This window comes from Eubalaena glacialis, chromosome 19 (genome assembly GCF_028564815.1).
Source record: "Eubalaena glacialis isolate mEubGla1 chromosome 19, mEubGla1.1.hap2.+ XY, whole genome shotgun sequence".
NCBI lineage: Eukaryota > Metazoa > Chordata > Mammalia > Artiodactyla > Balaenidae > Eubalaena > Eubalaena glacialis.
Window position 1 is genome coordinate 63,597,729 of NC_083734.1, and position 288,358 is coordinate 63,886,086.

A 288,358-nucleotide genomic window follows, 5' to 3' on the forward strand; every position below is an offset into this window, starting at 1 on the left:
TTTTCTTGTGACTATGTGGAGTAGAATCTGACATCACTGAACGTGGTGATCTGACATCGTACAGAGAAAACGAGGTGGTGTGACTTGCTGGCTCCGTTTTCCAACTGTGATTTATACTAACCATTAACACGTCTGCAGTCTACACGTCTACATCTGCCGCCTTACACAGAGACCTGCAGCCTGTAACGTGAAGCCACAGAGAAGTGAACTGCACTCTGGGCAGAAAGACAGAACTGAATAAAAAAGAGGTTCTCTTCATTTGTCCTGCAGCTTGACAGCCTTTAACTAAAGGCACTCTCTTCTCCCAAACTGTCTGAGGCTTACAGGGGACTATTGCTGGCCGACACCAACTAAACTCCCGTTGTAGACGCTTTTCTTTGCCCTCCACGTTTCAACTCTGCTTTAAAAATGGACCGCAAATAGAGGATGGCCTACTCAGAGGCAGTCTTCCGAAAAAACACTATTTCTGAACGGATCGTCAGGATCCATTCAGGATTTGCAATGTTTCCCAACCTTACCTTATTATTTTATTATTTTTTTAAAAAGGTTATATTGTAGTTTCAAGATATCTCTGAAGTATAAAAGTAGTACTACTAGATCAGGAAAACAATATGGACATGCATCGCTTCAAAAGTGTTACAAGACCACAAGTTTTAAGAGGGTAAACGTTTTTCTTTGGATTTTACCAAAGTTCATTCAAAACAATGTTTAGACTGTAGGATATTTAAGATAGCTGTTTAAATTTTATATTTTTGTACAAGTTCAGTGGGGTTCTTTTAGAAGAATCAAAAGACATGAAAACAAGGGTAGCTTCTTGCCCCAGATTTTGATGAATTTTGATACATCTTTGACAAACATTTCTTCTTTAATGATGTTCCTCAAACAAAACAGTTAGCAAAATATTTGAATTGCCATGTATAATGTCACATTTTAATGTAAACATCAAATAAAGGTACCAAAATTTTTACTGGAGGGAAAAAAAACCTTAAAGCGGCACAACTCTTTATACCACTGGAGAGGGGGGAAGCCAGATTACGAACATTTACACATGCATAGTGAGGAAAAGAAGATTTTACTAAATTCACGCATTTTTAAAATAGTTATCAAGTCTACTAAGCACCAACAATCCTAAAAATTTTTCAGCTTCATGATTTGTTTAAAAAAAAAACACACACTATCAAATTAACATTAAAAACAAGCTTAAAGTGTAGCTTGTCCAAAATATAATTAAGTATGCCACTGTTTTTTTCATGTTACAAAAAACAGTGGCATATGAAATACACCTGCAAAGAATGCCTTTAACTCTATCCTACGGTGGATGGAGATTACAACAGCACATCTACATAGTCTAAAACTAGAAAAGTTTTAGAATGCAGCATCTTGTCACCAAAAAAAGCTGATAAAACTTAAAGTATTTAGAAGATGCTGCCCCCTTTTTTTTAAAAAAATTTTCAATGAATTTAAGCAAAAATAACATACATTTTGTACATCAACTGGCCATTTCTGGTACAGAAACCCAGCGTATGGTAATATTACTGAATAAATGTAAATGCTACTTACAATTTTTTTTTCTTTTTAAATACATTTTAGACAAACTTTTTTTCTCCTTTTTTAATAGTTGCACAATTAACCTCTTAGCTGCTAGCTTGATGCAAACATATGTAACAATACACAAATTTAAAAATATTTTTTATTCCACATAAAAGCTGTCAAAATTCCGACTCATGTCAAAAATGCAAAATAATGGAATATACTGTAAAAAAAATTAGTTGCAAGTCTAGCAGCAAAGCAATTGAGAACATACTTAATATTAAAACAAAGGGAACTGTGCATCTATAGGTGAAGTCCAGCTATCTTAATTCTACTGATACAAACAGAAATGAAAACACTCTCCCTGGAGGAAAAAAAAGTGATTATTTAAAATAGGAGTAAAAGCCATTGCTGCCCGATGAGCTCCCCAGGCTGAGTTCCTGGAACAGAGACAGAGGGTCGCTGCTCTTCTTGGCCTGCTCCGGCGGGGGCCTGGGCTTGGGCGGGGCCCGCAGAGCGCTGGCGTACGACATGGCGGGCTTGCTGCCTCCACAGCTCTGCTGGCTGCTGCTGTTGGCCGACTCTGCGATCTGCTTGTTGGGCATGAGTGGGGGGAACTGGCCGAGATGCTGCAGGACACTGTAATTGAAGGAACTGGACCCCTCGAGGTTTTCAGGCTTCAGATGATCCTCCGGGGGTTTGACGGTCTTGGGCGGAGCTAGAAGCAGAGAAGAGTAGCACCGATTTAAGGGCAAGCCCAGCGACACTCAGGCATCTCACTAGCTCAGTGTGTCACAGCTGGTTCTCATCTCCAGGAACTCAGCGACAGGAGAGCCACAGGGACAGACAACTTCTGCCACAAAACTCTGCAATCACAACACATCTAACTGAACTTCTCCATCTCATAAACACTTGAGGAAGAATTAACTATGTGAACTGCGATAACTAAACATATAAAAACTAAAGGTCAAGTCCGAAGGTTTGCTTCAAAAAACTAACTTGTACAGTTGTACACTTCGGTATTTATTATATTAACTGCTCACAGTTTGAAAATGGGAACAAACAGGTTCTTTCTTAAATAAAAATGAGCTCTATATGCAGACTTATGGTTAAAACAGCTTCTATTATTAACCTAAGAAACAGTAGCACCTGGATTCTATTTCTTAAAAATACTACCTTTTCTTGTAATATGTAAGTAAACATGGAATAAGGCGGGGAAAACTGCTGTAGACTTTACTTCACATTTCCTATCATCTGCCGAATTCCAGGGTCCTTTAATATTCGACTCCACTCTTCCTAACTAATTTTATGGCCCCCTAAATCATAACTTGTTTTAAACATTGTTTTTGCTTTCAATCTTTTAAAAGTTTAACTAACATTAGATTGGATTAAAATCATAATACATATTCATTGAGGATAACATGGAAATTACACAAAGGCCAAAGAAGAAAATAAGTCATTCATATTTCCAAATACCAGAGCTAATAAGCCTTAACTTGCTGGTGCATTTTTCCCTAAGGATGTCATATAATGCAGATATTTCACAACTTTTTAAAGTAATCTCTCATTTTTAGAAATATGGATAATAGTCAATTTTTCACTTTTCTACACTGTGATAAATGTTATTATAGATAAATATTCCTAAATATTCACGACTGCTCCCTTAGGATAAATCCCTAGAGGTACAATGGCTGGGTCATATAGTACATACACAGTCAAAGTTTTTGATTAACTATGGCCAAGCTTCCCTGCAGGAGAATACTGCCCATTTATACTCAACCAACAACGCTTGCTCATTTCCCTACTACACCACAACACCAGTGTTACTATTTTTTTTAACTTTAGCTTATTTTATAAATAAATAATTATCTTGTAGTTCTACTTTGCATGTCTTTGATTACTGATATTTATGGACATTGTTCCTTGTGTTTATTACCTATTTGTGGACTGGAAAGTTAAGGAGAAAATATGTCATTTTTTTAGTTTTAGTGTCTCATTGATTCAATATGCTAATTTCACATTATTATTTTAAAACTTTAAAAATTCACAGAATTGTTCAAAATTATTGTAAGCCATTTAACAGCTTTCTGGAACGTTTACCACCTTTTCTGTCTAAATGTCACTGATTTTGTGAATGAAACAATTGTTTTTAAGAGCATTAGTTTAACAAACACTTCAATATAAAAGTGGCCTGTACTGCCTAATATAATATACAAAATAAACATTTTACTGGCTGTTCAAAAACTTACTATTTTTATTTACTAAGTCTTCTTATTTACCCATATTCTCATCTTCATGACAATATAATTAGAGTTTAGAATGTTTTCAAGTAAATAATAAATACTTACAAAATAATATTTTAGAGGCAGTTTAGCCTAATGCCTACACGCTTATCTAATCATGAATGTAAGATCTCTGTCAATTTGATTTACCATATATGCCCCAGGTAAGACAAACTATTCTTTAAAACTATGAATTTTACTAATCTGGCAACCAATGACTTTTTTCAAAATACATATCTCTACCTAATCTTTAATTTTCATCTGTGCATAAAAAGAAAATGTTTGATAAAGTATGCCTTGTCACCAAGAGAAGTGAATAGAACCCGAACACATATGTGTTGGAGAGACGAACCCCACCCTTGCTGTGGACACAGAGGTTCCGCAGTGAGGCTGGATCACCCCCTCGATCGCACAGGGTCTATTTTCATGATCTCCTTACTCAGCAGGCAGGCATTTACCAAGTGTGATCAGTACCAAAATGGGAAATCCAGAGTTCAAAAAGGTCAGAGACATGATCTTTGCTCTCAGGCTTGCAATTGTGGAGAAAATATGGCCATATCACGATCTCTTTCAAATTCCAAACCAATATAATATGAACAGTTTCCTTCAACTCAAGAAATAAGTCTGAAACTTCAGAAAGAAGTTTCCCAAGTGGTGATTATTTTCCTTCTGATTCACCACCGGCAATTGCTACATTCCTCTAAAAATGAAATGAAATGAAATGAAAATATAAAATAAAATAAGAAATACATCCATACATACATACTGTTAGACAAGAAGTTGTGCTTCAGGATATTAGTGATTTTGAATTAATTTTTAAATACTTAGCTAAGTGTTACTTTCAACTAAAGAATACTACTATTTGTCTCCTAGCAATGAAGAAAATAATAATTTTATATTTGTGGAGAAGACACCATAAATGACATGTGCTTTGGGCACTTGCTCAGGAAATTTCAACTTTATCAGATTTTTACTGATTTCGGCCAAAAGCTATCTTAAAATTTAGGCAGAAAAAAAAGGAGAAATGATGTTGTCTTTAAAATAAACTATAATACACAAAACAACTAAGAAGTAACAAATTTTCATCACTTATTTGTAATTTAGATGTTTCTCAGGAAATTCAAATATGATGAGTGCATTTCTGTTAGACCTTTAAAATGACAAAGCAATCCCAGGCAAAATACAACACTTTATCCACAGAAGGTACTAATGAATGTTTAAAGATTAAAATGACCATGTCTCTTGACAGGAAAGAAACCAACACCTTTCTAATGCTTTTTGACCTACCATGTCTATTGTTCTAAAAATATGCTTGTATGGCACATACTCCAAAATGGGTCAGTTACAGGCACAATGGATTCACATTCTAAAGATGAGCAAAATTAATTTAAAATACAAAGGTTGATGCTATCAAGGCAGAAATTCACCTACGATCACAGACTTGTTCACAAAGATCAACGACTACAGCCTACAGAGAGAAGGCTATATAGATCAGAGAACTCAAACAGTATCACTCTTTACATTCCACATAAAAAAAGAGGGAAACAAAGGAAGGATAAACGTGCACTCGCGTTCAAGGCTGAAGAAGAAGACTTCAGACTTCCCAGCACACAGGTTTACAGCCATATCCATTCCAAGGCCTTCCTATGCCTTCTTTTTTTTCTTCTTTGGACTTGGATTGATTTCTCAGTTCATTAGAATATAAGGAATAAACACCGGATTTCTAAATCTCAAAATGTCAGACTTTACTGGTTTCTCTTATGGCCAAACTCTATTGTGTAGCAAACTGTCAACAACTTTAATGACAATAAATCCTTGAAAACTGAAATTGACCTAACCAACTGCCACCCCCAACCCAGAAGAAAACACAAAAATCCAGAAAACAAGCTTTTCCCAAGCAAAGGTGATCTGATTTAGAAATACATTTTAGGTTCCCTTACTTCTTTCACGTGAGCATTCACAGGTTAAAATGATCAAAATGATCAGTTCCCAAATACGGGTAGGTCTACTTACCTTCCAGACCATAAATATGGAACCAATATAGTCCTAAATTAATATGTATCCTGAGGCACACCTGCGAGCTATGAGCATTAAATACTGTTCCAAGATAATAATGCGAATGGAAGGAATGGGAGAAGAAAAACTCCATAAATGCCCAGGAGCTGAGTAGTTAAAACTGCAGTTGTGGCAACCCCCAGCCCGGTCTTACCGATCAACTCTCTGGGCTGAGCTGCCCTGCTGGATCCATTGCATGGAATGTTCTGATAGGCGGTAGATGAGGTGGTGTTTACCCAGGACTCCGGGGGGGAAAAGTTGAAAGAAGATGGGTTACTATGGTCCTGAAGCTCTTTACACTGAGCAAGACTGTCTTGAGGAGTGCTTACTTCTTCAGAACAAGGCTGGACTGAGCTAGATGAGATTCTTCTTTGGTACAAGGGCCGACCAGGTCCTCTGGGTTCATACTACACAAAGAAAAAGGACAGTTCATAAATCAGTGAAAACTTACACCCCACTCTCTTATGCACACAGCAATCTCACTCTATTAAGTAGAAATTCTCAAAAACACTTTCTTCTGTGACTATCAAAACCCCCAAAAAGCAGCCTGAGCTGTGGACATGGTGTCAGGAGACTTGGGGTCAAAACTCAGTTCTGGCCCTTAGCAGGTATTCCTATGACAACACATGTCTAATTTCTGACTCTGTTTTCTTGTCTGTAAAATATGGGGCTGAACTACCTGTCTTCAGTTCTAAAGTTCTATCCACATTTTAGGTAACATGAGATTAAGAATAAGAATGAAGAAACATATCTGCTCAAAATTAAATGGGGAAATTACAGTCACAATCAACTGAATCACAACGTCTTGAACACATTCGTCTGTCCGAGACTCATCTCATGGGCCCTTCACAACCTCCCGGTTTGTCATTCCTTAGACCTGATGGTAAGACAGGGCTCCTCCCACCCAACAGAGGTACTCCCGATCGCCCTCTCTGCACGTCTTCCTTCGGAAGGTCTTTGACTGAAACGGAACATTCATTATTCTTCAACAAATCCTTCGTATGTTTGAAACGCAATTAACGTTTTTCTCCTCCCTACACTGGCACAACGAAAATTTCTTTAACCCTCCGACAGGATGTATTTGCCAGCATTTCATGATTTTTTACTGCTACTCCAAAGTAGCAGTAAAGTGCCCTCCAAATTCTCGGGCCCGATTGCTGTGGCCATGCTCAGGCTCAGTTCTAAGAGCAAGGCAGTACGGAGTAGCAGTCAGGTGTTCAGTTCTACCGGCAGCATCACCCGGGCAATTGACCTAGCCTCTTGGGAACTTCATCTGTAAATGTGGCTTCACTATCCACAGTGCCTGCCTCTTAGGGTTGCTGTGAGACCTGAGCAAGTTCAGCATGCATAGCATTTGCCGCATAGGAAGGTTTGTTGTTGAGGTAACATAAAGGATAAGCTTCCGTGTTAGAGCTTACATGACAGAATGGGATTGGCTTTTTACGGCCCCCTCTCCCTCCCCCGGAAGTAACAGATTTGCTATTCAGTTCATGGTCATTATGACTGGGAGGAAACTTTCTTTTACCACTGTTGTTACAAATAACTGGAAATCAGGAACTAGAGGTTAGATTACAAAGAAGAGAGAGAGAGAGATAGGCACAGAAATAGCAGGATTTGGGGGGAATGTAAGATAGCACAAGCAGATATTGTCAGGCCAATTAAATGGGGGAAGTTGTGGGCCTAAGTATGTGAGAGTAAAGTCATCACAGACGGAACCACAAGGGTACAAACTGGGCAAGGGAATGGGTCTGGACTGGCTGCCCTTGAGCAGAAAGGCAGGAAGGGGAGGGAGGAGAGACATTCTCCCACTGTTAAATGAGGATGTCCAGGTCATTTCTACATTTCCAGAGTTTTAGCTACTGGATGAGAAGGGCGAGAGCTAATACTTCCATCCCATTAATACCTTTTCTCATATGTTTTTATTGTTCTTCTGTCTTTATGTATAGTATCTAAATTCATCTTTAGTTTCACTCTGCTTTAAAGGTATTTTTTTCCAATGGTTAAGATCATTCCAAATTGGATTCCTATTTTCTAGAATAGTAACCATTCTAACTAGTGTCAACTGTGAGTTTAATCAGCACATTTGGAATTTCTTCATCAAGGTTATCAGCTTATGGTATTGAGTAGAATAACCAGCACTCCTAAACTGCGTCATGTTCTGTATGGCTAGGCAGTGAATGAATGACCGGTCACAGCAGCCTGTGCAGGGCGCCTGTTTTTATCAAGGTTTGTTATGAAGATGACTGGCTCTTAGACTCAAAGTGAAGTGCTTCTTTTTATTACCATGCTCTGCGTGTTCAGCCCAGGCAGAAAGTGCAGGGGAGCACATTCTAAAGGCTTTATGTGTGAATACTAAAGTACAAAACTAAAATCTGTTACGGCCTCAGAAAACGGGTTATAATAATCCAATTCCCTGGTGATACTCATATGAATTCCAGGCATTAACGTTATAAGCCCCTTTTTGCAATGAATAGATATGTGAACCACAATGCTTAAATGAGGAAAACTAAAAATCAGAAAGCAATGGAAAGCTGATATAAAAGGAGAAAATATTCAATTAAACTTAAAAAAAAATGTGTCTCATTTATATCTTCCAAACTGAAATACAAAAAGATCACACAGTTGACACGCACAGCACTTGTGGAAGTAATTGTGTAACGTGTTTATAACAGCTCCTAAGCAGCTGCTGACAAAAATGAATGTGTAGATAAGTATAAAATTCAACTTCAAATGACATTATGAATGTAACTGATCTTCTGTTAGAAAAAGAACCAAAACTTGGAATTGTTTGAATGTTCTTAAAATTAGATATGTTGAAGATTTTATATATTTATATATATATATTTATATATATATATATATGTATGTATACACACACACACACACACATAATATACATAGGTACATATATAAATATAAAATATAGATGGTCTCCTGGTATACCTATTTCATACAACACAGATGTAGGTAAATGCATGAAAATATGATTTGCTACTTTGGAATGTGTCCTCAAAGGTAATTTGAGGATAAGCAGAGAAATCTTGCTGACAACTGAATGAAATGGTTTATACACCAAATAAATTACCTTTTAGCAGTTTTGTAGTTTTCAGCATACAGACCCTGTACAGGTTTTGTTAATTTGCACCTAGCATTTAATTTTCCTCTGGGCTATTGTAATGGTATTTGCTCTTACATTTTGGTTTCCAATTGAATGTTGCTAATATATGGAAATGGGATTGACTTGTGTTGACCTTTTACCTCAAAACCTTGCTAAATTCACATTAGTCAAAATTAATTTTTGTTGGTTTGTTTTCTGGGTAGATTCCTTGGGTTTTTCTACATTGACAATCATGTCATCTGTGAATAGGGACAGTTTTACTTCTGCCTTTCCAAACTCCGTGTCTTTTCTTTTTATTGCTGTACTGCACTGGCTAAGACTTCCAGGATAACGTTGAACAGGAATGTTGAGAGTGGACATCTTAACTCATTCCTAATCTTAGAAGCGTTCAGCATTCAGTCTCTACCATTAATCGTGACGGTAGCTGTAGGATTTTTTTTTTTTTAAACATATTTGTGTGTTGGTGTTTATTTTTTTTATTTATTTTTTATTTTTTTTATTTTTGGCTGTGTTGGGTCTTCGTTTCTGTGCGAGGGCTTTCTCTAGTTGCGGCAAGTGGGGGCCACTCTTCATCGCGGTGCGCGGGCCTCTCACTATCGCGGCCTCTCTTGTTGCGGAGCACAGGCTCCAGACGCGCAGGCTCAGTAGTTGTGGCTCACGGGCCTAGTTGCTCCGTGGCATGTGGGATCCTCCCAGACCAGGGCTCGAACCCGTCTCTCCTGCATTAGCAGACAGATTCTCAACCACTGTGCCACCAGGGAAGCCCAGCTGTAGGATTTTTATAGGTGCCCTTTAACAGGTTGAGGAATATCCCTTCTACTTCTAGTTTGCCAAGAGTTTTTATGAGTGGATGTTCTGTTCTGTCAAATGTGTATAGGCTTTTCTTTGGGGGGGGGGGTGTCTATTGATATAATCACGTGATTTTTCTCTTTAGACTGTTAGTATGGTGGATTACATTGATTTATTTTCAAACACTGGACCAGCCTTGCATTCTGGAAATAAGCTCCGACATGATTATAGTGTATTATTCTTTTTTATATATTGCTGAATTCAATTTGTTAATGTTTTGTTGAGGATATTGCAATGATGTTCACAGATATGTCTGTAGTTTTCTCTTTCTTGTACTGTCTTTGTCTAGTTTTGGTATCAGAGTAATGCTAGCCATATACAGTAAGTTAAGAAGTGTGCCTTTCTCCTCCATTCTCTGGAGGAGATCGTGTAAATTGGTGGTATTTCTTTACATGTTTGGAGGAATTCAGCAGCGAACCATCTGGGCCTGCAGATTTCTTCTTTGGCAGGTTTTTAAACTACAAATTCAATTTTGTTAACAGTTATAAGACTATTCGTATGCTATCTATGTAATCTTCAGTGAGTTTTTGTAGTTCGTGGTATTCAGAGAAGTGATCCATTTTATCTAAGTTGCTGAATTTTATGCAAAGAGTTGTTTACAGTATTCCTTTATTATTATCCTTTTTAATGTCTACTGGATTCAGTGGTATCTCCTCTTTCGTGCCTGATATTGGTAGTCTGTGCTTCTCTCCTTTCCTCTGTCACTCTTGCTAAAGCTTTATCAGTTTTATTGATCTTTCCAAAGAACTGGCTTTGGGTTTCACTGATTTTTCTCTATTATTTTTGTTTTCATTTTTTATTGAATTCTGTTCTCATCTTTATTATGCATCTTTATTATTCCCTTCCCTCTGCTTGATTTTAATTTATTTTAGTCTTCCTTTTCTAATTTCTTGGGATAGAAGCTTAGATTATTGATCTGAGACATTTCTTCTTTTCTAAAATAAGCATTTAATGCTACAAAATTTCCTCTGGGACTACTTTAGCTGCATCACAACAAATGTGGACATGTTATATTTTCATTTTCATTCAGTTCAAAATATTTTCTAATTTCCCTTGAGACTTACTCTTTCACCCATGAATTATTTAGATATATGCAGTTCAATTTCCAAGTTTTGGAGATTTTCTGGTTATCCTTTGGTTACGCATTTCTAGTGTAATTCCATTATGGTCAGATAACATATTTTATTGGTGAATGTCACATCTGCACTTGGAAAGATCATACATTCCGCTATTGTTGGTTGGAGTGTTCTATAAATGTCAACTAAATTCAGTTGGTTAATGATGTTGCTCACTTTTTCTATATCCTGGCTGATTTCCTGTCTATTAGATCTATTAAATACTGAGATGGGAGAGTCAAAGTCTCAAACTATAATTGTGGATTTGTCTGTTACTCCTTTTAGATTTTGCTTCACGTATTTTGAAGTTCTGTTGTTAGATGCATACACACTTAAGACTGTTATTTCCTTTTAATGTACTGACCCTCTTATCAGTACTAATGTCCCTCTTGGATAACTTCCTATGCTCTGAAGTTTACTTTGTCTGACACTAATATAGCCACTCTAGCTTTCTTTTGATTAGTCTTTGCATGGTATGCCTTTCTCCATCCTTTGCTTTTAACTACCTATACTGTTATATTTTTAACGTTTCTTGTAGATAGCATATAATTAGAACTATTTGAAAAACCCATCCTCACAATCTCTGACTTTTAACTGGTATGTTTAGATCATGTATATGATGTAATTACTGATATGTTTAGATTTAAGTCAGTTGTCTTATGTCTTTTGTTTCCCGTTCATTTCCTGTTTTATGTTCCTTTTTCCTTTTCCTGCCTTCTTTCGGGCTATTTGAACATGTTTTTGTAATTTCATTTTAATTTTGTGATTCTATGTCTCCTTATATGATTTTTTAATAGGTGTTCTAGGGATAATGGAATACATACTTAACTTTTCATCATCTACTTAGAATCTATATTTTATCACTTCAGTTGAGATGTAGAAAACTTATTACCATATTAGGTTCTTTACTTTTCCTCTTTATGCTATAGTTATAGTTGTTTTATATATTACATCTATATATACTGAAAAACAATCAGACAATGTTATATATTTTGCTCTCAACTGGGAATTTTAATAGAACTCAAGGAGAACAGTTTATCATATTTATCCAGATATTTACTGTATCTGTTGCTCAACTTCCATTGCTGATGTGCCTAGTTTCCTTCTGGTATCATTTTCCCTCTGTCTGAAGAACTTCCTTTAACAATTCTTTTCGAGGAGGTCTGCTGGCTAAAAATTCTCTTAGTTTTCCTTTACCAGGAAACGTCTTTATTTTACCTTCATTCCTGAAGGACAGTCTTGTGGCATATACATTTCTGGGTTAAAAGTTCTTTTCTTTCAGCACTTTAAAAATGTTTGCCACTTCCTTCTGGCTTCCACGGTTTCTGATGAGAAATCATTAGTCATTTGAGTTACTGTTCTCTAATGAGATGTGTTTTCTCTGGCTTCTCTCAAGATTATTTTCTTTGTTTTTTGCTTTTAGCCATTTGATTACAATATGCCCAGGTGTAAATTTCTTTGGGTTTATCCTCTTTGGGATTCACTCTGCTCCTTAAATCTGTAGGCTTATGTCTTTCACCAAACTTGGGAAGTTTTCTGCTATTATTTTGTCAGATATTTTTCAGCATCACATTTTTTCTCCTCTCCTCCTTGGACTCTGATGAAATTCAAAAGATTGAATATTCAACCTCTGTTTTTGTCCCATAGGCCTCTGAGGCTCTGTGTTCCTCTCCACCCCCGCACCCCATCCAATCTTTGTTCTTTCTGTAGTCCAGATTAGGTAAATTCTATTGATCTTCAAGTTCACTGACGCTCTCCTCTGTCATTTCCATTCTGCTATTGAGACCATCAGGTGAGTTTTAAATTTTTGGTTATTGCATTTTTCAGTTTTAAAATGTCCACTTGGTTTTGTTTTGTTTTGTTTTTTTAAAATATCTTCTCTTTCTCTGCTAAGACTTTTTATTTTAACATTTGTTTCAAGAGGTCTGTGATTGTTCTTTGGAGCATTTTAATAATAAGATGCTTTAAAGTGTTTTTCAGATAATTCCAAAATCTGTATCATCTTACTGCTGGCACCCGTTGATGGGCTTTTCCTGTGTGAGCTGAGATTTCCATAATTTCTTATATACTGAGTAATCTTGGATTGTATTATGGACATTTTAAATATTAACTTATGAGACCCTGGGTTTGTTTAAATCCTACAGAGAATGTTGATACTGATATTTTTGTTTTAGCAGGCAACTGATCTGGTAAGGTTAAGTTCCAACCTGTCTTCTGTGGGCTATGGTTTCAAAGTCAGCTTAGTTTTCAAAGCCTTTGTGGTGCTATCTGGATCTGTACTGAGCGCCTGCCGCTCTGGATTCAGTCTGTGACCTGGGCAGAGGTCTATCCATCAGCTCAGTTCTCCATGTCTTTGGTATGCTAATTAGGATCTGATCCATGTATGTGTACGTCAGACCTGGGCCCACGAATTCATAAGCAATTCCACAGAGTCACTTTCTCAAGCTCCTCCTCTCCATGAGCTCCCTGGTGATTTCTAGGTCCTTGGGAGCCCCCTTGATAGTCCTCTGACCAGAAACCACCCACTCCCACAACCGTGCAGTGTCTAGGGCCAAGGGGCAGGAGGACAGACAGGAAAAGGCAACAAGGTCTGGCCCCACCCTCCTGGCACCACAGGCCCACCAAGCTGAGATGGCTCCCCTCCCTCAGAGTTCTGGCTCCTACAAGCTTTTGCTGTGATCAGGGCCATCACAGTGAAATTTTTGACTCCATAGTGCAACTAATCTTTAAGAAACTACTAACTGCCAAGTTTTGGTACAGTATCAAGGGAGAATATCTATAATTATCTGAAAAAGTCATTAAAATTTAAAATCCCTTTCCAGGTACATATCTGCGTGACAGAGTTTTCTTCATATACTTCAACCAAAATGACATATTGCAGAAGATCTGCAAAACTGAAAAAATGGCACTCTTTTTCACAAAACATTTTTGTTTTGGAAAATACAGTTATTTTTGTTAACAAGTAATGAGTTTACTATTATAATTTTTTAATGAATTGATATTTATTTTAAATTATTAGTTTTAAACACTGATAGCTTATATTAAAAAAACTGTTGATAGATATTTAAACATCACATAAATAAAAGTTTTTGAGATCCTTCTGACGTGTGCATAAGGCTATTCAATGAAGCACTATATTTTAATAGCAAAAGACTGGAAGCAATCCAACTGTCTGTCAATAGGAGACCAGTTCAATAAACCATGGTACAGCTATATAATGAAAGTACTATGCAGCTGTAAAAAGAATGAGGAAGACTTCTAAGTACTGCTATGGATGAGCTCTGATCTATCATGATACACAACAATATGTATAACATGCTACCTTTTATCTAAGAAAGGGAGGTACATGTACATATATAAGTATTTGCTTTTATTTTCAAAAAGAAATAATGAGAGGATTAATTTTAAAAAATAATAATTTTTTTCTATAGGGGGAAGGGATAAGGAAGGAGTAGAGACAGGAATGGAAGTTTAACCTGTGAATATCACTTGTTTTATAATTTGGACTTTGGGACCATGTACTGATAAGTGCTTCTTAAAATCAAAATTAGATTTGAAAACTAAAAACAAATAGAAATAAACTCAAATGTTTATCGAATGAGTGCTATAACCACACATATAAGAATTATTTCAGATACCTTTAAAATCCAGTATTTTAACTAAATATATCTATGGGATATAGCCTTCGCACAAAATGAACCACACAGATCTCTTCAACTGCATTTACTGCTAATTTAACACCAGTACTGTTATTATGAAACTATTATACACACACCCTTATCTATCTATATCTTACCTATGTGTATGTATATACATATAAAGCAAATAACTAGTTGTTAGTCATTTATTAGGAACAATGATCTTTTGTGTAAAGTGAAAAACACAAATATTAAAAACCTTATAATCCTTCATTGACTTGGAAATATCAATATGAACTCATGATTTATTTTTCTCTTTCAAAAAACAAAGTACTTCCTGGCTCTGCCCAGTGAAAAAGCAGGGACAAGCAGTACCAGAGAGCACCTTCAGTACCAGACTACAGTCTCCATCAGGGCTGCCCTGAGAAACACCTGATTCCTGGTCAGGGGCAGAACATGTACGAGATGAGCTAGAGGCATCTTGTCCTGCCTGAAAGCAAGGACGCTACCAAAGGTCACTGTCAATATGTCAAAGAACACAGCCACCAATATGAAGGGGCCTCCACTGGCCAGAGACATAACAGTGTGTCACACTGTAGAATGGCTACAATGAACTGAAAACTCAAATATATAATGATACCTGATTCATGATGATATTCCAAAGGAAAAAAAGGTGAGGGGAGCCTGAGTGGTCATCTCTGGGGCCTGCTAAGGCACCAATTCATTACTCTGAAAATTTAGGGCAAGAAAACAAAGGGCAAGAACTACTCATTTTTTCTATATAGACCAGATTTGAAGGAATGAAACATTTAGTGAGGAGAAGTTCTCTTTTATAGAAGAAAAATAGATACAAAAGAAATTAAAAGAATTTTAAAATCACCATTTTGCCATCTCTAATGAAACAGCAGTTCTAAACAATAGTCGTCAATAGCTGCTAAATCTGAAAGGTCGCTGGAAACGTTTAAAATTGGTGGATCAGACTGCTATCATCTGGTCACTGATATACGTTCATCAACTTAACATCACTAAAAGTAGAAAACCAGGTATCATGAGCATCTTCCCCTGTATGCATATAAACATACGCATTCATTTAAAATGATATATACAGCCTGGTAATTTCTCTCACTAAAATATCACAGATATCTTTTTATGTCATGAAAACTCATTTATTACATCATATTTAATAGCTGCACTTTATTTCTTCACTCATTTAAAGTTGGAAAATTCTAATGCCGTAGGACCAAGTCTATAACCTAAATGTGTAATGTAAATCAGACTAGGTGTTGAACAATATGGAGTTATGCTGTGATAAACTAAAGAATACATGCCTGGCACTCAAACTAGTCAAATTTAATTTTCTAAAAAACCACTGAACACGTTAAAAAAAAACAAATCTGGACTATCAGTCTGTACTCTCTGAGTTTTATCTCATTTCTAGGATATTTAATAATTTTTCACAACTTTACAAATCTACTGGTCTAAAATACCACTAAATTCCATCACTTTACATCTTGTTCAACTATAAATTTTCATACAATATGAAGGTTATTGGTTCACTAACAAAATTGATTCTTTGGAGATGCTCACGTTTTTCTTTTAATCTAAAAATATGTTTTTGGCCTGGATTTGTGTGATCCAAGAAGAGGCAATGTAACCTTGACCTAAATTAAAATGTCAAGGACACGCAAAGACTCTGGGGCAGAAATCAGACCTTACTCACTTGTGTATTCCCGGCACCTAAACACCATGCCTAGAACCTAAAAGTCCTCAATAAGCATTCGACAAAAGGATTTAAACGTTTAATGCTGAATACATACCATATTTTCTATTTAATTTCCCCAAGCTCTGAAGAAGAAATTCCTGACTATAGAACACTCTTGGGCTCTACTAACTTACTTCAATTTAGCTCCCAGTAGGGTTATCATCTTACGTCTAAAGCAATGTGCTATAGTTTTGTCGAGTTACCTGGGAAGAAAGAAACTAGGAGAGGAGTACCACTATAAGATTAAAAACAATCAATATTAGCAAGCCAGGCAATGTGTGTTGGATAAACTGTAGTTTGCAACAGTAATGTCTATGGGTTCACGTCATGTAATCTATTGAAAAGGACTTGATAACTTCTGAAACAGTTTTTTTTTTTTTAAAGGCATGATTCCCAGTTAATGGTGGAGACTGGCCCAAGACTCCACTAAAATAATAATAAATGAACATAAAGGATCTATAACAATCAAGACTGGATGACTGGCCATCAACATAGGTAGGACACATTTCTGGAACACATGGAAGACTGTGTCTGTGGAAGAAGGATGGAATTAGAGCTATCAGTTGAGAGGAGAATCAGTCCACTCTGCAGAATTCCACAGAGGCTCGGGCCTCAGAAACACAAGCTACAATGGAAAGTGAAGCCAGGACGAAGGGATAAAACTGGGGGGATTAACTGAAAGTCTGTACAGAGAACAAGTAGTCTCACTCTGCACTCCTAGAAGATTCAAGCACTAAAAAGTCCCCAGGGAAAAGCCTGCCAGGCAGTGAGTCATTAAGGGAACATAAAACTCCCAAACTGCTTTTCAGGGACACAGATAATCAAGGGTTACCGGACATTTAAAGGGAGTCTCCAGCGTAAAAGATGGTCACAGACAAACAGGAGAAAAGGAAGGCCCAGGAAAAAGAAGTAGCAATGATGTTTTAAAAATATTTTTTAAATGCTTTTTTAGTTCTTACTAAAAATCTAAGACAAAACAACAACAACAAACTCTCAATTGGTTTCCTCAGAAAAGGCACTGCATTTATAAAAACAAAAATAAGATGCTATGAAACAGGAAAAACCTGAGAAGGAAGAACTCTTGGAAATTAAAGAATTTGAGGGCTCAAATGTAAAGTGTGATAGAAGGGTCTGTAGGTAAGATGAAGGACATCTCAGACAGCAGGAAAAATATAAACATTAACATGTGAGAGAAAGAAAGAATCTGAAGAATCCAGGAAGTCTAACATCTTATCAACAGAAGCTTCAGGAAGTGAGAAACAGAGAAAACAAGGTGGTAGACAATTAGCACAGAAATAATACAAGACAGTTGCAAAGAGCTGAAGGCTGTGAGTCTTTCAGTCGAGGAATTCCGTCCAAAAGACCTTTCCGCGGCGCGGGAGGCGCTGGGGACCTGCACTGCTCGGTAGAACGGCGCTGAGCCACGCGTGGCTGTTGAGCAACTGAAATGTGGCAGAAACAAGAAAGAGGCGGTTCCATTTCACCGCCTTTCACATCCCATCGGATCCGTCAGGGACCCCTGTCGATCCTAGCTACAAACAGACCTTGAATTTACTTCTTGCCATTGCTACTGCTCCATCACAGTCCAAACCACCATCATCTCTCACCTAAATAATTATGCCACTCTCCACCATTTCTTTTATATTATTTTAAAATAATTATTTTTAAAATCAAATGCATTATCCTAACAGAAGTTTGAAAACGTCAATGTCACATTAGGTTCATAAGATTCAATCATAATAGAAGCAAAAATTTATCTTAATTTTCAAAACCACATTACATTTATCTCTGGGTTTTGTTATTGTTTTTCTTGAAAGAAAGGTATACTAAAATGAACGTGACTTTGTACCAAAGTGCATTAAAATCAGTTTAGGTCTAAATAAAGAAAAATACCATTTGAAAGCATTTCACAGGCAAGGGCACTTACACTCTGCAAATAGTATTTTCCCACCAAGCAATGTTCTTTTCCTACATCCAAACACAAGGTAATAGAGGAGATACTAGAAGGAATGCAATATTACATCTAAGAGAGAAATGTCAGGTTCACTGCTGTGACATTTTGAGCTACCCTGACTCATTCTGGCTCTTGTCAACTCTTCTTGAATGTGAAACAGTCAAGTTATCAATTATAGACCACAATCCCTCTTACAATGAAAATATGTCAGCTTGACATAAATAAAATAGTACACAGAAGTTTACCTTCAACTCATAGCTATGATAACTCTGAAGAATAATTATAACTATGAAGAATCACAATTATCATAATTAATTTCAAAAAAACAAGGTAATGCCAGAGAATTTTGTTTAATTTTTAAAGAACATTGAGAAATAAATTCCTTATAGTTAATCTTCTGATATTTGAGATCTCCAAATTAATTATCTGAGCTGTCAAACATTTAGTAGGTAGAACTGGATAGCTCTAAGAATACGGAATTCTAAAATGAACCATCTCCTTCTCTCTCCACCACCATCCCTCCCCTTCTCCGAAAAGGAGAACTTCATATAATTGAAGATTTAATTATTTGGTCCCAAGAACATGATTTGTCTCACCCCGGGCCTCACCCACCCACCTGCCACGTCTACTTCACGTAACTGCAATCACTTCCTGCTTTCTCGGAGTAAACCTTATTTGTGGCATAAGGATCTGAACAACAGTGTGATGCTCCAGAAACAACGCGAGACCGGAGGTCAGGAGTCTCAGCTCTGCTGTGATTAGTAACTGCTTAAGCTCTAAGTCCTTCAACATCTCACTGCCTCAGTTTCTTTTTAAAAGGAGGAGTTAGAATAAATGATCTTCAAGGACTTGACTAATCCCAAAGTTCTAAGTTTTACTTTAAAGCCTTCAATAAATCAAAGTCTTTGTCAATGAGAATATATTTTAACTTTTTATTATTAAAAAGTCCAAACATAATCCATCACCGACCTTAACAGTCACCAACAATTTGATGTATTTGCTAAAATAATGAAAGTGTTATGACATATACAAGCCTATTTAAGTTATTTAAATTCAAAAAACTATAGAGAGCATGCTAACTGATTACAATAAAATGCATTATGGGCAATGAGTTTAAAATTTCAGATTTTCTCCCCACAGAGGGAAATTCCTGTGAAGTACACTGAAAGAGAAGGGCCCGCAAACAAAAATTTGAGAAAAAGATCCTTTGCCTATAAAAAATATATATATTTCTGACAGAGAACACCCTTTTATTTCCACCTACACTTCAGTCCTGTGGGCCCTTAGGCTGTTCAAATATATAAACTATACTTTTCACCTTTTATTTTCTTTCTTCTTTTCTTATTTCCTGACCACTTTTTGTTTCCTGTTGCTTTTGCCCAGTTCTCAGTTTTTTTTCCTGAAGAGTAAGACTACTCTTTCTACACACATCTCCTGCCGATCAGATTGTTCCTTTACTTTTAGATGGCAACCCTATCAATGACTGGCATGCAGAATTTAATTTTAGAGTCCTCAGGTCTTAAATAATTTCATTATTTATTCCTTAAAGGCTTATTCTCCTCTGTCGGAGATCCTTAGTCCTGGGTTCAGTATGGACTCCATATATGTTTGTGTGTTTATAAACATTCTTCATGCTTAAACTGTGAATTTGTTATGTTGCTAAACATATGATCATTATTTTCTAAGTCCACTGCTAATATCTCCTTCTAAAAATCATAGTGTAATGCTAAAGTTTCAAAAGCCATTTAAGAAGAAAAAGCTAAATGACTAAACTCATGTATGAATTTCTATTTTTAGAGATTGTTGTCAGTTTAAGTAAAAATTCATAATCTGCTTACCACTGTCTTATAAGGTACACCTCTAATGTATAAGGTTAGCTAGCCATTCACGTGTATATGTATAAATAAATAACTGGGGGAAAGGTTAGCAACTTAATGAATTAGGGCTCTATTTATAATTATACTATCAAAGCTAATCACTAAGGAAGAGCTAAATGCTCTGGTGGAAATTCCAAGTCTCATTAACTATGGTGCCAGAAACTTTAATTAAAATAGAGCATCTCATTTAAATGATTAGCTTTGATAATTTAAGCATATTCATGCTTAAATTACAGGTCTAATTTATTAATTTGTTGATCACTGTCTCTGTTATACGCATTAGATGGTTTATTAGACACCACACAGTGACGATCTGAGAAGACACTTCTGAGAAGACAGCAATACTACCTGGTTACGCAACATAAATCATGACCTATCATCATCCATCCACCTTTAAAGTCAGAACAGGCAGACTACGTTGATCAGCCAAGAATATAATCTTCAAGCTACATCTGTACAATAATACCTTGCTCCATAGAAGGAGACTTGGCGGGGGAGGGGGAGGACGATTAGACAACAGTATTGAAATCATTGAGTACTGAAGGACAAGCACTTCCTGAAAATAGTTTTGAAAACTAACCTCAAAACTAGCTGTTTGAAAGAAAACATGAAAATAGACAGATGGGTTAAAAAGTGTCTTTGTTCAAAAGCCAACACATAAGACAGAACTATTTCAAAGCAGACACCTCACAGAGGCTTACTCGTCATCTCTAAGATGGCATAAGTAAATGCTGATTTATAGGAAGCTGACCAGAATAAGTGACTTACGAGAATTCCGTTTTTGTTAGAAGGCCATTACAACAATGCCACCACTGCAGCACAAAAATGTGCAGCTTCATAAACATTTGGAGACTTTTATAATGACACTTTTAAAAGGAATTTTCCATTTATTACTAGTGAGGACTTTTAATCAAACTATTTCATGGCAAAGTACCTCTTAAATGGCGAAAGCTTTGTTCTGCACCAGCGTTCTGCACTGCTGGCTCTATGTTAAACAAAAGGTTTTTAACGTGATACAACTATCTCCACTTAAGAAGCATGAGGATTTCTCTCTCGAGATAAAATAACTGGAAAGTAAAATGGGGGGGGGGGAAAAAAGGTCCTGTTCATAAACACAAAGCAAGGAAAAATCAACCTAAGAATAAACTTAACGAGAAATGAAAACACTACAGAATTTTACAGAGGAACACTCAGAAAACAAAGAAAAAAGGAAGAGAAGGAGGGAAGAAGGAAAAAAAAAATATTGAAGACTGTACAGTTCCTAAATGAGAGGTTTAAAATATGTGTAAAGACAAAATTTCCCCCAATTTAAGCTATCCATTTGATGGAACTGAAATAAAAACCTAAGAAAGGATTTTGTTTCTGTTTCGGGGGGAGGAGTTCACATAGGTATTCTAAACTTCTAGTAGAAAAACCAGAGAATAACCTCTTCTCCCCGGCACTCCCCAAACCGAAACTGGAAGAAAAAAACAAGGTAATAAGGGAGACGTCACACTATCAAATTAGAATACCAGAAAGCCTCAAAAATTAAAACAGTGTAATTCTGGTACAGAAACATATAGACAGATGAGGAGAAAAATAGAAAGTCCAGAAACAGATTGCAGCATATACTGAAGAACTGCATCTTACTCAGAGATTAGATTCTAAAGTTATCATGCAAAATGAAAAACCTCATTCAGATCAAAATTACCCTTGAAAAAATCCCAAATCATGCCAAAATTACTAGAAACTGAATCCTTGGAAGCTCAGAAGCCGAGAGTTAACTTCATTCGCTGCTCCTTGCATTTCATTTCCCCCTCCCCTAACAGCAGTGAGTTGAAACACAAACGTGATACAGTGGTATTATAAAGAATTTAGTATTTGAAAAGAAAGCTTCTATTCTATTGAGTGAATATGCAATCATTTAATAAAGAGTATGAAAACAACTGGCTAAATATTTGGAGAAACTTAAATCATAACCTCAAGCTTACACTGAAATGTGAAATCCAATTGGAGCAATTTCTCAATCTCTTTCCAATCAGGGATGGTCTGTAACCTGGTCCAGGTAAGGAGGCCCCTCTGCCCTTTGTTCTCCTTATCTCCTCACATCAGTGAAGAACTAGAAGTGGGAGAGGCTGCAGGCACTAGGACCAAACCACAGAGCCCTAGCTTCATCCAAGCAGCTGAGGGCCAGGGCTTTTGCTGCATTTGAGGTAGGTAAGGAAAATCCTTAAGGATTGACGCCTTAAGCATCTAAATGAGAAGACTCTAAAAATTTTAAGTAGCAAAAAGTGTCACAGAATAGGATCAAGATCACGTTTAGGGATCTTGACCTGGTAGAAAGAAAGGTCTGATGGGGTGATATAACTGAGCACAGCAATTAGGGAAAAAAAACTGTTTCACGTCTCCAAAAAGTAATCCCCCCTCCATGACAGTTACATGTTCTCACCTGTGAATGCTATGAAAAGCTATCTGTTACTGTAGGTGAACAAAATTGGCTACCCCAAAATGTCTCTCTGGCTTGAGGATTAATTTAGGCTGATTGTTTTTAATAAAGCCCCAAAAGACTCAGGAAGAACCTCTGACCTTCCCGCTAACTGCCCTAAAAGAATGCAGATAGAGGACCTGTTCCAGGAAGGGAGCTGTCACCAGAGATCACTATAGTGCGAACTAAGTGTCTAGACAGGGAGGAACCCAGCAAAGCCTGTTTGTTAAAATTCCTCTCTGGGTCCCACTGGCTGCACCGCCGGCAAACCACACACTTGATTTTCCATCTCCAAGCCAACTGCCTTCCTGCGCTCTGAACTCCAACCACCACCCCACATCCTTTTGTCTTCTTAGCTGAAGATGGTATTTAAGGCGAGGGCTTTGACCATGTTGGTGAGTTACTCAGTTTTCCTGGGTCTCTCCCATGTACAGATGATTTTAAACTTTGTTTGATTTTCTCCTATTAAGCTGTCTCATGTCAATTTAATTCTCAGACCAGCCAGAAGAACCTAGAAGGGTAGAGGAAATTTCTTCCTCCCTGACATTACAGTAGCTATCTTGGTATAGTGAAATGAGGAATAATTTCTCTAACTTCCACATTTTCCATGCTGACCAGGTATATCATTTGTCAAAAGAAAATCAAAATTATTATAAAAAAAGAGAAAACTAATGAAACACAATATGAAAAACCATCTGTTCAAGTTAATTGTTAAGCTAACATCTAGATGTTTTCATCCAACATAAGCTTCATCTACCAAGGTTTCTAGCAATGAAAGAACTCACAGTAGGTAGGGAAATAACACATTTTTCTGTATTGTTAATGTTAAGGAAATTATTTTAAAAGGTTGGAAATAAACAGCAAGCATATAAACCATTCATTCTGTGAGATGATTCATGCAAAATCGTTTTGTACAACATAACAGACAGAAGTTATCCTAATGTACTGAAAACGTCAAATCCTGCAAATGTGGTAAAAATATTTTCCTTGTCAAGGTATCTTCTTCAGTGTTGCAAGTCAGTCATCATTTGTGAATCTCATGCAACAAAATAAAGGTGACCAAATGTTTTTGCAAAAGTAATTGCACTCTAAGAACCCACTGACAATTGAAGGTACTTATTCATACACTCACAGCTAAACAGTAATAACAAATGTTAAGAGCTCGAAGGTACAGAGAACTTAAATTCCAAAACTAAGAAACATTTAAATAGATCAATGATTAAAAGTACACTATTCAGTATCCAGCATTATTTAGCAAAGTACAAAACTTTATAAAACCTTATAAAAACTGTGGCATGTTATTTCCCCCAAACATTATGAACTCATTCTACTGGTTAGATCAAAATATCACAAGGGTCATCAGTAAAAATGGTGGAACAAGGAACTCCATAAAAGCAATGAAAAAACTGACAAAGGGCTTCCCTGGTGGCGCAGTGGTTGAGAATCTGCCTGCCAATGCAGGGGACACGGGTTCGAGCCCTGGTCTGGGAAGATCCCACATGCCGCGGAGCAACTAGGCCCGTGAGCCACAACTACTGAGCCTGCGTGTCTGGAGCCTGTGCTCCGTAACAAAAGAGGCCACGATAGTGAGGGGTCCGCGCACCGCGATGAAGAGTGGCCCCCGCTTGCCGCAACTGGAGAAAGCCCTCGCACAGAAACGAAGACCCAACACAGCCAAAAATAAAATAAAATAAATTAATTTAAAAAAACCAAAACAAACAAACAAAAAAAACTGACAAAAACCGTCACAATCAACTTTCTTGGATTTTAGGAAACTAAAGCTTGCAGCAACCAGGGGAGCACTTAATCAAGAGAAACCAGAAAATTTCAGTAAGAAGAGCAAGATATGCGGTATTTTCATTTACCGTAGTCCCATGCCCCTGCCTCTCCAGCTGAGTGGTAGCCTTGAAAATAAGACCCTGCGTTTCCAGCACTACTATATCAGAGCAGAAGGGGCCTCACTGTCAAAGAGCTGTAATTATTTGTTTTGACCTGTCTGGTACAAAACAACACTTGACTTATCTAACTCAGAACTCAACCAGTGCTGAAGGGGCCATACTGAAAATATTTACAAGGCCGATGTTTTAGTCGTTGCTGCCTGAAGCAATGGATAGCAGTTGGACCAAACAACAGACTAACAAAAAGCTTTGGAGGAAAGCCTGGGTTATAAGATACTTCAGGGAATAAAGACTTTGAATAGCTCCGACCTGTTCCTCCCTGGGAATCCAGAAGACCACACACACGCTGTGCACGTGCTCAGGAAAGGCCTGAAAAGTTCTCACCTCTGGCTGATCTGGAGGCTGGAGAAGCAGGAAGTTAAAGCTAAAGCAGAGGCGTAAACCGCCTGGCTGAGTATGGAAGGTGTGCGCAAACACACATACACACAGATGCCTCTGCAAAAACTGGGCAATGTTTTTGGAATGGGGTGTTTAAGGAAATCTCCGGGCAATGACTAGTTGATCTTTAAGCCCATGGAAGAAAAATTTCAGAGGCCACACACAACAAATACTGACTTTAAAAAATTAGTTCAAAATTTAAAAATTAACTTAAAATTAAATTTAAAAAATTAGTTCAGAAAAATCACTAAACAAACAAATGACAACAAAATCAAAAGGCAAAAGGATGAGAAAAGACATTCCATGCAAACGGTAACCAAAAGAGAGCTGGGGTGGCTATACAAATATCAGAAAAAAACATACTTGAAGACAAAAATTGTTATGAGAGAGAAAGGATACCATATAATGATAAAAGGTAGACAAGGAGACGTAACAATTATAAACATATGTAAACCTAAGGACAGAAGCCCAAAATACATGAAGCATAAACTGACAGAATTAAAAGGAGAACTACACAATTCAACAATAATATTTGGAGACTTCAACATCCTACTTTCGATAATGGATATAAAACCTAGACAGCAGACCCAAAGGAAAGAGAAAATTTGAACAATATAAACCAAATAGACCTAACATATCTATAGAACACGCCACCCAACGAGAGCAAGATATACATTCTTCCCCAGTGTACCTGAAACATTCTCCAGGATAGGCCATACAACAAGTCTCAATAAATTTTAAAAGATTAGAATTATACAAAGTAAGTTCTCCAACCACATGGAGTGAAATTAGAAATCAATAACAGAAGGAAATTTGGAAAACTCACGCCGGAAATGCTCGTCTTCCTCTAATTTTGCCAAAAATGTACCCTAAACATTATACTAGAAGTTCTGGCCAGGCAATTAGGCAAGAAAAAGAAATAAAAGACATCTAGATTGGAAGGAAAGAACAAAACTATATTTGCAGATGACATTATCTTCTATATAAAAAATCCTAAGGTATCCACAAAAAAAAAAATCTATTAGAGCTAATAAAGAGCTCTGCAAGCTTGCAGATATACAATCAGTTGCACTTCTAAACACTAGCAGTGAACAATCCAAAAAATGAAATTAAGAAAACAATTCCATGTACAATAGCACAAAAAATAATATGATACTTTGGAATAAATTTAACAAAAGGAGTGTGAGACTTATAATTGGAAAACTACAAAATACTGTTGAAAGAAATAAGACCTAAATAAATGGAAAGGTACCATGTTCAGGTACTAGAAGACTTTATATTGTTAAGATGGCAATACTTCCCAAGTTAATCTACAAATTTAATGCAATCCCTTTTAAAATCCCAGCTGGCTTTTTTTTGCAGAAACTGACAAACTAACCCTAAATTCCATATGGTAATTCAAGGGACCCAGAATAGCCAAAACAATCTTGAAACAGAAGAACAAAGTACCAAAGACTCATAGTTCCAAATACAAAACTCACTACAAAGCTACAGTATACAAGCCAGCGTGGTATGGCATAAGGACATATATAGATCAATGAAGAGAATTTAGAGTCCAGAAATAAACCCATAGGTCTGCAGTCAATTGATTTTTGGCAAGGTTGCCAAGACCATAAAATGGAGAAAGAACAGTCTTTTCAATAAATGGTGCAAAGAAAACTGAACAACCACATGCAAAATAGTGAATTAGACACGTACCTCATAAAATGTACAAAAATTAACTCAAAATGGATCAAAGAATTAAATGTAAGAACTAAAACTATAAAACTAGGAAAGGTAGATGTAAATCTTTGTGATCTTGGATTAGACAACAGTTTCTTAGACATGACACCAGAAGCAGAACGACCAAAGAGAAAACAGATAAATTGGACCTTATCTAAATTAAAAACTTTTGTGCATCAAAGGATACTCTCAAGAGGGGGAAAAGACAGTCCACAAAATGAGAGAAAATATTGCAAATTATATGTGATAAGAACGTAGTATTCAGGATATACATAAAAACCCTTATGGCTCCACAACAAAAAGACAATTGTTTTTCAAAGCAGTCAAAGTATCTGAATAGACATTTCTCCAAAGAAGATATACAAAAGGCCAATAAGCATATTAAAAGATGCTCAGCATCATTAGTCATTAGGGAAACACAAATCAAAACGAGATACTACTTCACACCCACTAGGATGCCTATAATTAAAAAATGGACAAATTGGAATCTTTATACATTGCCGGTGAGAATATAAAATGGCGCAAGACATTGTGGAAAACAGTTTGGCAGCCCCTCAAAAACAGAGTTACCATTTGACCCAAGAACTTCAGGTACAAGAAAACTGAAAATATACTTTCACACAAAACTTGTTCATGAATGTACACAGCAGTATTATTCATAATAGCGAAAAAATGGAAACAACCCAAATGTCCATCAATTGATGAACAGATAAACAACCTGTAGTATATCCACACAACGGAATATCATTCAGCCATAAACAATAATGAAGTACTGATAACATGCCACAAAGTGGATGAGCTTCAAAAGCATTATGCTAAATGAAAGGAGCAAGACACTAAAGATCACATATTGTATGATTCCATTTGTATCAAAAGTCTCTACAGGGACAGAAAATAGATTATGAGCTGCTAGGGACTGCAAGTAGGAGGGTCAGGGAGTAACTGCTCATTGGTTGCGGCATCTCTCTTAGGGCGACAAACATGTTCTGGAATTAGCGGTGGTTGCCGCACAATATTGTGCATACACTAAAATCCATTAAATTTTACTTTAAAATGGATAAAATGGTGAATTTTTTTGTTATATGAATTTTATCATAAATAAACAAATACACAGGTAGCCACATACATAAAACACTGCTTAACTGAAAATTACTACTATTCAGTTGTGAAGCCATTTCCATTATAATTTCAAATAGTGTCATGTATGTGTTGTCCAGTCTTTAAAAGTATGGTTCCAAATTTTAGATCCTCACAATACATATATACAGATACCAATTCATCTTATGCTTACAATTTACATTAGGAGGCTAAGACAGCAATTAAGTTGTTTTAATGACAGTTATTACACAGGATGAGCCAATCAATGAATACTGGAACAATTTGAACAAATTACCTCCAAAACCCTACAAATAAGATATAGAAGCTTCCCTATGAAACTTGACTTTTTAATCAGCATCTGTAGCAGAAAATTTGCAAAACATGAATAAATTATTTCTAAAGCCTTTAGAAATCATTAAGGAACCGCCAAAATGAAGCTAATGTCAAAAAAATATTTTTCATATCTCAAAATTCAAAATGTTTACCCTGCTTTAAGAAGACATCTGTGATTGATAATGACCACACGAGCTTTACACATTCTTACCTTTAATCACTGTAAGCTTAACAGGAACAGCTAGACAACATTTTTATAGTCCACACCGAATGGTACCATTTTTGAAATTATATAACCTAGAATTACTAAGATTTTTATATCAGTGAAGGTCCATAAAGATGCTCTTTGGCAACACCAAAGTATAATTCAGTTTACCCTAAATTGCTTAGTTTAGCAGAGTCAATTCTACGTTAAAGACTGCAAATTCTGATATTTGGGAATCAGTGTCATTGTGTATTAACTGCCCCAGTCTAAGAAAGCACCAGGATGAATGACAGGAGAAAGAGCACAGCCCTTGCAACTGACCACTGGCTGAGAAAGCCAACATCTATGGAAAACCTTAATGAACAAATTTGTAATTAACAAATGTAATGTAAGTAAAAAGATGAGCCACTAAAAACCATTTCCTCAGATCAGACAGGACGAAGCTTCTTGAATGAATAGCCTCCTCAAGTCAGTCAGATGTTAAATGTTCTAAAACAGCAATAAAAGGCTTCATGTTGTAACAATGACCATTCTACAAAGCCTGAAATAGCACAATAAAAAGAGGAAAATTAAAATAAGTTCCAAGAACAGCCTCAGGTAAATCAATGAAATTAGAACACTCCCTCATCACATCATATACAAAAATATACTCAAAATGGTTTAAAGACCTAAATATAAGACATGGCACCAAACAACTCCTAGAAGAGAACACAGCCAAACATTTTTGGATATAAACCATAGCAGTATTTTCTCAGACCAATCTCTCAAGGCAAAAGAAAAAAAAGCAAAAATAAACAAGTGGGACCTAATCAAACTTAAAAGCTTTTGCACAGCAAAGGAAACCATCAACAAAACGAAAAGACAACCTAAGGAATGGAAAAAAAATATTTGCAAACGACCTGACCAACAAGGGGTTAATTTCCAAAATACACAAATGGCTCATACAACTCAGTATCAAGAAAACAAACAACCCAATCAAAAAATGGGCAGAAGACCTAAATAGACACTTCTCTGAAGAAGATATACAGATGGCCAAAAAGCACATGAAGAGATGCTCAACATCGCTAATTATTAGAGAAATGCAAATCAAACCCACAGTGAGGTATCACCTCACACTGGTCAAATTGGCCATCATCAAAAAGTCTACAAAAAAAAAAAAAAAATGTCTACAAATAATAAATATGCTGGAGAGGGTGTGGAGATACGGTTACCCTCCCACACTGTTTGTGGGAATGTAAGTTGGTACAGCCACTGTGGAAAACAGTATGGAGGTTCTTTAAGAAACTAAAAATAGAGCTACCATATGACTTAGCAATTTCACTCCTGGGCATATATCCAGAAAAGACGGAATACTCTAATTTGAAAAGATACATGCACCCCCAGTGTTCATAGCAGCACTGTTTACAATAGCCAAGACACGGAAACAACCTAAGTGTCCATCAACAGATGAATGGATAAAGAAGATGGGGTATATATATACATACACACACACACACACACACACACACACACACACAATCTATACACACACCTACATACACACAATGAAATATTTCTCAGACATAAAAAAGAATGAAATATCGCCATTTGTAGCAACATGGATGGACCTAGAGAATATCATACTAGGTGAAGTATGTCAGACAGAGAAAGACAAATATCCCATGGTACCACTTATATGTGGAATCTACAGAATAATACAGATGAATCTATACACAAAACAGAAAGAGACACATAGACATAGAAAATAAACTTACGGTTTACCGAAAGGGAAAGGGAGAGGGGGAAGGGATAAATTGGGAGTATGGGATTAACCGATACAGACTGCTATAAATAAAACAGAAAAGCAACAAGGATTTGCTGTATAACACAGGGAATAGTATTCAATATCTCATAATAACCTACAATGAAAAATAACCTGAAAAAAAAAATATATGTAACTGAATCACTTTGCTGTACACCTGAAACTAACACAATACTGTAAACCAACTAGACTTCAATAAAAAAATAAACAACTCTTTAAAATGAAGCTGAAAAATAAATAACTAGGTTGCAAGAAAATATTATCTTTACAAGACTATTAAATATAGTTAAGATCTGTCCACCGTCATTATCAAACCAACAAACATTGGTATTTTTCACCATCAACTAATCCTGAAAGGAGGAGCGCAGAAGAAAGGCATTTACCTCTTCTAAGCTGGGGAGCGAAGAGGACGACACGGTGCGAGCCGACAGCGGGTGGAAGGGCTCTTGGCTGACAGCAGGCTGATGGCTCTGCATGTGCACAAAAGGGGTCTGCGGTGGCCTGGGCGGCAGTGGAGGTAGGCCATAGGGAACACCCGGCCCCATCAGGCGATTCTGCTGTAAGCTGGCAAAAGCCCAGGCTCCGTCAGGTGCCAGGCATTTCAAGGGAGGAGGGGCGAGGTGTTCAGCCGGTAACGAGAAAGGCGAGCTGAACAGCTGCGGCGGCAGGCGCTGTGGAAAGGCTGGGCTGCTGGCTACTTCGAGGTCTCTGCTGCTGTCACTGAAGTTGGAGAAGTGGGAACTGTGGTCTGCACTGGACGGGGGCGAGGGGACTGCTGGTGGGCTCCTGGTCTGAATTTGTCTATACTGCAAAAGTCTTGATTGAGGTGGCGGCATCTCAGCTAGTTCCCGTGTTTCACTTTGATCACGATTAGACAGTTCTCTGATTAAGTCTTGAAACCTACATAAGGATGATGAAATAGGAAGAGGAGAAAACAAAAGAAAAGCTTCATCACATTAAGGAGAGCTTAATCAACTACATGTGTAATTTTTACAAACAGTAGCATACTACTTAATCAGAACGAATGTTAATTCATCTCAAGAGTAGGAAGCATTAACACTCATAGGTGTTGAACTGAAGACACTAAATATGCCCAAGTATCTGATTTCTTCCTTTTCCCTTGGTGTTAAAAACAACTGTCCTGGTCTTTACATGCCTTTGGTAACTGACGGCTATAAAAGGTCACCATAATGGTGGATCTTATTCAGAAGGGATTAGGAAACACTTCAATGCATTCACATGACACCATAAACACAAGTTTAGAATGAGGACTGAACACTCAAACATCTATACTTAAAAGACGGTAGAATTTTGTGCTACTAGAAAAAAAGATATTGATGATAAATTTATAATTTTTAACTTTTAACCTCTAATTTAATTCTGTCCTCTTTGCGTTCTTTGCATTATGACTGAGTATGAAAAAACCACGCACAGTGATGGTACGTTTCTTTCAGAAGGACTGCAAAGCAAGGGGCCACATTAACTTACGAGCCACAGCGGGTCGTCCATGCCTAGATTTTCAGAAGAGTTACTTCTCAAAAGATGCTCTCTATTTTAGAGTCAATCGACAGAACTGTGTAGCAATGTACCTAGAAGGCTGGCATCCAATTTCTTTGGGACAATATTCCAATCTGAGGCTAAAAGGACACCATTCAAGAAAGGTAACGGTAAGGAGCTCGTGTCCGTCTGCTGAAATACCTTGAGTCAGTTGTTTCTGCTTCATCTTCGGCACTGCTGGGGAGCTTCCAGTCGGCTCTCACTGGTGGCTGATGTAATCCAATGGGCGGCTGGGGAAGATGCTGGAGGTGAGGGTGAGGGTGAGGGTGAGGGTGAGGGTGAGGATGGTGATGGTGTGGGTAAGGAACACTGCCCTGGCTGAGATAGGCGTGATGCTCACTCCACTGCTGTAACCGCACCTGCTGCTGCCGTAGTGCTTCCAGAGCCACACTCCCATGCACACGATCTGTAGAAACATTGGTGCCAAGTTTATGTTTTCAGCATTTAGGGTTTCAAGTTAATTCTTTCAAGAGTTTTTACAACCAGATATTCTCCACAAAGAAATGGCTACAATTTGAGTTTTGGAGAAAGCATATGTTTTCTAAACTTGCCAGTAACTAAAGTTATGGTGATGATGATGATTCTTTCTTACCTACATTATGACGTAACCTGACATCAACTGGATGCTTAGTATTACATAGCATTTGGAACTAGATTCTGATTACTACACTAACTGATTGATTCTTTTGCTGGCGTTATTTGAAGAAATGAATCAATCCTGACTCAAAAAATACTGTATAGCACACGTCATTTAAGTAAATCATCTCTGAATTTGTCACATCCAGCAGCGATCAGAGAACTTACCTAAAGCCTCTCCTACAGGCAATCCCGGCGGGTTCTCATCAGGGAAGTTATTCAGATGTGAAGGAAGAACGGGGCCGGGCTGCGCAATGGCTCGCAGAGGACTGTGGCCCCCCTGCAGCATGGGAGGGGGCTGCTGCTCAGGAACTGCAGCCTCTGCAGGAGGGGACTGCGGTCGGTGAGAAACCGCATTATTAAAAAAAGCACTGCTGGGGCCTGCCTGGCAGGCAGCAGAAAGCTGACCCAGCGGATTCGGCGGCGGGACCGCCTGATTCGGCGGCGGCGGCATCGGGTTTGGTTGTTCAGGCAAATTATTCTGCTGCTGACTTAACAAGGCGTGCTGCTGTGGAACTGGAAATGGTGGTCTCGGCAGCTGCGGAAGTGGATGAAAATGACGGCCGGGGATTGCATACTGTGCATGGGGAGCAGGAAGGGGAAGGTTTATGTGTCTTGGGTTGAGATTATCTTTGCGATGAAATTTGGGATAAACAACACCAGGACGTGATTCAGGACTTCTGTTCTGTGGATTTGATTCCAAATCCATCTAAAAAAAAGAAGAAGTATTCTTTAGCTGCAGAAGATCTGTGGTTCACCACCTTTTCCCACCCCTAGCACACCTAAAAGATATGATCCATTCTTATCCATAATAGCAGGAGCGCTGGGGGCCCAATAAATCACTTTCTGACAATCAAATGAGGGAATATTCTTTAAATTAGGAAAGATGAAACAGAAAAAAACCCGCATATTAAACGTGAGTCACAAGGAAAGATACTACTATTTTATTAGCATATCCACTTTAATTCCTTTAAAAACATTATTTTTATTTTCACACTTTCTTCCTTGGAAAGATAACCATTTACTTCCTTCTGATATAAATCATTAAAATGTGTTCTTTCCTTCTGATTTTATTGTTTTTATACATCTCTTCCTCAAACATATCTATATTAATATAAAAAAAGTCTCAGTCTAAATAACTTGGAAGTGAACCAAAAAAAAAGTACTATATCACCTTTGCATTAAAAGCTTGGCTGTCCATGTTTGCCATTATTCCTCAACAAACACTTACTGAGGGCCTACCAAGGACACTGTGCCTGGGGCTGGAGATAAAGCAGCAGTCAGACTGGGTCTGTACCCCAGGGGCGCAGAGCGTGGGCGGCAAACGACGGCCCCCAGGCCACCTCCAGTCCGCCAGATCTCTGTGCATAAAGCGTTACTGGAACACAGCCACAGTTGTGCAAGTTGACACACGGTCTACGGCTGCTTCCTCACCTACAACGGCAGAGGTGAGCCGCTGCATCAGAAACCACACGGCCCACAAAGCCTGAAAATTTAGGATCTGGCCCTTCACAGAACAAGCCTGCTAAGCTCTCAGCTCTGGCTTAGAGTCCAGCAGAGGATACCAACGCGTAAACATAAAATTAGAGGTGTTGTAAGAGGACGTGAGGTGACATCCTGGAGCCTGAGAAAATTAAAGGTGACTTCATAGAGATAATGATAATCTTGCATAAAAAGCTGGAGTTTTTTATCTCGTATGAGGGAAGTACATACTAGATAAAGGTAACAGCTTATACGCTGAAGCAGATTTGAGACGAGAAGTTCCGTGCACATAGAGCTACAACTGGACCTACATGCTAATCTTCCCCTTGAAATCAGATGAAACTGCAGAAGCCCAATTACACAAGACCCTGAATGAGTCAATACTGAGAATAAACATTTTTTTAATCCTGTAAACTGTGGCAAGCTACCAAAGGTTTTTAAGCTAGGGAGTGCTGTCATCCTTCTGAAACGCAAGTCTGATCTTAAGAGACATGAAACTGACCACTCTCAAGAAGACAGAACAAGCGGTTTGTTCCCGAATTGAAGCTGGGGTAACCTGGCAACCAAGCTGTCGCCACAAATGGCTGCGACGTGCCAGTCATGCCCCAAGAGCATTCTCATGTCGAGCTCAAATGGACCAACGTTAAATTTGGCCAATAAGATCCTGAAGACTACTGGGTATATGTAAATTATCCAGAAAATGAAATGAGAAGGATAACTCTGTCCCAGTCTTCCCAAGCAGCTGCCATGCCTGCTCTTCAACTGTCTCAGATCCTGATTAAGGCTCTTTATAAACAAACATTTTCCCCTATAAATCTTCATCTTTTTAATGACTGAAGCAACATTTCAGCTGAGATACACCTTTCTCCAACAGATACTGTTGATAGGCATACTCTGATCGTATGAGGGAGACCATGATTAGATGTCAAGGTTGTCTGTGGATAAACTGATGTTTCAATTGCCTTCTTCACTTCTGACTTTGACATGGACAAGACGCTGGGCCAGTGTCGTAGAAGTTTAGATCAAGACTGTGCTCCTCTATGATCCTACAATGGGCTGAGCAGGGGAGACGACTGTACAGTCTGAAGGAGTCTGACTCTAATATTATCAGAATCAGATTCTCCTCTATGGCTTTCCTCTTAATCCTGAGTCAAGGAGAGCTAGGACATTTTCCCCCTAGGCCCCAGGACGAAGCATCAGGGTGGAAAAGAAAATGAAACATGTCTATCAGGTTGCCTAGTCCCCTAACAGGGAAAGACCACAACAGAAAATTTTTAAAAAGGACGTGAGAGACGTTTGGCCATCTTGGCTTCAGCTGCTCTGACAGCACCTACGACTCTCCTGGTTGGGTCTGTCCTAACCCTAACCCTGGCCCTCTGACTACACGTGCTGCTGCTGTACCGCCCCACACGCCATCTGCTTTCTCTCTGCACCCTTTCCCAAACACACAGGATGCCTACTTTCACTGCTGCTTCCCTCTTACTCTATCAGCAAGCTCCCCTGGCCGCCTAATTGGCACTGCAGCTCCTCCAGTGGGTACTGAGCCCTTCCAGTTGTATAAACTGTGAGTCAGAGCTGCTTATGAGGCATAAGTAACTGAATACAGAGAACAGTTGCTTAAAGCCAGCCTGAGGTTGCAGATACAGATTTGGAAGTCACTATCAGGGAGCAAGTAATGGAAACTGCGGAATTGGACTAGTTTATGGTAAGAAAGCACAGAATGCAAAGAAAGGTATGGGACCACGACAGAAGCCTGGGAAACCCCAACTTAAGGACTAGGGACAGATGGGAAGGGGTGGGCAGGACCTTATAAAAGAGACAGAAGGTCATGTTGGAAAGAGTTGTGATAAGTAGAAATGTGTGTCAAAGAAACCAAACGAAACAAGATGGTCAAGAAGAAAGAGGTAGAAAATAGTGCCAAATACCAAAGAAAAGTCAAGTAAGGCTACAACTGAAGCATGTTCATAAGATTTGGTCACTTTGAGTTTTTTTTTTTTTTTTTGGCTGCGCCACTTGCAGGATCTTAGTTCCCTAACCAGGGACTGAACCCGGGCCCACGGCAGGGAAAGTGCGGAGTCCTAACCACTGGACTGCCGGGGAAGTCCCTGGTCACTTTGAGCTCAACAGTTTTAGTGAAATGTTAAGGCCTAATACTAGTCTGTGTTGGTTAAGGGACAAATAAGAGATGAGGGGAAAAAGGAGAAATTAGGCAGTAGCTATATAAAGGAAATAAAGGCCAAATAAAGTGTCTTTTAAACAAACAGTCTATCAATCAATTTACTTACAGGCTGAGGAGGAAGAACCAGTAGCTGGAAAGAATCTGAAGATAAATGAAGAGAAGGGACAAGGTCTGTGAGGTGACCGGAAGAGGAGAGATAAGTCTTAATGGAAACTCCTCCTCTGAGATCGGTGATATAGAAGGATGTTCAAGGACCCAGGAAAAGTGTGAGGACTAAAGTTCTGAGTTAACAGCGTGAAATCCTGATGAATTTCACTCTAAGGCAAGGTCATCTCCTGATCGTAAGAATAACAGGTAGAAGGTAAGCAGGCATCAGAAGAGCTGCTGAGAAAACTGGGCAAAGGGAGCCAGGCACCTACAAACGAAATGGGGAGGCACCCCACGGGTTCCCTGAGATTAGAAAGCATGCATTTCCAGTGGCACTAATTCAACCAATGATTTGATTTTCCCTAACTGGTTCACGAGCACAGAAGCAGAAAAAGCAGATGAACAAACAGGTTAAGAGCTAAGGATGCAGCACACAGCAGGTGTGATAAGAGAACAAGGTGAGGGATTGAGGAAGTTAAGTCTCCCTTCCGCACCACAACAGCTCTTCCCCATCTGAGATAATTTCTAATAACACATCTATAGCAGTGTCTTCATTTATTACTTTACCATTGGAAGTCTCTGATTTCAAGTCTATTGCTAAATAACACAATTTGAGAGAAGTATTCTGATAAATAAAATAGTGTAGCCAAAGAAAAGGTGGAGGGAGAGAGTGCAACATGACCCACCAGATCCTCATGAAACAACAAACGTAAAAGATATACATAAAAAGGTAGATAATTTTCTTTAAAACACCAGGATTCCAAGACGATCAATCAAACTAACTCCATTAGAACAATGCATTCACTAAAGGTAAACCACATACCTGTTTTGATTCTGTAGGCTTTTTCTCTGGTGTCCGAATCTTATTAATTTCAGGTCCAGGATTATTTGTATCACTTTTACCTAAGAAAATATTTCAAAATTCTTATAAATTGTCTCCAGTAGATGTTACAAAATTCCAATGACTATCCAATATTAGACAAAGAAGTAGAATATTTTAAACATTTTTCAACAATTATTAATTGATTATTACTGCTTGGGTTTTGTTCTTAAATTTTCAGAGTTGCAATTTCGCTGCAAGAAAGAAAATTTATAAATGAAGCAAATCTCTCTGACAAGGCAAAAACTTAATAAGGGAATAACCTTAAAATATCAAATAACTCCAAAGATAACTGCCCATTCTCCAGGAATTTACAGCCTCATTTTCTTAAACTAGACATAGAAAAGGCCTATTTATAAAGGCTTACTACTTTGGCCATTTACAAATGCAATTAAGCAGAAATCCAAATAATGCGTCAATGTAATTTAGTAAAGGAATCTAAACTAAATAAAGATATTTGAAAAGAATGCAGTTATACTTTTAAAAGTAATACATATCAAACTAAATATAAGTGGATGACAAACATTAAAGGAAGCAATATTAAGGTTAAAAAAAAAATCACAATTATAATAGACAAATAATGCTAGTTCACGCATGTGAAAGGCTTTTAATCTATAAGAACTAACTACTGGATATTTTAAATCCCTTGAAACAATCCTTAATTTGGGTTCTTCCTTGAAAACATTCTTTTAAGAATGCCACTGGAACTTTGTGCCAGAATAGCCTTACTACTAAACTTTAAGAAATGAAAACTACAATGTCTGAGATGAAAAATACACTGGATGGAATTAGCAGATGTTCAGACACTGCAGAAGAAAAACTTAGTGAACTTGAAGGCATAGCAATAGAAACAATGCAAGGTGAAACACAAAAAGAAAAAAGAATTTTTTAAAAGATGAAAAGAGCATCCGTGAACTGTGGGGTAACTTTAAGAAGCATAATAAATGGGTAGTTGGAATTCCTGGAGAGAAAAAGAGGTGAGACAGAAACAATTTCTGAATAAAGGTCAAAAATTACCAAATTGATGAAAACTGTAAACCCACAGATACAAGAAGCTCAACAAACCACAAACACAAGCAGCATGAAGAAAACTACACCAAGGAATATCATTTTATCATAAACAAATTACTAAAACCAGTATAAAAATAAGTTCTTAAAAGCAGTCAGAGAAAAAAAAAGACATGTTATATGCAGAAAAGCAAAGATAAGGATGACATCAGATTTCTCACTAAAAATAATGTAAGCAAGAAAACAGTAGAGTAACATCATTAAAATACTGAAAGATAAAAACTATCAACCAAGACTCTATGCCCTGTAAATAAAAACATTTTCAGACATACAAATGCTGAAAGAATTCATCGCCAGCAGACCTGAACTACAAGGAATGTTAAAAGAAGTCCTTCAGGCAGAAGAAAAATTACTGAAATAGAAACATGAATATACAGAAAGAAATCAAGATTACCAGAAGTACTAACCACATGGATAGATATAAAAGATTATTTTTCTTATGATTTAAAACTCTTTAAAAAGATACTTGGCTCTTTAAATGAAAATAATAACAATGTTTGAGGCTTATAACATAGGTAAAAGTAAAATAAATGCATGATAACAACAGATAAAAGACCAGAAGAGGAAAACCTGAAATACTGTGAGGTTCCTTTTCTGTACCTGAGTGGTAAAACATAAATTGGAAAGTAAACTGTGTCAAGTTAAAGAACTCTCAGAATGGGAGAAAATATTTGCAAAGGAAGCAACCGACAAAGGATTAATCTCCAAAATATACAAGCAGCTCATGCAGCTCAATATCAAAAAAACAGACAACCCAATCCAAAAACGGGCAGAAGACCTAAATAGACATTTCTCCAAAAAAGATATACAGATTGCTAACAAACACATGAAAGGATGCTCAACATCACTAATCATTACAGAAATGCAAATCAAAACTACAATGAGGTATCACCTCACACTGGTCAGAATGGCCATCAACAAAAAATCTACAAACAATAAATGCTGGAGAGGGTGTGGAGAAACAGGAACCCTCATACACTGTTGGTGGGAATGTAAATTGATACAGCCACTAGGAAGAACAGTATGGAGGCTCCTTACAAAATTAAAAATAGAACTACCATACGACCCAGCAATCCCACTACTGGGCACGTACCCTGAGAAAACCGTAATTCAAAAAGAGTCATGTACCACAATGTTCATTGCAGCACTAATTACAATAGCCAGGACATGGAAGCAACCTAAGTGTCCATCGACAGATGAATGGATAAAGAAGATGTGGCATATATATACAATGGAATGTTACTCAGCCATAGAAGGAAACGAAACTGAGTTATTTGTACTGAGGTGGATGGACCTAGAGTGTGTCATACACAGTGAAGTCAGTCAGAAAGAGAAAAACAAATACCGTATGCTAACACATATATACGGAATCTAAAAAGGAAAGAAAGAAAGAAAAAAGGTTCTGATGAACCTAGGGGCAGGACAGGAATAAAGACGCAGGCATAGAGAATGGACTTGAGGACACGGGGAGGGGGAAGGGTAAGCTGGGACAAAGTGAGAGAGTGGCATGGACATATATACACTACCAAATGTAAAACAGGTAGCTACTGGGAAGCAGCCACATAGCACAGGGAGATCAGCTTGGTGCTTTGTGACCACCTAGAGGGGTGGGATAGGGAGGGTGGGAGGGAGATGCAAGAGGGAGGGGATACGGGGATATATGTACATGTATAGCTGATTCACTTTGTCATACAGCAGAAACTAACACACCACTGTAAAGCAATTATACTCCAATAAAGATGTTTAAAAAAAAAAAAGATACCCCACATCCAAAGACAAAGGAGAAGCCGCAATGAGACAGTTGGAGGGGCGCAATCACAATAAAATCAAATCCCATGACCACTGGGTGGGTGACTCACAAACTGGAGAACATTTACACCACAGAAGTCCACCCACTGGAGTGAAGGTTCTGAGCCCCACGTCAGGCTTCCCAAACTGGGGGTCCGGCAACGGGAGGAGGAATTCCTAGAGAATCAGGCTTTGAAGCCTAGTGGGATTTGATTGCAGGACTTTGACAGGACTAGGGGAAACACAGACTCCACTCTTGGAGGGCACACACAAAGCAGTGTGTGCATCGGGACCCAGGGGAAGGAGCAGTGACCCCATAGGGACACGGGGAGGGGGAAGGGTAAGCTTCCTACCTGGGTAGGAAGGGTAACCTGGGAAGGGTAACCAGACCTACCTGCTAGTGTTGGAGGGTCTCCTGCAGAGGCAGGGGGTTGGCTGTGGCTCACCGTGGGGACAAGGACACTGGCAGCAGAAGTTCTGGGAAGTACTCCTTGGCATGAGCCCTCCCAGAGTCCGCCATTAGCCCCACCAAAGAGCGGGGTAGGCTGCAGTGCTGGGTCACCTCAGGCTAAACAACCAACAGGGAGGGAACCCAACCCCACCCATCAGCAGACAAGTGGATTAAGGTTTTACTGAGCTCTGCCCACCAGAGCAACACCCAGCTCTACCCACCACCAGTCCCTCCCATCAGGAAGCTTGCACAAGCCTCTTAGATAACCTCATCCACCAGAGGGCAGACAGCAGAAGCAAGAAGAACTCCAATCCTGCAGCCTGTGGAACGAAAACCACATTCACAGAAAGACAGACAAAATGAAAAGGCAGAGGACTATGTACCAGATGAAGGAACAAGATAAAACCCCAGAAAAACAACTAAATGAAGTGGAGATAGGCAACCTTCCAGAAAAAGAATTCAGAATAATGATAGTGAAGATGATCCAGGACCTCGGAAAAAGAATGGAGGCAAAGATCAAGAAGATGCAAGAAATGTTTAACAAAGACCTAGAAGAATTAAAGAACACCTAGAAGAATTAAAGAACAAAGAAGCAGAGATGAACAATACAATAACTGAAATGAAAAATACACTAGAAGGAATCAATAGCAGAATAACTGAGGCAGAAGAACGGATAAGTGACCTGGAAGACAGAATGGTGGAATTCACTGCCATGCAAGAGAATAAAGAAAAAAAGAATGAAAAGAAATGAAGACAGCCAAAGAGACCTCTGGGACAACATTAAACACAACAACATTCGCATTATAGGGGTCCCAGGAGGAGAAGAGAGAGAGAAAGGACCCGAAAAAATATCTGAAGAGATTATAGTCGAAAACTTCCCTAACATGGGAAAGGAAATAGCCACCCAAGTCCAGGAAGCGCAGAGAGTCCCAGGCAGGATAAACCCAAGGAGAAACACAACGAGATACATAGTAATCAAACTGACAAAAATTAAAGACAAAGAAAAATTATTGAAAGCAGCAAGGGAAAAACGACAAATAACACACAAGGGAACTCCCATAAGGTTAACAGCTGATTTCTCAGCAGAAACTCTACAAGCCAGAAGGGAGTGGCACAATATATTTAAAGTGATGAAAGGGAAGAACCTACAACCAAGATTACTCTACCCGGCAAGGATCTCATTCAGATTTGATGGAGAAATCAAAAGCTTTATAGACAAGCAAAAGCTAAGAGAATTCAGCACCACCAAACCAGCTCTACAACAAATGCTAAAGGAACTTCTCTAAGTGGGAAACACAAGAGAAGAAAAGGACCTACAAAAACAAACCCATAACAACTAAGAAAATGGTAATAGGAACATATATACTGATAATTACCTTAAACGTGAATGGATTAAATGCTCCAACCAAAAGACACAGGCTCGCTGAATAGATACAGGAACAAGACCCATATATATGCTGTCTACAAGAGACCCACTTCAGACCTAGGGACACATACAGACTGAAAGGGAGGGGATGGAAAAGGATATTCCATGCAAATGGAAATCAAAAGAAAGCTGGAGTAGCAATATTCATACCAGATGAAATAGACTTTAAATAAAGAATGTTACAAGAGACAAGGAAGGACACTACATAATGATCAAGGGATCAATCCAAGAAGAAGATATAACAATTATAAATATATATGCACCCAACATGGGAGCACCTCAATACATAAGGCAACTGCTAACAGGTATAAAAGAGGAAATAGACAGTAAAACAGTAATAGTGAGGGACGTTAACACTTCACTTACACCAATGGACAGATCATCCAGACAGAAAATTAATAAGGAAACACAAGCTTTAAATGACACAATAGACCAGACAGATTTAATTGATACTTATAGGACATTCCATCCAAAAACAGCAGATTACACTTTCTTCTCACGTGCACACGGAACATTCTCCAGGACAGATCACATCTTGGGTCGCAAATCAAGCCTCGGTAAATTTAAGAAAATTGAAATCATATCAAGCATCTTTTCCGACCACAACGCCATGAGATTAGAAATCAATTACAGGGAAAAAAATGTAAAAAACACAAACACATGGAGGCTAAACAATATGTTACTAAATAACCAAGAGATCACTGAAGAAATCAAAGAGGAAATCAAAAAAATACCTAAAGACAAATGACAATGAAAACACAACGATCCAAAACCTATGGGATGCAGCAAAAGCAGTTCTAAGAGGGAAGTTTATAGCAATACAAGCCTACCTCAAGAAACAAGAAAAATCTCAAATAAACAATCTAACCTTACACCTAAAGGAACTAGAAAAAGAAGAACAAACAAAACCCAAAGTTAGTAGAAGGAAAGAAATCATAAAGATCAGAGCTGAAATAAGTGAAATAGAAACAAAGAAAACTATAGCACAGATCAATAAAACTAAAAAGCAGTTCTCTGAGAAGATAAACAAAACTGATAAACCTTTAGCCAGACTCAACAAGAAAACGAGGGAGAGGACACAAATCAGTAAAATTAGAAATGAAAAAGGAGAAGTTACAACGGACACCGGAGAAATATAAAGCATCATAAGAGACTACTACAAGCAACTCTATGCCAGAAGAAATGGACAAATTCTTAGCAAGGTATAACCTTCCAAGACTGAATCAGGAAGAAATGGAAAATATGAACAGACCAATCACAAGCAAGTAATGGAAAGAAATGGAAACTGTGATTAAAAATCTTCCAACAAACAAAAGTCCAGGACCAGATGGCTTCACAGGTGAATTCTATCAAACATTTAGAGAAGAGCTAACACCCATCCTTCTCAAGCTCTTCCAAAAAACTGCAGAGGAAGGAACACTCCCAAACTCATTCTATGAGGCCACCATCATCCTGATACCAAAACCAGACAGAGATACTACAAGAGAAGAAAATTACAGACTAATATCACTGATGAATACAGACGCAAAAATCCTCAACAAAATACTAGCAAACAGAATCCAACAACACATTAAAAGGATCATACACCATGATCAAGTGGGATTTATCCCAGGGTTGCAAGGATTCTTCAGTATACACAAATCAACCAATGTGATACACCATATTAACAAACTGAAGAATAAAAACCATATGATCATCTCAATAGATGCAGAAAAAGCTTTTGACAAAATTCAACACATATTTATGATAAAAACTCTCCAGAAAGTGGGCATAGAGGGAACCTACCTCAACATAATAAAGGCCACATACGACAAACCCACAGCAAACATCATTCTCAATGGTGAAAAACTGAAAGCATTTCCTCTAAGATCATGGACATGACAAGGATGTCCACCCTCGCCACTATTATTCAACATCGTTTTGGAAGTGCTAGCCACGGCAATCAGAGAAGAAAAAGAAATAAAAGGAATACAAATTGCAAAAGAAGAAGTAAAACTGTCACTGTTTGCAGATGACATGATACTATACATAGAGAATCCTAAACATGCCACCAGAAAACTACTAGAGCTAATCAATGAATGTGGTAAAGTTGCAGGATACAAAATTAATGCACAGAAATCTCTTGCATTCCTATACACTAACAACAAAAGATCAGAAAGAGAAATTAAGGGAACAATCCCATTCACCACTGCAACAAAAAGAACAAAATACCTAGGAATAAACCTACCTAAGGAGGTAAAAGACCTGTACTCAGAAAACTGTAAGACACTGATGAAAGAAATCAAAGATGACACAAACAGATGGAGAGATATACCATGTTCTTGGGTTGGAAGAATCGATATTGTAAAAATGACTATACTACCCAAAGCAATCTACAGATTCAATGCAATCCCTATCAAATTACCAGTGGCATTTTTTACAGAACTAGAACAAAAAGTCTTAAGATTTGTAGGGAGACACAAAAGACCCTGAATAGCCAAAGCAGTCTTGAGGTAAAAAAACAGAGCTGGAGGAATCAGACTCCCTGACTTCGGACTATACTACAAAGCTACAGTAATCAAGACAGTATGGTACTGGCACAAAACCAGAAATATAGATCAATGGAACAGGATAGAAAGCCCAGAGATAAACCCACACACCTATGGTCAACTAATCTATGACAAAGGAGGCAAGGATATACAATGGAGGAGAGACAGTCTCTTCAATAAGTGGTGCTGGGAAAACTGGGCAGCTACATGTAAAAGAATGAAATTAGAACACTCCCTGACACCATACACAAAAATTAACTCAAAATGGATTAGAGACCTAAATGTAAGACCAGACACTATAAAACTCTTAGAGGAAAACATAGGCAGAACACTCTTTGACATAAATCACAGCAAGATCTTTTTTGATCTACCTCCTAGAGTAATGGAAATAAAAACAAAAATTAAAAAATGGGACCTAATGAAACTTAAAAGCTTTTGAACAGCAAAGGAAACTACAAACAAGACGAAAAGACAACCCTCAGAATGGGAGAAAATACTTGCAAACGAATCAACAGACAAAGGATTAATCTCCAAAATATATAAACAGCTCATGCAGCTCAATATTAAAAAAACAAACAACCCGATCGAGAAACGGGCAGAAGACCTAAATAGACATTTCTCCAAAGAAGACACACAGATGGCCAAGAAGCACATGAAAAGCTGCTCAACATCACTAATTATTAGAGAAATGCAAATCAAAACTACAGTGAGGTATCACCTCACACCGGTTAGAATGGGCCTCATCAGAAAATCTACAAACCACAAATGCTGGAGAGGGTGTGGAGAAAAGGGAACCCTCTCGCACTGTTGGTGGGAATGCAAATTGATACAGCCACTATGGAGAACAGTATAGAGGTTCCTTAAAAAACTAAAAATAGAATTACCATATGACCCAGCAATCCCACTACTGGGCACATACCCAGAGGAGACCATCATTCAAAAAGACACATGCACCCCAATGTTCACTGCAGCACTATTAACAATAGCCAGGTCATGGAAGCAACCTAAATGCCCATTGACAGACGAATGGATGAAGAAGATGTAGTACATGTATGCAATGGAATGTTACTCAGCCATAAAAAGGAATGAAATTGGGTCATTGATAGAGACGTGGATGGATCTAGAGACTGTCATAAAGAGTGAAATAAGTCAGAAAGAGAAAAACAAATATCGTATATTAACACATATATGTGGAATGTAGAAAAATGGTACCGATGAACCGGTTTGCAGGGCAGAAATAGAGACACAGATGTAGAGAACAAACGTATGGACACCAAAGGGGGAAAGTGGCGGTGGGGGATGATGGTGTGATGAATTGGGCGACTGGGATTGACATGTATACACTGATGTGTATAAAATTGATGACTAATAAGAACCTGCTGTATAAAAAATAAATTAATTAAATTAAATTTTAAAACTTAAAGGAAAAATAGATAAATACCAATTATATTTGGAGAATTCAATATTCCTCTCTCAATATTCTTTTTTTTTCAATGGAGACAGAAAATCAGCAAAGATAAAGTAGACTTGAACAATCGTATCAACCAACTTGACCTACAGCACTAGAGCACTCCATTCTTCCCAAATGTACATGGAACGTTTATAAAGACAGACCGTATCCTGAGCCATAAAACAAATCTCAATAAATTCAAAAGGATTCAAGTCATGCAAAATATGTTCCCTTACCACAATGGAATTAAAACTAGGAATCAGTTAACAGAAAAATTCTTAGAAAATCCCCAATAACTCACCCAAACTCACCTTTCTAAATAATCCATGGATCTAAATTTAAGAGAAACTAGAAAGTGTACTGAACTGAATGAAATAAAAATAGAATACTGGAATTTTGTGGGATGCACTACTGAGGAGGAAAATTCTAACACTAAGATACCTCTATTAATCTAAGCTTTCGCCTTAACAAAATAAGTGCAAGAGTTGTATTCTGAAAACTTTTTTTTTTTAAAGGCTGAAAGTAAAGACCTTAAAGAAGAGAGAGACACCGCGTTCATGTAACAGAAGACTAAATATTAAGTTGTCAGCTCTCCCCCAAATTGACCTACAGATTCCACACAATCCCAATCAAAATCCCAGCAGGCTTTTTTTGGTAGAAACTCACAAGCTGATTCTAAAATGTATGTGGAAATGCAAAGGACCTGGAATACACAATTTTGAAAAAGAAGAACAAAGTTGGAGGACTCATACTACCTGATTTGAAGACTTTTATGAAGCTACAGTAATCAAGACAGTATATGTGGCATGAACAAACATATGCATCAATAGAAGACGATAGAGACTTCACATAGGCAGTAAACTGATTTTCAACAAAGGCACCAACTCATCTTAATGGAGGAAGGAGAGTATTTTCAACAAACGGTGTTAGAACAACTGAACATACATATATGCAAAAACAAAACAAAATGAGAAAAAAAACCCCTTCAATTCTTACCTCACACCACATATAAAAATTAACTCAAAGGAGACCTAATATAAGAGCTAAAACTATGAAACGTCTAGAAAAAAACACAGAAGATCTTTGTGATCTTGGATTAGGCAAAAAAACCTTGACGTAACACCAAAAACATGACCCAAAGAAGAAAAAATTGGATAAACTGGACTTCATCAAAAATGGAAACTTTTATTCTTTGAAAGATACTGTTAAGAAAATCAAAAGGCAAGCCATATCCTGGGAGAAAATATTTTCAAAACATGTATCTAATTAAAGATTTGTATCCAGAATGTATAAAGAACTCTTATAACTTCGTAAGACAAACCAGTAAAAAAGTGGACAAAAGATACAAATAGACACTTCATCAAAGATATACATGTGGCAAATAAGCCCAATGAAAAGATACTCAACATCATTAGTCATTAGGAATATGCAAATTAATACAACAATCAGACACTATCAGATACCCATAAACAAGGGTAAAATTAAAAAGACTGACAATGACAATACCAAGCACTAACGAGAATGCGGAGCAACTGGAAACCTCACACATACTGGAAATGAAAAATGGTTCGGCCACTTCGGAAAACAGTACGGCAGTTTCTTATAAAGTTAACAAACGTGCTCAACAAGCTCAATCCTGGGTATTTACCCAAGAGAAATGAAAATATGTTCAATACATATGTTCACAGCAGCTTCACTCATAAGAGCCAAAAATTAGAAATAATTAAGGATAGATAAAAACAACTGATGGAGAGATAAAAAAAACACTGTGGTTCATCCATATAAGGGAATACTAATCAACAGCAAAAAGGAACAAACAACTGACACAGACAACACAAATAAATCTCAAAAGCATCAAGCTAAGTGAATGAAGCCAGACACTATGATTCCATTTATATGACAAACTAGAGAAAAGGCCAAAGTATAGGCACAAAAATCAGATCAGTGGTTGCCCAGGGCTGGGGCTGGAGGAGGAAAGTGACTGCAAAGGGACATGAGGGAGTTTTTTGAAATGTAAACACCCTGAATCTTGATACTGGTGGTGGTGAACAGCTCTGTATATTTGTCAAAACACAACAAACTACATTCTAAAAGGGTGAATTTTACTCTATATAAATTATACCTCAATAAACCTGACTTTAAAAATTACACAGGGTAAGTTTTCCTTATTTATAATTCTAGTAGACAAGAGACTACGATTTGCATAAGAATAAACTATTGTCACAGTAGCATTAATGTTTAGTATGCTACAAAAATATTTTGGGTCAACAAAAATGTTTCACAGGAGAGGGTTTTCTGTCTCAATTTTAAATGACTACCATTTAAAAAAAATCTAACTGTTAACATTTTTCCAGGAAATTGATACCATCAATCCTAAATGGTAGGTTACATGTAAATTTTGTGTCTGTGCACATATCGTATCTTCTGGAGAGAGGATCCATAGTTTTTACATCAGATCCCTCCTCCGAAAGGGTTATAACCTATGAACGAGTCGACAACCACACTGTTAAAGGAACCGCGTACGTTGACACAACTTGGCACACCATCAATTTAGGGACACGAGAACGGCAAAGCGACTCACCGTTTCGACTCTGCTCATGTTGGTCCTTCTCCTGATGCTGGTTTTGCGTCTGCCCTATGCTGACAGGTGGGTGATGCCCAAGGCCATAAGGTATAGGAGACCCCCGCCCGTGTGTCTGTAAGAGGTTCATATTGTAGGCCATTGCTGCCTGGTGTGTAATGATTCGAGGATCAACTGCAAACCTACCCTGGTATCCTGTCCATGGTACCTAGGTTATTATAAGAAATAGAATAATTGCTTTCAGTACATTTTGAAAGGCAAATTGCTATAGTGCTATTAATTAGGAAAGAGCAAACACACACAGAGATATTAATTTTATCAAAATGAATAACTACAAAATGAATGCTAATAGTAACAATGGGTAGAATGGCCAAAAAAAAAGCTCCTTGAATCTTTAGTATGTAAGGGAAAATTGACCATTTCCCTTACACACTAAGTTAGGAAGAAATCAAGGACTTAAAATTGGTAATTATTCCTTGAGGCATCAAATCATTTTATAGTCTTGAATCATTTTCCCTCAATATGAATGCATATATGTCACTGATTACCATGAAAACTGTCTTTTAAAGTCATAACTGCACAGATACATAGTTTAATAAACTTGAATAAGAGAACAGGGAAAAAATTTAAGAAAAAATTCAGTCTAAGGAGTCTCAACTCAAAAAATATGTATTACTATTTTATATGAATAACCAAATCATTTAATGTTCATTTACTGTAGGCAAAATTCCAACAGGTCATTAATTTAATTAATGCTTTTGATTAATTAAACCACAGAAACAGAAACTTTCTTTAGATGTGTCAAAATATATAATCTCTGCATATTAATATAAAAAGAATAAACACAATGACATCTGAGCTACCACCCCTATTATTTTATTATAATACAACTGTTAAGTTCAGACTCTTAGAAATCTTTAAAAGTCTCTTTGACCTAGTAAAATGAAATATAAATCCCAAGGGACTTACTATTTAAAGCAGATGATGTATAATGTTGCCAGGCTGTCTGGGAAGAAATAACTCAGCTAAAATGGAAAGTCTATGGGGAGTCGACATAAATGACATATTTCTTATTGACAGTTATTCTCATTGGCTGCCGGGATTGTGAACCATCATGACCAAGATGGCTGAAAATCGTTGGCAGCTAGGCGTTTTTGCATCTTGGGGGTGTAGGCAGGGGTGCCAAAGATCCTTGACAATGATCACCTCTACCTGAAACTGCAGTACTTATCTTAAATGAAAGAAATATTTTCTAGGCTAAAATTCCTGAATTTGGAAATATTAGTAAACAGCAAATTTTTTTAATTACCAAAATACTCAAAAATCTTAAAGAAAAGAAAAATGAGTTTTAACATAAGATGGAAGCCCTCTAAAAATCTATAGTCTTAGAAATGATTTAATAATGTTTTTAAGTGCCAGTAGGGTTTCATAAGGTGTGGAATTTCTCAGATAAATTTAGATCCAAGGGAGCTAGGCTAATCCAAACCTTTTTCCCTCCTCCAAAGAACTGTATTTCTTAGGGTTAGTGAATTATATAAGAATGAAAAAGCAAAAGATAAAATAAAACATCACTTTACAAAACAAGAGTCCAATTTACTAGCTCTGTTAACTTTTGTAAAAATATTTAAGACAATACAAAGGCTTCTCAATCAAAACACCCAATTTACAGATTTCTTCATAGCCACTGACAATATAGTAACAAATTTTAAGCAACAGTTCACATTTCTTTGGTCATAAGAGCTGCTTTGAAAGAAGCTTACAGACATTGAAAACCAAAAAAAAAAAAAAAAGAGAGAGAGAGATTAGTAGAACGCTATTTGAGATAGCCACTAATTTAGTGAAGCCTATTTTATCTTATTCAACAGAGAGTATCTTAAACATCTACTTACAGGTAAAGGCACGGACATAACTACATTCCCTCCATAGACAGCAGGTACATAAAGAATACTTGTCCCCGTGTGAGGATCTATTCTTTGAACAGGGCTTGGAGATTTCCCCAAATTTGGGTGAGGTCCAAGAGGAGGTGGAGGAGTATATGCTCTAATAGGATTGCCAATAAGTACAGAAGGATTGGGCTGAACTGAAAAACAAACAGAGAAAGGATGCACTCAGTAGCTGTACATATTCACGTAGACAAAAATAATTAAAATCATCCAACAGCAAAACACATTCCCCAGCTTTGCCATAAGGTATCTTATATTCAAAGAGTTATCAGCGTGAAAGAGTAGAGCATATTAAAAAAACAATCATTTTACCATATTCCCTAAAATTAGCTTGAGATATACAAAGTATTCCTTTTAAAAACTAGCATAATTTTAAATGTCTTGCAAGGAGCTGGAGATGTGTCCTTCAAGAGAGAAAACCATACAGTAAACATTCTTCTGACACTAGAAAACGTAAACAATTCTTCAGAATAAAGTTTTGAGTTGCAACTGTAACACAGCCACATACAAAACAGTTAAGCAATTATTGTTTTAAAAGCATAATTCTGCAACATTTTAAATCACATAAATAAACTTTATCTTGAAAATTTGTATAACCAACATTTGTAGGATATAAATATGTTCCAAAAACTTACGTTGCATAGGAGGCTTAAATGTTCATCCTCAAAACTTCTATATATGTACCTTGGTACCTACAAAATCACCCCTTTTCAGAAATGACATATCAAAGCATTCACAAGAACAGATGTGTTGAATAAAAGAGTTACATGAGCTCCAAAGTGTCAGAGTGTGTGTGTGTGTGTGTGTGTGTGTGTGTGTGTGTGTGTCCCTCTCCATCCTCCTCTTTCTAAATGATGAAATCTGGAATAAATGTCTTACATCATAATAGCAAGTTTTCATAGGGCTAATTTTTCCACTTACCAATTCCATCATTCTGGAAATGATCATTCTGGATATGATGGAGGCTTTTCCCCTTTACAGAAAAACACAAATGTATAATAATTTAAACACACCTAATATTAAAGAACAATAACCATTTTCCTCATCCCATGCAAAATAAATGTATATAGCAACAATTAAAATTTAAAGACTGTGAGTCTGTAATTAATAACCGTCAGATGCCTTTGAGCCAACCTTCTTTTTAAACATTAAGTCAGGGACTCCCCTGGTGGTGCAGTGGCTTAGAATCCGCCTGCCAATGCAGGGGACATGGGTTCGATCCCTGGTCTGGGAAGATCGCACATGCTGCAGAGCAACTAAGCCCATGCGCCACAAGTACTGAGCCCACGCACCGCAACTACTGAAGCCTGCGCGCCTAGAGCCTGTCCTCCGCAACAAGAGAAGCCACCGCAATGAGAAGCCCGCCCACCACAATGAAGAGTAGCCCCCGCTTGCCCCAACTAGAGAAAGCCTGTGCGCAGCAACGAAGACCCAACACAGCCAGAAATAAATAAAATAAAGTAAAATAAAATAAAATAAAATAAAAAAAAATAAAAAACATTACGTCATGGTGCTAGGCCTCAAGTTTCCTCAACTTCAAATTAAGGATATCTAAAATTCTTTTTTCTTTTTAAATTAATTTTTTTACAAAAAGAAATATGCATCAATATGACTGAAACCTAAATTCTATTCCTTTGCAGCTTCTCTATAAATTTTCTATGAATTAAATGATGAAGTGTAAAAGCCGTTTTCAAGGGAAAAATATCAATCTTCAACTCTTGAGGATGAGAACCTTTAAAATAATAACATGAATGTAAATATGCTTTGGGGTGTATGATATTTTGAGTATGATTCATGGCATCTTAAACTGTAAAATTTACTGAAGGAACAGGAAAATGCACAGTGTCATAGTCTGCTTAAGAGAATGTACAAATTTTCTAGAAAGCAATGTGGATGTCAAAAGCATCAGAAATGTACATATGCTTTAACCCAATAATTGCACTTCCAGGAACCTAAATGTCCATCAGTAGAAAATTTATTAAATAAGCAATGGCAGATTCATACAATGGCATGCTAGTCTACCATTAAAAATGATGACTTCGGGGCAGAAATACGTGAAGAAACATATGGTTCTGAGTTTCTAGACTTTAAAAATGTTTTTTCTCTTTTCATTGGTTAAATGTAACACACAAAGCCATTACACAACACAAGTAGCACATTATACAACTTACCCTTTGACCACATAAATTTTTTATTTGTACATTACATCTGAAAGCTTAAGTGAGGGGATAATGTCTATAGCAAGAAGAAGAACTTGTTCTTGACCAAAGCAAAGGTACAGTGATGCTTCACTTATCTCCCTATCCGTCAGCAACTTTAAATATTCAGGTTAGCACTAAACATCAAAGGCTTATGGTCAGCTGGTTAGCGATGGGGAGGCAACGGCAGCTAAGCTCTAACTCTTAAAAAGTCAGAAAAAAAATAGTCAAGAAAGAATCAGAGTTGGTCCATTAACCAGAAGAGAATGTTCACAGTGATTGTCGTTAGCTATTAAAAAAAACACAAAAAAACAAGCTTCTGAGGAATAGAGAAGTGAACAGAAAAGCAGGCAGAGGAAAGGAGAAAATGGCGGACAGCAGGGACGGCAGCAACAGGTGGAAGACGAGACGCGTAAGCAATGAGACGTGACCGCAAGAGCAGCCAGAGGCAGATGCGCCGACAGAAGAAAGGAGAGCAGTGGCACAGCGGAGATAAGACCGTGCCAAGAGGCTAACAAACCATTTAGATTTCTCAGCCTCTGTGGACTCGTCAACCAGGGGCGGCTGTGTATCAGGTGGAGAAAACGCTGTCACTGGGTCAGTGTGGAAGGCACAACAGCCCCCCAGAGACATACACACCCTACTCCCTGGAACCCATGAGTTGTCATGTCATGTGGCAAAAGGGGCTCTGCAGATATAACTAAAGACTTAAAATAGGAGGATTATCCTGGATTATCTGGGGCGATCCAATCTAATCACATGAGCCCTAAAAGCAGAGACACCTCTCCAGCTGAGTCAAAGAGATGCGGAAGAAAAGGAAGGAAGAGATACAAGTGGTAGAAGGGGAAGTCAGAGACGCCAAGAGAGAGACGGCTTCAATGCACCGTTGACAGCTCTGAGAGGTAGGGCCACATGCGAGAACTGGAAAGAAGCCTCCAGAAGCTAAGAATGGCTCCCAGCTGACAGCCAGCAAGGAAACAGGGACCTCAGTCCTTACAACCACAAGGACTGGATTCTGCCAACAACCTGCATGACCTTAGAAGCAGAGTCTTCCCAGAGCCTCCAGATAAGAGCCCATTCGACCAATACCTGGATCCTGGCCTTGTGAGACCTGGAGCCAAGAAACCAACAAAAACCTGGACATCTGACTCAAAGAAATGTGAGATAATAAATGGGTGTCGTTTCAAGTCACTAGGTTTGTGCTAATTTGTTACAACAGCAATAGGAAACCAATACAAAGAATAACCACAGCCTGGATTGATCCTGCACTGTAAAGCTGGAAGCATGCCAGACAATATACACCAGCACTCTGGGTGCTGTGTGATAAACTAAGTGAAAAAGAAACTTGGAAAGGGAACATCTGCATCACAGTGCTGTTATGATGACTCTGTTGACGGAGCTGTTGCATATAAAGTATAAAAGGCCCTAAACACCTAGGACTTCATCTGTTTAGGTCATTATTGATTCCCTGAGCTTAGAACATCGCCTGGCTCGATGAATACTGTTGAACGAATGGGGGAAAAAAAGCAACTTGGGGCCTCTCACAAAAAGACAGTGGCATATCTGCAAGCGTAATCCAGCACCCTGTACGGTTCACTATGGGAAAACTCCTCTAGCATATGTAGACTTCACATGCAACTGCAGAGCAGTAAGTGTGCTTGGTCTACACAAAACATACAGTGTTTGGTAGCATATAACAAAACAACAATGCAGCAGTAAGCTAGAGCTAACTATGTAGAAAAGTCATTCCATAACGATAATTCCAAACTTCTGCTAATAAATCTCAGAAAGTATGTATACCTTTGGTAGAAAGCTTATAAGCAAATGTAGTTCACATCATCTGTTTTTTGAGGACCATTTTTTTTACTCAACCGTTTATTCATTCAAGTATTTATTTTTTCATTCACTCATTCTTTCATCATTTTCCATTTATTCATTCAACAAATGTTTATGAGGGCCCACGATATGTCCACCCCTGGCTGGGCACTGAGGCTACTGAGCCACATAAGTCTGACACGTCTTCTGATGTCTGGACACTGAGACACAACATAAGCAGCTAGAGACAGACAGTGAAGAACAATTCACAAACTAAAATCTATAAAACAATGCTATGGTCTTCTCAGAGGACCCATTTCTGAATATCATCTATCCTCTGAATAGTTTCTACACTATGTACAAATGAATCTGTCCCATCTTCGCAAAGTTTCTGAACACTGTTCCCAGCACGTGCCCAGCAGTAAGCAGACTGAAGACAAGCAAATTGTTTCCCTACGTGCTGATTCTGTAGGCGCCCGTGAAACAGATGCTTTCCTACAAATAAATGATGCCTGGAGAGTGGGGCAATGAGGCTTAGCTAGGACCACCTGCTCCTGGATCCCCTAATATCTGTACCTTTACTAACCCTTACCAGAGAACCTACATCGTAGTGAGGAGAGTAAAGCCATTCGATTGGTAAAGAGCTAGGGGTAGGCTTTGCTGCCACAGTCCTGAGGGAGCAGGTCCTGGAGCATGTTTAACCATCATCCAGCCTTCTGATGAGTCTGTCTACATTAAATCTTACTGGGATTTTAAGTCTTAGGCTAACATTAACCTTACTAGTTTTTAATATTTCTTATGCACAGAATTGCATTAAAAGTTAAACATTAAGGAAACTTGGGGGGAAATTATATGGCTTAGTATCCCGTTTTCAGAAACAGCATGCTTTTCTTGCAATGAAGTAAATTCCCCTTCATCAAAAGACTCTAGCATATGAAATAAAACATCTGGAATTTGTTTCAAAATTCTCCAGTGCGTATATGTGGTGGTGGAGTGGTGGGCTGACAGCTGAAACAAGATCAAGGATAAATTGATAGTTCATGAAGCTGGATGATGGGGAATTCATTATACTCATCTATTTATGTATATATTTGAAATTTTCTACAATAGAAAGTTGGAAAAATAGAAAGAAAAGACTCCAGTACAAATTCAATCCTCAAAACAATTTAATAGAAGTAAAATACAGTACTGGGGCGTGAAGGGAGAGATGATGACAAAAGTAACCTTTGGCTCACTATAACTTAGTTACCTAAAATTATTATTATTATATATGATATAAAGAACTTTAAATAACCAGGTATATAAACAATTGAGTGAACCTCTGTGTTAGTGACAGTGAAATAACAGATGATAGCTACTGGATCAGTGAAGAAAATTTCCCAAAAAGTTAAAAAGAAAAAATTGGGGAGATGGCTGCTATGGTCTTTAATTACACAGCCTTCCTATTGAAAGAAGAAAGCCCCACTACACTCTCCTGGATGCATCATAACCATTATTCACTTGTCAGATACTTACTGAGCACCCACTATGTGCAGAGTGGGGCTAGGCACTAGGGGCCATAAGAAGTATACAGAATAGGATTTTTGTCTTCGGGGAGTTTATAGTGTTGGAAAAGCAAGTGGATTCAACATATATTTTCTTTACCTTTAAAATAAAAACAAAAAGCAAATCACAGGATCTTGCTTAGGGTCAGTACACATTTGATATGATGGCTTGAATCTAGCTGCATCTATGGTACATTAATTGATGCTAACATTGATCAATTAAGTAAAAAGTTTATTGTAGTCACGGTATTTAAGAATGTGCAAAAGGTATAATGTCTCTGAAACATTTAAATAAAAAACAATAAAATGTAAAAGTCTCTAACTGGGTTCCCACTCTTCACCTACTTTAAGCTACTTGCTGTTCCCTGGGGAGCCTGCTCTCTCACAACTCTTGCTTTTCGTATGAGCTCTTTGTTAAGCTTCATTCGTTAATCTTAAAAATACTTCTAAGCACCTGTGATAAGCCAGATGTTGTTCTAGGCACAGAGGCTAGAGCAGCAAATAATACAGGCAAAAATCTCTGCCCTAAGGGAGCTTCTGTTCTAGTTTCTGACAGTCTCCCCAGTCTCCCACTCACTCCATCCACTCGGTGAAATTACCCTGAATCTCCACTGTGGTGGAGTGGTACTTCCTCTGACCGTTACCCTCCAACATCTGCCACAAGAAGACTGGGGCTAATTTGCTTCTCTACTACCTACCATAACGGCTGTCACATAGAAGAAACTTAACTATTTGATAAATAAGTTGATTATTAATTTATCAACAGTTTAAACTTTAGAAATCTAGAGGATTCAGTTATGCAAAATGCTTAATCTGCTTAATTCCAAGTCACTAAAGCATTATTGTGTATCAGGTCCATTTTTCTTAAACTCAGACAACAGTACATTAAAACAGAAAGCAGTTCTCGTCTCAGTTTAATATTTACTCAGCTAAAAAAGATCTTCAAGATATTAAACCAATAATTATTTCTTACACATTAAGCTTTACATTTTTAAAATGAAGCCCCAAACTGGCATACTCTCTTAATTCATGTCAAAAAGTTTAATATCATGCTGATGACTATAAATAATACACCCACAAACCAGAACAAATACTAAACATGCCACTCTCATAACTTTCTTTTCTAGATGTTAAGTGCAAGCATTTTTTTTTTTCAGGCAATCTAGCAAATAAACCAGCTGTTTCTGCCCAAAATAACTATGGTTCAAAAGTAGACATGGGGGCCTTGATTTCCCCCCATCCCATCCCAACGACTGGACTACTTCTTATACAACAAACACTGGTCAAAGTCAATTAAAGTTACCTTCAAGCAGTCAGCCAAATTTTCTCACTGTGTCAAAAACCACTTGAATTGGTCATCAACAAGAGGTTAGAACTATTTTCTTTATACAAATATTGCTATTATTATATTATTCCTTGTAAAAAAATGTGCTATAACAGCATGCTATATAATAGTCTAAAGAGCATACTTTTAATATGTGTGGCCGTCTTTTAAACTGCTTTGTTTTATTCACATCTTGCTAAAATAAGTCTATCAGTAGAGAGGACCGGGAGGTTATATTATACCAAGGGCACCAGACCTAATCAGGTACCTGAAAACTTTTTTTTTTTTTTTAAGATTTTTTTGATGTGGACCATTTTTAAAGTCTTTATTGAATTTGTTACAATATTGCTTCTGCTTTTTTATGTTTTGGTTTTTTTGGCTGCGAGGCATGTGGGATCTTAGCTCCCTGACCAGGGATCAAACCTGCACCCCCTGCATTGGAAGGTGAAGTCTTACCCATGGACCGCAGGGAAGTCCCCTTGAAAACTTTTTGAGGATGATTATGCCATTAAGCAGCATGGCTAAACACCACACTGTATTTTCACTTAATGTCCACACTGGACGAGTTCCTTGCAGAAACTGCTTGCCGTCAAATGTAACCTTCAATTCCAACACGTAAAGTAACCTGCAGCCCAAGAAAGCTCTGACGTCTCTGCACTGTTCTCTCTCTTTAACCTCTTCAATTTCACTGACAGGCTTTACCTTGGGGGGTGATTGCTGCAATCTGTTGGTATTTCCCGTGTGCTGCACTCTTAGAGCCCGGGGGATAAATTCAGGTGCCAGTGGATTCAACACATATGTCTTCTTTAGTTCTAAAGCCTCTAGCTGAGCTTTGATCTGTTCAAAAGTGATTCCATGTAGGCTATTATTTTCATGACACAGGGCAATAAACCGCTCCCAAAATTTCCTACAGAAAAGATTTAGAAGATCAGTTTATAATTTCAGTGGACGAGATCACAGAAATGACTAAAAGCAACTAAAGATAATTTCGAATTCCCCCACCCCAACCCCAAATCCTTAGGCCCAGTATTCATCTATGATTCAGGTATAATCTTCCCACCAGATCACAAGACTTCAGAAGTTTGGTTCTGAAACTACAGTCATGTCTAGTAAATGTGGAACATACAAATTCTGCTCTCCATTAATTCTGGCTGATCAATGAAAGTAACATGGTCAGTGCTCGACTATGCACACTAATTTGGAATGACGGATTTTGTTATCCACACAGTAAGCAAGGATTTCAAAATTGATAACTCATTTTATCAAAGATTTGTACTTCTAGGCATACTCACCATATACACATTTGTATGTATACATATATATATATTATATACATACAGACATACACACACACACACACACACACACAAATTTGAATTATGGGGCCAAAGTAGCCTGGTGCTGGGTGACTAAGAAAAGCCAATCCAGACATAAATCTGAACCACAAAGTAAATAATTCTCATAAGGAACTTAAGAAATAACCAGTTATTCCTATATTTTTCTTTTAATTAACTGACGCTTGTCACAGCAAAGCTCATAACATTAATTGACTAAGTTAAAAGAATTAAATTATGAAAAACACAGGAAGTTGGAATGCTAATTTTTGTTTTTTTAAATAAATTTATTTATTTATTTATTTTTGGCTGCACGGGGTCTTTGTTGCTGCTGCACGTGGGCTTTCTCTAGTTGCGGCGAGCAGGGGCTACTCTTCGTTGCGGTGTGCGGGCTTCTCACTGCAGTGGCTTCTCTTGCTGTGGAGCACGGGCTCTAGGCGCGCAGGCTTCAGTAGTTGCGGCACGCGGGCTCAGTAGCTGTGGCTCGCGGGCTCTAGAGCGCAGGCTCAGCAGCTGTGGAGCACAGGCTTGAGTAGTTGTGGCATGCGGGCTCAGTAGTTGTGGCTCACGGGCTCTAGAGCGCAGGCTTCAGTAGTTGTGGCGCACGGGCTTAGTTGCTCCGTGGCATGTGGGATCTTCCTGGACCAGGGCTCGAACCCGTGTCCCCTGCATTGGCAGGCGGATTCTTAACCACTGTGCCACCAGGGAAGCCCTGGAATGCTAATTTTAATGATGATTATTTATCTCCTAATCAAATTAATAAATACTAAAGGAGAAAAATACATTCAAAATTAATCCAGTTGTACACTGTTGTTCCTAAAGTTTTGAAAATTGATCTCCAAATATTAAAAATATTATATATTACAAAAGATAACATATAAAAAGTTTTAGGATTTTAAATGACTATTATAAATATGCATACCTATCTTTAGTATGAGGTTCAAATAATGTTTTATTATGCTATAAAAGATATGTGATATGGTTTCTTCCCAAGTTGGTATCCTTGTGTCCAGGTGGACAGCAGGTAATCAAGATGGCTTCAAGAAGCATAAATAAAAAGGTTTATATTATAAAAGTTAGTATATGAATGGGAATGGAGTTATTAATATATTCATAAAACTTTGCAGATTTTCATTTCAAACTATGTTTCTCTTACATATGCTTTCTACCATCTTTTCTAATTTTTTAAAGATGGGTTTAAGAAATGGGTCCAGAAAAAATTTCAGGCCTCCATGTCAACAATAGGAAAGGTAAAAATGCTATAAAATATTAAATACGTATCTCCAACAATAAGACATAAAGGCTAACAAGATACTCATTCAGCTACAGGAAGTGTGTGTTGCTAAGAAAAATGCACACTGAAAGCTGCCCTTTATTTTTATTCTTAAGAACCTTCCATAGGAATCAAGTTTTTTTTTTTCTCATAGTCTGACAGCTAAGGAAAGACTATCTTCAACTTAGCACTCAGGATCTAAAATCCAAAAACTTCCCTACCCTTTTGATAAAGAACCCCAAAATATTCAACTGTATTTATATTATCAATACAATTCTACTACATCCTGTATTAAAAAGGAAGTTTTTTTGGTCTAGTTGATAAAGTAACAATTTCATAGAGTGGCATTTCATATTCGTGTGAACTTCAAGACACAGCAAAATGAGGAGAGAATGGATTGACTTTACTACAGCCCAGTTTTTAATTTTAATTTATTATAACATATTTTCATTTCCAGCTTACATAACCAAAATGCTAGAACTTGCTCTATCTCAAGCTCCTTTTTAAGCTCCACACCCTGTCCCTACATGGCTCTTACTGACCTCAACTGCGCCGAAGTAACATCGAGTTAAGCAGAACCTTTAAGCCACCTCACACGTCACAGGGAGCTGGTAGCTTGGTGACAGTTTTCATCTGCAAGATCCCAGGGATCTCAAGGAAACAGCCTTCGAGTTAAAGGAACCGTTTCAGAAGTAACACTAAACACTTGCTATAAGCTAATCAAGTTCAACTAATTCCAAAAGCAACCTGGAATTTCCATCTTAAACCTCACTTGTCTTTTGATAGCCCCAGGGAATAGCAAAATGGTCAAGCACATGGATTCTAGAACTAGGCTGCCTGGGCTTCAGTCATGGCTCTGTCATTCAGCAGCCCTGTAACGTTGGGCAAGTTATTTAACCTCTCTTCATACCTCAGTTTCCTCATGTGTAAAACACGGCACCAACAGTGTTATTATTATTATTATTATTATACTTTATCACTAAGACTTTTATTTCTCACTTTTAAACTTTCAGAGAAATGTATTCTTTCCTTCAAAAATTCTTAAAGCCAAAAATATTCCTTTTTTCTCTCTTTGTGAAGGCTCTTTCAAAGACCATTTCACACTGTCCTTGAACTCAATTCTTTAATGAAATACTACACATGGCATTATGAGGCATTTCAGAACACATAACTGGAAGATCACTTGAGAATTTCAACAACACTCAGACTGAAGAATTCACCACTATGATTATTTAAAGGCTTCACCAATTCTCAGCGCCTCCCTAAAATGTTAACATGTTAATATTTTTTTCTAGTAATGTTGGTTAGAAAACCCAAGTGTGTCTCTACGTTGTGATGTAAGTGTTACTTTCAGAAGACAAAACCTTACTTTCAATCACCGCATGAACCCAAAGTCTGCTTTCATTTTCATGCTAACCTTGCTTCTAGGATCGCTGATAAAACATTGAAAAATCACTTGGTGTCCTCAGGTCATAGAGAGAGAGGGTGTGTGTGCACATACACACACCTCTACACGTGTGAAATAGGTTTATATCTCACTGAGCAGGTGGAATTCGCTAATGAAGAAATTCAGTTCAAAGGGAGATCTCTTCCAAACTCTCTGGTTTGGAAAAACGCATGAACACGCCCCGCCTCCCCCCCCACCCCCCCCCCCCCCCGCCATCACCTCTCCTCACTCAGTGTAGATTTATCCACGCACATGCCTCGCTTCCTCAGAAAGGCAGGGTAACCCAGTGAGGTCAATCTGACATCTGTTTGAGTGAGACACTTAGTAGCTATGTGGTCCTGGGCAGTAATTTAAACTCTACATCAGGCTGCCAATTTAAAATGCAAATAAAATACCCACATTACCGGGTTATTAGGATGAATGAACGAGGCAAATTGTACAAAGCACTTGACCTAGCACCTGGCAAAGAGAAAGCTGTCAATAAACAGCAGCTACTACATTAATATTTGTTTGTTTGGCGAGTGGGAGAAGGGAAAGTTCCCTCCGTTCACTTAGGGTTAACAGGAAAATTCTGCTTAAAAATCCTTCACAACAAAAAAGATTCTATAACTGGTTGCCTTCTAAACTGGTATAGTATACACAGTAATTATTCCTTGAAAACTTGATCAATATTTGGAAATATCATATTAGTTTTTTATAAATATCAAATGAGCAAGGGAGGGAGACATCCTGATTAACTCAAACTATTGATACAAAGAATTCACGCCTTCATTAGTATAGTACCTAAGAATCACATTATGTCCTCCAGGTTTACTTGTATTATGAGATTAATTTAATTTCTAATGAAATTGGAAAGAGTATAGCATAAATACCCATAGCCTCAACTATCAGCTCCTGGGTTAGAGCTGATTAAATTGTCCAAATAACACAGATTATCAGCATTCCCATTCAGCTATGGGTCACATGATTTTCTCTCCCTACACAATGTATTGACCTCTCTGAAAATATTTTACTTAGCTTATAAATTAATTTGAGGTCCTTGACACACTCCAGCTGAGTAGTAAGAAATAAGCAACCAGTAGACCTGGCTTCAAGTTAAAAATTAGCCCTGGATCATTCTGATAGCATGGCCTCAGGAAGAATCATTCACCTATTTGCTCTGAGAAAATAACGACTTATGTCAGAGAAGGGGGTGAAAAATGTTGATCTCATGTAGTTCACAGTATAATATACCTCTATGGAAAGGGGTAATGGTTTTAAAAAATATGCATGTTGGTAAATGTTTGGGGTTATTTATAAAGAATGTCCAAAAGTAATGTCACTCAAGACTACTGTTACACCTATTTATTCCCACAACAGTTTCTAGTTGCTTTTAATACATGCCAGCCTATTTTACATGTTTTAATCTAATAAAATTCTAATCAAACTGTATGTGTTCTCACATTTATCAAATAATAAATATAAACAAAAATGGTAAACTACCACAGCAATATTCTAACCAAATATATTTGCAATGAATAGGAAAGTAACTAAAGTGAACTTCTCAGGAGGGAAGCCAAATTAATAGACTTAGTTTTATTCATTGGTATCTTGGAATTAATATAGTTCCTTCCCCAACTTTTTGTCATTAGTGGCTAAAAATTAATGGAAATCTGTTTTTTAAATAAGAAATTAAAGATATTTTACAATAGAATTGTTTAGCTATATATAAACAAATCATGGACCATTCAAGTTTTATTTCCTTAAAAATAAAAGGTTATTCTTCAGAATGTAACCATAAATTAAACTCTACGTGATTCATTTGTTAATGGCTTTCCCCTACAAAGTATGTTCACTTCTTTTGGAATCTTAAACTCTAATGTATGCAGCTTATTCTTAAAGGTCCCAAATTGTCTCCTTTGCCATAGAATACTTTTTTCCTGCTGAGACAGGAAAACAGATAATAAAATGCTGCTATATCTACATTGCAACAGAAAACTTGGTTTAAACAGGCCACTTCCTAACAATTTTGTCTACTTTAACATATCACGAAGAAATAACTACCCAAGGCGTATTTGAGACCATCGGCACCTCTTTCTGCTTTTCTGAACTCACTCTGACAGGTACTAGAATACTTAAAAAATTTTAAGTAATCCCTCGTGTATTTCTTTCTTTTTCATAAAGAATATTCTAAATTTCTGTTCAACTGTTTTTTTGTAACATAGTTTTTCAACACTGCATAGGCCAAGTCTTACTGGCTTCATACAATTAAAATTCCTATTAACTAGTATAAATCATAAGTGTACAAAGAGAAATTTTTTATTTATGTTGATATTTTAACACTCCTTATGACTACAATCTAAGGAATACTAACAGTTCTTTCCAAAGACAAATAACAACCCTTTTTAACCCCCTAATTTTAAGATCCTCTGGATTAACCAGACACAAAGATTTGCATTGAGAAGCCTTGAGAGAAAATGAGAAGGAAACTCATCAAAAACGAGCTAAAACAATAATGAAGGAAAAAAGAGGGGAGTATGGGTATGAAATTCAGTCTCCACCAAAGATAACGCACACACACAAAACCACCTTCAGGACCCTGGCACTGGTCAGTCCCTTGTCCCGGAGCACTCTTAGCCCAGGAGCCTGCGTAGCTCAAACCCTCAACTCCAGAGTCAGCTTCTCAGCGAGGCCTTCTCTGACCACACACACCATGTGAGACCACAAACCGCCCACCCTACCCCATCACTTCTAATGCCCCTTGATGTTCTATTTCTTTTCCATCGAACTTACCACATAAAATACTACAAAGTGTTTTTATTTTGCTTACTGTCGTCAGTCTTCCTCTCCTCCCCAATAAAATGTTAAGCCCCACAAAGGCAGAGATTTTTGTCTGTTTTGTTCACTGGTGTATCCTCAGTGGCTAGAAGAGTACTTAGAACACAGTAGGCACTCAGGAAACATCTTATGAATGATGACTGATTCAATGAACACACAATTTTATATACATAATGAATAGGCTCAAAGCAATATATTTTTGTGTTCCCACTGGGTATTAGTTAAGACTAAACTTGATTTTAATTAGCCAGGAGGTCATATAAATATGTGCATAGGGATGCAAATTACTCTACATTTCCCCCTTTAATGTCTCAAACCCTAACACGTAATTACCTGCATCTCCCAATAGAGCACAGAGCGACGGGATCGCCCACCACGGCAACCAGGGACTGTGCCCTCGTGATGGCAGTATTGAGAAGCTTATAGTTAGACAAAAAACCGTAATCTAGGTCCTCTGTGGAATCTTCCAGCAGTTGCTCTTTCTTTTTAATTGGTGTCTGTTTATGTTTACAAGTATGTCTTGTACGTACTGTGCTAAGAAACAAAACTCTGAATTGCTTTCCTGTAAAACAAAAGAAAATTAAAAATAAAAGAGGACTGTTATTCTGAACCACTGATATAACAAAAGCATTTCATTTTTTAAATGTTATTGCTAAATAAGAGGTGTTGATGAGAATGTGGAGACACTGGAACTCTTGTTCACTGTAGGTGGAAATATAAAATAGTATGTAAAACACTATAGAAAATAGCATGGCAGTTCTTCAAAAAATTAAACATAGAACTAACATATGATGCAGCAACTCTACTTCTGGAAATACACCCAAAAGAACTGATTCCATAAGGAAGCCTAGAGAGAGACTAGTTTGTACATGTTCTTTCTTACATCGACACATCTCTTCCCTCATTCTATGACAAGTCTCCACAGATGCGAATACAGTTCTAGCGTCAATTCTTAGTTCTCTCTTCTCCAGGCCAAACAATCCTAGTTCTTTCAACCATTTCTGACTCCACAGGGCAGTTTCTAGACCACTAACTATGCTGGGTCGTCTTTGGACGCTTCCTAGTTTATTAGTAATATTCTTTCTAAAATGCACACCCAAATTCTGCGTGATCTGAATGCATGGTATACTGGAGTTATTTTTTTCTCCCATGATCTAGAAACTGTATTACTCTCATCATTGTATATTGCCATGAAACCTCAGATTGTACTGGGCTTTTCTGGCACTCACATTATAGTGTTGCTTCACTGACTTAAATGCACAAATTTCATAGCAACTAATTACATGAAAATTTAAAAGAGTTGCTTTATTCACTTAGGAAAATCTAGATGAAGAACAAGCTATGCCTTTAAAAATTTGCTTGACAGGTACAAGTTTTTAAAAATCTTTATAAACAAATTCGTTCTCAGATACATTATAACAACAATAGGTGTTGTATGCTACTGCGATTGCAGCTATAGCATACAGACATTTGCAGTTACAGTCATGGAGGAAGTCCATTTGTTGATACTTCTTTTATTTGGATATAGAAATTTAACAAACATGTAAATGAGCTCGACCTTGAATTGCCAAATTTGGCATTAAAGAACTTGGTATGAAATGAATACATAATTGCTTGTCCAGAAAAGAGATCTTGAAAACTAAAAATCAAATGTGCACACACTTCAAGATCTAACCATTTGAATAACTTAATTCATTTCCATTAATAGTTACCTTGAACATTTAGCACCCTTTCGACGTTAACATCAGATAATCTCTTTTTTCGAAGTTCAGCGCGTATCCTGAACACCTGGTCGGCATACGGAGTCACCACACCAATACTGCCGTCATCTAACTTCCCCCACGCTACTGGCCACTTCCTTCTTAACTCTTCCACACGTTCCACCACTTCAAAGACCTTTAAACAAACGTACACGTATACATATTAAAGTTATACAAGTGCTTGGAGAAAAGAATATGGTAACTGAAATCGATGGGCAAAGGATTCCATTTTGGCAAATGTCGTTTTAAAACCACCTCGAACCAGGAATAACGCTTTGCTGGTGTGAACACATTTTTGTTTACATTTCAAGCAGTAAATCTCTACAACAGTGCACCCAGTGAAAACGTGAAAATCGGAGACGATGTAACTGGCCATTGGCCCCACCCCTCACCTGGCCCCCCTTCTCGAATGGGGACAGGTTCGGGTTCCTGTTTAGAGAGAGGCGTGTGGGACCGGCAACCCCACGTTCCCGGTATTTCTCAGTCCACTCTGTAGCTCAGGCCGATGAAACCCATTAGGAGAGCCCTAGAGTCAGCGCCGCCAACATCTCAGCAGTGCGAGGGCTACCCTTCCTCCTCTCCCCGTGGATATGAGTAAACAGAACAGCCAACAGCTGGCAGCAAACCGCAGCTGGGACTGGGGCAAATCTGGACCTCAGGGCAGACTTTCAGAGTTCACTGCCTTCTCATGGTACAACTCCGCCCAAGCCCTGTCATTACCCTTGCAATGAAGTAAGCCCATATTTTACCATCTGGATTTTCTGGACCCCACTTAGTGCATTAGAGTAGAACTTTTAGTGTAGTTTAATCTACTTTAATTCAATGAATTCATCAAACAAATAGTGTCGATGCTTGGCACAGTAGGGGACAAAATGATTACTAAAACACGCTCCTTGCCTGTGAAGAGATGACTGTATATTTAGAAAATAGATTCCTAATTTAAAATACGTATTATAAGGTAAGCTCAATAGAGGGTCAGGCAAGAGTCCAGGGGCAGAGAGAGGAAGGAGAAATTTTTTAATGTCTTTTAAATACATTATTTATTTACTATTCGTTAGTAATAGCTACTTAAATTTATAATAGTAAATATACAAAAATTTGATAGTTTTATTCCTTTTAAGAACTTGAGGATTAACGGCCAGGATGCAGTTCCCACTTCCACGTGTAAATTCAATGAATGACAGAGGAATAGACTCTAGTCATCCTGTTGTTATAATGAAATAACAGCAAGTGAAACAACTACCCGGACTGTCCAAGGATTCTGATGAACCAACTGGATTGAAAACACGGTGCTGTCGTCCATAAGGAACAAGCAACACGTAACCGTTCCTCCACTTCGTCCCTCTGTTACCCCTTATATCGCAGGCAACATAAAACCGTAGTCAAAATACACAGACTTGGAATGGTATGAGGAGCTTGGGGAAACCTCTCTCCCAGATAGACATCTATGAAGCTGGTCAAGACCAACAGATAATCATTCAAAGTCTCTGGAGATTGATCAAAGAGCTTCCAAGAAATTGAGAAGCATTGTTTCAACAAAATCTACAGAAAGTCGGTAAGAAGAGTGGAAGGCTGGGACTGCCCCCCTTCTCCCACGGCCCTGTCTTACAGGACTGTTTCAGCAGCCGAGGGGCAGTTCCCACCTGCTCCAGCTCCCTGGGGTGAAAGAGCTACTCCAGGCGGTTACAGCAGTGGATGAACATCAGATCTTGTTTTCCCCAGCAATGTGCGGCAGGAGGCCTACGAGCAGTTAGCAGCAATTGGGTGGTACCTATTCCCCTACCCCCATCTCCTGCTACATAGGGAGGATCTGAGTGGGATAGTGGGTGAAGCAAGCAGTCTCCTTTGCTCGTACAGGATGCATTACAGGAGAGCTGATCCAGCAGGCTTGGCAGCCAAGTGACAGTTGCCATCTCCCCCAGCTTCCGAGGACAGAAGACTCATTCTGTGGACTCATGCCGCCAATGAACACCAGCAGATCCCAACCTCCCAAGCTCTGGGCTGCAGAGGATCCACTCTCGGTGGTACAGCAGCTGGATGGTGGCCCCTGGATGGCAACACAGATTCTACACACATATACAAAACTCACAGAGCTCCTTCCACAGGGGTAAGAGACAGCCAGTGAAGAACACGTTCCACATCCCCCCATCCCAACTGCTCCGTAAGTCCTGCCTAGGAGAGGGTCCGAGTAAACTTCGCAAACGGCAACCTCTGTCCCTGCCAAGGGGCCCAACTTCAGTTGGATTACACTGTGGAATAATTTATGCCCCAGGGAGATGAAAAGTAAAATAACAGAAATGAAAAATTCACTAGAGGGCCTCAACAACAGACATGAGCTGGCAGAAAAACAAACTGGGAAACACAAAAATATTTAGAGATTACGCAACCTGAAGAACAGAGGGAAAATAAAAAGGACAAAGCCTCAGAGAAACACGGAGCACCATTGAGCTCAGCAACATACACACAACGGGAGAAGAAGAGACAGAAAGGAGCGGGAAATTCAAAGAAATAACGGCTAAAACTTTTCCAAATTTGATGAAAAACTTTAATCAACACTGAAGTTCATCAGTGAACTTCAAGCAAGGTAAATGCAAGGAGATGCACACCGGACACATCATAGTCAACATGGCAGAAGTCACAGCCAAAGACAAAATCTGGATTAACAGCAACACAAACACACAACCCATCACTTACAAAGAACGCCAGTAAGATTAACAGACGACTGCTCGCCAGAAACAATGAGGGCAATAAAGCAGCAGGAAAGCATATTTCAGTGTGCTGAAAGAAGTAACTCAAACAATAATCTAATATCCAGCAAAACTACTTTTTAAAAATGAAGGCAAAATAAAGACATTCCCAGAAAAAACAAAAACTGAAAGAATTCTTTACTAGCAGACCTGCCCTAAAAGAAACACTAAAAGAAATTCATCAGGCTGAAAGCAAGTGACACCAGACAGTAATTTGAATCCACACAAACAAAGCATACTACTAAAGGTAATTACATGGTTAATTATAAAAGACAGTATAATAGTATATTTATTCTCCTTTCTCTTCTTAACTGATTTTCCAGCCAGCAGTTTCCAACCTGAGTGCAAAAGTAATAAAGGAAACCCTAGAGTTATCTGTCAATATTTCAAACAGGTAAGAAAAGTTTACCTTTTCCTAAAATTAATTGGCACAGACTAATTAAAATGTCAAGTTTCTTTACTTTTGGCTAGGATTTTATCAAGTGGGTGCTGTCAATTTTCTTGTACTGACTTCTAACTACAGGCCTCTGACCAATTTTTTAATGGAAAGATGAATTACTATTACCTAATAAATGGCATTTTTTTTGGTAAATAAAATGAGTAAAGCACGGGACTCAAGGGAAGAAAGGGAGATGGAGATCAAAGATCAAGAATCATTCTTCTAATGACCAACTATGCACACATCCTCCCCTGGGTTTCCTGAAGTCCAGAACTCCACTCCCTTGTGACAGCCAGAACCAAACCTCAGGTTCTCTGGCCTGCTGGCCCCTAAAGACATCACAGGTTTTTGTCTGCTACCTGATCTGACCCCTCATACTTCCCACATTTTCTCTGAACTTAAAAAGTCAGAAACTGTAAGAGAACCACACAAGTTGCAGCACATAATGGGTTAGCTCCATCATCATCTGGGTCTGTGCGACCCCCTGGAGCACAGGATTCCACAATTCAAGTCTTCCTCACTGGAGTGTGCGCTATAAAATGTCACCACAGTCCATTTTAGACGGCTTCTTTTAAATGAAGTTCTGTATTTTGGCATAAGACAAAATGTAAATCAAAGTTTTTGTTTCCCATGGCAGAGTCATCTTAACAAATCAATGTTACACAAGAAAGAATAAACTTCCATACTATTTTCATGTAAATGAAAGTCTACACACAATAAAATATCAACCCAAAATTTTAAATAAACGCTTAATAAGACCAGACTATATATATGACTGCAAAAATGTCAACAATTTGCAAAAAGGACTAAGGTACCTCTGCATTATTATAAAAAGCTGTGCTATTTTTCTCTTGTACATCTTCCCCTCGTGCTGTAAAAAAGGTTAATGGGTAGAAATCCTTGTGTGCTGGCTGCTTTCCACTGGCCATCAGTTTGCCCTCATAGAAGAGCTCAGAGGTGTAACTGCAGAAAAAGACCGAAATAAATAAATAAATAAAAAGTAATCTATCATCAAAATTAATTTTACCCATAAGAAAAAATTACCAGTCAAATCTCACGTTGCTTTATGCCCATGATTAATTTTAATCCAAACATCTAATACCCATGATGCCAAGATTTTCACCAAAATTAGCCACAGCAATGAGAACACAGTGGGCTCCTGGTATACCACTGATAAAACGAATTGATCTGGGGAAGGCATGAAGCCAGAACATAGAAAGAAAAGGAAGAAATGACGACAGTTCAGTACTAGATGAAACTCTTGTTTCATGAGGAAATTTGCTAGCTGTTATGGTTTTCTATACTAAAAATTTTTAAATGTATATTTTTATTTACGTGGATCATATACTTATGCAATCACAAAGACCTATAGACACTGAAACAATACACACAATTGAAGGGTATTCCAGTCTTCAACTGTAAAATGAATACTCTTTACTAATGAAGATACTACGTAGTACTCGATTCATCACTGACTGCAGCAAATGACTGGCAACAATAAAAGAGGAATCACACTTCGAGATATTGATAAAAGCCATATTTAAATCTAAACTTTTTTATATCTCTCCTACTGCTTTCAGAGAAACCTAAAAATTATTTTCACATGACCGCCATAATCAATATTATTAAATTATACTAAACTTGAAAAAATCCTAAGTTTTTGGTGGTGACAGTGACAGGAACGCAGCACCAAGGGGCTTCCCAGGGTGCTGGGAACATTCTGTTTTTTGGTCTGGATGCCGGTTGAGGGGTACGTTTGGTTTGTGACTATTCACTGGGCTACCACTTATGATACTTGTATAGATGCATACTATATTTAATAGAGACCTTTTAAAACTTTATTACTAAGTTTCATGGTTTTCTTTCCTTCCTCCCTCCCATCCTTCCTTTCTTTTAAAAATAGACTCCTTGTATAACACAGCCAGACACACATACGCAAACCATTATGTGGCTTGTCAACATATTTGTTTATTACATCATGTAGTTTTACATATACATTATATATTTAGTCACAGAAAAATATGTTTATAGCTAGTAGAACCTAAAGTTTTTCTTTCCAGAACTGCCCTACTATAAAAAATTACAGCTGACTTTTGAAGTGTACTTTTACAGACATTAAATTAAACATAATTTGCAACACTAGGGACACCATGTAACTCCGCTGGGAATAATCTGTCCCTAGGAACAGTGCTGTTTTGAGTCCCCTTCCACCGGACCACACAAAGTGTGACAGAGGGGCAGTTCACACCTACTTGATGATAGCTTCGTGGGAGCGGTAGTTCTCACACAGGAGGATCCTGCAGGGAAACTCGGCAGGGTAATGCTCATAGAGCCGGTCAAGCAATGAAACGTGAAGGTTTCTCTCCCTGGCAAACTCACTGTAAACAAAAGGGCTGAGCTGTAACAGAGAGACACATGGAGAGAATTTAACTAAATATACAAGTAGTATTTTTTTTTTTTAACATACTTTAAAAAATATCCACCATGCTGAAACTTCTGATGTACTAAACCTCAACATGCTGAATGCTGGAATAAGCAAAGTCAAAAATATTTTCTAGGAACAATTTTACTACTATAAAGAATGAGGCTAAATCTTCTAACTTTTCGTTTCAGCATGCCAACACTAACCTAGAGTTTCTACACGTAGGTTAATAAAGGACTCTTCCAACTTAATAATAAATAGCTACTACCTTAGTAATTTTAGGGATGCAACCCACTGCATCACTGGGGGAATCAATCAACTGTCTCACTAAAATTAAGCAACTATTTTAAACAGTGAGCTAGCAGGATACACCGCCTATGACTAAAACACTTATTTTTAATAATTAGCAAAAAAGCCATCTTTATCTCGTAAAGTGTAAGGAGCCATCCTTGATTATAACTTTGACGCTAAGAACAAAATTAAACTTCTGGCAAAGAAACAAAAACAGAACTTGTCCCTCTACCTCCAACTCTTTCCTAAATGGACAGCTACAACACTGTGTAGGTTCAACCTCAACCAACTGTGACAAAAGAGAAAGAACCTCAGACTGAAACTTTGCAAAATTGACATTTTAATAGAAAAACTGTAATTTTCTTTCATACGTCGGTATTAAGATCAGACAAGTTCTTTGAGATTTTGGCTACTATTTTTAATTAAGCACTTTGTTTCCCATGATAATGAAAAATTAACCCTTCAGGAAAACAAATGTTGGGGACAGGAGCTGGGGAATCGTAAGAAGGATAATTGAAATTTATTTGATAAAGAAAAGTAAGAATCAAATATTCATACTACAGAGAACGGAACTTCAAATTAATAAACATGGCAATTAGGACACGGATAGACTCATTCATTCCACTCTCTACCCAAAGAAGGAAAACAAGTGGGGCGGGGGGGGTGGGTAGCAATTTTCCTTCAGAAACACCAACATCTTCTACTATTAGTACAGAAATATTTAAAGTACTTAGACTGACATGCATGGCACAATTTCATAGTCTGTTTTAGAAAACAAAATATTAAACATCAAAATATAACAGAAGTTTCTTTCAACATGGTGACTCAGAGGGCACTCACCTGCATGTGGTCACCAGCCAGGACAACCCGGGTGTCCTTAGTTGCTAATGCTAGGGGCATGATGGTTTCACACTCCATGGCCTGGGCAGCCTCATCTAATAGAACGTGCGTAAAAAACCCTGCGAAGTACAGTGTAAACACAGGACCGCATATTACAGCAGTGATAAAGGCAGGAGTGGTGTCTTTCTTTTCTGTTAAGGAAAGAGTTTAGTGTCCTGATTTAAGAGCTGTGAGTACTTTTAATGCCAGTCCTCAATTTAGAAGATCATATATTTAAATCATTATTTAAAAAACAGAAGTTGAAAGGAATAACTATTTTACTCAACAATAGATATGTAAATGGCATCTGGTACTAATGGCCCCAAGACTAACAGTTAAATCAGGACACATAAAAAAGACTTTAAAAGTACAAGATAGCAGCTTTTCACCACAAAGAAAAGCTGGCAACAAAACAGTGATAGGCCCAAAATCCTTTCACTATTTATTTGCTAAAACACCAAAAATAAAACAATGGTAGTTTATAAGTAACTTTAGCTTAAACACACACATTCGACATTAAAGTAAAGAAAATCATACCCAAAATCTAATATAAAGGAGAACGTGATAATCTAACTTTGACCAAAAACAAAGGTTATCTGTTAGCCAATTCACTATTTTGATTATTTACGTTTATTGTGTGTGTGTGTGTGTGTGTGTGCGCGTCTGCGTGTGCGTGTGTGCGTACAGATTATACACAATTTTTTAGCCTAAGACCCTATCCTGGCTGTAAAAATATCACCAGCCTGAAAAAGAAAAAAACAGAAGTGACACAACAAGTACCCCCCCAGATGCAAACAGCCACGTCTCGGTCACTGCTGCCACTCACACTGAGGCACAGGAACCTGGGTACAGAAAGGAGGAAAAGCCTCTTTGCCCCTAAAAGAGGAGACAGAAGAAAAATCTCCTTGTTGTCTCAATGTGTAGAAGTAAATGTTGCCCCCTATGGCTAGCTCACTGAGGTAGGGAGAGGGGGGCCCTGTTTTTACTAGCACAGCAAAGAACACAAAGTAGCTTCTCAACAGAATGACAAGTTGTAACTCTCTAGATTAATTAGCCTCCTGTGAGTTGGCCCAAGAACCTAACCTCTATTTCTATGAATAGCAACAAGTTCCAAACAACCTGTTTATACAACTTCCTAATGCCACTTGCTTCTAGGCTGGGAACTTTCTAAACCTTACTGACTGGCAGTAATAACCACCACCACCATCACCACCATCCTCACGGTCCATTCAAACAAATGGCTATGTTGACAGTACAAGTATCAATAACTGTTGTCTATTTAATGACAGTGGCCCAAGCATGATTTGGACACATGCATTTTTCTCCCTGTTGAGGAGAATTTGTGCTTTTTGTTCTACAACACTAATTAAGGAAGATGACTATACAATTATAGGATCAAATTGGAAAAAACTGAGACTAGTGAAAAAAATCTACTGTTTTCATTAGATAACATTTTAATTAAATAGATCTAGGCTTAAATCAGGAACTGAATAAATCATGAAATTGTTATACTGTTGCTTAAGCTAGTAAAAGAAACCTGAATTAGTCAAACTGATTTAGCCTGAGCCTTGGTTGTCTTAGCTGTAAAATAACCCTCCACAGAGTTGATATGAGAATTAAAGTATAAACAATGCCTAAAACAAAGCAGCTAGTTGACTTCCAATAAATGTTCTACACTCTTGCTCTTCGAAGCCATTCTTTACTCTTCCTCAAAACTATACTGTTTAAGAGGCTTGGGTATTTTAATTTACGTGGCAAATATGCAGAGTATAATCATGAAGTAATGAGACTGATTGTTAAATAAACATACCAAAATTTACATTGCAAATAAGTGTTGTTCCATCAAAGAAGTCAGTTGAGAGGAAATATAACTCATTCCAATGGATGCAGCCACTGTTCAAAACATTTTTGAAACTCTGCTTTTGTAACTGCCCTCACCAGCCAGCTATGAGCTGCGTGCACAAGAAAAATAAGTCTCATTACATGAGAGGCACGTCTCTCTCTCTTTTTTTTTTCAACCCCTAATGGTATTGCTCAGTTTGATAACCTACCGTATTTACCAGACATGTCTCAGAAAGATTTTGAAGCTTTTCTAAAATTAACTCTACCCTCAAAAAAGAAAGTTTGGCCACTGTTCATTCTTTAAGATAAACAGAGGTTTATCAAGGGCCTCCAGGTGTCTATACCCTGGGCCAAGGGCCAGGAATACAAGGTGAAGAGAACCATCTCTACCTTCCAGAGACTTAAAAGAATTTGTCACTGGCTCTGAAAGCAATTCCAAAAGGAGAGAGCAAAAAAGCGTTGACCAATGTCAACAATTATAATACAGCGGTAATAAATGAATATTCTTCCAAAGCAACTAACTTAAAGTGATACCACATTTTGATGGTTAAGTTCTGCCATATTTATCAGAACTTCTTGTCACCATCTGTCTGTACTTTGTATAATATTAGTTTGATTTTACATAGTTCCTGTACTTAAATAATCTTAATAGTATGTTATAAAAAAACCTATCATGATTGTTGTCTCTACACTGTATTAACGGAAAACTATTTTAAAATTAAAAACTTGAGAAAATTGTAAAAAAACCAACACTGTCCAAATTTGAATTTTTCACATGATCAATAATAGTAAGTAAATACCATCTGATCAATTAGAGAACAAATAGAGTAGCAGTCACTAAAATGTCTAAACTAGGGGTTGATAATTTTTGTGTGTGTGAAGGGCCAAACAGTACACATTTCAGGTTTTTCTGGCCATACAATCTCTGTTGCAACTACTCAACTCAGCTGCTGTAGCACAAAAGAATCCATAGAAAATATAGGTAAATAAATGGGCATGATTGTGTTCCATCCAACAAAACTTGATTTACCAAAAACAGACAGTAGGCCAGATACGGCCCACAGGCCAACCCCTGATCTAAACTGAATGCAGAGCCCTGTGCATTCAGACACCCTTTCTGTGTCTTGAGTCAGCATACCAGGTTCAAGGTCCAACTGACAGAGGTACTGGGAAGTATTCAACGTAACAACCACCACTCGGTGTTTAAGAATATCTTCTTTCTGTGGCATCTGAAAGGTGGAATGTGCGCTTGAGATCAAACAGTACTGATGCACAACTGGGTGGACAGTCTTCACCCAGCGATTTCTGAAATACACCCTATAAAAGAAGATAACATTTCCTATTTATACTTATTAACATCTTACCAGTATCTGATTATCAAATATTGACATTATGATGTTAAGACTACAATACCTGGAAATTAACAAATAAGTCTGGTAACTGTTAACACTCTGCTGGATTAGAATTTAACATACAACTGTAACTCCCCTCCACCAAAAAAATGAATCAAGCAGAAAGTATATACACTATGATAAGATAAATATCTAATTATTTTTAAGTGTTCAGAATAATCTTACAACAGAATGACACACAGAGTTTCATAAGCATTAGTTTTTTTACTTCAAAACATTCCCATTTGGGAATTACTTTTTTTTCGTAGAATATTCTTACAAAAATATACTTATATTTTAATTATCTATGCTAATAAAATACAGTGAATTGCATACTTACAAGAGAAATTTAAAAGTTACTTGCATTTCACTTTAGAATATATTCTTATACCTATATTTAAATAGACCTCTATCTAAAGTTCTGGAAATTTAAAAATAAATTTAAATTTTGGACCATCAGAAAATCTTAAGAAAGAGCATCTCTTCTATTAATTGCAAAAGAAAAACAGAAACGGGACTCATACAACAGATTACTAAGATGGTACAGAACCAACTCATCCGTCCGCCCACCCACCTCCCCCCATCCCTAACCCCCCCCCCCATCGCAAAGATCTGCTGGGAATCTACTATGGTCCAGAACAGAGGCAAGTCACACGGCTTGCAAACTTTCATAAAGACTTTGGATTTATTCTGATTTTAATGGAAAGCCATCAGAGAGTTGGAACAGGGCACATGTCATGAGACATGCCTTACGTTGTTAAAGGACCCCTCTGTTTCTTTGGACGGAATACACAGTTTTGGAGGCAGGAAGAGCGCTGGACAGTGGTGTGTGGTAAATGCTGAACAATCAGCCTTCGGGGGGGTGGGGAGGGGTGACCTGATCGGCAGTGTTTGCTGGTTTCTGGGGTATAAAACCTACTATCATGGCCAATTTCACATGAACTTGGGAAGACGTGCACATGATTGGCTCTCACAAACCAGTACCAGCTGCTCCAGCACACCAGGGACTGGCAGAGAGGCAGGGGGAGGGGGCAATAGCAAGGAGACCCATGAGGAGGCCGCTGTAAGGATCCGGACAAGAAAAGATGACAGCTTGAACCAGGGTGGTAACAGTAGAGATGTGAAAATGGTGACAGCTTGAACCAGGGTGGTAACAGTAGAGATGTGAAAGTGGTGACAGCTTGAACCAGGGTGGTAACAGTAGAGATGTGAAAGTGGTGACAGCTTGAACCAGGGTGGTAACAGTAGAGATGTGAAAATGGTGACAGCTTGAACCAGGGTGGTAACAGTAGAGATGTGAAAATGGTGACAGCTTGAACCAGGGTGGTAACAGTAGAGATGTGAAAGTGGTGACAGCTTGAACCAGGGTGGTAACAGTAGAGATGTGAAAGTTGGTGACAGCTTGAACCAGGGTGGTAACAGTAGAGATGTGAAAATGGTGACAGCTTGAACCAGGGTGGTAACAGTAGAGATGTGAAAATGGTGACAGCTTGAACCAGGGTGGTAACAGTAGAGATGTGAAAATGGTGACAGCTTGAACCAGGGTGGTAACAGTAGAGATGTGAAAATGGTGACAGCTTGAACCAGGGTGGTAACAGTAGAGATGTGAAAATGGTGACAGCTTGAACCAGGGTGGTAACAGTAGAGACGTGAAAGTGGTGACAGCTTGAACCAGGGTGGTAACAGTAGAGACGTGAAAATGGTGACAGCTTGAACCAGGGTGGTAACAGTAGAGACGTGAAAGTGGTGACAGCTTGAACCAGGGTGGTAACAGTAGAGACGTGAAAGTGGTGACAGCTTGAACCAGGGTGGTAACAGTAGAGACGTGAAAGTGGTGACAGCTTGAACCAGGGTGGTAACAGTAGAGACGTGAAAGTGGTGACAGCTTGAACCAGGGTGGTAACAGTAGAGACGTGAAAATGGTGACAGCTTGAACCAGGGTGGTAACAGTAGAGACGTGAAAATGGTGACAGCTTGAACCAGGGTGGTAACAGTAGAGACGTGAAAATGGTGACAGCTTGAACCAGGGTGGTAACAGTAGAGATGTGAAAGTGGTGACAGCTTGAACCAGGGTGGTAACAGTAGAGATGTGAAAGTGGTGACAGCTTGAACCAGGGTGGTAACAGTAGAGATGTGAAAATGGTGACAGCTTGAACCAGGGTGGTAACAGTAGAGATGTGAAAATGGTGACAGCTTGAACCAGGGTGGTAACAGTAGAGATGTGAAAGTGGTGACAGCTTGAACCAGGGTGGTAACAGTAGAGATGTGAAAATGGTGACAGCTTGAACCAGGGTGGTAACAGTAGAGACGTGAAAGTGGTGACAGCTTGAACCAGGGTGGTAACAGTAGAGACGTGAAAATGGTGACAGCTTGAACCAGGGTGGTAACAGTAGAGACGTGAAAGTGGTGACAGCTTGAACCAGGGTGGTAACAGTAGAGACGTGAAAGTGGTCAGATCACTGCACATTTTGAGGGTAATGCTGACAGGATTTACTGACATACCAGACGTGGAATTTAAGAGAAAGGATGTTCCATGGCTTTGAAACTGGATGAGTGGCAGTAGTGGTGATAGGGAGGAACAAATCTGGGGTGGGAATTGAGAATTCAGTTTTGGACATATTTAGTAGCAGACCTCCAAGTAGAGATATCCAGTAAGCAGAGGTATTTGTAAGTGTGGAGTTCAGAAGAATGCCTAAGACAAGAAATATACAATTGAGATCATACTTAAACCCTGAGACTAGAAGGGCTCACCTGGAGAGTAAGTGTAGATAAAAAGGAAACTAGCTGGAAGAATGGCTGATGGACCACTTCCACATGTACAGGCTGGGGAATGGAGGGACACAGGAAAGGAAACTGGGGAGCAGCAATCAGTGAAACAGCAAAGAACTTAGGAGATTGTCAGGGTCCAATCAAGGGACATAAACTTCCACGTCACTAAATCGTTTGGACATCTTCCAGGCCCATCAAGTTACTTATTAGCAGCATCCAGCTCTGTGGTTGCTCCCTCCTTGAAATATTCTCTCCCTCAGCTGCCATAACTCAACCGCTCCCTGCTTTCCTTCCACCTCTCTAAGCTGGTTCCTCAAGGCTTAGCCTTTAGTGCTCTCGTCAAGCTCTGTCCTCTCACCTGACAGTCTCATCCCAGGCCCATGGCTTCAATTACCACCAATACCCTGATGACTCTCACACATTCTTCTCTCTCCAGCCAAGACCTCACCTCTGAGCTCCAAGATGCATATCCAACTATTTATTTGACATCTGTCTCCTCTAGAATGTTTCAAAGGCAGCTCAAATGTCATATGCACAAATACTGACCTCATGATCTTCTACAATGTGTTCTAACCCTCCACGAAACAATTAAAACTGGTTGTCTTTTTTTAAGCAAAGCAAAAAAAAAAAGCACTAAATAAGTGTCCCTAATTTATAAATAAATTGTAATAGAGGAAAGTAATGTATTTTAAAAGCATTACTATGATAGGAAGGACTGTGAAAGTAACCAACACCACTCCTAAAAGAGGTAAAAATCTTACACATGCTTTAGGTTTTAATAAAAAATATTTAATCAGATCAGCAAAGCAGAATTTACTTTTAAATATATGAAAAATCTCATTTTACAAATTATCTGAAAAAGTATTTACAAATTATGATTCCATTAATATTAACTTACGTGTGTGTATTTAAGCATATAAATGACTAGAAATTAAACTGTAAAATGTTAGTAGTATTTATCTCTGGTAAGGTTATAGATAATTTTTATTCTTCATGCTTTCCTATATTTTCCGTATTTTCTTAAATGAACATTTCATTATAAAATTGAAAAATTCATTTTTCAAATTACTTATCAAATCTAACTCCAGGCACTGCTTCTTTCTCAAAGAAAAAATAGAAATTGAAGTTCTAAGCCTCATTACTGACTTTTTTGTAGTTACCTTGGAAAGCTAGCTCAAGATGAAGTTAGTAAGAATACAAAGTTTGATCATTAGGCCCATTTCCTTAAAAAATAATAGTCTAGTGCTGACTTAAAAAAAAGACTTAAATATTCTCTCAGTACCTTCATTTTGTGCAACATTTAAGGTAGACACTGTCTATAAGATTATTTAAAACACATACAACAACATTTTTCAAAATTGGAGAATTGACATTTTCAAGTCCATGGTATAAAAGGTGACACCAACTAAGTAATTTACATATTTCTAGAAATAAACTGTCCACATACCCCACATGAATTATAATGAAATTTAAAACAGAAGACTGTCTGGTAATATATCATTTTAATTCACTGAAATTGTATTCATGTATTGAATTCATATGCAATGAACACCCCCAAAATATTATTACGTAAGATACTACAGAATCAGAAAGACCTTATTTATTTATTTAAAGATCTTTATAAAATAACATATACCTTCTATTTGTCCAGAAAACACTAAGTGTACACTTTCTCCATAGATAGCCTTTATCTAATAAGTGATAACTGCCAGAATCAGCTACTGATTTTCAGAACCATACACAGAAACTATGTTTTCCTCTCTATTCCCTTTTAAAATCTTCTAATTCTAATAAAGTAAGAAGTAAAAACTGAAACTAAATGTAATTAAAATGGACTCTAAAACCTCCATCCCAAAATAATTTAAGCTCAACTCCTGGCAACTAATAGAATTTTATACATTTTAATCACAAGTGTGCATATTTAAACACATTTACTGTTTTAACTATTTAATGTTTATGACTATTTTCCTACTTTGTCACGTTTACTAGGGCCCACTCTAAGCTACAGTGTGAGAAGGTAAACTTGTCATCATCACTCTTATTCCACAGACAACAAATCTTCAAGGTCACATGCGGACACTTCGGGCCCTCTTGTGTTCTTTCCCCTGCATTCTGGGACAATTCACATAAAGCTGATCTCCCCAGCATGCTCAGCCATTCTAATTTTCTCTATTCCATCTCCCATACCACTCATATTTGTTGTCCATTAGGAAAATTATAAATTAATCTCAGTTAATATAATAATAGATGGTGCTAATAAATCCTAACATTTCAATGTATTAACGCTCCTAGGAAATACATTCACAAGTTAACATCTTTCCTGAACAAAAAAACTATGGTGAAAATACAGCGCCACATAAAGGCCAAGCCTTTTCTTATTTTATTCCACTTATTAAATGAAATAACGTGAAATTTGTATTTAAATAAATTTAAATATTTTCTACTAGAGGGCAAGTTTCTGTACTTGGGCCACTACAACTATACATAGACCCTACTGGAACGTAACTTCTTATCGTACATATTTAGATGCACTACATGTTGGATTGTAACGCCCAAAACACAATTTTACATGGGAAAAGCTAAACATAATGCTAGCCAAATAATGGATTTCAGTGTTTATCAACCACAGCTGTCCTGCCCCAAATGTCAAATGACCTATGCTAGGTCAACCAAGCTTTGAGGGGTCTTCACTCCACTGTTTCCAAGCCAAGTACAATGATAAATGAGATTGTCACAGTTCCTACATAACATACATACACAAACATAAGCACACACACAAGCTCTACCAACAATAAAACATCTTATCGACACTGAAGTAAGAACACTCATAGCAAAAATGCTACTAGCTAACAATTTCACTTATGAGCTAAAAAAGATTAGAATCTGAAGCAAACTAGTTATCGATGAATTTATCCATTGGTAAATATCACATTTTCATTTATAGTGACTGTATACATGTGATATTTTCTTATCAAATAAAACTGGGTTCTACTTAAAATACTTATTTCTTCTCTAATTTGTCTTCAGAGTAGAAACAGAGTGTGGCATAAAAACCTGTGCTAACAGGCCATGCCACTTTTTTCTCTTTTGTTCTTTTTTATGCAATTGCAAAATCATTCAAATGGCTTTGCTTATGGTTATTAAAGAATTAAATAGCGTAACCTCATTTTTCCATGCCTAGGCTCAGCTAGAAAGAAAAAGTTAGTGAATTATGATTCAAAAGTGTGGTTAGAAATTAATTTTTAAACAATAATTGTATTTGAACAACATAGGGCATGACACATTAGTTTGTAAAATGGCAAAACTAAACATTAATTCATATAACAATGAGAGCAAATGGTATAATAAATAACCATTTAATGGTTCTTTATTGTTTTCTGAAGAAAAGGATTTTATTCCCCCACAACCCTATATTTAAGAACATTTCATATCCATAGACACTTAGAAGACCTGTATTAACCTAGAATTTTCTTTATCTCTTAAATGATAGCAAAGAGCTGTAAGTACCAGTCGGTTACACCGTGCTGCAGAAATCACTTCAATTTCATGCTTCTCTAATGTGTAGCGTCTATGAAATTACCTGCATGATCACAGTCAAAATTTTATTTCCATAAACAACTATCACTGCATGACTACTCTGCCATGCAAAATATGCTAGAATTTTAATTAAAATTGATTTAATCATAAATTTATTAAATCATAAATTTATATATAGTAGCTTTTAGAGGAACACATCAAAATCGTCTCAGATTGTAACAACATTTTTTACATACAGAACTTAAAAAAGGATGTCTTTCTCTTTACTTAATGTTTAAGAAATGAATGGTCAAAGATTTTTAAATTTTTCCTTAATTTAAATGGTTTCTTCAAAAGGCATAACCTCCAAATGCCAATGCACAGTTAAAGATTTTGGTTTTCTCAAAGTTACTAAAATCTTTATAGACACCTTTTCTTAAGAATAATAAAGTATGATACAGAGACATAATAAGCCTTAAAAAAATACCTGAGAGGTCTTGCCTGGGGATTGCCTGCTTCTACATATGGATGTAAATAATCCTTTATGTAGAGGTCAGCAGCACTATTAGAATGGGTGCAAATGAGAATCCTGCTGAAATAAACGGTGCAAATAAAAAGAATGATAAAACACAAAACTATTCAAGCAGTATAATACCCAAAAAAAGCAGTGGCCATTTTAATATAATACATTTCCCTCAACCTACTCGGTAACCTCTAACATATTACTCAATTATGCTTTTAGGAAATTATTATTAAAGCTTAATTACTCTTTAAGCTATAAAGGAGATAAGTTCCCCCAAATTATTTTTAAATCTATCATATAAAATTATTTTTTAAAAACCCAACCCTTTTGGCACTAACATTTATCACAATCTCTTAGCAGACTTGGCGTTTTGAGGACTATTTAAAAGCTACCATTCTCTATGTTGCCAATTTTTAAAAACAGTACGTTTTCAGAGAATTCAAATTTTAGTGCTTTGGGGTCTGAGTGTGGCTCTTTTTCTTTATTTGTATTTTTTTAAAATTTTTACAAGCAAGATGAAAACTGTCTCGCTAGCCCTTGCTTTGTCTTCACAGCAAGCACAGAAACTGTGCCCTGCTGACGAGACCGGGGCACACACAACGCCGTCTCACCTGGTCTCCTGCTGCTGGAGAATGTGCTTGACGGCCTGAGCGAGGGTGAACGTTTTGCCGGTGCCATAGGGGCCGATGATGAGCACAGGAGGCAGCTGTATTGAAAGAGGGGTCGTAACGGCCAGAACAGCCTCTTTCTGTTTCGCGTTCAGCCGAGGGTCCAAGTGCTCGTCCCACTGTCTAAAGAAAATTAATATGTAAGTTATCTTAAACACATGCATCTCATTCACAAGCAGAACATGGCACACAAGGGTCTTGAATTTCACTGAACCATTAAAAATACTGAAATAACACGGCATCTACAAAAACAAATGCTTCTTCTAAAACTACCTTTTAAAAAATTCCCAACAAAGTCGGTGTAGGGTGTTTTACTACTCTGATCAAAATTCACTTTAGTTATCCTGTCCTTTCCAAGTGCAAAAAGATTCTGGTAACTAACCAAGAGACATCACAACACACTTCCAGTCTAGTTGCTATGTAGCAGCAGTTTCTTTGCATAGCAAATAAAATGGAAAAGGGAAACTAACTGATTTTCAAATTCTAATCCATTGAAAGATCTCTCAGTAAAATTTAAAACAAAAGAAAAAGAAAAAAACCTGTGTCACTGGTTAAGAGACATCAAACTTCTATACAGTTCTTAATTCAGAAAACAGCAGGGTTTTTTTTAAGGTCAAACAATATGAAATGTTTTCCGATTATTTTCACACACACAAATAACATACGTATGTCCTATTTTTCTGGGTAGAGAACACCTGTCATGGCAACACAAATGGCTGTTGTAATGAAATCTATCTTATTAGTGTCCCTTCTATGACTTGGCTAAGTTTTGAAGATTTAAATGGATGGCAGATGCTGAAAGGGATCAAACTAAGTGGAGAATCAACAGCATTCTTTCTCGTAACTACAATTATAATACTAAATATTGCAACAACTATGGTAAAAATGATAGAGATGTAAACCAAAACAGGAAGGGCGTGTAAATAGACTCTTAGAAAATTTGCAAAATGCCTAAATAGGAGGACACAGTTTAGACAGCAAAATGCCCACTCTGTGAAGCTACTCTCTAATTAAACACAAGCTAGTTATTTATGGAAAGTTTTCTTAACTCTTTCAGTTTTAAAAAATTATAACTAATGCTATATATTATGAGAGATAACTTCAAACAAACAAAATTCTCCTAATGTAAAACCTTAGAAAACAAATTTTAAAAACAAATTTTAAGCATATAAACATGTCATTATTTATTTTTCTGAAATTTAACATTTTTTAAGTAAAAAACAAAAGGACTCTGACCAGTGGCACTAGATTTCCTGGAAGCCACTCACTAGACCTCCAAGGAACCCTCAGCATCACCCGTTGCTTCACTCATAATTCTGCCACTACCTAGCAATGCTCCACCTCCTATAAACAAGGAAACTGCTTTAGGTAAGTGCGAAGTCCAGAGCTAATACACGTGGCAGACACTGTGGAATGGTTACCCCCAAACCACCCGCGGTGCCCATCTCTTCCTCCTTCTACTACTGAGCCCAGACAGCTATATACTCCCTTTCCAGCCTCTGTGGCTGGAGACCCAACTCTGGTCAACGAGACGTAAAAGTCCCTCAGAAGAGCTTCTATACCCAATAAGACAAAACAAAGCCTCTCTAGAAGAAAGCCTTCCTGCTCCTTTGCCTTTCTCCTTCACCTTGCTGGAAAAAGCTCACGATAAATAAAACCGCAGAAGCCATCTTATAATCATGAGGCAACAACAGGCATCACGAAGAAAACTAATATGCTCTCTAAGTAGAGAAAAGGGAGACTAGGTCTGCAAAGGTACTGCTGAGCCCCCGTACCAACCCTCGACCACCCAGCTCTGGGCCTCTACTTCTATTTGTTTAAGCCACAGTCAATCCAACGAACTCGCTTGCATCTATACCTGACCACTATGATTCTACGATACCTGACCCCAATGGTTCCTTTATCTGTACATGGAGATAATGATACTTGCATCAGATAGATATTTTAAAGGATCAAATAAGATAATGCACGTAAGCTGTTAAGAAAAATAACTGAGCAATAAGTGCGAAATTAATTTGACTTCTATTACTATAATATTTTCTGAGGATTTCAGAAAAATAAGATATTATTTGACCAGCACACACTTTTGAAAATCAAAAAATGTTTTTAGAATACCCCCTAATCTCTCAAATTTGGGGACTTTAATGAACTTATGAATGAGATCGATATTAGATTATATACATAAGTATAAATCTAAGAGATTAGTGACAGATTTACAGGTATAATTCTAAAATATGTCGATATCTCTTTATTTATATAGACCATTCTACTTGTCAATTGTTTCAGTGCAAATAAACGCTTCAGAGTAGATCAGAAACTTTACCAATGTGAGTCATCTCTATAGTTCCTGGTCATGAATGATGAACATTTATAGAAAGCCAATAAGTAAAACAAATTGTCTCTATTTATTATACTACCTGCTTAATAAAAGGAAGAAGATTTACAATAAACATGCTGGTAAAAGTCATCTCTGATTTTCACAATTAAAACAACAAAGTCTTTTCAAGTTTACTCTGAATAAAATGAGTTATTTTATTCCCTGAACCAAATTAATTCTAAGTTCTTTTTTTTTTCCTAGTCTGATACATTGTTGTAATTAATTTATAGACTACATGCTCAAGAATAATTTCTCAATTTCATTTATCTTTCTATATTCCACCTTATTCCAGAAAAGATTTTAAATGGCTAATAGCGTCTCAGCGTTCCTAGACCTAAATACATTTTAATTACTATTTAAATTATAGTGGTATGAAATCTCTTCCTGCTTGAAAGTTTTCTGCTACTTGACATTTTCTTACTTTTGCAGTTAACACTTGCAATCAGTGGTATTTGAATATACTGCTATACACAATATATTTTTCAGAAGTGAACATATCAAGTCAATGCCTATAAATTTACTGGTATGGCCTCACATTTGAAACCCTAATTTTCTTCTTTAAACATATTCTTATTAACTTAAATGTGTCATATATTAATAATGGGCAAGGTTGTGTTGGAGATTCAAAGACAAATAAGATGTGGTCTCTTCCAAAAAGCTCAGAGTCTAATGAGAACAGCAGAAATGTACACAACTGAGAAAAATTAATTTTAGAGAAATTATGCTTGAAAGTACAAAACTGACTGAACCTAGCACATACTAGGCATCAATAAATATTTGTTGAAATAATGAAATGGAAGAGCAGATTCATTTACTAGAAGGAGAGAGCCCTTGAGCGGGACTAAATTTTAAAGGACAGGTAGATCTTCCAATAGATCAATATTGGGTAAAGATTATTTCAGGGAGAAAAAAACCACAGATAGAACACAGGCCTGGGGGAGGGGGAAATGCAGCGTTTAATGAGTATAAAGTTTCAGTTTTGCAACATGAAAAGGTTCTGGAGATAAACTACACAACAATGTGAATACACTTAGCACACTTCAAGTGTGAATACGCTTGAACTGCACACTTAAAAATGGTTAAGATGGTAAATTTTACGTTATGTAAATTTTACCACAATTTTTTTTAATTTTAAAGAAATTTTAAAAAGATAAGGAGGCAAATAAGTTCAGGGCAAATTAAACAAACGTCAAGGTAATTCTATATGGCTAGAACATGAGGATTTAGAGGAAGAAAGGGAGAGTAAGAAGAAAAAAGTAAAAGAAATCTGAAAAGATACTGTTGAGAAGCATTGTCAATGAGACCACATAATATGAGTTTTGTATTAGGACGTTCAGACTTTATCTGCATATCAAGGAGAAGCCCTTCAGAGGTTTATAAGCAGTGAAATGAAATGATTATTTTAGCAAACTAACTCTGGAAGAAGGATGTGGGTTGGACCACAGAACAGAGACACAGGCAGCGGGACTGACGACCGACTAGAAGGCTACTGAAATAGTCCAGCTCTGAATTGCGCACCGGCGGTAGGGACGGAGAGAAGGGAAGGATGCAGGGAAGCTGAATCAAATAAGAGCCACAAATATGAGATGTCACTGGATTTTTACAATTGGTGGATCACTGATTACTTTCAGGAGAGTGAGGAAGTAGAAAACAGATTACAGGATGAGTAGATAAGAATACCACAATTAGGTTGACTATCCTTGCTCAAGAATTTTGGCAATAAAAAGAAGAATGAGGAAAGTGAAAACAAGGGAGAAATGATTTGGATTTTGTATTATAAGGCATATTTTGCTTTGTTCTGTTTTTAGGACCAGAAGAAATGAAGTGTGAGGGGAAATGATATATGAGTCACTTCTAGGCCTGGCCCATAAAAATTTCCCACATGGTCCTCTGTGCTCCTGCTTCCCCTGTCTGCAAGCTCATGTCAGCACCCAGGGTGACCTTGGAAACCACTCAGTAAAGATTCCAGAGCCACCATCAGAGATGGGGCAGGGCCACCCTACCATGACTAGATTGACACAAGTGATTAAAAAATAAACTATTTTGTGGAGCCACTGAGATTTTAAAAAAAAAAAAAAAGGTGGAGTGAGCTGGGCATGGGCAGGGGCCAAGAGGATAAAATCCAGTAAAAGAATAAAAAAAGATGCAGTCATAGAGCTGTCACTACAGTTAGTCTGGAAACAAAATAGAGGTATCATATTTAACCACATGTAAAGATGTGTAAAGAGAATTAAGCAGAAAAATATTTACATAACAATTAACTTTATAGCATCTTCCATGATACTTCCTCCATTTTCCTAAATTACAAAAATGTCTTCCCTATTCAAAAATTATTTTAAATTAACTATTTGAACCACTTTAGAAAGGCCCTAGTTTCCCTATTCAGCTTCTACTCAGGAATATTCCTAAATTGCTTGGCATTCTATCAAATTAAGGCTGTTGAGAAAAGCAATAGAACTCATTTAGACTCTGAGGAAAAGTGAAGAAAATCGATGATGAACTTCAAATGCTTCATTCTAAGGGTTCTTGTACTCTCTTTTCTCAACTAATAACGTGTCTCTTGAAGAATATATGGAAACTTTCTTATAAACATATTTGAGTTATTTGATACAGATATTAAATTTAAAATTTATATAACTTCTGGAATGAGATATCTCTTTTTTGTACCTGTTGGGACTCCAAGGTATGGTTGGAGTCATAGTGATGTCTGGAAACAAAACCCCATTGTCCTTGATCCTGTCTAGCGCATAATGCATTTCACAGAGGGGTAATCGATTTAACTGAAACTGAAGTTCAACCTGAAAGACAAAATAAAATAACTTTTTTTAAAAAGCATTAAAGCAAACATCAGCGCTTTTCAGCTTCCTAGAATGCTCTGTGGAGATACCCTTTTTCAGGGGCCAAGTTTAGAGATACCTTTAAAGTGTAATCATAGTGTAATAATAATTATTATGCCTAATATTTGCTTTGCTTATTCAGTGCCAGGCGCTGTAGTATGCACTTTACATAGATTATCCCATTTAATAGCACCAATGACGTGTATACTATTATTAACCTCATTTTTCATCTAAAGAAACTGAGGCACTTGTAAATTACTTAATCTCTAAATAAAGATTATCTGATTCCACCATTCCTATGAAGAATATATTTGATAAAATTAGTAGAACATCTGTGAAATATCATCTCTCAAGGGTTAAAACCAGGCCTATGACACTGTATTGATTCACTATGAATGGATAGTATTCACCAAATGCTATATTTAAAAAGAAAAAAAGAGTAGCTTTCCAGTTAAGTATGGCAGACTGAGCACAGTTCAGCTAAAAATCCATAAAGACAAAAAGAACAGCAGCAGATACAACTTCAGATAAGAACTGCCCCAGGATCTAGCTTAGTTTATTTTAATCTGTTCTCCCATTGCTGATTTAAAACAGAAATCAGAAAGCTTGACCTCGTATAAAACTGGAACATTTTAGATTTTACTTAAAGAGAATCGATTTTCTCGGAAAGTTATCAAAGGTCCAATTCTCCACCCACCAGAAGCAATACTTCAAAGTCAACTGCACTTCTAGTCGTGGCAGACGGAGGGAAACCAAACCAGAAGAAGAGGATCTGCTGACAGGGCAACTACAGACAACCACAGCGAAGCTGCCACACCTCAAAACATACCTGTGTGTCATAATCAGGCCGAAGATTAAGTTCTTCACAGCATTCCCTGGATATCCTTAAAAATATATATTCTTTTGTTTTTTCTTCAATAGTAGCTTCATAAACCTTCTCTTTGGTTCCCTGGGTCTGTACTAACTTCTCTTTAGGGACTGGTAATAAATAAACAGCATTGACTTTGGTCATCACCAGCCGTCCAGCCAAAGTATCTTCAGAAAGTGTTTCAGTAAGCTTAAAACGGCCAAAAAGTTGTCCATTCTGAGCATACTTTGCACCTCCAGAAACTCCAGTGAGCATGAAGCTTGCTAGAATCTGCAATTGCACTTTAAGGTTGAACCTAAGTCAGAGGTAGAAAATGAGTTTGAATATTTTACATCAAAAACATTAAAACTAAATAAGAGAGTAAAACAAAATAAATCAAATATAAACATAGAAAACATAGAAATATAAACATAGAAAAATTAAAGGTTCACTCCACTGAGCTACAAATGATATACTGTCTTTAATCCAAGCTGGAAACAACAAAACTTTAAGTGAATAAACTCTCCCAAGTTTATAAAAATGCATGCTTAGTTGTGTTGAAGAATACACATATTTTTAGGTTTGAACACTTAAAATGAAGCTAAGTATGATTTTTTAATAAAATGAAATATCAGGTATTAGTTAATATGAAAGTCTGTTTGAATATACCATTAGGACAATCAAGACTGTAAAATCACCTAAAGCCAGAAGGAAATGCACTGTATTGAAACTACAACAGACTTTTATTAAACTGCTGCTTTCCAAGTAGATCTTACCAAGATTCTAACCATAAAATTTCTCTTCCAATACCGTTGGCGAATAACATCCAGAATACATTTTTATTCATGGCTACATCAAGGCAGGTCTCATGCCCAACTTATGGAAAGAAAAGTTAAAGGCTATCTTATTAGACAATGGCTGGTGCACTCACTCCCACTTCCATGAGCACACGTGAGCATGAAAGAGAACATGTGTGTGCAAGAAGCACAGAGAATCAAGATTAATTCACACAGTCAAGAAAGATGAAGTGAAAGAAAGATTTAAATTAATTAATAGCTCTTCTCCTTTGCCATTCTGAAATGGTGCTGTGAGAGAGAAGACAAAGTGGTAACAATGGGAACACCCTCTCCTTTTTCTTAATAAGGTTTAAAAAATTTGAATGAAAAAATTTAATTGTTTTATAATCTATATACCCTTTTGTGGAAAAGGCTACTTTTTAATGGTACTACTGAATTTTCTTTTCAGATCTTCTTTTGGATACGTGATGTCAAGAATGTCTTATAAATTCTTAAAGAAAAAGAAAAAAAAACCCTTTTCTAAAACATTATACACTTCTGTAACACAAACATTTGTACTGCTTACAATATTAGGAAACCAATTCTAATTAAAACATTATATTAAAATTTTGAGTTTCCATTTATACACTTTAAAGTTAGAAAACTGTAAGACTAGAGAAATATTTTAACAGAAATAAGAAAACACTTAAGGAAAATAACACATCTGAACAGCTATTTATGCACGTAACAAGTCATAGCGTTTAGAAGCTCCATTAGTTATTTTAAAGTACACTTAAGGGCTTCCCTGGTGGCGCAGCGGTTAAGAATCCGCCTGCCAGTGCAGGGGACACGGGTTCCAGCCCTGGTCCGGGAAGATCCCACATGCCGCAGAGCAACTAAGCCCGTGCGCCACAACTACTGAGGCCCGTGCGCCTAGAGCCCGTGCTCCGCAACGTGAGAAGCCACCGCAGTGAGAAGCCCACACACTGCAACGAGGAGTGGCCCCTGCTCGCCGCAACTAGAGGAAGCCCGCGCACAGCAACGAAGACCCAACGCAGCCCAAAATAAATAAATTAAATAAATTTTAAAAAAACACTTAAAATAGAATACTTAAGGCTCCAAAAAGATATGTAAAAATATACTTTATTATAAATATAAATTTAGTATTTAATAACGTGGCTTTCTATGAGGATCAAATGAATTCTAGGAGTACTTGCTCTGTGTATCATTCATATATATATGTGGAATTTTTAAAAATCATGTTATATTTCTCTCATTCTCTATCCATATTTCACTAGATCCAAACTAGAAAAGTACAATATAATCTAAAGAAACACAGATTGTATGTTATCTAGTTATGTTTGATTCTTTCAAGACCGGAATGTGCACTAAGGATTCATATAAAAATAAGTCATAAAATGAAACAAAAGTATACTACCCTCCCCAGTTTACATATAATCTATGTTCACCTTCCTTTTTTAAAAAAAATAAAATATATGCTTTGCAGAAGAACAGGAATCCCTGGGTTCTTCATGTTTTTTTCAAATGCAGTTAAACTTCTACTTTGCTTTTACCATCCACGTAACTGAGATGTGTGGTCACTAAAAGCTTTCTCAGAGAAAAGGGATTCCTTACAGTCCATTCGCAATTCACAAATGGCCTCTTTGTTGCTAAAGTTGATGTCCAGCTTTCTGATCTTCTTTAAAATTATTATTACTTTGCAACCACTTTCCGTTTCCTTTAAACTCCCTCTTCCACTGGCTTCTGTACAGTCGTACTCTCCTAGTTCTCTTCCTACTTTTCTGGCTGTTCCTCCGTCTTCCATCCAAGCACCACCCACCTTCTAAGCATCCACCTGCCCTCTTCTTACCCTGTCGGCTCTCCCAAGACGAGGACGCCCTCTCCTAGATCTCTCGGCTCTGGGCTGTAAACCTAACTGCCAAATACGCACATTGGACTACATGCTCCGTAAACTCAGTAAAAGCAAAAGAGAATCACCATCTGACTTCCCCACGTACTACCCCAAACCAATCCTCCCGTGTATTAGACAGCTTAGGTAATGGCACTATCCACCTAGTTGCCCCAGCCAGAAACCAAGTTATCCTTGACCTTGTCTCTCTCACCAACCTTCATTCCCCATCATACAACCACCAAGCCCTGTTAGTTCCTCTTCTTCCTAAATTATCTGCATCTCAACATTTCTAACTTGAATTACTATAACAAACTCCTGCCATGATGTCTTGCTTCAGATCTATTCTCCAAGCCACCACTAGAGGGTCTCTGTAAAATGCGAGTCTGATGATAGGCGGCTCCGAGGGTAAAGTGTAAACAGCTTTCTATCTCACCACCCCACCACACACGTCCCCCCTTCCATTAAAATTACGATGACCGACTTGCAGCTTCCCCCACAACTCTATGCTCTTATTCTCCTATCCTGTGTCTTCAAACTAAATACCTCTGTCCTATTTCTTCACCTGACAATTCTACCTGTTTTTCAAAATTAAGCTTAAATGCCACCTGGTCCAGAAAGCTGACTTTGATACATCATTCAAGCTCTGGGGAAATGAGGAAACGTAACTTGTTTACCTCAGAATCAGCAATGACCAGCCTAGAACCTAACACTTTGAATACTCAATAAATTCTGTTCATTGAATTAATTTTACATGTTTGTCATAATCTGATTTTTTTTCCAGGCACCATATTCCCATTTCAACTACTTCATATTATTCCCTAACAATTTCTTGTAATCCTATAATGTTTTCTCAACTAACTTGGGTAATATATTAAAGTTTTACTGTTACATCTATTTTAGAATCTACCATCCCAAAACACTTGATCACAATTTAGCAGGCATGAAAAATTAATCTCACAGTTTTAAAGCAATAAGAGAATTCTTTTATGACACTGAGTTGTGCCTTGCAACAAAACTCTTGAGGCAGAGACACCAGAACTAAGAAATACAGCTTTTCCCACAGAAGAGTCACCATATGTTCAAGATGTAGACATTAGAGACCTTCTCAAAGTTACAGCTACTAATATTTAATTTTTCTAAAAGATTAACAGGCTGAAACTAAAAAGACATTAGTAAGCTTTCTTAAGTATTAAAACAATATGCATTTTTGAGATTTAGTAACTCAGAAATACCTAAAATACAAAATATATCCTATAATTAACAAAGATATGTCTTAAAAAGAAGAAAAACCATCTTTCCATGGTTCCATGCCACATTTTAAAATCAACTTGAAAGCTTACAGGATTCCTAACATTTTTGGAAATGGCAGAATAGTAGCCCATGAAAGTTTTCAACCGATTTAAAACCATACTTCTAGCTAAAAGAAATATGGCTCCATCGATGTTAGAAATAGTTATACCTCTTGAGTGTAACTTTAAAAACACTTCAAAGCTATATATAGTGAGTTTCCCTTCATGCAATTTCTGACTAAATGAATGACAACAAAAGTCAACCAAGGTAATAAGCCAAAAAACAGCTGGGTCTACTGAGGCAGAGCCACAGAACCAAGGCTGAATCGACAGAGGCCTCAGCCACTGCAACGATGAAATGAGCATCTGCATATCGGGCTTGTCCTGCCAGCTTCACTGCTGGGCAGCCACAATGCCCCAGTCCTGCAGGCCACACGACACACTCTCATGCACATGCACATGACGGCTTCAGCCAGAGCCAATTTCTTTTGAAAATGTACATCTGAGAATGAAATCGATTTCACTTCAAGGTGGAATCATTATTGAATGCACAACGACATGTAGCTGAGGACAAGAGAAGTTGAAAAAAAATCTTGAAAGAACTCAGAAGCACATTCTAACACTTAAATGAAATGCAGTATTATTCTTACCATCTCCACACATCTCATACTAAACCTTAACATAAAAAGAACTCTTAATATCTGGACTGTTTTGAAAAAAAATCATCTTTCTTTAAAAAAATTTTAAAAAAGATAAACCTGATTATCAAATTCAGCCTCAAGCCAAAATACATTTTTTCTAATCTTGAGAGGTTTCATTCAATCCATTTTCAAAAAGAGAATTCTAAGGTGACCATGTAAAAGTACAGGTCCACCTTGTTTTATCGCACTTCACTGTCCTTTGCAGATACTGTGTTTTTTACGAATTGAAGGTTTATGGCAACCCTAAGTCAAGCAAGGCTATAGGTGCCATTTTTCCAACAACATTTGTTCACTTCATGTCTCTGTGTCACATTTCGGTAGTTCTCACAATATTTCAAACTTTTCCATTACTATTATATGTGTTATGGTGATCTTTTATGTTACTATTTTAACTGTTTTGCGATGCCACAAAACGCAACCGTGCAAGACAGCAAACAACTGTGTGTGTTCTGATTGCTCCACCAACTGGCTGTTCCCCCATCTCTCTCCCTCTCCTCAGGCCCCCTATTCCCTGAGACACAACAGTAATGAAATTAGGCCAATTAATAACCCTAGAACGACCTCTAAGTGTTCAAGTGAAGAAAGAGTCACATGTCTCTCACGTTAAATCAAAAGCCAGAAATGATCAAGCTTAGTGAGGAAGGCATGTCAAAAGCTGAGGCAGGCCAAAAGCTAGGCCTCTTGTACCAGTCAGCCAAGTTGTGAATGTGAAGGAAAAGTTCTTGAAGGAAATTAAAAGTTGTACTTCAATGAACACACAAATAGTAAGAAAGAAAAACAGCTTTATTGCTGATATGGAGAAAGTTTTAGTGGTTTGGAGAGATCAAACCAGCCACAACATTCCCTTAAACCAAAACCTAATCCAGAACAAGCCCCAACTCTCTTTAATTCTATGAAGGTTGAGAGAGGTGAAGAAGCTGCAGAAGAAAAGCTTGAAGCTAGCAGAGGTTGGTTCGCGAGGTTTAAAAAAGAAGCCATCCCCATAATGTAAGTAGAAGTGCAAGGTGAAGCAGCAAATGCTGATGCAAAAAGCTTTAACAAGTTATCCAGAAGGTCTAGCTAAGATACTTAATGAAGGTGGCTACACTAAACAGCAGATTCTCAGTGTAGATGAAACAGCCTTCTGTTGGAAGAAGACTCTACCTAGGACTTTAGAGAGGAGAAGTCAATGCCTGGCTTCAAAGCTTCAAAGGACAGGCTGACTCTCATTATGGGCTAATGCATCTGGTGACTTTAAGTTGAAGCCAATGTTCACTTACGATTCCAAAAATCCTAGGGCCCTTAAGAAATATGTTAAATCTACTCCGCCTGTGCCCTATAAATGGAACAACAAAGCCTGGATGACAGCACATCTGTTTACAACATGGTTAACTGAATATTTTAAGTCCCCTGTTGAGACCTACTGCTCAGAAAAAAGATTCCTTTCAAAATATTACTGCTCACTGACAATGCACCCAGTTACCCAAGAGCTCTGATGGAGAGGAACAACAAGATTAATGTTCTTTTCATGCCTGATAACACAACATCCATTCTAAAGCCCATGGATCAAGGAGTAATTTCGACTAACAAGTCTTATTATTTAAGAAATATATTTCATAAGGCTATGGCTGCTACAGACAGTGATTCCTCTGATGGATCTGGGCAAAGTCAATTGAACACCTTCTAGAAAGGATCTGCCATTCTAGACGCCATTAAAAACATTTGTAATTCATGGGAAGAGGTCAGAATATCAACATTAACCATAGTTTAAGAAAAGAAGCTGATTCCAACCCTCGTGGATGACTCTGAGGGGTTCAAGGCTTCAGTGGAGGAAGCAGCTGCAGATGTGGTGGAAACAGCAAGAGAACTAGAATTAGAAGTGGAGCCTGAAGATGGGACTGAAGTACTGCAATCTCGTGATAAAAAGTTAACAGATGAGGAGTTGCTTCTCACGGACGAGCAAAGAGAGTGGTTTCTTGAGGTGGAATCTACTCCTGGTGAAGAGGCTGTGAAGACTGTTGAAATGACAACAAAGGATTTAGAATATGACATACACTTAGCTGATAAAGCAGTGGCAGGGTCTGAGAGGACTGACTCCAATTTGGAAGAAGTTCTAACTGTGGATAAAATGCTATCAAACAGCGTTGCTGCTACAGAGAAACTGTTCATGAAGAGTCAATCGATGCAGCAATTTTAAGAAATTAAAATAAGACTGCCACCCCAACCTTCAGCAACCACGAACCACCCTCATCAGTCAGCAGCCAGCAACACTGAGGCAAGACCCTCCATCAGCAAAAAGATTATGACTTGCTGAAGGCCAGATGATGGTTGGCATGTTTTAGCAATAAAGTATTTTTTAATTAAGGTATGTACCTTTTTTTTTTAGACATCCTGCTATTTCACTTAATAGCCTACAGAATAGTGTAAACCTAACTCTTATATGTACTGGGAAATCAACAAATTCATGTGACTTGCTTTACTGCAATATTTGCTTCATTGTGGTGGTCTGGAACCGAACCCACACTATCTCTGAGGTGTTCCTGTATAGTCCGATCCTTATAATTAAAATGTAAGAAACCAGTATGAATTCCCTCAATACTACTTTCATGATTACTTTTCAAAATATGTGGCCTCCTTCAGTTTTTGTACATTTATTGGACAAATAATCATTGAGTGTTTGCTCTCCCACTGACAGAGACCTCCGGAAGAGCAGGGACCATGCGTTTATACTCCCAGCGCACGGCAGCAAGGCTTGTGGAGGTGAGCAAGGCACTATACACTAGGGATGCCAAGATGAGCACAGTTCTTCCCTTAAGCTCATATACCAATACTGGATGACAGCTACTGAATAACAACCATTTCACTACCGGGCTGCGCTTAGGCACCCCTCCGTATTTTAAACATGAAAAATACTATCCAAAGGGGAGATTTTAAAAAAGAAAGAAAGAAAAGAAAAGTGTTTCTAAAGTAACTTACTTGCTCACTTCCTTATACTGGGCTATCTCCTCAATATAAAGAAGGTCATGCAGCCGTGACTGATAGTTGGTCTTGGTCAATGATTTGTCTAAAACGGACTGGGTAAATAGCTGGTCAGCAGAGAGAGGAATTTGGTATCTGATAAGAAGGCTCTTCTCCAAATCAGTAGTTTCATTAGGTTCAAAATCTACAATAGTCTTAGAAGAAGAATCCCAACGCTTAGCCGTGGTTACTAGCTGTTGTTTTGCATGCATCAGGTACTCAAGATCTAAATGGAAACAAAAAACACATTTATAAAGGAACACAACATTAAAATTCTCAAATAATACACTGCGCATTTTGGTAAGAGATTTTTGTATGCTAAAGTTCTTAAAAATGAAACAATATAAAACCCCATCTGACAGAGTGTTTTCCCCATATCCGAAATATTTTTTTGTCTAGGTTAACAAAATAACTTAAATAGGAATTCATGTAAAAAATATTTTTTTGTACCTCAGGCTAGGACATACCAGAAATAGTTATTAACATTTTAAAAATACAGATTAACATTTAGAACTTAACTCTTTAGTCAAGAGAAATCTGATCTGCAGGAAGAAAGTACGGTAAATTTCTCATAAGACAAAATCTCATCAGGTGATAATCACTTTTCTCTTCCTATTAGAGAAACAAAAACCTTTCGTGTTTTTTTCCCACACTAAATTCCACATTAAAAGTGATAAAATGTACTATTCAAATGCCATTTCAGAAAAATCCAGTTTAGCCTCAGTTAAATTGCATGGTAAGTACGGCACAATGTCAAAATGAATGACTGATCAAGTTCTCACAGCTCTGGGAAAAAAATGCAGCAGAATACCAGCACCGGGTGAAATACATCGTAACAGAAATCCTGAGCACTGGGTAGCTTCACTCTATCCACGGTGCATTTTAGTTTTCTACTGGGTGGAGCACACATACACCTATAAATATGAAACTTGACCAAAAGGGGAAAAAAAAGTTGCTTAACTAACTCATTAGGCCAAGATCCAGTTTTAATATAACCTAATTGGGAAGATGGTTTTACAACTCAAGTTAAAATTTTAGGAAGAAATAATAAAAAGTTTAAACAGAGATCAGTCTCCAAGGTGCAAAGACAAGTTATCCTGTGCTATCTTTGAAATGAGAGCAGACTGTATAATTGTCTTGTCTTGCTTAGTGACAGATTTTGCTATATTTAACTGTTATATATAAATTATAAACATATAAGTATAGTCATCCACCAAGAGAAATTTCTCAATATTAGAAAATAGTTTATCCTAGTATCATAATAAAGATTAAAATGTAAAAGTCTTAATTTCTAATCTTTGTTCCTTGAAAAGGCATTTTTACATGCCAGTTTTATTATTCATCAAATGGCAATATAAACACAACTATAACCATCAATATATAAAGATGGTCTTCTTATTAAAATTTTGCATTTTTAAAATCCTCTGGATGAGATAATGATGGTCTGTTTTTGCAATAGCCTCACGAGAAGTTTCATAAACTAACCACATTTTCTTCCTAAATCACTCCAAAATTGGGCCCTTCCTATCCTTTCATTAGATCATAGCTATAAAAAATATTTAAATTATACAAACGCCAAAATTCCTAAAACAGATTATACCATCACTAAAGATCAGATACTATTAACAACAATAGCAAGGATGTACATAATTTTCTTCCCTTAATTCAAAAGTCAAAAGGAGAAACACTAATGGTACAGAAACCAAATAACCAGCTCTTTAAAAAACAAAACACTAAACTCTGTGCATTATTGAAGAATTTATTTAATATGTAATAAAAGGATGTCTATTCTTTGGGCATAGGGAAATTATATTTCATAATTTTATTTTAAATAAGAAACTGATTCAGACTATACCTACATCAATATTATATTCACATTCTTTAAAAAGTCACTAGCTATTCCTAACTGCCATTTAAGTAACTGGGATAATAACAAACTTAAAATGGTACAGCTTTCCTTTAAAAAAGCTTTTTGTTTCACCTATTTAATATACAAAGCAAATTTTACAGAAAATCATTCTACTCTGGGCTAAAAGTATTCAGGCTTTTTGGGAAAAGTGGCATGAGAAATAGTATTTGTTTTTCTCATTTTACCTATTTAGTACCATGATTCCCACCCCGATTTTATGAAATTCTTAACATGAATGTCTTTAGCAGGTAGCACAACAATTTCAAAACAATTCCGAAACAATGTTAAATTTTATTCCATCTTTTTAACTATAAATACAATACAGGAGAGGGGAGAGCTAGGGGAGCAGAGAGAAGAATCTTGGGAAAATCCATGTGTGCCGGCATCAAAAAGTCTACAACCCACTGACCTTGGCCATTCACTCAGGCGTCCAAGATGGACTGGGGCCAGTGACTCCTGAGGGTACCTTCTGCAAAAGCCACTTCTCTTTCCCTGCTCATGTTCAACTGGAGACAAACTTCTGCCTCCAATCCTCTCAGCTGTAAAAAGCTTCTCATTAAACCTGCTCAATTACCCACCTACTTAGAGTGCTTAAAGGTCATTAGGTCTCAAGAGCTCCTCTTTAAACAAAGGAGGAAGCTGAGGCTCCCCCGGGGGGACACTGGACACGCTAGTCCTGGGGCTCATCTCACCCCCCCACCCCCCCCACCCCCCCCCCCCGTGCAGCACATGCACCAGCTAACATGCAACCCAGACGTGAACACTGCTCAGGGCAGCCTGAGCCAGTCCATCCATGGTAAGAAAGCACTCTTCCTCAGTCTAAACTAGGCTAAAATAAAATTAAAAAAACATTCTGGGAAGATGAAAAGTGAACAGGTTAGAATCAATATGCATAAAATCACTTAGGGAAGAGTTTAACACTGACTTATTAACCAACTCCTGTAATAATAAATCTGAAACCCTGACAAATTATAAACCTACGGAATTTGTTACCCTGAGATATGATAGGCAGAAGCTACACATGTATTTTAAGAGAAATTCATAAGAAAAAGTTAAAGATAATTAGAACATACCTAATTTCCTGAAGATAACATATGGGAAGAACTGTTACTATCAAAAATAGAATTCAAGGTTGGAATAACTAGTCTGACACAAGATTCGCTTCCCAACTTCCCTCACCCTTCTGACTACTGTGAATAGCAAATGCTCTCATTTCAGCCGCATAGTTACTATTCTAATAAAGCATCCAAAGGGTTGGTTTGTTTTACCTTGAAGTATGTAGTACAGCAGACTTGAAAATTATCCTTAACAAACCCTGGACCGTGGATAAGAAGTTAGGAGAAAAACATGCAGTGTCCTACATACCCAGCACAAAGGCTGACGCACAAGAGGCATGCAGTAAATGCATGTCAAATGTGGGATTTATTAAAAACAGGTATATTTATCTAGGACTTAAAGAGAATGAGATGAAATGATTCCTAATTCCAAAACTGGATACAACACTCTTCCTTAGGAAACATTTTGGTCTGTGGCTTTACAAATCTTCACAGCCCAAATCAACAATAAAACAAAATCCCAAAGGAAACCCAAACTACGACTTCAGCTATCCATTTCAACATCGTTCCTTTCGCTAAAAGAGCTACTCAGACGTAAGATGAACATCTCTTAGCTTATCCATGTTGTCTGTTCTCTTAATGAGGCTAATAAAAAGTTAAAACAGCGCAGTAACAACATAGGAGTACCTCACACTTTTTACATGCTTCTACTCAGTTACATTATCTTCTATTGACAAATATACTATTTTTTGTTTGTTTGTTTGTTCTGTTTTTTTTCTTTTTGGCCACGCCACTCCGCATATGGGATCTTAGTTCCCCGACCAGGGATCGAGCCCGCGCCCCCTGCATTGGAAGCGTGGAGACTTAACCACTGGACTGCCCCGAGGGAAGCCCCGATTTTTTAAATCAATTTTTCTATTAATTTTCTGACCCCATAATAGTAAACATTATATATTTATATATATAAACATGTCCTTAATTTACCAACAACTTTGACAGCCAGAGATAATTTTTAAGACATACTAACTTTTAATGTTAATTTTAACATACATTGCTAGACTAAAAGTAATGTGTAATAAATATCGTTTTCAAATTTAAATATAAGAACTAATTTCCAACATGTAGCTTCCAGATATTCAAAGCAGAATTCCAAATCAGTTTTGTCAAGCAAAAATTTTCTATTACTCAAACTGAGGTATAAAGTGTATGATGCAGTTTGTGTTCTAAGCAAGGGGAAAACTCACTAACTTCCTTCTTTTGTAAATGTCCTTTGCCACAAATTTGTGAGAAGCACATCTTTAATCCAAAAAAATTTTTCTTTAGTTCATATAGTGCCTTTTTCTGTACCTGAACCTCACCAACAAGGAAAAAACAATGAAAAAAAAATGACATCAATTGTAAGAGTAGTAAAAATATCAAAGACAGAACTAAAAATGAGCACAACAGGTCAGCTAATTTAAGTAATGACAAAAAAAAGCCAATCAAATGTCATCTAGCTTGCCTAAACCTAGATTTAAGTTTTTCTCTTTATAATGTTCAAAATATCTTATCAGAAAATACATTTTGTAGATTTTATATTGTTCTCTTGTAATATTTGTTTTTCCTATGTCCTTGAAAAACGAATTTCACTATGTGAAATTGTTTTAATGTTTCCAAATTAGTTCAAGAAAATGCCTGATTTTATTCAATTATTTTCCATTAACATAACAACTTAGAAGTAAGACCTTGTTTAAAGGAAAATAGGCAAAGATATCAAACTGCAAAAAGGTCACTAAGAAAAAGGATATAGTATTATAGAAAGGGGGGAGGGTATATAGTATTGGTCCCAGATGGGAGAACGTCCCTGTCTGTATTAATTCCCGCTGCCATATCTGAATCAAATATAAATTTTACTATATTTTCAAACTGATATATCAGAAACATCAGAAATGAGACTCTTTATTTCTTCCAGTTACCAGTCTCAAAACATCATTCATCTTGGGACAACTTCTCTTGCCAAGATCTCTAAGTGCTGTGGCCTCAATAACTTAGGTCTTCATCTCTGCTTTTCAGTCCCTTGGCTGCACCCTAGTCTTGGTCCCCACTAAAAAAAACAAAAACACAAAAACAAAACCAAACAAAAAACCCTTCTCTCTTCCTTTTTTCTTTCTGTTTGCAAATCAGAAATTATCCTAATGACGGCTAATGATAACATCAGCAGCTACTACTAAATGCCTACTATGTGCCAGATACTGTGCAAGGTTTAGTTCTAGTTCTCACGATAATCCTCTATGACAGATATTACTAGCCCCATTTACCAGATGTTTCCACATGAAGCTCAGAGATGTTAAGTTCTCTGCCCAGGGTCATACAGGAATTAAGTAGAAAATCAGGATTTGAATCCAATTCTATTTAACTCTGAAGTCTGTCCACTGCTCTGTTTCTCCAACTAGAAAAGTAGCACATAGCTGGGGCAAAAGTAGCCAAAGTACCCTCAACCTCTCAAGCCCATGAGGGTGCCCTGAAATCCTCTTCATCACCACTTCCCTTATCATGTTTTAACAGTATCGTTTTCTCTTTTTATTGCAGATATTTAACATTTTACATTATTAATTAAATAGGCTTTTATTAACTAGTACAGATTTTTGACAACACTTACAAACTTATTTTTATGGGAAATGAGTCATGAGTTAAAAGCCACAATCTAAAAGCAAACTTTTAAAGTACAACCCACATGTAAGCCAAGAACATCCTTTTAGAATTATATTTGAGAGTAGGAGATGCATGTCAGTATCTCTATGATTTTAAATCTCCGTATGATTTACAAAGGGTGCAATCTAGTAGTTCTCAAGTTCTAGTCTCTAAAAGCAACGTAATGGCGTAAGAGTAAACAAACCACTGCATTCAAGAGAAATCCAGCCTGCGTTGTTTTTGAAAATAAAGTTTTATTGGAACACAGTCACACCCATCCATTTACATACTGTCTATGGCAGCTTTCTCACTATAATGCAGAGCTGAGTAATTGGAATAGACATCATCTGCCCTGTAACACCTAAAATATTTACTATCTGGCCCTTTACTGAAAAAATATGCCAACTAACTGCTTTATTAGTAAATATAAATCAAGTACTTTTATTTCATCAACTACTGTATCTGTTTGGCTAGGGGAATTAACATATTTTTATTCCAAAGAGTAGTAAAAAGATGACAAAAGCAGACACAACAGAATAAAAACAGGTAAAAGGGATCAAAGTAAATGAGAAGTATGGGTAAAATGAAGTATGGGTAATAATATTAGCACATGTACAAGAAGGTAACAACTACTTGTTCCATTTTGGCACGAATGTTGCTCTAACCCTCCTCACAGCTAACGGTAGAGGGGACAGAACCACTTCCACCTGCTCGTTATGCCCAAAAAATAAAGTCCTAGCATTTACTCATGAAAAAAACTTCTAGGTTCTCATAAATGGGACACTGTGGACATAATGAAAAGCATCCTCCACAATATGCTTAGTTATAGCCAATATAATAGCAAGTTTCATACAGCTCTGCTATATGAAGTGTTTGTTAAATAAATATTTAGTGCTCATGAAATAAAATAAAGCACCTATAAATCCAACCAAGAGCCAAAGAAATGTAGGCTAACATGCCCTTCCCTTATCCAGTTGGATCTTGGCATAAAATTTAGGTTTAGGCAGTAACATGACAATTTACAAAGTAATTCACCATCTTCTGCAGGTGCCTGCATGTTAAAACCAGGGACCTCTTCCCAAGAACATGAAGCAGATCCTATTAAAGGCACTTTGGTCTCCTTTATACTAGTAAAATCAAGTTATGAAAGCTTATTTTTAGGACTTTCCATTCAGAGATAATGTACTAATATCAGCAAAGTTAATTGGACCATCAGTTGAACATGGAAATAGACACTGTAGCTGTATTCACAATTACCACTGAAATGATATTCTACCCAAACTAATACTGAAAGGTTTTACTGTGCTAAAATCATCAAATGAAGTTGGTAGACCAAAAGAGACCTGATCATCTACTTATACAAGTCTGGGGAACCTCAAAGCAAGCTTTGCCTGATGACTGTATGAAGTGACCAGGGCATAATGCAAACCATTCGAATCCCATTACACAGTAAATGAGTCAATAAACTTGGGATCTTTTGCTTTACTATTTCCTCCCTGTCCATGGTATATTTAGGGGCCAATACATATCTTTTAATGTTGTTGTTATAGTGCCTTTTAATACATCGTTATCAGGGGAAAAAAGTCTAAATTTTACCTTCTGTAGAAGCTGCATCAATCATTACTCTTTGCATGAGTACTGGTTCCAATCCAAAGTCGAAAACTATGGTTTGGCGAAAAGTTCCAAATATTTCTGTGTTAAATGCTATCCCGACTTTATACACGTAATGATCTAATCCATTTTGGGCCATCTTTCCTCCTATCCATTCTTGACAGTTTTCTGGGACTTCTTGTGATACCTGGGTAGTACTATCTCCGGCAGATATTGCAATGATACTAAAATGAGGACGATGAGCGTCATAAAGCAATGCTACACGATACAGCATTCTTGCAGGCTACAAGGAAGTTAAAATAATTTGTTGAGTACAAGCGGGTGAAAAATCCAGTTGTAATTGGGCTCTTCAATGAAAATATTTCCGTAAGGGACTTTTACTTTCCCATGCTTCTAAGATACTATGTTAAAAATACAAGTTGTACTCGTAAGCCATTTAAGAAAAAAAAAAATCAGAATGGTTAAAAAAAATCAGTTGTTAAAATGATATATTTATGATGTCAATTATATCTCAATAAGGCTGACATTTTCAAAAATGATACATTTACGCTACATTACTAGCCTCCCTGCTCTTTCTGTGATACATTCATCTTTCACTGTGGCAAAAGCTTTCACCCTGTATCACCATCACCTCCAACTTTCCATACCCTTGGCCTAAAAAAGTTTTTATCTAGCCTCAAGGAGGAAGTCTTCATAGGAAAGCAGTGACCTCTGAAGACACTGGATTGGGTTCAAGGCCGAAGCTAAACGTTCCCAGATTTTTCATCCCAAGATGCAGATGGTACAGTGGAAGAAACATCACCAAAAAGTACACAAAACTTTTCCACTGCATAGATTCACAGAAATATTTTACTTTGCTTCATTCTTAAACTTTGAACATTATAATTCAGGCTGGGAAGCACTGCAGAAAATGTCTCATATTAAAAACCCGTTATTACAGAATTTGTGATTTCATTAAATCAAAATTAAAAACAAACTCATTGTTTGAATATCTTAGAACCACCAGATTAAACAATTCAATTTTTAAATAGTTAACTACAAGCCGTGAACCCCATCCTATGTTTTAAGTTTGGAAGACAACATGTCGAAGACCTCTTCACCAAATAAATAAATAAGCAAGTATCTAAACATCTACAAAGCTTTTATCTCAAAATCTAAGAAAAACCTGTACCCTTCATGATCAAAATACAGCAATATGCTTATCACAATATAGAACCTACATAAAAATGCACTTAGAATAAAACATTTTCAGTGCTCTTTCAACACACAGATTTAAAGGTCCAAAAAACCTTTACGAAAATTGAAAGACATATATATTCTTCAACTATCACAAAATTCATACCTTACAAGTGAGAGCAAAGGTCCATGTCTGGTGAGATTTTTTGGTGTTGACAGTAACGGACAGATCAGGGTTATGCTCTACCTTTACTCCTTCTATACATTCACTAAGCTGAAAACAGAGAGCAGTTAATGTTATGTTTTATTCCTAAAAACACAAACACACACTTTTGGCATGGTAAATAAATGTCAACGGTAAAGATGCTGATGGAACTGTTTACAAAGCAAGGTATTTCATACATTAATTTTCAGTTATTTTTATAAGCACAAAATATAATAAAGCTAAAATAAGAGACATAAGAAAACTAACAACAACAACAACAAAAAATGGCAATAAAAACTCCCTGAATGAAGACAAATTAATATAATACCTGCAAGTCTCCAAACAAATGGCTTAGTTCTGCTCTTTATTTTAGCAAATGGGTCTACTTTTGCTACTAAAAACACTTTATCAAGAATCAAGTGTTTCACATAGAGGATAGGGAAATAAACCAAGATACAGCACGAAATAAAGTCAAGACTCAAACAAGGGCACTGTTTAAAACAAACAAACAAAAAAATGCAGTTTATTTTCCTCACCACTTTCTCAGGAGATAATGAATTCATCCACTTTTCTATCAAGGTTTCCATGTAACTGCCTGAGAGCTGTTTATTCTCATTTTGCTGTTTCAATTTTATCAACCGTGAAGCATATCTTTTCTGCCATTCTGCTAGTTCTTCCTGGGAATGTGCTGAAGTACACTGGGCACCATACCTACAGATTCCTTGCTCTAAAAATCTAAGTAGAATAGGAAAGACTGTTTTATCATATACTTTGTTGGACCATTTAAAAGATAAACTTCCAGCATTTGCCCTCCGACTCTCCAATAACAAAAACAAAACTTCATCTCCTGAAAGGCCATATTTATCACATGTCTTGCACCGAAGAGGAAGAAGAGGTTTAGAAAACATTTGTAACAGTTAATCAAAACAGCAACCCCCACCATGTTCACTGACCTCTTTCTCTGGAGTAAGGGGATGACAAAGCAGAACATATTCATAACCGCCCCCCACCCACAAAAACTGGCATTGCAAAGGTAGCTTCCTTCATGGTATAACAACTCTGTTAGACAATTCCTCTTAGAGCAGAATTTTTCTAAAGCAACACTGACATCAAGTGGATTAGTTCGTCAAGCACAGGTATGCCCTACTTCCCAAAATGATACGACCTAAAGAAAATTTTCCACATACTAGAAATTTTGTTCTGGGGAAAAAAAAAAAAGTAATATGTCACTGAATTAACATTTCAAGGCTTCTACTTTTCACCTTCAAATGTAATGCTTTCTTCCCTACATTACTATTGCCTATATTTCATTGAGAATATTGGACTATATTAATTTGCTTGAAGTTTTAAATAAATTAAGAATAAAAGTTTTATGTAAGAATCACAATTAATTCAATAGTCAGGTTAAATTCTTCAATGGGTAAATTCATAAAATTCAACTGATAATTCAATGGTCAAAACAGATAAAAATGCAAGACTTTGATCAGTAACTTTTTTTTTAACTTTTAAATACTCTAGAAAATAATAGATCCAGCCAGTTTTTAAACATTCAAAAATTAATAAAAGATCTTCTGAGAGAAAAAATGAAAATCAAACTATAAATAGCAAATAGATAAAGCGATGTTATGTTATAGATAATTTTTCAACTGGAAAAATATGAATAATAAGAAATACAAAATGAACCACAGCACAGTGTAAATTATCAAGTGTTTCACCCTATTTGAAAAGACGAGTGTATTTAAAGCTTTTCTTGATGATACATAAAGTACTTGAACTTAAATTATGCTATTTATTAAGTTCTCTTATGCTTAAGACACATTTAAAATCATGCATTTGTTTCTCTTCAGTATGTCGTAATAAGCCAAATATTTCTTTGTCTTTCTATTGCTTTGCTTTAAATTATTTCCCTAAAAATTGAAGGTTTGATATTCTCATCTGGACTATAAATTTTCTCATACTTCCTTTGCACGGGATCGCGTTCTACCTCTCCTACAACATTGATGCCACCAGGATTTTAAAAATCTACTACCTAGTTTCTTTATTTCTACAATAAAATCAAACCTGACCTCTTGACTATTCAATCATCAAAGCTGCATATCAAGCTTCCTTCATTATCAAAAGCAACCTAGAGTAATTAGAACTTATATCTAAAAACCCAATAGTTTCTAGTTCTTATAAAAAGAACCTTTCTTGATGTAACTTTAATAATTCTTTCTACCTGAACATATAATTATTAAATTTTGAAAGGTTAGCCCTTCAAATATAAATTACTCATAAATTCTATATAAGATTATGTGATAATAGATTTTCTTTTTTTTAGAAAAGTTATTAAAATAATTTAAGATTTCTTTATCTATTTTATGCTCCATTTCAGTTTAAATAAGGTAACTTCAACTTCAATCACCATAGTTTAGGTAAATTTCACATAAACAAGAGACCAGCAATTAAATTGAGTCATATTAATCCAACTGGTATTACAGAAGTCTTAACAATCTCCATTTAGATCACTGTTGTTTATAATTAAAAGAAGGATCATCAATATGGTTTTGATTATTATTTAATGATAATGACCATTTTGGCTTCTGTTTCAAATTGAAAATAAACCATTTTACTCAATTGTTATGCTTCTTCCTTCACATATTCTTTAAATCTGAATTACTACTTTTCAAAAAGTGAAGGAAAATTAACTATCCTTTGAATAAAGACATGTCATTGGTTTAAAAAAAAAATTCACGTTACCTTTTACACAAAGTATATTCCTCGCTGCTTGTGATTCCCCTAGGTGGTGGGCGGAAATGCCAACCATTACAAGATCCTAGAGAGTAATCAGGATATAGTCTTATCATTTGAGGCTTGCTGATAATTCTGATATTTTAATGTGTAAGAAATACTATAAACCCTCCATACACATCATCTCAGATGATGTAAAAAGAACATGACATGCTTGCCTCTACCAAAAGAGTCAACTACCAGTCAAACGAATTATAAATCACTTAGCCATATGAAACTTAGAAATCACTGAAGAAGCAGTTACACGGCAGCTAAGACAAATCAATGACCCTTACTCTATCCCAGCGACTGGCGGACATACTTCCAAGTGCAGTCTCCTGCCTGGCATCTAAAGGGGAGATGTGTTGGCATGCTTGTCATTTCTTAAGTATGAGTCGTGTCTCTATTAGGAACTATTTCAGGAATGAGAAAATTATGGTATCCTGGAAGGAAATTTTGTAAAACAAATTCCAGTACTGCATATGGAGTGAGAAGAAGTTCCACTTTATCATCCATGTTCCTTAGGGTCTGTCTGACACATGGCATTGAATGAAGTAATCTTTTTTTAATAATTAAAATAAAGTTCAAAAAGGTGAATTCTGAGATAGGAGCTAAAAAATAACATTAGTTTCCTTCTGAATACAATGAGTTTTAATTAATGCACTTGGATAAACGGTTCCAAATAAGCCAAGGAAAATAAAGCGTCAGAGAGAAATGGCTGCGCTCCAGAGGCTGAGCAGCAGCAAGTTTCCCGGGACCTTGTAGCCATTTTCTACCCCCTCACCAGCCACTGCGCTCCGCCGCCCCCAAAGCACACTCCGCCCGGCTGAGCTCAAAGCTGCGTTTCACCCCTTCCTATCTGCGTGACTGGGAAAAGTACCGAACCTTAATGAACATCAGTTTCATCACCTATCAAAGAGATGAAGAAAGACTCTAAGAAGTCAGTACTCGTTTCTGTGAAAGCCACTACATGGTAGACATCATTCAGCAAACGCTCAATGAATGCCAGTCTCTCTTCACCTTCCTCTGGCAGGAGAAGAGGAGATCACAGACTTTCACTGTGACAGGAACAACGCAGCTTACAGGTCAGAACTTCCAAAAAGTAGTAACTCTACTAGCCTGTGACAGAGAGAAAGGAGAAAAGACCTCCCTCTGCAGATTGCTAAGAGCAAGGTTCAAGTTCAGAACTGTGCACATGGAGGAAAGAAGGCAAAACAGGTCACTTCCGGGGTCACCTCCCATCTCTGTACTCTATTACTCCATGACAGGGGCTAGTGAACAAACTGCTTCCATCCGCACTACTTCTTAAAATTAAATCTTTATATTCTCTCCTGTATCTCCACTAACATGTAATCTAACTCAGAAATTTCCTCCCAATAATCAATAAAGAAGCAATGCCCCAAATCACAGCTACCAGAAGTTATACAGTTTCGTACTTACCCTCTTCTAAGTCTTCCACATGATATCCAGAGAGGACGTTACCAGTTGCTGTCTGCAATTTTTCAAATGAAAGAAATTTTTATAATAAGAAATAACTAGTTGATGTTGAATTAAACTTGGACATTTTTAACATTTTTTTAAAAAGCTTGAGATTGAATATTTAGAAATTTTTAATAAACATTAATATGCAAACGGTATTTTTTGCTCTTTGCTCTAGTTTCCATACGTAAATATGGAAAAGAAGTACTTCTGTGGCCCTCATGAAGGAAACTGATAGAGATTCCTCCCCTACATAAAAATTACCTGGGAGCAAGAGAAGTCTCGGTCCCCAGTCCTGAACCCCGCGGAGTAGCACCTTCCATCCGTGTATGTATTGCACTCTCCTCTGCTAACCTCTACAGTATGACCAGCCGGCGAGGGGCCTTTTCTCCTGCATCAAGTGCAGCACCACCACCACTTGAGGACCTGGGAGCCTATCCTGGCCGAGTCCCCCTCGCTGCTCTAGGACGAGACCTTCTCCCACAGTGGAGCCCACGGCTGGGGACCCGCTCGCCCTGACTTCCCCTCTAATGCACGTAAGTCCTCCACGTGCCCCTTGGGCTATAACTATACTCTAAGCTCCACACCCCCAATTGCAACTGAGTGCCAGCTACAGAATAGTTAAGTGCCAGCTTAACTATTCTATAGCATTTTACATGCTGGGCCACTGTCAGCCATGCACAGATCCACTGTCAACAGCCTGCAACTGCCTTTCTGCATCCCTGCACCTCAGAGGATCCGGCACATAATGAATGCTCAGTAAATCCGGATGGACGGGTGGATGGGTGGATGGATGGATGACCACCCATGCACTTCAAACATAGTATGTGTAAATAAAATTCATCAACTTTAACCCCAAATCTCATCTTCCTTCAGCGCTCCTTATCTCAGGTTAATGGATTCATCCTCCCCCAAAAGAGCCAGGCTGAAACCCTGAAAGCCATCTCAGACTCTGTCCTGCGCCGAGTATTCTCCACATCTTTGCCCAACCAGGTCTAGAATGCCTCTCACGTCTGTCTCATACTCAACCCCCCCGTCACTATCCTAGGTAAGAGCATCATTACTACTTGTCTCATCTACCCCTGAACCAACTGACTGCCAACTTATTGTACCAAGTCACTCCTGGCTCTTTACTTAGCTGCCTCTATCCTTTAACTTCAGTTCTGACACTAGCCTCCCTGGTTTCCCTGCAGGGTGTTTATCTCTCCTTTCCCTGCTTGTACTTCCATTACAGAACCTACCGACCACAGGCTGCCCTGTGGGTACATTAGCTATGCACATCTTGGGCTGGCCCTTCAGATTGTTTTTCATGGATTTCTCAGCTTTCCAAAACCCAAAGAACCTTGAACAGCACCCGCACTCAGTAAATGTTGAACTGAATGAGAAGGAGGAAACGGTATCCCAAGATGAAATTTGGAATGTCTTGTACCATAGAAAGAATGGCATAAATGCTAATTGGGTATAACTGAAGCAATAATATCACCATAATTTACATGTCACTGATTAAACTGGACCCTTTTTAGGCTGGGCTGGAACTAAATCACTATAATACTGTTTCAACAGGAAAATGCCTTCTGATTCTCAAACTACTTACTAACAAGTTTTTAAAGACAACCCATTCTTTTTGTAAAATGAAGACTGAATGTAAGAATACGTAAGCTAACAAATAAATCAGGAGTAATTATTAACATTATAAGGACTCTATGCGCACCAAAAAGGTATATTAAAAGATCCTTTAAAATTCTAAAAGCAAGATCTAAGCAGCATAATCCCACACTAGCCCTTAAAATATGATTCTAACTACACAGAATTTATAAATATAAGAGCTAAAAATTCACTTCAAGTATGAATTGAAAGTATCTCCTCTAAAAGAATTTATCAAAATAAATTTACCAAATATGCGAGAAAAAATGGGAAGAAAATGTTTTGGTGATGAAATAAAGCTTAAAGCACGTATAACTGTCAGAAGGGCAACATGCGTGGCGCGTTTCGTGAGTCAGCGTCTACAACAATCTGCAAACGGGCAGAGCACGCCCGACAGTGCTGACACTGCAGCTCGCAGCCTGGTGGGGTCTGGGGAGCAGCACACCCACATCAGAAGAGCTGGTAAAAATGAGAAGCTCAAGCCTGGGCTGAATGTTTGGCCACTGTGGCTTTTAGTTTCCAGGTATTGTGTTTAGTTTTGTTTTTTTAACACCCTTTTTATATGCTCAGACCCTAAGACAGAAAGGCAACATCAATCAGTTTGTGATCTTCAGTCTCTACTGAGACCTTCAGGGAAGGCAGCCGAAGTTCACACTGCTAGAATTCCTGTAAAGTTACAATCAAATCTATTGATTGGATATTTGAAGTTTTCCTAAAGAATATGTGTTTTCTTTTCATTAGTCAGCCTTTAGTTCCATGTCTTTATTCTCCTCCACTAGCATTTACAGGTCAAACATCAGCTCAGCCCAATCTTTAAATAACACATTGTTGCTATTTTTAAATACGTCAGGTGCAATAATAAGTAAGGGTAGCATTGTTTGTTAGCTTTTTCTAGATGGATTTTTTAATAGTACCAGTTCACTAACCAAAAATACTACTACTCTGGTTACACAGAAAAGAAATTATAAACAAAATTTAAGTCACTTATTCCAAAAGTACAGTCACAAAATGAGAGTCAAGTGATATTTGTGACCTTATACATAACAGGATTATAAATATTAAAAATAAAATTTTATATATATTTGTGTATGATTATCAGATGTAAAGCTGCTAATTCAACTAAGGTAATAAAAGAGGAGAACAAGGCCAAAAATCATCTTATTTTATGTTCTCATTTTAAATGTCTAAAACACTTATAATTGTCATATTTTACTTCTTAGAAATTAAAAGACTACGTATATACCAGAAGGGAAATGGCTTCGAAGTTAATTAGAGCTTACTGATTCTCAGTTAATTCATAATAAGATAACATAAGACTAAGAAAATAACATTTTTTAAAAGGCTATTTAATTGTAGCAAAACAAACAGTATCTTTATGCAGCTTATATAATTCACCATGACTGTCTTCTTTGCTTACTTATTTGTTGGTATGAACTGCGATGTATGATTAGATTTGAAGTGGGAAAGTAATCTACAGGAGGTCAAGGTTGACACCTGGGGGCTCTTCTCATCCTCTTGGCCCGATGGAAGCACCCTTACCGCGCTCTCCACGAGACCAGCACCTTCTCAATGCTCAACTCAGCTTAAGTGTCTCGTCCCCGCACCACCATTCCAGTTATTTTTCCATCACAGAAAGCTTATTCTTTTCCCATCACAGAAAGCTTATTCTTTTCCCTCATACCACTTACCTCAATGTAAGTAAGAATTATACCTATACTTGTTTAATTGATTTATGTATTTATTGTCTATCTCCTCCCCAAGACTCTAACCTCCCAGACGACAAGGACCATGAGTGTCTTGTTCAGTGCTGTATCCTCAGCACCAAGCATAATACCTAGTACATAGTAGGTGCCATTTTTAAAATAAATAAGCCAATCGATCGATCACTTTACATGGGCTTCCATTTATGATAAAAACTGACAAAAATGGCTGTTTTTAAAATGAGACATCTAAATAAAAATACTTTTATATGCCTGTATGAGGAATAGAAATTTGAGACTTACAAAGCCACGGGCCTTTTACATGCCACTGCTGTCCCCGGCCTTCAACTGCTTCACCAGAGCACATTTTTGTTCACCATTTACCCTGATACACATTATTTCCATCAGTTAAACTCATTCCCTAAAAATACTCCTCAAATCACAGACTTCTATTAGTTACTTAAAAACACAGAAGGCTTGAGGAGTATCTCACCTTTAATAACAGAATTTTCTAATTGCCAGATGTAGTTAAAAACTAAAATTTCCCCATTATCTTTCCATTTATTGGCCAGAGACAGCTAACAAAAACTAGGGACAAAACAGAAGACCTGGGATGCAGAGGCACCTTGATAGGAAGCAAAGTTCCTAGGATGGGACCAAGCCCGGTTACAGAAAGTCTAAAGGTTGCACTACCCCATCTTTAAAGCCTTGCTGATGCCCAGTGATTTTCCAAATTTTAATAAAGAACACGTACTAGCCAGACTGAGTTAAACTCTTCCCAAAGAGATCCAGTGAAATAGTCTTACCTCCGTTTCTGTGAGAAGTATTTTCAGTCTTGTCAAATCTTTTGTTACCATCCCATTCTGAAAGGGCAAATGAAAAACGGAAAAACCAAGTAGTATATTAGTTCTTTACTATGGGGACTTAACTCTTCAGCTGTTTCTAAGGTTTACCTGTAAAAAGAAAACCGATGCTATGCTCATCTCCCATCCTCATTACCATTGGAGGTGGTGATAAAGCTAACCATCTATGCACAAAGTTAAAAAGATTAACAGGACAAAAGATACAGTGTGCCCTACAACACTGTGTTCACCTTGCCCAAGAATTTAAGATTAATTCAATAAAATATTCACAAAGGGTATCACTGAAGAGCAAGATAGAGTAAGTAAAGGAAAAAATAAACCTCAACCTTTTAAAACTCCTTTTTCCTAAAACTAATAGGCTATATTTACAAAATGGTGAACTCAGTTACTTATGACTCAGATTCACATACAATGATCACACTACTTAAAGATGGTTCATTAACAAAGCTGTTGAAGGAAAATACATAAAACATTCACTCTTCTGAAATTCAAATTTCACTTGAGATTTGAAAGCAAATTGCTTCTTCCTAATTTTAAATTTAAAAATCTACAAACAATAAATGCTGGAGAGGGTGTGGAGAAAAGGGAACCCTCCTACACTGTTGGTGGGAATGTAAGTTGATACAGCCACTATGGAGAACAGTATGGAGGTTCCTTAAAAAACTAAGAATAGAACTACCGTATGACCCACCAATCCCACTCCTGGGCATACACCCTGAGAAAACCATAATTCAAAAAGAGTCATGTAAAAAAATAAAAATAAAAAGAGTCATGTACCACAATGTTCATTGCAGCACTATTTACAATAGCCAGGTCATGGAAGCAACCTAAATGTCCATCAACAGATGAATGGATAAAGAAGATGTGGTACATATATACAACGGAATATTACTCAGACATTAAAAGGAATGAAACTGGGTCATTTGTAGAGATGTGGATGGACCTAGAGACCGTCATACAGAGTGAAGTAAGTCAGAAAGAGAGAAACAAATATCGTATATTAATGCATATATGTGGAATCGAGAAAAGTGGTACAGATGAACCTATCTGCAAAGCAGAAATAGAGACACAGACGTAGAGAACAAACGTATGGACACCAAGGGGGGAAAGGGGGGGTGGGATGAATTGGGAGATTAGGACCGACATGTATACACTGCTGTGTATGGAATAGATAACTAGTTGAGAGCCTGCTGTACAGCTCTGTGGTGACCTAGATGGGAGGGAAATCCAGAAGTTGGGGTTGGGGGGGGGAGTATGTGTATACATGTGGCTATTTCACTTTGCTGTGCAGCAGAAACTAGCACAACACTGTGAAGCAATTATACCCCAATAAATGAAAAAATAATAAAATAAAATAAGTAAAAATCCAACAGGTAAAACTGTGTAATATGCTTAACTTATATAGAAAAGTTCCTTAAGGATAGAATTATCTAAATAATAAAGAAGAGAACTATTCTTTATCATCTATTTAGAACTAAATACCCATACAATTTTGCTATATTAATAACACATCTTAGCTTTTACATTCATTTGTTAAAATGGTGACATCCAAAAATATTGTTAAACCAACTAAACAATTCACTGCAAAATAATTCCTTAGAAAATAACTAAATTACCCTCTGAGACGGGTCATTACATTGCACTCAACAATATACAAAGTACTTTCCTAATTTCCTTTTTTTTTTTTTTTTACCAAATATATATTTATTTGCAGTGAAAACACAACTTTGCTCCAGCTTTCCACAATTTATGTTAATTCAGAAGAAAAGTATAGAGAATTCATGCTGTATAACAAAGTATACATATATTTTCTTGCTTTCACTGTTTTTCATTATGATTCCTGAAAAATATCAGCAAATTCTGTAACAGTTACCAACTGGTAAAAAAAAGTTATATCTCTTTTCTTCCAATTTCTATAGATTGCCAACTCTAAAGTACAAAAAAAGTAGTCTTTCAATTATCCCATCCAAAAACAAACAAAAACTCCCAAAAATTAAACACTACATACATTTATCCCAAAGTCTGAAAAGAATTAGATAACTCCATCAGAGCAGTCATGAATATTAACTTACACATATGACATCTTCAGAAACAAAAGTAATTATTACTTAGTTTAGATAAATTTAAGCATTTTATAAATTGTTGAATTTAAGAATCCTATAAGATCATATGTCCACAGGAGCATTTTAAAACTCAAAAATATTTCCAGGTTCTGTTAAATTATACCTTTAAAGAAAATCATTTAGTTATTCTATACTTTCAAAGCTTAAAAAATATCTCCAATTCTTATATATATTATCACAAACTACAAGAACCCAATGATTAAACATCAGTTTGTTGAAGAGAAATAAGCATCTCAAGATACTTATAAACTTTGATTTCTGACAGAACCTAGAGGAACGTAGGTATACACCTAAGGAGTCAAATGGATGAATCCGCTTTCAGACAAATTTAGAACTCATCAACATACCAGGGACTCTCCTGTCAGTGACTTGGCAAGAATGCTGGATACAGGTTGGAGCTTTCCTTTAAGCTGCATGCAGCAAAGCACTGCTTGAAAGGTTCCATCTCCCTTGGCCAGTCCTTCTCCCAGCACTGTCATGAAAGAACAGCCATCATTAACCACGTAACATTCGATACACATTTTTCTCAATTTTATTATTAGCACACTATCCCAAGCATGACTTCTTTTATACTAAAAGAATAACTATAACTACTAGAGGAAGGCAGTGATGTTTCAGTTCTGTCCATGACATGCATAAAGCCAAGAAAAAACATGGGACAATCAACATACCTAACCTACTACAGCCTATAGTCAGGTAGGATCACCGCAAAATCATGAGGAGAATTAATCTTACAGCTCTCCAGTGAAAATACTGTTCACTCTATGATTTCTGGGTAAATGAGGGCTTTTAAACTGCAGGGATAGATATTCGCTGAACAAAGTTCTTGCATTTTTGACAAAGAGACCCAGTGCCATTAAAATGCATAAGAATAGAAACTGCAAACCTCAATATTTTGATATTCCTAAGCAATTAAGAATTAGCTTTTATCAAAACCAGCAAGATTAACTAAGAACCCAATTGTCAAATGGCCAGAGAAAATGCTACCAAATTTGTCTGCAAGGGTTTACTGACTTAATTTAATACAATCACAAGGAGAACATATTTCTAACAATACAGAATATACTCATTTTTATGCCATGTCATTTGAGATGATTTCCCACAACTGCTAATGGTTCAACCAGTAAAACAATCTGTACCCTTCTCTTTACTGCTAAGTCCAAGATTCTATTTTTGGTTTATACACGCTTCAGCTTCCTTTGCAAAAAGATAATTTGCTGAAAGAAAATATTTTGGAAATTGCATTTTTTCTAATTATTTTCAAGGAAATGTTTTGTTTAAGTATCAATATAGTATACTGCATTTAAAGTCCATTGGGTCCATCCTTAATATATATATATATATTTTTTAATAAATGTAATTATTTTATTTATTTGTTTTTGGCTGCATTGGGTCTTTGTCGCTGCCTGTGGGCTTTCTCTAGTTGCGGTGAGCAGGGGCTACTCTTCGTTGCGGTGCGCGGGCTTCTCGTTGCGGAGCATGGGCTCTAGGCGCATGGGCTTCAGTAGTTGTGGCACGCGGGCTCTAGAGCGCAGGCTCAGTAGTTGTGGCGCACAGGCTTAGCTGCTCTGAGGCATGTGGGATCTTCCCGTACCAGGGCTCGAACCCGTGTCTCCTGCATTGGCAGGCGGATTCTTAACCACTGCACCACCAGGGAAGCCCTGTTCTTAATATATTGATTTTGGTTGTATTGAATATATCCTTTTGTTATATGGTTCAATTTTTTTATTACCCAAATAACATAACAAAAGAACACTAATAAAATTCTACACAGAAGTTCACTATAAACTCACCACTCAAACAAAAAACTGTTTTCACTTATTCATGTTCTCTTCAAATTCTGATCAATATTTACATAATTTTTACATGACTGTAACTGATATAACAGTTTATATCCTACTTTACTTCCCCTTGCCACATTCAGTATTTTCCATATTACAGTGTTTATATTTACCATATTATTAGCTATATAATGTTCCATCAAGTAGATACATCAATTTACTTAACTATTCCCTTGATCCAGAACAGTTCCAATTTTTAACTATTAAAAAGAACACTGGGCTTCCCTGGTGGCACAGTGGTTGAGAATCTGCCTGCCAATGCAGGGGACACGGGTTCGAGCCCTGGTCTGGGAAGATCCCACATGCCGCGGAGCAACTAGGCCCGTGAGCCACAATTACTGAGCCTGCGCGTCTGGAGCCTGTGCTCCGCAACAAGAGAGGCCGCGATAGTGAGAGGCCCGCGCACCGCGATGAAGAGTGGCCCCCACTTGCCACAACTAGAGAAAGCCCTCGCACAGAAACGGAGACCCAACACAGCCATAAATAAATAAATAAATAAATAAAATAAACCCAAAGTTTAAAAAAAAGTAAGCTGAAATATTAAAAAAAAAAAAAGAACACTGTAATAAACATCTTTCTACATATATACTTTATTGAATCAGATTACTAAATTGAAAGTTGCAGTCTCTGTATTCAAGAAGGTTTTATTCAACTACTTTCAGTTTAGACCAACCTGCTGTCACACCATCCATGTTACAGATCACTTATCTCCTCAACTGACAATTCCAATACATGAATAACAACAACGGAGCATCCTTAAGAATGTCTTGAGCATCTCAGAAAATTCCACAGTAAGCCCACATCTCCCTCAGATCTTACTATTCCTGAAACTATTCAAATATGACTTTTGGCAAGTCATTTTATCTCTCTGGTCCTCAGTGTGGTCATCTGTAGAACTGCAAGATGAAAAAATGTGTTGCAAGGATCAAATAATATAATGCAAGCCTTAATAAAATGCTCTGAAGAAAAATGACAGTCCTACCAAGGTCTGGATCACTCACATTCGCTAAGCCTGTTTCCTCCCCCGTAAAATGGAGGTGACAGTAGCTACCTAGTAAGGTTGTGGTAAAGACTAACTGTGTTAATTATATGAAGTATCTAGCACAATCTCCTCAAGAGTTCCCTAGATGTTACGTTCCCCTCTAAAAATTATAAAATAGTATTAAGAACTGTTGAGGAACTATCCTAGTTCCTTTTCAGTAATTGGGATATTAAGAAACTAGTTGTCCAGAGCTGAAGAATGTTTCAGGGAAATGAAAAAAAAATGTAAGAATATTTCAGTCTCAGATGACTATGTCATGTTTAAAGAGTATTAAATGACATGATATTTCACAAGCACTTTTCAGAGATCTTTGGTTTTGTACAAGGTACATGCTGAATTTTATTTTGCAAAAGTTCTTCCATTACATTGATGTCTAAATGTCTCCAGATTTGTCAGAATTATGTTTCCCTTTCCTCTCTCTAAACATTTTAGACAAGAAACACTACTGATGTACTTTCTTCTAATGGCTGTCTTTAAATGCAATTCAGTTTACGTCTTGTAGGATCCCACATGAAGAACTAAGGCAAAGAAACAGTCAACTACTATAGATGAAAAGCTATCCTGCTATGGTGTCATACGATAAAATCAAATTGCAGTGCTGCCAATCTGGTCCTGTATTACCTTTAACATCTTGAAAAAGCTTGAAAGAAAACAAAGTATGGCCTAGTGTATTCTTAAACTTGCCTCAGCTATAATACTTGAACTTGCCAAAAGAGATGACATTAAAACATAACCTAATCTTGGGCAACTGTAAAGAAGTTATGATTCCTTACAAATAAATTCTCTTCCCCCAACTATCTGTGAAATTCTACTGTGAGCATATAACTCCTTCCTTCCCCTGGGAGTTACAAAGGAGAAATCTGAACACCTTAGCTGCGTTGCTAAATTCAAGTCTCTATCCTTCTCATTCTTAAGTTTTTGTAAGATTTTCTAACAGTTGAAATATGTCTTACTTGGAATGTTTTGGACCAGAATATGAGTAATCTTAAAGGAGTACTCATTCAACTGTTTCAACAAAAACAGCTTCTGTAAGTGCTTGACAGCCCCTGGCTACCAAAAGGAGAGGATCAACAATTAAAATGTAATTCCCCTTGCCTGTAAGGAATTACCTGCAATGAGAAAGATAATTTAAAACAAGCTTAAAGCTCAGTAAATGCTGAGTATTAGTCTGTATTTTTTCAGTAACATGACCATAAAAGGTTATTTCTCTTATCAAGTCCTTAGTTACTTCTAAAGCCTTTTATTGAAGAGCATAGCCTAATCAAGGTAGTATTTTTCCAAAATTTTTGAAAGAAATTTTAAAATTACCATTAAACTAAATCCTTGAGTCATTAATAAAGTGAAGTTATTTACCACTTGGATATAATCACATTCTCAGAACCAACACATCAGGAACTGAATCAAAATGAAAATAGATTCATTTAATAAATACATAAACCAAATTTATAATTTATAAATAAATTCCTTTCCTAAATATCAGCCATTTAATTTTGGGGCAATAAACTTACTGCCAAACATCTACTGGGGTGGGGTTAGGGGAGGAGTTTATAAACAGACTCCAAACAGCAGAAGGCCTAAATCAGGTTAAAATGTCCACTTGTAACAAGTAACAAAAAGTATCATGTAAACCAGAATAAGAACTCTGTGGCAAATCTCTCACCCGGGTCCATTTTTCCAAATAGTTTTTTTTTTTTTTTCCACCATCCTTCTCCTCTGTCTCAACCCGTTTTCCCCTTGCCCTCTCTTTACTTCCAGTTGTAATACATAATACTTTAAGACATGCGGACCGCAGCTTTTGTGGCATTTTATGTCCTTCCTACCAAGGTCTTTTGCAGATAAAATCTTTCCTTTATGAGACGCTTTTGGAAAATGAAAAGCCCTAACAGTATTCAATGTCAGGTATCACACAGACCTCTTCTGAATATTTCACCTCCAGATTTAAATACTATAATGTACTCTCTCTCTCATTCTCTCTTTCTCTTTTTTTTCCCCCCAAATCCCTGCTACCTTGCTCTTGTTCCTTCCAGTATTCGGTCCTTAACCTGGTCACAAAAATCTCTGTATCTCTTTTACAGCCCTCTTGTGTGTGCCATAAACTTTGAAGCTGAGACCTTACTGTATATTTTTGAAAGTACTCTTTCCTTCAACTGCAGCTCAGCATAAAGGCTCTTGGACTCCTGAGTAGCCTGCTGTACAGTGTGTGCATTAGAAAGAGAGAGAGAGAGAGCATGCTGCTTGCAGAGCCTTCAGCCTCCTCGTTATAAAGAACCCTAATTTCCAAGATGCATTTGCTATATCATTACAGGAAAGTTAATCTCTGTTAACTGTTCAAAAACTGGAAGAAGTTGTTTCTATTTAAAAAAAATCAATTTAACTGTATTTTTTATCTTAAAACTCTTTCACTGCCTTTATTTCAACGTCAGAAGTCAACACCTTGCTATGTCCGCTGTAAGCGCTCAGAGGAAATCCTGAGTGTGGAAAATCCTCTGCTGAGGCACTCCCTTAATTCATTGTTTCCATGGCTGATTTGCTTACTTTTTAAAAAAATAATTTGCTTACTGAGAAGAACTGACATTTTGCTCCTCTTCTGACTATTTTCTTTGCACTATGCGAGAGGGCTACGTTTTCAGGTGTTCACAGTAATCTTAATTTCAGTGTCGTCGTCCTGTCTGTCCGTCCCCCCCCACCCCGCCCTGCTTTGGTATGGTTTTCATTGAGATTTTACAAGGCAAGGTACCACTCATTTTAAATCTTCTCTTTTTATGGTATACATATAATTTGAGCTAATATAAAATTAATGCTAGTATTTATTCCATGAGTGAAAAACAACATGAAATACATTTATAATGTCACTCATGACTATAACTGACACCCTGCATAAATAAGAAAAGGTCTAGAACAGACAGCCATACAACCATGGTGAGGCTCTTGCAACTGAGTTCAAAGGACACAGTTCAAAGACTATTGCTTACTTAAATATCTATCTACTCATACAAAAGAGAGTCTGCATACTTAGAGGATGGTCTCCAACTTAACTTAAATATTTAAAAAACACTTTGCTGATTTATATTCTATCCCTATCAACTTACATATAAGAACTTTACTTAAAACAGTTAATAGGCATTATGGGGAAATGAAGAGTGGAAGTTAAGGTCCTATTCCAGAAAGCCTTAGGTTCCTGCTGAAGAACAAACTGTGGTACAGCCATGCTGTGGAATACTACTCAGCCATAAAAACGGATGAACTACTTATACACACAAAAACTTGGATGGGTCTCAAACACATGGTGAGAGAAAAAAAGTCATCCTTAAAAAGATCACGTACAATATGGTTCCATTATGTGGTATTTTCAAAATGACGAAATTATGGAGGTGGAGAACAGATTAGTGGTTGCCAGGGGTTACACAGGGAGGGAAGACAGTGAGTGTAACGACAAAGGGTAGCACAAGAGAGACTTTCACCGTGATGGAACACTTCTGTATCTTGACTGTGCTGGTGGTCACCTGAATCTACACATAATAAAATGAAATAGGATTAGACATATTCATTGAACCAGTGTCAACTTCCTGGTTTTGATATTGTACCACAGTTATGTAAAGATGTAACCAGTGGGGGGAAAGGTACATGGGATCACTCTGTACTATATTCGCAACTTCCTGTGAATCTATAATTATTTCAAAATAAAAAGTTTTTTTTAAAATTCCTGTTGGAGAAATAAAGCTTATATACATGAAATTTTTAAAATAGTTACCACAAACGGATCTAAAGAACAAGTAATTAAGGAATATTGTTGAACTGCACCCCTATTTAACATTCTGGTCGACAGGAAAAATTGGATGAACTAGAGGCTTGAAGATCCAAACTCTTGCCTCACTCCACTATCATCTACGTGATCCTGGGCCTCAGTCTTTTTCATTTCTAGAATATAAAATACCCATTTGCCTTTTTCCCCCCAGGTTTGTGACACTAAATAGAATAATGTCTGTAAAACCCTGAAGAATAAATAGGTTGCACCTTCGGATAAAGAGAAGGAGTATGGCCTTTCGGATCAGAAAGACCTCACTTCAAAACCACAGTTCCACTCTGGACTGTCTCTATGCTCTTAAGCAAGTTACTTAATCTCACAAAATCTGTTTCCTCACCCATAAAACTGGAATGATATTACAGTGTGATGAAACAAAATACTTCAGAGGGTCTTACCCAGAGATAATTCTGAATAAGTATTGTTACCCCTATTAACTATTTTTCCAAAACATTTTTAATTACCATAAAATATAAAATCTATTTAATCAAAACTCTTCAGAGAAGGAAAGTATAGAAGGTGCAATCAATCATGTATCAATTTGCCTTTTGTAATACAGTCAGCATCTATTTAACAGGGCTTTTTGGTTACTGAATCACTTACCTCACAGGGCAAGTATCAATATAATAAATATCAATTGATGGCCCAAACTCCTTTGTTTATATTAATTTCTTAAATTAATGACACTCTCACCTAGAGTTTAAAAATCTTGCAGCCTTATGAAAAATATTCATTGATGTTATAATGACTGAGTTTGATTTACACATTACATGTAGCACAAAACTCTTAGTTGATAAGACTATCTTTTGATTTCACTTTCTCCATTTACCTCATTCCCTTTTGTTAGTATAAAAAAAATGTGAGTTTCCTATATGATGAATATTTCAGAGGAAGAAAAAGAATCCTTATTTTATGAAAGTTTTCCTGTTATGCCAAATACAGCGTATGTTCAGATAATGAAAACAGACTTGACCACCTCACTTACTCAGTGGTCACTGGCTTGACAACCCTCACTATCCAGAACACAACACCAAACTCAGAACTAAACTCCATGAACTTAAAGTCTGTGTAGTTTATTTTCAGGATGCCCTTGAGTCCTCACTCAGAATCTATTTCTTATTTAAGTAGAATTCCAACTTATGACTTATGATTAGTTCTTATGACTCTGATTAGTTATGACTTATGACTCTGATTAGTTCCTGGCTTAAACAAATCAGCCTTAAAAAAAAACATTTTGGGAACAACCAGGTAAATCTGATTATGGACTGGTTTTTGATATTGGGGAATTATGGTCATTTTTATTAGGTTAATAATAATATTGTGGGTATACAGTTATGACCTTAGTTTTTAGAGATGCGTACTAAAGTATTTAGGAGTAAATATCATGATGTCTATAATTATTTTTAAATAGTTCAGAAAAAAATTAATGAAGTAAATATGGTAAAAGGTTACAACCTAAGTTTCGAGACTATGAATGCTTATTATACTCTTTCCCCTAGTTTCCTGTATGTTTTAAATTTTTCATAATAAAAAAATTTTTCAATGTTTTTTAACTCCATGACAAAGATTGCCTGTCTGGTTTCCTATCCCTGCCTAAGAAAGTGAAATCAGGGTCAGAAGCAGCAAGTGGAGAAGAGGGGGAGGGTAGTTGCAATGAGGCATGTTGAGAGTTGTAAGGAATGCAAACTGATAGCCTGACAGTGAGGGAACAGACACCAGGATGATACTCTAGTACATAAAATTCAAACAAAGCTCTGGGGCCATTAAGGCAGGAGCTATTCGGGCTATCTAGCGTTACAAACCAATATAATAATTAACAGAGATTGAGATTCTCGTGTTGCTTTTTATTACTAACTGACTGCTTAACTGTGGTATTTTACCTTATATAAAAATAAGCTTGCTGTACACTTGAAACTAATACTGTAAATCAATGGTATTTCAACTAAAAAAAACACAAGTTACCAAAAGGTGAAAAGAAAAAAAATTACATGTACATAATATAAAAGCAGAACTCTACAATTAGCAATATACACATGTAAACTTTGCCCATATTCCCAAATGTCTATTTCAAACGACAACGTTTATATACGTTAAATAAGCACTTCCATGTTCTTACTTATCACATAAATGGTAACAAGGAATGCACAGAGTGTAATCAATGAACCCTTATTGCACGCTAACCGATTTTCCTCTTTTCCACACAGTATTGCAATGAAAACCATTCCACGTACAATTTCTTCCTTCTTTTGGAATATTTACTTGGGACAGTATCCCAGAACTAAGATTAGTGGCTCAAAGGAACGAACATGTTACCAAGCTGTATTCCGCTTCATACTCTACCACCACCACAAGTATACACTCATTTCACTGCAACCTTATCTTAGACATTGGTTAAACTTTTCTCCCCACGTTACTGAGACATAATCAGTATCCAAAACCTGCACGCAGTTAATGCATACAGTCTGGTGAGTGTGGACATACGTATACATTCATGTTACGATGATCACAATCCAGGTGACAGACTTATCCTTCATCTCCAAGGTTTCCTGGTTAAGCTTTTATTTTGGTAATTCAGCAGCTGTAAAATAGTATCTCACTTGAAAACGCTAAGTAAAACAATTAACAAAAAATGCAGCGTTCTTCCTTATGTTCCTTCACCCACAGCGTTTACCCTTCCACAACTCTTCACAAGTCAGTTACTCTTCTGGGACTTTGTGTGTCTCCAAATGAAAAGCATCAACCTCACTAGTACTCAAGGAAGGGAACATTAAAGAAAGAGGGGCCATTTCTCACACACAAGATTGTCACAATGTCAAGACTGAGAGGTTCCAGTTAGTGAGATCACAGGAAACAGACATTCAAGTATATTTTAACCCAGACATCCAACTTTTAAAACTCCTTAACCCAGATATCTAACTTTTAAGACTACCATAAAGAAACAAAGGTAACAGTAAGAAAGAATATATGTTTATTACAGGATGAACTATTACAAACTAGAAAACTAGAACCACCTGAATGCCCATCAATATGGGAATAGCTGAATAAATTACGGCACATCTATGCCATGGAATATTCAGCAGGAATTGGAGCTGATGTATTATTAACTTAGTAAGATGTCCATGATCTATTGTTACAGAAGAAAGCAAGAAACTCTGTGACGATCACATAATTCTTTTTTAATTTTTAAAGGAAGATCCTACCTATGTATTATAAGCATTTGTGCTTATCACTACAGAGAAAGGTGAAGAAGATGCAGCAAACTAATAACATGGTTCCTTCAGATGGGGGGAGAACGGGAAGTGGGTCCCTCCTTCATATTCCTCTATATTATCTGACTTATCATCTGGCTGTTGGTAACTTTTAAATGTCCACAGATAGTAAAGATTTTTTTAACGGAAGACTGTACTAGATATCTCTCAGGCCAATTAACTCCCAAAGTATACAATTCGATGAAGCAAGGTTTACGAAGAGGTCACTGAATCTTTAATGAATGGTTAAATTATGTCCAATATGCCCCAGGAGTAGATAAGATGGTTTTGTAAGGTTAACAACAAAAAGAGAGCTAATACTTTTAAAAGTTTTGACACAAAGGAGCAAATAGGAAAAAAACTTTAACTTATGTTAGACACCTCAGCCCCCCAACCCCAATTTGGATAACTGAAACATTATATTATCCAAATCACTGACCTGTGCAAAACTCCCACCAAGAGTGTGTGAGAATGTACACTGAACCCTCCTCCCACTCACTTCTAGATTCATTCTAGTGAATTGGCAGCAATCTCCAAGAAAAGGATTCCTATTCTATGAGTACCCAAAGAGCACGAATCTCATTAATCAATTTCCTGCCCAAAAGAAAACAGGAAAAAGCACTAAAGAGCATTCGATCAGTCTCTGCTCTCTAAGGGAAATCTTCTAATGAAGGGGAAAAGAACATTTTAGGAGGCAGAGGCCCAGCTTTTCAATTTATCCAAGCTTAACGTTTTAATCAATGTGTGTTATGTGCTACAGTTCTTAAAAGATGGCTCTTTATTGACTGAAAATACTCACACAAACTTTAAAAGGGCATTATCAATGTTCCCAAGGGAGTGACAGCAACGCCAACACTTGTGATTAGGAACAATGTTCACGTGCGCACCCATCATAGCAGGAAAGTCGCCATCCAAATTAGTCACTAGGCACCACCGTGAGGTGGGCTTTTTAAATATTATAATCACTTTTGAAATTAGCATATGAAAAAAACAAATCTTAAACACTGCTCAATTAAATAATTCAAAATCTTCACAGCAGAAAAGAATCCTGCTTTTAAACATACCATGCCTACAATCTTCATCAGCTTGCCCATAGTTTTTCTGCAAAATAAAAGATACAAGATAAAGTTAAGTAGTTCAAGGGCTGCTTAAAACAGATTTTATCAAAAAGCTCAGCTTTGTTTCAAAGTTTAATCATTAATGTTGCAAATTTAATAGTCACAGAGCAAAGCTAACTCATGTGCTGAGGATTACACAATATTCTACAAACAAACATTACAGTATACTTCCCTAGGCCATTTACTCACTCTCCTCCCTCTCGCCCTCTCTAACCTCGAGTCACCAGAAATCTCTTCCGCATCCTCGCTCTCAGCTAATTACTTTACTGAGGAAACTGCAGCCCTGAGAAGAGACTTTCCACAGATGGCCACTACCATGGCTGCCCACTTCCCGGCACACCGTGCCTTCCACCTGGTACCAGGTGAGCCAGCCCTGTTCCTTCCTAAAGCCCATCCTACCACCTGTGCAGATCTGCTCCAGGGCCTACTCAAGAACAGCACTCCAGCAAGCTTCTTCTGTTTCTCCTACGTCATTAATTTTCTGTTTCCTAATGGTTCAGTCCTATAAACAAACATGCTCTTATTTCTCTCATCTGAAAGGATCCTTCTCTTGACTTCACTTCTCCCACCAGCTACCATTCCATTTTTTTGTGCTTCAATGGGGCAAACTCCTCAAGAAGTGTCTATATCATGTATTTCAATTCCCTTCCCTCTGACTTTCTCTTAAACTCTCTTTTATCAGGCTTTCACCCACCACTCCATGGAAGCTGCTCTCAAGGAGGTCACCAGTGACTGCCAGTGAATCCAGTTAGATACACTTACATGTACCCATTTAGACACACTGTCATTTCTCAGTCAATTCTCAGTTCTCACGACTCTATTCACAGCAATGGACACTGAACATTCCCTCATTTGGACAGGCTTTCTTTGACTGGTTCCTAGGATAGCTTACTCTCTTAGTTTTCCTTAACCTCACGGGTTGCTTTTCAGGATGCTTTGCTTCTCCTCCCAACCTCTTAAACTAGTGCCACAAGACTGTCCTCAGCCCTCCCCTTCTCTCTACCTATACTCATTCCCCTGCTGATCTGACCCAGGTGTAAGACTTTATATATCATCTACAGGCCACAGACTCTCAAATTAACATCTTTAGCCCAGACCTCTCTCCCAAACTCCAGACCTGCATATCCAACTGCTTATTCAACATCTCCAGCTGGATATCTAAACGCCATCTCAAATCAGTATGTCCAAAATGAACTCTTTCCCATCTCCCCACCTACAGCCCTCTCATCTCAGTGTACGCAAACTCCACGCTGCCAATTGCTCAGACAGAAAAAGGGCGAAGTAAGTAAACTATGACTGCTCTATACCTCTCACGCCCTGCCTTCAGTACATCAGGACATCTGCTTCGTTCTATCTTCAGATTGTAACCAGAACAAACCACTTCTCACCATCTCCACTGCTAGCGTTTTGATCTGAGCCACTTCACCGCTGGCCTAGATTATTCTAATAGCTTCCAAACGAGTCTCCCTGCATCTGCTCTTACTCTTTTACAGTCTATTCTCAACACAAAGGCCAAATCACTCCTATTAAAGCAGATCATGCCACTCCTCTGCTCAAAATCCCACAACAGCGTCCCATCTCAAGTAGAGCAGACACCAGCCCTTACAGTGGCCTGAAGGGTCCCACAGGATCTAGCCCTGTTGCACTCTCCCCCTTGGGCACTTAACTCCAGCACAAGGGCCTCCCAACTGTTCCTCAGACGTGGCAGGCATGCTTCCGCCTCAGGAATTCCGCACTGACTGTTCCCTCTGCCTGTAATGATCTTCTTCCAGATTTCAACATGGCTCACTTCCTTACCTCCTTCGTATCACCTTATCATGAGGCCTATCTTAACCCAATTTAAAATTGCAACCCTATCCCTAACCCTAGTAACCCTCTATTCTACTTTTTTTCCATGCAGACTGTTACCTTCTAACAATCTAAAGTGTTTACTTATTTATAATGCCTATGGTTTATTGTCTGCCCCCCCTACTAGAAAAATTACTATGAAGGAGGGATCTTTCTCTTTCTTTTTCACCAACGTATAGCAAATACCTAGAACAGCGTAAACATTTGTTGAATTGAGTGAATAATATTTGTTGAAATATTTGTTGAATGGAGTGAATAATCCAAAATGCTATACAATAGTAATACTTTCAAGGCTGAAAAACACAGTTACTTGCCATCAAAGATATTCAGCAATCACTAGCCACTTCACTCATGTCCTCAGCCCAGAATGTGGTGATTTGTAGAAGCAGTGATCAGCAATAGTCCCCACTCACAGAAAACAGCCATTTTACATGGTTCAGCACTGGCTCATTGACAGTGTTTACTCACCAGCTGCAAAAAGGAGGCAATTCTGTAAAGAAGACTCTCGATTTTGATGCTTTCTATCTCCAGTGGACACGGCCCTGTGAAGTCAGCCATGGAGTACTGGCCAAGAGAAAGGAGGGCCTCTGTGCAGTGCTTGAGGGTCATTTCATAGTCCTGTCTCTTAAGTGATTCACACGCTTGTTCACATGACTTCTCAGCTCTTCTGTCTTCCATGACTCAGGGACAAAAATCCTAAAGACAGGGAGAAAGAACAAGTAAGAAAAGGTTTTAAAAACTTATTGTCAATTCTAGCCCCATTCCTAACTCAACTGGGTCAACTATCTATCTAAATAGTTAGTCTCAACCAGCCTTTTGATCAAGGTCAGAGCTGAGCAGCAACTATTGATGTTACAAATTGTATACTTCTCTTTCATATTTTATGAAGTCTTTACTAAAATCCAAGCAAAATATCAACCGTAAGTCAGGATCATGCCAACAATACGTCAAATTTATAAATGAAACATGATGCTGAATATTACAAAGTGTAATAAGCCATGAAGGCGTCTCTTTTTTTTTTTTTAAACCAGAAGGTGCAAAAATGTTTCCTATCCCAGCCTCCTATTTTCGGTCTTACAATTCTGTAACTAAGACTGCAGAGAATCAAAGTCCATACCGTGTAGGATTTTTCCCACCAGTACAAAAAACTGGCTCAAGGGCAAGTTCGAACTGGCTATTAATTCAGTTCAGCAAACACTTCCTGAGGCCAGGCCCTGTGTTAGCAGCACTAAACTCAAAGAGGAAGCATGTCATCACTGCTTTCAAGAAACTCAGATTCTAGCAAGACAGGCAAAGCACAAGTGAAAAATAACAAGAAATACCTTCCATCTGCCGAAAGGCATGAGCTGGCCTCAAAAGAAGAACACAAGTTCACTGTGCAGAGATGATAGGGAGAGCATAGGGGAGTTCTTCAGAGAGAATGCACAAGAAATCACCAAGACAAGAGAAAGCACATGATAAACTCCAGGTGTGTCAGAGAAGGAGGGAAAGGAGCTAAGAATGCCCTCCAATGCCACAAGAAGTGAGGGCTTTATTCCATAGCAATGGAGCATGATGGGAGGTGTTTAAATAAAGAAGGAACCTATCGGGCAGTCCAGTGGTTGGGACTCCACGCTTCCACGGCGGAAAGGGGCGGGGGGAGGGTTTGATCCCTGGTCGGGGAACTAAGATCCCGCAGGCGGCATGGTGCGGTCAAAAAAAAAAAAAAAGAAGGAACCTATCATGTAGAAGTCCTGTGAACAACTGGTGAGAAGCAGGCATTGCCATTAATAACAGACCACTAAGCAGTCCAAGTAAAAGAGATTGAGAATTCAAGCGCAGCCTCTCCTGAGCTATATCACTCATAATGCAGGGAGCAGAAAACCTGGGCAAAGAAGACCTAAACTCCTTTGACCTGACAGTCACAACACTGCTTCGGAGGATCACTCTTGCTGACCTCTTATCACCATCTCTGTCGGTACGGAGACTGCTCTTCTTGCCTGTTCCCACCCTCACTCACTCTCCCCACTTTCTACCTTACCAAATGGCCCCAAGGCACAGGTCTCCTCCATCTTTCCAAAGCTCGATTTATGCCACTTTGCTTTTAAAAAGGACCCACGTTAGTGCCTGTTTTCCTAACCAAAAGAAATCCAAAGAGGATATCTGCTTTTACAAAAAAGGGGGGAACGTGACAACAGCGTTCGGCATGTGTTTTGCAGCAGCCCTTACGGAGGCAATTCGCACTGTGAGCTGCAAAAGCGGGTGAAAGGGGCACCGCCCAGCTCCCTCCCGGGAACCACACTGAGCACCTCAGCATCAAACCGCCATAGCTTCGAACTGTCGCTGAGCTTCTGTGCTGTAGCTCAGTTTATTTTGTGCATCCGTTAGCAAGATGTGTCCTATGGTCATCGCTTCCTCGCTTTACGCCATTTCGGCTTATGAAAGGTTTCATGGGAACGCGCTACTTTCAGACATTGGGGGAAACCCATACTTATCGTCCTCCCGCCTCTCTCCAGCCTACACATCCACTCTCGGCCTGGCCTTTCCAGCTTTGAAAAGACAACCTGGCTCCGCCCTCTGCCGCCTATATACTGCAGTGAACGATGAGGGGAGAAGCTGACAGGCAGACAAAAGGCAGCAGCAGTGAGTGAGGCCTGATGACAGACATCGGAAGAGGTCCAGGCCCCTTCAACTTTTGAGATGTTTGGTATAACAAAAAATGTAGAAACACCTAAGGGATGGGATGAGAAAGAGCTCAAAATGGACTTCAGTATTTGTTAGTATTTGTTAAATATGGGTGGTACATACATGGGGTACAATGTAATATTCTCCACTTTTCTCAGTATGAAATTTTTAATTAAAAAAATACCAAAACACGGTTTTTAAAATTACAGGATATTTAAAATGTTTATACATTTGACAAGTTAACACAACACAAAAAATGAAATCTAATTGTGTTATTCACAAGGTAATCCAACAAATATTTAGAGTATTGTACCCTCAGGCATAACACGGCCTCCCTTTAAACTTCCTCAGCTCTCCCTCACTGGGCTATAATTCCCAGTTTACTTTAAGGGAACTTAAATGTTTAAGTTATAGTTGGTGTTTATGTCCCTTATACAAACATGCATTAATTTGGGGAAATCAATTATCAAACAAACAACAAAAGTAATCATTTCTACATTACTAACGTGACTTTGCCCATTAGAGATGAGAATGGCATTACAAGATCATCAGTAACTTATTCTATAGGCCAGAGCTGATGCTATTGACATTTTGGGCTGAACAATTCTTTGTTGCGGAAGGCTGTCCTGTGCTTCATAAGATGTTTCAGCAGCATCCCGGCCTCTGACCACTAGGTGCCAGGAGCACGTCTCCTGACTTACGACAACTAAAGATGTCTGTCTCCAGACATCAGCAAATGTCCCCTGGGGGGCAAAATCATTCCTGGTTGAGACCTACTGATATAAACAAGCATATAGTGTTTGCTTGCCAGATAACAGCAACAGAAGATGGATAAATCCATGGATTCCAAAGGTCCTAGAATTAGCAAATCTTCTCTATAAAACTCCTAGCCCACATCTAGAAAATATTACAAAAAGAAGTAAAATGAAAAGAAAAACTAACAACACAATAGCTAAAATCTTTACTAGGGAGAGAACACAGCACAGTGATCCAAAGCACAGACTTGGAGCCAGAGGACTTACATTCAGAACTCACCAGCTGTCACTCACCAACTGTGTCACTCACCAGCTGTGTGACCTGGAGCAAATGACTTAGCCTCAAGTATCTCAACTTGCTCACCTCTAAAATGGCAAGAAGACAACTAATACCTACCTCCTATGGTTATTTATTTTCACTTAAGAATTAAGTGAAATAATACGTGTAAAGTGCTTAAAAGAATGCCTGGCATACAGTGAGTGCTCAGTAAGTGTTAGCTATTGTTATTTCACTAAAATTCCGTATTTTCAATTTATATAAAGTGGAAATCACTTTACAGATTTCAACATACAACACTGTATTTATAGAAAATAAAACATCATGCTATGTAACTACTTTATCTACTTGACAGAGGAATTATTTTCACCCATTTTCTCCATCTCGATAAAATAATAATGGTTATGATTATGCGATCATAATAATGATTATGCTCTCCAATAGCCATTGGAGAAACAAGTGTACTTGTACGTCGCTGACAAAGACAAGCTAACCCCTAAAACTGGCTCTGAGGGGAGATCACAAAGACTACCATCAACATTAATCACCAAACATATTAGCCGGGGAAATCTCAATAAAAGTAACACAGAAGTAGAGATTAGGGACAGAATTACTAACTCCGGGAGCTATGGGGGGAAGTGACTTAATTTCAAGAGTTAATGTCTCTGATATGTAGGCTCAGGTGCCCACCTCAGCACTGGATATGAAGATGCCTACCACAATTACGTTTGTTAATTAATCAGGTCCCAACAGTTCATTTCTAACTGCGGTCTCCCTGAACCTCACTGCGGGTACTTCTGTAGTGTAGCTCTCCATACAAGGCAGGTCTCTGGTAACTGTCTTCCCTGGTTCTTCAGAAAACAGCATGACCTGGCTACACATACTCCTGAAGAAGTTCAAGCGCCTTCTTGAAAAACATAAAATAGAAACTGCCAGCCGAAGTCAAAGTGAGACAATGTCTCAAGCCACGCTAAAACGGACTACAAAAAACACAGAGATCTAGAAACTACCTCTACACGAGGCCAGCTCCCAGACACACCTCACCATGTAGCCGACACTCTTGGCCAGCATACACGGATACACCCGTGTCTACAGCACGCGACCCTGCCACGTGGCGGACAGACACTGACCAAGCTGGGTCTTGTACAGCCTCTGCCACGGGGACAGAAAGGCCCGGAGAAGGGCGCTGAGTCGCCTGAACCCACCACCGTGGGAAGAAGCACCACGTCCACGCATTGCGAGGGCCGCCCCTATTTGCCTCAACTCTTCCTCTTCCTGTTAAAAATTATCCAACTTTCACCAAAAGAATACACAACACTAACTTTCTGCAAACTCCTGCCCCTGTGGGGAACGCATTCCTGGAGGATGTAACTCCACAGACAAAAAAGCTGGAATCAGAAACCAAGATTCTAATTCAAATCCATTAACCCCTGTGATCTGTTGCCGATCTACAAAAAGAGCCTAATAGCACATCAGTCGTTTGACCAGCCAGCGTCCATCCCTTTTTCTGGTAATAAAAGCCCACAAATTCCCTCAGAGTAGGCACCTCTCCCGGACCCTCAGTCAGCGTGGCTCTGGCGGGGTCGACTCCGCCAAAGAGCCACGGGTGCCATGTGACCAGAACTGGTCAATCCCAGTCTCACAGCCTCAAACAGCGATCGGCTCCAGGTCAGACATGTGACCCCATAAGAGCCAATGAGACATCATGAGACTTTTGCTGAGGCTTCTCGGAAAGAGACAGGCGCTCTTTCCGGCTGAATCTAAACGCTAACAGGCTACAGGGGGTGAATATGCTACAGCCATTTTTCTAACATACAGTTCCTACAACTAAAGTCCATACAGGAAAAGGCAGAGTTGACTCGTGGGGAGAACCTGAGTCCTGATGACTTTACTTGAGCCCTGAATCCAGCTAGCTGTGCCTGACTTTGCAGTTAGGTGAGCCTAACTCAAATTTCTTTCCAGCTTAAGCCAATTTAGGTTGATATTTCAGGCAGCTGAAGCGAACTGATGTATATGTGTATATCTGATTAGTACCTCACAGGATGTGAAAAATGGAATGAACTGATAGTTGTCTTGTAAAACAGTGTATATACACATGATTACTAAAAACACTGGTCACAGGTATTGATTAATAATAACAAGTGTAAAGAGAAAAAAGTGGGCACGGGAGAGAAATGACTTAGTGTGATATGTGGTTATTCTGACTCTTGAAAATATTCCAAAACATTTGTTTAAACAATTTTATCATAAAGCTATTTCAGCAATAATAATAAAAATAATAACAAGAGCCATTTGCTGAATGCTTACTGTGGGCCAGATGCTGTTGAAATGACTATATTACGTAATCTACTTGATTCCTCATAATAACCTTACAAGGTGGATGTTATTATTATCATTCCCACTAACAGATAAGGAAACTGAAGCACAGAGAAGTTAAGTTACTCACCCACAGTTACACTGTAAATAAAAGGCAGGATTCAAATCCAGACATTCTGATGCAGCTCGTGCTTTTAGCCATGACACTGAATCTGAACCTACACTCAAAGTTCTAATGCTGTTCCAGTGAAGCAGAAACTCAAACTCAGGCACTCCCAAAAGCATCAAATGTCAATGAAATATACCACTATTTTAACCCTGGAAGAGTCTTAAGGACTAATTCCTACATAGTTCTGCATTATGAAAGTATACATATTTAACCACATTAGTGATTATCATTTTTTAAAAAAAAGTGTGGAAACCCTCACAAACCTAAACCAATTGCATCCTTTGGTTAAACAAAAGTCCTAGATGTTCCCAAGACTAAGGAGTATATTAATTAGCACTACCTTTCCAGAAAATAACATTTGCACCTTCCACAAAGTCAACTTTAGGAGAACATTCCCGTCACTAAGTTACTTTTCACCACTTTTATAGAACAGAAACTTATTTTAAAATCTACCCATCTTAGTATAATATAAAAAAGAAAAAAATTTATGAATTGGACTTTCTCAAAATTAAACCTTTTTGCTATTTGAAAGACATTATTATGTTAGAAGGATGGGAAGCCAAGCTAAAGACTGAGAGAAAACCAACTGCAAATCACATACCTGAAAAAGGATTTGTATCCAAATATATAAAGAATTCTCAAAACTCAACAGTAAGAAAACAACCCAATTAAAAGCTAGGCAAAAGATTTCAACGGGCACTCCACTAAGAGGATCTAATGATGGCAAATAAGCACATGAAAAGATGTCCAATGGCATTAGTCATCAGAGAAATGCAAATTAAAACCATGATAAGATATTACTATATACCTATTAGAATGGCTAAATTAAAATCACTGATAATATCAGTGATGTGGAATAGGTGGAACTCTCATACATTGCTAGTGGGAGAATATAAAATGGTACAGACACTCTGGAAAAAGGGTTGACAGTTTCTTATAAAGTTAAAAATATACTCACTATATCCCCCAGCAGATGATATAGTGAGTCCCTCTCCCCAGAGACAGCTACCCTAAAGATAAATGAAAACTATGTTTGCACAAAAGTCTGTACACAAATGTCTACAGCAGCTCTATTCGTAACTGTTAAAAACTGGAAACAACCCAAATGTCCTTTAATGAGTGACAATGGAAAACTACTCAGTAATAAAAAGGAATAAACTTTCAATACATGCAATAACTCAGATGAATCTCAAAGACAGAGTAAAAGAACCCAGTCTCAAAAGCTTACATGTATGATTCCATTTATATGACAGTCTCAAAACGACAAAACTATAGGGATGGAGAAAAGGTCAGTGGTTGCAGAGGTTATAGGATGGGGACAGTTAACTATAAAAGGATAGCATTAGGGAATTCTGGGGGGTGATAATATTATTCTGTATTCTGATTGTAGTGATGGCTGCGCAAACTACACGTGTTAAATTAACAGAATAAAAGAAAAAAGTTAGTTTTACTGCATGATAATTTTAAGAATAAAATTTTTAAATTATTTTTAAAATATGAATCTCAATGTCACAATGGACACGGTTTTTAAAAACTGGAAAGAAATAAAGAAGGATAAGTTTGTTAATAAAAGGAAAACCTATACATTTCCCTTTCTGCAAATGTAGGTTTTCGAGGCAAGAGCAGAGCCTCAGAAAGAATGTCTGCAAACAGAACAATCACTAGTTCACTAAGTACAAAATGTAGGATACTTTGAAGAATACTTTTGAAGAATCCCATCACAGCTAGATAATTGGTCCAGGACCAAAAGTAAATACTGGAAGAAGAATGAAATCAACAGTGTACCACAGAGGTGGCAGGCAGACTGGCCTGGGCTAAGACATGTTCAGTACTAGATAACAAGAAGGGTGGTGATTTGTAAGCATCATTCTCGTCCCACTGTGGACTTCCTTCTGCGACAGTATAAGGATAACCACCAGATCATCTTGAGATCAAGTCATGAAATGTACTTTTATATTTTTAAAGATCAATTATTGTCCTTAAATTAACTTTTCTTATTAATTTGGTCATGGTCCTCTTTTACTTCTAAAAAATTAAATCTTATTTGATTAGAGACAGACTTCAAAAAATAAAAATAAACTGTGATCAAACAGCAGGAACAAACAGTAGTAACTAAAATTTCTTCAATCTAAATTGAAGATGATTTCTGTATCTCTGTCTTTTACATTTGTCTCCATTAGGGGGAAAAAAATTATCCACCTCATAATTAACTTGGCCGGAACGGATGAGACCGCATTGGCAACGGTTTCAGAAGACCAATGAGCTGCGCTAAAACATCCCCACGCTCCCCACGCTCCCCACGCTCCCCACGCTCCCCACGCTCCTCCCCACGCTCCCCACGCTCCCCCTGAGCGGAAATGACCACACGTACGTTTCTTTACGTAACTAACAAAACAAAAACTTAAACAAAAGAAGAACTACTAGAAAAAAAATTAGAGATTCATTTTTTTAAGTCAGTAGTTTGCCTTTAGTCAGTAATTTGCCTCATACATTATTATTTTCCCCGTGGAAACCCAATTATTATCCTGAAAACAAGACCATTTTAGAAAGTAAATGCATTGTGACAAAAGAAAGAAAAGGCAGATTGATACATTATGAAAATAACTCACACGCCATACCCTGAGGAGTCAGGAAGCCATGGCCGAGCAGGCCCCCTTCTCCTCAACCGACAGCACAGCTGTGGGGAAGACACTGCAGCTAGAAGCGTGTCACACTTCCTCAGGGAGGAAGCAAGTTACAGACCACTCTAGAGACGGCACCCATAAACTGACGGCCACGCTCATTACCCAACGTCCAGGCCACCCACAGGCTGACTGCAACCCAACTTTCCCACCATTCCCACACAGGCCCCAGGGACCATCAGGCCTCTGAGGCTCTGCCAATGCCCTTCCCTCTACCCAAATATTCTTTCCCTCCTCTCTCCGGACCTGAATCCTGCCCAGCTCTAAATAACACTTCAAGGCCTATTTCCCTAAGAATGCCTCTCTCAAAACCAAAATTACTTCCTATAGAATGATCTGCCTCTTACTCATCCATTATCTTTGATTAAATACATCATGCAAGATGCCTTATCTGACCAACACAACTATTTTATAAATAGGAGTCATGTTTTATATCATCTATATCCCCACGACAACCATTCAGCTCACTAAAACCATTCAATAAATACTCTAATTGAATTTCCGAAAGAGTTGACCTAAAATAACCTAAATGCCAAGCATTCCAAGAACTGTCCTGAACCAAATTCACTTCTCATTCGAATGCCAATGTCATAGACAGGGATGTTGTATTGTCTTTAAATGTACTTGCCTTTATCCAAAACTAGAATCTGTGATGAATCTATGGGACATACATGTAAAATATTCTGCAAAGTAAAAAAGCTTTATTGTACTGTGCTTAATATTCAGCCAGACTTGCATTTTTCTCTAAAACTTATAAAATTACTGAGTATGCAGGAAGCATTAGAAGAGAGACTAAGTCTATTGAGAAGAAAACTGGAAGCGAAGGTCATCAATCATTTTCTACTTTGAATAATCTCTTTCATAAAGAGGTAAATTCTCCTAAATTCCAGAATGAATGGAATTCAATACAGCAAAGTAAAATGCTTTAAATACATAAAATAAATATCTTAATGGACCTTCCACCATCTGTTTTAGTAACTTAAATTATAAAAAGAAAAACCCTAAATTTAAGAAAAGTTATATCAAGAGCTAAAATTGAGATTTTTTTTTCCATCTATTACTTTGATTTTCCTGACCCATTTTTGCGAATTGTCAGCATTCTGGATCAATAATTCCAAATTATTTCTTGAAGAGAGTGAGATTCCTCCCAAGTCATTTAACATGCTTACTAATCAATAAAGATATGAAAAAACAAAAAACCCATATTTATGAAGCAAATCATATTAAAAGACTGACTTTGAGAAAAGGTTGCTGCTTGCCAAGAAAATTTGATTATTATAAAACATTTTCTGTCATTTGTATTTCTTCATTTTCCCTTCCAGATTATCTGTGTAGCCTTGTAAACACATCATAATCCAAAGCAGTTGAGCTTTATAAATAAAATGTAAATCAACACAAGAGAGCCAACTGCATAATTAAAACAAAAGCGTACCACCACCACGACCATCATCATCCCAAGCAGACTACAAAATAGCAAGCAGATTATAAAATAATAGTCTATAAGCCTGCTTTTGTAAATATATATCTATATGCATTGAATATCTTATATAAAAAGCCAAGAGATAGAGATGAAACAAAATATTAAAAGTAAATATCTCCTTCCCCAAAACCCTAACTCCATTCTAATCATGAGGAGATCATCACACAAACCCAAACTGAGGGACAGTCTATGAAATACCTGAACCAGGACTCTTCAAAATTGTCATTAAAAAAAGGAAAGTCTGGGACTTTCCTGGTGGTGCAGTGGTTAAGAATCCGCCTGCCAATGCAGGGGACACGGGTTCCAGCCCTGGTCCGGGAAGATCCCACATGCCGCAGAGCAACTAAGCCCGTACGCCACAACTACTGAGCCTGCGCTCTAGAGCCCGCAAGCCACAACTACTGAGGCCACACGCCACAACTACTGAAGCCCGCGCACTCAAGGGCCTGTGTGCCGCAACTACTGAGCCTGGGTGCTGCAATTACTGAAGCCCGCGCACCTAGAGCCCGTGCTCCGCAACAAGAGAAGCCACCACAATAAGAAGTCTGCGCACCACAACGAAGAGTAGCCCCCACTTGCCACAACTAGAGAAAGCCCGCGCGCAGCAACAAAGACCCAACACAGCCAAAAATAAACAATAATAAAAAATAAATAAATAAAGGCATCATCATATAAAAACAAATGAGGAAATAATTTTTTCAAAAAAGAATAACTGGTGGGGCAGTGGTTAAGAATCCGCCTGCCAGTGCAGGGGACACGGGTTCGAGCCCTGGTCCAGGATGATCCCACATGCTGCAGAGCAACGAAGCCCGTGTGCCACAACTACTGAGCCTGCGCTCTAGAGCCCGCGAGCCACAACTACTGAGCCCGCATGCCTAGAGCCCGTGCTCCGCAACAAGAGAAGCCACTGCAATGAGAAGCCCATGCACCGCAGCGAAGAGTAGCCCCCGCTCACCGCAACTAGAGAAAGCCCGTGTGCAGCAACAAAGACCCAACGCAGCCAAAACTAAATTAAACAAATAAATTTATTTTTTAAAAAATAATAAAATAAAAATTAAAAAAGAATAAAATGGAAACTAAAAAAAAAAAAAAAAAAAGGAAAGTCTGAAAAACTGTCAGAGCCCAGAGGACATGACAACCACATTCAACGTGGATCCTGGATAGATCCCTGAACAGAAAAAGAACTCTGTGGGAAAATGAGAAATCCAAATAAAATCTGGAAATTAGTTAATACTGATGTTCCAATGATGGTTTCTTAGATTTGACAAATGTACCTTAAAAATGTAAGATGTTAACAATGGTGGGTTAAGAGTATATGAGAACTCTGACCTACATTTACAACTTTCTGTAAGTCTAAAATTATTCCAAAAGTAAAAGTAGGTAGCTCTGAGTGGTGGATTACAATTTTTTTAAATTCATTTGCATTTTCTAATTTTTCAACAAGCAACATGCTTAATTATCATGAAAAACTAAAAGGGAAGGGATAACTATTCTAGATTAAAAGAAACTAAAGAGGGGCTTCCCTAGTGGCACAGTGGTTAAGAATCTGCCTGCCAATGCAGGGAACACGGGTTCGAGCCCTGGACCGGGAAGATCCCACATGCCGCAGAACAACTAAGCCCGTGCGCCACAACTGCTGAAGCCCGCACGCCTAGAGCCCGTGCTCCGCAACAAGAGAAGCCATCACAGTGAGAAGCGCGCGCACCGCAACGAAGAGTAGCCCCTGCTCACCGCAACTAGAGAAAGCCCGCACACAGCAACGAAGACCCAACGCAGCCAAAAATAAATAAATTAATTAAAAAAAAAAAAAGAAACTAAAGAGACAGAAACAAACAAAAGGGCTTCCCTGGTGGCGCAGTGGTTGAGAATCTGCCTGCTAATGCAGGGGACATGGGTTCGAGCCCTGGTCTGGGAAGATCCCACATGCCGTGAAGCAACTAGGCCCGTGAGCCACAACTACTGAGCCTGCGCATCTGGAGCCTGTGCTCCGCAACAAGAGAGGCCGCGATAGTGAGAGGCCCGCGCACCGCGATGAAGAGTGGCCCCCGCTTGCCACAACTAGAGAAAGCCCTCGCACAGAAACGAAGACCCAACACAGCCAAAAATAAATAAATAAAAAAAAACAAACTAAAGAAATAAAATACATGTCGGGGAGAAATAGGAAAAATTATACATGGACTTGATATCTGATAGTATAACTATTAGTGTTACTGAATTATCTTCTTAGGTGTGATAATGGTATTATGTTTATGAAGAAATATGTCCTCGTTCTTAGGAGACACACGATGAAGTATGAATGAAATGCCATCTAAGATGTCTGCCACTTACTTTCAGCTGGCTCAGGAAAAAAAAGAATTCTATTTATTTGACAGAGAAAGAGAGACAAGGCAAATTATGACATAACGCTAACAACTGCGTATTGATTATACTATTCTTACAACTTTGCTGTAGGCGTAAAGATTTTCATAATATAAATTAAACTAACAGTTTTCTTTAACTTAAAAAAGATTCAAAACCCAAACTAATCCAGAAGTTATAATCTTCTCGTAAATATAAAATATATTTTATTTTATGCTGCTTAATTCATCTCCTCCAAATTAAAAAAAAAAAGATTGAAAAGAGGTGACTTATTTTACATAGTAAGGAATTATAGCTAACATCCAGGAGTAATATTTAGGTTTCCTTCAAATTGATATTGAATACAGTCTTTTTAATCATCTGAGCAGTTTAAACTGATCTTGGGCTCATTAATTGCTAACTTACCTAGTTTTTTTAAATAAATATGTTTATTTGAATAGAATTACCTTATCCCTTAAAGAAGCCGGAAAGAAGATTAAATAACCCAGAAGACACTGTTGGAAACTGTAAAGAAGTATAAGAAATAGAGTCACTGGCAGAAGAGAAGAGCAGATCTCTTACAAAGCTGCATTCCATGTACCCTGCCTGGGTCAGACATAGTTCATCTTCAGCCGAAGATCCAGTATAGACCCATCTGCCCAAAATGCCTTTCTCCAACTGAGAAAGAAGTGAAAATGCTAAGACATACGAGAACATTCGTTGCTGTCTACAGCTAATTGAATTAGAAATCTTTAATACCATTTCTAGTCCTGAAATTCTATTATTCTACATAAAACACCTTTAAAAACAAGTATATATTATCATTTCACACCCATTAGGAGGGCTACTATCAAAAAAATAGAAAATAACTGTTGGCGAGGGTGTGGAGAAATTGGAACCCTTTTACATTTCTGGTGGACATAAAATGGTACCACTGCTATGGAATACAATATGGGGATTCCTCAAAAAATTAAGCACAGAATTACCATATGATCTAACAATTCCAATTCTGGGTATTTCCCGAAAGAACTGAAAGTAGGGACCTGAACAGATATGTATACACCCAAGTTCACAGCAACATTATTCACAACAGCCAAAAGGTGGAAGCAACCCGAGTATCTATCAAAAGATGGATGGATTAAAAAAAATGTGGTATTTACATACAATGGCATATTATTTAGCCTTAAAAAGGAAGAAAATGCTGCCACATGCTACAATATGGATGAACCTTGAAGACATGCTAAGTGAAATAAGCCAGTCACAAAAAGACAAATATTGTATCAGTGCACTTATATGAGGTACCTATGGTATGAATGGACCCTATTCAAATTCTTAGAAACAGAAAGTAGAATGATGTTTGCCAGGTGCTTGAGGGAGAGGGGAATGGAGGGTTAGTGTTTAATGAGTACAGAACTTCAATTTGGGAAGATGACAAAGTTCTGGAGATGGATGGTGGTGATGGTTGTGCAACAATGTGAATGCACTTAATGACACTGAATTATACGCTAAAATGATTAAAATGGTAAATTTTATGTTATGTATATTTTAACAATATTCAAAAAAACACCCCACAAGTATGCAAGCCATAATACCCTCCTAACCCTCCTTAAAAGGAGTGAGGCCCATGCCCTAACCCTGATGCAAACTTAAGGAACGCTCACTGCCCATGTCCCAATCTTCCCTGCCCATGAAGGAGAACCCAGAGCTGGCAGCGCAGAGCCAGAGCAGAGGCGGGAACTGGTCCTGATGTTACTCCCACTGAATCAACTCAGAAAAGCCAAAACAGAGGGTAAGGCCCAAGGTGACTGACAGAGGCAGGCTAGGGAAGAGAAGGCAAAGGCAGAAGGAAGGAAATCCTTGAGAACACGGGCAGCTGATGAGACTGGGAAGGGACACCACAGCTGTGAGGAAAAGGAGGCTCAGCGAACAGGGGAAATCAGAGAAGGGAAGTGCCCCAAGGTAAGGAAACAGAGCAGGAGGAGAAAAAAGAAGAACGGTAAACGAGAAGGGGATCCATCCAAGAAGAGATTCTTCCCAAGTACCAGCAGGAAAGTGACTTCCTTCCACGGAGGTGGCCATTTGTATCTAAAGAAACCAAGAAAGTTGGTGAAGCCTATAAAAAGTTAGGAAGAAAAATACTTTTCTATGTAAGAATATTAATATACCTCCCTCCACAGAGAATTATGTACTGCCATTTTTTTCATTTGTTTTTGTCTTTTTTTCTCCCACAAGAAGAGAACACTTACTTGTTTAGGAATAATTTCAGTCAGGGCCTACCTTTTTTATTTGTATCAAACACTAGTACGCCATGAACGAGCTAAAGCGTCCTAACGGCACAGGGGTAAGAGTATAGGCCTGAAGCCAGCTCTGCCTGAATCTGAATCCTGGCATGGTGACCTGAGGCAATCTGCTTAAAAATTTGCTTTGATTTCCAAATCTGCAAAATGGGAATAGTAACAGTGCTACACACTTCAAGGCATTGCTGCAAGAATTAAATAGGGTAAAATATGAAAGCACTTAGAACAGTGTCTGGCCCACACTAATCACTATTAAGGTATTAGCTTCCTATTATCCTCCAGACCTAGAACATGAGCTCCAGGAGAGCTGAGATTTTGTCTGTTTTGTTCCCTGTTGAAGCCTCAGGTACCTCACATAATTCTTTGTTGAATAATAAAAATGTATTGAATGCCAGCAACACAGAAGCCCAAAGGAATAGCACTACCTTTCTGTTATTACCAACAACTGAAATCTGCGTAACACTTGAGGCTCACACTTCACTGAGGGTTTTCTACACCTTATCTCAGGTGATTCTGTGACGCTGCCATTATTACCTCCGTCTCACAGACAAACGAAGGCTCAGAAGACGTAAGTGATTTGCCCAGGAATTCTGGCAATTAATACTACTTCTGTTCACTCTAGACCCCCACCCAGAAAGCTCAGAACATACCCTACTGAACTGTTCAATTCTCCTTAACTACAAATACCCAGAGTTCAAGTTCACCAAAACACTTTATCCAATTTGCTTCAATATAATTGATGGAGAGGGAGGAAACAGATGAAACAACATTAGTAACTATTAAAGTTGAACAACGGGTACAGTGGGATTGATTATACCCTTTCCACTTCTATACATCTGAAATTTACCATAATAAAAAAAATGTAATTAAAAAATAAACTCTTCGCTCCCAACATAAGCTCTGCCACTTCCAACTTCCTATTGAGCACACCTGGGTGCGAGGAAAACCGCACAGCAGAGAAGCTTCTCAGTCTGAGGCAGTGAAGAGAGCGCTGGAGTGGGAATCAGGAAGCTTCAGTCTTCGCTCTGCTCTGTCTAACTGTGAGACCTCACTGGCCCCTCCAGCTCCTCTGGGCCCTGAACTTCCTCTTCTGTTCCTTCCAGGGTTAAGATTCTGATTTCACCTTTCTAACTAGCTCCTTAAACTCAACACACAAAACCAAACTCGTCTTTTCTCTATGCTGAACCCCTAAGACCCGTTCTTCCTGCTGACTTCTGTATTCCTGCTGTCCCATTCTGCCGCCATCCAACCATGAAAACCTCAGCATCATCTCTGACTTGAGACACAGAACTGACTGTTCCCTTCCCCTCCTGCCTCATCAGTCACCACATCTCTGTTCAACCTCCGAAATCTCTCCTGACTCCACCACCTCCTTTCATTCCCAAGTACACCAACTCAGGCACTCATCATCCCTCACCCGGAGGAGAACCCTGAGCCCAGCTGAAAACCCTGTCTCTAGCTTCTCCTCACTGACGACCCATCGTATTCACCCTCCAAAACCCAGTCGTGACCTCGCAGCAGCCTCACTGCCCGCTATGTTCCTTCACGTAACCCAGGGTCCGGGTCACTTGGATACTCAGTTTCCGGACATCCGCCTCATTTCCAACACCGCCCCTCAGCCTTGGCTCAAGCTACCCTTCCCTCCAGAATGCCCTCTTCTTGCCACGGCGCCTCAATTTCACAGTGGTGCAATTTAAATGTCACCTCCTCAGTTGAAGTGTTCCCTTATATCCCCAAGGGGGCAGTATCGCTCCCTCCACTGAACCCCGAAGCACCTTGTCTGAACCCCTCTTACAGCACCCTTCAAATTCCTATTAGTCCTTTCTTTTTTTGGTGCCCCTACTATCTCCACTAGATGATTCGTTCCTTGTCAGAGGAAATGATGTTTTATTCATCTTTGTATCCTTCGGAACAGAGCTTCTCAAAGACTGTGCCATGGCACTGTGGTATGCCGCGAATGAGCTCAAGATGTCCTCGTCAGCGATCCCCTCAGCGCTCCCTCCACAAAGCGACTTCAGCAGCCAAAGCCCCAACGAGTCAGGCCTCAAGCGGCCTCAAGCAGCCTCAAGCAGCCCCCTCCTTCAACCACGTATGTGCTATGACGACCTGAGAGGCACTAAGAGGACGCGACGCGTGGCACGCAGCGGAAGCGCACTGCACATCTGCTGAGCTGGATCTCGGAATAACGCGCCTGTTCCCCTTCAACCACTATTCTCAAGAAAATTTACCATCTAGACTAGACTCCCTCTGAACATTCTCACCGAACACGTTCTGATCATCTTTTTAATAATCACCTGTTTATTAGCTGGTTATACTTGCCTTACCATCCAAAGCCCACGTCGATAGTTTACTGATTAAAATAGCAAAGGATATGAACAAACAATTCACCATGAAGAGACTCAAAGAGAAAAATTCAACATTATAGAACAAAAAAGTACAAATGCCACCTTACACTATTAAATAAGCAAAAACTTTTAAGGAATAAATGTATTTCTATCCAGCTATGGTGAAACAGGTACATCTGTATATCTGTTAGTAGTACAAACTGGGATAACATTCTTGAAAAACAGTATGGCGATATATATCAAAAGCCATAAAAACGTTCATACCATTTAACACAATAATGCATTCAAAAATTTATCCTAGAGATATAATTAGCCAGAAAAAAAATACAATAATATCTACAATAACGTAGATTAAAGTATTAACTGAAAACCAGCCAGCAACATAAATATCTAAAAAGATTTAAGTAAATTATTGACGGCATGACGATGAAATATTTTGCAGCCTCTCAAAGTGTAATCATGTCAATTAAAATTGTGACAACTATAACATGGAAATGTTTCATAATCTAATAAATAGGAAAAATTCAAATTATATGCATCATAATTAAAAATGAGTACAATAGGGCTTCCCTGGTGGCGCAGTGGTTGAGAATCTGCCTGTCAATGCAGAGGACACGGGTTCGAGCCCTGGTCTGGGAAGATCCCACATGCCGCGGAGCAACTAGGCCCGTGAGCCACAATTACTGAGCCTGCGCGTCTGGAGCCTGTGCTCCCCAACAAGAGAGGCCGCGACAGTGAAAGGCCCGCGCACCGCGATGAAGAGTGGTCCCCACTTGCCGTAACTAGAGAAAGCCCTCGCACAGAAACGAAGACCTAACACAGCCATAAATAAAATAAAATAAATAAATAATTTAAAAAAAAAAAATGAGTACAATAATATATATGTGTGTGTGTGTATATATATATAGATATATAGAGATATGTATCTATACATATTTTTTTTTTTTTAACAGAATGCCAAAAACAAAATCAACTGTTTTAGGGGTAGTAACCCAAATATTTAACAATTTACTTAATAACAATTCTTAAATTATTTTATAATTTGAGAGAAAGTTCTACCATACTGAGGAGAAACTAGGGGTCCCAGGATGTAAACTTGATACAGTCTCAGGAAGAGGGCCACACCTCGCTTGTACTGCTCACTTTGGCCTTAACTGAGAACTCTCATGCACTTCTTATCGCAATGACCTATGACAACCCAGACCCCAGCTTTCCAAGGACCAAGAAGCCAGCTCAACTAGTCTTCTGATCATCCCCATGAACCTGTGGGGGATGAATTGTGCAAAACTACCCTAACTCAAGAAACAAAGAACCCCTACAACAATGTTTTACTTTAGCAATCAATAAGTAGCCAAGCCTAAGTTTAATTATAAACCCTAAAAGTATATAGCATTGTCTCATTAAAGTCTCTGGGACTAGTATTAAAAATGTATCAAAAAATAATTTTAGCACTGATGCCCCACAAGGACAATATTAAAACAGTCTTCTAATTGTTTTTCTGTAGTATTACCATTTTCTTAGTTTAACACTGAATGGCCAAGATACTATAATGGACCAAGAAGATTAATTACTGTGAAATAATAAATACTCGAGACTAAAATGTCATTCTTAGGGCATTTCAGCAAAAAACAAATAATCTGAAGGACTAATACAACCATTAGGAAAAAAGTTTAACCTTTTGTTTCCATTGATATGTTCTTGGGATCTAGATCCTCAAAAGTGCAGATATATACAGTCATTCCTGACAATACACACATAGCAGATAACAGGAAAAACAAACAATTGAATACTTAACCCGTTCATCAGAGCACTGGGTGACCAACACTCAAGAATGTTGACACAAAAACTGAAGGACCTCTGAAGATCCAATCATATGCAGATAGGTTGAATCCCTGTGCAGTTACTCATTCAAAACAGAAGTGGAAGATTAACCTACCCTCACTTCTCTTCAAACAAACTGACAAAGCGTCGGGCAGTCTGTCTGGAGTATGTTCACCATCATCCAGTCTGCTCCAGAAGTCGCCAATTCAGCCAGGTCACCACTGCTGCACCAGTGCCCTACTTCCTCCACCTTGTCCCACCTCATCTTGCTGACCAGACACTCTCCTCTAGATTAAGTCTCTTTTGTCTTTTCCTCAGGCATTACCAAGTCCTCCCTTTGTAAATAAGGCTCTCCCAGACCTTACTCACCTGCAGTTCACTGCACTGGGTATCACCCAAATAGCCCATCAGAGCTCTTTATAATTTCTGAAAGAGAGAGAAGGAACCTTTTAATACATACTAGAAAACACGACTGCTGATGTATCAGTTCTGAAGCATTTGTATCCAGTGCTCACAGCATATGGTTGTTTGGTCCACAGTACTTCAATAAAATGTAGCATAACCAGCCAGGACCCAGAGTCCTGAGATAAGGGTCCAGAGATAAAAATTTGGTTTAATGTTGCTACTAATTAGCTGTGTGACCTTGGGCAAGTCACTTGACTTCTCCAGGCCTCAATTTCCTTATCTGGAAAATAAGACAGACTAGATAGAAGCAGCAGAGCAGACTGCAATGGAAAGAGAACGCCCTTTCCAAGGCACAACGCCAGCACCACTACTTACTAGTCTTGCGAGGTTAAGTTCGTTAATTCACATTTAACCTAAATTTCCTCTGCAAAGCAGAAATAACATCTATCTTGGAGTTGTTCTGAAAACTAAAGGAAAGATAATGAGTTATAAAAAGCCTATAGTAAGTATACTGTGCATCTCATCATAAAATTCCACAGATGATAATTACCAACATTACTCCCAGCCCTAAGGTTACGTGGATTCAATTTCCAAATATTTATTTCCTTACAAGATCAACAAATCAAAACTTTACCAACCTGACAATGCAATTAACTGTTTGAGTGTTTCACTAACAATTCAATTACAGTTATCTTAAACGAATGGAAGTTTCAGATTATCAATATTAATTAACATCACAGGAAATAAGGGCGGAATCGTCCCTGCCTAACATCTAAACGGGTTCAGTGGCCATGCCTTCCCTGACTTCTCCCTCTGCTTTCACTACTGCCCGCGTACCTAGGCAAGAGAGGTCTTCCAAACACCAAGTAACACCAACTGCTTTCTACGGTCAGATTAGGGGGACATGGCTAAAGATGGAGGAAGGAGAGCAGAGGCTTTTTATCTTTTTTCCTATATACACTTAGCACTGCTCGGATTTGTTTACCATAGCATGCATCAGTTTTACATAAAAATAAGTAATTTTTTTAACTATATTAGTTACACATATTGCCTACTGAAAGGAAGCTCGCCTCACAGGAATATTTTCACCACAAGGAGAATATCGACAGAAGAAAGCAAAAAGGCAAATTCAGATGTTCCGAGAACACCTAAAATATGGCACAGAAATAACAAAAATCACAAACATTCACATGTCACAATGGTTTACTCAAAAAAATTTGCCGTGCATTCTTTGAAGAACCTAATGATGAATCAGGGTTTTTAGGGGTCAAAACAAGTTGAACACACAAACTCTGGCTTTACCAGACAACTTCCTGCCCTTGGAGAAACTGACCCAGTACAATTTACACCAGTAAACAAGTTGGTATGACTCTTTAGCGCTGAAAAACTTTCAATTTGCTTTAGACAATTGGTAGCTTTTAAAATAAAGATATATACATATATAAATATATATGCACACATATATATAAATTAAAAATCTCCATGTTGTATCTACTATTTATTTTTGAAAGAGGAATATTAACTCTATTAAATTCAGGATAGCTCAAAAGTATTATCTCAGCCACCGGTGAAGTGACAGACCACTAAGTTTCGTGCTGCTCCTAGCCAGTGCTACAGAAGTCACCCTGACTACAGCCAGCAGTTTAAATGAACTACAAGCTGCTGTGGCCGCACTCTCCACACGTACCATACTTCTCTCCTAGAAAACAATTCGAACTATTACTTAGAAATCAAATTATATTTGCATGTACACTTATCTAAGCTTATGGAAATAAACAGCCATAACAATTTGTTTATAATTTTTTAAGTAGCTCCTCCCCATCTCTTGTTTATCGACAAGTTGATAAACTTGGCCCCAAATCTACTATGCATTTAAAACTGCTACGCATTTAAAACAACAGGCAAAGGACCTTACTTCTTGTGCTGGGCCTGTATTTAGAATCTTAAATATAGTCTGACAGATAATTATAGACTAATTTGCATTTAATATCAATACCATGCCTACTTCTTAAACAGAGAACAAAAATGCATCTGCAAGATCTGGTCTACTTATTTGTAGGTCCCTCTGCAATATTCTTAGCCTTTCATGAATATGCTCTATATTTTTAAACTACACAAGGCCCTTTGCAAGTAGGAATGATTTCCCCTGTTATTTTGGCATCACTCCCTTCTCCAGTAAAACACCGGACTGTCCATAAATGTATACATACTTTAAAACAATGTAGACTGAACATTTATGGTATTAGAAATAAAACTTCTTGCTAACAACTGCAAAAATCAAGCCCACCAGCTGATAGAGAGGCACTTACTGACTCCCCAAAACTCCCGCCTTACCTAAAAATAGTGTCCCAGCTTCCCAGCCAAAAGGACAGACTAAAAAAGCTATGTCTTCATTCAGCTCAAAGACACAGACCCCCGCTTCACCACAAACTTCAGTACTATGGCATTTCCCATTTTAGAAGGCTTCATGTGACAACCTGTTCGGTGGCCAACCACCAACTTCACTTTGAAGTGAATACTAACACTTCACATGGTCTACACGTGTGAAAATTGTGGAAAATGTCTTGACACAGCTCAGGCCAAACAACACCAGCCACACAAGATTACCTATTTCTAAATATTCCCTTTTGGATTATAAACAAACATCTCCATAGGCCCAAAAGTAGATCATTGGTTCTTTCCACAAAGTATTATGTATATTAAAAAAAAAAAAGATAAAAGGTACAGATTGGGAGGTCTAAGGCATGAATATGCCTCCATCTGTAAGCTGAAAATAAATAAATTTTAAAATCCATATCTGCTCTGCTAAGAATAAAAATAAAAATATATGTAATACACACAAGCACTTCCGAGTTTCAAACACAAGCAAATGTGGTGTGTGCACTTACAAAAAGATCTTGCTTTATGTCCACCTTCCTCTCCCAAGTTTTTTTTTAAGGCAAAAATGTCAATTGTATGCCTCAATCTGGAATAAAATAAAGCACAGCTTACTCTTCTTAAACAGATGTGTGATAGAGATGAAAACTTTGTGAGTGGATTTCAAAATACAAAGGCTACCCAGATGTGTTAAAGGAAAAAAAAACAAAACCCTGCAGTAACCAATCTACCATAACAACTTACATTTTCTCAATAAACCATAGTAAAATATTTTACAGACACACACACTCACACACACTGTAGTATAGTACATCTACAATGCCTAAAATAAAAAAGATATATTTTTAAAGTTGAGAAAATTGCTTGTGAAGAATGTAAAATTAGCAAACCACTCTCCTTCTCACCAGTACAGAATACTGACTGTTCATTGACACTATATTAATAATGTTCTATAAATCCAAAGCCTTATAAGTTAGATTAAATAGAGCAACACTCTGAATTCACACACTACATGTGACCAGAAGATAATAACAAGCCAGTCTTATCCCTAATAACCTAACCAAAATGCAACACTATCATTTTTATTTCCAAATAATTATGAGAGAGACAAGCACTGTTCCATTTTTCAGAAAATAAAAGCAGGATTTGCCTGAAATAATTCTTTCCAATGGAAAGGGTGTACTTTACACGAGTCCCACAAACTGCAGACACACAAAATCCACATACACAATCACTAACACTCAATGCAGACTAAGTGATGGACACCAAAGGACAGATAAAATTAAGACATTCAATTAAAGTTACACAAGGGAATTTAAATAGGCAAACTATAATTACCCGTGGTGAAGATACTAATCAAGGATGGCTGCAAATAACATTTGGCTCTGGATAAGCTCCAGTAGCTGAAAAGTTTGGTATACTTGACACAGTTGTCCTTTCCAAATCTAGCCCTGCCTCTACTCCCATTTGACTGAGTGAGTGATTTGGAAATAAAGATGGCCCCATCAAATTACTTAGTTTCAGTCTCACCCTCATGACTTGATTAAAATAAAGAAGGAAAAAAGGTAAATCATTTTTAACTGCAGTCTCACCTTACACATCTCACCAGCACTGTAGTTCTTTAGTGATCAATTACTTCATCCAATTCCTGAGATAAACAGAAAAGTAAAATGTGTCTATACAACACCAGTAAGAGACATGATCAGTAGCAAACATTCTATCAGCCTGAAGTGAAAGGGCATATAAATTTCAAATGGAAAAAGTTACCAAAATGGCACAGTATGCAAGCTTTGTAAATGAGTCTGTTTGCTTTACTTTAAAACAAAAACATTTCCTCTCTGTGTGATAAAAGAATAAAGTGCTCTTAAAATCCAAACATAAAAATGTCATATCTGACTGACCTTACTTTCAAAAAATGAAATGAAGAAGAAGGAGAAAAAAGAAAAGATGAAGGAGAAGAAATCCATTCATACGAGTTTAAGAGAGGGCAAAATTAAGAACAAACTAGCCAGGACGACGCCTTCCTCCCCCCTCCCCCCGCCCAACTCTAGGAATCCACTGTCTCTGGAGTTATACATCTATTAACGATTTGCCTGAAAAGTGTAAGTGGTGAGGGTGAAGGAACAACAGTTTTGAGTTTCAAACAAAACCTGAGGATCTCAATCCAAGAAGAATCCTAACACCCTGATTTCCAACCCTGGCTAGAGGATCCTCAGCAAAGGGGAGGGTGCAGAAGGCTCAAATAATTTGGGGGGAGAGCAATCAAAGTTCCTTAGATAAAACTGCGGTCCCTTAGCTCAAGAAAAGGGAAGTCTTGAAGGAATCTCCAGGAAAGGATCGTCTGTTTTTATTTTTGTTGATGTGCTTGTGGGCCAATGAGAATTTCCGAGGAGGGGGCGGAGAAAGGGGGTAAAGAAAGTGAAGCTCAGGCAACAGCCCTCGGCGGGGGAGGGAGGGGTGCACCCCTGACCCACTTTTCCCCGCGCCCACCCTCCGGCCCCCGCCCCACCCCGCGTGGAAGTCCGAGCCCAGAGGGGGCAATCGAGCGGGGCGTGGGAGGCCTGCACGCTCCCCACCCCCAGCCGCGACCCGGAGGAGGGGAGCGTGCAAGGCGGCTCGACTCCCCCTCCCGGAGTGCCGTGGGCTGGACAAACCTCCCGCAGGCTCGCGGCCGGGGTCTGCGAGGCCCCCTCCACGGCCTGGGCCGAGGGCTCCGCGGCCCCCAGCGGAGGGGAAGGGGGCCAGGGAGGGGAAGAAGCTGTAAACAGCCCCAGCGTCCGGGCCTCGCCTCGAAGAGCCCCGCTTCCCAGGCCCCGCCGCGGGCCGTCTGGGCCCCAGGCCCGCCCCGGGGCCGCCCCTCCCGGGACTCGGGGGACCGGAGGGGAGTCCGGTACCCTCTCCGGAGGGCTCCGGCAGCTCGCGGAGCGGTCCCAGCAGCAGAGAAGGGGGAAGTCAGGACTTACCTGTCATTACTTTCTACGCCATCTTGGATCCACTTGTCAACGTCCCCACAAAGCATTATGGGTAAGAAAGAGCCTTTAAAGTGACTCCCCCCGCCCCCCCCCCCCCGTCGGCCTCGGACTCCCGCCTCCCGCCGCCGGCGCCGCCCCTCGGGCCGCACCTCCCGCCCGGAAAGTTGCCCGGGGTGGCTGGGAGGCCCAGAGGCCCGCAGCCCGGCCCCCCTCCTCCCCCGTACTGTTTGCCTTTAAAATTCCCCCCCATGTTTAAAAACGTGGCTTTGGGTCTTACCCGTCGCTCCTGCCCCGGCCTCCCTTCCCCCCACCCTTCGCCTCCAGGCCGGTTCCCTGTACCCCGCCGCCCTCCTGTCCTGGCAGACACCCCACGTCTGCATTTAATCAGCCCGAGGTTTCCCTGCTGCTGGCAGCAAAGAGCTGCTCATTGATTTATTTATGCGTCTGTTATTGCTCTAGATCTTCGGTGCCCGGAGGCGGGCTTCTGCTTCCCGCCCCCGGGCAGCCGGGGGTCGCCCTCGGGGCCCCGGAGCCCGGCAGCCCTGCAGGCCAGCCGGCGCTCTGACTGCCGCATCCGCGGATGGAAAGATGCCTCTGTCCTGCCAAACCGTTCCGGGGCCGTCGGGCTCCGGAACCTGGGCGGACACTGTGTCCCCGAGCCTACCGGCATCGCAGCGCGTTAGGGAGGGGGAGGGGGAGTACTAAGCGAAAGGCAACTTTTACCCCTGTTGACTCTCCCTTCCGCTGTCTCCTCCCCTCGGCCGGTAATGCGATCCGCGACCCTCTAGATGGGGACCCCACCCCTCCCCTAGGAATGTGGTTTTGGGCTCTGCCGAATCCACCCTTTTACAGTCCGGGCTGCTTGCGAACTGGGACTTCCCGAGGCAGGTAACTCGGGGGCGCAGATTGCGAGCTCTGGCCGGGGAGCAGAGGCGCGCCAGGGCTCGAGGGAGGGTCCGGGAGAGGGGCCGGGGCCGGAAGGAGGGTGCGCCCGCCGCAGTCCACCTGCCGGGTCCCAGCCGGGCGGCGAGCGCTGGCGGCCGGGCGAGCGGAGGACTGCGGGCAGCACTCCGGCCCAAAGCTGGTTGGGGGACGCTCAGGTCGCCTGGCTGCGACGGGGCGCGCTGGAAGTAGGGGCGCCGAGACGCCAGCCGGGGAACCAGGCGAGCGACCCCGCAGCCCACGCCCGCCGCCTGGGCCTCTGCTCCTGCCCGAGGGCTCGCTGCAGGGGAGCTGAGCGCTCTCGCGATACTCGCCGCCTGCTTTCGGTTGCGCGAGCGAGCAGAGCATCCCCGCGCCCTCGCGCGGTGGTCCCCTTGCCCCGGGGCCCGTTGGTCAGTCCGCCGCACTCTCACCTCCCATTGCCACTGGTCTCTGCTTTGCAGACTTTGGGGGCCAACTCTGGTTGCTTTTTTGTTTCCCCCAAGCAAATTTTGACCAAGAGGTGTCCAAGGGAAAATTCCTCCAGGACACCAAGACTTGCGAAATTGTGTTTGGTATAAAATGCTGTTGAAAGGCTCTGAAATTAGAAGAATGCACAGGCATTAAAGCCCTCCTTCGGTGCACGGGGAGGGCCTGGGGCCTTCGGGTCCACCCAAGGGTTTTATGCTCCTCCAGACCCTAGGAGAAGCCTCTCTCGAGGAACCTGGATGGTTGCTGACAGAAGCCCTGCCCCCGGGGAGCTAAAAACTCCACCAGGCAATTGTCCCGGCCAAGTGAGAAGAGTGGGGTGTAGACTCATTAAGGGATTGGCCCGGGGTCAGCGGGGAGGGAGGGAGCGAGGTGGTGAGTCACTGCAGGCCGGCTGAGAACGCGACGTGCCGGGAGGGCCCTCGCCTGAGTCACCGCTTCTCTGAGTTCCGAGTGAGTTGGGAAACTGGAGCCCGGAGCCAAGTTCTTGGACAATCCAGGCCCCGCCGCCACGCGGGGCCGTGGGCTGGGGGCGGAGGGGGGGCAGCGCTGCTCGCGACCCTCTGCCGCTGCCCGCTGGAAGATGGGCCGCCCCGCCCGTCTGGAGAAGGCTCCGAAGTCTCCTCTTTACGCGGGAGCCAGTTACTGTTTCCCCCTTCTGCACCTAGTCAGCCACTCCTATGCACTGACTTACTGGTTGCTTTGGGTTTACCCGGCACCTTAATATGTGTGGTCTGAGTTTCCTGTAATTCAGCACTCAGTAAGCTGAGGGCAAGGACTGTACCTCGCCGACGTTTCTTTAGTAGGTGCTTTTCTTGGCCTTGCATAGGCCTGGACCCAGAGAAGAGCTTGATATATGTGACTGCCTGACCCACCCGTTCGTCCAATACAACGTGCATCCTGGCCCATCCTAGTGCAAGATGCCACCTGTGGCCTGAGCTAGAAAACCCTCCTAACTCCTTTCGCTGCCTCCGCTCTGCCCCCTACTGTCTGCTCTCCATCTGACCAACCCAGTGAGGTCTGTGAAATGTTGTCACGTGAGTCCTCTGCTTAAACCCACGGGAGGTGTCCTCGTCACACTTAGAATAAAACCAAATTCCTAACCATAGCCTGCAAGGTCCTGTGTGAGGTGGCTCCTCACCATGATCAGCACACTGGCCTTCAACATTCCCCTGCAGCACAGCAAGCCTCCCTCCAGCCAGATCCTTGACCCCCAGATCTGATGACCATCATCCTTGTAGCACTCAGGTCTCAGCTCAGGTGTCCCCTCCTGGAAGAGAATTTTCATGATCCCCTTAACCAAAGCAGGGCATTCTCTATTCTTTTACCCTGGATTAGGAATGTTCTTGTTTGTCTATTTGTTGATTGTTTGTTATCTGCCCCAGCCCCCTTGGAGTATAAGCTCCATAAGGGCACAGGCCTTGTCTAGCTTGTTCACTCAGGGCCTGGCACATATATAGGCATTCAGCAAAGAATTGTTGAATGAATGACCAAACCTTTATGAGAGCGAGGGGTGGTGGTGAAAGAGTGCAAAAGCATGGAATGAGCAGCTGAGGTCCCTGCCCATCATCAGACCACTGGGATTGTACACAGCTAGAGGCAGGCAGGTAGGAGCGGAGTTGGGGGGAAACAGACCCCTTGGTCACCATTAATGGTGCTCCATTCTGATTCTGATCTGATGAACCACAGCCCCAAATAATTCCCCACTCACGCCCGCTTCCTTCCCTCACTTTTTTTCTCCCCATCCCTAACAATGGCCACATCTTATTCTTTCCAGACCTAAGGTGCAGTCCTCGGGTCTCTCTTTTTCAACTACACTGCCTGCCCTTCTCTTTCGGTCTCAAGGCTTTGAATAGCGTCTTTACCCTGAGAAAGGACTCTAAACCTGTAGCTCAAGCCCAGGGCTTTCTCCTGAGCTTCAGACCCTAATCCAGCAGCTTCTTAGTGTCTCCACGTGAAACTTGCATGGACGTCGCAAGCTCAACATGTCCAGAGGTGAGTTCTTGACTTCCCCCCACAAACGTGCTCCACCACGGTCTTCCCTGGCTCCATCTCTTAATTGCTCAGGCCACAGTCACTCCTGTCTTTCGCTCAAACTCCATCTTCAATCCATCTACAAATCCCGCTTTGCCTTCAAAATGTATCTAGCAACCGACATCTCTCATCACCTCCATTGTTGCCACTCTGGTCCCATGCACTTTCATCTCCTTCCCTTTGCCCCCATTCAGTGTATTCCCAATGTAGCTACCACACTGGTCTCGATAAAGTGCAGATCGAATCCTAGCTCTCCTCTGCTCACACCCATCTGATTTCTTCTCATCTCATTCAGAGGATGAAACTAGAGTCCCACACAATATGCCTCTGATTTGTTAGACCTCATCTCCTACCTCTCTCCGCTGGCTCTGTTTCAGCCATAATGGGCTCCTTTTTGAGTGTTTCCTTTTTCAGTAACACCGTCTCCCCTATATTCACATGGCTCACTCCTCTGCTTCCTTCAAGCTTTGCTCAGCCCAGTGAGTCCGTCTCTCGCCAGTCTATTTAAAATTTCAGTACTCCCCCCCCCAGCCACTCTATTTCTTTCCTGCATTTTTCCCGTAGCATTTATCATCTCCTAAAGTAATAAATAATTTGTTATTCAGTTTCTTGTCTGTATCTTTCCATGTGAAGAATCAGTTTGCTGATCACCAAAGACTTGTGTTTGTTACTGGCAACTACATTTCCCAGCCATGCCCTTGCCTTTGGGGCCATGTGACTAGTTCTTGCCAATAGACGTGAAGCAGAAGTGTGACTCTGAATGAGCAGGGCAGATCTGCATGACCAAAAATACATGCAAGGACTCTCAGCTGAGCAGACAACAGACCTTTATTATGTTAACCTGCTGAGAAGTTGTGATCTGTTTGTTACAGCATTTAGCACCTCAGTCACTGTACCTTGGGTACAGTGGCCCACTAGAACGGAAGCTCAGCAAGGGCAAGGGCTTGTGTAGGTTTTGTTCATTTGTTTATCCTCAGTGCCCAGAACAGAGCTTGGCATATAGTGGGTACCTAATAAATATTTGTTGAGTGAATGAATTAATTTCCTTTTCCACGACCAATCATGAAAATAAGTGAATGGTTGTCAAGGAAAGGACAATGTGAAAGGAATTTTTTGTTTGTTTGCTTGTTAAACAAGTAGTAACTCTGGATTTCTAGAGGAGCACTGGCTACAGGTCTTGGTAAAGCTAAATGGAGCTTCCTTTAATTCTGTTCTCCCCGCTTCACCTTTCTCTTTTCCTCTTCCCACTTTTCTGCCTTCTCCATCTCTATCCCTCCAGGTCCTTCTTCTCTCTCCCCTTCTTCTTCCACTCCTTCTTCTTCCATGGATTTTCTTCTCTTTTTATTCCCACTTAATCTAAAAAAAAAAAAAATTCACTGCCTGTTAATTTGAGCTACTGCGAGTACTCAGCCAGGATATCTACTCCAGGTTACTTAAAATATAGATGTGGGAAATAACGTGGGTTAAAAAATAAAGAAATATTAAATCCGTGGACTCCTACTCTCCTTCTACCTTTAAGGCCCACTTCATTTCTTCTTGAAATACAGAAAAGAAGTGATGGTGGTCCAGATAATTCAGACTAACCCTCCCACTAAGGACTACTAAAACAAAATAGACAATGTATTCCTCAAAACATCTGCTTGGAAACATCTGGTAGGTTAACAAAAGTGAAAACTATCAGGGGTAGACAGAACAGGGAGGTGATTCTAAGATTTGGGGTCCTTGTGCCCTAAGGTCCTTTGCTTTTGACAGCAACTTAAGTCCAGAGTAAGTATCACCTCGCACACATTAAGACAACTGTTATCAAATCAAAAACAAAAAACAGAAAATAACAAGTGTTGGCAAAGATGTAGTGAAATTAAAATACTTGTGCATTGCTGGTAGGAATGTAAAATGGTGTGACCACTATGGAAAACATTATGGCAGTTTCTCAAAAAATTAAAACAGAATGACCATATGACCCAGCACTTCCACTTCTGGGTATATACCCAAAAGAATTGAAAGCAAGGACTCAAACAGATATTATACACTCATGTTCATAGCAGCATTATTCACAATCGCAAAAAAGGTGGGAGCAACCCAAGTGTCCATCAACAGATGAATAGATTTTTTTTAATGTGGTATATACACACAATGGAATATTACTCAGCCTTAAAAAGGGAGGAAATGCTACAACATGGATGAACCTTGACAACATTGTGCTATGTGAAATAAACCAGCAGCAAGAAACAAATTACTGTCTGATTGTATTTGTATGAAGGCATCTAGAGTAGACAAATTCTTAGAGAGTAGGAAGGGTGATTGCCAAGCAGGGGGTGGGGAGGAAGGATGGGGAATTGTTAACTGGATACATATATAGCATTTTCAGTGTGGTAAGATGAAAAGACTTCTGGAGGTTAATTGCAGAACAATGCAAATGTACTTTACTGTATGCTTTAAAATGACTAAAACGGTAAACTTCATGTTACAGAGTTTTTACCGCAATTTTTAAAAATTTTAATGGTTAAGACAGTAAATTGTATGTGCATTGTACCACAATTTTTGAAAGAAGGACAAAAATTTAAAAAGACAAACCATGCAAAAACTACCAAAAGAAAGTAGGCTTTATGGCAAAAAAGCATGACTGGAAGTAAAGAGAGGTGCTTCATAATGATGGTATGCTTCATTCACCAAGAGGACATAACAGTTCTGAATTTGTGTGTGCCTAATACGCATAGCATCAAAATATAGAAAGCAAAACCATGGACAGAATTGCAAGGAGGTAGAGACAAATCTACAAATATAGTGGAAGATGCATGTATCAGTAACTGTTAAAACGAGCAGATGGGGAGCTAGTAAGAAATAGATCTGAACAACTGGATGAGCAAACCTTACCTAATAGATACATAGAGACTACTACACCCACAACCGCAGATCACAAATTCTTCTCAAGTCTACATGGAATGCTTATGAAAATGCTGGGCCATATAGCAAGTCTCAACAAATTCAAATGCTCTAAATCATACAGAGTACATTCTCAGACAGTGATGCAATTAGGCTAGAAAACAAGAAAAAAAGTAAGAAAATACCTACATATTTGAAAATTCTATATACTCCTAAATAACTCGTGGATTTAGAAAATCACAGTGGGAACTAGAAAATATTTTACACTGGAAGTTTTTGGAAATATTACATCCAAAAATTAAGATGTAGCTAGAGCCATGCGAACATGGAAAGTTTTTAAAAGCATGTAATAAAAAATAAGCCTGAAATAAGAATAAGCAAAGTATTCTTCTGAGAGATTTCTTTAACCACAAAGAAAGTGCAAATAAATGGAAACAGTCAAAAGTTAATTCTTTGAAAAGACTAATAAAATTAATAAACTCCTCATGGGACTAATTAAAGCACAAATAATGCCAAAAAATGAAAAAGGGAACATTTCTACAGATTTTTCAATCATTAAAAAGACACTGAGATAACGTTATGAACAGCTGTATGCCAATAAGTCTGAAAATTTGATTGAAATAGACCAGTTCCTTGAAAATACAATTTTCCAAACTGGCACAATTAGAAATATATAACCGGACTAGTCCTATATCTACTATTTTAAATTAGGTCTATAATTTAAAATCTTCCTGCAAAGAAAACTCCAGGCCCAGACAGCTTCATCAGTGAGTTCACTGAGTTATATTTAAGGAAAAAAATAGCACCAATCTAATTTTCCTTCAAAGAATAGAAAAAGGAAATAATCCCTAACCATTCCATGAGGTCCGCACAACCTTGATACCAAAACCTAACAAAGACATTACCAAAAAGAAAAATAACAGGCTAATCTCACTCATAAACTTTAATGTAAAACTACACAAATGACCAGCAGAATGAATCCAGCAATATGTAAAGAAGTTAATATACATCACAACCAAGGTGGGCTTTTCTATGAATGTTAGTTTAGTTTAACATTCAAAAATCAGTCAGAAAAAAATGTTGAATAAAATTCAGCACTATTTATGATTTTTTTAAATGTATGTACTAGCAAAGTAGGAATAAAAAGGAATTTTCTGAGCTTGATAAAGTGTGTGCAAAATTTTCAACAAACACACCAAATAGTGTAGAAACCTACAAGCATCATACCAAGTAGTGAAATGTTGAAAGCTCTCCCTTTGAACTGGCAACAAGGATGCCTGCTCTGACCACTTCTATTTACCATGATAATGGAGGACCAAGCCAGTGCAGAAAGCAGTACAAGAAAAAAGTAAAAGGTATACGTTTGAAAAAGAAGAAACACTGTTTACAAGATGACCTGATACATATGTTTAAAAATCCACAAGTATACAATTAGAATTAACAAATGAGGTGAGTAAGGTTACTAATATCAATATTAAAATGTATTTCTACATACTAGTATATACTATATAAAACAATAATCAGGTAGAATATAAAAAGTTTAAAAATATATACATGCACACCAATGTTCATAGCAGCACTATTTACAATAGCCAAGGCATGGAAGCAACCTAAATGTCCATCGACAGATGAATGGAATATTACTCAGCCATTAAAGAATGAAATAATGCCGTTGCAGCAACGTGGATAGACCTAGAGATTATCATACTAAGTGAAGTAAGTCAGAGAAAGGTAAATATTATATGATATCACTTATATATGGAATCTTAAAAAAGCTGATACAAATGAACTTATTTACAAAACAGAAACAGACTCACGGACATAGAAAACAAACTTATGGTTACCAAAGGGGAAGGGGGCGAGGGATAAATTAGGGGTATGAGATTAACAGATACACACCACTATATGTAAAATAGATAAACAGCAAGGATTCACTAGAGCACAGGGAACTATATTCAATATCTTGTAATAACCTGTAATGGAAAAGAGTCTGAAAAAGAATATATATATATGTGTATATATATATATATATGTGGCTGAATCACTTTGCTGTACACTGAAAACTAACACAATATTGTAAATCAACTATCGTTTAGTTAAAATTTTTTTAAATAACAGGGAATCACCAAAAAAACAAAAATCTTTCAACAGTGGTAAAATAGTGAATACATAGGAAGGTATCTGTTGGAATGTGTACCAGAACTCTATGCGGAACTAACCATTGTGGAAATCGACATAAATGAGAAGCATCATGTGTGGCAGACATGGAGCTGTCATCTAGATGCCCTTCAAGAAAGAGCTTTCTGCTCAGCCATGCAGATGTGGCCTGCACGCAGCCTCCAGCTGCAGAGAGCTGCCTTGCCTGAGGTTACACGGGTCCCAGAGCAGCACACATCCAGTGACACACACGGGACAGGGACATACTTAGGGCCATTTTCAGCTAATGCACGATATTCCAAAGCTCTTGGCCACTCCCTGCTGCACTGACAGAGTGTCATGGGGCCAGCATTGCTGTTTGACCCTTTGCTGTGCCTGACCTTGCTGCCTCCCCTCCCTTCCCCAAGTGTCGAGCCCTCATAAGCATCTTGCACCTCAAAGTCGGTCTCTGCCTCTGCTTCTGAAGACTCTCACCCATGACGGCTGGCTCAGGAGAGGTCTGAGAAAGCAGGTGATAAGATGGGGTTCAGAGCCGGCCAGCGAGGAGGTCCCCCTTACTGATGGTAGGTGGGTGGGGCTCAGACAGCCCTTGGCACAAGGTGCTGGTTCTGTTGTTCACATCCTTCTGTTGGCACATGAGGAGGGTGTCCTGGTCGGAGTGAAAGCCCTGGCAGAGGTAGTGTATCAGGCACTCGAGACTTACGGAGGAAATCGTTGCTATAGAGATGATTGGTTTGGATGGCTATTGATATGCATCACTAATGTTCTACAGAAAGATGATAAAGAGTTGAAGGTAATGGGCAGTTGAAAGCCAGGTGTGAAAACCAGAGGCCTCCTTGGTTGCATAAAATGAAGCTCTCGTCTCCTACAGTGACAAGGCAGAGAAAGCTAAGGACCAAGACAATGAAGATTAAACACCCAGCAGAGGCCGGTCAGGCCCTGGATGGGATAGAGACATATGGACGATGACACTGAGGATTTCGGCGTCCTGGACTCCTGTGGACCTTCTGAGCCTGCAGAAGTGGCCCATCACCCCCGAATCCCCAGTAAGAGCTAGCACCCCCACTTGCTGGAACACCATGCAGAAGAGCCTAGATTCCTCGGAATTGCCCCTCCTTGGTCACTACGCCTATCACTAGCTTAAGTCACAGTCTGTGGCAGCTAGGGACATGCTGAGGGATTATATCCCACAAAAGTGCTGCAAGCCCTAGCCAGTATACCAGGGACTGGATTCTAAGGGTGCTTGATCCAGGGGGCCAGAATATAAATGTGGGTGCAGAGGAGTCTATTGACTTGGGAGTGCTCTCCTGGGATACAGGATTCAACATCCTGGTAAGGGTCTCGGGTGCAAACTCACTATTAGAAAAGTTGAAATCCCAGAATTGCCAGGAAAGAAGGTGGAGGAGAAAATTAAAAAGCTTAAGAATGAGCTGTGTAGACCTGGAAGTGCCAGACACACCCGGTCCTCCTTCAGGGAAGGACACTCTGCCCAGCTGTGGGGAATGCACAGCCTGGGGCCTGCCTCAGCTGCTGAGTGCTGCTTGGCCTGGGGTCACTCTCTTCCTGCCCTTCCCGGCAGCCTGGGCTTCATGACTCAGCATGGACATTTCAGCCCAACACCGGACACTCTCACAACAGTAAATGCTCCAAAACACACCAGGGTAGCCAAAGCTTTGTCAGCTCTGGACCTGATTTCTTCCTCTGCCCAATTTTACTGCTTTCCTTTTCCCTCATAAACTCTTGTGCTCCAAACTCCATTAAACATCTGTTTCTGGACACCCTGACCTGCATACCATACTCCTGGGTTTAAAGACTCAAAAAAGTTTCAAGAGGTCAGTTCACCCGCAAATGCTCTATAGATTATATACAACCATATCAAAATCTCCAAATATTGATCTTCTTGCAATATTTTTGCTCATATAACACATTTATTCCCAAAGAGTATTGCCCATAGTAAGTTTTTGAAAATAGGAAGTAAACAAATATTCTGTGGGACTATATTCAAGGATTGACAGATTTGGAGGAGAAACACTTTATATACTATACAATATATATATGGTCAGGACAAAAGCAAACATTATAAAAAGGTATAAAATAGACCAAAAGATACAAACACAATAGAATGATAAACCAATTCTGGAATTTATTAGGAGATGCAAAGGGCTAAGAATTATCAAGACACTCTTGAAGAAACAGGAAGTAGGTGGACTTGCTCTACCAGATATTAAAACTTACTGTAAAGCTACAGAAATGAAGACAATGTGGTTTGGGTACAAATACATAAAAAGAAGAGAGAACACAGAGACAAGCAGATCCTATTTGAATGCTTGATTTACATCAAAGGTGAAACTGCAGACCAGTGATGGAAGTCTTTGTCATTATGTGGTTCTAGGACAGTTGGATGCCCTTACAGAAAAAAATGAAGCCTTACCTCCACCCCACCCCATAAACAAAAAGTTAACTCCAGGTGGATTGTAGATCTAACTATGAAAGACAAGACAATAAAGCTTCTAGAACAGTACAGACCAAGAGAAAATGGAAATATTCTCTCATCTGTGCTGTTCAATACAGGCAACTGAAGGGCTGAATATTTTAAAATTTTATTTCATTTTAATTAACTTTCATTTAAATAGCCACAAGTGGCTGCCATATTGGATAGTTCAGAACTAGAAGGTAATATTGAAGACTATCTTCATGACCTGAGGATAGAAAAGACTTCTTCAACAGCATATAAAAACCACTAACCAAAAAGAAAATAAATAAACTTAACTGCATTAAAATTAAGAATTTCTGTGCATGTAAACATATCATGATATACTTTGATGAAAGAAAGAAAGACGTAAGAAAGAAAAGGAGCACAAAGGCAAGTCACAAGTAGGAAGAGATATTTGCAACACATAACAAAGGGCTCATACCCAGAATATATAAACAACTCCCACAGATAAAAAGGAAAAAACAAACAACTCCAAAGTAGGTAAAAGACTTCAACAGGCAATTCACCCCCAATAAAAAAAAAATCCAAATGAACAATTAACATGTTTAAAGTGTTCAACCTCAGCAATAATCAGGGATATACAAATTAAAATCATAATGAGATAGCATGACACACCAAGCAGAATGGCTAAAATCTAAAAGATTGACAAAGCAGACTGGTGGTAAGAATGTGGACCAAGGGAATCTCTCAAATAGAGTTGGGTGAAAGCTTAGATTGGTATAACCACTTTGAAAACTGTTTGGCAGCATCTGCTAAAATGAACCTATGCTATAACCCAGCAATCTCACTTTAGGAATATGCCCAACAGAAATATGTGAACTTGTACATCAAAAGACATGCACAAGAGTGCTCATAGCAGCATTATTTGTAATAGCCGGAAGTTGGGTAAAACCTGTTAGCCATAGCAGGAGAAGAAGTAAACAATCAAATCACCATGTTGTACAACTTAAATATATACAATTTTATCTGTCAATTATAACTCAGTAAAGCTGGTAAAAAGAAACTATATAAAAGTGTACCTATAAAAAAAGTAAGTAAACTGCTACAGCCATACAATGGCATACTACACAGCCATGAAAAGAATGAACAACTGTTACATTCAACAACATGAATGAATCTCACAAAGGATGCTGAGTCAAAAACACAAGTTACAAAAGAGTCCATACCCTGTGGTCCATTTATACAAAGTTCAAAATGCAAGCAAAATTCAGCTATAGTGTTGAAAGATACATGCTTAGCAAGGAGATGATTGCCATAAAATTCAGGCCTGAGGTCACCTCCAAAGGGAGGTTAGGGAGCATACATGAGCATTCTTTAGTTGCCTTACGTAATGTTTTGGAACGTGGATCTTTGCTTTGTGATAAAACAATGAGCTGTCCATCTCTGTTTCATATGTTTTTGTGTGTGTTCTATTTCACAATAAAAAAGGTCGAAAGAAAACAGAAAAGGTTACAAAATATTGGGCTGAATGTTTGCAAACCCTGTATGTTATATATTTGAGTTTTTGGCTTTTTTTTTTTTTTTTTATCATGTTATCTTATTTTTTTTAAGCCTCGATGCTCTGTGGAGGGTCCTAACATTTACCTACTGCTCCCTGGCCAGACTATTTGGTGTCGGGGGAAATAATCTGGGGTACAAGAAGTGCAGGTTGCAGCAAGAGACAGTATGGGTGGGCACATGGTACCAGTCTGCCCTGGAGAAGCAGCAGCATCTTTGCACCAAAACCACCACTGGATTTTTCCTTTCCAGCCCCAACGAAGGCAGAATGGAAGAAGCAGGCCCTTAGTCTAGTTTTACGGTCCTGTCATGCACTCTTCCCCGCCATCCATGAGGGATAAAGTCCCCAAACTCATTAAGCCGCTATGTAAAAGTTTCTGTTGTTGCCAGGGGTTGGGGGCAGGAAAGAAGAGGCAGCAATTGTTTGATGGGTATGGAGTTTTCTTTTGGAGTGATGAAAATGTTTGGAACTAGAGTTGGGGGTTGCACATCACGAATGTGTACTAAATGCCACTGAATTGTGCACTTTGGTTAATTTTATGTTATGTGAATTTCATCCCAATTTAAAAACAAATAAATAAAAATTTAAAACTCAGTGGATAGATTTAACAAACAAAAGACTATATTTTTCTCCTTCCTAATAAAGGCAGAAATATTTCTTTCTAAAAGGAAATAAATAGACTTTTAAAGAATTTCTGGCATCCCCAAACTTATCTAGTTGCTGTTTCTTGCTTTTTTCTTTTAGGTTGTACAAAGCGAGTTCCTTAAGGTGTACTACATGATAACTTAACATACATATACATTGTGAAATGATTTACCGCAATCAAGTTAATTAATACGTTCATCACTTTAACCTTTTTGGGGAGGGATGGGGAGTGAGAACAATTAAGATCTACTCTCTTAGCCAATTTCAAGTACATCGTACCATATTATTAACTATAGTCACCATGCCATACATTAGATGTTTAGAACTTAGTCATCTTATTACAAACTGAAAGTTTGTGCCCTTTGCCCAACACCTCCCCATTTTCCCCACTCCTTAGCCCCTGACAACCACCATTCTACTCTCTGGTTCTAAGAGTTTGACTTTTTTAGGTTCCATGTATAAGTGGGATCATGCAGTGTTTGTCAGTCTGTGTCTGGCTTACTTCTCTCGGCATAATCTCCCCCAGGTTCATCTGTGTTGTTTTGCTTTTCAGTTCTTGTACCCGCCCCCTTTCCCTGTGTCCCCTAGAAGGTTATTTTCAGCGCATGTTTGCGTGCACAGGCACTTCTGTGGGTCCGCCTTTGCCTCTGGTTCTCTGACCTTTTGCAGCCTCTCCCGTGGTGAGCACTGCTTTGCTGAGTCTGCATTTCTGCTGGCAGTCCTCAAAATGATCTTGACAGGAAGCCAGGCTTCCTGGGGTCCTGAATCAGCAGAGCAGGAAGGAAATAAAGGCCACAGAACTGGCGAAGAGGAAGCAGCCAACTTGAAGGCAGAACCCATACCTCTCAATAGGTCTGGAGAAGAGTCCCATCATCTGTGACTAGAAGCACAAATTCTGGAACAAGTCACCTGAAATGCTGTTTCCTGCCATCAGATGACCCTGGGCAAGTCCTCTGCCTCTCTCTGCTGTCATTTCCCCATACGTAAAATGGGAATGATTGCTTGAGGGTTACAGGCATCTCCAGCCATGGCTTGGTTAGAGAAAGTCTGCAGCAAGGCTAGCTCTTACTCCTTTCAAAGCTTTCAGTTTTCAAGTAGAGAGTTTAAAAAATACCCATTTCTTTTCTTCCTGCCTTTCACCTCCCATGTTGCAGTTAAGAACTGATATCACACAAGCAAACAAACAAAACAAACCAGAAACACCCTGGTAACCTATTTTTGGCATTCACAATTGAACCAAGACTTCTTCCACAGGAAAATGGCACTCAAATAGGATAATATGTTTGAGGACATTTTCTTCCTAGACCTGATTGTAACTGGCAATGGCATTTAGGGCCTACAAGTCTAACTCCCTTATTTCTAGTCGTTGAAGTTTCGGAGCAGAGCTTTTCATTCGCAGAGACAGCAAGAAGTACACAGTTCAGTGATGAATTCTCTTGTGGCGAGCCTACTCTTCAGAAGTGTTAGGATACTGGGAGATGCTGGGACTCGGAGATGGGGGACCCGGGCTTTGGTTGGCCAGGAGACCCTGGGCTAACTACTTCACTTCCCTACCCATCAAACTGGGGTGTTGGATTGAATGGTCTTTAAAGTTCCTTCAGTTTAATGATGAAGGATTCCGCTCTTCAATATCACCCCCAAAGATAAAAAGGAGTCATGAGGATTTGGGCTAAGAATAAGCTGGGGAAAAAAAGGCCTCTAAGGTCCTCCTTTAAAAGAAAAAAAAGGGCTTCCCTGGTGGCGCAGTGGTTGAGAATCTGCCTGCCAAGGCAGGGCACACGGGTTCGAGCCCTGGTCTGGGAAGATCGCACATGCCGCGGAGCAACTAGGCCCGTGAGCCACAACTACTGAGCCTGCGCGTCTGGAGCCTGTGCTCCGCAACAAGAGAGGCCGCGATAGTGAGAGGCCCGCGCACCGCGATGAAGAGTGGCCCCCGCTTGCCGCAACTGGAGAAAGCCCTCGCACAGAAACGAAGACCCAACACAGCCAAAAATAAAAATAAATAAATTAAAAAAAAAAAAAAGTGTGTTTTAATTATAAGTCAAATTTTACTTTCAGGAAAACAAACAACACTTAGGCATTTTTTGTTCTGTTTAGTTTAACTTTAATCTTTCTCCCCAGCAGATAACTCTTCAGTAGAAAAGTTTGGGGAAGGTTTCTTACACTTTCCACCTACAGGGCAGTGTACATACCTGAAAGGACTCCTTGGAAGCTGCTTTGCCAGTTTTGCAGAAAGTCACTGCCAAGAAAGAAAGCTGCACATTAGAATGACTTGAGCAAATCTCTGGTGTCACTTCTGACACTATAGGGTTAATCCAGTTTGAGGACAGTGACAAAGTGCAGGGATGTTTTTTTAATGGATTCCACGTTCATAACCAAGCGCTTGGCAACCTGCCCTCTCACATGTTACGAAACAAAAATGTGTTGCCTTCAGTGTGTTTTTATTAGGCCAAGCAGTTTGCAATGCTTGGGTCTAGACTGAGACGCCAGAACTTTCCCGCTGCTTTGTCACTGCTCTGATTAGTATCTTGGTGTCCCTCGTCCTTTTCAAGAACAGTTTGAGGCCTCAGGGAAGTGATGTCCTGGGAGCAGGCACAGGCCCTCCACCGAGGCCTAAGCTCTTCAAAGGGGTTCAAGTCCAGATTTGCATAACATTCCGCAAAACTTGCAAACATTCGCCAGTCTTCGACTCTGAAGTTATTGGCAAAGGGAAGGTCCACCGTTGTGAAATTCTCAGGAGCGAGGTGGAGCGGATTTCCATAAACAGAGCAAACTCCAGTCTCTGCAGCCTTCTGTAGAAATATTTATACCCAAAGAGAAGGGTCCCTTCCAGCTCTAGGATGCTATAATGTAACCATTTTGCTCTAAATGAAGTGCTTTATGAACAAGCTTGCCTATTCCCTAGGAAACTTCAAATGCATAATTTTACCTCAATACATCTTTTTGCCCCATAGGCTTGGCTGAAAGGTAAATATCCCTGATGATTCTCCTCACAGGGAAGTATTTATTGGATGAAAGGCAGTTTTTTTCAAGGGGACTAAAAAAAAAAATCTATTGACTCAGAAGCCTGTGAGCAGCTTTCCCAGTATTTAGCCACCACACTGAGCCCTCCAGCCACCCCCGCAATATCCCTGAAGGCGGCAGCAAAGCCATGGGTTGATCTATCAGGAGTCATTAAAACTCCTACTAGCACACAATTAGGATTTCTTCTCAGTGTAGCCTAACTTTTTTTTTTTTTTTTTTTAGAATGAATTTAAATGTATTTATTTACGGCTGTGTTGGGTCTTCGTTTCTGTGCGAGGGCTTTCTCCAGTTGCGGCGAGCGGGGACCGCTCTTCATCGCGGTGCGCGGGCCTCTCACTGTCGCGGCCTCTCTTGATGCGGAGCGCAAGCTCCAGACGCGCAGGCTCAGTAGTTGTGGCGCACGGGCTTAGTTGCTCCGCGGCATGTGGGATCTTCCCAGACCAGGGCTCGAACCCATGTCCCCTACATTGGCAGGCAGATTCTCAACCACTGCGCCACCAGGGAAGCCCTAGCCTAACTTTTTTTTCTGGCCCTGGTACTGTGTCTGCTCACCTAGCTTAGTTGTATAAAGGCTTTTCATGAAGTCAGGAGAGTCTCCAACACTACAAATGACTGATGGTTCCTTATACCAGACCAAGCTGTGCTTCCCAGGACTCTCCTTACAGGTGAGTAAGAGGCCACAGTCCCAGGGACCCCGGAGCCAGCCTCCAGCAGCTCGAACAGCTGGACTTTACCCCACTGTTACTCCTGATCTCTCCCTTGCTCAGGCCCTCCTGTCCTTTCTTCCCAGTCTCTTCCTTTTTCCTGTTTTCCTTATCTTCCCTTTCTCCCTATTCAGCTGGAGTCTTAGTCACTTAAGCAGAGGTCTTAGCTCTATTTCATCTCACTCCCCACAGCATCCATAGGGTTGTTTCCATTTTCTTCTCCTCTTTCCAAACAGCTCTTGTCTCCACTTACATGTCCTAGGCCACCCCCAAATCTACTATCCTTTATGCCACCAGGCAGGCCCAATACTGTCACTTGAGTCATAGTTGCAAGAGTTTCCTTATAGAGTACCTTTATCTCGCTTTGGAACATGGGCTTATTTCACATCCCAATAACCATTCTCTTCCTCCTTAATTTTTGGATGGAACGTGACTGCCCAGAATGCAATGCACAGCCTCTCTTGCAGCTTGAAGTTGCCTTGGAACAAAGAGATGTAACCAAAACTGTTGTGTGCAATGTCCAGAAAACGTCCTTAAATGGGGGCTGTGGGACACCCTTCTTTGTTCCTTCCCGTTTCCTACTGATTAGAATAGAGATGTGCTGTCTGGAGCCTGAGTCACCAACTTGGATCATGAGGCCACACGCCGAGCACATCAGAGCAGTAAGACTTGATCTCTATTGATAAAGGAGCCTCTCTCCAGACCAGCCCTGGGCTGACAGACTGCTGAGTTCTGTTCCTCGAGAGAGAAACTAAACTTCTATCCCATTTAAGCCACTGTTATTTTGGAAGATATGTATCCAAATGCACATTCTAACATATGGAATTTATAAATTCATATTGCACAGAAATCAAATTTATCTGGACCCACGCAAAAGGATGGGCCTTGCCAAGAGAGAAAATAGAAAGGTAAGAAATGCTAATGACTCCGAGTCCTTTTGACGAGTTTTCACATGTTTACCAGACTCCCTCAGTGCCACAAATGACATCCAACAATGGCTTTAATGACCAGAGACAAAAGATATTTTAACATTTCTCACCTTTTTTTTTTTTTTTTGGCATAATTGCCGACTTCCCAGCAAATTGCAAGAATAGTACATGGAGTTCCATACGACCTTTACCCACATTCCCCAAATGTTAACGTTTTACCACAATCACTTTATCATTCTTTGTATACCAAATTTTTTTCCTGAAACACTTGAGAGTAAGTTGCAGACACATTGCCCCTTTACCCGTAAACACTTTAAGTGGGTATTTCCTAAACAAGGGCTTATGTGCAACATAACCACAGGAAGATAATCAAAATCAGAAAATTAACCCTCATACGATACTATTAGCTAACCTATAGACTCTTTTCAGGTTTTGCCAATTGGCCCAATAATGTCCTTAATGCCCCAAAAGAAAGACAAGAGAAAACCCCAAATTATAGGCTGCATTCTGTTCTAGTGTCTTCCTAGTCCTCTTCACCCTGGAAAAATTTCTGTTTTGGCCTGATTTTCCTAGCCTTGACATTTCTGAGGAGTCAGTTATTTTGTAAAATGTCCCTCAGTTTGGATACATCTGATGCTTTTCTCATGATTAGAGTCAGTTTGTGTATTTTGCACCAGAATCCTCCAGAACTAATGCTGTCTTATTCTCAGTGCATCATTTCAAGAGGTGGCAATTTGTCCCATTACTGGTGACGTTAACTTTGGCTGTCAGTTGGGATGGTGTCTGCTCTGAAAAGTTATTATTTTCTCTTTGTAAAATTAATAAGTAACTTGAAAAAGGGTTCCCGGACCCAATTCCAATATGTGTGTGTGTGTGTGTGTGTGTGTGTGTGTGTGTGTGTGTGTGTGTGTAGGCTTCCCCATACCAATAAGCAATTCTCTGACACCAGTGGGGTGTCCAAGAGTTCAACTCATTTCTGACACTATCTACCTGGAGATAGAATCAGATTCCACAGGTAGGGGGCTCAGTCCCACAAGACCACCCTCCACTTCAGATGCCACTCACAAGCCCAGGTTATTATTACCTGTGCTTCTGACCGACTGACTGTAAATCAGAGATTCTCACAAACCCCTCCTCGGGTTTGATTAATTTTCTAGAATGGCTCACAGGACTCAGGAAAACCCGTTTACTCACCAGATGACTGATTTATCATAAAAGGATATGAATCAACGGCTAGATGAAGAGATACGTAGGGTGAGGTATGAGGAAAGGGTCTCCCCAAACACTCCGCTCTCACCAAATCTCCACGTGTTCACCAGCCCGGAAGCTCTCCAAACCCTCTCCTTTGGAGTTTTTATGGAGGCTTCATCACACAGGCGCAATTGATTAAATCATTGGCCATTGGCGATTCATTCAACCGCCAGCCCCTCTCCCCTCCACCGAGATGGAGGATGGTACCGAAAGTTCCAACCCTCTGATTTCATGGTTGGTTTTCCTGGCAACCAGCCCCCACTCTTGGGTGGGATCCAAAAGTCACCTTCCCCAAAGCATTTTCAGGAACTGAAGACAAGAGACCAAATAATCATCCCATTGCTCTTATAGCTCAGGAAATTCCAAAGGTTTGGGGAACTGTGAGCCAGGAACTGTAGGTGAAGACCGAATGTATGAGAAATATATATTTTGGTCATCTGAATGACCAAATACCTATTTCTTATAAACCATGATATCACCATCTTGTGGAAAGATACTTTGAGACTGTGTAAATATCCTGTGAATCCTTCAACTTTCACCCGCTAACTTTAGCATCCATTGATGATTCTTGCATGAATGAAATATTACTATAATGGTTGCCCAATAGTGATATGATAACACTTTTTCTCTTATAGTCTTTCCCAAAGAGGATTGGAATTTATTTACTTTTAAAGGTTTTAATTTATTTACTTTTTGAGCCACTTTATTGGTATGTGAGGGTAGCAGTTTAGAACGTGAAAGCAAGAACCCAGGCACGTGGTGATTGTCACCCTGAACACTATAAATAAAAATAACTCACCTAATAAGAAATTTCTTTTTGGGCCCAGAGCATGTGCCTGGCACTGCACTGGGCCCTGGGGTCCAGTAGTAAACGAGACACATCTAAATCCTCAGGGAGCACACTATTTTTAATGTGGAGGACACAAGCGTGGACATATATTTTCTGCAACACGGTAAGGGCCATTCCGGGGTGGTTTGGAACCAGGTGCCTTGCACAGCGGAGCTGGGTTCCTCTGCTGAGTGGAATGAGAACACTTGATTTGCTCTATTATAAAACTACTTTGCATCCACTGATGTTTATGTGGATAACAAACTTTCTGGAAGACAAAAACTTGAACCCTGTCTATCATTGTTATGTCTGAGGAACTTGGGAGCCCAGAAAGGGGCAAGCCTACAGGGGAGGACTACAGAAGCCTTAAGAAAGACCTCACTTTAAGGAAAGAAAAAATTGGCTACGTGAAGTAGCTTCCCTGTCCCAAGACTCTCATAGTCCCAGCACCCTGCCCCTGGGGTCTCATCCCTTCATGTCACATGGGAAATACACCCACATCCCCTATTACATCAATTTATGTGTATGCATATTAGTTTCATATGAGTTGGCTTTCACTGGTTCATTGACGTATTATTATATTTTGTCAGCTTTTGATTTATTTCAAATAAGTCTTTACAGTTTAAAGCCAATACAGTTTTTTTTAGGTCTCAAAAATCTTTTTGTAGATTCTCACAAAGGTCATAGGCCCCAGGAACTGCCCCTGAAGTAACTGATGTATTTTTTTAAGTTGCAAGAAGTTTTATCTGTCTCGGAGACAAATATCCCTGAATTAATCAAACTTCTTTTTAAAAAAAATTTATAGAGATATAATTTACATACCATAAAATTCACACATGTAAAGTATACAATTCAGCGGTCCTCAGTACCTTTACAGAGTTGCACAACCAACACCACTGTCTAATTTTAGAACGTTTCATCCCTGCAAAAAGAAACCACGTACCCACTTAAAGTCACTCCCCACCCTTCCCCTAATCTCTGGCAACCACTAAACTACTTTTTTTGTCTCTATAGATGTGCCTTTTATGGACATTTTCTGTAAATGGAGACATGTAATACGTTGTCTTTTATGACTGGATTCTTTCAACTCAGCCTAATGGTTTTGAGGTTCATGCATGTTGTAGCATGTATCAGTACTTCATTCCTTTTTATTATTATTCGTATTATACTGTGTGGATATAACACATTTTATTTATCCATTCACCTGTTGAGGGGCAAGGGGGTTGTTTCCACTTTTTGGCTACTGTGAGCAATGCTGCTATGAACATTTTGTGCAAGTCTTTGTGGGACATTTATTTTTGTTTCTCTAAGAGAATTGCTGGGTCATGGGGGAACGTTTTGAGAAGCTGCCAAACTCTTCCACAGCGACGGCACCATTTTACATTCCAGCAGCACTTTCTCTATATCCTCACCAACACTTGTTATTGGCTTTTCTATTCTGGCCATCCTAGCAAGTATAAAGTGGTATCTCATTTTGGTTTTAATTTGCATTTCCCTAATGACTAATGATGTCGAACATCTTTTCATGTACTTACTGGCCACGTGTATATCTTTTTTGAGAAATGTTTCTTCAAATCCTTTGCCCATTTAAAAAATGGAAGTATTTATTTTCTTCTTATTAAGTAAGAGTTCTTTCTTTATATATTCTGGATACAAGTCCCTTATCAGTTATATAATATGCTAGCTTTTCCAGTTCTGTGAGTTATCTTTTCACTTTCCTGATGATGTCATTTGAAGTGTAAAAGTTTTTAGTTTTGATAAAGTCCAATTTATGAATTCTTCCTTTCATTGTGCATTTAGTGTTATATCTAAGAAATCATTGCCTAACCCTAGATCATAAAGATTTATTCCTAGGTTTTCTTCTAAGCGTTTTATAATTTTATTTTTTTTAAGATTTATTTATCATTTTTTAATTTATTTTATTTATTTTTGGCTGCATTGGGTTGCGGCATGCGGGATCTCCATTGAGGCATGTGGGCTCTTTGTTGTGGTGCGCGGGCTTCTCTCTAGTTGTGGCGGCGGGTTTTCTCTTCTCTAGTTGTGGCATGCAGGCTTAGTTGCCCCGCGGCATACGTGATCTTAGTTCCCCAACCAGGGATCGAACCCACGTCCCCTGCATTGTAAGGCAGATTCTTTACCACTGGACCACCAGGGAAGTCCCTAAGAGTTTTATAGTTTTAGCTCTCACATTTATGTTTCTTTTCCATTTTGAGTTGATTTTTGTGTATGGTATATGATATGCATTCAACTGAATTCTTTTACATGTGGATATTCAGTTGGCCCAGCACCATTTGTGGAAAAGACTATTTTTCCCCCATTGACTTGTCTTGGCACCTGAATTTTACAATGGTTCTGAAAGCTAGATCCAGTGAAAGGCTCTGAGAAGTAGGGAAAAGCGGTTATTTCCAGGTATGGTGTAACTGCTCACACTCGGACCTCCCCGCAGACCGCTCGGACACTAAGCTTGCTTCTTGCAAGAAGAGCAGCAGCCTTCTGCTTCCCAAGGTAGCAAAAAGGACTTCTGGCTTTTTAGAGCACCAGGGATGTTCCAGTTTTATTGGCATTGTGCATGGTGGGTCTCCAGTTCCACCAGCATCTAGTGGAGGTCATAGCGGTGGAATCTAAGTATTGCCCATGCAGCAGCATGTGTACAACTGTAGGATCTGGATCACTAGGTCCAAGTTCAAGTAGCCAGAGTGGCAAGCAGTGACCAGCACTAGTTTGTGAATATGTCTAAGTACCTGGTATTTCCTAAGTGATTCTGTAAAAGTAGGAGAGGCTACTATAAAAGATTGAAAAGGTGAGACCTCAGAGCAACTAAGATTTGGGCATTCATTTAAATGAGGCTCTACCTGTACTCACAGACTGGTAAAGAGTGAGTCACCAATGTACATGTACAATGTACAATGGGGCCCAGTGCACTGTTCCTGATGATGCAGTTTTTCAGGATCCAGCAAGGGCCTAGGAATGGGGGGAAAGCAGCTGTGGACTCCAAGGCAGAATTTGGAGCTGGGACTTCAGGCCAAAGAGATAGGTGGGCCAAAGCCAAAACCAGGAGTGAAATGAGAGATATATCAGGAGCCAAAGGTCAGGATCTAGGAAGGCAGGATACAAGAGAGACATTAAAACCAGGAGGGAAACAAACATGAAAGAAACCAAGGATGACATTGTGAGTGGGAGCCTAGGTAAATTTGTAGTTGGATTTAGACACACATTGGGTGATTTTCCAGGCTTTTAGAAATTCCAGGCATTCTCCGTAAAGCACCATTTCTGTGTCTCAGAGGTGGGCTCATGGCACAGCTGGTCTCAAAGTTGGTGCTTATAACCTGTGCTCCTGACACAAGGCACACATATATTGAACACCTACTGTGTGCCTCATGCATACTTGGAGGTCGAGGCTACTGTCATAGCGTAAGACACACTCTGTTCTCAGGAAGCTGAGGAAACAGCTGGCTTAGAACATTTCCAGGGTTGACACAGGTCCTGGGGCAGTGAGGTTTCCACTCAGCTTAACTACAATGGCGATGACACATGTCCAGGTCAACACAGCTAATGAATGAAAGAGCCAGGATTAAGATGCAAGGGCCTTTACTCACATGTGGAGCTTTTTCTTCTACACTATGGAGGACTCAGAGGCACAGTTGAAAGGAAGAATAAAAAGGACTGAAACATGATTATTTCTGTCGGAAAGAATGATAGGGAAGAAGAAGGAGCAGGGGAGGGATGCTGGAGGGAAAAGGGGTCAAAGAGGATAAGCAGTGAGAATGAAGGGAGGAGTGAGAGAAGGTATTAGTCAGGGTTCTCCGGAGAAACAGAACCGGTGAGATACAGATATACAGAATATACAGATCTCCTGTTTCCTCTGTGTATGTGTGTGTGTGTGTGTGTGTGTGTGTGTGTGTACAAAGAGAGAGAGACAGACAGACAGGCAGACAGAGAGGTTTAGCATAGGGAACTGGCTCACACAATTATGGACGACGAGAAGCCTCAAGGTCTGCAGAGCAGGCAGAGAGCCCCTCCTTGTCCAGGACCCCCCGCAGGCATCAGCAGCCCCTCCTCATGGGTCGTCAGCACAAAGAACACCCACCCAAGAGTGAGCGCACACCAGGGAAACCTGTCCAGTTACGGGCTCCACAAAGACAACTAGAGACACTGTGAGGACTGAAAAGGCCAGGCGTGGTGGGGAGTGGAGGAGAGGAGGGCTCCCTGAATGCTACTAGACTTTGCTCTCCCCTCTCCCAGGGGAGGTATCCCAGAGGATTTGCCCTTTCTTTTTGGCAGCCATTCTGGTTTTCCACGGGCCGGAGCAGGTCCTAGCTTCCATAGCCCTTATGCTGGTTCTCAACAGTTCTATCCATTCCACTCCATAAATGTTCTTGCCTGTGTAGGTTTTCTTCTGGGATCTTTCTGAGCTCATCCTCCCAGCCTCATCTTCTTGCCAATTCAGGGCTGCCAACCTACCCCTTCAAATCCTGGCTTTAAACTTGATGTTTCAAGTCCAAACTTGTTTCCTTGTTTGCCCCTTCCCAAGACTCAACACCAGTTTCCACTTTACACTAGGACCCAGAACCCAGGTCTGACCCACCCTTGCTTGGGACCCAATTTCACTTTTGTTCCATTGTCTCATAACTGCTGACCAAGCACGCTCTCCCTCAAGCCCAGCCCTGACGGAGCTCCTGGCCTGGGCTGGGATCCAAGGCCAGATTTGCCAGGGAGAGAAGGTTGGACAGATTCTCCCACTCTGCCTGTGTAGAAACCAGAGCCAACTACCCTGACCTCATCTGTCTCAGAGTTGCCACCACTCTTCTCTCGGAGGTAAGGATGGGCTCTCTTACCACCAATGTTACATCTCTTTTTCACCTCTGAAAAAGAAATTAAGAGCAACCAGTGTCCAGCATCTACACCCAAGAGGAGCAGGCCTGTTGGAGAAGGCTAAATCATCCATGCAGGCAGGTTCAACTACTCATCCTGCAAAGTTCCCTTTGCCATTTCTCTTAGGGAACTTCTTGGATTTGTATTGAACCAACTATTTCTGGTACCTGCTGGAGAATGCATTACATCCAAGATACATTCAGGTCATCACTCCTTCCATACATCTGCAAACCTTAGCCACAGACACCTCGCCATTTGCTACATGTAAAGCACACTAAATCTATTAGAATCCTGAATATAGTTCAATCTTTTTTCTTTTGAATTTAGAAACATCTAGAATGTTCTGTGTTGTAGTAGAAAGAGATTTTTTTTTTTTTTTCAAATCTCTCCCTTCTCTCTCTTCAGGCAGCCCTTGCCCGTAAACCCCCTCCCCTTCCAAGACTCTTCCCCTACCCTCTCCCCCATCCATCACCCTTCTTTACAGAAAGGATCAAGCCTCAATTCCCCTCTTTCTCCTTCTCTGTGTCTTGCAAATTTCACAAGCCGCTGGTGTCAAAAGGATGTTGATGCCCTTTCATCTCTACCAGATTACTGACGCTTCTGCAGAGCAGCCAGTGGGCTGCAGGGAGATGGGAGGAGTGAGCTCTGATTTCAAAGGGGGGGGGGGATGTTCCATTTGGAGCTGCAGCTGGTTTCTCTTAGCGTATTTAAAATCAAACATCTCTTGCCTTGACCAGGATTAATTTTCATCCAAAACCCTCTCCTGTCTGGAATACATAGGAAATTTGCATTCCTTCTATTAGCACAGCTTTGACTGGTCCCATAAACTAATCCGTTAAGCCCTGTGCTTCGTGAACACGCACATTTTCCTTGCCCTCCGTTACATGACAAAGCACCCTACCTCAGATGACAGTGCTGGCAGGACCCAATTGCAAGCACATTGCTCCCTGCCCCCAGGCCTGGTGCCTTGGGGATGGGGGCAGGGTAAAAGTTCAGTGCTCCCAGCCTTATTATAACTACAATTATTATTCATGCCTCTGTGCCCTACACCCCCAGGCTGGGTGAGCCCGAGGAAGCAATGTTTGCAAATTCTTTAAAAACTGAATCAGCAAATGTCTGACCTAAATAGTAAATCTCTAATAAATAGAACTTCAATTACAAGACAACATCAGTAACAACAACAAATCTATATTTTTTTCAGCCTTGATTTTGTTATCTGCACTAGGCCAGATAACCAAATTTACCGGATGAACTTTACTGCGTTGCTTCTAGAACATACACCCACCATCATCACACTGACATTCCCATGTCCAGGTCATCATTTTCAAAATCAGAATTCCCATCATGAAAGCCCATGACTGCCCTTTTGAGGGCTTTTGTAAAATCAAGCAAAGTACATTCTAACAGAGATGTTGAGATACAGGGTCATTTTGACTAAAGGAAATCATGTGACACTATATCTAAAAACCAACTTCTTAAGGCCATGAAAATTTTCCACTTGGGGATTTCTTGAGCTTATGACACTTAAGTCTATTTTTGTGTCGAGGGTCAATTAACCAGTGTCCAGTATTTAGAAGAGTATCAATAAACATTTGATTGACTATTTGAAAAAAAAATCATTGATGGGAAATGATAATACAAAGGACAAGCAAAATTGTGATCCATCTGGTTTGGGTTTGTTTGGGCAGGTTTTGGAGTCCAGTCCCAATTAGCAAATCACAGCATAGTGATTTACAATTTTAAGTGTTATATTTCATTTATAGTTATTCTATAAAATATTGGGTATATTCCCTGTGCTGTACAATATATCCTTGTAGCTTATTTATTTTATATATAGACGTTTGTACCTCTTAATCCACTAGTCCTACCTTGCCTGCTCCCTGCTTCCTTCTCCCCACTGGTAACCACTAGTTTGTTCTCTATATCTGTGAGTCTGTTTCTTTTTTGTTATATTCAGTAGTTTGTTGTATGTTTTAGATTCCACATATAAGTGATATCATACAGTATATCATACAGAAATAAGTCTTTCTCTGACTTATTTCACTCAGCATAATGCCCTCCAAGTCCATCCATGCTGTTGCAAATGGCAAAATTTCATTCTTTTTTATGGCTGAGTAGTATTCCATAGTATATATGTGCCACGTCTTCTTCATCCATTCATCTGTTGATGGACACTTAGGTTGCTTCCATATCTCGGCTATTGTATATCAGATTACCTTTTAGTTAAAAGTCTGGTGAAGAAATTAAAATGTACCGCAAAAAGTCCAACCCTTAACTTGCTGAGTTTATGGCTTAAGTTTTAAGGAATTTAGGATAATGGATTCTAAATTCGTATCAAGTTTTCATCCAGCAAAACAGCTGGATCTCATTCTTGCTGTTGACTGAACCTTATCAAAAATTACCTAGGGCCCAGGTCAACCTCGGACCCAGCTATAATAACATTTTCTAAGCTAAAGTAGTAGATCCTAACCTTCTCCTCACTTTCTTCCACACGTGTCACCAACAGTGTTCCCATGCTCCCACTGTGGATGGCTTTTGGCTTCTCCAACAGACCAAGCCGTTCCCATGCCCCAGCCCCACAGTACCCTCCCCCCGCCCCCCCCCCCACCTTTCGTGCTGCAGAAACCCCTTCCATAGAAGCTGAAAATGCCAAGACTCGCCTCTAGGACTTAGGGCTGGAGTATGGGCATGTGGCCTGATCCTGGCCAACTGTTTCTGCAGGAAAGCTTTCAGGCCAAAATCTTCCCCTACTGTAGACTCACGGGAGGAGAGCCCTTCCTTGGCTAGACGTGTGCGTATCTGCAATGTCTGTGACTGCTCAAACGTGGGCCTCTTGACCGCGAAGAAGGGATGCTGCTGGCAAGCTGAGAGTAGCCAGATGGAAAGATGGAAAGGTGGAAAGGTGGAAAGCACCCTTGTTCTCAATGTCATGGTTGAACCGCTGCATCTACCCCAGGGGCCACCACTCTGCCTTTGAACCTCTGATCATGTGAGATAGCAAATATCCTTATTGGTTAAGCTAGTGGTTCTCAGACTTCTGGTTTCAGGGCCCCTTTCAGCTCTTAAAAATGATTGAGGCGGGACTTCCCTGGTGGTCCAGTGGTAAAGAATCCATCTTCCAGTGCAGGGGACGCAGGTTCGATCCCCGGTCAGGGAACTAAGATCCCACGTGCCGCAGGGCAACTAAGCCCATGTGCCACAACTACTGCGCTCTCGCGCCTCAACGGGAGAGCCTGCGTGCCACAAACTACAGAGCCCATGCACCCTGGAGCCTGCGCGCCACAACTAGAGAAGAGAAAACCTGCACGCCACAACTAGAGAGAAGCCCCCGCGCCACAATGAAAGATCCCGCGTGCCTCAACAAAGATCCCGTGTGCCTCAACGAAGATCCCGTGTGCCGCAACTAAAGTCCCAGCACAGCCAAAAATAAATAAATAAATAAATAAATAAATAGATCTTAAAAAAAAAAATTACTGAGAATCCCAAAGAGCTTCTGTCTATGTGTGCTATGGCTCAGTATTTACCATGCTAGAAACTGAGACAGGGAAAAAGTTTAAATATTTATAAATAAAGATAATAAACCCATTTGTTGTTCATATAAATAACATGGATTTATGAAAAAATAATTATATGTTCCAAAAGAAAAAATTAGTAAGAAGAGTGGTTGTTCTACATTTTTGCAAATCTCTTTAAGTCTGAGTTAACAGGAGATGGCTGGGCTCTAATAATAATTGCTTGTGCACTTCATCTCTGTGATATCACACATCATATAGCCGCTGGAATACCTCCACTTTACACTTGTGAAAGAATGAAGGTGGTCTTGGTCTTATTATGAAAATGTTTTAACCTCATGGATGCCTTAAAATGGTCTTGGGAATCCCCAGGGGATCCCCAGATCTCACTTTGAGAAAGGGTGGTCTAAGCCATTCTTTTTTTTTTTTTTTTGGCTACACCACGGGCTTGCAGGATCTTAGTTCCCCGACCAGGGATCAAAAACCAGGACCCTGGCAGTGGAAGCGCGGAGTCTTAACCACTGGACCACCAGGGAATTCCCATAAGCTATTCTTTTTTTTTTTTTTTTAAATTTTATTTATTTATTTTTGGCTGTGTTGGGTCTTCATTGCTGCACATGGGCTTTCTCTAGTTGCGGCGAGCAGGGGTTACTCTTCGTTGCAGTGCACAGGCTTATCGTGGTGGCTTCTCTTGTTGCGGAGCACAGACTCTAGGCACGCAGGCTCAGTAGTTGTGGCGCACGGGCTTCGTTGCTCCGCGGCATGTGGGATCTTCCTGGGCTAGGGCTGAAACCCGTGTCCCCTGCATTGGCGGTGGATTCTTATCCACTGGGCCACCAGGGAAACCCCCATAAGCCATTCTTGATTGGATAGTCTACTACCTGGAGCGAAAATCCTGTAATTGATACACCTCCTCAGCGTTGGTGCATCTGTTCCTTCCTGGCTTTCCCCCGTCCCGGGACCTTCCCCCCATTCTCCTCCCTTAGATTCTTGCATGACTCCCTCTCACTTCACTTAAGTCTCCATCAACAATTTCACATCCTGCAAGAAACCATCTTGGACCACCTGGTAACCATTTTCCTACACAGCATTTGTTACTACCCTACACTTATTTTACTTTTATCAGTTAATTGTTTAAGAACATAAGCTTCACATGGGCAGGTGTTTTGTTCTACTCACCAGTACGGGCCTTCAATAAATATTTGTAAAATGAATAAATGAGTGAATGAATGTGAGCAATGATATAAGCATAACCTAGAATACACTCTAATTGATGTGAAAAATGAGTTATTTTCCAGAAAGTAGAAGAATGGTTGCTAGAGGCTGAGGAAGGGATAACGGGGAGATATTATTTAATGGGTATAGAGTTTCAGTTGGGGAAAACGAAAAAGTTCTGGAGATGGACAGGTGGTGATGGTTGTACAGCAATGTGAACGTACTTCATGACACAGAACTGTACACTTTAAAATGGCTAAAATGGTAAATCTTTTATCACAATTTAAAAAATAAGTTATTTGCAAACATTGGTACCAGGGCTTCCCTGGTGGCGCAGTGGTTAAGAATCCACCTGCCAATGCAGGGGACACGGGTTCGAGCCCTGGTCTGGGAAGATCCCACATGCCGCGGAGCAACTAAGCCCATGCGCCACAACTACTGAGCCTGCACTCTAGAGTCCTCGAGCCACAACTACTGAGCCCACATGCCACAACTACTGAGCCCACGTGCCACAACTACTGAAGCCCACGTGCCTAGAGCCCGTGCTCCACAACAAGAGAAGCCCCGCAATGAGAAGCCCATGCACCGCAACAAAGAGTAGCTCCCGCTCGCCACAACTAGAGAAAGCCCGCGTGCAGCAACGAAGACCCAACACAGCCCAAAATAAACAGTAATAAACAAATAAAAATTTTTAAAAAAAGAAACAAGTTACCTACAATATATATAGCTCACACCTGAGGAAGCAGCTATACATCTACTAAAACGTTGATGATTTTCATCATCAGCAAAGCTCTGGTTCAGTTGTTGGTTGGATTCATTTGCAAAAATTTTCATTCACAGCCACTTATTCTTCACAACTGAGTCAGCTGGGGAAGGATAGATCATCTATTTGCATGAAAGCAGGGAGAAAACTGTGCACTAAGCTGTTTTATACTGTGACAGAAATAAAATCACAGGTTGGGACTATACACACACACACACACACACGCACGCACGGAGTATCAGGAAACAGCCTGTCCATCTGGGCTGCAGAGGCATGGATTTTGGTTTCCTTGGCTTCTGAGCTGTTCTTGGAACCGGGCCATCAAGGGAAACTGAGCAAGTACACGGGTCCATCGAACTTGGGCTGGATCCATCAAGGACGCAAAAGCGGACTATCCAGCCCTCTCCCCAAGGGGAGCAGACAAAGTATCGTTGATGCTGAAACTGTGGAAAGGTTGAGCAGCTCCCATGGAAGGGAACTTGGCATGAGCAGGCAAACAGCGCTGACTGACCTGGAAGGGAGCACCAAGCTGGGGTAAGATCCAGGCTTCGGCTCAGTCCCGACTGCTGACCCCTGTGCTTTCTCAGTGAGGGAAAGAGAGGTGGCCTGTCCCCGCAGGCTCTGCCTGGAACATTTCCCTGACGTCTGAGGAATTCTCTCAAGGGGGCACCACCCGTGGAAGAAATGCTCGTGATATAATGTTAAATGGAAAAGTGAAGATAAAAGGATTTTATATATATGTGTGTGTGTGTGTGTGTGTGTGTGTATACATCATGTATGTTTTAAAAGTTTTTTAAAGCATGCATTGAAAAGACCAGGAGGCAATACACTACAATAGTATCAGTGGTATTCTCTGGGTGGTCCGATAACAGGTAATTATTTATCTCACGTTGACACTTTTCTGTGGTTTTAAATCTTCCTACAGCTAGAAGGGTTATTCACTAGTCATAAACACGTTTTGAACTCCACCAGCGCAGAAGCCCCTCAGCATGGGGGAAGGTGCGGGCTGCGGAAGACAGGAGGGCTCTTGGAAATATTGGCAGTTGTAATGAGCTTGCTGCTGAGGGGGAGGGGGAAACGTCTGGGAGGCGAGAGGCAGAGTACACCCCTGGCTTTGTTGCCCCATAGCTTCTCTCAGAGTTACTCTGGTTTCCCTGATTGCAGGCCTACTTAGCAAGAAACACGGTTGCAGACTTTTTTCCCCAGAAAAATGTAGCCCAAACTCCCAGAGCAGAATTCATGCCTCGCCTGAGCCCCTGGCCCACAGCCGTCCCCTGGCATCCCAGGAAAACTTTCCACCACCTCCACCTTCTAACACTTCTGAGTGTGACCCCAGCGGGGGTGGCGGTGGGAGGGAAGTTGTTTTCTGCTCCCACTTAAACCACCTTGCTTGCCTTCTTAGCCATGTTGGGGCCGCGCTGCTCACACCAGCCACCACTGTGGAAAATGACATAGACAGTTTGTCCTTTGAAAACATTTGGCATGTTCCTTGGAAGGAAAAACTGAGCTCATCCCAAGAAACAGGAGAGAGTTGGGGATAGTACAGTCATCTCTGGATTCCACAGAAATCCATTTCTTGGCTTTTTTTTTTTCTTCTATCATTAGACATCTTTTTGTAGCCCCTAATTTCCCAAAGAATGAATTTTCTTCCCGTAAACACTATGGTGAAGCTATTTCACAGCCACTTCAGAATAGCAGAATCATGGCCTCTTCGTAACTTAGTTTCAAGTTGCTCCCTCAGAGCTCTCATCTTACAGCTGGGTGGGCTGGGGGAAGCCTTAGAATGTGGCCTTGAGACTGTTCCAGTTGCTTTGGAGGATGGTGAGATAGATAAGGCTACCGTGAGGAGATGCACGTAAGGCTGAAGCTGAGTGAGTGCTCGGAAGTGGCCCCGGTCTTGGAGGGGCGTGTGGTGGGGAGAGCTAGGACATCCCTGCACCGCCGCAGCCGCCCCGAACCTCCCCCAGCGGCAACTCACACACACTCCGCGCTGGGCTGCTCCCCACAGGCCTGCAAGCCCCGTACTTGCCCAGACGCAAGAAAGAGCCTGGAGTCGGCGGCAAAGACATCAGTGGTTTAGTGGATAAGGGATCGTACGCAAGGGCCCGGAGCAACACCCCACCGTGGGTGCAGACGGCACGCAGGACAGGGCAGCAGCCTTCGCTGCTGAGGGGCAGGGAGGTTACCAGTCAGAGAGGGAATTGATGTCAGGGGGGCTCAGCGGTCACCAGAGAGACCAGCAGCGGAGCCCGCCCCCCACTGCCCCCTTGATAAGCTATCATGGTGGGGATAGTTCTGATCTAAGGATTAGCACCATCACTAGCTGGGCCGGGGCAGGTACGTAGGCATTTACTGATCAGGCTCTACCATTAAGAGGGAAGGTCAGCCAAGTGAGTAGAGTGTAGGTGAGGCGGGGCTGGTCCAGCAGGGGATGTACAGAGAGCAAGAGCACAGCCGCCTTGGGTGGCCTGATTGTACACACACACACACACACACACACATACATACACACACATACACACACACACACACACATACACACATACATACATACACACACATACACACACACACACATACGCACACACACACATACACACACACATACACACACATACACACACATACACACACATACATACACACACATACACACATACATACACACATACACACACACACATACACACACATACACACATACATACACACACATACATACACACACACACATACACACACACACACACACACACATATCACAGCATCACAGCAGATGGGAAGAGGTGGCATCTTTAGACCATCATGCTGGAGGCTGTCTCTTGCTATGATCTCTTGAGGTGTAGCTCCAGAGATGGGAATGAAGGAAAGAGGACGAGAGGAGGGTTTAAATGTCAAGGAAGGTCCTGGTTTTCCCACCCTCCTATCAAGTTAGGACCCTTTAACAACCTTCCTGGATTTTCTAATGAGTCTTCTGGGCCTGAACTTGACCCCGAGTACGTTTCTCATTCTCCATCCTTCCCGTGACACACAAAGGGCTTCATCCTAGGAAGGTGAGACTAAGAAGAGCATTGGATTCCCCACTTGAGGGACCAGGTGGCCACAGCAGGCAGTGCCTTCTTGTGTCACGTCATGGGTTTCTGCAGGGCCTGCCTCGTGCCCCAGGGCAGGAGGACAGCCCCAGCTCTGCCCACCAACAACAGGGCACTGACCACACGAAGTGGGGCACAATTCACACCACCCCTCTGTCCACCACCAGCACCTTCACAATCCTCCCTGGCCTTCCCACTGGCCACCAGAAGGCGGTCACCCCTGTCCTCACTGGAGTTCCCCACCACCGCCTCCCCTCCTTGCCTCTGGCACCCCAGTTGGAGGATGTGAACGCTGGTGGACTTTTAAGCCATTCTTGACATTGAAGAGAACTGAGGCCCCTGAGTCACAGTCTACTATGGGCTGAATTGTGTCCCCCAAACTCATGTGATGGAGGCCTAACCTCCAGTACCTCAGAGCATAACTTATTTAGAGACAGGTCTTTAAAGGGGTGATTTGGTTAAAGTAAGGCCCTAGTCCAATATGCCTGGTGTCCATAAAAGAAGAGGAAGGGGCTCCTGGGGCAGAGGCATGACCACGTGAAGAGGTAGCAAGAAGCCTCAGGGGAAACCAGCCCTGCAGACACCTTGCTCTTGGACTTCCAGCCTCCAGATCTGTGAGAAAATTAATTTCTGTCGTTTAAGCCACCGGGTCTGGTATTTCGTTATTGCGCCCTGAGCGAACTAATACACAGTCCCACAGTCCTCACTAGGCCCGGGGGCCTCTGGACTTCATCTTGGAGCAAACCGCGCCCCCAACACACATACACACACACACGCAGGACAGCCCCTTCCCCGTAGTTGGCAGGCAAGAGGTTGTCTGCGGAGGTGGAGGGGCTGTTAAAAGGCCTGTGGAAGGAACACCCCTTCCTGTCCGTGAGAGGTCCACAGTGAGGGCCCTCTGATTCCCTACTCGAGATGGGGAGGGAGGGCGGCCACCTCAACCCTGGTCCTGGGTCTCGCCTTACAGCTGACCCCAACCTTGTGGGAAGGAGGGGGAGAAGACCACCCGTCTGTCTCCTTTCCTTCCTGGTCTCCGACGTGGTTCTTTCAGTCCTGCCCCTCCACGTGGCAAAGGGAAGGTCCCAAGGGCTCGGCCGCTGCCCATCCTGCAGCCCTGCTTCATGCGGGGGGGTTGGGGGGGTGGGTGAGCCGCAGCTCATGGAATGGGCACCAAGGCCCTGGGCGACTCGACCACTCAGCACCTGGGCCACTGGCCGCCGCGGAAAGGAGACACCAGCCGTTTCCTGCTGCTGTTTGAGAGAGTGGAGACCCTACCCAGCACATGCCAGCTTTTCCTTTGGAGAGCAGGAGCGGGAATGGAGGTGATTTCAGATCTTTCTTGCAGCAAAGGTGGTGGGAGAACTGGCTGGGACCAGTGAGCAGAACTGGCCCTCTAGTGGCTTCTAAGGGCCGGGCGGCTTTTCCAGGAAGTCACGTATTAAGAGTTCCTTAAAAAACAAATGAATAAAAGCTTAAAAAAAAAATATTGGAGGGAATACTTATTTCTCTCTTTTCTTCCTCTTTCCCCCTATACCTCTGAGGAATAGAAGAAGGAGACAGGAAAGGAGAGAAAGGAGCAAAATGGGAGGGGCGCAGGAGGGACCAAGGGGATTTTTAACCTGTTTAATAAATGTGAGGCAAAGTTAAATATTCCCCTAGGAGAACTATTAGGTTACTTGCTCTGTGACACTTCAAGTCTGGCCCCTTTTAGCAAACTAGCTAGAAATCCAGTTTGGTAACCGTCAAATATTTTACTGGGATAGATAATTTTATTTAATTCTTATACAAACCCTAGACAGAGGTATTTTATTTTTATCATCATCATCATCTCCATACAAATGGGAAAACTGGAGTACAGAGAAGAGAATTGACTTACTCAGGGGTACAGAGCTATTGAATAGGGAAGTCTGAAGTTGGGATCCGTGTCCAGGCTTCAGGGATAGGACCACATATTAACCCCTCTATTGAGCCAACCAGCACTGAGGCTAAAGTGTTCTCAGGACACTCCTGCCCACTGGGTTCACCGTACATTCCCTCCTTTTCGTCTCGGGTCCCTCCTCCAAGCTCCGACATTCTCCACACCCATCAGATACAGAGGGGAGGCACAGGATGATTTTTATTCCTCACAATCCAATAAGGTCTTTGTGACCCTAATTCTTTGGGCAAAAGCATAATAATTGTAAAAGTAATGAAAGGAAGGCCAGGGAAATTTTCCTCTTAATGGGCAGAAAAGACAGTTATTTCCAAAGACTGCAAACCACCCTCTGATCTCCTTTGTTTCAAGTCATTTAAAACAGCCTGCCACAGGGAAGTAGCCAACCCAGAATGCTACCACACATATTCATTAATTCCACAAATATGTATTTTGTAGCCAAAGAATAAGAGTTCCTATTGTATTCCAGACACTATTCTAATCTCCAGGGATATAGTAGGGAACAGGACAAAGGTCAAGTAGTCTAGGAGAGGGAGACAGTCAGTACTCAGACAAAGGAAGAAAGAAGGAGGAAACAAATAACGAGATAATTTCAGACAGTGATAAATGACGTGGCTGAAATAAAGCTGGGTAACGGGATAGGGAGGATCTCAGGACCAGGACCACCTTAACCAGAGAGGTCAGGGGAGTCCTCTTGGAGGAATGATATCTGAGCAGAGACCCAAGTGATAAGAAAGAGCCCAAGGAGAGCCAACCATGTCAAGATCTGGGGAAGAGTATTTCAGAAAAGAGAGATTAGCATGTGAAAGATGCTGACCCAAGAAAAGTCAACATGTTCGAGATATCCAAGGACAAATGAGTTGATAGATGGAAATATCCAAGTAGATATTCAAGTAGAAATGAGTTGATGATTGGAGTCTGAGGTTCAAGAGAGAAAGACAAAGTAGAAGACAGAGACTTGAAAGTCATCAGCCTAGAGATACATCTAAAACCATGGGATTGGATGAGAGTATCTGGGGAGAGAGCACAGATGGAGAAGTTGAAGACGGCTGCGGAGAGACCCTGGGCCCTCCATTAACAGCCAGTGGTCTGACAGTGCTGGTCCAGAAACAGTCCCTGAGGTAGGGTGTGATGGTGACTCTGGCATAGAAGCCTAGAGAAGCCTTCAATCAGGCAGCAGTTAACTGAGCCAAATGCTGCTGAGGGACCAACTAAGACAGCAACAGGACACCTGACCACTGGATGTGACATGATGGATGGTGTGGCTGTCCTCCAAAGGGCCTCTTCGGAAGAACGGTTGAGATGCAGGACAGATATCAGGGCACAGAGGAGAGAAGAGGAGGAGAAGGCAGACAGTGAACAAGGTTATAGGACACGTTTTTGTCAAAGTCTCTGCTACTTCCTGGACTCCTCATCCTCTTACACCTCTCTTATCCGGAAGAGTAGGGAGCAGGTCTGCATTTGCTGTATACCATCCTTTACAATCCCAAGAACTCAGTATTTAATGACAACGTTGATAACTAGGAGGATTTACAGATGGCTTAAAGTCAGTATAATCATGTGGAAAGTCCAATTGTCTTAGCCTGGATTCCCCAGAAAACACAGCTTGAGGCAAAAGCGTATGTGCTACTAATGTGTTAGGGAGTGCGATTTCAGGGAGCAGGAGTGAGGGGCCAGGGGAGGGAGGCCTGGAAGGAGGGAGAGGAGCTACCAGGAGGAAGACGCATCATTAAACCTGCTGCTCTTCAGTGTGCTTGGCTGCTCAGTCCTGGGGACCATCCTCCAAGCAGTCACGTAACTGGTATCTTAGGACAGTCTGCCCGGGGAAGGGGTGGGAGGAAGGAGAAGCAGCACCTGACTCCCTTCTCCAACTGGTCAAACATTCGCCTCATGGGATGTTGACCCCCCTCCCTTTCTGTAGCACAGACTCACGTGGGTGCCAAGCTGGGGTCCTGCTATGTCAACAGGGAAGCCCTAGAGCAGGAGGAGGGAAGCAGTGAAGCAGACCCAGGGCAGAACCTGGTGTGGCCATACCAGCTTGAAATCCGTCACATCTACACAGAAATGATCACTGCCTTGGTGACTGGAAAAGTGACAGGTGAGGCCGAGAAGTTTTCAAATGGTGAATGAGAGGTACCTGGTGGGTCATCTGAATAATAATTTGAACTGTGACTTTAAAGAACGTAAGAAGTGAAATGTCAGTGAGGCTTTATGTCTTTAAGAGAACAACCAAACCAAGATAGTTGTTCAAGGATGTTTACAAGAGCAGTGTCTGTAATAGGAAAAAAAAAATTAAAATTAAGAACAAAAACTAGGGAAAATCATCCCCCAAAAATGGGGAGTGGTTAATAAATGATGATATCTAATACAATGAAAGTCTATGGCTTCATTAAAAAGAAGGATGATTGGGGCTGGTGGGGGGAGACAGGAAGAAAGGGTTTCCTCAAAACCAGGAAAGTTTTGAGGGTGACAAATATGTTCACTATTTGCTGTTGGTGAGAGTTGCAGGGATGTATACAGATCTGAAAACGGATCAGCGTGTACACTTCAAATATGGGAAGTTTATTGTGTGTCAATAAAGCTGCAAAAATAATAAAAATTGAGGGTGCTGCGGAGGAAATACAGAGATGTTGGTCAAAGGGTACAAACTTTCAGTTACAAGAGGAATAAGTTCTGGAGCTCTAATGTACAGCATGGTAACTACAGTAATAAGACATAGTAATGTGTTATATAATTGAAATGTCCTGAGAGTAGATGATAAACGTTTTCACCACACACACACACACACACACACACACACACACACACATAAAAGGTAACTATATGAGGTGATGGATATGTTAATTAGCTCGATTGTGGTCATCATTTCACAATGTACACATACATCAAAACATGTTGTAGGCAGTTCACTGAACCTCACTGAGCCTTAGCTTTCTCATCTCTAAATTAGGGGCTAATAATCATTAAAAGTTCTACAAACAAATGCTGGAGAGAGTGTGGAAAAAAGGGAACCCTCTTAGATTGTTGGTGGGAATGTAAATTGGTGCAGCCACTACGGAGAACAGTATGGAGATTCCCTAAAAAACTAAAAATAGGGTTACTATATGATCCTGCAATCCCACTGCTGGGCATATATCTGGAGAAAACCATAATTCGAAAAGATACATGCATCCCTATGTTCATAGCAGCATTGTTCACAATAGCCAGGACATGGAAACAACCTAAATGTGCATTGACAGATGAATGGATAAAGAAGATGTGGTACATACATATATATAATGGAATACTACTCAGCCATTAAGAAGAATGAAATAATGCCATTTGCAGCAACATGGATGGGCCTAGAGATTATCATACTACGTGAACTAAGTCAGAGAAAGACAAATATCATATGATATCACTTATATGTGGAATATAAAATATGACACAACTGGACTTACCTATGAAATAGAAACAGACTCACAGACATAGAGAACAGACTTGTGGTTGCCAAGGGGGAGAGGGGTTGGGGAGGGATGGAGTGGGAGTTTGGGAGTAGCAGATGCAAACTATTATATATAGAATGGATAAACAACAAGGTCCTACTGCATAGCACAGGAAACTAATATCCTGTGATAAACCATAATGGAAAAGAATATGAAAAAGAATATATATGTAGAACTGAGTCACTTCATTATACAGCAGAAATTAACACAACATTATAAATCAACTTATACTTCAATAAAATTTTTTAAAAAATAGTAAGTGAACAAACAAAATAAAGACTAACACATAGATACAGAGAACAGGTTGATGGTTATCAGAGGGGAAAGGGGGTGGGGGAAGGGCAAAATGGGTAAAGGGAGTCAACTCTATGGTGAGATGGAGGGAGTCAACTCTATGGTGACAGATGGAAACTCTACTTTTGGTGGGGAGCACACTGTAGTGTATACAGAAGTCAAATTAGAATGCTGTACACATGAAACTTATATAATGTTATAAACCAATGTTACCTCAATTAAAAAATAAAAATAAAATTTTCTTCCTGACAAGCTTTTATCAATAGATCCCTCTACTCTTGCATTTCTGTGGAACAACATGTAACGCCAAGAATTAACTCCAAAAGCTTTGAAAATTTTTTTGGATTCCTCCTGCCACAAGAAGATTAGGCTCAACTAGGCACGGGTTAAGTTTCTGTTGAATCATTTGGCTTTTCCAATCCCAGTTCATGGCCCAGTTAGAACTGCTATTTACACAGTTATGTGATAATGTGGATTACAAAGGGAACAAAAGACATATACATTATTATTGCTCTGTATTAAATGTTTAGTGTGTATAAAATCATTAAAATTATATAACCATCAGAAATAATAAAATATTTTCAAAACTCTCAAAAAAAATCATGTTGTACACTTTAAATATATATAGTTTTATTTATTTATTTATTTGTTTTTTTATTTATTTTTGCTTACCTTGAGTCTTCGCTGCTGTGCCTGGGCTTTCTCTAGTTGCGGCGAGCGGGGGCTACTCTTCGTTGCGGTGCAGTGCGCGGGCTCTAGGCACGCGGGCTCAGTAGTTGTAACTTGCGGGCTCTAGAGCGCAGGCTCAGTAGTTGTGGCGCATGGGCTTAGTTGCTCCGCGGCATGTGGGATCTTCCAGCACCAGGGCTCGAACCCGCGTCCCCTGCATTGGCAGGCGGATTCTTAACCACTGCCGCGGAGCAACTAGGCCCGTGAGTCACAACTACTGAGCCTGCGCGTCTGGAGCCTGTGCTCCACAACAAGAGAGGCCGCGGTAGTGAGAGGCCCGCGCACCGCGATGAAGAGTGGTTCCCGCTTGCCACGACTAGAGAAAGCCCTCGCACAGAAACGAAGACCCAACACAGCCAAAAATAAATATAAATAAATAAATAAAATTAAAAAAAAAAATTATCTCCATATCGGTAACTGGCAGGGAGACTCCCAGAGTCCTGGCTCTCTGTACAGGTTCTCTCCTGGGTAGATCAATGCACCATCACCTCCTCTCAGTTCACTTAGCCCGTGTAGGACACCGAGAGTTTTCCTGCCCAAAGTGATGGGAAATACTATAGGACATAAACTTTGAAAACAACCCTGTGACTCAGTGCTTCCAGGTGCATCTGAAAGAAGGAAATGGAAACAGCTCTCAGCAGTTCTCCTAGTTTAATTCACTTTGAGTAGCAGAGCTGGATGGTTTTGATCCAAACCCCGGGATCCCAAGGAAACTGTTTTGACAGTCAGTTTGCCGTATATCAGAGAAGCAGGTAGTTCATAAACATACACGTCATGATGATACCATCTCAAAAGAAGTAGCATCTAATGCAACTCTACCAAGCTGTAGTGTAACTACTATAACCAATAAAGAGCTTGAAAACGCTTTTGACAGAAAGAGCACTTGAATGTAATATCGGCCAATGTTCTCCTCAACATAAAACCCTGCCGTAAACGTTCACAAAGAGCATGGGAATTGAAAAACCAGGAAGGGAATGAGTGATAGTTATCTCATGGGCAGGAACAGAACTTCCTTACAAAGGCACAAGTGTTCTATAGGCGCTTGTATCCCATCCAACTTTTACCTCACAATTGAGTACACTTCGAATGACTTCAAGTAGTGAGTAATTTGCCTGAATATCTCAGCAAACATTCCACAGTAAGTGGAGTTTAGTAAACTTATTTCAACCGTATGGTATATCTCGAAAGTCAGAGAAGTAGATAAATGGTTAAACATTTGATTTCAAGATCTGAAAAAAAAAAATGCTTCAGGGCCAACATGAAGTTGTTAAAGTTCAAAATAAGAAAAGGTCTCTCTTCTCTCTTTGACCAGGGAGCGTACAAAGAGCCGTCTATCAAGAAAGGCTGCACCAGTTCACATGTGTTACCTTCGTGAATTTTCTACCAAGTCTGACCTCTGGCCTTGTAGGCACGGAAACCCAGTGTTTCCAGCTCAAAGAGCAGATCCATCTTTCAGGGATGAATATGCACTATCTATCCATTGCAATGCTGGTGTGTAACACCAGAATGACCATTTGTTCATCACTAATGAGAATTTAACTGTCATCCACATGAGTAACCCTTCCTCTCCTGGGAGGCAGACATACACAATATCAGAAAAAACATGTATGTATGTATGTATGTATGTATATTTCTCGTTTGATTTCTTATTATAGTAAAATGTAATAATATAAAATGTACCATGTAAACCACTTTTTAAAAAAATTTTATTTATTTTTTTATACAGCAGGTCCTTATTAATCATCCATTTTACACACATCAGTGTATACATGTCAATCCCAATCGCCCAATTCATCACACCACCACCACCCCCCCCGCCACTTTCCCCCCTTGGTGTCCATACGTTTGTTCTCTACATCTGTGTCTCAATTTCTGCCCTGCAAACCGGTTCATCTGTACCATTTTTCTAGGTTCCACATACATGCGTTAATATACGATATTTGTTTTTCTCTTTCTGACTTACTTCACTCTGTATGACAGTCTCTAAACCAATTCTAAGTATAGAAAAAGTATTTAAAACTTGGAAATAGGTAAAAGAGATTGCTGGGTTTTCTTTCAGCGCAGTGCTGATCTTGACACTTTCTGGGCTATTTTAAAATTCTGGGGCTTCCCTGGTGGCGCAGTGGTTAAGAATCTGCCTGTCAATGCAGGGGACACAGGTTCGAGCCCTGGTCTGGGAAGATCCCACATGCCGCGGAGCAACTAAGCCCGTGTTCCACAACTACTGAGCCTGCGCCCTAGATCCCGCGAGCCACAACTACTGAGCCCACGTGCCACAACTACTGAAGCCCACGTGCCTAGAGCCTGTGCTCCGCAACAAGAGAGGCCACCGCAATGAGAAGCCCGCACACCACAACGAAGAGTAGCCCCTGCTCACCGCAACCAGAGAAAAGCCTGCACACAGCAACGAAGACCCAACGCAGGCAAAAATAAAATCGATAAAATAAATAAAATTTATAAAAAATAAAAAAATAAAATTCTGTAGGAGCAGAGATGAATACAGATTTCTGTCCACTAGTGATTCATATAATCCCCGTCTGGCAAAATAGATAACCTCAGGACGTTACAATGCATGGCCTTGTTGGACATTAACCAATTTTGTATCTAACTAGCAGTTGTTTGTTTTTTGTTTTTTGTTTTTTTATAAATTTATTTATTTATTTGTGGCTGTGTTGGGTCTTCGTTTCTGTGCGCAGGCTTTCTCTAGTTGCGGCGAGCGGTGGCTACCCTTCATCGCGGTGCGCGGGCTTCTCATTGTCGTGGCTTCTCTTTTTGTGGAGCACAGGCTCTACACGCACAGGCTCAGTAGTTGTGGCTCACGGGCTTAGTTGCTCCGTGGCATGTGGGATCTTCCCAGACCAGGGCTCGAACCCATGTCCTCTGCATTGGCAGGCAGCTTCTTAACCACTACGCCACCAGGGAAGCCCCTAACTAGCAGTTTTATTCTTATATAAAGATCCCTTTGAACATCTTTTAACATCTTACTGGTTCCCTTATTAATTGTAAGTTGAATAAAATTCTTGATATGTGTATTTTATATTTACATGAGTTGTGATCTTATCTTAAAAAAAACCTAAGGTGAAATTTCCATAACATAAAATTAAGCAAACTAGTTACAGATGTTGAGAATTTAGTGTTGGTGGTGTAGTGGTGAGCATAGCTGCCTTCCAGATGTTGAGAATTTAGTTGTCAACTTGTTGTGAAAAGTGGGCCTCTAGAAGCTTACCTTCTTATAGTCAGATTTTTGTCAGCCAGGGAGTCATTATGTATCTGCTTATCTGCTTTGGTCCAGAATATATTGCTACTGCAATCTAAATCTTAGAGGAAGAATTTATTTCCAAACTCTTACCATAATCCCTAAGTACTGACAGCAGAAGAAAATTACATTAGTCTTCTCTTTCAAGATTTGCATTCAAAAAGTGAAGGGGATGTGGTCTTATATAGCGTTTTCATTAAGTGGGAACACTTTGAATAAAATACCTGCCCTGCATTCTACGCACAATGGAAATCAGTGTGGACACACCAGGAAACCAGCTGTTTAGTATTCTGTAGTGAGGCGTTACACTGTGCATTCAGCAGTGGCAGACATGATATGCATTTTAAGAAACGTCTATTCTTTCCCAGCATTATCTTTGCTCTTTCTTGAAGATTAGTTAGCTCTTTTAAACTTACCTACTCCTTCAAATCCTCAAAAATTTTAAATGAATACAATACTAAAGTCTTGATCAAGTAAAATTAGTTTACATCATATTGCTTTAACCTTTTAACGTTTTGTACTTTCAAGTGACATTTAAGCATTTTTTTAAAAGGCAGTATGAAACCAGAAAGTTTTCTTTCACAGTTCAAGGAAAATGTCCAAAGTTCAAATTAAGATGTGAAATTAAACAGGGCACTAAATTCAGAAATATTAGACTTAAAGACAAAGAGGATTTTTACTGCAGGGTTGGTACTCGTCATGTATTAAATAACAAGGCTGTATGTATGGCAATACAGAAAAATTAAGAAAAGATGTCTCTGTGACACCTACTTTCTTCCTTGTAGATAAAGCTTCTCATGTTGAGAACGTTATTTCTACATCCTGAAGTTTCTGAAAAGTTGGCCCAGATTATTCTGTGTGTGTGATGTATAAATAATGTTTATTTAGCAACTTTTGTTATTCGTACAAAATAATGCTTTTAAATTTTTATTTATTTTTAATATTTATTTATTTATTTTTAATGCTCTTTTTTAAATTGAAGTATAGTTAATTTACAATGTGTTAGTTTCAAGTGTACAGCAAAGTCATTCATATATATATATATATATATATATACATATATGCTGTTTTTCAGATTCTTTTCCATTATAGGTTGTTACAAGATACTGAGTATAGTTCCGTGTGTTGGCTTATAATTTTTAAATATTAGACATATGGTCTATGGGTGTCCATCTGCACTCTTGCCCTGGGCCTGACTATGTCAGGGAGAAGCCTGGCTGAACGAACGGACAGCGACTTCCTGGGGCTGAGCTCTCCTTGCCACGGAAAGGAAATGAAAAATTGTCATTTCAAAGCTGACGTTAATCCATTTTCATTCCAGGGAAACCCTTAAGGGGACTTTTAGTTATGCAAATGCAGAGCAGAGCTACTCTTCTGAAATGGAGATGCCCGTGGCCCCGAGGCCCATTATTTTGGCCAAATAATGGCAGTAGCTTTTGTTGTAGGCAGAAAGGCATCTCTTCAGATTCTCCTGGTATTCATGGCCTTGGGTAGTCTCCACCCACATTCAGTAGAGCTGACCAAGATTTTTTTTTTGTCCAAGATTCACCTTATATGTAGCCTAACTTTCCTGCTGTCACTGTGCATTAAGATTCTCCCTCCACAGCCAATCCTGAGGGAGTCAACACTCAATCCTGAAAAAATACTTGTGAGAAAGGAGATAAGGAGGCACGGCACAACCTTTAAAAGAATGACATAGCCTTTGAGGATATGACATAAACTGGTTAGAACCAAGTAGGCCCAAGTTCTAAATAATACTCTTTTTATTTGTCCCAGTGATGTCAAACGTGCTTTAGATTTTTTAGGGTTCTAAAACCCTAAAACATCCTTAGTGGGTTTCAGATATAAGACCACCTATTCTGAAGATAGGAGTGCTTTACTTAATGCTGATTGCACTACTGGGACTTATGCACCTGATACACGTTCAACATGGTTGACATTTGATCTTATCACTCTGATCACAAGTGGTTCCTATTCCATTGACTCTGGACGCCCCCCCCCCCCCCACAGTAGGTCCAAGAGAACAGGAGTTCTTTTGGAATTTGTCTTTATGGTTAGTGAGATAAGATTTAAATAGTAACAGCTTTATCAGGAATTGATCTCTCTCTGGTCTACCACATTATTCCTTTGTGCCTAAACTTCCTTTCGGTTTTAAAAGCCAGTGTGCAAATTGAGTGAAGGGTACAAAGGGACCTCTCTGCACAATCTTTACAACTTCCTCTGAATCTTTTTGTTGTTGCTGTTTTTAAGCCAATATACCTAAAAGAACTGAAAACAGGACTTCAAACAGACAGTTGTACACCCGTGTTCACAGCAGCACTAATCACAATAGTCGAAAGGTAGGAATAATTCAAGTGACCAGCAACAGATGAATGAAGACACAAAATGTGGTATATCCATACAATGAAATGCTATTCAGCCATAAAAGGAATGACGTTCTGATGCATGCTACAACATGGATGAACCTTGAAAACATGCTAAGTGAAATAACCCAGTCACAAAATGGACAAATATTGTATGACTCCACTTATATGAAATATCTAGAGTGGGCAAATTCACAGAAACAGAAAGGAGATCAGAAGTTACCAGGGGCTGGGGAAGGAGGCGGGTGGGGAACTACTGCTTATCGTTACAGAGCCTCCGTTCGGGATGATGAAATTTTGGAAATAGTGGTGATGGTTGTACAATACTGTGCATATAACTAATACCACTGAACTGCATGCTTACAGGGTAATTAAAAGTTGGAAGTCGAGGATCAAAACAAAATTGCAGGGCTTCCCTGGTGGCGCAGTGGTTAAGAATCCGCCTGCCTATGCAGGGAACATGGGTTCGAGCCCTGGTCCGGGAAGATCCCACATGCCGCGGAGCAACTAAGCCCATGCGCCACAACTGCTGAGCCTGTGCTCTAGAGCCCGCGAGCCACAACTACTGAGCCACAACTTCAGTGCCACAACTACTGAAGCCCGCACACCTAGAGTCCGTGCTCCACAACAAGAGAAGCCACCGCAATGAGAAGCCCGCGCACCACAACAAAGAGCAGCCCCGCTCGCCACAACTAGAGAAAGCCTGCGTGCAGCAACAAAGACCCAAAGCAGCCAATAAATAAACAAACAAATAAATAAATAAATAAATTTATTTTAAAAAATTGCAGTAAGATATGCTAATGAAAGGTTAAAAAGATTAATTGGTTAAAGCAATTTAAGTCAACAATTATCTAGGTTTCTACTATGTAACAAAATGATGGATACAAAGATAAAAACATCATTCCCAATCTTATATAGAGGAAATAGCAAGATGATAAAGCTTTTGCAATCTTCAAAGAGATGTCATTCAATTCTTTCAACACAGGAAATGCTAAACTCCAAGTTAGGGACATTGTTTTATGTCCACTCAAAAAGTGACATTTCTCTGCATCTCAGGGGGCAGGATAAAACTAGATTCAACAACAATTGACACTGGATAAGCATCACCCTGCAGCACAGTCCTAACTTTACTGATGTCCACGTTCACTCATTATTTTTTTTCTCACAAAAATATCTTTAAAAAACTCAACATGGTTCTTTTCTAGCATTTACTGCAAGTATCATCAAGGAGTGGTTCTCAAAGTGTAGTGCATAGATCAGCAGCGTCTGCATCACCTGAGAGCTTGTTAGGAATTAAAATTCTTGGGCCTCACCTACTGGATCAGGAACTCTGGGGGTGGGTCCAGTAATCCGTGTTGGAACAAGCCCCACAGGTGATTCCCATGCGTGCTAAGTTAGAGAACCATTGGTCAAACACAACAAGGCACAGCCTTTCACCAACCCCGAATCAGAAAGAATCCAGGGGAACATGCCAACCGGTTGCAACGTACAAAATATTTTCCCACTGCTTAAAAACAGGTTTAGAGAGATAACATGATTTTGAAAGAAAAATGAAAATTATCTATGGCTTTTTGTTATAAACAGTAAAAGAATTGAAAAGAGACGTGATATTTTAAAGTATGAGTTTATTCTCCAGCTTTTCTTAAATACCCACAAATTAGTACTTTTCTTGCAGTTATATCCAGGAGCTGAAGATAATTTAAAATATGTACTTTTATCATACGTTTAACACTTATAAGAGATAGAATGGAATGATATGAATTTTAAAGACGAGTTTTTCAGTGATTCAATAATAAGCATATGGAAATTGAAGATAATTACAGAAATAACAATTGAACTCTAAAAACATAAATTATATAGAAATAAAGGGGTAAAAGGTGTTTCGTTAAAAAAGCAAAAACAAAAACAGTGGCCCATCACCTCTCCTGCTGGTTAGTAACCTAATGAAAACAATAAGTCAAGTATTCTCTTCTCCGTATTAAAACAAAGTGGTTCTATCCTTTTCATGCATGCCAGCTTTAGGTCTGAAATGGGAGCCAGGATTTTAGGTTCTGAACATATCATACATTTCACTGCCTTAGGATAATGGAGTCTTCTTTGTAACACTAAGAAATTGGTAATAAGTCTTAAGTTTGCTTGGACAGAAAAAACAAAAAAATGGATAAGCAGTTAATTAAGTCAAGTGGGATGTGGCCCCTGGGACACAGTTACAAATGGCACCAAATCAGAACACACAAAAAGCTTAGTTTGAGGGTGAGCATGTTAAATAAAAAACAAAGAAAAGGAGCATTTGAGATCTTTACAGTAACATATTTGGCCAAATAGTCTAGGTTTGGCAACTACAAGGTGAATGAGTCCCTAGAAAGATGAAGTTAAGGAGAAGCTAGATTCAAATTAATTCCAACTCAATTTACAAATTAACAATGCAAAGGATTTTATTTTCTATCCTTTTCGTTCAAAAGAAAATTAAAATCATATTCTCACTGCTAGTGTGAACTTCTGATGTTTCTGAACTTGCCATATTTTTGGTTAGTTTTTAAAGATAGTGATAGTAGATGTTGTTATTAATGTGACGAAGACATTACATTTCCAAAGAATAGAATTAGATCAGTACGATGTTATTATTCACAATGACTCAGAAAAAAAAAAAAAAAATAGAGGTTCCACAATTGTCTCCAGCCCCTGGGATCATGAAATATGGCAATTTAGTGACCATTAAATGGAAAATGAATTATGAGAACTGCTGTTTCCAGAATGCCTTCCCCGCCTCTCCTTATTTGTATTTTTTAAAAAGTAGACCTTATACTTTCTTTATTTAAACATATTTAAAATATCTTAACTTTGGTTTCTTTTCTATTTTCTTTGAAATCAAAATTTAAAATTTCTAAAATTTGCTCATAGTAAGTGATCTCAGATGTTTCTTTTGACAGAGAAACTACTTTTGTTTAATTCTGTTTGAAAAAAAATGTCAACACTATACCATTTACCAAGAGGGTGGCCTGAAGTCTCTTTTTTTGGTCATTTTTAATGCATCTTAGGTTGTTACCTAGCACACATTATAATGGAACTAAAGTTCCTATAGGGAGAAAATGAATTTGGAGCGTTAATGATGTAATTAGACGTGGAAGTTAAAGCCACAAAGGAGTCTTATCGAAATGACTTGGTGTATTAAACTGTGTCAACACAATGTCAGTTGATTTAGTTTAACGACTGGTCAAGTCAAGGAAAGGGGGTAAAAATAAGCTACTGTGATTGAAACTAGTTTGACTCAAAAAAAAAAAAGTCTATAGCCTACTTGATAGCTCTGTACACCATCTAGAGACTTTCTGACAAGATACTAAAATACAAATTCTTCACAAATCAAGCTTTATCCCAAATGTTCTTATAGATTCTACGTTGCTTTTTAAATTCTACTAAATAATCAATAGCTTTACAACAAAATTTATTTACTTAAAAAACACCTAAATCGCTATCCCACAAAATGTTTAGAAACACAGGTAACCATAGAAAGTAAACATGCATATACTGCTTTTTTTTTCTGTTAAGTAATTCAAACTTTAATGCAGAAAAAAATACATTACAGTCAAAATAAACCAATGAAAGTGTTACAAATCATCTCACACTCACTGAATAAGTAGACATCAGAAGGACCATGCCCCATAATATATTCCTGGCAAGAACAAGACGACTGCTCTGAAAGGAGAAATTTGTACAACTCACAACAAATAGAGAACTGCAAGGATGACAACGTGGTGACCCCTTCTCAAGGCACTCATGCTCACATACTGTTTTTATTATTATAATTTGGGTTGTTAGCTGAATGAAAACAAATAATAGGTAAAAAAAGGTTTCAAATGATAGAAAAACATATTTAGGTAAAGTTTGACAATTTTTTGAGTACTCAGACAATAGAAATGTATTATATATTTTTGCACCAACTGCAAATGCAAAGTTAACAATGAAATCAAGGAATAGAAAGATCGAAAGGGGTCTCAAATATATTGACTATCTTTTAAATTTTAGACAAAAGAGCTGAGAATAGAAAAAAAAACAACCCCAACATATACATCATAGAAGTCTTTTTTAAAATATGACTTCTGATTTTAAATCTTTTCTAAAAGCATTAAGGGCATGGAGACCCTTATTGTAGATTATGTATCATCTCCTCTTTGGCAATGAGGTGTGTAGTTTTGTTAACTAGAGACATCAGTGAGTTCAGTTTCTGAGACCATTCGTTTATTTTTATTTTTATTTATTTATTTATTTGATCATTTTATTTTATTTTTTTAAACTTTTAATTTTATATTGGAGTATAGCTGATTAACAATGTTGTGACAGTTTCAGGTGCACAGCAAAGCAATTCAGCCATACATATACATGTATCCATTCTCCCCCAGACTCCCCTCCCATCCCGGCTGCCACATAGCTTTGAGCAGGGTTCCCTGTGCTGTACAGTAGCTCCTTGTTGGTTATCCGTTTTGAATATAGCAGTGTGTACATGTCAATCCCAAACTCCCTAACTATCCCTTCCCTCCTCACTTCCCCCCTGGTAACCATAAGTTCGTTGAGACCAGTCATTTAAAAAATTATTTAAATCCTTGGGTCCTTGGAAATTGATGATTTCTGCTAACCTGTCTACTTTAGCAAAGATGGTCTTGCTAACTACTAGATTTGAGAGAAAAGCCTCTGAATCCTGCAAGAAAGACAAATTAAGACAAGATAATTTTAGACAATAAAATTTTAGAAAAGCATTTTCTAAACTGTTTATTCAAGAATACACAAGGCTAAAATTCATTATTAATAGTTAGAAAGGGCTGATTTCCTGCATTAATGTACTTATTTTATTGTGAGTCTAGGGAATGATTAAAATGAGTACACTCAGAGTCAAGGATCAGTTTGAACCTCCCCACAAACTTAATACTGTGGGTAAAGGACAAGAACCTGTTGCTAACAGCAACTTGGTCTGCCTTCTACAATGTTTCCCCTAAAAGGAAGAATTATACAGGTTAGGGTTAGGGTTAGGGCTAGGAGTTTTTTTGGAAGTTGAGTTGTGTGAGTTCTTGGTCTGTTTTTGATATGAACCCCTTATCAGATACACTATTTGCAAATATTTTTGCACATTCAGTATGCTTTCTTTTGGTTTTGTGCATGGTTGGCTTTGCTGTTGAAAACCTTTTTGGTTGGATGGAGTCCTTTTGGTTTAGTTTGCTTTTGTTTCCCTTGCTTGAGGAGACCAATCCAAAAAAATATTGCTAAGATTGATGTCAAAGAGTGTACTTCCTATGTTTTCTAATAGGAGTTTTATGGCTTCAGGATTGAAGTATTTGCAGTGTTGGATTTATTTTGAGGTTGTTTTTGTAGATGGCATGAGAAAGGAATCCAATGGTGATTCTTGTGTATGTAGCTGTCCAGTTTTCCCAACAGCATTTACTGAAGAGGCTGTCTTTTCCCCACTGTATATTCTCACCTCTTTTGTCATAGATGAATTGATCATATAAGCATGGGTTTATTTCTGTGTTTTCAGTTCTGTTCCTTGTATCTATGTTTATTTCTTTTGTGCCAATACCATGCTGTCTTGATGATTCTAGGTTTGCAGTATAGTTTGAAATCAGGCAGTATGATATGTCCAAATTTGTGCTTCTTCTTAAGATTTTATTGACTCTTTATGTTCTTTTGTGTTTCCATACACATTTTGGAATTTTTTGTTGTAGTTTTCTGAGAAAATCCACTGATATTTTGAGAGGAATGGCATCATATCTTTTGATTGCCTTGGTGGTGTGGAAGCATTTTAACAATACGAATTCTTTCGTTCCATGAGCACAGCATATCATTCCATTTGTTTGCGTCATCTTCATTTTCTTTCATCAATGTCTTTCAGTTTTCTGAGTAGAGGTCTTTTACCTCCTGGCTTACATGTACCCCCTAGGTATTTTATTTTTGTTAATGTCATTGTCCATGGGATTGTTTTCTTAATTTCTCATTCTGATAGTTCGTTGTGAGTGTATAGAAATGCAACCAATTTCTGTAGATTAATTTTGTATCCTGCAACTTAACTGTGTTTTCTGATGAGTTCTATTTGGTTTTGGGTGTTGCCTTCAGCATTTTCTACATAGAGTGTCATATCATCTACAAAGAGTGATGGTTCTACTTTTTCCTCTACCATGAGATTTCTCTTATTTCTTTTTATTTAATTATGTTGAATGAAAGTGGGGAGTGTGGTCAGGGTTAGAGTTATGTGTCAGCATATTGGCCCTCTTCCGCTTCCTCCCTCTCCATCTCTCTGACGCCTCCAGGAAGAACAGGACTAGTCCAGGGTCGCACATTATTCAGGGAGTTGAGCTGGACCATTGTTTTTCTGCCCCTCAGTCCTGCGCATAATTTTGCGTGCTATCTGGGTAACTTTGGCCAGGTGTCCCTTCAGATCTTTTCCTATTTTTAAAGAGATTGTTTTTGTTAGCGTTCTTTATCTATTTGGAGACAAATCCTTTATTACGTGTGTTTGCAAATATTTGTCTCCTAGTTCTTGACTTGTCTTTTGCTTTTCTGAATAAGGTCTTTCACAGAGTAGAAATCTTTAATTTTATCAAGTCCACAGTATTCCTTGTTTTTCTTTGTGGATTGCCTATTCGTATTGTTTGTTAAGACTCAAAGCTCATGTCAATTTTCTGCTATATTTTCTTCTATAATATTAAGAAGTTTGCATTTAAAATGTCTCTGAATAATTTTGAGTGATCTGGTGTAAGTTGCAAAGTTTGCATCTACATTCATTTCATCCCGTAGGGTTTCCAATTCATTGTTCCTTAACTGTTTTGGAGACCATATGGGATACTGGGTTCCATTTCAGATTGAATTTCCACAGTTTAATGGATTCAGCAGTTCTGCCAGCAGGGGGCGCTGTGTCCAGTGAACTGGAAATGAGGTGTGGCCTGCACTTCCCGCAGTGAACACAGGGGGCGCTGAGCCCACCTCTCTGACGCCCCGCACGTCCGCCATCCGTGGTGGACTTGGCCGTGTGCACACCTGAAAGGAGTTCTGTCTCCTCAGGTACCACCAGGGCTGCAGCTTTGGAACGCCGAGGGTTGGCGTCTAAGCTGACAGGAAAAATTGTGCAAGAATTGGAGTGGGATCCCCTCTAAGGATCCGCACTGCTAGTAAAGGGATGCACCTGTGGCACTGTGATGGGTCCTGCACACTGTTCCCCCAGGGAGGAGTGTCCGTTCACTCTTCCCTTTGGGGGATCTGCTGGGGCCTGTGGTCCCCAGGGCTGGTGGTCACCAGACCAAACACCTACCTCCGTGATGATGACCAATGCCGTGTCCCCAGTGTTTACATTTGCACGTGTCCTCATCTGAGAGGTCAAGCAGTCTCTAAGCTACACTGGCCATGTGCATAGCCTCTCATTGCAACTGCATGTGTTTTTCTGTTTCTTTTCAGAACATTTGATTTTCAAGAGGGTTTTGGGGCCACAGGGATGTTAGGTCTTTCTCTGGCTCTGGGTTACGAGGAACGCTTTTCCAGTTTGTGTTGGGGTTTGTCTTTCCAGCTGACTTTCTTGGTTTCGTTTTGTTAGTTATTTTTGGGCCACAGGAAGAGCTCAGCACTTCCTTTCTGTCTTCTGGCTGGGGTGTCACACTTAGAATAGCAGTGTGGACCCTGAGACTATGCACATATTTACTAAACGGGCTTCGTTTTGTACATGACATCTTTAATCCACCTGGATTTCCCTTTAAAATACCAAAATGCTATTTCAGATGAAAAAAAAAAAATACAAGAATTCACCAGTCCCCTCTTAAAATATGTGGGCAGAAACAAAAAGCCACCTTTTGTATGATTTCATTGATAGGAAACACCCAGAACAGGTAAAGAAACAGAGAAAGAAAGAGGATTAGGGGTTGTCAGGGGCTGAGGAAGAGAGGAACGGGGAGGGCATGATTTCAATACAGGGTTTTACTGGGGGGAGGGGAATGAAAGGGTCTGAAACTAGACAGTGGTGATGGCTGCACAGCATTGTGAATGTACTTAATGCTCCTGAATTACACAATTTAAAATGGAAAGAACATGTATTTTATTATTTTAAACTTAAAAAACGAAGTGCAGAATGCCATAAACCATGTGAAAGAAAACAACAAAACTACAAAAAATAAAAAATACAAATAACAACAGGGCAAGGGAAGTAAATTTCGGGTTGGGGAGCATATTGGTGGTGTACATCGGGAGCAGACCATCACCATCGGGTGATGGTGGCTGCAGAGCCGGCTCCGCCCCTGGGGGTGGTGTTTCCAGAAATGGCTCTGGGTCTCCTGCAGGCGCACGTGCCGGCTCTTCCTGCTGGGGTGGTAAATCCTCGCCTGGCGTGGGGTCTTTGGCAGGCTGTTCCTTAGGCTGGGATTTCACTTTCGTTGGTCCCTGGTCCTGCACCTGCGGCTAATGCCTCCAGATAGAAAGGTCTGGGAGTTGGAGCCAGGTTTAAGGTCCGGGGAAGTGCTGGAGCTGGGAGAGGAGAAAAGATGACCCACGCGCCTGCCTTTCCATGTGCCCTTCCGAGGACAGAACTCTTCCCAGAGCTTCCCAGAGAATTCCCAGTCCAGGAACTCACAGCAGGATGTCCTCTCTGACGGCAGTCCATGAGATGGGTGGCCTCAGGCCAGCCTTGGCTCCGGGCCCAACCCCAGCCTCTGGGGACTCCCCCCCCATGTGGCCCAGCACTCACCCCTCCCCACGCCCTCACATGCACCCACTCCAGGCCTTCTCACCCTTGTGCTCTGCCTGGGTGGGCTCCAGGTCCTGCAGCTGACTCGGGGGAAGGTGGACGTGGTGCTCCAGGTCAGAGCCGGGTGTGCTGAGCTCCGTGGAAGCCCGGGGCTGGAGCCTGGGGAGTGGCCTGGGTGGCGTCTGGGCAGGAGGCCTTCCCCGCTTACCTCTGGGCCCCGGTTCCGCAGAACCCTCCATGGCCACACTCACCCAGAGCCTGCGCCGGCCCTCGCGGGTAGTGTGGCGTCCCGGCCCCTCACTCGGGGAGATGGTGGGTCGGGTGTCCCCCTGGATGAGCTCGTCGCCGATCTCCAACGTGAGGCTCTGCCATGACAGGGACCAGCGGCCGGCCCAGCCCGGAGGTACCAGAGCCCTGCCCGGCCGTGATCGCCGCTGCCGCCGCCGCCCCCTTGACGTTCTGCTCCCGGATCAGGCACAGACCTGTGTCTGCTCTCCTCCTACCCGGGAGGAAAGAGATCCATCTAGAGGGCTTGGGGTAGACCTCGGGCAGAAGGGCGCTGCCCTGGCTTTCCACATCCCGCCCAGCCAGCTTTGACCAGAGGTGTGGACATGACCGGCGCCCCCGGCCTCTGACCCCTCATCAGCCTGCTCTAGCTGCAGGCAGACCCAGCCCACAGAAGCCCCGACCTCCACACGTCCAGGGAGGGGGACATAGGGCTACTTGGGTGAGATCAGAGCGGTGGCCTGGCCTGCGCTGGCCTGCCCTGGGCCTCCCAGTGTTACCTTTGGGTCCCTCTGGGCAGATGGCCAAAGGCATCTGGGGTGAGACTTGACCAAATGCCTGCAGCATCGGAAAATGCTCTTTCTGGGGCCGTTCCTGAGGCCACGGCCTCAGGATATCAGGACACAGCACAACATGTCCATTCGAGCATCTCCAACCAAGTGAGCTGGGTAGGGAGCTCCTCTAGAAGTGGGCACCTGGTCACCCAGGTTCCAATTCTGCTTGGCTCTATGGCCAGGGAAGTGAGGTCCCTTCCTGGGGTCCCCTTACCCGGGCTTCCTCCTTACACACAGCTCCCCAAGGGCACCTCTGGGCTGCTGACCGCTCACCCCCACCCCATGCCATGTCTATGCACTGTGACACCAACACAGCCCACTCCACAGCCTGGGGAGGCTTGGGTGCCACCAGGGCCCCAGCTCTGAGGACACAGCTGGTTTCAGACCTGGCTCCTCCTCCTCACCAGTGATGCGGCCCTGGACAAGCCATGTGCCTCTCAGGGTCTCCCCAGTCCCCCATCTGCACAGTGGGGGTCATTCTGGCATCTACTTCCCAGGGAGGCCATCAGGTGTACAGACCCAGAAACACCTACAGTGCCTGTAAAACCCGTGGGCTGGTATCACATGGAGCTCATGCACAGGCTTAGCAAAGGAAGGATTCCATGAAGGGCTGGCGTAGCACAGAACACAACTGACCAGGCCTGGCTCTGCTCCGGGATCTAGGGAGAGTCACTCCCCTTCCTGCCTGTTTCTCAGTCCCCCCAGTGGGAGGATTGAAAGTAAATAAAATTCAGACATCGCCCCCTCCGGCAACAACCTTCCAGGTCCTCCTGCTGCGTTTAGACTCGGGTCCCCGAGTCTCATCTTGGCCCTGGGGTGGGCCGACCCTACCATGGCTCCCGGCATTCATGCCTCCTGCTCACCCGTCCTTGTGCAATTCCCGCCCCTCCAGGGTGGGTGGACCTTGCGCCTGGGTTCTAACGTGCGGACTGATTGATGAAAATTGTGTGACTTCTACTCATTCCCTGTCTCCTGTGTTCATTGTCTCTCTGTCTATTTCTCTCTGCCTCTTTATGTTTCTGTCTGTCTCTATTTCTCTGTCCCTTCTCTCTGCCTCTTTATGTTTCTGTCTGTCTCTATTTCTCTGTCCCTTCTCTCTGCCTCTTTATGTTTCTGTCTGTCTCTATTTCTCTGTCCCTTCTCTCTCTGTCTCTTCTTTCTCTCTCTCTTTCTTGTATGTATGTATGTATATATTGTTAGGGTCCAGGGCAGGTCACTTCTAAATAGGCCTTAATGACATATTGATTATTTTGAATTAATGTTACTTAAGAAAAGACCCATGCAAAAGATCTCCTCTCTTTCTCCCTGCAAGTAGGAAATAAATCTCTCCTGTGAAAGGTACACCACCTGGGGGCTGAGGCCTGAGGTCTGAGCCAGAGAGGGCTGCAGGTGTGCTGGCCCCTTCAAATCAGTTCATTCTGGGAACCCTCTGTTGTGACTACTGAGGTGCCAGCTAGCTTTGCCATGACCAAAGCCAACTCCTGTCTCTGCCTGTTTACGAGAAAAGGCCTGAGTCTGAACCACTCTAGATTTTCTAGATTTCATGGCACGTGGACCCCCTCCCTCCCATCCTGCCAGACCCCTTGTACAAATGCCTTCACTTTAAGAGTTCTTTCACCTCGTCCAGAAAATAAACAACACCCCCCCGCCCCCCCCCCCCCATACCCAACAAACAAGCAGACAGATATCCGGCTGTTGTCCTTCTGCCTCAGCCACTTCAGAGAGTCACTCTCTTGGAAATACCTTAAGTTCAATGACATACCGCCGTCTCCCTTTCTCTGGCACCATGCCATCCCTGGGTGAGCCCCGTCTTATGTGGGCACGACGGCACCACTCAGGTGAGCCAGAGACAGTACCCCAAAGTGGCCTGATGGTACCAGCGTACATTGAAAATGACCTACACACCAAATCGGCCTTAAACATGGTGGTCCAGAGACCAGGGATGTGCATGCGCCTCTGATGAAATCGTTGCTCAGGAGACCCCAGCATCTATATTCCATCTTCTCTACATTCTTCTGACCTCTGCTCTTCCTCTTTTCAGCTGATATCTTGCTAGATCGTTCATGGAGAAATTAGATCCCACCTGGCAAGAGCAGAATCATCTTCCCAACACATGAGAAGAGAACAGGCACAGGCCCGCACCCATCTTATCCCTCCTTGCCTGCCCAGCCCGTCATGTCAGAAACATGTGTCCCTCCTCCTGTCAGAAGCCTAACCCCAGGTAAAGGACTTAGAGGTAAAGGAAACCAGAATATTGTCTTGAGCTACAGACACTTCAAAAAACAAAGCAAAACCAAAAAAAACAAATAAAAACCCCCCGCCCCCCAGTAAAGCAGGTCTAAGAAGGGCGTGCTGAGCCTTCCCCTTCTTCTTCCTGGAAGCAGCAGGTAACATGTCCCCCCCGCCACTGCCCCCCCCCCCAGGAAGACGTCCTCCCTCTGCTGGAAGGAGAGTGACATTGTGATCGTCAAGGGCAGAGAGTGGAGAATGAGAGAATTCTGTACAAACAGACCTTGTGCAGCAGAATTCTCATCCTCCTTAGCCTCCCCACATAGTGTGGTTCTTTTTCCACAATCGCCTCTCTGTTCAACCCAACAGAAAAGAATTTAGGTTTCGCCACTTCTCTGGGTCTTTCTTCATTTCCTTAGAGGGCACCCTGGGTCAGGTAAAACTTGTGGGAAATAAATGTATATGGTTCCCTCCTGTGAATCTGTCTCGTGTCCGTTTAATTCTCAGGACCAGCCTTCAGCTCGAAGAGGGTGGAGGTCAGTTTCTGTCTCGGCCACATCTTCCGTGCCGGCATCTTTGAATTCTACCTCCTTCGTTGGCTTGATTCCTCAGCATGCTGACATGCTCTCAGCGACCATCTTCAGAAACTCTGTGAACATGGGCTGTGTCTTTCAAAATGAAACACATTCTTACCATACGATCCAGTCCTCAAACTCCTTGGTATCAATGGACCCAAATGAGTCGAATGCTTACATCTACACAGAAACCTGCACCCGGACGTTTACGGCAGCTTTATTCATAACTGCCAGAACTTGGAAGCAACCAAGATGTCCTTCAAGAGGTGATTGGACACATAGACTGGGCTCCATCCATGCAACAGAATGTTCTTTGCACTGAAAAGAAATGAGAGCGAGAAAGAGCCATGGGAGACAGGAGGGGCACCTTAAGTGCATATCAGTCACTGAAAGAAGCCAGTCTGGAAAGGTGGCATAGCTTAGGGTACCAAATACATATGACATTTGGGAAAAGGCAAACCACGGAGAGGGTGGGTTGCTAGGGGTTTGTGGCGGGGTTAGGGGGTGGGGTATGATAAATAGGTCAAGCACAGAGGATTTTTAAGGCAGTGAAACTATTCAGTGTGATACATTCACGGCGAGATACATTTGTCAAAACCCATAGACTGTGCAACACCAGGAGTGAACCCTAGTGTAAACTATGGACTCTGGTGATCATGATGTGTCCATGTAGATTCATCGATAGTGACCAACACCCAGAATATTGATAGGATAGTTGGGGAGAGGGAAACTCTGAACACCTGTGTGGGTGGGAGGGAGGGGGTAGATGGGGAGAGAAGTAACAGCAGAGCAGGGGGCACGTGGCACCTCTCTGTACTCTGCCCAATTTTGCTGTGAACTCAAAACTTCTTTAAAAAAAAATAAACCCTATTTAAACAAAGAAACAAATGAACATTCCAGTAGCATCACATGGCTGCTTCTCTTCAAGTCCTGTTTGTCCGGGCCACTTGAGAGTCAAACTTCAGCAGACACTTTCACAGATGGCCTTTCAACCCGCATCCTTTCATAGTTTCATCTGACATCCCCTCTTTATCTCACTACACTCTTTTTTTTTTTTGGCCGAGCCGCACGGCTTGCGGGATCTTAGTTCCCTGACCAGGGATCGAATCTGCTCCCTTGGCAGTGAAAGCGCGGAGTCCTAACTACTGGACCACTAGGGAATTCCCCAATACTCTGTTTTTTTTTAAGATAGTACCTTTTCTTCTTTTTAAAAATTGATGTATACTTGATGGGCAATTATTATATATTAGTCTTCTGGTATACAACATAGTGACTTGATATTTTTACATACTACAAAATAATCACCAAGTCTAGCTACCGTTTGTCACCATACTGTGTTATTACAGTATTATGGACTCTATTCCCTATGCTGTACATTACACCCCATGACGTTTGTTTTATAACTGGAATTTGGAACCTTTCAATCTTTCTCACCTATTGCACTCATCCCTCCACCCACCTCCCATGTGGCAACCACCAGCATGTTCTTGGCATCTATGAGTCCATTTCTGTTTTGTTGTGTTTCTTCATTTGTTTTGTTTTATAAATTCTACATATAAGTGACATCATAAGGTAATTCTCTTTCTCTGTCTGCTATATCTCATTTAGCATAATGCCCTCTAGGTCCATTCATGTTCTTGCAAGATTTCATCTTTTTTTTTTTTTAATTTATTTGTTTTTATTTTTGGTTGTGTTGGGTCTTCGTTGCTGCGCGCAGGCTTTCTCTAGTTGTGGGGAGCAGGGGCTACTCTTCATTGAGGTGGGTGGGCTTCTCATTGTGGTGGCTTCTCCTGTTGTGGAGCACGGGCTCTAGGCACACGGGCTTCAGTAGTTGTGGCACGTGGGCTCAGTAGTTATGGCTCACGGGCTCTAGAGCGCAGGCTCAGTAGTTGTGGCACACGGGCTTAGTTGCTCCGTGGCATGTGGTATCTCCCCGTGCCAGGGATCGAACTGTGTCCCCTGCATTGGCAGGTGGATACTTAACCACTGCGCCACCAGAGAAGCCCAAGATTTCATTCTTTTTTTATGGCTGAGTCATATTCCAGTGTGTGTATGTGTGTGTGTCCAGTTTTCATATATCTATGTATATGTATGTATATATATATATATATACATACATATACATAGATATATGAAACCTTCTTTATCCATTTGCCTATTGATGGATAGTTTGGTGGCTTCCATAACTTGACTATTGTCAATAAAGGCTTCATGAACATAAGGGTACATGTATATTTTTGAAGTCATGTTTTTGTTTCCTTCAGAAAGATACCCCCAAGTATAATTCCTGCATCATATGGTAGTTCTATTTTTAATTTCTTGAGGAGCCTCCATACTGTTTTCCATAGTGGCTGTACCAATGAACATTCCCAACAAAAGTGAATGAGAGTTCCCTTTTCTCCACATCCTCGGCAATACTTGTTATGTGTTGTCTTTTGGATGATAGCCATTCTTTCAGGTGTGAGGTGATACTCTCATTGTGGTTTGAACGTGCATTTCCCTGATGATGAGTGATGTTGACCATCTTTTCATGTGTCTTCTGGCCATCTGTATATATTCTTTGGAAACATGTTCTGTCTTCTGCCAATTTTTTAATTGGGTTTTTGTTTTTTTGGAGGTTGACTTGTGTGAATGAGTTCTTCGTCTATTTTGTGTATGAACCACTTACCAGATATATTGTTTGCAAATATTTCTCACATTCAGTAGGCTGCCTTTTCTTTTGTGGATGGTTTCCTCTGCTGCTGGAAAGCCTTTCAGTTGGATGGAGTCCCATTGGTTTATTTTGCTTGAGGAGGCAGATCCAAAAAGTATTGCTAAGACTGATGTCAAAGAGTGTACTGCCTATGTTTTCTTCTAGGAGTTTTATGGCTTCAGGTCTTACACTGAAGTATTTGATTCATTTTGAGGTTATTTTGTAGACGGTATAAGAAAAGATTCCAGTTTGATTCTTGTGCATGTAGCTGTCCAGTTTTCTCAACACTATTTATCGAAGAGGCTATATTTTCCCCATTGTATATTCTCACCTCCTTTGTCATAGATAAATTGACTGTATAAGTGTGGGTTTATTTCTGGGCTCTCAATTCTGTTCCATGGCTCTATGCGTATTTCTTTTGTGCCAATACCATACTGTCTTAATGATTCTAGATGTGTAGTATAGTTTGAAATCAGGGAGCGTGATATGTCCAGGTTTGTGCTTCTTTCTTAAGATTGTATTGACTATTCAGGTTCTTTCGTGTTTCTATACACATTTTAGAATTCTTTGTTCTAGTTCTCCAAAAAAATTCCATTGCTATTTTAATAGAAATGGCATCCAATCTCTAGATTGCCTTGGGGTGTAGAATCATTTTAACAATAAGGATTCTTTTAATCCATGAGCACGGTATATATTTCCATTTGTTTGTGTCATCTTCATTTCTTTCATCAATGTCTTCCAGTTTTCTGAGTATAGGTCTTTTACCTCCTGGGTTAGGTGTATTCCTAGGTATTTTATCTTTGTTAATGTCATTGCCCATGGGGTTGTTTCCTTAATTTCTCATTCTGACAGTTTGTTGTGAGTGTATAGAAATGCAACCAATTTCTGTAGATTAATTTTGTATCCTGCAACTTAACTGAACTTTCTGATGAGTTCTATTTGGTTTCGGGTGTCATCTTCAAGATTTTCTGTATAGAGTATCATGTCATTTACAGTGACGGTTTTACTTTTTCCTCTGCCATGAGATTCCTTTTATTTCTTTTAAAAATCTAATTACTATGGCTAGGACTTCTTAGACCATGTCGAATGAAAGTGGTGAGAATGGGCAGGGTTAGAGTTAGGTTTAAGCATAACTGGCCCTCTTCCCCTTCCCCCTTCTCCATCCCTCTGAGGCCTCCAGGAAGGACAGGAGTAGTCCACCGTCACAAATGGCTCAGAAAGTTGAGCTGGACCATTGTTTTTCTGCCCCCTAGTCCTGGGCATAGTTTTGTGTACTGTGTATCTTCTTTGGCCAGGTGTCCAGTCAGATCTTTCCCTATTTTTCATGGGGTTGTTTGTGTTAGCGTTCTTTGTATGTTTTGAGACAAATCCTTCATTGGATGTGTGTTTGCAAATATTTTTCTCCCAGTTTGTGACTTGTCTTTTGATTTTCTGAATAAGGTCTTTCATGGAGTAGATATCTTTAATTTTATAAAGTCCAGAGTATTCCTTGTTTTTCTTTGTAGATTGCCTTTTTGTGTTGTGTGTTAAAACTCCAAAGCTAATGATCTACATGACCAAACTCAAGCTCATGTCAATTGTCTTCTACGTTTGCTTCCATAATTTTGAATAGTTTTGTATTTAAATTTTGTCTGTGAATAACTTTGAGTGAATTTGGTGTAAGTTGTAAAGTTTGCATCTATGTTCATTGCATTCCAAATGGTTTCCAACTTGTTGGAGTTATGGGGTGTCCAGTTTTCCCAGCACTGCTTACGGTGGGGACTGTCCTTCCCCTTGGTGTGTCCTTGGCCCCTTTGTCATAAATTAACTGACCCCATCCGTGCGTGTTGAATTCTGGGCTCTCTGTCCGGTTCCTCTGGTCCCTGCGCCTGTTTCTGTTCCAATTCCACACTGTTTCGGCGACTGTAGCTTTTCAACAGTGTGTGAAGTCAAGTAGGGAGATGCCTCCAGCCTCTCCTCCTTTCTCAGTTAATTGTTCCCTAACTGTTTTCCGAAAACTTTGGGTATATTTGTCTCCATTTCAGTTTGAATTTCCACGGTTTAACAGATTCAGCAGTTCCGCCAGCAGGGGGCGCTGTCTCCAGTGACCGACCACTTCCCGCACCGACCACAGGGTGGCGCTGAGCCCGCCTCTCTGACCCACAGCGCACGCGCGTTCCCCGCGGACTCGGCTCTGAGCGCAGCTGAGGGGAGTTGTGTCTCCTCAGGTACCGCCGGGGCTGCGGCTGGGACGCTGGGCTCAGCGTCTCTGCTGACAGGAGCTCGGTCTCCTCAGGACTCGCTGGGCTTTCGGCTTCAGGACAACGTGGGGCTGCGTCCACGCTGACGGGAGCTGGGCTTCCTGAGGACGCAGGCGACGCCGGCGGATAAGGTGAGGAAACAGTGAGGAAAAGTGGGGAGACGCTTCCTGGGGGCGACTGACGGCTGAGGGGGCCCGTCTTCGTGCGACCCGGAAGGGCTTGGTGTGCAAAGCTGGGTTTTCGGTCAGGCTGGTGCGCGGTGGAGCCGCGTGGGTTATGGGGTGTGCAGTCTTCCCAGCACCGTTTTCCGTGGGGCTGCCCTTCCGCTCGGTGTGTCCTTGGCCCCCTCGTCGTGAATTAACGCCCGCCCCCCCAACCCGTGCAGGGTGGGTTCTGGGCTCTCCGTCCCGTCCCTCTGGCCTGTGCGCCTGTTTTGAGCCAGTTCCGCACTGTTTCGGTGGCTGTAGCTTCGTGATGAAGTGCGAAGTCAGGGAGCGAGGTGCCTCCGGCCCGTTCTCCTTCCTCAGGGTCGCCTTGGCTCTTGGGGGTCCTTTGTGGCTCCACACGCGTCTTAGGAGGATTTGCTCTGATTCTGTGGAAAATACCGTGGCGTTTCGGGAGGGCCTGCGCTCACCGTGCGCACCGCTTTGGGTAGAAGGCATATTCTAGCAACGTTCATTCTTCCGTTCCCTGAGAACAGGATATCTTTCCATTTATTGGTGTGTCTTGTTCAGTGTCTGCATCAATGTCTTAAAGTTTTCAGTGTGCAGGTCTTTCACCTCCTTGGTTGACTTTATTCCCAGGTATTTTGTTCTTTTTGATGCATTTGTAAATAGGGTTGCTTTCTTTCTCTTTCTGATGGTTCATTATTAGTGTTTAGAAATGCAACTGATTTCTGTGTATTGATTTTGCAACTTTACTGAATTCATTTATTAGTTCTCATAGTTTTTTGGTGGAAGGAAGTGGAAAATTGGAATTCAAAAATCGCACTGTTTCTACCATATCCAGGTCGTCCACAACGCGGAGGACAGCGGCTCCTCATATAACCTTCCCACAGTGCCTCTAAGTGACATGTGGACTTCGGGTGAACTGGATCTGGGTAAGGCTTGGCTTCTACCTGGAAGTTTGATGTTTTCTCTGCTTTTCGGACATGCTATTGACATGGTGTTTTGAAAAGTAATTTACTTTCCAGTAATTTCAAACATACAAATTTATACACATAAAACAAGTCTTGTATCTTGACTAAATATATTCCTAAATATTGACGTTGACATTATTTACAGTGGAATTGTTACCATAAATGCTTTTTCAGGTTATTTATTGCTAGTGTATACATATAAGATAGATTTTTGTGAATTGATATTTTGTTCTATAACTTTGCTGCATTAGTTGACTAGCTCAAATAATTTCTTTGCTGATTATAGGTAGTTCTATATATAAGATGATGTGACCTATGTTCTGTGAAGAGACACAGTTTTAATTTTTCCGTTCACCCACGGATGTCTTTTATTTCTTTCCTCAAGATCCTGGGTAGGACTTCCGGCATCCTATTGAGTCACGGGGATGAAGACCAGCTTCCTGGCCTCGTTCCTGATTTCAGGAGTAAACCTTTCAGTCTTTAACCTTGAGCATGATGTCTGCTGTGGCTTTTTGTACTACTCTTTTCCATATTGAACAAATTTCCTTTTATTCCTGCTTTCTTGAGTGTTTGTATCATGAAATAACACTGGTTTTTTATTTTTCTAATTTTTAAAATTTATTTAGTTTTGGCTGTGTTGGGTCTTCGTTGCTAAGCACGGGCTTTGTCTAGTTGCGGCGAGCGGGGGGCCACTCTTCGTTGCGGTGCGCACGCTTCTCACTGTGGTGGCCTCTCTCGTCTTGGAGCACCGGCTCTAGAGCGCAGGCTCAGTAGTTGTGGCGCACGGGCTTAGTTGCTCCGCGGCATGTGGGATCTTCCCAGACCAGGGCTCGAACCCGTGTCCCCTGCATTGGCAGGCGGATTCTTAACCACTGTGCCACCAGGGAGGCCCCTAACACTGGTTTTTGATTGTAGCTTTTTCTGCATTAATTGATATGATCATGTGTTTTACTTCACACTTTTATTGTGGTTTATTACATTACTTAATTTTAATATGTTGAACAACCTGAAATTTCTGGTGTAGAGATACTTGCTTATGGCATTATCCATTTAATGTTCTTCTGGTTTCATGTTGCTATTATTTTGTGATAGATTTTTACATTCATCTTTATAAGGTATACTGGGGTAGTTTTCTTTTTTATGATGTATTTGTATAATCTGATTAGATTTGGCTTGGTGTAAGTGGTTTGGAGGGTTAGCATTAGGGCTGGGGCTGGTGTGAGGGTTGGGGCTGTGTATGGTTTATGGTTGCTGTTATGGTTTAAGTTTTATGGTTAATGAGTTATTTGTGGGTATGGTTAATGAATATATTTATGGTTTGGTTATGGTTATGGTTTCGCTCATTGGTTAAGGTTTATGGTTTTGGTCTCAGGGTGTTAGGGTTCTGTGTTAGAGTGGATGTTAGGGTATGGGTTAGAATTGGGGTACAGGTAGGATAAGGGTAGAGTGTGGGTTAGGGTAAGGTACAGGTTTAGGGTACGGGTTAGGCTAAGGTTAGGTCAGGGCTTAGGGTCAGGATCGGAGTTTAGGGTTAGGATTGATGTCAGGATTAGCGTCAAGGTTGAGCGAGGCCATTGTTTTCTGCTCCTCCAGTCCTGGATTCTGATTGATAGATGAATGAAGTGTCTGCTCTGGTCACCCACTGTTTCAAATTGAGCTCAGCCTTAGTCAAGGGTTCTTAGGGCCTCAGAGGTCATGCAGGGTTTCCCTCCACCCTCCCTCCTGGGAAGGGTGATGCAGAGCTCACGTGGGCAGGCCGCTCCCCGGGTATGGAGCTCACCTGGGCAGGCACCCAGCAGCCCACGGGGCTCTCGTGGTCAGGTCCTTCCCAGGATATGGAACTCACCTGAGCAGGTACCCAGCAGCCCATGGGGCTCTCGTGGTCAGGCCCCTCCCTGGATACGGAGCCCCCCTGGGCAGGCACCCGGCAGGGCTGGGCATACAGGAACCCTGCACGTAGCCCTCATTGCAGAGCACCCCCAGCCCACCTGTTGGTCAGAGCTGACCCTGAGCACCTCAGAGCAGGACCCGAACTAACAAATAGCAGCTCCGACAGGTCTGTGACCCTGGGCTTCACTCTGTGCGGCCTCCTTCCACTGGGTCTTCCAGAGGCTTCCACTGCAGCCGGGGCACCAGGCCTCTGTCTCCACCCAACACCCCTCCTCTCCCTGACTCCTGGGTTCCTCCTGTGAGGAGAGGGTCTTTTTGAAATTGTCTCCCACTCATGGGCCAGTTAAAATTATTAGAAAACAAGCCAGAGATGCAGCCCCGTGTCTATCCTGACCCTCAGGACCACACACCTGTTCCTTGGACCTGGCGGGTGCAGCAAGGCCCATGTTCTGCAACTCTGAGTCCCTGATGGGCAAGGATTGGCTGACCTGGGAAGCCTGACCCTGCCGGCCAGCCCTCCCCAGGTGTGCCTGGGTTGAGGTCAATATAAACACCCCCTCCAGGCAGCAAGAGCCCCTGCAGCTGTGCCTGATGCCATATGCTCTGCCCCGTCAGCAGAGCAGTCTCGGGGCTGGGCTGGTGGGAGGGAGTAGGGGCCACGGCTTTGTGGGTGGCCCGGTCTGAGTGGGGCTCTGCTGGACTTTCTGCAGGAGTTCTCAGGCTGCCACCTGCTAAAGAAGAGGATGTGTCACCAGTACGTGCCGTTGGAATTTCTCCCTGGTAGAGGTGAGGAAGGAAAAAAGCAGTGGGGGCCAGGACAGGAGGGGTAACTCAGGTAGGGAAATGGAAGGCTTCCAGAAGAGCGCCCGGGGCCAGGACCATCCTGCCTGGCCTGCAGGCACCAACTCGGCCTGCGTGCTGTTGCTGGTGACTCCAAGCCCCTTCCTCTAGGTTTTAAAGTCTGTGTACATATTCAGGTGTTTCACCTGGGAAGGGTGGGAAAAGTTCAGCAGCAGCTGGGCCTGGGGCTCAGCTCACTTTTACGCAGAGACGCCTGGGCACGGTCCCCCAGCCTTGCAATGAGGACGCTCCTGGTGTGGGGGCTGCTGGCTGCATGGGAGACGATTCCCCACCTCTGACCAACTTCAGAATTGTTTACCACTGGAGCAAGTGTCCTGATAGGGTTTTCATCTGTGTAACTAGTGGGTTCTTAATTAGCAATGTGAAGGGTGACATCAGAAGTCCTGAATCAGGATGGAAATACTTATCCCCAACAGGTACAGGCGTAAAAACCTGGGGAGGCTGTGTGCAGCTGGCACCCTTAGGGATGGGCTTCCGAATTGACCCCTCAACATTCTGGTGTCCAGCCACTGCTTTAGGATTTCTGGGGCCCAGTGCTGACTCTAAGGGCTCTGCAGTCCAGCCTCTATCTGCCTTTAGTGAGACCCGCACTTCCAGCATCCTACAGAGCAGGGTCTGTGTGACCGTTCTGTGGCTTCTGTAACAAATGACCACAAGGTGGGTGGTTTAAAACAACAGGAATTCATCCTCCCCCAGTCCTGGAGACCAGACATCTGAGATCAGGGTGTTGCAGGACGCAAGTCTCTCCAAAGGCTCCAGGATAGAGTTCTTCCTGCCTTTTCCAGCTTCTGGGGGCTCCAGGCGTCCCCAGGCTTGAGGCTGCATCCCTCCCACCTCTGCCTTCGTCGTCACATGGCTTCTCCTCTGTGTCTGAGTCTCCACTGTTTTGTCTCTCATAAGGACCCTCTCAATTTGATTGGGGGCCACCCTAACCCAAGATGACCTCACCTCGAGATCCTTGACTGTATATACGAAGACCCTTTTCCCGCACATGGTCCTGTTCACGTGTTCTGGGGGGAACACATCTTTTGGGGCCAGCGTTCAACCCATTATCTGTGTATAAAATAACCCTCATTTTAGGAGATTACCAAGGTCCCGTATAGACTGGCACAGACAGCAGCCATGTGGGTGAGGGTCTGGGGAGAATGAGGACCCTGGAATCACCTGGAAAGGATCAAGGCCTGGTATTATTAGGTGAGCTCTTCCACCACGGGGCCCGTGGAAACAGCCACTCCATTCTGTCCGTGGAAAGGGACCCAGTGCCGAGTCCAGAAATGGTTATATTGCAAAGCTGGCTCTTCTGGGATTTCATCATCAATAGCATCATGTAACCAATAACTACGGGCTTGGAGGAATTGCCTTCTGGCACATGATGACAGCACTGTCACTTTAGGCTCATCAAGCTTAGAATAGGAACGTTTGAAGGAGAAGAGTTTGGGAGATTGAAAAGCTTGGTTGTCAAGGAAACTGAGCAGGTTTGTCAAGGTTGTCAAGGCAACTTCCTCCTTAAACTGAAGGCAGGGCTGGGAGAGCTGAACTCCAGGGATCTTGTAAAGGGGCTGCTCTGAAGCACCATCACCTGAGAGGTGGTCTCACCGTGAGCTGGGGTTTGCGAAAAGTATGATGAGATTAAGCCTTTCTGTGACACCTGGGGAGGTGTTTATAAAGCACCTTGGCTTTTAAGGCAAATGTTTGTTGCTGGAACGAAGTGTCTCCCAAAAATGGGCTGAAACTCAAGATGTCTCTGTCTCCTTCTTGTGAGAGTCCAGGGCAGGTGAGTGTCAGGGCCCAGGCTCTGTCCCCCTTGTTTCTCCTCCCTGCTTCTAGGTGAGGGCTCCAACCAGCAGGGTGGGGTGACCAGGTGGGCATCATGCCCTGTGTCCTAGGATGCAGGCTGGTCAAGGCCCTCACCACCTCCACCATTTCCCCTTGGTATCATGAAACACTGGGTCCCAGCTGTAAAGGGTGGGAAGGCTGGGAGGGGCAGGGTAGCCGTGAACAGGAAAACGGGAAATGGGTTCTGATGGGCAGCTGCGCAGCCCTGCTGTGAGGGTCACCTGGATGGTAGCGCACAGACTCTGGGTCCTGTGAAGCTTCAATGCTTTGTGGTTCTGGAAATCCTGTAGGAGACGGTCCACAGCAGGTGAAGCTAATGCTCTCAGTGGAGGTGGTGAAGCCAAAGATCTGCAGTTCAGACTGAAGGTGCCGATGTGGGCGTACATACAGGACGAAATCATCTCGCGTGAATGGACTTCAGGCACGTTTAACATGAATGCAGTCATGTTAATGCCTAGCATCTTCTATCTTGTGCCTCTCCTCAGGGACCCCCTCCTCAGTTCCTGAGGATCCTGTAACTCACGTACAGGGGGATGGAGAGTGGGCTCTGTCCAGTCTGAGCCCTGAGTTACCCTGCGTGTGAGTCTGCTAAGGACCGCCGTAACAAATACCACAGACTGGGCAGCTTGAATAACAGACCTATCTCCCAGTCCTGGATGCTGTCTGAGATCAACGTGTGTGCAGGCTGGCTTCTCCTGAGGCCTCTCTCCTCGGTGCTTAGACAGCCATCTTCTCCCCAGGTCCTCACGTGGTCTCCCCCTGTGCCTATCTGTGTCCTAATCTCTTCTTGTAGGACCTCAGTCCTATTGGATTAGGATCCACCCTAGTGACCTCATTTTTACCTTGATCACCTCTTTAAAAATCCCATCTCCAAATACAGCCACATCCTGGGGTCCTGGGGGTTAGGGATTCAGCATGTGAATTTGGGGGGACATGGCTGAGCCTATCCCATCCTCCTTAGGAACCAAGTGTGCCTCGGTCCTTCCTTCCCTCAAGTCACACAAAGTGATGTAATGGCTCAGGGAGAGGCCACTCGTGCAGAGTCTGTGTCCCAGCTGGGGAGCCCTTCTCTGCTCTCTCTGATCAGGCAGTGGCCGTGCCAGTCCGCTCCTGAGGTGAGTGGTTCTGGGGTTTCCTGCCGTGTCGCCTGGCCTGCTGAGTTGCTCATTGTCAGGGAACTCAGGAGCCAGCAGCCTCGTGGGGATGCCGGGGACTCTCAGGGCCTTGGCAGATGTCTCTCCCAGCAGATACCCTAGCGAAAGTGGGGCAACATTTGGGGGATTACAGGTGGGAGAGAGTCACAGTCTCGTTTATGCTTCAGAAAGACCACGTTGGGGTGGGATGTGAGGTGCACCGTGCGGGCAGGGAGTTTTGTCAGGGCCTGATGGAGGAACCAGGCACAAGATCGGGCTTGGGCCAGGGCTGTGGGCGTAGAGGTGAATTAGTGTGGGAACTGACCACAGACTGTTGTCGAAATCTCGGCTTCCCTGTGCACCGAGGCCAAACAGAAATACGGAGACAGGGATTTTGGAGGAAGAGAGAGATGGCTTTATTCTTCTGCCAGGCAGAAGGGAAGACACAGCCGGCTAACGCCTCAAGAACTGGGCACCCCTCCTTGAGAATCAGGGAAGATTTTATACGTGGGGCTCTCGCAGTCCGGGGTATAGGATGAGGATCAAAATAGTGAAGGTCTTGCATTCCTCCTTTCCTTTGCATTATTTCAAAACAGTCATAGCGGGCATCAGGCCACCCGGTAATTGGGGTCCAGCAGTCTGGTAATTGCGTCCATTTGCCTCTGGTTTATCGGCCATTGACCTTGTTTCTGAAATGCAAAAACTATAGGGGGTGATTTGTTATGAGGGGCATATAGAATGTAAGTGCTGGACATAATAAGATTAGGGAGTGAGAGGCAGGGGATGTAACTCACACAGAGTTAGGGGTGATGGGTGCTGAATGTAAATTACATAGTGTCAGGGAGTGAGGTTAGCTTTGTAAAGTACAAATCTAGTTACTACAAATTAGTGACAAAGTAAAACAAAGAGTGATTAACTATTTCAGGCCAGGTTATGTTTCTTCTCTAGCCTGTTCGCTGTTCCCTTTGTTTTTCTTGTTCTCAGGGGAGGGAAAACTTCATTTCTATTTTTGCTGCAACAAGACTCTGGAGGAGCAGATGACAGTCAGTGGGGCACAAGGAGAGTGGGAGCCTGGGAGACCCCAGTGTTACAGAACAAAACTTGGGTCTGCTTGCCCGAGTGCAGTAAAGCCAATCTACTGACACTGGGTGTGGTGAAGGAAGGTGCAGTTTTAATTGTAAAAGTGCCAATACAAGGAGGCCAGGTGGCCTGTGCTCTAAAACCCCAAACTCCCTGAAGGATTTCAGCAAGGCAATTTTAAAGGCCAGTTGAAGGAGGGGGGTCGCAGGGTAAGTGACTAGCTGGTGCACAATTCTCTGGTTGAAGATGAGGTAACAGGCAGTTAACATTATAAATTCTTAGGCCCCAGAAGCTCCGGGGCTACCTGTTCATGATCATCAAGTAGTTAATTTCTTCCACTTGGTGGTGGAGGAAGCGTGCATCAGATACTGTTATCCAGGTACTTCAGAGAGGAGCTCCAGCAGAGGATGTCGGGGAGGGGTCTGTCCTGGGAAGGCCCCGTAGGGGCCTGCTCGGTTATACCCCGTGCCTGGGCTCAGCAACCTGGGAAGGTGGGGCTGCTCCTGGGTGTGGGGACCTGCAGGATCCCAGTCCTCTGAGAGGCTTCTTAGCCCCCAAGGTGAGATGGGGGTGCAGTGACTGGACAGAGGCGTCTGGCCTGGGAGAGGGGTCCAGGCTGGAAATGTCACTGGAATCATCGCAGGGAGGGAGAGGAAAGGCCAATGGGGGCAGGTAGGTCACAGCAGACTACGTGCAGGTGACTGCGCTCCTGTTGGAAGCAACTCAGAGCCAGAAAGGAGTGGCCGTCAGGGGCTGACCTTCATTCTCTTGTTCCTTTGTAAAACTGCTGTGTCAGAGTTTGAGACACTGCCAGGAGACGTCTGGGGCCAGTGCTGCCATGGCTTCATCAAAGGGGCCCAGGGGGAACACAGAACCACTGCAGGCCCCGCCCATGTCCGCACTGGGAATGAATCCCATCGGGGCTCCTGGGCTCACAGACTTGAGGGAACCTCTGTCCTCAGGACTGGTCTTCCTCCTTCCTCTCACCTGCTGGTCAGGAGCCCAGGAACCCCCATCCTGGCTCCACCCCCAGGGCCTGGAGTCTGGGACAGCTGAGAGGTAATGCAAGACCCTCACGCTCCTTTATCTGCCTGGGGGTGAGAACGTCTTAAACGCTGCAATTGACTGATGATGGAGGGCTGAGTGTTTCCAGCAGGTATGGGTGGAAAGATGGGGCGTGAAGTTCCTATGTCTGCAGGGTCTTCCCAGTGTGAAGATCTGTGTGTTTCCCCCGGCCAGTCAACATCCTCCCAGGAAGCCCAGATCCAGGATTACGAGGGCAGAGGCTCTCCCCTTGCTTATCTGTAACTTCCCACTCCCACAGCAAGGAGCCTGGCTCCCACCATCTGCCATTTATGTATGCATTGCTCCTTTCCAGGTTACATGTGCAGAGGTTTCAGAATTGTTAGCTACTACACCCTGGAAAGAACTTCATAAAATAAAGCCCACTGTTTATATACGGTCCAGTTTGCCTTTAGTCTACAGATTCCATTCATTTCCAAAGGTAACTTAGGTCAGCACCTTTTACCCCATCCCCTACAGTGAGTTGTTTCCACATATTTCTAATACATTTAGACTCTGTCACATTATGTATTCCATCCTGCAACATGCCTACATTCTAAATAACTAAATTTGAATAGATTATGATTGACCCCTTGGGCTACACACATCTATGGACTTAGACAAATGCATAGTGACAGGTATCCATCCTAGAGTGTCACATGGAATACTTCAAACCCCCTACCGCATGATCTGCTTATCATCTATGTAGCTTTGCCTTTCCCAGAATGTCATCAATGGGGTCATACTGTGTGCAGCCTCCTCAGCCTGGATGCTGTCACTTAGCAGTGTACACTGAGGATTTATCCATGTCCTTCCATAGGCTGATGCTGCATTCCCTTCTGCTGAGTAGCATTCCACTGCACGTGTATGGGCGGAAAAACAATTTTCCCTCTACTTTTCTAGGTTCTTGGTTGAGGCCCCCCCGCCCCTGTAATAAAAGACAGATTACCAGGAGAAAAGCAGAAGTTTAATTACATGTCTACCTTCTGAATACAGGGGGGATAGCAAGGAAAACTGAGTCACTCCCTGAAATGATCCCCTTAAATACTGTCTTCAGCTAAAAACAGAAGAAAGATGTTGGGGAAGGGGGGAAGGCCAGTTATGTCAGGTTATCGTGCAAAGCACAGTAAACAATGTGATTGTTTGCACATTTAAGTCAGGACATCTCCATTGATAAGTGTTACTTGAGATTTCATTATCCTTCTATTTCTGGTGCAAAGCGGGACATACCCTTATAAATGGAGATTTCTCTATTGTAAATGTCCTTCGCAAAAGGGCAATCTCTACTCAGTTTTCTGAGATTCCTTTTTTTTCTTTTTTTTAAAAATCAGACTGAAATAATCCTCATGCCAGAGAGAGAGATTTTGGGGTGGCATATTCTACTCGCCTTGACATGGATGCTTATGCATTCATCTTTTGAAGGATATCCTGATTTCTTCAAGTTTTTAGCCATTATGAATAGTGCTGCTGTGCATAATTGCATCCTTGTTTGCATTTGGACATAAATTTTCAAAGCAGTTGCCTAAATACCAGAAGCACAATTGTTGGATCCCAAGGTGAGACTTGTTTAGCTTTGGAAAAAACTGCCAAATTGTCTTACAAAGTGGCTGTACATGCATCCCACCGGCAATGAGGGAGAGTTCTGTTGTTCCTCACCTTCTAGCAATTGGTATTGTCATATTTTTGGAGTTTAGCAGTGCTAATAGGTGTGCTGTGATATCTCATGATTTTAATTTGTAATTCCCTAATGGTATATGATGTTGAGCTTGTTTTTGTATGATTTTTACTATCTGTATATCTTTTTTGGCTGGGTGTCTGTTCAGATCCTCACCCATTTTTTTTACGGGGTTGTTTTAGAGGTCTTTGTCTATTTTGAGTCCAGATCCTTTATCAGATACAAGTTTTGCAAATATTTTTCTCCCAGTTTGTGTCTTGTCTTTTGATTTTCTGAATAACGTCTTTGAGAGTAGAAATCTTTAATTTTATAAAGTCCATAATATTACTTTTTTCTTTTGTGGATTGGCTTTTTGCGTTGTGTGTTAAAACTCAAAGCTCGTGATCTAGAGACGAAACCCAAGGTCATGTATTTCTGTGTTTATCTCTGTAATTGTGATAGTTTCACATTTTAAATGTCTGTTAATAAATTTGAGTGAGTTTGGTGTAAGTTTTAAAGTTTGTGTCTAGTCATTTCATTTCATACAGTTTCAGGTTAATTGTTTCTTAACTATTTTGGAGAAGTCATGGGATACTTGACTGTATTTCAGTTTGAATTTCCACAGTTCAGTGGATGCAGCGGAAGTGCCCTCAGGGGGCGGGAGGTGAACTGGGAGGTGGCTTGGTCTGCACGTTCCCATTGGCTGGCAGGGAACGCGAGCCCGCCTCCCTGACCCTCCCCGGGAACGCCCATTCTGCCTGCGGACTTGGCGCCGCGCGCAGCTGACAGGAGCCCCGCCTCCTCAGGACCCGCTGGGGCTTCGGCTTTTGGGCGCCGGGCGGAGTCCATGCTGACGGCCGGGCTTCGGGACAACCCGGGGTCGAGTCCACACTAACGGAAGCCGGGTCTTCTCAGGACCTGCCAGGAGGTAACGCCGCTGAGGGAGAAGGTGAGGAAAAGTGGGCAGAAGGTTCCTGTGCGTGGCTGACTGCTGCGGGTGTCTGTCTTCAGAGGACCCAGGAGAGGAGGGGCTTGCTGTGGAAAACTGGGTTTTTGGCCGCTTTTGTGTGTGGTGTAGACAGAGTGCAGTGTTTTTCTTTGGCGTGTGGCATCTGGTTTTCCCAGCACCGTTTATTGAGGGGACTGTCCTTTCCCTGGTGTGTGTTCTTGGCTCCTTTCTTGTGAATTAACTGACCACACACCTGTAGGTTGATTCCTGGGCTCTCTGCTCTGTTCCTCTGGTCTGTGTGCGTGTTTTCGTGCCGATTCCACACTTTTTTGGGACTGTAGCTTCGCAATGAAGTGTGAAGTCAGGGAGCGAGATGCCTCCAGCCCGTTCTCCTTCCTCAGGGTCGCTTTGGCTCTTCTGGGTCCTTTGTGGCTCCACACACATCTTAAGATTGTTTGCTCTGTTTCTATGGAAAATGTCATTGCACTTTTGGTAGGGATTGCATTGAATGTGTACATTAATTTGGCTAGGATGCATATTTTTTTTAAATTAAAAAAATTTTGGGCCACACCATGTGGCATGCAGGATGCGGGATCTTAGTTCCCCAACCAGGGATCGAACCCGCGCCCCCTGCAGTGGGAGCGCAGACTCCCAACCCCTGGACGGCCAGGGAAGTCCCACCTTAGAATGCATATTTTCACAATATTCTTTTTACCCATGAGCACGGGGTATCTTTCCATTTATTTTTGTCTGTTCAGTTTCCTTTATCAGTGTCTTCCAGTTTTCAGTGTGCAGGTCCTTCACGTCCTTGGTTAAATTTACTCCTAGTTTTCTTTTTGGATGCAATTGTGAGATTTTTTTTTTTTTTAATTCTTTTTCTGATGGTTCATTATCAGTGTATAGAATCACAGATGATTTTTGTGCATTGATTTTTCTTTTTTTGTGTGTCCTGCAGCTTTACTGAATTCATTTTTTAGTTTTAACAGTTTTTTGGTGGTTGAATGTGGAAAACTAGAATTCAGAAATCCCACTGTTTCAGCTACATCCACGTCATCCACAGCACCCAAGACATAGTGGCTCCCAATATAATCTTCCCACGGTTCCTGTTGTAGTATGTGGACTCCTACAAGGGTGATTAGCATCCCCACTGCGGGTGAACTGTATCTGGGTAGGGCTTGGCCTCTATAACAGAGTTTGATGTCTGTATTTCTGGCGTGGTATGACATGGTTGTTTTGATGAGTACTTTATTTTCTAGTAAATTTCAACTGTATAAAAAACTTTAAATAGCAGTATCAAGTTTTCCACATTCACAAAATACTCCAGTTTGTTTTTACCCTGTGAGCGTGGGAGGGCCACTCTCCCAGGGAACCAGCACATAACCCCAAAATGAGGAATAATTATGGTTTCCACGTTATAATTCTATCCCCAGACCTGCTTCAACTTTCACCAGCTGCCCCAGCTTTGTGGAAATGTATTTTCCATTCGAATACAGTTTTCTTTTCCTGGAACCATCACTGGGGCTTTTCCTCACTTTAAAAACCTTGTTGGATTTAAAGTGTACAAGATGAGCATGATCTGGGTGGTTTTTCTGTACGGCTTCTTTCACTTAGGATGTTTTCAGTGTTTATCCACATTGTAACATTGATCATTATTTCATTCATTTTTTCCATTGTGATTAAAAACACATAACATTTACCATTTAAACCATTTTTTTAAAGCTTTTTTTTAATAAAATTTATTTTATTTTTAGTTTTTTGGCTGTGTTGGGTCTTCATTGCTGTGCACGGGCTTTCTCTACTTGCGGCGAGCAGGGGCTACTACTCTTCATTGTGGTGTGCAAGCTTCTCATTGCGGTGGCTTCTCTTGTTGCAGAGCAAGGGCTCTAGGCACGCTGGCTTCAGTACTTGTGGCGCACGGGCTTAGCTGCTCCACGGCATGTGGGATCTTCCAGGACCAGTGCTTGAACCCGTGTCCCCTGCATTGGCAGGCGGATTCTTAACCACTGCACCACCAGGGAAGCCCCATTTTTTTTTTTTAATTAATTTATTTATTTATGGCTGTGTTGGGTCTTCGTTTCTGTGCGAGGGCTTTCTCTAGTTGTGGCAAGCGGGGGCCACTCTTCATCGCGGTGCGCGGGCCTCTCACTATCGCAGCCTCTCTTGTTGCAGAGCACAGGCTCCAGACGCGCAGGCTCAGTAGTTGTGGCTCACGGGCCCAGTTGCTCCGCGGCATGTGGGATCTTCCCAGACCAGGGCTCGAACCCGTGTCCCCTGCATTGGCAGGCAGATTCTCAACCACTGTGCCACCAGGGAAGCCCAGGGAAGCCCCATTTGCAACAATTCACATTGTTGCAAAAATATCCTCACCATCCATCTCCAGAGCTTTTTTATTTTCCCCATGTGAAACCGTAGCCATTAAACACTAACTCACCTCAACCCCTGGCAACCTTATTCTACTTTGTCTTTGAATTTGACTTATCTGGATACCTCATACTAGTGGAATCATAGAACGTTTGTCCTTTTGTGTCTGGCTTGTTTCACTTAGCATAATGACTTCAAGGTTCATCCACATTGTAGCGTGTGTGAGAATTACCTTAGTTTTAAAGGTTGAATCATATTTCATTGCGTATATACTACACTGTCCTTATCCATTCATCTGTTGAAGGATGTGTTGTGTTACTTCCACCTTTTGGCTATTGTGAATAATATTGCTATGAATATGGGATACAAATGTCTGTTCCAGTCCTTGCTTTCTAATATTTTGGGTGTACACCCTGGAGTGGGATCAAGGGATCATACGTTAATTCCATGTTTACGTTTTTGGGGAGCTACCATACTGTTTTCCACAGCAGCTGTATAATTTTATTTTATTCCTTTATATGACAGAATAATGCAACTTATTGATATGTTCCTTATTTTGCTTATCCATTTACCTGCTGATGGACATTTAATCTTTTCTACCTTGGGCTATTGTGAATAGTGCTGCTATGAATAGTTGGTGTACAAGTTTTTGTTTGAACACCTGTTTTCCATTGTTTGGGTATATATGTAGGAGTAGAGTTGTTGAACCACATGGTAATTATATTTTATATTTTTGAATAAATGCTAAAGTTTTGTACACATAGACTGCACCATTGTACATCTCCACAAGTGACTTTTAAGGGTTCCATTTTCTCTACATTGTTGCCAACATTTGTTACTTTTATTTATTTTTAAACTTATTTTTAAAATTATTTTTATTGTTATTTTTATTTATTCTAGTGTGTGTGAAGGGGCATCACATTGTGGCTTTTGTTTGTATTTTCATCATGACTACTGATGTTTGACATCTTTTCATGTCCTTGTTGACCATTTGTATGTCTTGCCTGGAGAACAGTCCATGCAAGTCATTTGTCCATTTCAAAAATTGTATTGTTTGTCTTTTTGTTGATGAGTTGTAAAAGTCCTGGGTATATTCTAGATAAAGAGTCTTATGAGATATATAATGTGCCAATATTTTTTTCCATTCTGTGGGCTGTCTTTTTACTTTCTGGATAGCCTCTTTTGATGCACAAAGGTTTGTAATTTTGAGGAAATCCAATTTATCTATTTTTTTCTTTCATTTCTTATGCTTTACTGTCAAATCTAAGAAACCATTGCTAAATTCGTGGTCAGGAAGATTTAATTCCTTGGTTTATTTGAGAGTTCATAGAGTCCTTTCTCAGTACCCACTAGGCCAGGCTTCAGGCCTGGGGTTGAGTCAGTGTGAGGGTTCAGGGGTCACGGTTTAGGGTTATGGGTCATTGTTGGAGAGTCATGGTAGAGGGTTGTGGTTAAAGGTCATGGTCAAGGATTAGAGTTTGGGGGTCAGGGACGAGGGTCTAGGGGTCTGGGGTTAGGGTTGTTAGGGGGTTACAGTTAGAGGTTAGGGTTCTTAGGGTTAAGGTTAGAGTTAGGTTTAAGCACAATTGGCCCTCACTGCCCTCCCCTATTCTTCTCTCTTAAGCCTCCAGAATGGATAGGATTTGCCCAGGGTCAAACAGGAGTCAGGGAGCTGAGGTCAATAACTGTTTTTCTGGCCTCCCTTCCCCCAGTCCTGGGCTCTGAGAGAAGAATGAAATGTCTGTTCTTGTCTCGGACTGTTTCTTATCCACCTTAACCTCTGTCAAGGATTAGGGAGGGTGTCAGAAATCATGCATGGTTTCCTTCTGCCCTCCCACCTGGGAAGGGTGGTGCTGGCCCTAGTCTGCCTGGGCAGCCCCAGGTTCCAGCACAGCCCAGACAGGAGGGCACTCAGTGGACATGTGTGGATTTATACAGGACTGGGTGCAGTGACCTGCCAGCTCCCAGATGCTGCCTTCTTAAGGGCTGGTGGGGCCTTCCTGGAACTGGAGGCATCCTTTGTGCAATCTGAGTGGACGTGAATAGACGATCAAGTCTCAGGCAGGACAGCCCTTGACTTCTGACTAGCCAGGCAGGCATCTGTGGTCCTCTAGTTCAGTCCAGCCTGGGCATGAGGGCAGTCAGGCCCTCATGTATAGTTACTGAGCTGACCATGCTTCCGGGCAATTGAACAGCTACCTGGGCAGTGTAGACATTCCTTTGAGAAGTTTCAACTACCAACATCCATGTGGTTGAGAAAAAGGCCTCCTTCCCCCTCACAGCCTTGTAGCTTGCCAAGAGAGGTAATAATCCTCTAAACATTGGAGTGTGTCCCTGACACAACAACCACACAGGAGACCATGGCCCTGCAATCCTTTGTCCTTTCAGTCTTTAGAAGCTTTTGACATTCATATTCATTAAGAATCAAAGATATGGGGGCAACTGGACCTCCCAATGGGAGGTTCACACTGACACTGCATTGTCTTGGAGAGCCATATGCATCTATGTGGCCTCTGGAAAGCCTGCCAATTATGGGTTCCATGGCATGGAATAATTCTTGAGCCTCCCATTACTTCATTGCACCAGAGTTTCCTTACCACCCTAGCATTTGGTTTCTTCCCTTAGTAAAGGAGACAGAAGAAACTGGAAAAGGAGCAGTATTGTTTTTCAGGGATGGGTAATTAATATGGCTAGGGAGATGGCATAACTCAAGGGCTCCCACCTCTCAGGGGCAGGAATGAGGTCTGTGTGTCTTCTGAGGACACATGGGCTGTTCTGGGCCAGCCTCTGAGATGTGAGGACCTGATGCCAAAGGCAGGAGACTTGAGTTTACCATCAAGAATAATCCTACCTTTTCAGCAAGTGAAAGAACTTCTTGCAGTCTTGGGAGGACAGTAAAAGCACTGGATGAGTAGCTGCAGCCCCTGACCCTAAGTGAACCCCTTTCTTCCTTTTGTGTCAGATTCTATGCTGTACAGTGAGCTGTCATTGACATAGAATCTGTTGCTTTCTCCCAGCCAGCATCTGTTCTCAGGCCCAAGTGCCTCAGTTTTCCTTTGGGAATTACATCTCACCTGCTTCCAGTCCAAACAGTTCCAGAAGGATGAGCCCATGTTCCACCCAGCTCGAAGATGGGTTTACAACCCACATCTAGCCAGTTCCATTTTCCATCTTCTGGTGATGGGTGAAGTATGAGACTGTAACCCAAGCCAGACCAAAGGCATTTAAAACCATGACTTTCTTGGAATCCAGGAAAAGGAGAAACTCTTTCTCGGAAAATGGATGGTGAGTGGTTGTCAGCCTAGAATAGCTGTTGGCCCAAGGGCAGTGAGAGAGCCTGTGCCTGTGAATGGGGTCCCCCAAAGGCACTGAGCAGGACAAAGGTTTGGAGAGAAGCAAGGTCACACTGAGATAGTGTGAGCCACTGGACCTGCCAGGTCCAAACCCATTCTTCAACTTGCCACTTGCAAGTATTAATGTATTTCTACCCTTACAATAAATACTAATTTATTTTACTTCAGTAAGTGTGTCCAGTTGCTGGGAATTAAAAAAAGTCCTAGTTGACACATCGGAATCAATACTCCCTGATCCATCCTCAGGTGTCCTCACTGGGTACGCGTGGCTGGGGGAGATGAAGACACTGGGTGGGGTCAGATACTAGGGGAGCTGCCAAACAGCTCTGTCCCTGTTACTTCCCTGTCCTGGGAGAGGGAAACCCTGGAACAGTGATAGGATAACCAGTAGGGGAAGAGGTTCCTCAGTGATTAATTGGTCTTTTTGTGTTTTCCTTAATTTAGGGTTCATTTTTGTAATGTGTTTTTACAAAGAAATCACCCGTTTCCTCTAGATTTCCAGTTACAGTAGTTTTCTCTTATTTGACTTTTAATTTTTCCTGTCGAATTTTCTACAGAATCATCACAAATAATGAAGAAATATTGATACTTTATTATTAACTGAAGCCCCTATTCACGTTCCCTTTGTTATACCTTTCCTTGTTCCAGGATCTCAAAGGGCATGGGGTCATCATGTCTGTTTAGTCTCTTCTGGGCTTTGACAGTTGCTCAGACTCTCCTTGTTTCCATGACCTTGACAGTGTGGAGGAGGACTGGTCAGGTATTTTGTAGACTGCCGGGCACTGGGATTTGCTTGGTGGTTTTGTCGTGGTTAGACTTAGCTTTGAAAAAGCAGACCACAGAGGTGAAGTGCTTCCTCTTCACTATATATCAAGAGGACAGGCTCTTAAGGGAACTTCTCACTTATATTCTTAATTTTGGTCACCCAGCTGAGGTAATGTTTGTCAAGTTTTCCCACAGTGAGGTTAATTTTTTCCCATGTCCATCCTGTGTGTCTTATGTAGGAGGAAGTCATAATGCAGAACCCACACTTGAGGAGAGAGGGGTTAGCTTCACATCCTTGATGGACAGCTGAGTGTCTATATGAATTGTTCAGAAACTTTCTGCATAGGAGATTTCTATTTAACACCATTCATCAAAAACTATGTAATTTATTTTTACCAGTTTGGACACATGAAACTTTAACTTTTAACTTTTGGTTATAATCCAGCATTACATTATTAGACTGCTTAGTTCATTCTTGCTTTGGCGGTTGAGAGCTTTTTCCATTTGCTCCTGTTTTTATTTTACATAATTTTTCTTTTGTGGGTTTTTAAAATGTTTGGTACTTCTTTACGTTCTGATACTTTAAGATTATCCTGCTTCATATATTTACTGTCTCAGACCTAGCATCAGCCCTTTCTTCAAAGAGCCCTTGTTCCTTTTATTAGAGAATGGTATTAAAAACTTACATGTGGGAGCTAAATATGCTCAGCTGACAGTGCATGGAAATATATGCATATATCCCAGCCTATGCATATACACATAATTATAAAGATTTCCATGTGGAACTATGTGTATCTCTATTAGGCTAAAGATAGTTTATACTGATATCTCCAACCTGATCTGTTATGACATGGATATTGTAACCTTCTCTCTTTGTTTGTCTGTGACTTCCCACTCCAGTGGTCAGAAACCTGGCTTCCACCATTTGTCATTTATTAAATTCAGTGCTGGGTCCATTCGATTACTGATATAGTAGTTTCAGTACTGTTAAGCTACTACCCCTCATGGAAAGAACAGAGAGTCCACTGTGTATGTATGGCATATTTTGCCTTTGGCCTACAGAGTCTGCTCATTTCCAAAGTTAACTTAGGTCAGCCCATTTTGTCCAACCCCAACAGTGAGTTTTTTCATACATTTGTAAATCAGTTAGATTCTTTGTTACATTCTGTATGCCAGTCTTTGACAGTCCCATATCCTAAGTAGCTAAATTTGAATAGATTGTAATTTACTTGTTGGGTTGTAAAAATCTGTGGGTATAGACTAATACATAGTGACAGCTATTCACCACTAAAGTATTATATGGACTGTTTCAACCACATATTCCATAAACTGTTTACCATGTCAGTTTTGCCTTTTCTAGAATGTCATATAAATGAGGTCATACAGTGTGTAGCACTTCAGACTGGATTCTTTCACTTAGCAATGTAAGTGTTAGATGCATCTTTTTTTTTTTTTTTTTTTTTTGCCCGGGTTGATGGTCCATTCCTTTCTATCGCTGAATACTATTGCATTGCATGTATATGAGAGAAAAAATAATTTTCCCTCTACTCTTCTGTGTTCTTCATTGAGATCTCCCTTGTAATGAAAAGAAGATGAACTGGAGAAAACAATCAGAAGTTTAATATATACCATGCATACCTCCTGTATAGTTGAAAGATGCCCAGGAAAACTGAGTCACTCCCTGAAATGGCCCAAGCCATTACCTTAAATGCTATCTTCTGAGAACAAAAAAGGATGTTAGGGAATGGAGGAAGCCATTTAAGGGAGGTTATTAGGCAAAGCACAGTAAACAAGGGTATGGTTGTTACACAGATTTATATCCAGGCCTGTTTCATTGACAAGCTTTTTTTTTTTTTTTTTTAAACATTTATTTATTTAGCTGCGCTGGGTCTTAGTTGAGGCCTGTGGAATCTTTAGTTGCGGCATGCGGGCTCTTAGTTGCAGCATGCGGGATCTAGTTCCCTGACCGGAGATTGAACCCTGGTCCCCTGCATTGGGAGCATGGAGTCTTAACCACTGGACCAGCAGGGAAGTCCCAACAAGCTTTTCTTGATATTTAGTCATCATTCAATTCCTGGTCCAGAGAGGGACATACCCTTACAAATGGAGATACCCTTAATAATTGTAAATTTACCTCATAAAAGGGCATTTTCTACTTGGTTTTGAAAGATTCTCCTGGGTCTGCTGTTTCTTAAATTAATCAGTGCAAAATAATCCTTTTGTCAAATGGGCATATTTTGGGGTGGTGTATTCTGCTCCCCTTGACATGTATGTGCCCTAATTTGCTTATGAATTCATCTACAGAAGGACATCCTGATATCTTTAAGTTTTTAGCCATTATGAATAGAGCTGCTGTGCATTACTTGATGCTAGTTTTGGTTTGAACACAGTTTTTCAAAGCAGTTGTCTAAATACAGGAGGTACATTTCTTGGATCCTAAGGTGAGACTGTTTAGATTTGGAAAAAACTGCCAAACTGTCTTCCAAAGTTGGTTGTACATGCATTCCACCAGCATCTTGAGTATATTCTTGTATGCTTATTTACTGCCTGTTTATCTTCTTGGGCCAGGTGTGTGTTTCAATCTTTACCAAATTTTAATGGTGTTGTTGGCATAATTTGAGTACAGATCTTTTATTAGATACGTGTTTTGGAAATAGTTTCTTGCAGTTTGTGGTTTGTCTTTCGGTTTTCTGAATAAGGTCACCAGACACAAGGTCATGTAGATTTTCTTTTTTTTTTCTAGGATTTTTATAGTTTGGTAATTTAAATTTGTCTATGGGCAATTTTGAGTGAATTTTGGTTTAAGTTGTAAAGTTTGTGTCTACATTCATTTCATTACATATGGTTTCTGATTAATTGTTCCTTAACCATGTTTTGAGAAGATACAGTGAGATACTTGGCTCCATTTCAGTTTGGATTTCCAAACTTAGTATATACAGCAGAACTGCCTTCCGGATGAGGCCTCTGGGTTTGTGAGTGCGGCACTCCTGGCACTTCTCTGACGTCCCACAGGGGGCGCCAAACCCACCTGTCTGACCCTGGGGGCACAGGTGCACCCTGCCCACAGACTTTGCTCTGTGACAAGCAGACAGGAGCTTTGTCTCCTGTCAGGGCTTAGGCTTCTGGACCATGAGGCATTGTCCACACTGACAGGAGCTGGGTTTTCTCAGGAACCACTGGTGAGGAGACTCCACAAGAGGAAAAAACGAGCAAGTGTGGAGAATCTTCTTGTGCAGCTGACTGCTGGGTGGGTGGGGTGCATCTTCAGGGGACTCAGGAGAGAAAGGGTTTAATGTGGAATATTGTGCACTTTAGTTAGTTTATGTGCAGTTTAGATGGTGACCAGTGTCGTTCTTCGGAGTCTGGTGTCTAGTTTTCCTGGCACTGTTTGCTGATGGCTTTGGGTAGAATAAACATTTTAATAATAGTAATTTTTCTGATGCATGAGCATGGAATATTGTTTTCTATTGTGTCTTCAATTTCTTTATCAATGCTTTACAGTTTTCTGAGTATAGGTCTTTCATGTCTTTGGTTAAATTTATTCCTAAATAGTTTGTTCTTTTTGATGGAATTGTAAATGGGATTGTTTTCTTGATTTTTCTTGCTGGTGGTTCATTATTAGTGTGCAGAAATAAAACTGATTTGTGTATATTGATTCCATATTTTGCAACTTTACTGAATTTATTTTTTAACATATTTTTTGAAGTAATGTGAAAAATTGTAATACTAAAATCTCACAGTTTCTACTGCACCCCAGGTAATCCACAGGACCCACGACATGGTAGCTACTAATATACTCTTCCCACGGTGCCTCTTAATACCGTGTGGACTCCTACAAGGGAAATAAGTATCACAACTTTGGTTGAATTTGGTCTGGGTAAGTCTTGGCCTCTATAACTAAGTTTGATGGCTGTCTTATCTGATTTTCTGGCATGGTACTGACATGCTTGTTTAGAAAAGTAATTTACTTTCCAGTAACTTAAAATGTACAGAAAAGTTTCAATAATGGCCAAAAGTAGTCACATTTGCCACTTCACACAAAATGCTCAGTGTGTTTTACCCAAGGAACCAGCACATAATCCCTAAATGACGAAATCATGATGTCCACATTATAATTTAATACACAGGCCCACTTCAACTTTCATCTGCTCTCCCAACTGTATGAAAATGTCTTTTTCCATCCTTATCCAGTTTTCTTTTTCTGGAACCATTACTGAGTTTTCCCCTCATTTGGACAACCTTGATGGATTTAAAGTAGACAAGATGAGTATGGGATCTGGGTGGCCTTTTCTGTATGGCTTTTTTCACTAAGGATGTTTTTAATGTTCGTTTTTGTAACAAATATCAGCACTACACTTTTTTTTCCTTTGTCATTAAAAATACAAAACATGACTTTAGCATTTAATTCACTTTACATATACAGTTTTGTGGTATTAACTACCTTCATATAGTTGCACAAACAAGTTAACTAACACGTGTACATCCTGTGTGCATGGGAGATACCCAGGAAATTGAGTAACACCTTGGAATGGCCCAAGACATCACCTTAAATACCGTCTTCATCTAAAATGAAAAAAAAGGAAGGGTATAGTTGTTTCTGTCTACATTCATTTGATTGCATATGGTTTCCAATTGATTGTTGTATAACTAGTTGTGGAGAAGTCATGGGATAGGTGGCTTCATTTCAGTTTGAATTTCCAAATTTAGTGGATTCTGCAGGCTTGATACAAGGTTTACAAACTTCATATTGGATCAGGACATCCCATGGTGTAACTGGTATTCATGGTTTGTTCAACAATTAAGGTTCTGTGTGATATGAGTTCAGCCTGGAGTAATCCAGGTTAGTTTCTATCTGTTATACATTTGTCCCAGGATGAAAGGACAAGAGAGATAAGGCCTACTTTATAAAAGTACCTTTAAGTTAATTGATGGTATAATCTCAACCTTATTTTTAAAAAATTTATTTTATTGAAGTATAGTTGACCTACAAAGTTGTGTTAATTTCTGCTATACAACAAAGTGATTCAGATATATATACACACACACACACACACATACACACATACATATATACATACTGTTTTTCATATTCTTTTCCATTATGGTTTATTACAGGGTATTGAATATAGTTCGCTGTGCTGTACAGTAAGACCTTGTTGTTTATCCACCCTATATATAATAGTTTGCATCTACTAATCCCAAACTCCCAATCCATCCCTCCCCGCTGTCTTCCCCTTGGCAATCACAAGTCTGTTTTCTATATCTGTGAGTCTGTTTTTGTTTTGTATATAGGTTCATTTGGGTCTCATTTTAGATTCCACATATAAGTGATATCATATGGTATTTGTCGTTCTCTCTATGACTTACTTCACTTAGTGTGATAATCTCTAGGTCCATCCATGTAGCTGCAAATGGCATTATTTCATTCTGTTTTATGGCCGAGTAATATTCCATTGTATATATGTACCACATCTTCTATAGCCATTCATCTTTTGAGGGACATTCAGCTTGCTTCCATGTCTTGGCTATTGTGAATAGTGCTGCTGTGAACGCTAGGGTGCACATATCTTTTTGAATTATAGTTTTGTCTGGATATATGCCCAGGAGTGGGATTGCTGGTTCATATGGCAATTCTATTTTTAGTTTTTTGAGGAACCTCCATGCTGTTTTCCATAGTGGCTGCATCAATTTACATCCCCACCAACAGTGTAGGAGGGTTTCCTCTTCTCCACACCCCCTCCAGCATTTATTTATAGACATTTTAATGATCCATTCTGACCACTATGAGGTGATAACTCACTGTAGTTTTGATTTGCATTCTCTAATAATTAGTGATGTGGAGCATCTTTTCATGTGCCTATTGGCCATCTGTATGTCTTCTTTGGAGAAATGTCTATTTAGACCTTCTGCTTATTTTTTGATTTTTTTTCTTTTTTGAGTTGTATGAGCTGTTTGTATACTTTAGAAATTAGGCCCTTCTTGGTCACATCATTTGCAGGTATTTTCTCCCAAACAGTTAGCACAGGTGCTGGAACAACTGGATACCCACATGCAGAAGAATAAACTTGGACCCTTACCTCCCCTCACCCCGTATACAAAATCAACACAAAATGGACCAAAGGCCTAGATGTAAGAACCAAAATTATAAAACTCACAGAAGAAAACATGAGAGTAAATCTTCATGAGCTTCGATTTGGTCATGATTTCTTAGATTTGCTACCAAAAGCACAAGCAACAAAAGACAAAATAGATGAATTGGACTTCCTCAAAATGAAAAACAGTTGTGTATAAAAGGAGCAAGGAATAAGATAATCCACCATCTAAAATGGCACAAGATGTTTGCAAACCATGTATCTGATAAAGGACTGTAGCCCACCAGCCAAGCCCCCGGTGGTCCAGTGGGGTGTCTGTGCGGCCCCTCCCGTCCTAGGTGATAAGGGGATTTCAGGCCCCACAGCATCCAAGGGGTGGACACTGGTCATCGTCCGCACCCTCAAGGAGTGAGTGCTGGATAGTTTTGAGCCCACATTCCCTCCCATTAGTGCCCTCAAAGGCTGAAGGCTTCAGCATGCCTCCAGAAGCACACAGAGTATTTGCAAGTCTTTGAGAACCAAGAGAAGAGTCTTCACTTTTCTGAAAAGGGCATCTTATTATTTCACAGCATGACCATTTTCAATCTGGCTCCCAGGGGTGCCCTCCCACCTTCTTTATTTCTCTGAGAGTGGCCATGGTGGTTTGGCTGTCCCCAATCCCCACACCAGGTGACAAGGCCAGTGGGGCCAGCTCCTGGTGGTCCTTAGGTTCGTTGGAGATTAACCCAGACTCTCAGCCTGAGATTGAACGTGGATGCCCCTGCTTCTCCCCATCACCAGTTCTCATCTCCTCCTCTATCTCTTTTCCTTTTGCTTTTCAGTCTCAGATTTACCTGATGGTCACCACTCACAGTTACCGCAGAGCCCAGAGATTTCTCCTTGAAGGAAATGTTCTGGAAAATCAGAGGGATAAATAAAGAATGCAGCTGATTCCCGCCTTGTGCTGACGCCCAAGAGGATGAGGAGAGTGAGTGTTTTCTCATTAGAATGTTAAATCCTCCAAGTAATAGATCATGGTGGGGGGGGGGCGTCCGGTGTCTTCCTGCTCATTCTAACAATGTCATTCCTGAATTTTAATGTGGTAAATAATTTAAATCATAAATATGCTGAGGGGGAGATCCATTTAAAAAATGTTAGAGGTAACTGCAAGGGATTTACAACAAACAAGGACACAGAACCCTGTGTCCAGACACTGGCTGAGAGATTCCTACCCTGAGCTGCAGTCTCCTGCAGGGCGGAGTGGCCATGACTCTCCTCCCGCAGGTGAGCCTACACAGGCACATCCCACGTGGGACCACTGCATCGCAGGATCTTAGAGTGGCCAATGGCAGGCAGCCGGCTAGAGATGCGGACAAGAGAAGACTGCCCAGCAGCCTGGGACAACCCCGGGGTGAGGCCTTAGGAAGGGCCAGTGGTCAGAGCCTCAGAGATAAGTTGAAGAGACAGTTCAGGCTGTTAGGGACATCATCAGAGATGTACTTAGGGACATATTCAGGGCTTTAGTTGTGGATAGGATCAGGGCATTATTTAGTGACAGCTTAGACTATAAGGGACAGCGTCAGGGCCTAAGTTAGAGATAACGTGAGAGCCTTAGTTAGACAAAATTCAGGCTGTTACTTAGGGATATATTCAGGGCCTTAGAGCCAGCATCATGGTCATAATTAAAATCAGTGTCAGGGCGTTAGTTAGGGCCAAAACTAGGGTGTTAGTTAGGGAAGGAGTCAGGTCATTAGTTACAGATAGTGTCAGGGTTTTAGGTAGGGACAGCAGCAAGTCCTTAGTTAAGAAGAGTGTCAGGGCCTCACTTAGGGGCAGCATCAGGATGTTAGTTAGGGAGAGTCAGGACATTAGAATGTCAGATTCTGAGGTAGAGGCAGCATCAGGGCCTTAATTAGGGATAGCGTCAGAGACTTACCTAGGGACCTATTCAGGGCCTTAATTATGGACAGAATCAGGGTGATACTGAGGAACACCTAAGGGTATTAGGGACATCTTCAGGGCCTCAATTAGGGATAGCATCAGGGTGTTAGTTAGGGAAGGAGTCAGGCCATTATTATAGATAGTGTCAGTGCCTTAGGTAGAGAGAGCATCAGGGACTTAGTTAAGGACAGCGTCAGAGACTTAAGGACATATTCATGGCCTTAGTTATGGACAGGATTAGGGCATTATTGAGAGATACATGAGGCTATTAGGGACAGCATCGGGGTGTTGGGGAAAGAGTCGGCCATTATTATAGACAGTGTCAATGCCTCAGGTAGAGACATCATCACAGCCTTAGTTAGGAAGAGGGTCAGGGCCTTGGTTAGGGACAGGGTCAGGCCAACAGTGAGGGACATGTAAGGCTATTAGGGACATTGTCAAGACCTTAGATTGGGCCAGCATCGGGGCTGTAGTGTTGACCAGTGTCAGGGCATTAATGAGGGACAAAATTAGGGTGTTAGTTAGGGAAAGAGTCAGGTCATTAGTTACAGACAGTTTTAGGGCCTCAGGTAGAATCGGCATCAAGGCCTTAGTTAGGAAGAGCATCAGGGCCTCCTTAGGTTCAGCATCAGGACGTTAGTTAGGGCCAGCAACAGGGCCTTAGTTAGGGACAGTGTTGTCAGGACCTCAGAGATAACTTAGGGGCCTTAGTAAGAGACATTTCAGGCCGTTAGTTAGGAACACTTCAGAGACTTTCTTAGGGATATATTCAGGGCCTTAGTAATAGAATCAGGGTGTTATTTTGTGACCGCTTAGGTACTAAGGGACAGCATCAAAGTCTAAGTTAGGGAGGGTGTCAGGGTCTTGGGGATAGTGTTAGGGACTTTGTAAGTTATAGCTTAGGCCGTTAGCTAGGGACAGTGTCGTGGGCTTATTAAGGGCAGTGTCAGAGACTTAATGAGGGACATCTTCAGGGCCTTACAGGATCAGGTCCATACTTGGGACCAGTGTCAGGCCGTTATTTAGGGGCAGTGTCAGGGTCTTCTGTAGAGACAGCATCAAGGCCCTTAGTTAGGAAGAGCGTCAGGGCCTTAGGACAGGGTCAGAGACTTACTTAGGCACATATTCAGGGCCTTAGTATTGGACAGGATCAGGACCACAGTGAGGGACATCCAAGTCTATTAGGGACATTGTCAGAGCCTTAGATAGGGTCAGCATCAGGGCCGTAGTTAGGACCAGTGTCAAGGTGTTATTTAGGGACAAAATTAGGATGTTAGTTAAGGAAAGAGTCAGGAAGTTAGTTACAGACAGTGTCAGCTTCTCAGGTACAGACTTCAAGGCCTTAGTTAGTGAGAGCATCAGCATCTCAGGTAGGAACTGCATTAGGCCATTACTTAAAGACAGTGTCAAGGCCTTAATTAGGGAGAGTGTCAGGGCCTCAGAGAAAACTTGAGGACCTTAGTAAGAGACACTTCAGGCTGTTCGTTAGGGACATAATCAGGGCATTAGTTATGGACAGGGTCAGGGTATTAGTGAAAGACAGCTCAGGCAATTAGGCACACCATCAGGGCCTTGGTTAGGGGCAGCGTCAGGGCGTAGTTAGGGAAAGAGTGAGGCCATTAGGTAAAGACAGACTCAGGGCCTTAGAGACAGCATCAAGTCCTTTGTTAGGGACATTGTCATGGCTTCAGTTAAAGATAACTTGAGGGTCTTAGTTAGAGATAGTGTCAGGGACTTAGTTATGGACATCTTTAGGGCCTCAGTTAGAGGTCACTTGAGGGCCTTAGTAAGAGACATTTTGGGTCATTAGTGACATGGTCAGGACCTTAGTGCCATCTTCAGTACATCAGTTATGGGCCGCATCAGGGCATTAATGAGGGACAGCTCATGTTATTAGGGGCCTTAGTTAGGGACTGTGTCAGGGCCTTAGTTAGGGAAAGAGTGAGGCCATTAGTTAAAGACAGACTCAGGGCCTTAGTTAGAGACAGCCTCAGTCTTTAGTTAGGGAGAGCGTCAGGGCCTCAGTTAAAGATAAGTTGAGGGCCTTTGTTAAGGACAGCCTCAGGGCCTTAAAGGGATGTACGTAAGAGTATCTTTGGGTTCTTTACCAAACCAAAACCCCCACAAAATAGAAGATTTTAGCATTCTTCATTCCAGAGAAGCTCATCAAGAGACCATCTGAGGCCAGATTAAAGAGAGTTAAGGCCCTGTACACACACTAATCCTTAGGAGCAACTGTGTCCTTAAACCATTGCCGTAAAACTCCTCACCAGATCCTCCTGCATTGGGACACACAGTTTTTGAGGGCACAAGTTTTCTGTGTCCCCCTTTGGCTGTCAAAGCAGTAAAGCTATTCTTTTCTACTTCTTCCAAACCTCTGTCTCTGAGATTCGATTCGGCACTGGTGCACAGAGGTCGAGTTTTTGGCATCAAATTTAGTACCCAATATGGGGCTGACTTGGGGATGGCCCCTGTGGGTCCCCTGACTTGATTGGACACTCTATGATTTTCTCCATGCCAGCCTGTTTTGAGAGAGTGTAGGGTTGGAGAATTCCTTTAGAGGCCAGACTGCCTGGGACCCTTGCCTGGAAAGGCCAAGCCTCAGTCATACCCCATCTGCCATCCCAGCAGTTGGAACTCTGGGGCAGGAGTAGATGGCGGAAGAGGGACCACCCTAGCAACTGCCAAGGCCATCTTTGCCTTGAGGATGTTCCTCTCTTCCTCCTGTCTGGACTGCCCCAAATGTCCTACTCCAAGGGATTATTTTGGGGAAGCAGAAAAGTAGCATTTGGGGTGTTGCGATACCTCAGCCAGCATGTGGTAACTCCCCTGGCATGCACTGTGAGGTCCTTTTAGCCCTGTACATTTGGGGGAACCTTGGTTCCCATTTGGGTGACTTTTCATTCCAGGAAATCTCATTTGGAAGGTGCACCACTTGGACAGAGGTCACAGGCTAAGTTGAGACTTGGAAGCTGATTTGAGTCTTGTGCTGTTTGGTTTTTGGTTTCTGTTTGATTTTTGGTTCCTTTGGTTTGAGGCTTCCATTAGTGGTGAGGATTTTGTTTTGTTCTTAGTCCGTGTATGAGTGTTCTATGGTTCAAACATAGGAAGTGCTTCTTCTTCAGTTCCATCTGATAGCCAATGGGCAAAATCCTGGCAGACTGGTCAACCTGTAGTTGTAAACCTAAGACTAAGAAAAGAATGAAATTCTATTGTAATTTTGTCTGGCCAACGTATGGATACATTCTTGAAAATGAGGAAAGATGGTCTTTGAATGGTAGCCTAAATGACTATACTATCCTTCAGGTAGAGTTATTTTGTCACAGGAAGAGAAAGACAAAAGAAGTTCCATATGTTCAAGCATTTATGAAGCTACGTAATAAAGTGAGCAGCTAGGTAACAGGCTGATAGTACAAAGAGAAAAGAAAGTCACTTTGTACTAGAGCTGGTTGTTTCTGAATGTGGAAGAAAATAAGGGGCAAAATAAGATGGATACAGAAGGTGATGAAAATTTGTGAAAAGGGAACACTGAGGAAACAAGTTGTGCATGATCAGGATTTTCTAAGACTGGATTAAATTTAGTTGGGTAAATGGATTTTGTTGGAAGTGGGTTAGGGCAAGACTGGATTTGGTTTCTCCCTCCAAAGTTTCCTTGGAACGCTGCTTTTGATAACAGCTTGTGAGTTCCTTTGCCTGTGTCTGTGATCTGTATTTTTGTTTGAAATCTCCTTACTTTGGTTAAGTGAATAAGTGTTGTTTGGTCAATTCTAACAGTTCTTTTGATCTCCAGCTAACTTTGAGATGCTTTAGAAGGCCCCTGAGCCATCTCAGAGAGAAATGTTTGATTAGTATGTTAAATTACATGGAATTCCTAAAAATCTAGTATGTCCTGGTAAAATGTTATCAGTCATAATTCTAGTTATTTTTAAATGTTTCATGTAACAGCAATAATTGTTTCTTTTGTCATTTACATTGTGATCAAATGTTTAACAGTGACCTCTTAAGTCTTTATGTGATTTATAGATAGTTATTGTTGTGCTCTAACACTTTTGCAAAAGTGCTCCATCTTCAAGAAGATTTATGTGAAGGACCTTCTGGCAAACACAGGTCTCTGATAAATTTCGTATCATAATGCCAAACTGGGTAAGAAATGAAAAATCTTAATGGAGAATCTGATGGCTTCATAAAAAGTTAACAAAAGGATTGGTTACTGGGTGAACTGGTGAATATAGTTACAGTGTTTTTGTTTTTTTGTTACTGGCTTTGACCTGTTTTCCAGACACAGGGAAGTCCTTCCCCTCAAGCTACTTAGGACTTTGAGCAGTTGGGTAAATGACACCTCTGTATTGAAGTCTGTATTTATGAAAGTTACTGTGTTGGCTTCACTTTTGCCCTGATGTTTAGGAGAAAAGGAAAATTACCTAGTGAAGTTATCAGAATGTAATTCCTCATGATGTATCACTGTTTGCTTTAGGTCTACTGCTAAAAGCACATGTACAATGCTTGTGTGACAATTGGGTATGAATAATAAAATGTATGGCCTATATAAAGCATTTTCTCATTAACATACCTCTGAGCATGTTCATGATACCTGATCAGTATTCCCCCCATGTGGATTAACTAGGCAAATATAAAGGAGGCCTAGCACTGAAGGACATGATCTACACCTGTGCCAAACAGCTGAATCACTCTGGCATTGAGGGATTGATATTTTGATCATGAATGCTCTCTATTGAAAGACTTGTAATCAAAAGGGAAAAAAACTCTTCACGTATTGAGGTGTGAGGAAGTCACTCTGGCTTATACATGGTTTAACTTAAATTTTACTGACCAAAGTGGCCTGTTTTGTGGCCTTTCGGACATGCATTGTACATCTGCTTTGGCATCGAGGAGGGGAATGCATTTGACAGTCAAAAAGGAGTAACTATGCTTCAGACATCCAAGGTAAAGCTAAGTGACCATTGTAGATGTGATTTTAGATGCATTCCTGTACTGTTTTTTTGTTTTAAGATTTTTTTTTTTTGATGTGGACCATTTTTTAAGTCTTTATTGAATTTGTTACGATATTGTTTCTGTTTCATGTTTTGGTTTTTAGGCCACGAGGCATGTGGGATCTTAGCTCCCCGCCCAGGGATCAAACTGGCACCCTCTGCATTGGAAGATGAAGTCTTAACCACTGGACTGCCAGGGAAGTCCCCACATTCCTGTATTGCTGAACTTGAATTTCTGAGCTATGTCAGACTCGGGATGCCACTAGCCATTCTCAAAACAATGTCTGCTGGTAGCTGCAACTGTACATTTTCAAGGACTCCTCTCTTAACTATTAAATTTTAAACAATGATGTTAGATCAGATACTAATAGAAAGATGAGACATATGTGTAGTGGTCAATAGCTCCTGTTATGGATATGTTAATACTGCATCAGAAGTTAAAACCTATTTAGGTAAAATTAGACAACTGGCTACAAAGTCTCTCCGAAGTGCCAGTTCCAGACTGGGTTTCAGACTTATTCTCCTGAATTCCTAAGGAAATGAGATCTACTTTTACTATTAAAGTTTCAGTTGTTACCCCTCCTATTTTAACTGGGTTGGTTGCACCAAAATGGCAGACCAAGGGATTGAGATCTTAATCATACGAGTCTCAGATCCAGGACTTGGAACTCAAATATTTGTAATTTGATATCCATTCCCCCAGATTTAGGCAGGACGACCCCGCCCCCAATTTCAGCAGGAAGTAGCCAGAGCAGTCGTTGCCCCGTTGCCTGAAAGATAAAACTGAAGTGGGGATTAAAACTGAGTCCCCTTAAAACCGAGTTCCTCTGCCAAGTTTATGATTAATGTCTCAATCTGAAATGATTATTCCTTTTCTTGTCAAAAATCTGTTGTCCTAAAGATTGAGGAGTGTCTAGAAGAGGAGGAGTTAAACTGAGCGGGACCTTGTGGGTCTCCTGGGCACAGAAGCCTTTCTGCGTGCCTCCTAAGTTGTTTGTAGGGAATAGACTAGACACTCCAGGATCTTCCCTGAGTTCCAAAGGGCAGATTCGAACAGTTGCTAATCAGGGAAGGGAGGGGATGCAGAGACAGGGAGGAACAGTCAAGAAACAATAGTGCAGCCTTGAGGCAGGGTCCTGGTTCTGCCTCAAGGGATACACATAACAATATTTTTGAGCTCCTTAAGGAACTAAAACCCCCAACAAATGGAAGATGTTAGCATTCTTCATTCCAGAGAAGCTCATCAAGAGACTATCTGAGGCCAGATTAAAGGAGTGCAGGCCCTGTGTACACCCTGATCCTTATCAGCAACCACACCCTTGAACCATTGCTATAAGACACCTCACCAAATCCTCCCGCATTGGGACTCACAGTTGTTGAGGGCACAAGCCTGCTATGTCCTCCATTGGCTGGCAGAGTGATAAAACTAATCTTTTCTATTTCTTCCAAAACACTGTTCTTGAGATTCGATTCAAAACCGGTGCAGAGAGGCTGCTTATTCAGTATCAGTTAGGTACAGAGTCAGGCAGTTTGTTAGAAACAGTGTCAGGTCTTTAGTTATGGAAAGCCTCAGGGAATTAGGGAGGGACAGACCAAGATATTATGGACAGCGTCAGAGCCTTAGTTAGGGAGAGTGTCAGGGCATGACGTAGGACCAGCATCAGGACCGTAGTTAGGATCAGCATCAGGGTCTTAGTTAAAGACATTGCCAGGACCTGAGTTAGGCACAGCATCAGGGCCTCCATTAGGGACAGGGTCAGTGCTTGAGTTAGGGACAGCCTCAGGGCCTGAGTTAGCGATGGCCTCAGGGCTTACTTAGGGACAGTGTTCGGACTTTGGTGAGAGTTGCCTCACGACATTACCTAAGGGTAGTGTCAGGACTTTAGTTATTGACGGCATCAGGGCCTATGTTAGGGACAGCTTCAGGGCCTTAGTTAGGACCAGTGTCAGGGCTTGAGTTAGGGACAACATCAGGGCCTGAGTTAGGGACAGCATCATGGCCTGTGTTAGGGACAGCATCAGGGTCTTAGTTAAAGACATTGTCAGGTCCTGAGTTAGGCACAGTGTGAGGGTTTACTTAGGAACAGTGACAGGACCTTGGTAAGAGATGCGTCAGGGCATTAGCTAAGGATAGTGTCAGGACCTTAGTTACTGATGGTACCAGGGCCTATGTTAGAAACAGCTTCAGGGCCTTAGGACCAGTGTCAGGGTCTTAGTTAAAGACATTGTCAGGGCCTGAGTTAGGCACAGTGTGAGGGCTTACGTAGGGACATTGACAGGACATTGGTAAGAGATGTGTCAGGACATTAGCTAAGGATAGTGTCAGGACCTTAGTTATTGAAGGCACCAGGGCCTATGTTAGGACCAGCTTCAGGGCCTTAATTAGGGACAGCGTCAGGACCTTAGTTCAGAACATCAACAGGGCTTAAAGCACAGCGTTGGGGCCTTACTTAGGGACAATGTCAGGGCCTTAGTTAGGGACAGCAGCAGGGTCTTAATTAAAGACATTGTCAGGGCCTGAGTTAGGGACAGGGTCAGGGCCTGAATTAGGGACTGTCAGGGCCTGAGTCATGGACAGCTTCAAAGCCTCAGTTAGGGACAGCGTCAGGGCTTACATAGGGACAGTGTCAGGACCTTGGTAAGAGATGCGTCAGGATATACGCCCAGGATAGTGTCAGGACTTTAGTTATGATGGCAGCAGGTCTTTTGTTAGTGACAGCTTCAGGGCCTTAGTTAGGACCAGTATGAGAGCCTGAGTTAGGCCTAGCATCAGGGTTTGCGTTAGGACTAGCATTAAGGCCTTAGGTAGGGACAGTGGCAGGGCCTGAGTTAGGAGTAGCTTCAGGGCCTTTGTTAGGGAAAGCATCAGGGCTTTTGTTAGAATCAGAGTCATGACATTAGCTAGGGACAGAGTCTGGGAAAGAGCTAGGGATAGTGTCAGGAAGTGAGCTAGGGATAGTGTCAAGATGTTAGTTATTGAGAGCATCAGGGCCTGAGTTAGGACCAGCATCAGGGCTTGAGGTAGGGACAGAGTCAGAGCCTGAGTTAGGGACAGCTTCAGGGCCTTAGTTAGGGACAGAGTCAGGACCTGAGTTAGGGACAATGTCAGGGCCTCAGTGAGGCCTAGCGTCAGGGCCTTAGCTAGGATCAGCATCAGGGTCTTAGTTAAAGACATTATCAGGGCCTGAGTTAGGCAGAGCGTCAGGGCCTCAGTTAGGGACAGCTTCAGGGCCTGTGTTAGGTACAGCATCAGGGCCTCAAAGGGACAACCTCAGGGCCTCACTTTGGGACGGCATCAGGACTTTATTAGGGACAGTGTCAGGACCTTGGTAAACGATGCATCAGGACATAAGCTAACGATAGTGTCGGGACTTTGTGACAACAGCAGGGCCTATGTTAGGGACAGTCTCAGGACCTTATAGGGACAGCGTCAGGGCATGAGTTAGGACTAGTGTCAGGGCCTGAGTTAGGACTAGCATCAAGGCTTTAGTTACGGACAGTGTCAGGGCCTGAGTTAGGACTAGCATAAGGGCCATATTTAGGGACAGCATCAGGGCTTTAGTTAGGATAAGAAGCAGGACATTAGCTAGGGACAGCATCAGGGTAAGGGCTAGGGATAGTGTCAGGAAATGAGCTAGGGATAGTGTCAAGACCTTAGTTATTGAGAGCATCAGGGCCTTAATTAGGACCAGCGACAGGGCTGATGTAGGGACAGTGTCAGAGCCTGACTTAGGGAGAGCAACAGGGCCTGATTTAGGGACTTCGTCAGAGCCTGGGTTAGGGACCATGTCAGAACCTGAGTGAAGCCGAGTGTCAGGGCCTGAGTTAAAACTAGCATCAAGGCCTTCGTTAGGGACAGTGTCAGGGCATGTCATAGGAGCAGCATCAGGGCCTTTTTTAGGATCAGCATCAGGGTCTTAGTTAAAGACATTATCAGGGCCTCAGTTAGGGACAGCTTAAGGGCCTGTGTTAGGTACAGAGTCAAGACCTCTATTAGGAACCTCCTCAGGGCCGTACCTAGGGACAGCGTGAGGGCTTACTTAGGGACAGTGTCAGGACCTTGGTAAGAGATGGGTCAGGATATACGCCCAGGATAGTGTCAGGACTTTAGTTATGTTGGCAGCAGGTCTTTTGTTAGTGACAGCTTCAGGGCCTTAGTTAGGGACAGTGTCAGGGCCTGAGTTAGGAGTAGCATCAAGGCCTTAGTTAGGGACAGTATCAGGGCATGACTTAGGAGCAGCATCAGGGCTTTCATAGGATCAGCATTAGGGTCTTAGTTAAAGACATTATCAGGGCCTGAGTTAGACACAGCATCAGGGCGTCAATGGGGGATAGCTTCAGGGTCTGTTAGGGACAGCGTCAGGACTTACTTAGGGACAGTGTCAGCACCTTGTTTAGAGATGGGTCAGGATATTAGCTCAGGATAGTGTCAGGACTTTAGCTATTGCCAGCATCAGGGCCTATATTAGGGACAGCTTCCGGACCTTAGTTAGAGACAGTGTCAGGGCCTGAGTCAGGTCTAGTCAGTGTCTGAGTTCACCCCCACCCCACCCCATACACCAGAACACCTCCCCAAGCAAGGGCAACACTAGGCCTGAGATTTGCCCTGTGCCTTAAGGACTGTCTTCATCCCCTTAAAATAAAAATACCCTGGAGTGCAGCCAGCTGAATCGAAGCACAGCCTAAGTGAGAACCACCCCTCTCTGCTGTGCCTCAAGGGACCCAGGGAAAAAGGCAGATGCGAAGAACAGAAGTGTAGAAGGACTACTAGAATAGGAATAAAATAGGGATAATGAAGAAAGGAAAACAGACTAAAGGGCTGGAGGTCATTTATCATTTATAAAACCTTATACAAAGTATGAAAAATAGCCCAACAGGTTTCCTGCCTCTCCAGTCATGTCACTGCATCACGTAGTCATCACCCCCAAGATGGGCTTCCTGGGCTCTGCTCTGCGTCTGGGGTGGCAACAAAACAGGGTCTACAGTTTAAGCCCACTTTTAAAATACATGCATATACACATATACATATGTGTGTGTACATATACACATGTAAATATGGAACTGTGTGCAGCATTAAAGAGAACGAAGGTGGGTTTGTACACACCCTCACGGAAAGAAGTCTACATCATATTATGACCTGAGAAAGCCAAGCTGCAGAATAGTATGTATGGTATGGTCCTACTTCTGGGAGAAAAAAAGGAAAGACTGAGAGGGAGGGAGGGAGGGAGTGAGGGGAAGAGACAAATAGTCACAAGCCAGTTCACACCCTCACTTCACTCAAATTTCTGCACAAAGTGACAGCCTGCGAAAGCCCTTCCCTGATTACCCCCAGAGCTCTCTAACCCCTCATCCTGCTTCACTTTTCTTCCTAGCACTCATCACATTGTATATTTGTCTTCTTATTTATTGTCTGTCTGTGAGTACAAGGGTCTTAGACTGTTCTGTTCATCCCCGAGTCCCCAGCAACTAGAACAGAGTGCAGCACACAGTAGGCCCTCTGGAAGTATTTTTTGAATGAATGAATAGAAACTTCAAAGAAATAGCCTATAGGGAGTGGAATAAGTGGGGAAGTATAGAGGATATATATTTTATTTCTGGACTCCTGTAGTCTTCTGCTTTGTATTGCAATATTATTTTCCTATTAAAAAACTAAAAATCAACTGCAAATTGGGGAAGGAAGGTCTTCCTTTAGGCTGAGCTGGCATCTAACCCCCTGAAGCTCCCTAGTTCTAACCCAGAGCCAAGCAGAGCAAGGACCTCTCTTCCTTCCCTGTGACGGTCTTTCTTGCCTTCTCTTTCCTCCCTTCTCCAAGTTGAACTGCTCCCTATGTCCCTCTACTGAACTCAGAAGGACTGAGAAAGTTGGGTACCAACCACGACCATACACAAGGCAGGCATTAAGCAAGAAGGACAGAATGAAGGGAGAACAGATTCACTTGTGTTTAAGGCAGGAGAGGTCTCGGGCTGAAACAATACAGTACATGGAACAACAGACGCAAAAGCACTTCAAGGGAAAAGTTACCAGGTTAACAGAAGAAATCACAGTGCTAATTATGTCCTCATTACTGTGTGACTGATGGATCTTCATCCCTTCAAATGCTGTTCTTTAGACTCCTCCTGTGTTTGTCAGGTACTGCACCAGGCACAGACCTGGCATTTGCTCCCTAAAGCAGGAATCTGTCAGGGGGCTTGGAGTTTCCTCATTTGCTTTGTCACAGAGCAGGATTCCCACTACTTCACACCCCTTCTCAACCTGCAGCCCAAGTGGCAGGAGAGCAGTGTGGCCCATCGCAGGAGTGGGGACCCAGCACCTGGTGTCCTACATACACCGTGGACTCAAAACAGCAGCCCTTTCCCCGGCAAGACTGCATCCCTCGGACAAGCTAGTCCAGGGAAAACCAAGCTTGTGAGTTTCTTCCTTAGCAGCATGACACAGGTGGCGTATCTTTAGTGCACTGACACATGGCTTCATACATCAGGGCAATAAACATATACATGTTTCCTGGTCATGAGGCCTGCAGATCCTCATCTTAGGGACATGGAACTTCTTCCCATAAGTTGAGGCTCTCTCAAGTGGAGGAAAGCACCAGCTCCATGTCTAAGCTTTACAACAAAAAGCAAGATTATCTTACCCATTTAGCCAAAGTGGCTAGAGAATGAGATATGTGAGTTATCTGAATAGTCTGGTTAATAGTAATAAGTTCATTCTTTCCCTCAGTTAACCAACATAAGTTTTTCCATTCTTAAAAAAAAGAAAAGAAGACTTCGCTCCTTCTTTTCTCTTGAGTTGGTTTCTTCACTGTCCAGCTGTCCCCTTGCCAGGGCTGCCGTCACTCCTTGCCACCTGAACCCTATAAAAGCTGGCTTCTGGACCTCAGCGCCAACTTGAATGTCCTCTCTTGAAGTTCACCAGTGACTTTCTGGTGCTTTTCTCAGTCTTCAAGTTTATCTGGATCTCCCTACACTTATTACATGGATGGCTCCCTGCCTTTGAAACACCCTCCTTTTATTTCTATGCTCTGTATGCTCAAGGTTCTTTTTCCTAATTCTCGAACACACTAAATGAGATTGTTGCCCAAGAACGTATCCACGGCCTCTTCTCTTTCTATTCGCCCATCCTTGTCAATCCCATGTAAGCCCATAGCTTTACCTCGCACCTTTGAGAAAAGACCTCAGAAGTTGGTTATCCTTCGCCCTGACTCTCTGCCCAGCTCCAGGCCAAAGGCCCACCATCTGCAGACCTCTCCCCAGAGAAATCCTGCCTGGACTGCCAACAAATGGACCAAAACGCTCCTTCATGCACCCTCTAAAATCCGTGTCCTGTCTCACCTTCCTCCCAATCCCTGCAGCTAAAACCCACCTGCAAGTATGTCCTCCTTTCTCTAAGCAGCTGTGGTCCTTGGCCTCACCTCTTATCCCAGGCCACCCTTTCTACAGTGCTGTCTAGTTATCTGTTTTAAGGGTCTCATTCTCCCAGGCTAACCTGTCAGCTCTCCTACGTATGTGCTAAAAGAATGAATGAAAATATCCTTAACAGCACACCTAGAATGAACAAAGCATGTTAACATTTTAGTAGACACTTCCCTTCCTTTCATTATTCTCCTACCATCTTTCCCTTTGAGCAACTGCGTGCCAGGTACTTAACTAGACACTGCAGATGTCGCTACTACTGCTCCCACTACTTCCACTGCTTCTATTAACATCAATACTGATACTGCTGCTGCTGCTATTAATAATAACAATAGACATTCGGCACTTACTATGTGTCAGGTACCGCGATAAGCATTTATGGGGATTACAGCATTTAATCTTAACAGCCACCCTATGAGAGAAGCAATAGTTTCTCCCCATTTCACACATGGGCAACTAAAGCAGAGAGGAAAACTGGGTAACTTCTTTGTCTTCAAGGAGCTCTCAGTCCAGCAAAGAAAGACAGGCCTTGGACACACGATTACAGTGTGCTGCATGCTATGAAGGAAAAGCGCAGGATATCATAGGAGTGCATAATAAGGGGACCTCGCTCAGGCCAATGACCAGGGATGCTTAAGTGGGAATCTGAAGGGAAAAATGAGAATAAACCAGCCAAAGAGGAAGGAAGAACAAGCCATATGGAAGGACCAGGCTAGCCCTGGGAACTCATGGTCCACAAGATGTTAGGCACTGACAAAGGGAAAAAATGCCTTCCTAAATACAGCACCCATCCCCTGCAATTGTCCTGTTCACTGGAAAGGGAGAAAGTCTGCATCGCCCTGCCTGGGGGGCTGGGAACTGGACTCACCTACCAAGCAGAGTTCCTATTTTCCATTCACATTTTAAACACAGGATGTGGAGATGCATTTATAATCAAATGCTTTGTGGAATGAATCCTGCTTTTAAAAATCCTTCATGGGGCCATACTTTTTAAGAGTTTCATCACCAAGTGTTAGCAAAATGTAATAATGATGATTGGTATAATAGATTCCAGTTTACCAAAAATGCAGAACCTCTCCCAGAATTCCATGGAAAGAGTTCTGTGCCATCAAGTCAAAGGGGTTTTGTCTCAAAGAGAGACAATAATAACAATCCCATGGCAGTAAGCCCTTTAGACAGCTCATGCAATAGGGTTACCCAAAGTACTTTGGACCAATGAATTTTAAGAACAAGAAAAATATAAACTGCATTAATAGAGTGTAGGCTTGTGTGTGAAAGGCATAATACATCTTTAAGTATTTTAAGAATAATTTCTAGCATAGTCCAAACAAGTACAGATATGAGATGCAAATCTATGATTTATAGATATTAGTTGGCCTGTTGGTTGAGATCCATCTTCCTGTCTCCTGTTTGCTGGAATCACATGGAATAGAATACGGAAAATTCATTCTAACAACATGCTAATTGTGGGAAGATAAAATAGAGATATGGTTGGAAAAATAGTAATACGAAGGAGATCATTTTTTTAATGCTTTTCAAAATGATTTTACTCATTTTATTCTGAAGAGTGCAGCTCAGCTTTAGCTGTGCAATTGTTGTATACAGTATAACACTAATTTTGCCTAATGATATCTTCTAAGAAATCCATGACCGTATTTTTGGATTTTGTTGCTGCTTTAAAGTTAGAGAAAAGCAACCTGTTTTCGGAACAATTAACAAGTTTTACAAATCACTAAAGTGAAAACTTGCGAAACTCCTGTATATTTTAGAATAGTATATTAGCAGTATGTTTTTTAAAAAGGAGAAAAAAGAAATTTTGGCATACATACATATTATAGATACAGAAGAAGTTACTATTTGGGACTTCACTAAGGAAACACATTAATCTCTTTTCTATTTTATTTCCACCTGTAGAGTTTTCAGATTGCTTTCCCCACAGGTCCATGGGCAGCAAATAAACCCACCCATGCTGAAGCGGCAGCTGAAAGTCCTAAATGGTTTGGTCAGTAATAGTCAGGAGCCAAGAACGCTTTGTGCCAGGAGAGCCTGCGTGGCTAACAAAGCAATTAGTAACCCTTCCCTGATGCAGAGTGTCATCGTCATGCTTTATCCAATTACTCAGACTGTATCAGAAGCAAAGTGCCAGTGTTATTTTACGAAGAATTAGAATCCTAAACTACAAGTTAAAAGGCTGTTCTCTGGTTTACTCTCTCCCATGTGGAGGGTTGGCTGAGGCCATGGAAGTGAATGTGGTCTGCTTGCCTGGTTTCAAATGTAGCTTCAGACAAAAATAAAGATACTCATTTGTGGACAACATGAATGTTTATACCTTTCAGTGACTCATCTTTACCATCCTTCCAAAAGCTCGCTACATTTAAGAAATGTTAGCTACATTGTCATAGTTATGTAAAAGGTAACTAAGATTAAGAGATCAGATGCAGGGTTGGTGTGGGGAGGAATGATGCCTATGTACGGATGGTCACATTTTTAAGTGGAAGAATTAAAAAGGGGAACTATAACTTTCACGTCTTATCCAAACAGAGGTTTCTGCTGACATCAATAGAACTCTTATTTTACCAGCAATGCAGTTGAGCTCATATATTAACACTAAAAGGGTTATATTGTATCTTACTCAATTGAAAGGAAAAAGGGGACAGCACTGCTTTGCACCCATTAACAATGTGATATCAAAATGGAAACACGTCTTTTAGGGTGAAATCTAATAAATAATTGAGAACCACTGTGATGCCTGACACTTGACTACCAAATACTCACATCTAACAGTTTTTATATTGTCTAACAGAAGATAAACATATACCCAAAAATAGACCTGAATTCACCTAGATTTGAGATACAAATTCATCTTCTCTTTGCTAATTAAAGGGAAAGAACAAGGTATTTCTTACCTGCACATGATTTCGTGTGTGAGCAAGACTCGGCACATTTCTGGGTTCTTGTCTTGGCCTTCAGCATACTATGGCCTGTAAACAGAGGCACGATTTGAGCTAAGAATGGAACCAAGTAGCAGAGGACAAACTACCACAATTGAGTTCTTGACCATTCACCACTGCTGCAAGGCCAACTAGCTTTCAGAGCCAAAGGCCCCACTGGGCTGATTGTTTTAAGACACTTGTTAAGGATCAACCCAAATTGAGTGGAAGGGGTATGTTCCTCTTTGTCCCATCGACCACCTTATTATAACGCACATCTTTGGATCCTTGTATGAGATGGGCTTCTGTCGTCAAGACAACCACAATTCTCTCTTCAATTCAGAATAAAAATAAATCTAATCAATGGGGAAGGAAAAACCCAGAAGGCTTAGCAGACTGAGATACTAGTGATTTAAAATATAGAAAAGCACATGGATTTTATTTTTAAATGATTCGTATTTGTCGCCTCATTTTACTACTTCCAACTCCAACATGTAATATTCTAGAGGTAAGTAGTAGAAAACAAGTGAGGGTATGGTTAATGAGTCCACTCACTGTCTTGAGATGATTCACCAGTCGGGAAATCCTTCCTGCCTACAGGTTGAAAAGATGTGCTCTCTGGGGTGTATAACCACCCAAACAGTAATACTTGCCCGCATATGCTGGGGGGAGGGCAGGGTTGGGCAGGGAGTTAAGCCATAGTTATCTCCCTCAACTAAGAAGAATTATATCTGACTCTCAATATTTGGAGTCCCAAACCACCTCACCAGCCAAGATGTTTTTGTCTGTTTTTAGTAATATGTGTACAAACATGTTACTTAAGGTCACCAGGAAGTTTCCTTGAGACCTCTGCTTACTGGAAGATCTACATGTTAATACCTGGGCCAAAGAAAAGCTCACAGCAATGGGTAGAGCAGTGCTCTGCATGGGGATACATTTTAACTAACTTAACAATGTAGCACTGCGTAATACTAATATAACACAGCTTCAAATTGTTAATAAAATTACTTTCACACATTCAGATAACTTTCAATTTCTTGGTGACAAAACTACTTAAATTAACCAGAGACTATCCTTTTTTTAGGGCACACAAAAACTGCAGTAACTAACTTAGAGTTGTCCAGAATGGGCTTGCTTAGGAACCTGAGACTTTTAGAACTGTACATGATGGAGAACAGCTTATGACACTATGTGTGCAGACCCTCAGAGCAGGCTCTGGCTTTGTTACCTAACTCCATTACAAAACAAAAATTGCAACAAATTAAAAAATGACAAAAAGTACCTGCATAAGGAGAAAACATTTCTCTACCATTGGCCCATCAAAAGCATTTTTTATGGTTAGCCTGTTATAACCCTATATTTTTTAATGTTTTATTTTGCCATAATTTTAGATGTATAGAAAAGTTGTAAGGATATATAAAGAATTCCAAGATACTCTTTACCCAGATGCCTCAAGTGTTTACATTTTAGTAAATTTGCTTTATTCTTCTTTCTTTCTCTATTTTCTTTTCCTGAACCATTTATTAGTTAACTGCAGACATGCCCTAAATACTTCAGAATGTATTTCCTTAAAACAAGGAATTCTCTTACATAACCATAGCACAATTATCTGAATCAGAAAATTAACATTGATACAATACAATAATCAACACCTGAGATTCACCAAATACCCAATAATGTCCTTTATAACAAACAACAACAACAAAACCAATACCGATCACAGCATTCAGTTGTCATATCTCCTTAAAAAGGGAATATTCCTGAGTCTTTGTATTTCATGACATTGACATTTTTGAAGAATACAGGCCATTTTGTAGAACATCCTCAATTTGGGTTAGTCTAATGTTTCCTGAGGCTTAGACTAAAGTTAGGTAATTCAGGGCCGGAATACCACAGACATGCTGCTGAGTTCTTCTCCCTGTATCACATCACACTGCCAACTCGTTCCACTAATGCCAGTAAACTCTGACCATTTGGTTAAGGGGGTGCGTGCCACCCATCAGAGAGCACAGCCAGATTTGTGTACTGTAAAGTTACTACTTCACTTTAAGTAATTTATAACTATCTTCTGGGGAAATCATCTAGATTATGTTAACATCATATTATGACTTAAATTTTCACGCATTAGTTTTAGCATGCACTGATGATGCATTCCTGCAATCTTAAAAGACCTTTTGAATACCCAAGAAGTTGCTTTACTCAAGAAAATGCATTAAATAAACTGAAAATGTTTTAAAAACCAAAACTTACATCTGCCTGCTTTATTTACTGCAATCACTGCTTTAAAAAATCAAAGAAACACTGTAAATAACTGATTAGATCTCATACATTGTGCTAAAAAATTCTATCATGCATTTCTGCGAAATCCTATTATCACTGCATGTTTTGTATGTTCTCTTAATACCCCTGAAAACCTCTGGTTCAACTTTAGTTTTGTCATGCTAAACTAATACAAGTAACTTGGTAAATAAAATTCACAGGTATTAATGGGGTTTTCCTTCCTGTTTAAAAAAAAATTGGTTTTGGGAGGAGAAAGTATCAATTACATCAGACCTTCTCATTTTGAGTCTTTCTAGATAATACCAATATTATTTTTTACTGAGGCTGCTGGTTCCACTGAAATCAGTGGGCCTGTGATGATACTCAATTAAAGATATGCTGCAGTGAAAATATGTTGACGACCCCCCCCAAACAGTAGATGATCCATGGTCTCCCAGGTATTCCATGTTTTTGTCTTTGGTGACTGAACATCATTCGTTGAAGGCCCAGGGCCTCCGTAATACATCTCTACCAAATGTCAACCTGCCACTTCGCTTCTGGCAGCAGAGTCAAAATGGAGAATCTTTCTCTACATCAAGCATAGAAAAATGAAAGCATGAGTTTGGATTTGCTCAGAAATAGTTAAACTCTGGGGACGGAAGGAAGCATGAAGTTTCTTCTGTCCCTTTCCTTGGGGCCTCAGCAGAACAATATTTTTCAGCACATAAACACAGACAAAGAAGTGCTTGCTGCTTCTGTGACTTCTGAAATAAAAACAAGTGAAACAGAGAGTCTTTTCTCTCTCCTAAGGAGTAGAACTAAAATCCTGGAAATAGAGTAATAATCTAGAACCTCAGTGTAATAGAGTTAGCTATACAGTGAAACTCCGTCAAAGGCAGCTCCACCTCCAACCTCGCCTAAGGAGTTTTTGTTACTGAAAAAGCTTGTTAAAACACACACACGCACACACACACACACACCACACACACACATACCACACTATCATATAAAAGTATGGTCCAAGAAATTGACATTCTGATGAGATCCAACATAGGAAAACAGGATAAATCTATTTTGATGAATGTCTCCGACGTAGAGTGTCAACAATAAAACAGACTTTTAAAAAATGTCAACAAGGTCTCCCTCCAGCTTTCACACACATCAAATCTCTACCGTGTACATTTAGTATACACGTCAAGACTGGTTCACAGTTCAGCAAACGCAGACTTCGAGCCTAAAAGGAAAGGGGTCCTCTAACACCAGCTTAGGGAGAAGTTTCTGCTTGTTTTCCCAATTTAATATGTGCCTCTGTGGGGTGTGAGTGAAGCTCGTTGAGGCGGGATCAGTTGGGAGATCACAGAAGCATATAAACAGCATTGACTACTTTAAGTGAAACCATTTTAACAGACAGCTGGTTTAGGACCTAGACAATGGAACACCAAGAAGAAGGCTCATCTTCATCCTCACAGTAAGGCATGCGTCTGCTCACTGGGAGGAAGGTAGGTCTGCTGTGAGAGCGACAAAGACAGCAGGGGTTTGAAGAAATCAGTGTGTTCATCAGGAGTAAGGATGGGAGGCCTGTTACAGAGATGGGCAGGAGGGGGAGAGAAAGCATATCAAATATATTATTTAAATAAATGAATCGATGGTGAAGCAAGTTGAGGTTTTAACCTAAGAAACAACAACAACAACAACAACAACAAAATACAATATCAAATAGAAAACGATGTTTACATTAATCCTGCCAATGCAAATAAATCCCTTAAGGTGGCAGGAATGCTTGTACAGGAAAAAAAGTAAAAGAATAAACAGCACGAACTTCATGTCAACTTTAAAAACCTAGTGAAATTGATAAACAAGTTGTCAAAACTTGACATATTTGGAGCAGATTTATTCTTCTGATATACTAGCCTCCCTTAATGTTCTCCTCTAATGAGCATAATGAAAATATCACAATTATTTTTAATACTCTGTTGACTTTCTGATTGAGGGTTTTTTCAAGAATAATTTTTTATAATTAACAAAAATGAAGGAAAAAATAGGAATTGTTAAACTTTCACATTCTTACACAACAATAGTGTCAGAAGGTTTGCTGTGAGAGGATGAAATGCCATCAGTTTCAAATGCCCAATTACACATTAACCTATACCATCTTTGAAAAGAAATCAATCAAAAGAAAAAGTCTGCTTTCTTTCCGACGGTGACGACCTCCCCACGAGAACACGCCTCTCGCAAAGGATCTCCTTCATCCCTCTCCAGAAGAGGAGAAGAGGAAACACAAGAAGCGCCTGGTGCAGAGCCCCAGTTCCTATTTCATGGATGTGAAATGCCCAGGATGCTATAAAATCACCACCGTCTTTAGCCATGCACAAACAGTAGTTTTGTGTGTTGGCTGCTCTACCGTCCTCTGCCAGCCTACAGGAGGAAAAGAAGGGTGCTCCTTCAGACGGAAGCAGCACTAAAAGCCCCTGGAATCAAGATGAATGGGAAACCATCCCAATAAACACATTTTGGATAAAAAATAAATAAAAAAAAAAGAAGAAGTCTGCCTCTGTTGCCACTGTTTTAGAAGGCATCTTGTGAATTGTGGTTCATCTCCACCTTTCTAAAATATCACTGGGTCTTAAAAGTTAATTGAAACTTACTATGGATAAAGACCACCCAGTAAAACAAAAAATACAGGGTGAACTTACACAGGGATCACACTTCAATGGCATGCCAAAAGAAATACAGAGAATTGAGCACAGTTTTCTTTGTTTACTTTTCAAATAATTTTAACTCTTCGTGTTCCATGCAAAAATAAAGTGGGCAAAGAGAATACTTTTGACTTTGGTTCATTAAAATCTGAAAGGTTTTTAGGAACAAAATGTTTTCGTTAGGAGTCTTTCTTGGTTTACAAACCAACAATCGGAGACTTGTCCTCATTAATTTAGAAAGACAGAAAGAGAGAATGAAAGGAAAGAAAGGAAGGAAGGAAGGAAGAAAGGGAGGGAGGGAAGAAGGAAGGAAGGAAGGAAGGGAGGAAGGAACAGGTAGATAGGTTACCTATAACTAACAAAAACTCCTAATTTTCCATTTAAATCAAAACAGTAACCTTGAAAATACATCACTCTTTTTTCCAAGTACAAAGTAAAATGCCAAACCTAATTTGTCACCTTAAAGAATACATTCATGAATGTACAAAGTATCTCCTTCAACCAGAAGTAAAGTGTCCTCTAAATACAGACTGTCAACACGACTTTGGCAGCAAATTACCAAGAATCAAAACTAATAAAAAAAATATGAACACCTACATTATCAACATGCTGTAATATTAATCATTACTTTCAACCACCAAGTTCCACTGCTTGTCATTAAAAAAAAAAAAAGTGTTAGCTAATGCAGTTCAAGAAATTTCCAGTAGGTGAGGGAGCCTTAGTTAAAAATTAACCTGTGCCAAAGAAAACACTACAAATTTGATGTTTCATAAACAACTGTGTCAAACAGCAATCCAAAATTAATAGTGAAATAAAATAAAAAATTATTTTGCTTCAATTAGCAGCTTGGCTACTGGTGAACAAATTACGAAGATGTAATTTAAGCTCAGCAGCTAAGCAGGCCTGTTTGCAGAACTGAATTAGGAAAGTTGCATAGGAATATCATATTCAGTGTGCTGTTCAGTTACATCACAGCCCTGAATAAAAAGAGAATGTGTACCAAAAGCAGTTAGCTTCAGAATGCATCTTTTGTGTCTCAAAGAAATAAAATCTCTCATATTATTCAAACACCAAGATAAAAACTGAATCATTCTAACAATATCATGCAATATTTCTCTTTCTAGCAGTAATAAAAGATATTTCACTCATATGATAACTACATTTACATCTATATTAGTAGATACAACTGGCTTTGTCAACTCAATGGGGTAATAATAGTAATAATAATAAAATAATAAAAGCAGCTAATTTATTAAGCACTTAATGTATGCTAGTCACTGTTCTAAGCATTTTCCATGTATGAATTCATTTAATTTTCACAACCGAGCTTCCAGGTAGGTGCTGCCATTACATCAATTAGTTTCCAAATGCTTACATATTTTAATAACTAAGACCAAATCATTCTTGCTCAACAACTGTATAAACAATTCACCAACATCCAGACACTCCTTCATTCCTCTCAGCAATATAAGACACAAGAACACAGATACTCCTTCATTCCTCTCAGCAATATAAGACACAAGAACAGACTATCCGTGTAGTCATACAAATTCGATAAATGCATCACTACTAATACGTTCGTTTTTAATGCTGTTCAAACATTCACATGGAAACCGCTCTAGCGTAAACATCCCCAAACAAATGGCTGTATATTATCCAGGAGGCAGCAGTTGGACCGCCAGACTGGGAAAGTACTAGGCCATCTGGCTCCGGCAATCTCTCCAAAACCATCAGCTTTGTTTTCACCCCCAGACTCCAAACAACACATTTTCCACTGTGATGAGTTTACATTTTCCCAAACACAGGTCCTGATCATGCATAAAAATTCCAAACTTCTTCATTCCTCTATGTGCAAGGAAATTCAAATCACCTGCATTTTTGACATGTTACCAAAGAAGAGAGACAGCTGCTAAAATATGGCTCCTAACTATAAACTTGCCGTGTCATTTTTTGTTTGTTTGTTTCCCCAAGTATATGAAAGAACCTCTCTGCTGGCCTAGTTGAATTCCTTAGGAACTTACTGATACACTAAAAATGTGCTTATCTACCAATGAAGAACCATGAACAGAAAGGGCTGTTAATCAAATCTACGTAGCTGTGGCAGGATATGATGAAACAATCAATAGGAAAAAATGCACTTGCATCAATAACTTAAAGTACCAGGAACATCAAAACAAATATATAAAGATTAGCTGGAAAGAGAACTATGACAGCAGTTTTGATTATTGTACCTTAGACTTCCCACTGTGCTGGGACTTTTTAGGGGTCTCCTCACAATATCACCTACCTTCAAATCCACACATACAAGGATTATGTGACTTATTATTTTTCCCTTTCCAAAAAAGAGCTTTGGTTTGGGGGCAGGGAATGTTTTGTTTTTGATAACTTTATGGAATTTGGTACTCTCGTTGAATTGTAAAAATGTCCCTTTTTTCAAAGCAAGATGGTAAGAGGGCAGATAAGTTAAAGGTTTTTTTTAAAAAAAAAACTATTTAAAGATAACTCACTGAAGCAATCACAGAATGTAATTGTATCTCAAATACTACAGGAAAATCTGAACTGAGGCACATTAAAACTCAGACCTCTCCCACTGAGTTCATTTGAGTTTCTGCAGTAGGTACTGTTTCCGGATGCAACAGCTATAAACTTCTGGATCCTACAGGCCTTTCTGCATGCTCACTAATGGAATACCAAAAACAGCAATGACAAAAAGCAAAAAAACCCCTATTTTTAGTCCAGCTAAACTTGGTTTTGAAAAACCCTTCCCAAAAGCAAGCTTCTTATTTTCTAGTTGGTGGACAAATATTTTAAATATAATTATATCTTTAGTGTTTTATAAGAAAAGCATAGGGATAAGAGGGCTCAGATCCTTACACATTCACTTCTAATAATGCTTTTCCTTTCCTGGTAGAGTCCAAAATTAAGAGTCATTACCCCAAAAAGTGTAATGAGACACTTTGAAAAGGTGTGAAATACTGTGTCCTACCAATACATCTTGGTTGATTGAGTACATTTCTGTTTGATCTCAATGCTGCTAACTCCACCCAAGATCACATTCTATGAAAATATAAAGTGCACAGCTAGTTTTGAATTTTGCTTGCCAAAGATTCCCTTCAAGTTTTAACCCCAACTTGTGAGTCAAAGATATGACATCACATGCATAAAGCTGCATCTCTGATGTGAAAAATGTTATGATAAATAAGCAGCTAAGAGGAGACACTTGAACTATGCTTAGATATTCCCACTGAAATTTATGATGTTATTAGAACTCATCAATCACTGAAATTATTCCATTCTGCACTCTAAATATCAAAATCCTGAGTCAATCTACCTGGAAGAATTTCACAGGGGGAAAAAAAAAGTAACCGCTTAATCGGTCACCTTATGTCAAGACTTACTTCTGATTGAAGGGGTCACTGCACACTTAACTAAAATCAAAAATTTAAGAAATTTAAAAATCAGACTTGGCATTTAATTATCACAGAATAATTTCAAGCTAGATGAGAATCCACTGTTTTACTCATCAAAGCTAAAACATAATAATTATGTCACAGCTAAGGAAAGTCACGCTCTTCACGCTGATCTGCTTTTTGAAGACTATTGTATTAGCTGTGTACACAAGAAGCTAACCTACTTCCCAAACTCTTACAGCACATAATCAAGGAACAAGCAACCGGATAACGGGCAGGGATTACCTTTCAAAGTAAAAGCTACAGAGAAGGCATTAGACAACTATTATGAAAGCAAACAGGTATGCCTGGAAAAATCTTTTTTCTTGATATTTTTAGACTAAATTCAGATACTTACTAAGCCTTTTTTTCAGGTCACTCCCCACCAAAATATATAATTGCCTACATTTATAATTTTAACTTTCAGTGAGATGTCACAGTATGGCAAGTAACTCTCTTATACCTGCTATTACTACACTGTATCTTATTCTGGTCCCATCCCCACCACGATAGAATTTATGAAACCAAGCAAAGAATGTCTTAAGCTATAGTTTTTCTTAAGCTCTATGACCTTGTTAGTAAAATGATATTAGATGTATTGCTTTATAAAAATCAAGATTATTCTTCCTCCTTAGAAGAGTGTGTCAAGTCAGTTCATTTCATAATGGGAAGATCAATTCTTGCGGCGCTTTTTGTTTACGGGGCCTAAAATAAAGTTTTGAGAGAAGTTATCACTTCAAACGTGTCCTAAGTTTGTGCTCCTTACAACTGTTCACTTCATAGAGTTGCCGATAATTTAATATTTAAGTGGCCAATGTTTCACAAGCAGACAGGTGTTACATACTGGTTTGTGGGGAGTTTTTATTCTTTAAAAAATAAACTCTAATAAGCACATAAAGAATATGTATTAGAAATCATACTTTCCCTCTCCCCCTCCCATCTTTTCTTTCCTCTGATGGGAATGGCAGGAAAAGATATCCAGGGTATCAAAGACAACTTTTTAAAAACAAAACTCCACTTAAGACATTTTTGTTTTGATATCATTTGTTTTAAAAGTTACTGAAATCAGGCTTTTGCATTTTTTTGCTTGGCAGGAAAAAAATTTAACAAAATACAGAGCGTCCAAATCAAAGGGAATTATCCTATGTGATGATCAAAACCAGTATAGTAATAATAATAAAAAACAATAATAATACCGAGAGTAAAAGTATAAATGTGCGTTTACTCTGAACAATCAACTAAGGAATAAAACATATCTTCAAGAAAGTCAAATATTTTAGGCTAACAACTTGAAATAGATTTCAAGAGATATGTATTTATCATTTAAAAAAATACATGTCATACCCTCATGTTTTTCACTTGGTTCACAATGAAATATGAAGGTAATAATTACAATTAGCTGTTATTAAATTGGTTCTTGCTGAGTAGATTTTAAAACTCCCAACAGGTTATTAACGTGCATTTTGTACAACATATTTAAGCCATGGATATCTAAAAACAATTTTTAAATATGCATGTATACTCTAATTTGAAACCTTCCAAGCCAGTATCTATGAAAACTACGTCCCTTATTTTAAAGGGAATCTTTTAAAACCGCCATCAAGCAAACCAGTCTTAACCCTCTCACTGAATTGGTGGTTAGTACACAATGGGTAACTTTTCTCTTTGTTCTGATTTCTGTCCCCCACCCAATAAAACTGTCTTCTTTTTTGTTACTAAATCCTCCAACTACCTAACCAGATATTTAATTCCTAAACTTTTTCTTAAAATTAAAAAATGTTCCTGCGCCTCGTAACAATGTCAGACCTCTTTTCTGACTCGGCTCATAATTGTGTCTTTTAAACCATAACTCAACCTTAATGTATACTGCTCGGCACCCGCGTGCTGGGAGCCTAAGAAAATGCCGTCTATGTACCTTTAAGACCACAAGCGGGCTCACGCTGCCTGGCTTCTTGCCAAACTTGGAGGCAAAAGCAGGGGGATTTTTGCAAGGTATCTTCTAACAATTGTCGCTCCGTCTTCCAGCACTACCACCACCACCATCTCTTCTTTAAAAAATGTGTCGAGTGGGTCAAGCGCGCTCTCAGACCACCGCACCGTTCCCGGGGAAGCTGCCTTTGCCCCTCACCCGCTTCCTCTACCTCTGCCCCCCGGGCGAGGCCCTGTCGGTTTGGGTTTCACAGTTCAGCCCGGTCTGCACCAGGGTCTCTGGGCACCTTTGCGCCCCCTGGGGCCCCCCGGCCGGGTCAAAGGAAGTTCAGCCCATACTCTGCCCGCGCAGCACCCCGTAGTCTCAAATCGCAAGGTCTGAAGTTCCTTTGTAAAGTAGGATCCGCCGAGCCACCTCCCCCGCGCGGCGCGTCCACGTGCTTTGGGGCGCTTGCAAGGCTGCGCTGAGCGCGCGGTCCGCCCTGGCATTGAGAGTTCGAGCCCCAGCCCTCCCGCTAAGGAGTAGCCGGCATCTTGACTCTCCCAAATTCCCCGCGGCGCGAACTTAAGAAACTTACTTGTTTTGTCATGGAGTCAAAGAGGCGAACGTAGAAATCCCGCTGCGTCCTCATTCCTGGGGGAGGGGAGGGGAGGGGCGGGGAACGAAGGAGAATTAAGTGAGAGCGGATCTGCATGAAACAAACACACAAAAAATGGGGCTCCGAGGCCGATGGAAGGCCGACTGTCCCAGAGAAGCACAGCCAGGACCCCCTTCCCCAGTTCCCGGACGAGGGCCTCTGGCCCAGCGCGAGCATTGGAAGGCAGCCCCGCCCCCAAGCACAGCAGCTGGGAATCGGGCGTACCCCGCCCCCACCCACCCCCGGGTTCTCTCCCTTCCCACGGCTGGAGTCCCTCCGCGTGCTCTCCGGGAGCCACCAAGGCCCTGACCGCTCTAGCCCGCTGAACGCAAGGGACCTGGGCGTGAAGCCTATGCTAAGCGGAGGAACCCGGCCTTAGGACGGGGAAGAAGAAAGAAAGCGGCCCAGCGGGGCCAAGGCGCCACACCTGGGCCCAGGTACGCGCTCGCTGATGCGGCCGCCCTCGAGCCACTCAGGTGAAACCTCTCCGGGCGGAACTTAGGAGACGCCGATTTACCCCGAGGATGGCGGACGACTGAGCTTGGCTCCGGGTCCTCGTCCACCGGAAGCTCCCCGCGCCCCCCACCCTCACCCGGAGCCTCGGGGTGCCGGCGCAGCCCCGACGGGAGCCTCACCACTGCTGTGGAGGAGCTGGAGCCGGTGGTGAATCCCGTTATCGGTCTTTTCGCTGCTGGCGTCCTGGGTCGCAGCAGGACGCACAGACACAAGAGACGCGGGAGGGAGGTCGGCGTGAGCTAGTGGACCGACTTCGAGGCAACTTTCCCCACGCGGGGACCCCTGGCCTGGGAGCCGGACAGGCCCGGAGCAGCAGGAATTGCGGCCAGCTGGGATCCCTCTGCCGCCCTCCGACCCTGACTGCTCCAACTTTCCAAAAAAGTCCGTGGGGCGCGCACGGGCGATCCCGTTCCTGGGGCCTGGGGGCTCGAGCCCGCGCCAGCAGAGGCAGGAGCCGCGCGTGGTCGCGCGGTCGAGGGCGGGTTCGTCCCGGCGCCCTTGACTCTGGAGTGCGAAGCCGGGCTCGCCTCTCTCCATCCTTCGGGACTCAGCACGAACTTTTCTGCAGCAGAACCTCAGGAGCTAAGAGCCCGTGTTCGCCCGGAACGGGAAGCGGCTTGGGGGACCCCCGCGCGGGGGCGTGTTACGGATGCTTTGCACTCGCGGGGGAGCGCGCCTCCCGAGGCGCCTGGGCCTGCTCCCCGGCCGGGGGCGAGGGGCAGCGGCGCTGCGCCCACTTACTTCTTCCTTCTCCACGAACCCCACCAAGGCTGTCCCCTCGATCTCCGCGGGCTGGCCCTGTCTGTCGTAGAGGGCCAGGACGAAGCGGAAGAAGGTGGATTTCCGCAGATTGGAAGCGGCTGCTTCTCAAAGTGAGCCCGGGCCAAACCCACCCCGCTGCGGCCAAAGACGCAGAGTTAGACGGCTCAGCGGGACCACAACCGCGACGCCTTGTCACCCCTTACACACGCGCGTACCCTCCAACACCCGCCTCCTCTCCCCCAAAACGCCCCGTGGGCCCCCTACACGCCCCCTCAGGCGCCCCGGGCCCAGCCGGCGACGGGACATGCGCGCTCTCGCCTGGCCAGTCCTCCCCGCCGAGGACCTGCGCGCCCCCCGAGCCCGACGAAGAGGTGTGAAAGTTTTGCTTGGGTTTTGCGCAAGAGACAAAACGCTGTACGCGTTTACTCCGACCTGAAGCGCGGTGCGTGGGGAGGAAGAAAAGTAGCGGTGGATGAGGTGACGCGCGATCGTGGAACAAAGCCGGTCGTTTACAACGTAGACAGAGGGTGGGCATGGGAGTTGGTTCTCGCCACCCCCTCGAATCTCCCGTGGGCAGGTGAGAATGGATGGGGAAAATGCTCAGCTCCTCGCTGCAGCAGCCATCCTCCGGGAAACCTCATGCGCTCCCCCCCGCCCCCGGCCAGCCGCGGGTGCCCGGCCTCGGGGAGCCGTCTGTCCCTCCCGCCCCCAAATAAAGCATGTGGAGAGAAAGGATCTGCGGGTGGAACTCAGAGCAGTCAGGAGTGGTCGCTGGGGGAAAGGGAATTGGGGATTTTTTTAAAAAGACCTGTCCTGACAAAGTTTCGCTGTTCTGCAGACATCCTCACACTCTTTCCAGAAATCCTATGGATAAGGGCTGACGGTTGAGCGCGCCCTCCCGGGGTCTGGAGCCTGGGGCGCCAGGGGCGCAGGGCGGCCACTGACAGCCCGACCTGCCCAACACAAGGGCGCGCGCACACACACGCACACACACACACTTTCGTTTCTAGCCCAGTTACCCAACTCACTCTCACTACCAACCACTCCCATCCTTAGTATCATCGGGGATGGGAACAGTGTTGTGGACACTTGTCCCCAGCCCGGAGAAGATGAGGGTGATGTAATTAGTCATCTTCATTCTTCCCCTTCCGCCCTCTCTGGGCCGGAGAGAGCATGGAGCCACCAGATCTCCCATTCCCCCAAGCCCAGCTGGTGGCCTAAAAAAAGGGGGGGGCACCATTTCTCACTTGGGACCAGGAGTCCCCAGAAAGGGTACCAAGGGTGCCCAGGAAAGTTCCCCCAGGTCAATCTCCGAAAGCAGTGCCTCTAGGCCATACAGCCTAGCATCCAGGAGCTGAGAGCGGCAGAGGGGCTAGAAGGGGCCATGGTCATAGACGGTGGGGAAGACTTTCAGGAGACATCAGAATTAAAGTTAGGAGTTGCTGTTCTTCGGGTGGACCAAGAAAAACTGAAAGCTAAAGGGAGAGGGAGGGAGAACCAGAGACGAGAAATAAGAGATGATTCTAGGGGGACATGGAAAGAGAAAAGGGGAGAAAAAGGAGGTAAGAGAAGGAAAAAGAGGAAAGAGGAAGAAAGTGAAGAAAGAAGAGGAAGGAAAGAAGGAAGAGGGAAGGAGAAGAAAGGGGGAAAGGAAGTAAAGAAAGGAGGAAGAAAGGAAGGAAGAAAAGAAAGGGAAGAAGAAAGAGAAAAGGAAGGAGAAGGAAAGTTTTTTAAAGGGGGAAAAGGAAAGAAGAAAGGAGGAAGGAAAGGAAGAACGAAGGAGAGAAAGGAAGTAGGAAGGAAAGAAATAGAGAAGAAACGGCAAGGAAAAGAAAGAAATGAAAGAAAGAAAGGAAAGAACAAAAAAATAGGAAAGGAAAGGAAAAGGAAGGAAAGAAAGAAAAGACAGGAGGCCTGAAAAGAAACAGCAATCACAGAAAAACACAGATCTCCAACATCATACTGGTGAGACGCCTCTTCAGGCTTAAAACAAAATGGAAACAGTCACAGACCAGGCAGGGAAAAGTGCCGGTAAAGCGCGGGCTCCTCGCAGGCAGCTTCCGGCTCTGCGGCCGCAGGCAACCAAGGCAGAGCGGCCGGGGAGCGCGGAGCCCCGGAGACGAGCAGAGCCGAGCGGCAGACGCACGAGCGCGGCCCCGCCCCGGGGCGGCGGCTTCCGCTACCACCTCCGGGCTCTGCTGCTCGTGGCTTGCCTCCCCGGCCGCGGTCCCCGAGCGGTACTCACCTCTGTGCCGCCGTGTTGGCGTCCAGCACCCCGGAGCCCTGCATCCACGTCCGCACCGCGTTCCTGCCGCTGCCCAGCGGCTCTTCCTGCATGCTGCTTCCACTCCGTTGGATGCTTTCCTGAATCCCAAACATGAAAACAACCTTTTCTTGTGGAAAATCTCCTCCCCCTTGAAAATTTGAAAAAAAAGAAAAGAAAAAGGAAAGAAAAACGCCAGCCAGAGATTTTTTTTTTGAGTCGTTGAACTCGCGCTAGAAGATCAAGGCGGGCTGGAAAGCAAATTTTTAAAAAATGTAAACCTTCGCTCAAAACTGAGCGATAACCCGAAGGAAAAGGAAAAGGAGAGAAAAAAGGAAGGGAAAATCCAACAAAAAGACCAAAATTTAAAAAACAGAGATGTATGCTTGGCTGTTGGAGGTTGTTTGGTTGGTTAATTTTTGGTTTGGGTGCTCTTTTTTTTTCTTTTTCTTTTTGTAATGATCACAGGCCGGTGGAAGACAGGAGGGGCTGGAGTTTCCTTTTGTAGAGGTAGCGCTCACTTGAAGAAGCAGGAAGAAAAAAAAAAAACCCTGATGGCAATTTAAGAAACAATAGACTCAACTCGCGCTGCCGGCTTTGCTACTTCAAGTGTCATTTTCCACTACCAGGCAAGTTTTTCCTCTCTCTTTTTTTGTTTTTTCCTCCTTCTCTCCCAACCAAAGATGTTTCTTTCCTTTCAGTGCGTATAGATGAGGAGGACGCTGGTTGCCCTAGACAGATACACCAGAGAGGGAGAGTGGGGTGGGGGGAAGGGGGAAGGGGGTAGGGAAAGACAGAGAGGAAAGGAGAGGAGAGGAGAGGGAGAGAGAGAGGTGGACCCTGCTGAATGGAGATTCTGTTTTCTCCTTGCTAAAACGGAAGTGATTTGCAGGCTTTCCCTGTGGAATCCAGTTTGACTCTCCCCAGAGCTAAACACAAGCACACTAACCCCGCGCGTCAAGGGCCCGCCCCTTCATTTGCATAACGCCATCCTTCCGCCTCGCCGCAACCAATCGCGGCGCAGGAGCCTGCTGGCTCTCAGCGCAGGGCCCTGCTCCCTCATTAACATCCCTCACCGGCTGGCGCAGGGGAGCCGGCCAAAGTTCCTCGCAAAGTGGCGCGCGAAGGATCGCTTAGTGCCCGTGTCCGAGCTGGAGAGGAGCGGGGCTGAGCTGGGCAGAGCCGGGCAGGAGAAGGGAGACAGGAGGAAGGGGAGGAGCATATTCTTCTCAGGGATTTGAGCTGGGGTCTGCATCCCGGCCGCTGCAGTCCGTTAAGCATCCTCGCCGAGCCCTGAGCGCGCTCGAGGCGCACAGGCTGCGCCCTCCCGGGGTCGTGTCCTGCTCCGCTGTTCTGGGACGTCGGGGGCAAAAGTGGAGGAGACGGGAGAGCCCGGGCAGAAGAAGCAGGACGCGCATGCCAGGCGCCCACCTCTTCGCTTGAGGAGGGGTGGTGGGTTGGAAAAATGGGTGTGTGAGATCGGCGCTGGGAGCTCGCGGACGGCACTGCCTCCACGCTGGCAGGGACGGGTGGACCCTGGGCCCCGGCAAGCAAGGCGCCGTGGATCCCCAGGGAGTGGGGGACCCGGGCTCTGCCCCTAGTCAAGCCACTGAAACCTCTCGTTCCGCCGCTAGCCTGGAGACCGCCGGCGTTAGGCACTGTCCTCACATGCTCACTTCTCTGGAGCATCCCGCGGGATAGGTAAACCACCGTTTACCTAACGAATACTCGCACTGGAGCTGTGCCAGGCTGCGTTTTAAAATTTGCTCGGATTCAATCCCCACCCCCTCATCCCCGCCCCCAAACAGTTTTTTCCTTAGAGTAACTACGAAAGCAAAAACAACGTCTCTGATTAGTTATCTGGTGTAGAGTTTCTCTCTTCCTCATTCTTTCTGTTAAAATGGGGGGCTTGAACAAACCTTCCCCCCAACTTCGGCCTCTGCCACCTGTCAAGAAAGAGAGAGATCGGGGAAGGAGGGAATGAAGGGAGGGAGAGAGGAAAGAAGGGAGGAAGGAAGGGAAGACGAAATGATCTCCTTCCTCAGACCTTTCAACATATATGCTTGTGGCTGGCAAAGGAAATAGCTAGATGTTTCTGGGTAACGTGCCCCATCATTTTTTAGCAGGCTGTAACCTCTAATAAGCACATGGTGAACTTCTGTTTCATTGCGCTCAAAGGAACTCCCTGACTGCAGCCAAGTCTGCTAAGGGCTCCTTCGGGGAAATTGTCTGCCAGAAATCCAGGTCCCCTTTCTGCCGGCCTTTCTTGGCCCTTTGATTTAGGGAGCTCGTGGGGTCAGTGATGGAAAAGTACACATGCCCATGTTGAATGGAATGGAGACAGGCAGAAGTTAAACTTAGTACTCTTGGCAGAGAAGGAAAGTGGGAGCCACTTCCAGATTCGTAACCTAGTTGAAAGACTGTGTTTCAGGCCTGAGGATACATGGCCACTGTCTTCAACACTGCTTTATCTCTTGTGCACAAAGCCTGCCCAGTCTCATACCATTTAATTTGGACCACTTCATGTGCTGAGCTCTTCCTCCCTGGTACCAGAATTAATGCCATTTCCTCCAAGATGCTCTCGAAGAGATCTGTTTGATCCATCAGGATCCCCACGCCACCCACCAGAGTTCCTGGCACACAGTATATGTTCATGAGAGGTACGTTGGTGGAAACACTGGAAGGACTATAGGTTTGTGAAGAGGGGAAAGGGGAAGCCGGACACTCTCCATCTCTATAGAACTTAAGTGCACAGTTGAATCTTGGCCTGCTGAAAATTTCCCAAAGCTCCAAGTTTAAGCTCCAAGGCCCAAAGGGTCCCCAGAGCCAATCCCTTCCCCTTCCTGGACCATCCCCTGCCTTCTCTGAGGGGACCCTTCAGAGAAGGGGGACCAGGAAGCAGAGGCCACCCTCCTATCAGAGTCCCAGGGAGCACCGGCATAAGACCGAGACCTCCCTCTCTTTAATTGCCTGAGCCTCCGTTTCACTCTCCAGTAAACAGTGTTAGGACTCCCAAGTTGAGTCTGGTGAGGTACATACCCCAGTGATGGGGCATCAGGTCACTGCCAAAGGTGACAGAGAAAGGAGAGACACAGCCACTCTGAGGACCAGCATCAGTGAGAGTAACACAACAGATGGATTTCTAGGGGGTCAAGCAAATCTAGAAGCACTCTGCAAATGATGTGTTTGTGGAGGGGCCTGAATCTGCATGATCCAAAAGAGAAACTGGCCCAGAGAAAGAAGCTTCAGCAGCCCAATTCCTGCCCCAGAGCCAGTAATCTCCAGGAACTAAATAAGAGGAAGGCAACCTCCACATCCACCAGGCCATGGGAAGAAAAACAAAAGGGGGCAGGTATCTTTTGCTACGACCAAGTCCATTTGGCTATGCAGAGGCAGCAGATGCTTCACCTGGGATGGTGAGTGTACTTTATCTTAATCAAGCAGAGTGTATTCGTAGTTTTTCTTCTGGGCATCCTTGTGCTTTCAACCTTGCTCTCTTACCCAGTAAGAAATGTTTAAGTAGGAAGGAAGCTAAAGAGAAGGTGGAAAAGCGACGAAGAGGGTGATAGAAAACTGGGAACAACACCCAGGCCAGCAGAATGGTACCTTTTTGTGGATTTCCTCTGGTGAATAATGAACTAGCACTGGCAGTTTTAAACTTCGAAAAATCCCTTAAACGCTTTTCAGTCTTCCCTCATGTAAGGTTTGCACCACCTGCAGAAAGCAAAACATGTGTGTACAGGGGTGACTGCAAAGTATGTACTGAGACTGTCTTCATCCTTTTTACATTATAGTCACATCCTCTGTGGAGAGACAAACTTGTATGTATAGCATTGCCCAGGCTTTATAGCATATCTGTGATATGACTTTAGGGTAACTTATAACGGGAATCACTTATAAGGTAAACCCTGCTTATCGGCTTAATCAAATGGGGGAAGGAGGAATTTTGTTAGAAATGCAGATTTCCAGGCCTTGTCCAGACCTGCAGAATTAGGGAGGAAGAAAGTGAGGGGTAACGAACACGTGCATGAGGAAAACATACAGCAGAATGAGCTTAGATGTGGGAGGAGCAATTGGAAAGGCTTGATATTTCCCCTGAAGTGAAGACTCCCTCGGGGCTTCTCAGAGTTTCTTCCAGCTGGTGGTGGGCGCGGTTTAGCGTCCACCCACTTCCTCTCAGTTGCTCGCAACAGTAGACAAGGCTGCCCAGCCCTCGGGGTCTCCCCGCGCTGGGGGCAACTCAGGCCCTGTGAGCCAGCCCTTCTCCCCACCCCGGCCTTTGAAACCCTCTCACTCTTGGCTATCCCGACCCTCTTAAGGCACAAAGAGATCAATTCCGGCTCCTGACGAGCGTCAGTCGCCGCGGTGACTTCCCGGGAGAGCAAATGGAAACACACCCGCCCCCCAAAAGAGCGGAGACAAGACAGACACTGCCCAGCTAAGACTAGGGGGACGTCCCAGGGAAAGAGGGCATCTTCTCCGCTAGTCCGCCCCCAGGAGGCCAGACTTGGGACCTGTCATTTAGAAAATTCCCTCGTTTCGGTCCCCCTTGTGAAGACACGCTCCCAGAAGGGCCGCCTGTCGGGGAAATGCCCCCTGCCTTTTGCCGCTAGCCAGAGACCGGAGTGAAACCGGAGGAGAGATGCCTCCTCCAAAGCTGGGAAGAAGGGAAAAGGGAAAGATGGGGCGAGGAAGGCCAAAGGCGCAAAGTCCTGCCGCACGCGGCCGGCTCCGAAGGCGTCCCTCTGCGGCCTGGAGTCACGGGCAGGTTGGACAGAGGCCAAGGCACTGCCCCAGAGAGGAGAGGGATGGGTGGGTGGAGGGTGGTGGCCCGGGGCCCTGGGAAAGAGAGGACCTGAGCGGGGCGCAGCTCCGCAGCGGCCCCTGAGCAGCACCCAGACGCCGGCGGGGGTGGTCAAACAACGGATCCCGGTCGCCCGCGGCAAAACCCTGCCCCTGCCCTCCTAATACCTCTACCCGCTGCCCTCGAGGAATGCGCAGGAGCAGGAGGCCACGGTTCCACCGGAGATCCGTCTGTCCTCCCTCCTTGCTCTCTCCGGCAAGCGGCAAAGGGAAGGCGGCATTTCCCTGGACCATGAACCTTGATTCCGACCCGCAGCGCTGCAGAGAAGCCCCGGTTTGCTCGCCCAGCCTGGCTGATACTTCCAGACCCTGGGAGCGTGCCTCTTCCCACAGCACGGACAGGGAAACTGAGGCCTAGAGAGGGACAAAGTCACCCACAGAGAGCTAGGAGGTAGAAATCAGGCAAATAACACCGCTGGGGCTCTGGCTTGGGAGCGCTTAGTCTGCCTGGGACGAGGGCTTGAGGCCAGGGGTTCGAAAGAACCTTTCCCGGATCGAGCCTGCAGACTCTCGGGTTTCCTCTGGGGTGGTCCCCAGATAAGAATAGATCCCATTTGTTGAAGGTTTTATGGGCATAAACTCACTGAATTCCCACAACAGACAAACAAGGCACGTAAGATCACCCCTATTTTACAGGTGAGAAAACTGACGCTCTGTGATTAAAATGAAACTTGTCCACAGCCGCATCGCTAATAAACTCGCCGAGCCGAAATTTCTCCAGAGCCTATGTGTGCTCTGAACCTTGGATCCAAACCACTCACCCAGCTTCGGCGCTTATCTCCCGCATTCGCCTTGGTGCTTGCCCCCCATGGCTCGAAGGTTCCATTAGCTCTCGGGCCTGTAGGTATCCTGGATGACAAAGGAGCGTGGGCGCAAGTTGTCCCCCCGAAGGCAGGCAGCAGAGAGTAGAGAGGAGGGTAAACGGTTCTGAAAAGCCATAATACGCGGACTGTATGCGCATTCCAGCGTCGGATACAGATGCCCGCGTCTCTCGGGGCCGCCAGCGGCAGGGCGCGCTAGGGTTGTGCCAGCTCCAGCCCTGGCTCTGCCACATTTGTTATGTGACCTCCAGTCAGCCGCTCCTCCCCAGCCCTAGCTGAAGTTTTAGAGCTCCAGGCGCACGCAACGTCGCCTAATTGAAATAGACGAAATAAAAGACTGCGGGGATGCCTGGGACGCCCACCAGAGGGCAGAAATCCGGACACCTGCGGATGCGCTTTAATGGAGGAAGGCCACATGGCCTTGGAATGACCATAGCTAAACGCTGAAGTTACTCTGTGCAGAGAGAACACAGTTAGGGGCACTGCCAGAAAGGTCCCAGTCCAAGGCTGCCCCAGGGCGCGACCTTACCCCTCCCCTGACCCTTCCCCACAGTCCTCCAGCCCGCGGGATTGGAGTCTGACCAGGCTGCTTGATTCTGGAGCCTGAATGGCCCTCGCTCCCCGCACGGAAGGAGACTCCAGGGTGGGAGAACAGGGTTGCCGGGCTGTTTGGAAATTAGCATCCCTTCAGAAGTGCAGATCCGAAAGAAGGAAATTGAGGCCTCCTAGGATTTGGAGCGGAAGGGAAGGAGGAGAAGGCCTGTTTGCTTAGAGGAAAGTAGAAGGGAGGAGGAGTTTAGCAGACAAGCTCGAGATGTCCCAGTCACAAAACGTTCTCGAGTGTGTTTTCTTTAAGGTGCCATTCACTGGGTGTTTACGCACCGCTCCGCGCTTGGAGGTCTTTGCTGGATGTGTGTGATGTGAGTGTGCAAATATGTTTGTACAAACGAAGAGTGGTTGCAGATTGTGGGTCTGTGGAATACGAGTGTGTGGCAGTGAGTGACATCGCGCACTTGGGTGCATGTGTGCGCGTGTGCTTGATGATTGTTGCACACAAAAGTGAGTACACGAGTGCATGTGTATAGTGTGTGCATGTGTCACGTGTAGACATTCCTCGTTTATGTGAGTGGGTGTGCATGTAATGTGTGTGCAAAAGCATGGTACACGTGTCTGAGCCTGAGCTCCTATGTGATTCGTGTGTCCATATGTGCATGTGAAACCCAGCGAAGTAGTCCCTCAGAGATCTCAGGTCCAGTCAGAGGAAAGGTGCAGGCAGGCTGCGGACTGAGCGGCCCACGGCAGGCGTGGAAACTGTGGCTCCTTTGGCCTGCAGGTAGCAGGAGGTCGCCCACGGGGCGCAGGAGCCGCCCAGAGGCTACAGGTTAGCGCCCAGCTCGGCTCCAGGCGGGCGAGGCAGGTTCCGCCGGGGTCCACAAAGTATCCGGAATGCGCGCGCACTGATCCCTGCTGGACAGTTCCGCGCTCTAAATTGTTCCTCGCGGACAGTTTCTGATTATTGATGCCATGTGTCCTAGAAGAGACTGCTTCGGGTTATCTGCGTATTTACTATCTTTATCACCGTCATTATTTGGTGGCTGTAAGAAGATGGTGCGAAGCCCACCAAGACCGCCGTGCCCCGCCTCCCCGAGGCTGCCCTGGGCGCGCAGTGACCCGCGGGTGCCCGAATCTTCCCTTTACGTGGAGCCACAGCGCCACCTCGCGACCACCCTGCCTCCCTCCCGTCACTGCCGCCCAAGGCAGAGCCCTTCCTGGTCCAGACCACCCAAGTTCCCACTACTGGCTTTCCATTCGCTTTTCATTCCTCTTGCCCTCACTAGAACGTTCCACTTCGCCAGAGCCTAGAGGTTCCTCCAAACACACCTTTGCCGCCGCACCTTTGTACAGGAGCGGAACGCCTACATCCTTCTCCACCTGGAGAGGCTCGTCTCCTCTTGCCATCACCGGCTCAAGCTCACCTCCTCCGCGAAAACTTTCCAAACCCATAGGATAGGCAGTCACTCGCGCCTTTTCCTGATTCGCCTAATGCTCATATCATATTGGACAGGAAATATCCTTTAAATGTCTCCCCGTCCTCCCTAATCAGGGAGCTCCTCGACAATGTCTGTGGTTGCTTATACCAACGACAATGACAAAAATAACAATAAAAGCTAATGTTTACTGAGCGCATACCATGGAGCATCTTATGCAATGTACTGTTCTAAGCACTTGACTTTCATTATCTCATTTAATTTACCAGGAAAACCATGAAGTGAAGCATCAACATAATTTCCCAGCTTTCAGCTGAAGCTAGAGTTCCTGTCCAAGGCTGCACTGAAGATCCCAAACCAAGTTTGCTGGTCTGATGCCAGAACCCACTTTTCTTAACCTCTGTGCCTTGCAGATTTATTCAGCTCTATGTCCACAGGCTTTAAGACAGGACCAGGCACAGAGTGGGCATTCATATATTTATGAATAAAGGAACCACTGCCAATTTAAATTCTTTCCTCTCCAGGACAGCTGGATTAGAAAAACAGTGCAATTATCAGATACCTTGGTTGAAATGTTACCACGATGATTTATCCCAAAAGAGGATTCCACTGTTAACTAGATAGGTGACCTTGGTCAAGTCATTTCATCCTCAGTTTCCTTGTTTGTAAAAGTAGGTTTGCTGTGAGGAATAAGTGAGGCGAAAATGTAAAGTATTTGGTACAGCCCCTGGTACTGTAGTCCATAGTCAATAAAAGTTTGCTATTTATATAATCAGGAATGATAGTTTAGAAAACTAAAGCACAAAACACAAAATCGACTTACGCCTATTCACAGAGAATTCATGGTACCTCTGTATAAAATCACCTCACTATTATATCTTCATTTTAATCTTGAACATAAAATACATAATAAAATATGTTTGGTTTATTGTGGTTGGAGTGTTAATGTTAACCCTGCACTGTTATACAATTTTAAGGGGTGGGGGGGGGGAGATATAACTAAACAGCAGATCAGCAGACTTTGACTCTCACCCTTTCCTTTTGCTTTGTAGGTTTTTACCAAGAAGGATTTAAAGAAAGACTATAAAAGTGCTTATTATTCTGGAAAGTACAAAACTCTGTTTTTTAATTTTGGGAACGTTCTGGGCTAGTTTTTCCCCCGACTTGAAACACTTTGTTGCTAGTAATACACTAAAAGTTTAAAAATACATATCTAAGGAAATAATTGTACCCAAATAAAAGAAACAAATGAAGCTTGTTTAAACATATTCCAGACCTCCAGACATTTCCCAAAAAGGCTAAGTTTTAAAGGCTCAGGGTGTCTTTGTAGAGTGACCCATTAAACAATTACTCTTATTAGCAATTTAAGTGAATATGAACTTTTCTATCTGATCAGGCTCTAACATTTTTACTGTCAAATTATTTTAGAAAGACTCTATTGATTGGTATAATTATGTCATAAAGAAGTGATTTCTCCTTAAAGAAATGAGTCTAATAAAATCCACAAAAGGCATAAATGTGTCTCCCCATTAAGCTGGCCCACAATGAATTTCTAGAAACTTCATCCCAGCCCCACATTTAGTTTAGTTTATTTGTACCTGCTTCCTATTCTATGCAATACTAATGTATGAAGATGGAGAAATGGATTCAGGAAATTTTACCTGCGTAAAATTAATGTGTTAAGAGATTTTGTTGTATAGCTGACAGATATTTTATTACCCCTGATTGGGGATTTGATTCATGCTGATGGTGTGAGACTCTGGCCTTTTGACAGTTGGGTCAGGTGGCGGGCGGCGGTGGATCCTGTTCTGTTTATTTTCTTCTTTTTTTATTCCTAGTATGGTAGCCATTAGAGATGCTCACCAAAATTAGGATTTTTCTTCTTCCAGGTGCATAGTAAGATGAAAGTATTCTGATCCTTCTGCATTTAGATGTGACCTTGTAATCTGCTTTGACAAATGAGGAATTAGCAGTAGTAGTGTGTGTTATTTATAGGCAGAAGCTGTAAGAGCCAGTGTGCAATTCACCAAATCCCCTTCCCTGTGTCACAGCTGCTGGCCACCCCCAGATGGAGTTTCGCTCCACCTGCCACTCTTTGCAAAGATAATGTGGAGTGAAGAGCTCTCCAACCCACAGTGGACTTTTAACATGAATGGGAAATAATCTTTTGTTACTGTATGTCCCAGAAATTTTTTACTGCAGCAAAATCGAGCCTCTCCTGACTAATATGCCTAGGAAGGTAGCTTATCTTTCTTTTTCTTTTTGTGGACAATGTGGCAATTCTTCTCCTAGGATGAAAAGTACACTTCCACATCTAATTAAATAGAATAATCAGATAATGAAATTATTCAATGAGAAATTGGTATCTTATTTTCTTACTCAATTCATACATTTCCTGTGGATCAAAACATCATTTTGAAAATTCTGAAATGGGGAAACAATTGAATTTTAGATATGCAGAAAAGGAATCTCAAAATCATTGCTAGACCTTCACAAGAATTTCCAGTGGGCCCTTTGTCCACTTGCAGGTACACAATGTAGGGAATTTCATAGGCTCTGATTAGAAGAGATTTTTATTAGCAATTGTATGAGGGAACAGAGAAACATTTCTTCCTCCATTGTGTTCATCTCTATAATTTCAGGTTGGGGAAAGGGAAAAAATACTTGACTTATCAACTTGTGTCTAAGGAACATGATCTAGGGCAAATCAATTAACTTTTCCAGACCTTACTTTCTTCATCTGGAAAATAAGAGTGTTGGGCAAGACCATCTTAGGATGCCATCCAGTTCTACTAAATTAGAACTCCAAGATACTTGGGTGATTTCAGTTTTAGGAATCAATGCTACAGTAGTACAAGAATCTTCCTGTGTTTCTATCTTCAGCACTATTTTGTGAGACATTTGTAGTTTTTTTCATACTGAACCCCAACTTAAAGCTACTGCTCCTTAAGAAAATAGATAGTGCTTCTTTTCTTCAACCTCACATTTTTTAATGTAGGAATCTGCTAGAAAATTGGACCATATAGATTTGGGGCCATGTAAAATGCTTTTTCATTTTCTAGCCAAGAGGAACGTTCTGCGTTTTCATTGGAGAGCTATTCCCTTCAGGTTTCATGAGCAGATCACCGAAGGAAATATTTCTCGTGAATTTTTGTGAGAAAATACTGATCGTGTAACAAGTGCTGTAGGGTGAAATCATTACTATCTGTTCTTTATCCTCAGTGTGGGATGACTGATTACCAGAAGCAATGCTATTACCTGCCTTTGGATAATAGTTTACAACTGAGAAGGAGGTTTCACATGAGTTATTGTCTTGACTCCTCTCAACAAACCATGCAAGTGACATTTCTCCCCCATTTCACAAGGGAGGAGCTGAGGTTGAGATGTGCCCTTGCCCCGTGGCTAGTAAGCGGCCAGGCCTGGCTGTAACCCAAGAGCCACAGCTGCCCAGGAAATTAAGAAAACTGTCTGCAACTCTACCAGGGAACAGAAAGTGTTGAAACCAGGGCACAGGGTACTACTTTACAGAAAGATGAAGGACGCTTTCTGTTACACACATTATTGCTGTGAGCTGATCCCTGGTTTCTTTCTCCTCTGGGTACCCCCCCAAATTACAGTCCTCTGCTTGTAGTTAGGTGTGGTCATCTGACCTACTTGAGCCAGAGCATTTATTTAGAAGTGAGAGGACCCAGAGCAGTCACTCCCCTCAACCAGAGGCATTACCAAGGGTAGATCCACCAGTTGGGGTCCTGCCGTCCATGATCACAGTGAGCAGAGGTCTTTGCCAATACCCGATAGACTTAATGTAAGCAAGTGATTTAAGCCACTGGGGATTTGGGGTTTGCTTGTTATTGCAGCTTAGATTAGCCTGTCCTGACTGGTACAGTTTCCTAATTCAAATATAACTCTTTTGTAAAAGAAAACTATCTCTGTGGGGTGGTCTTTTGTAAACTTGAGTCATATACAGTCAGCCCTCCGTATCCCTGTGCTCTGGATCCAAGGTTGGTTGAATCCACTGGATGTGGAACCCTGTGGATACGGACGGCTGACTGGACTACACCATTTTACGTAAGGGACTTGAACGTCCTTGGATTTTTCTATTTGTGGAGTCCTGGAACCAATCCCCCTCGGATACCAAGGGACGACTGTACACATACCTTTTAAAAAGAAAATATTCTCCTGGATCCCTCATGTTTTTATGTAAATTAATTTTACTATCTTACTTAAATATGCACAAGCATAAAACTAGGGATAAATTCTTTATGCATATGGCACAAACAACTGTGAAAACAAATTATAAAAATAATGAAAAACACCACAAAAGCAAAGATTTATAAATGAACAATAATAAAATGCTGGAAAACATTGTTTTGTGGAAACTAAATTGCCACTCAAATGTCAAGATGGTTCCGAGTTCAAAAAAGTAGGTTCTGGGCTTCCCTGGTGGCGCAGTGGTTGAGAATCTGCCTGCCAATGCAGGGGACTCGGGTTCGAACCCTGGTCTGGGAGGATCCCACATGCCGCGGAGCAACTACGCCCGTGAGCCACAACTACTGAGCCTGCACGTCTGGAGCCTGTGCTCCGCAACAGGAGAGGCCGCGACAGTGAGAGGCCCGCGCACCGCGATGAAGGGTGGCCCCCGCTCGCCGCAACTGGAGAGGGCCCTCGCACAGAAATGAAGACCCAACACAGCCAAAAATAAATTAAAAAAAAAAAAAGTAGGTTCTTTGAGGCTGGTATGTCTGTATAATTATGTTTGGTGTAATGTCTCAGTTCTTCTGCCATTTTTCTCTTTTTTTGAACCACCACAAAGCATTCCTTAATACATGTGGTATAGGAAGATCTTAAAGGAGTTATTTCAGTAGCAAATCCACCTCTGTCTCCTTCTTACCAGCTTATGACAATAAAGAATCACTGTTGGCACCAATAAACACAAACTAAAATGTGAGATTAAAAATTTTATGGGGACTTCCCTGGTGGCGCAGTGGTTAAGAATCCGCCTGCCAACGCAGGGTACATGGGTTCGAGCCCTGGTCTGGGAAGATCCCACATGCCACGGAGCAACTAAGCCCATGTGCCACAACTACTGAGCCTGCACTCTAGAGCCTGTGAGCCACAACTACTGAGCCCTCGTGCCACAACTACTGAAGCCCGTGCGCCTAGAGCCCGTGCTCCGCAACAAGAGAAGCCCCCACTCGCCGCGACTAGAGAAAGCCCACGCACAGCAACGAAGACCCAACACAGCCAAAATAAATAAATAAATAACCTTAAAAAAAAATTTTATGTCAGTACTCGGTTTTATGGAAATTACCCAGATAAGTCTGACTATGCTTAACTTTTTAATATTATCATTGAAATGAAAGCCCTGAGCTTTTAAATTCCTGTCAAAATCTAAGAAACTCCCCACTCTCCAAAATATATTGTATATGCCACTGAACTGTACACTTAAAAATGGCTGAAGTGGTACATGTTTATGTGTATTTTACCACAATTTAAAAAAAGTTTTTTTCAGAGAGAATAGTGCAAGTTTCAGAGCAAGATATCCTGACTATCAAATCCCCACTCCCACTATTTTGATGCTGAGCGACCTTGAGGCAAGTTGCTTAACCTCTCTGAATCTCAGGTACCTCATCAGCAAAGTAGTACTGTACTCATTAAACAGTTGTTTTGAGGAACAACGAAGATAGAGTAAATGGAAGAGTCTAGCACAGTACCAGTCTGTGGAGAACTGCTATGTGCTTCCTTCTGGGCCATTGCTAAGACTGCATTTCTCAGCTTCCCTAGCAGCTACGTATGGCTCCAACTGAGCTCTGGCCAATAAAATGTAGGTGGAATTGATGGAAGCCATTTCCAAATATAGTTTATAAAAACCTCCCACAGAATCTTCCACCCTTCTTCCCCCTGCTGTGAGCTGAATCAGAGAATCCAAGAGAAGATTCTAATGCTATAAGGCAGGGCTTAACAAACTTTTTCTGTAAAGTGCTGAGAGTCAATATTTTAGGGTTCGTGGGCGATATACTCCCTCTGTCACAAGTACTCACTCGGCCGTCGCAGTGTGAGAGCAGCTACAAAGCACAGGTGATACATACAAATGGATGTAGCTGTGTTCCAATAAAGTTTTATTGCCAAAAAAAATTACAAAAAAAGTATTCAAACTTGACCCACGAGCCAAGTTTGCTGACCCCTGCTCTGGGATGTCAGAATCACAGGGTCAAAGGAATCTGGGTCCCTAAAACTGCGTGAGGAAATGCACTTTAATACAAGCAAGAAATAAACTTCTCTTATGTTAACTCATAAGAGATTTTAGGGTTTTGCCAGTGTTAGCCTACTCTGACCCCCTCCTTGGAGGAGGTCATGGAGAAGATGTGACCTCCTGTTGACCCTCGAGCTGCATAAGGGCAATCTGAGGCTCCTCACCTCCTCCCCTGTCCTTGAAATGTACGTTTGCCCTCTGTTCCCACAGTGGGAACTGTTTTCAAGGACACGGCCTTGAGTGAGCAATGTGTTGTTGAGACCATCTGGACAGGATACGTGACTGAATCCCATTATCCCAAATCTACCTAAACTTTTAAGATTCGGACGGGCACGTGCAGAGATCTACTCATCTTGCAGCCACCCAAGACAAGCCTCGTATGTAAGTTCTCTTGCTTATCAAACCTGCCACCTACAAATCTGGAGTGGTCTGCCTCTTTCTTCGGTCTCCCCTTGCCCTCCGTGTACAGGGGCCAGATTTTACCCGGGAAGCTGCTGAGGTTTTAAACCAGCAGATAGCATACCCAACCACATAAGTCCCTCTTCTGCCCTATGTTCCTTTGAAGACAGGGACTGTGGGTTATTCATCTGTCACAAAGCCTTCCCGATACATATTAGTGAAATAAAAAAAACACCATAAAATAGATAATCATGTGCATGGGGAAATTAATAGATGCAACAGCTATGACATTGAAAGTCACCTCTGTCCCCTCCATCCTATCACCCTATTCCTGGACACATATCAGTGTTGTTTGTGCCCCATCCCAGATAACCAGAGACACACATTTGGGAGACAGTTTGCTTGGGTAAAGTGAACAGAGTTTGGTTAATTGGTTCATTTTATGTGAACAGGTTGCTCCCTCTTACAATAAGTAAAAGCCCCTGGAACATACTGCAGAGTCAGCTTCCGGTTGTGGCTCGGCTATGATGTAATAGCATGTGATAGCCTGTCACGTACAAACCTGCAGATACCACCACGGCAGTTTGGTACTTTTACCCCTAATTATGGTGAGGGAGACTGAGACCGCAGGAGGTTAAAAAAACTTTTCCAAAATCCTATGCTGGCCACACCAGAAATCCAGGCCTGTGTGAGTCCCAAGCACCATGCTACCCACAGTTGGATTCTGAAACCTCTGGAATCATCCACCTTCCCTACTCGAAATGTATTTGTTGGGGAACAATTAACCTCAGGATGTGTAATTTGTCACCACTATGTGTGAGTTTCAAATTTTCCCATTACAAGAGGAAAATGAGAAAAATATGTCCTAGATAACACAGAGAAAAATGCTTCATTGTCTTAATTGCCTTTCTATTTCAATCAAGGAAGGCATTTAATTATTTCTGAACTACATTCAAAACTCTCTCTCAAGAATATTACTCTCCCCAGGTGAGTTAACCAAATCTGTGCAAAACATTTCTTGTGTCTGAATATTAAAATCAAACGTTTATTGAGCACTTTTTATATGCCAATGACTAAATTCCTTCCACTTATGATCTCATTTTTTCCTCAGAGCAAGTCCATGAGGTGGAAACAGTCCTTGTTCTTCTCTGACAAGTGAGAAAACTGAAGCATAGAAAGAAGAGAGCGTCTGTGTAAGTTCCAAAGGCCGTAAGTGGTGAATCAACATTCAGTCCCAGTCCCCCACCCCCAGACCACACTGCCCCCTCCCCAACTCTGCCCTGCTGACTCTAAAGAGAGAGATGTGCTTTCCCCTTTGAGATTGCAATTTCTGAGTAAATGTGCAAAAAGCAATGTGGAAGAAATCACCCACCATGACGCGAGTCAGCTACTCAGGGGTCATTGAGAACCTCCGCCCTCTGGAACTTGAGGTGGGTCATCTAGAGGCTACGG

At 41.1% G+C, this 288,358-nt stretch overlaps 2 protein-coding genes and 2 long non-coding RNA genes across 10 annotated transcripts; 2 read left to right on the plus strand and 2 right to left on the minus strand.

Moving 5' to 3' along the window:
• Positions 1–1,707: 1,707 nt before the first annotated feature.
• HELZ (helicase with zinc finger) lies at positions 1,708–154,022 on the minus strand. Of its 7 annotated transcripts, XM_061175348.1 has the most exons (34): positions 153,980–154,022; positions 152,609–152,664; positions 148,605–148,661; positions 129,562–129,789; positions 127,192–127,228; positions 116,542–116,666; positions 114,015–114,071; positions 109,826–109,877; positions 108,356–108,431; positions 106,153–106,351; positions 105,578–105,685; positions 104,221–104,518; positions 96,949–97,216; positions 89,298–89,631; positions 88,299–88,429; positions 83,198–83,377; positions 82,551–82,655; positions 75,526–75,704; positions 72,507–72,625; positions 71,206–71,351; positions 69,769–69,916; positions 65,720–65,903; positions 64,341–64,569; positions 57,839–58,043; positions 51,177–51,228; positions 50,202–50,392; positions 48,313–48,520; positions 36,964–37,043; positions 32,501–33,041; positions 31,838–32,102; positions 30,523–31,039; positions 6,197–6,274; positions 6,022–6,109; positions 1,708–2,248 (listed from the first exon to the last, which is right to left on the minus strand). In XM_061175348.1, the coding sequence occupies exons 4-34, from the start codon at positions 129,769–129,771 to the stop codon at positions 1,914–1,916; spliced, it is 5,745 nt and encodes a 1,914-aa protein (XP_061031331.1). In that variant the 5' UTR covers positions 129,772–129,789; positions 148,605–148,661; positions 152,609–152,664; positions 153,980–154,022; the 3' UTR covers positions 1,708–1,913. The 7 variants fall into 7 exon arrangements, with proteins under 7 accessions (XP_061031331.1, XP_061031330.1, XP_061031326.1 ...); XM_061175347.1 differs by having other exon boundaries at positions 6,022–6,274; positions 82,551–82,652; XM_061175343.1 differs by having other exon boundaries at positions 6,022–6,274.
• A 62,542-nt stretch (positions 154,023–216,564) lies between these two features.
• On the plus strand, positions 216,565–248,114 carry LOC133079525 (uncharacterized). The gene is made up of 4 exons (XR_009698225.1): positions 216,565–216,776; positions 217,654–217,744; positions 241,641–241,786; positions 247,835–248,114. It is a non-coding gene; the product is annotated as an uncharacterized LOC133079525 (long non-coding RNA).
• Positions 241,005–269,197, minus strand: LOC133079526 (uncharacterized). The gene is made up of 3 exons (XR_009698226.1): positions 268,982–269,197; positions 258,047–258,121; positions 241,005–245,929 (listed from the first exon to the last, which is right to left on the minus strand). It is a non-coding gene; the product is annotated as an uncharacterized LOC133079526 (long non-coding RNA).
• Positions 262,537–262,855, plus strand: LOC133079636 (small ribosomal subunit protein eS27-like; the record flags this gene model as incomplete). The annotated part of the gene is made up of 1 exon (XM_061175218.1): positions 262,537–262,855. A coding segment is annotated over one exon (255 nt), but the record flags the coding sequence as incomplete, so codon positions are not given.
• Positions 269,198–288,358: the final 19,161 nt, after the last annotated feature.

Bases quoted from the DNA above. Each gene is read 5' to 3' on its own strand.
- HELZ (XM_061175343.1), bottom strand. From the start codon at position 129,771: ATGGAAGACAGAAGAGCTGAGAAGTCATGTGAACAAGCGTGTGAATCA. The intron at 82,656-83,197 runs GTGAGACGGCGT...CGTTTATTTCAG, and splicing joins CTCCAGCAGCAGGAGACCAG to CAGGATTCTCATTTGCACCC. The intron at 71,352-72,506 runs GTGAGTGCCCTC...TCTCTGTTACAG, and splicing joins TGGCTGGTGACCACATGCAG to CTCAGCCCTTTTGTTTACAG.